The following is a 206,069-nucleotide window of genomic DNA, read 5'->3' as shown; positions in this document are numbered from 1 at the left end:
CCCTTAAAGTTAAGATTAGGTCCTTGTAGAGATAAAAGTTATTCACAGAGCATCTTAGACCTTAAAAGAATGCCTAGGGTGAGAAACTGTTAGGAGCAGGGAGAAGGACTTTTACAGTAAGAGGATTAGGAGTTTCTTCAGCAGAGAAGAAAATGGTGGAAACGCTGGATGACAGTGAGTAAATGAAATGCTTCAGATCATACTGTGCAGTGACAATGTTTGTGGTTGATCTCATTAGGGAAAGGCACACAATTCCCACCCACTGCAATAATGCCATAACGGCAGAAATAAAATGATCACAACACTAAGATATTTGGAAAAATGCAACAGTGCAGCAGTCATGACTTGGGTCTGTCTCAACCCTCCAACAGCAGAGTGACACTAACAATCACAACACTTTTACAGTCTCATATTGTGATAAAGTCCATTTCATTTCCACTGGGCGTCCACACCTTGCAGGCTCACAAAAGGGCGTGTCTGAGACAACCAATCACATCTGTTAAAAGAATGCATCATACCTAGCAACAGGGTCAACCACACCTCCTCACTAAGGTTAAAATTTATGTTCCTTCCTTGCTCAGAGTTGCTCTGAAACCTTTCCATAATCACTCCTAGGCTACAACATCCAAAGGTTTTTACGCTAAGATAAGAGCTACCTGGGAGTGTTCCCAGAATGTCTGTGAATACAGCCTTAGGTGTATCAGCGTCCCAAATGATCTTTTTAGATAAACTGAAATTAACATTCTGCTGTATTTAACCTCCTTTCAAATATCGTTTTATGGATTGTATATGGTTGCCAGCCACTGTAACAGCTGAATACCACCACTCACTTACATTTTAACTAACCGGATGTAGGTTTTCTTCAACGTTGACACGTTCTACTACTGAAGTGTGTATTCATGAGGGTATACATTTTGCTCTTCTTTAATCAATATTCTGCCCAAAACAACTCCAAAACAGCCTCCTAATTAACATTCAAGCAACAAGAAAATATGGAAATGCTGTAAGAGAATTAAAAATGTTTTTCTTTGAATACCTAGGTTTAAAGAAAACTGCAATATTCCCCTCAGAAATGAAGTGGGGCACAAATACAGACAAATGAACTCAGGTAAACTGTCAGTACACTGGATGAATTGGTGGATGGAAATTATATATTATCAAGAAAGAAAATGTACTTCAGGTCTATTCTGGGCTATTAAAAACAGGTGCTTCTGGGACAAGGTTGAATCAAGCACTTTATTATCAGGTGCAGCAAGATATATACACAGTTAAGATGATAAAATGCAATTTAGGTAAAAACAAATGTGCCAGCAATCCACGAAATGACTACACATTTTAGATTCCCTCGAATTTCCGTTGATTTCTCTTTGATTTGCTGGTTGGTGCCTGGACCAAAGCTTGGGCTGGTGGCAAATAAAAGAAAGCAAATTACAAATTACTGATTTTCAAATACAAGTTAACCGGTACGTAGACGCCACCCAAGCTCCCCTTACCAGCTACATTACGAGCCTTTGCCTTGGCCAGATGCTCTTTCACCTTCTGAATTTCAGCAGTGAGGCTTGTTGCTTTCTCTGTGAGGCACTTGCTCCTTTCCTGCAAGTCGTTTCCTTGACTTTTAGATACACAGTGAAATCAATCTGGTTAGGGCAACAAGTTTGGTTTATGCAGGGTTGGGGTGACTCTGTCTATGCTTATAGCACAGCACATTACCTGTCTGCAGAATCTTGACCGTTCAACTGTTCGGAGAGGTGCCTCTCCTCTTGTAGCAGACAACCCAGTTGCTGCAATCCATCAGCACATTCACTTGTGTCTTTCATCAAATCCCATCGTCGCTCACTTTCTCTTTTACTGCAAATGAGAACAGGACTCATAGGACAAAAATGAACTGACAAAATCAATACTGTATGATATGATATGCAATGTGTTGTTTGGCCAGCCTTAAGTTAAGCTAAAAACTGTTGCGTAACAGGCCTGGCTCCTCCTTAACTTTGTTTGAACAGTGTTTCAATGTACACTTGTACATTATAGGATAATTTTCAAGTTGTCATGCAAAGCACTTCCTCTCACAGATGTTAACGGTTGTTAGGACTGATTATATTAAGATTTTATGGGTGAGTTGAGTGAGTTAAGGGACTCCATGACAGGAATTATGGTAGTTTTCTAGAAACCTGCCTTGCCGTTCTGTTTATAAAGGCACAATCATGGAATGGGGGGACAAAGTTGTCTCGCCTTGAAGCCAGCATCGGAGGTAGTACAGGTGCTAAATGATGTCTTTTTAAAAGTGACAGCCAGCAGGACAGGATCATGGGCAGCACAGGTGTGGTGTTTTGACAACATGTTATACATGCGACCCACTGCAGGAGATTTAAAAAGTAGATGATAGCAGTTAGCAGCTAACTAAAAGAAGAGCAGTGGCTGGAAATGTCTGCAAATAGGTAAAACAATGAGCTCCGGGAGCTCCTTACCCTCCAAGCAGAGGACGAGATCAACCACCATATAACAGGGATGACAAATAATTGTCATTGCCATATTAATGCCATTGTTGTTGTCCATAAAGCCCTGCTGACACACATGTTATATGTCATGATAGAGACCCATGCTGTTGTATTAGCAGTATGCAGCATAAAGAAGGGACTTTATGGCGGCCCTGTCGTGCGACCTCTGTGTAAAAAGAGCTATAGAGACACACACCATATAAAATGACTACAAAACACCTATAAAGACACGCAAAACAACAACAAACACAACATCACAAGACAGACGTTGTTTCTGTGCTGTTACTACCTCTGTTCCTGGTTCAGCATCAAGACAACTCGGTGCCCCCATTCTGTGATCATACCCTATATACAGAATGGTGAGGCAAAATAATGGCGCGATATTCCCGCCTTCAACCGGAAGAGGTGGTGGGGCCTCTCATGTGTGTGCCCAGCGGCCCACTGTATCATAATCTGCCCATGAGTTAAACACATTATGAAATAATTTTACGCCTGACAAATGGATGAAAACAAAATTTGTAATGCTAAACTTGAATTCACACGTGCAGAACCAAGGTCCAAACGAGGTGTGCGTTCATATATCCAGTCTGAGGCTCACTACAATGACAGCACTGTTGTTCGTAGTAACAGAACGCTCTATTTCTACATGAATTAACAAACAGTCAAACTGATCACACGTTCGCTAACTTCAGCGCTCTGCTGCTCTGAGAGTGTGGTGCTCTGAATATCCAAATGGTAGAAAATTTGGGAACTGTCAAGTTTGTGCCAGGGCTGTTTTGAACGCATCCAAGAAGAAGAAGCCGCCGAGTGACGTCAGCAATAACGCCGCATGGGGGAAGACACAAGTAGAGACAAAAAACGTTTTTTAAATTTTACCTTTTACATTCTGGAGGCATCGAAATTAACTCAAGTTAACCAAACCAACGTTAAAAACATGGACTACAATAACTTTACCACTCAAGGATCTCGTCCTCGGCGCGCTGTGTCTTCAGCCTGACCTCCGCCAGTTGGCGTCTGGTTTCTTGGATGGCAAGCCGCAGCCTTTCGATCTGCTCCTGCAAATTAACGAGGGGGGAGTGACAACGTTAACATGCCTACCCTAGTTTTCCAACAAACAGGTGACGTTTACTTACTAACCCTTTGTAATGTTGGCAAGCTGCCATAGCAGTTTCTGTACGTTAATGCCATGTGCTTGATAGTTTGTAACGCTGTAAGTTAGCCACTGATATCAAACTTTGCACATTTAGCTAACATTAGCAAAGTTAGGCTAAGTAGCTAGCTAACAGTTAACTTATGTCAGCGTCAACCTACCGCAGAATATTGCTTATGTGACAGGCACCTTTTCCCAGATGCGGTCATGTTGTCACGTTGTAGGTAACAGTGTTTCCTCTTTTAGCGGTTGTTGACCCACTCTACTAGGATTCGTACTCTCGTAAACTGTGCTGTTTCCGTCGCTTTATATAACGCATTTCCGGCGTGCAGTGTCAGAGCCCGGATAGCTCAGTCGGTAGAGCATCAGACTTTTAATCTGAGGGTCCAGGGTTCAAGTCCCTGTTCGGGCGGTAGTGTTTTGCACTTTTCACAACCTAACGAGGATGAGAATATGTTGTTAACACATGGGTTTTGCGAGAGTTACGTATTATCTGAAATTAGCAACGTAGCATTTTGTGTCAACAGTTGGTAAGCTTACCTTCAGCAGAAAGAAAACAGCACTCCTGGTAAATGTATAAGACACCCAAAGCCTAAAATTGCCCAAGAACCTGTGCCAAACATTAAACCATTTAATTTAAAGCTAGTCATTGAAGTGGAGCTGTTATTACCCACAGTGAGACCTCACATTATCCTACTGTTGGAGTTGTTGTTTATGAAAGAATCAAACTAATTTGGGGATTAAACTCGCTCACAAACAAATAACAGTAACCTAGTAATTTACCTGAGATGATCATGGGTATTATCTCTGGACAGTGATTGGGAACACCTATAAAGCTTGGTGTTTGTGCAGGTAAAATAGCAACACTGAAGACGTATCAGACTGGCAAAGATGGAGCGGATTATCCTCTTGTGCCTGGTTTTCACCTGTCTCTCGGCCGTGCACGCTCAGGTATGTATGCATTGGATTGGAGTGGAGCTGCCACTTAAACAAGAACAACAACAGAATTGCAACTTTGTCTGTCTTTTTTGCAGAAATTTTTGTTCAGCCCAAAATGGGGACCCATTGGCTACAAAGGTAAATGCAATTTTTATTTGATTTAAATGTGTAACAGCAGTAAAAACACATGCTGACTAAAAACTCTTCTTTTTAAGAACGTGAGGAGCATGACCGGACAGCTATGGATGAAATCATCAAAGCGAATGAGTTCCATGGTAAGTTGCACACAGTTTACTTTAATTCTTCAGCAGTTCACACAATCTACTATAACAAATGAGCTCCTGTTGACGTGTCTAGAATGATTTCATTTTCACTGATTTCTGTCTCAGCTTCTCGAATCATAGACGGCACCACCAGCCTCAGAGAGGGAGACATTGCTGTGTCTGCTGGAAGACGCTCCAAAGTCTGCTTCGCTCGCAGCTGCCTCTGGGCTAAGTCAGTGGATGGACATGTCTACATTGCATACAAGCTCTCATCTGAATACAGTATGTTATTTTATTTTTCTGAGTTTAAATAAATGCAATACATTACAGTTTGATACATTTTGAGATTTTGATGATTTATGAATTGTCTGTTCCCCGTCTACTCCGTCTAAACAAATGAACAGCTGAATCGGAGACAAAGCTGATAAAGAAAGGGATGGAGAATATAGAGAAAGGTACCTGTGTGCGCTTTGTTCCTCGGACTCACCAGCGTGACTACATCGACATCCAGCCAAAATCTGGGTGAGAGCCTTCGCTTGGACAGTTTGATCCCTGTAGTCTTTGTTTTAAAAATGTTACTCCTTTGGCAAAACATTTCTCTGTGTGTAAAAGATGTTAAATGCAAAGTATTAGTAGAATTTAAATAGATTATCCTTCCAGTATAATTTAGTTTTCTGCTCTACTTTACAGCACTTAACTCTCAACTTGTAGTTTTAATGACATGTGCTGTGTCTCTGTGCGTGTGTATTCATGTAGGTGTTGGTCCTACCTTGGTGCGCGTGGTGGAAGACAGACCGTGTCTCTTCAGAGCCCTGGCTGCATCCAGACTGGAGTGATCGCCCATGAGTTCATGCATTCCCTGGGCTTTGTGCACGAGCAGTCTCGCTTTGACCGGGACAACTATGTCACCATCATGTGGCCAAACATTTGGAGGGGTAATTTCAAAGGGGCGGGAGGGGGGGTGGCACTGGGGAGTGAGATCTCTACAAACAGTAAATTAAAGAATATTTAGAATTGAATGTATTTTTATACCAACTTTAAAAACAGATATATAAAAGGCTTTATATTGCTTACAAAAGAACAAAAATAATCACTCACAAATTTTAAGTGTAAAATATTTTCCAATTTCCAACAGATCGGTTGAGGAACTTTGAGAAATTCAAGACCGACAATCTGGAGCTACCATATGACTACGGCTCAATCATGCACTTTGGGATGTACGTAATGTAGTATAAATTTAATGTGGATCACTCAATATATGTAGCATGGTTTATGTATTATAATGTAATACATATTTGTTTAGGTATGCCTACTCTCAGGATGGGGAGCCAACCATCATTCCCAGGAACACCCAGAACAGCAAGGACATAAAGCTGGGCCAGGCGTCGACTCTCAGCCACATCGACAAGATGAAAATCAACAAGCTTTATAAATGCGGTTCGTGCCAATCACCCTGAACCACCCTCCAGTTATTATTTCACAGCTAATAACCATATTGCAGAACGGTCAGGTAACACCATCTTATGATACATGTCACTTTTTCCGTCTCTCTGCAGGTGGCAAGGATGATTACTAACCAAACTGAACTGGAGTTGCTGAGTGGCAAAATAACATACGGATGTTAAATCATAGAAAGAACTTCAATAAAGATTGATTCAAGCTTTTTATCAGCATTACCTCTGTGTGCATGCAGTCGTGTGTTTGAGCAAGATGTCGCTGATGTTAAGGTTAAGTTACTGAGCAGAGGTGTCGTAGAGATGTAGTCCTTAACCACTCAATATATACAGAATACATGAATCAGAATAGATGACTTGAATGTAAAGGAAATGTAATTCTTCTAACATGTACGCTTGCATGCACAATGCTGCCGTAAAATAAACGTTTTTGAAGAATTAAAGCATGGGTCATGTGATCACATTGAACGAGAAATAAAGGAGGAATAGGTGTATGTTTTAATCACAGGAAGAAAACACATACATGACATGAATGTATCTATATTTGAAGCGATGCACCCTTAACTCAATAACGCAGGCAAGATTTCATAAACTGCTAACAGATGGGATTCTTTCCCCAGTCATTGCCCTTCAAATTGGCCCCTTGATAAAAAAAAATAAAAATAATATTTGGAGAAGGATAAGGGTGTGTTTTTATATATTTACTTATGTGACAAAATGATTGTTGTCAAGACAGCTATCAACTGATAGTTTATCACAAAATCACCACTTGCCAGTACAGTCAGACACAAATTGTCGGTCTGTCGGACTGGGTAGACAGTTATTCACGTGATGCTGAGTTGTAGCACATCCAACAGCAAAACACCCTTAAGTCTCTTCATTTCTGAAAGTGCTGAATCTTACATGCGCTAAACACTGGGCACAAGTGAAGGTCAGCATCGGGACCACCTGTTACGGATCAGCAGCGGACTTGAGCAAATTACACACGCCGGATGATGAGGGGTCTTTAATCATGCTTCATCATAAAATGTACCCAATCAGTACGGAGCACAGGAGGAGAAGTGGGTATATAGATTCAGTGGAGGTGAGGAGTTCATTTAGCTCTCGCATTGGAGGACTGTGGGCTGAAACTGGTGCACCAGTCTGACATACAACAATGCATTCTACCATCATTCTTCTGGGTGTCTTGATTGGCTTGCTGGCCCAGGCATACACTCTTCCTCTTAAGGTCAGTACCAAGAGACAATACTTCAGAGCAACAGTCCCTTTTAGTTTTGCTTTGCAGCCAAACTATATTAAAATGCACCTTTGTGTTGCAGAATTCTACTGGAGTGCATGAGGGGAAAGTGAGGTTGAAAAGGAAATACTCAGGTGTGAAAAAAAGTTAGTGTTTCATGCACTTTGTCATGAATGTATATAACAAATGTGAAAAATGGAGGAAGACTTTAAGATCTGTCTTTGCTTTTGTGTTCAGAAGAAATTTTCGAGCGTGATGAAATGAATGCAATGGATCAAATCCTGGCAGTCAATAGCAGTAAGTACTGTAAATTATCATCAGCCTGGGCTGATTTAAGTTGTTTTATGTATACCCTTGACTAATTAATGTTGTTTTTCTCATCAGGGTTGCGAGCCCCTCGAGGACTGTTATTCAGAGAGGGAGATATTGCCAGCTCATACATACGGAGTGCCATAACCTGCCCTGGCAACGCATGTCTGTGGCCTAAATCAGTTGATGGATTCGTTTATGTTCCCTACATGCTCTCTCCACTATATGGTATGAATCTGCAGATTTAAAGAGGTGTCGCAATGGAGGTGGGAGTACTTTATGTTTAACTCAAATTTTGTTTTTTCCTGAGGTAGACGACATGGACAGAATCACCATAGAAACTGGGATGCAAGACATTGCCTCTGGAACATGTATTAAATTTGTTCCACGCACCCATGAAATCAGCTTCCTTGATATTCAGCCTAGATATGGGTGAGTGTGACTGCTACATGTGGCTTTTACACGTCCTGAAATTTACTGTGTATATGATGCTTTCGTGGTGATGATGACACATGCTGTATCCTGTTCGGTACCACCAAGCTGCTGGTCATTCTTGGGGCAGACTGGAGGAAGCCAGACCCTGTCACTGCAGACTCCAGGGTGCATGTGGTCAGGAGTGGCTGCTCACGAGTTCATGCACGCCCTCGGCTTTGTGCATGAGCAGTCTCGCTCGGACCGAGACCACTATGTATCGATCGTATGGAAGAACATCATGCCAGGTTGAAACAAATCATCTAACATTATGTAACTGCATTCACAAAGTTTGCATTCAAAGTTTCTCACCATATGAGTTTGTGTTTTGACAGATCATCTCCATAACTTCAGGAAGCAGGTGACAAACAACCTCAATAGTCCATATGACTACAGCTCTGTCATGCATTATGGAAGGTGAGCTGCTCTTTGAAGCAACATAATTAATGGTTTTGCGTGTTTACTGGGCGTCACAATAACATATACTTTATGTATCTTTTAATCCAGATATGCCTTCTCTGAAGACGGTGGACCGACAATAATCCCCAAACCAGATCCTTACATTCCCATTGGCCAGCGAGATGGACCCAGTAATCTAGATCTTCATAAAATAAATGTCCTATACAACTGTGGTATGTGATGTTACACATATACTATCTGAAAAAATATTTGTTTCATTCAAAATGACTGATAACAACTTCTCTGTACGTCCCAATGCAGGTGCCAATGAGTAACTGGATCCAGGGTGTTATATTCTGTTATTCTGTCATAGCCTGTTGTCAGATGTGGAAATGGTTCATTGTAACTCTGGTGTTAAGTAGATAAAATGGGCAGCATTATTGTATGGCAATTTTATTTTCTATGTTAGTATTTTAAATCAATTATCACAAATTCTAGCCTGTACTAAGATTGTCTGCAGTTGGCTCAGTCTACTAATCTAGGATAAAAATAAGGCGAAATAAGTAGTAAGAATTAAAAGCTGCTTTTCTCTAATGTAGCTAAAATCAGTGCTGTGACAGTTTTGATGTGCCTGCTGCTGCCAATTCAAATATCTGAATCAGCTTCTTCCATTTCCTGCCTCTTTCTCAGCTTCTGCTCACTTTAAATAAAGAAAAAGCAACAGTAATGGAGTAATAGTCTATTTTATACAACTTTTGTCCTACACCTGTCCTACAAAAGTTTTGCATTGTGGTCCATGGGCTCTCTATTATTGGTTTCAGGTGGAAGATATACAGTATTAATGAATTTCAGTCTGACAGGTTTGTCCTTTTTCTGTTCAGATCTCTGTGATAATGACAGATCCCATGTGGAATGAATCAGGGTTTTACTAAAGAAAAAAAAATTCTTTACCCTTCCACTGCACTAAACCTGCTAAGTGTCAGGGATTTGAAATTAGACAAATTAAATCAAACAAACACAAAGTTTATTTCCACCACTGGTTTATTAAGGTGCTTCCCTGCCTCCTTACAGTCACTTACAGTAGAGCTGAGGGCTCTTACACTGGAATGAACAACCTCATATTACCCTCACCTTATCCACAGGATACCAGGTGTCATTTTCTGCTCTTCACTGCCTAAATAGAGCTGCAGCAGAGGAGGAAAAAGAAGAAAAGCAAAGAAATACAGTAAATAGGTGAGGAATAGGTAGCAGGAACAGCCCTGTGGTATGGTGTTAATAGCATGAATTCCTAGTGCCGACAGTGTGTGTGAAAATCTAGTTTAGCCTCTAAAACATGGTCTCATTTGCTCCCATGTGAAAGCATAAAATTGCAAGCATCTCATATGAAGTAATTATTTGTTATTATTGATAATTATTTCTATGAATTTTATGAAAAATCCATAAAAAAATCACTATCTATTTGCACTGATTTCTGTATACTCCTTGATAAATGGCTTTGACAAATTTGATGTCTCAATGGTTACAAAATAACATGCCCCTAGGTTCTCTGTATCCAAAAAGACTTAGCAGTACTCAATATGGTTGTTTACACATGGCCTAATATTAGTCAGGCACTTTGTATTGTAATTTAAAAGACTATGTTGTCAGATGCTTTCTATAAATCCCTCAAGATAAAAGATTTAGATAAGGGACTGTTCTTTACTTGTTAGTGGAGGAGGTGGCTGGGATGTGGCTTGTACTTGATTTTGTTTTGTATTTTTAATTACAGGCAAATAATAATATACAAAAGCGTAGATCACAACATGACATGATAATATGATTTCAAAAAGAGAAACAAAAACAAACAAAACAAAAGTTAGGCTTACACAGACCAAGGTTGATAAAAGAAAAGAAATATAAAAGTTAGTAGGATCAAATCAGTAATTCAAATGATTAAGTTATTTGTACTAGTAAAAAAAAAAAAAAAAGGTAAGTTCAACTTTTCACTAGAGCAAATTTTCTCCCATTTTTATATTAATATTGTGCTACTTTGCAGTGGTTTGTAGCAATATCTTTTCCATAAGTTAAGTTTCCATTTTAAGAAAAACTTGAATTAAAAATTTTATCTTGATTGAGCTTTAAATAAAAATATTTTACACAACATGATAATTGCATTTATTATCTGGGGACAGTTTTAATTCAGGTTTTTTCTTTTTTTGACCCTCCCCAAAGCTACAAATATTTTTTTTCTCGAGCCTCCCTGAGTGACTGACTGGTGGAAAAATGCATGACCCTCCCTCCACCACAAATTATTTAGATTTTTAAAACTTACCCTTTGTTGTTTGCAAGTCAAAAGTTGACAACGAAATCCTGGCGTTAAAAGCCTCAAATGGTGCAAACAGTTTATTTTTGGCCACATTTTAAATAAGATGTAGGAGAAAGTGATTTTAATGAACTATCACAATTTCAGGCTCAGTTTTGTTAGGGTTTTTTCTGACAGAAGTGTTTGTTGTACATAATGTGCACATGAATTATCGGTCTCAATGGTAACTTCTATTTGTACAGTTTGTGGATAAATGGTGTAATTTTGGCAATTTTGGGGGTTTGTAAGGCATGTTTTCGTTAAAAATCAGCTATAGATAAATACAAAATATAACCATTTAAATTTGTATGCCCTTCCATATGACCAAAAAGCGTCGCCCCAGTGCTTAAAAAAATATTTGATGTCTACCCTTTTTTGCACCACCCCCTCCCCCTTCATCAGTAACGAACAGTCCCTAACTTGATCAGTTGATCACTTGCCAAAACATGGTATTTCGCAGTAGTGGGCTGTGAACTGTTACTGGGCTATAGATTGAGACGGTGCATACATACCTAAGTAACTCTTGAAAGTACCAATTCGTTAAAGAAGTTATAAGAGTTTATTTTTAAAGAAAGAGTTGGCCTCATGGCATCTGTCTATCCCAGGCATGCTGCGCAGGGGGGAGGGGGTTTATAGTCGCTGCAGCAGCACTCACGTTCACCACCTCTCATACATACACGTACTATCGAATGCAGCTAGCTAGCTAGCTAGCACCGCGGCATAACATTTGTCATTGTAATATATTCAGTGGCACTAAAAATGAGCGATAGCGGCAAAGGTTACGGCGACCGGGTACGTATAAGCTTTGTGAAAGCTTTGTAATATTGTAATTGAGCTAACTTTTATGTGTAAGTGTCTTGGTTGTGTGGAGCGGAAATGGTAACGTCTTCACATTGTGTCGGCTAACGATAGCTAGCTAGCTTAACTCTCTAGTGAGACATCCATAACTGCATTTTTAAATGATTTCAGAAGATATATCTATGTCCAATTTGATATTAATTTGCTTATACCAACAGTTATGTGATCAAAATGTGCTCCCGGCAATGTAATGTTACAGCACATCATGGCGTCTGTTATAACCGTTTGCTAAGCTAGCTAGCTCGCTAACGCTAGCTGATCAATGTTAGCTAGGCCACATACTGCAATATTGATGCAAAATTTAGCCAACCATCAAGGTTATTGAATACCAAACCCCTGAATGATCAAACTGAGGTTTCGCGTGTTTATCGTTTAATCTTAATCATTCGGAGGCACACACTTAGCTAACGTTACGGTTGCAAATGGCGCTGTAAGCAGCCATATGAGTTGAATGCTTTGACTGTAACGTGAGCTAATCCAACAGACGGCCTGTGTGCAGAAATTGTAAGGAGTGTGGTTTGATGTTCACGTTAGTTTAACTTTGCTCTAGTTCTACATGAGATGATCATTTGTGATCCTACAATTGCAAACATTAATCCGAAACTGTAATTGTGGTTTGTCTCATTTTGGGCGCGATAACTTTGTGTCAATCAAGCGACATAATGGTGTAAAATAGTTTACCCAACGAACCGCCTCAAGATGTCTTCTTATTCATTTGCATTAACTCGCACATTGAACCCTCGTATTTCCCGTTCCCGTTGCAGTTGCATGTTACCTGTCGTACTCCCCTGATTTTTTTTCCCATTGTAAATAAATAGTTAATACAAGGCCACAATGAGTGTGTGTGCGCCCCTTTGTTTAAGCAGTTTCCCTTAAGAGACATTTGTCTTTGCTCTTATTATTTATATATATATATATATATATATATATATACACACACACACACACACACAATAATGCAAGTCAATACAAATGAGTAGCAGAAGCATCTTGAGGTCATTGGCTTATTTTAAATGAAGGTACTGTTGGTGGGGTGTAATCATAGCTATTATTCACATTCAGTGCTTTCATACACACCTGGATGCCTTAACAGCCACTTGACAAATTATGTGAGCAGGATCTATTCAACATGAAACACCATACATTTATTGTTAAAAATGGAAATGTAAAAATGAGAATAAATCATTTCATATTCTGTACCATCTTGTGATTGTGTATATGTATAGGACCTTATTGTTTGTTCTGCTTTCCTGTCTGTGTCTGATTCAACCAAGATGCTTCGTACACCCTACTGAAAGTGGCTGATAGGGCATAACAGTGTACATAGAAGCACTGAAAGTGAAATATTTGTAGAAATTAACATTTAAGATTTGTATTATGTGGTCTTAAACATTCCCATGCATGTTATAAGATTACAATAACACATTAAAATTTGAATGAGGGTGCAGTTTTAATTGCAGTTATATATTCTTCATCCTTTTCTTTTTCATAAAGGTTAAGGTTGGACGAAGAAAATGCGGAAGAAGTCCACTTTATTTTCAATAATATGAAGCTCAGATGTGTGAAGCTGAATTGTTGAATGCATGCTAAAACAGGAGGGAAGAAGTATGGGCAGTGTGTGAGATGGGGGAAGTAAGAAGAAGTAAAACAATTGAAGAAAGAAGAATAATGTGAAGTAATGAAGTTACAGAAATGAAGTTAAGGAAGTAATCTGGATAAGGCCACCGCGCTAAGTAATTTTCTGGTCTGTTTGTCAAATGCGTGCATGTTCTTGTTATTGAATACAACAGTTTAAATCATTACAATTTTTACACAACTGACAAATTTCTGTTATTCATCATGCTGACAGTTTAATATTGATTAATGTAATCTTATTGATATTAATTATCCATGGCTACAGAAATAGCATTAACTTGCATTTCTAACCCACAATCCTAAATTCTGTTCTTTCCTGTATTTTCACAGGATAGTCTTAATTACCACATATAATTGTTTAGGCATATGTCTCAGTTTGTCCTCACACTGGTGCTGACAAGAGTTGTGTTGGTGTGTGTGGTTCGTTCAGGAGTCTCGCTCTAGATCCAGGAGTGTCAGTCCTCGGGGCTCTGGGAAGTCGGCAAGCCGCTCCCCAGCTCGGTCGCCTGCTCGTTCTAAAGAGGGCTCCCGCCACTCCCGCTCTAAATCTCGGTCCCGATCCAGGTCAAAATCTGGGTGAGTGACAATTACTAATACTTTCCCCTTGCTAGTTGAGAAATTGGATATAGATGTGTGTTCCTTTTGACGCAGTTTTAGAGGAATTGAGAAATGTGAATAACCATGGGGCCATTATGAATGTTTGAGTGTTTTTGTCTTTACAGGTCCCACTCCCATCGTGGCTCCCGTAGACACTATAGCCGATCTCGCTCCCGCTCTAGGTCCTATCGTCGCCGATCTCACAGCAGGTCCTACAGTGGAGAGCGCCGCCGCAGGAGCCATAGCCGCTCACCGATGTCTAACCGCCGCAGGCATATCGGCAACCGTGTAAGTACTCTATGGCCCTTGTGGGTACAAGAGGTTTGACATATTTTAAAAGTTGAATTTGTGTTCTTCCTGCGTAATATCTGAAAATATTCATCCTAGATCCTAAACATTTCTATAAATTAATTCATAATTTAATATTCGAGAAACTCTGCTATAAAAAACACCTTCTTGAATGAGTATGGACTCTTCAAAACCTGAATATTTTTTAATTTTACAGGCTAATCCAGACCCGAACGGTTGTGTGGGAGTGTTTGGCCTGAGCTTGTACACCACAGAGAGGGATCTGAGGGAAGTCTTCTCTAAATACGGCCCCCTGGCAGATGTCTCTATTGTGTACGACCAGCAGTCGAGGCGTTCCAGGGGCTTTGCTTTTGTTTACTTCGAGAACACCGATGACGCTAAAGAGGTGAAAGAAGATGAGACAGCAAAGGCACCTGTCAAACATATTTGTGGAATTTTGTGGGTCTAAAGATCATTTTTGTTTGTTCATCTTAGGCAAAGGAACGAGCCAATGGCATGGAGCTGGATGGTCGTAGGATCAGGGTGGACTTCTCCATCACAAAAAGACCTCACACCCCAACACCTGGAATCTACATGGGCCGGCCAACATAGTAAGGCATCCGAAACATACTGATTGTTTGTTTGGATTTGTTAGATTTAGTTCTAAAAAGATGAAAGTGACAACGCAGAATAATGGGAAGGTGGATATTGCTGGGCCACGTTCATCAGTAGTGAATCGATTATGCTCTGTTTACTTTTATCTGCTTTAACTGAAGTAGATAGAGCGATGTATTGTTTGTTTGTTGATACTGTACCAGATTTAGAGCTCAGTCAGATAATAATAACAGATTAGATCAGACATGCAATTTCAGCTGGAAATGAGTCTACTCATAGAAAATTAACACCAGGTTGAATATAAGGCATGTTGTTTCCTCTTAAAAATAATGACCAATCCTGTGACTTCAGCAAGGGAAGGTTCTGTTTTTATAAAAATGAAATGTAATTCCTGATGTTTTACATTACAATTAATTTTTTTAAATTTTTTTACCTGTTAAGTTGGGCTCGCAGAGTGTCCCGTGGCCTGACCATATGCTTGCTAAAGCCACATGTGTGGATGAGTACAACCCAGAGAGAGTATTAACAGCAGACTTAAAAGATGACTTTATAAGTGGAGCCTTCTTACTGTAACAGTAAAATAAACTGAATATAATGTGACATATTGGATACCTGTCTTTCAAACTTGAAACAGAATCGTAAAAATGAAACCGCTGTAAGTTGAGCTAAATATGAAACAAAAGCCTCATCTATGTTTTGTCCTTTGTGTAGTGGTGGAGGTGGAGGTCCCAGTGGTCCTCGACGCAGCTCACGTGACTATGACCGTGGGTATGATCGCGGATATGACCGTGGATACGACAGAGGCGGCTACGATCGCTATGACGACAGGGACCATTACAGATCATACAGGTGACTATCATCATCTTTTAGCAGAAGTCCCACAGACTCAAAATGGGACTTTTATCACCAACTTGTATTTTTACATGTGAAACCCTCTGAAAAAGGACAGTATGACAGTGTGTTTTTAATTTGCCTGTTTTCAGAAGACGATCCCCGTCCCCATACTACAGAGGGGCCTACAGGTCTCGATCCAGATCACGGTCTTATTCTCCCCGTGAGTGCTTCTCATAAATTATCCAGTCTGTCATTGAAGTATTTAACAGGTTTTAATGTGTCTAATGATACCGTTGTGTTTTTTTTTTTGTTTTTTTTTTTCTTCCCCCCCTGCAGGTCGCTACTGAGTGTTGCCGTCAAGCCCCTCCACCTCCCACACACGGACAGGAAATGTTTCTGAGTGGAATGATTGATTTCAGTATAGGTCTTCTTTCTTAAGGTGATCATCACACTTCTTGTTTGCTAACGTACATGACCAGTAAATGTATACTGAGATCAGTTTTGAAGCAGTGTCATTTGACGTGACTCAAGCTGTCCCCTCATGTTTTTAATTTTAAATGTATTGGCAACATCTGCCGCAAAAAATATATTAATGTTTTTATTAATGTATTTTTTTTTTTTTTTTGTATACAAATCGAGTGAAAGTCCATCTTTGAACAGATTAAAAGGAAATTGATTTTTTTTTTTTTCCACTGTGACTCATGTCCTTCCTTACAGCAATTCTACATTACTTTGTTTTGCTGTTGCAAGGTTGTTATAATACTTCGGAAGGATGCATTAAAGCCTTCATACTATCACATTGCTATGTGCTGGTTTCTACAGAAATTAAGTTTCTCGGTTTTGACAATAAAAGCTGCAAGTGTGTGTCTTTTCCGCAGTTTCTCTGGAGAGCAACAATTACACTATCACATCAGCGAATGCATGCTGACGACATGAGCTTATATCAAGTCTAAAATGCTTTCCTTTTAAAAACTATAAAAACAGTCAAATTATATCAAAGCTACCAGTTAATATCATAAATTCATACTTATGAAATTACCCAGAAACAATCCCATTACGTCCTGTAAACTATAATAACATTGACTGGTCTGATTTAAGTACATCCCTTGAATGAATATGGCTAAATGCATTAGTAAAGTTCCAGCTATCTAATAACTCCTAGGAAAAGAGAGCCACACACTCCCTTCGCCTGCTTCCAGTCCTTTGAATCTTTGCCTACATCTTAGTTGTTTTTTTTTCAGTAATTCAAATAATGATGTCAAACAAAATGGGAATTCTGTCTGATTATCAGGCTAATATTCCCTACATCTGTCTTTTGAATGCTGCTGTGTATCAGTAAGGCAACCAGGCTCAAGTCTGAAGAAATAGATATGTGTGTTAAGGTCTCTGCAGGTCCTAAACTCATTTTTTATTAATATTAGGCCTTAAAACTCATGCAATAGTCTTAAAATATGAATTGAAAAGGTCTTAATTGCAACAAACATTTGACTTATTTCACTTATTCTTCATGATTTCTTTGCATCTAAATGAGTTAAGCTCTTCTGGATGTTTCATATATTCTAGTTACCTTTATATTTATCTGCAAAGCTTGCACAAAAAAAGTATAATTTGTCCACAAATCTGTCTTAATTTTTGTTTAAAATGATTTTGAAAAGGTCTTAAAAAGCTTTAAAGTGTATATATGTGTTAAATGTTGATTCTTTTTGGCACTCCGTATAATAATTAAACTTATCAGGATGAGTGATCCATGAGTAAATGCAGCTACACAAGTTACTATCACCAAGTACAGTGTTTTAACTGCTACTCAACGTGTGGTAAAGCAACACTTGCCAAGTCCAACATCTACCCCTACTGGTCACACAGGAGTCCTAACGTGTTTCCTCATCCATGACATATAGTACAGTACATTACATGGTAAATAAATGACTTGTTGGAGTAGTCTGACGATGTAGTTAAAAGGGTTTGTTCACCCATATTATTAAGAGAAAACATCTAGTCGGATTGATCAATCCAGACAAGTTTTATCTGTCTGTGTTTTGAAATATACAATAATTCCTTCAACCTGATACAAAGGAGGTGGATAGATTTCAGTCATGAACTATCCTATTAAATTAAAGTATCATAGTATCAGCAATGGAAACACAATAGATATCCTGTGGTTAAAAAATATTGATTAACACATATAAGATGGAGTTGATGTAAATTGACTCAACTGTTCTCTTTGTATTGTATTTTAAAATACTTAGCTTGTGAATTTCCTCCTGAAATACTGGCAAAAAAAGAAATCTAGCAAAACAGGAAAATCATGTAAACTGCCAGTTCCTCAAAACTGCTCGTGTGTGCAATACGTAGCTATTTTACGCTTTTTTATTTCACAACATCTGAGAAGAATGGACCTTTGACACAGCCTAGATATTAAGTACAATATATAAACTGTTATCATGGATGTAAGCTGCCATTTTAATTCCATTTCAACCCTGGTTTGTTTTTATGCTGCTGAATACTTCTTTCATCCAATCCCACCCCCTCTCTTTTAACAGTTTTATCTGCTCACGTGTATGTATTTTCTGTCTTGTGATAGCATTTTCACAAAGGTGGAGTTTTTCTGCTAAAAGGTGGTGACCATCATTAACAGAAAATGTGATGCAGCGGTATGATATAAAGAGGAAAGTGAAAGGACACCAGTCACACAGCTTAACCACACCTTGGAAACTGCATCAGCCTGTTTCTCTCCCTCGTCTACCACAAGTCTGCGTTTGCTGTGTGTGTGTGTTGTTCTGTTGAGGTCAGCAGGTCGCTCTGTGTTCCCTAAATGTCACATCCCGTCTGGTTAACTTTCCTTTTTTGAGTGGAATTTATTTTTGGGTGGTTGCATGATGTGACTTAATTGGGCATAACATGTTAACAAGAGAGGATGCAAACAAATCCTGCTTTGAATTTATCCACTTAGAACAGTTATAAAGATGTAACTGCTATTTAAATGGTAATGAAAGGCGATAATTGGATATTGTTTAATTTATAAGTTACAAATTAAATGTCAAGGATTGTAAAAATGACTGTCAACTAATGTGACTGAAACAAATGGGTCATTTATTTGAACTCTTTGAGTCCCAGCCGGAGGAAGCAGGAAGGCCCCCGCAACAACTGTGTTAGCATGTCATTAGCAAAGCAACTAAAGAGCTGTTTTGTAAATAGGCCATAGCTTGGACATTCCTCTGTTCACACAGTGACGTAAACAAGGCGAGGAATGGTCACTCCTGCTGCTGGCACTCTCTCCACTACAGTAGGGTGGCAGTAATGTTCCAAGGCGCAGGCCAGTCACATGTAGAAACACTCAAGTGCTGTAGGCGAGAGGCTCCTCCCCTTGGTAACCGGTGAAGGTACACATCCATGCACGAGCACTGCAGCCCACCCCCCCCACCCCCCCGCCATCGCCACGCAGCCCTCTCCCTTTACATTACCAGCTTTTGACTTGGCTTAGCTCCCCTCCCAAACACACCCACATGCACACACCTACATTACAATAAAAGATGATATGTATACATGAGTGAGTGACTCTGCACAGAGGCCGCCTCCCCCCATTGCACGGATAAAACCGAGGGCCAGGAATCCCCTCACTTCTCCTTATCACTGTCTAAAAATAAATATTTGCTCACTTTTACAGTTTGGATCCATTAGCACTATCCACAGGTTGAAATGCAAAGCGAAAGTGTCATCACCTTTAATGGCATTGTGTAAGATCGCAAGCCCTTTAACCAGCGGGGCCCTGACCAGGAAATGGTGTTTATTTCAGTGGTATTTCTACATAAGGACAGAATGTACAAAAATGGCTGCTTTAAGGTTTCACTTTCTGTATTGTTGAAATAATGTTTATTATTTTTAGTTTCAGAAATCCTACCTAAATATAGTCACAGATGTTTTTATGATATCCAAAACAGGCATCCATGGCGAGGCTTGGACCCCCTGCACACTCCGCTCCATAAATCCATATTTCTGTGTGTCTCATAAATAAATAAAAGGCAAACTGTGGGGATCAGTGACACTGTTTGGGTCGACAAGTACAGTGACAGCGACTTGATTTTCCACACAGTAGCCCTTTTTTTTTTCTCACTCCCCCAGCCTGGAGGGACCCAAGGCACGGCCCTTATTATGATTTGATGAAATAACCCCTCTGCCTCCTTTAAGCCCATCCCTTTGCTCAGTGTACCCACTCATCATCATGCCACTTTCATACCCTAATGTACTTTCTACGCTGGAGAATCCACATGCACCTCCAAACATTTTTTTTTCTTGTGATTTTTAAGGGAGATTTTATTTAGAGGCGGTGCTTGTTGGCTCCAGAGTAGCGTCGTAACGACACTTTTTCCCCCAGTCCCTGTTAAAAGAGTTAGACCGGGGCCAGAGTTGGTGCTGGGGGGTCGCCTATAGTTTAGTAATTTCCTGGGGGGTGATAATTGCAGCGTTTTTTTATTTTAATGCCATCAGATTTTTTTCTACTTTATTTTATTTTTTATTTTTCTACTTCTCTGCAAAAAATCGCCACTCTCTCTCACTCTTAAGATCTGATACCCCTTCGAGATTTTTCCTCTCAGATCATGTACAGACTATATATTGGGAATTTAAGTCCTTCGGTCACTGAGGAGGACTTGAAGCAGCTCTTTAGGGAGAGGAAGCTGCCAGTGCCCGAGCAGGTCCTACTGAAATCCGGCTATGCTTTTGTGGACTTCCCCGACCAGAACTCGGCCATAAAGGCTATAGAGACTCTTTCTGGTAAGTGTGGATTTGATAAGTGATGCTGTGCTGGTGACAGGGAAAATATCACAGCGAGTCAAACTGCAAGATGAGGTTTAAAAAAACACAAAAGCTCAGGGTGTCCCAAATGTGGCATATTACGCATTGCTTGTGTTATTATTGTTATATTTTTGTTGTTGTTGTTGCTCGGGACAGTGTTTTGCGATCACATCCGTGTGCCATCAGAGTTTTAGATGAACGCTCAGCCATGCACGCTCCAACAAAAATTGGATAAATGATCGATCACAGGACACACTCAGGGCTTTAGTGCCCGTTTGCCTAAAGAAAACACGAGCCGTCGTAACGCTATTTACGCGCACAATAACCTATATTTTGGAGATTCCGATAGTGTGGGGCGCTACTTTGCAATCACCCGCTGGAATGTATGGGATGGTCTGATGGTTCGGGTAGGCATAATTATTTTTCACTTATTTTTTATCTTGATTTTATTGAAGAGAGCAGAGCGACGCGAGCGCGGAAAACTTGTCAGATCCATGTTCCTCTGATGTCTGGGTATGTTTTTACGAGGTGTCTTGGAGGTGGGTCATGGGGGTCCGGAGGAAAGAGCTAATAAACAGGTAGCTGAGGGGGGACGAGGTGAGACGCTAATTCCGTGCTGCGCCAGGCCACTCAATAGTAACGAAAACCCGTGTTCAAGCTTCGCCGAGGAGCGCTTCAAATTCAACCCCCTCGGGCTGGGTCAACACGGAGAATTAAGAAACACCTACCTAGAACAGAAAGAGTACAAGTCATTCTCCTTTCAAACCATCTCTTCTTTGATGTTGCATTCTTTACTCGGAGCTGAAAAAAATACCCCTCATTGCACTGTGTGAGGGTTGTGGGAGTGGAAAGCATGGCTGCCCATTTCCCCCCCACACTATAAGCTTATCATGCTTCATTTTGGCGCCGATTCCCCCCAGTTGTGACCCCCAAAATGTCACTGTGTGCTTGTTTTAATCCAAACATACCCAGTTTCGCCGCCGCCGTGCGCACAACGCGCCCGGGTACAGTACTTTTTTGAGGGGTTGGCTGTTTGAATGGGGACGCACCTACTTGGTGAAGTGATTCAAAGTGTTGCTGTGTAGGCCTACCAGCTTTGCATTGTTGCTTTCATGACACACAGCCAATGTTACACTATCAATTCTCGCCCCTACAGGTAAAGTTGAATTACACGGCAAGGTGATAGAGGTAGACTACTCTGTTCCCAAAAAACTAAGGTAGGCCTACAATCTGACACACACTCACACACACACACTCACTTACACGCACACACACACATTGTGTCATACGCCTATACTGTGCCCCATGGCAGACTGTGACCTGTAGGCTTCCGCTGAGAAATATAGCACGCAGCTTTTTCCTCTTCTCTCGGCTCCTGTGCGTGATTTTGAGCCACGCTGCTGTTGTTTTACTCCCCGGCGATGGAAGTGTAACTGCATGGCGTTGAAACAAAAGAAAGAAAGCGACAAAGAAGCAGTTTAGCCCTAACATCCGCAGAACACACGGTTGCTGCTGCCATGTCGCGTGATCTGCAGTAAGGCCTACCCCACTGTAAAACATGGACACACACACACACACTAAGTGCATACATGTAAAAAAAATCATCTCAACTGAATCTTATATAGGTTGTACTCTCACTTTCACATAGGCAGCTGCGTAATACGTAATGGTTTCCCTATAAGGCCGTTTTCCCTGTATGTGAGCAATAAAGTTAGGTTTCATTATTGACTGTAACACCGCAATGCACGATGAGTTGCATACCAATCAGCCAAGCCTCTCCTCTGGTTACTATATGCATGTGTGTGTATGCATGTGGGAAGCACAGATTGTATGTATGTGTGTGTGTGCGCGTGAGGAAAAGTGCGAGCTGGTGTTTTTTTTTGTGACTAAATCTATACGTTAACCCTAAAGTCCACACACCTCTGTCACATGTTGTGCTTTTGTACCAGCTTGTCTTCTCACAATTAGAAAAGGAGCTTTTAATTGCATGGAAATAATTATTAAAGATTTTTCTCTTGTGCGTAATGCGTAATAAAGTCATCCGTTTGTGGCAGATTACGCAACCTATAGGCTCCCTCCACGTATAGACCCACCCTGTTTCACAACAATGCCTTTGGCTTTAGGGTACGACTACATTGCGTGACAAAAAGGTAAATATTCAAGCCCCTTGTGGAGGAACACGTGACACATACTTTATGCGCTTCCAGTACAGTCCTCCCCCCTTCAGTGCAGGCTACACTTCCCTGCATTACAGCCCTCGCCTTTTTTCTGTTTTTTAGCTGTGCCACACCGTCGAGAAAAAAATCTGTATGTTCAAAATGTCTTCAGATCGAGCTGCTGTGTTGTTTCCTCGCTTTGAGGCTCGTTTTTCTGTGCTGAAAGGCGCAACATGGTGTAAAAAAAAGCCTGCGCCACTCCCCACAGAAGTGTGCACGTAGGCCATGGCAATGTTGGAGAGCCTCATAATGGCTGCCATGATGGCCCCGCACACTGCACGGCTATAGGGCGGAATCAGATAGAGCAAATGTCCATACATGTGCCCGCATGTGTCCAATCGGCAGTGTGTGAAGCTGCTGAACGCGTGTGCGTGTTCTCAACAGGCCTGTAAAGCGAAATCTTCGCCATATGAGTGGGGCCGACACGAGTGCAGCTCGTGACACGTACAGGTGTTCATTTTGAGTCAGTGGAAACTGGGCGAAATCACACGTGGAGGTGTAACTCCATATTATGATGGTGGAGAATTTAATTTAATAGTAAATCCTCCCCACTGTTTTTCCTTTCGTCTGTGAAAGCTTTTGTCTTATAGTGCAGAAATATTTACTCTGATTTAAAATTTAAAGCTTAAAACGCGTATTTTCAAACCTGCAGTCGTAATTTACAAACGTCTGCCTTATGCAAAATTTAAATCACATTTAAATATAATTTTAATCCACTCAAGCTGTCTCAGGCATATTTGGAAATAACTTTTTCATTTAACAATACGTGTTTAAAATTCTAAAACTGCATTTCCTTTGTGTTATTTCTAAATCCTGTGTTTAGATAATTACGTGATAATTACGTGTATCGTTATGGATCTGATTTTAAAATATATTTCTGGTTACTATAGTGACAGGGCTTAAAGAGTAAATCAATGATTAGTTTTTGTTTTGTCATTTAGGAGGCAGTGTGTGAGCTCATCCTCAGGCCTGCTGGTTTATCTTGGTTTTGTGGGGCTGCTGTAGTTTCAGCTGCTGTTTACTGTTTGTTTATATATTTCTGTTGTGTTTTGCTGTGTAGAGGCTTAGGTGTGCTAATAGGCACGGTGGGATTGGCTATTAAATTATGTCTATTTTTAAAGGCAGAGCTGGTTGTTCATTATATCATCTACTACAATACAATTTTTGTTGTTGAGTTTATTCAGTAAAAAACTGGGCTTTTAAAATGCAACTTTGAATAACCTAGAAAAGATAAAGCTGTGTTTGTTGTATTGTTGTTGTAGTTTTGATGCCCTGCTTATTATTTAAATGTTATTTCACTTAAATGCATTTTATATATTGTTATTTCAAATTGCTACAGAAGTGTAAGCTTTTATGTTATTTTGATAAAAGTAATTTTAGCAGAGGTAAACAATCTTTTTGATTTTATTTGTACAAAGCTTTTGAAGCTACTTGTCACAGAAAATACAGATTAATTAATTGCTTTTTATCAGTCATATTTGTAATATAGTTTCAGAAAGTATCATGGCTGTTTTTAATCAAATTATTGATGTGACTGGTGTTATAATAATGTAGGTCACTTAATGTTAATTGATCCTGTATTTCAGTGCTCAGACAGCTGTTGTTAAAAATGAATAAACTATTTTTAACTGTAAGTAAGTAAAACATTTTTTAAAATATGCTATTAAATTAATATAATCACCTGAGCCTATTATGTAATTGTAGGTTTGAAAAATAAACTATTACATAATTGGATGATGAAATAATCAATGCAGCAAAACTCACAAAACATTAGAAAATAGGTAGATCAATGTATAATTATTATTTATAATAGTTTATATTGTCTAAATTTTAAAGGAGGACTGACTCTTAGTTTGATAAGTGAATTAAGTTTGTTTGCTTGCTCAAAACTAAATATGTTTGCTGCATTTTGCTTGTGTATTTTTTTACATTGTGGCTTACTCTGGTGTCAGAACACAATATTTTTCTCACCCTTAATGAGTTTTCTTGATAAGCAAGGCATGAGGCAGAATCTCTGTCACACACCAGGAAACAGTGTGACTTGGCGTTAATTGTTTGTGGTGCTACAGAAACGACATGCAGTGTTGCTTGACTGTCACACAGGCTAAGTGGTGAAGGTGTGGACAGGGCGGCTGACGTGACCCTTATCTGTGAGCCTGATCAATGAGTATTATTAAGCATGTGAAGACAGCCTTGTTGTTGTGGTGTAAACACATTTAAACCCTGAGTGGTATATAAGTTGTTTGCTTGCTTGTTGAGCTGTTAGTAGCAAAACCAGATTTTTCTCCTCCTAATTATCTCTCTGGACCTTTGACTTAACCTGGAGTGAAAATGTGCTCAGATAAACAGGTGCTGATTGAATGCTTACACTCCATTAGGCTGTATCACAATAAACACCACATGAACTGTTGTGCACTCTTCATATAAATCTAAGTTTGCAGCTCAGCGCCGTTTGATACAGCTAAATTGATTGCGAGAGCTTTTTTTCTCACAAAATGGTCCAAACCAAGACATGGGTGTAAACATCTGCATTGCACCACAGTGGTGCACATGCACATGTGTGTGTTGGGTCGTCCGTGCACACTGAGTCAAAACAGCGAAATACGATAGCCATCAGTTGATCCACTCGGAATCCATTAATACTCCCTAGTTGATCCTGGGTGTAGGGGAAGCTCTCCAATTTAGGCTCCAGTTTTGTCCGGAGTGATAGCAGGAGGCACTGCACTGCTCCCCTCTAAAGCCACATCCGCTGCACCCTCCTCATGACTCCTCATGTCTCCCCTCACCTGTCTGCGAGGAGGGATCGCACTAAGTGATCTGCAGATGCCCAAGGTGGCTCTCTGCTATGTTCATTTTCTGCCTTAAAGAGCATTTGCAATGTCTTTTTAAGTCATAGCTGGTCTCAGGTTTTTCACTCATTAAGAGCGAAGACTTCACGTTGTAGAGCAATTTATCTCTGACTGAGCCCCTATGGTGTAAAATAATCCTCATGAGGTGTGAAAAAATAATGCCAAATGAGAAAGTTCTTCATTAGCACTTCCAGGAATAATGACTATCTGCTTGTCAGGTATCGGCGTAAGCCTTTTATTTCCAATGCGTTCAAGTTACTGCATTTAAATTTCAGCCCTTCTCCAGCACTGCTAGATTTGTATAGCAATTATTAACTTTTTCATGAAAGTGGAGTAGTGTATTTTTCCTCCTGAAGTGATAACAGACTCGCTACAACGCTGCAACAGAGTATATAGCTTAAGGGAGCAGCGAGATAAGATGTGAGAGCATTGTAAATTCATTGTGTGTCTATCAGACCTGTGGGATCGCTGTGTTTAAGCTCCCTGAGAGTTTGAATCTCCTCCTTTTTTTTTTAAACAGACACTTGCATGTGCATCACAGCAGCAACTGTAGAGATTCATTCCTCAGTTAGCTGTCGTTCACATTCCACTCCAACCTGTTGCATGAGTAATATGTTGCTGCAGAGTTACACTCATTACAATCAGGAGTTAAGTAATCAGCTAGATGACTCTCAGGAGCAGCAGCGAGGAGTTGTGGAAGGTGGTGTGATGAGGAGGATTGCACCGGTTGACCGTCCCCAGTCTCGCATTTTTCTGGTAATACTAAATCACTAAAATATACTGAAGATGGGAGGGTGGAACAGTAATACACTGAGGTTGTGTCTTTGTCAGATGGTAGTTAGATTGAGAAACACCTTTCATCCAAGAGGAGATGCTTTTTTGCCTGTTTTATTTTTATTTATTCATCTTAATTTACCCAGGATGTCCCATTAAGATACAAGGTGTCTTTTCCTGGGAGTCCTGGTCAAGATGGCAGCTTCACGAACATATGAGAACGCATACAACACATGACAGCAACACAAGGGAAATAGTAAAAACAAATTGCATTTCTGTTTGTATTTGTGACCTGTCCATTACACATTTCCTCTCACTAGTTGTTATTATTGAATGATGTGAGTAATGGAGAGACAGCCCATGGCAGAAGTAAAACAAACCCTCATTGATTAGAGATGAGAGGCAGGAAGCCTCCTTGAACTGAGCCACTGAAGCAGTTTTTCTTCTAACAGTCTGGAAGTGAATGTGTCACTGATGATGCATTCTCAGTGGCTCGTCGAAGTTAAAATCACTTAGTAGAAAATAAAAGAAACTGTTTAATTTTTACACACTAATAGCATGGTGGGCGTAGGATTTGTTTCAACATGACAACACCAGAAAAAAAATGAGTCTCAAACATGTAATTTTCTGCATTATGGTGGAATTTTATGCAACAATTTGTGCCTTTATTGTATTAATTTATAGCCCAGCTCCCTTTTTTGTTTTAACAGTGGGTGCTACCTGAATATACCCCACCTCCCAAAAAAAAATCTACACCCATGGATAGCATTGAATTTTGACCGTATTTCCAAATTCAGTTTCAGTGCTGACAGTGAGCTCTTCCTACACACCTGTCTGCCAGGCGTGCATTCAACAACTCTTCGTTTGCTGTTTGTACAAAACACAAGTGTGACTACCGTCCCAATCCTCCACAGGATAGGCCGACATTGTTCAGAGCAGATGTTTGAGGATGCTGTTTAGCTAAGCAGGGTTTGATGAATTGCTGGAATCTTAAATGTGCTGCATGTGAATATTTAATGAATTATAAATAATGATTCTGAGTCGAGCAGTTTGTACCTAAGTTCTTTTTTTGGGGGGAAGTAATTTGAAGATGTAACAGCTGCTCTGTCTCTCCTTCCTTTTCTATATCCCTCTGTTGCTCAGTCTGTCTGTGTGTGTGTGCAGCATGTGTGTTATGTACATGTAGATATGTTCGCACGCAGCTTCAGCACAACACTGGAGAAACAGAAAAAAGCTGTAAAATCCCAGCTGAAAGCTGCATACCGGATGTAAACTTCAGTGTTTCTCACCCCTCCGTGTGCTAGTGCTCCCCTCCCAGCCGTCACCCAAGGGTGTGGTTTCTTTGGAAGGATGGGCAGCTGAGACGCACAGCAGGTGGCAATTCTCACACAGCCAGACCCTGTCCTTGTCCCATATCAACACCATATAACCCTGCCGGAACTTTATAGCTCTGATGGGTCTTGAACAGGTGAAATGAATATGGAGAAAACTCCCAACAGCCAATGGGAGCGAGCCACAGGCTGTAATGCTTACACGCAGCCAATCCTATGCAAGCGGGTCGAGTGGTAGTGATCGAGGCTCATGTAGAGACTTTGTAAGGCTGGCTTAGAGCCTCAAGTTGGGAATGCTGTTGACGTGAAGCTTTACCCAGGTCAAGTTTGTCTCTTCTTTTAAACCTTCGCACCCAGCACATTTCTCGAGCTTTCACCTTGCTTTTGGTGATACAGGCACAGGTGGGGCCAGGGATTGCATAGCCCTTCCTTAAATATTTTGGGCCCCCTTATCAGAGTATATAGGTAGTTGGCTATGAGTAGTTGGCCCTGAGTTGGCTCAGGGATCCTGGAGCAGAACCTCTGTATGAAGTGACTGTTAACATATGTTGTTGGCAATTAAACGACTGCAAAGAGAGACAAAACCTCCAGAAAAAGATGCAAAATGACCATAAAAGATGTAAACCAACAACAAGAGACACAAACAGCCACAAAGAGACAAAACATTTCTCTCAAAGAGACAAAAAATCATTACAAAGAAATACAGATTCGCCCCAAAGAAGCACAAAATGACCTCAAAGAGACAAAAAATGTCCACAAACTGACATAAAACAACCGCAAAGAGGTACATATATCTTACAGACACAAAATGACTGAAAAGAGATGCAAAACAACCACAAAGAGGCACAAACTGACTACTAACAGATGCAAAATGCCCACAGACTCACAAAAAGCGACCATACAGAAAACTGTGTTTGCGCTCTGCACGTGCACAGACTTTGAAGTTAGGTAGGACCATGCTTGACCTCATGTTTGTAATTTAACAAAGTAACTTGATTGTTGCTGTTTAACTGAACTTCACCTTGTTCAAAGTCAGCTTAAAGGGTAACTACACCCTCAGATCCTGCTAGAACCCTCTCTTCAAAGATATTTAAAAAATAAAACAAAGGAGTGAAGCACAAGGACTGTAGGAGGCGTGGCCTCGGTGTGTAGCTTGTGGCACATTTAAGCAGACACATACAAGCTAATTTTGAGCAGGAAAAGCTGTAATAATCACTTGTATTAACATCATATGTCACCAAGAATTAATGTGATTATGTGTGCAGTGAAAGAAGTATTTAAGAAGGTCTTTTCATAAAACTAGGCATCTGTGCTGTAGAAAAATGACAATACTTTTTAAATTGGTGCTATATGACCAGAGGAAACAGAAATGTGGCATTTGCATTTTTTACTTGGGGCAGAAAACCTACAGCTACCACAATGCACTGCGTGGTACCCGACCACTACATGCTCCCGCTGGTGGGTGACATAATGTGAGCTTGCCTGTTTTTCCACAGGAAACAATATGGTGGCCAGCTGGTAACAAGTGATCTTAAACAGCAAGCTAAAAAATATGTTTTTGATGAGGAATTCTCCTAGTCAACCAGTAGTCGTCATTTTGGGTCAGTAGTCGACTAGTCGCCTGCATGTTTATGATATTAATTTGATTATTAAATTATATATTTTGGGCGGGGCAACACAATGTTTTGAGTTCAAGGTGTGAGAAAGAATAGTATCAGTAACATTGTTAACACTGTGCTACATTACAGAGAAATACAAAACCGTACTAATGAACCTTCATTAATATAGGCCTATATTTTATCTACACTGAGCGAGCCGCCTGTTAATGACGCTGTCGGCAAAGCAGTAGTGATTGTGTTAAGTGGCTAATGGGCATGTAGTTACTTCCATGTTTCAGATGATAACGTCATGTTTGTAGTCAACCAATAAAGATGAGTTTACATATCACCTTGGGTTCGACCTTCACCTTCTCAAAATGATCCCACACTTTGGATTTCCTGCCCGACATGTTATTAACTAGCCTGTGGAATAACCGCAGGTACCAGCCCTGGAAATTAACGTGACTCCTGTCTGACTGCTGAGCGTGGCCACTTCCTGTGTCTGTCCTTTTAAATTAAATTCCCACATGGTCAAGTCATATAGGTTTTGACTTCCATATTTTTTTTGTGACTAAGTGACCATTGAAATCTTGCCGACTAATGAACTTTCTGGTCGATGACTAACTTTTGGTGGACCATTAGTGGGCAGCCCAAGTCTCTGAAAACATTATCTGTGAGAAATAGCCACCCTGGTAGCAGAATCTCGGTTCAGATTTTATCAGCACTGCTTAGTTTTAGAGTTTGATCTCAGTTTTTTCAGCCTCAGTTTTTACAATACAGGAAACAGTATGGCGTCCACTTCCTGTTCACAAGCTCTTGTATTACAGCCAAACAGTGCACTGAAATCTGTTTCTGGAGACGTATTAGGAATAGGCAATGCAGTAGCAGAATCCTGGTTTGTATTTGAGCAACACGGCCTAGGTTTACACTTTGATCGGAGTTTGGACTGAGTTTTTGAGAGTCTTTCAATCCTCTTCTGTACTTTCTGTGTCTGTGGTGGTGGGCATTCGAAAATGTGCAAGTACAATCTGTTGTTTGAGCAGCAGCCAGTGAAAATCTGATGGATGATGGCAGATTTGAGTTGGGAGATGAGCAGGGAGATCTGGGCATGGGTAAGACGGAGGGAAGTTTACCACAGTTCATGTACACAGACTAGCCACATTGTTATGACACAAAGCTGGTTGAGAGTATCTCTTTAACTACTTTAGCCTGGTTTGGCCCAATGGCAACACAGTGAGAGCAATGCATTACAAAGCAAAATGCAGCCCTGTGCTCAGAGCTGTCACTTTTTTCATTCCACTGGAGTTTACAGGCCTTGACAAATTTACAAATTTTACAAATGTGGCGCTTGTCTTTAAAACAGTGCCCCAGTCAGGCCCCCTCATACAGTTTTTTTTAAACCCGCCCCTGGTTCCAGGAGCATCCAGATATGGTGTAATAATTTGAAATAATATACATGGATTGTTTTCTATACGCCACCTGTATCTCCTGTGTAGAAGTGTGAATTTCTTCTGCCATGTTTTTCTGATGTCAGCTCTCTGTGAAGCAGCAAATGTCGAAAGATACAGTCTTCTGACATTTACAGCACCTTGATGTGGGAGCAAAACTGTGCTATTGTACTCGTGAATATGTGTGTCCGTGTGTGTTTACAGGTAGTGCTGTATTCAGTTCCAACTGTTCCAGGTTAGGTTCTCCACGTTGCCATGGGAACCAGTTTTGAGTGTTTTGCTTAGTTATAGGAGGAGAGCTGGAACGATGAAGGCTTTCAGAAAATGAACCCAAAGTCCTCCAGTGTACAGAACACCGTGCAAGCTGCATAAAAAAAAAAAAAAAAAAAAAAAAGTTGAGTTTACTGCATGCAACACCCTGAGATTCACCCTACAAGTGATCATTATAATATCTTTTGATATCACTGTCAGAATCCTATGATTACAGCTTAAATTTGTTATGAACTGCTGTCAGTTTGGGGACCCTGTAATTTCCACCCATTTCCCAGGAGAGCTGAGACTGCCTACCGGTTATAGCTGCAAGCCCCGGCCTGCAGTCCAGCCATGTGTTGGTGGCTCACACTATGGGCGGTGCAGTGGTCAGAGTGCTGATTTTATATGACAGTGAATACATAGCCTGGAAAGGTGCCTCAATAAAAACGCCTGTGTAAAGCTATCGCTTCATTGAAACCTTCAAGTGCTCATTTTCTTCCCACAAGTGCGGCAGGGAAAACTGCTGAGTGGGCTGTCCATCTATGTCACAGCCGCAGCCCTTTTGTGACCTCTCTTATTCATAAACCCACTTGGAGCCACCATTTCCATCCTTTTCCATATGTATGCAACGGAAGCTGGGAATCCCCCCCCCCCCCCCCCCCCCGCTACCCCCCCACCCCCCAACAGAACAAGTCAACTACAGTGAGGTCTGCACGCAGCTGAGCCTCCGACACAAACCTGGAGCACAGTCTGACCATTGTGTTTCCTCTGTTTCTGACGGAAGAGGAAGATGAGGAGAAGACTTCCGAGTCAACGACGTGTGCATGACCCACACGCATGCTTATGCTTTCCTCTCAGTGTGTGTGCCTGCTCCTGCATGGGGGAGAAATGAGCACTGCTGGTAGAGGGCAGCATTTCTTTCCCCTGTCAGGGAGGCTTGCTGGCTGGCTGTGTGAGGTTGCTGCTGGTGGCTTGAAGTGGCTCTGCTGCTCACAACGGTTTCTGGCTGCGCTTTTGAGACTCACAATATTGTAAATCATGTTTATTCTCACGTCAGTTCTCACTTTTTACCCTCTCTTGACCCATCAACTAATTTTATTTCCTCAAGGAGTTTGTACCCTGACTTATATGCAGCCTCCTGACTGATAGTCAACTCCAGTTTTAGAAAGACATTTTGATTTTTGGTGTCAGGTGAACTCAGAGGTCTGCTAGTCAGAGGTAAAGTGTTTGAGTGTATTATGTTTTATGCAGCGGTGGAGGAAGTATTCTTATCTTTAACTTGAGTAAAAATAGCAATACTATGGTGTGAAAATGTAACAGGTAAAAGTCACACATTCAGAATCTCACTTAAAGGAATACAATAAAAAACTACATCAGTTCAACTCAGTAGCAACATACTACATGAATTAAATTCAAAACCTACATCAATGTCATCTGTTACTATATTGAACATCTATTAAAGAGGACTACATCATGTTGACAAAATTACTTTTAACACAAGGTCTACCTGTAAATACAACACAATACCATAAACACTGCTGCAATAGTACTATAGTAAAATACAAATTCAATATGATACCTAAGTCAGATACTCCTTAATAATAAAATAAGGTGAAAGGGATATCATAAGTTTTTTGTTTGGCACGGGAGAAATCTTAAAAGTCAAAATAAATTCACTCATGTAATTCACTCTGGGAGATACTGTAGTGCAGTATGAAGAGTCACAGCTGCAGGAATGATACTCCTCATCCTGGATGTGCACTCAGCATCATAGGTAGCTGTTCCAGTCAGCTCCTCATTCTAGACAACGTCGTGTTCCTCCATTTCTCCCAGTTCAGCTCTGTACACTTGGTCAGCAAGTGCCACGCCGATGCAGTCTCCCAAAACATTGACACTAGTGTTGCAGCATTTTAGCAGCCACCAATATGGCAGCTTCCTTCACAGGCAAATGGACTGCTGTCAAAATAAAGACAGTGGTCACTGCTCCTGTCACTGGGATTCCTACTGCTCTGGTGCGTAGGATTGGTGATGTCACTACAATGGTTACTGTCTGCCTCAAGTCCAGATTGATGTGACTGAGTTGGACAATGAAAACTGCTGTGACAATCTTGTAAAGGGCGGTTCCATTCACATTGACACTGGTTCCAGTGGGCATCTGTGTTTCTGCGGTCGATGTTGTTGTTCTCCTCACAGCATCAAAAAGTGAGCGGTGTGGCAGAGCTGCAGTCAGTAAGGCCGGTGAAACCTCCCTAATGACTGCCCAGGGGTTACGTCTCACCCACAGGAGATAGACCAGTGGTAGAACTATTGTTCCATGGATAAGGAGCTCAGTAACAACCATAGACATGAACTTTCCCAGTTGTGAACCTCAGCAACATGACTTACAATTGCGATCAGCGGTCCTAATGGCAAGAAACACGAAATCAAGTTGATACAAATTTTGTGGCCGCTACAAACACACATCTCTGACCTCTGTCTCTGCCTCTCTCGGCTTGTCTCCCACTTTCATGCTTTGCCACATCAAAACAGTGAACAGCAAGTTGACTGGCTGGTGAGGAGACATGGCAGTGCAGGATCAGATCCCCACTACATTTTTTATACCGATTAGTAATGCAATGTTACCTTAAATTTTTGAGGAAACTTTTCTTGTATTCCTCCACAGAAAACAGGGGACATTTTGATTTATACTCTTACACAACTCGTGCAGTACAATCCAAGTTTCATTTATCCATTTGTATGCTCACTACTTCCCAAACTCATGCATATTCACCAAACCTTACTGTTTAAAACTGAACTGAAAGTGAAACTTATCTATGCTCTCATCAAAGCCAGACTCCGATTCTTGGGTTGTTTTTTCTTTAGAAAGAATGAATGTGTCTGGGAAGTACTGAACATACGACTAGATATATGAGACTTAGATTATACTGCACAAGTGTATATAGTTTGTCTTTTAAATGTGGTCCCCAGTCAATCAATAAATCAATATATTTTCCATTATCTTTGAAGGCATGTGAGAAAAGCTAAATTTTCTTCACAAATTCAGGGTGTGACAAATTAATTTTCTCATGGTCATTTTGTGAGTTAAGTATTCCAGTAAGTAAAAATAAAAATGTATTAGCATTAAAATATCCCAAAAGTAAAAAAAATACTAATTATACAGAATGGCTCTTTCAGAATCATATTTTATAATATTTTTGGATTATAATTATCTATGTTATTTATTTATTTATATTTTGTATCAGATCTAAATTAGCAATATAACTTGAGCTTTTTTATTAAATATAGTAAAGCAGAAATACTATATTTGCTTCTGAAATGCAGTGGACTAAAAGTAGGCCTATAAAATGGAAAAATTCAAGGTAAAAGTACCTCAAAGTTGTGTTTAGATATCTACTTTGTTCCACTCCACATCTAGTTTTTAGTTTTTTTATTTGCAGCCTTGATAGAAAATATAATTATTTCACAAAAAAAGTCCAGAGGAAAATCCACATGGGAAAAATAAAAATGCATTTGCAGACTATGAATCATTAAACGTGGTATGTCTTGTTTAATTGTCTGTTGGATATGATGCTGCCCCGGGGCCATTTTTTTTGTCCTTTAAATCCACAGCTACAACCAGCAGCCAGTTAGCTTAGCTTAGCATACAGACAGGCTAGCTCCCTTGTTTCCAGTCTGTATGCTAAGCTGAGCTCAAGGGTGTGGGCTTTGCTTTAGTATTGTTGGTGACACATATGAAACAGGGGGTGCAGGGGTTTTTACATAGAAAACTTTAAGCATCAAACACTTTATTTTCTGGATTCTGGTAAATTTTATGCATCTCTTTGTGCCTTTCTGCATCAATATATGATGGCAACATCTTTGATTTCTTCAAAACTTAAGTCCTCTGCTACTTTAATGTTTTTATTTTGGGGGGAGGGATGAAAAATATGAAATAAATAAATATTCCACACGGCTGCTGGTTAAAGCTTTATAGTCAGCATGGTATTGATCTTCTCATCTAACTCTCAGCAGGAAAGGGAATAAGTGTAGCATAGCTGTTGAACTATTCCTTCAAACTATTGATGTGAACTATTCCTTTCCATTTTTAAGTGTAAAAGTGTTGGTTCCGCTCTTAAAACTGTGCTTTTTTTCTTCGATTAAATGTCCGTCTGTTACTCCTCATTTTATTACATTTACCGTCTGCACCCCTTATGTTTTACTGAACTGAGCTGCGGCGGCACTTCCAGGCTGTCCTTTAGCTTCAGCAGAAGTAGCGTTGGCAATTGCGATATGCCATAAAGCCTGTTGTTTTACACAGCTGTGCTTGATCCTGACTGTGATTCGCTGAGCCCAGAGATGAGTCGGGTAATGTGGGCCAGGCAGGTGCTAGAGAGTAGGACGGCTCCATCTGCCTCGCTGCCAAGTGACCCAGCACATGCCAATACCCAGTCAGTCGCAGTGAGAGAGAAAGACAGAGCATGTATGTGAAAGAGAGTGATAGCGAGAGAGCGATGGAACGACAGAAAGAAAGAGCAGAATAGAGTTGCAGGGGAAAGGGAGGACCCTATGGGATTCCTTTTGATTGTATCACACCAAACGTCGGATTGCAGCGGAGTATTTTCATACAGCCGAGAGCAGCAGAGAGCTGCACACACAGGGGCAGTGAACAGAATGTGGAAGAAACTGTTTGTAAATAGTTGTTGTCTTGCCGACCCCTTGGCTAATATTTCCCTGGAGGCGCAGAATGTTTTATCGTGAAGTGTTCAATCTGTGTGTGTCTCGCTGAACAGTCTATACTCAGGGTTTCCCATGGGTGCAGTAGCTGCTGCGGTATCTCTACTGTACGCTGGGAGTATTATCTCAGTCCTGAGGTTTTAAAGCTATTATGTTCCCATCTTAAATGTTTCAATGAGTAAAACGTCAGGATTAAAATGTACGTGCGAGTTGCTAGGATACCAGCGGATTGATTGATTGGGCGTGTGTGTTTAGCATAGACTTCTTGATATGTCTTGTTGCCATCTGTCTTCACTGGTTGCCCAGCCAGCAATGCAGCACCTCTGTCTCATGCATGCAAACAACATTATGACACTGATTGATGAATTGCCCGTCTCTGTCAGGTTAAACGAAGCACACACTGACACAAATCCAATTAAAATTGACGAGTGCCCCTATAGCAGAGCACGATCTTGTTAAAAAACCCAAAGGCAAAAACACGGACATCTTCAGCTCACCAGGATGGTAAATATTTGATGCCGGAGCAGCCATGCATGAGTTCTTGTTGGAGGGTTGCAAAAGTTAATGGCGTCTTGTAAGACTGCTCTTATTTTTATTCACCCACGTACACTAAACATCGACACATTCTGTGCAGGTGATCTACATTTTCATTAATTGTGAATTCCACAGGATGCAGCTGTAGTTCACCTCCTCGCTCCGGGGGAGAGTCACACTCTCTTTCCACTGCAGCATTCTGTGCTTGTCTTCCCTCCATCCTCCTCCATCCTCCTCCTTCTCCTCCTTCTCCTCCTCCCTGCATGTGCATGTTTTCTGTCAGTGCACCATGTCATGCGTACCACCTAGATTGCGTGCATTGTCTCTCACCACCTCCCTCCAGCTCGCAATGTCACCGCTCCCCTGGCACAGCGTGGCAGCGCAGAATGAAGCCGGCTGTGTGTTAGCATGAGCGGGTGTAAATAGCGTACAACTCTATGTTATGTACTGTAAGCTGAATGTGAGCCACCCTATCAGATCAGTGTTACAGAGACAGGCAGTTTATTCTTAGTAGAGTGGTGGTTACCGTTAGTGGAATTCTTCGACAACAGTAGACATCTGTGTGTGTTTGTGTGTCCATGTCAATGCATATATGTGTGTTTGTACACTGCCTCTGTGTTCCTGCCATTCCCTCAAGCGGGAGGCAACAGTTCATTTCAGCGATGGTTGCTGAGATGGTTTTGTTTTAAGTGGTGTGAGGAGTGACTCCAGGCAGGCCAGTTTCCGGTCGCTTGACGTTGCGGGAGAATAAATTACAGAGATATAGAATGACAAGCTTCAAAGGCGAGTTTGATGTCAAAGAGACAGCGGTGGAGATGTGGAGCCGCCGAAAGACGGCACATCAAATACGCTGCACTTGAGGAAAAGTCTAATTTAACAGGACTTGTGTTTGTTCTTCCTGTTGTCAACTGTAGTTGTTGCACCCTTTGATGGATGCACGGCCACCTCGGGCATTTGTGGAGCATTTACAGTATGGCTGCTTCCTCCCTGTCACCGCACATCATCAAAGCTGGCGTATCCCTACGCTTAAGGCACATGATTCACAACTCAGGTCCACACACACACACACACACACACACACACACACACACACACACACACACACACACACACACAGATGGGCTCTGATTTGATCAAACGTCAGTGCACATAACAGAAATGCCACCAGACAAAATGCAGCCCTGATTTGCTTTCTCACAACACTGGCCATTTTCTTTGCAGGCTCTTAGTGTTTTTATAAAACGCAGTCCACCACTGCAGATGTTTCTACAGAGAGATCCGATTATGACAAACAATCTTATTATTTGCACTCAGATCTGCCAGGCCTTCACACTGACTCAGTGCTTCTCAGAGCAGTTGTGTTGTGGCTGTCTTAAGGAATGAGCAGCCAGGTTTTCAGGTCAGCCCTCACTCCTAATAGCCCCTTCAACTTAGACATGGTGTTTGTTAAAGAGGGGAACCAGCCTCGTATGTTTTCTGCCAGGAATGATGAAAGCAGCCCGCCTGTAAATGCTTGCAGATTTGTTTTGGTGTTTCTGTGCGGAGGAGAGTCGTACGCCGGAGTATAGGGCTGGAAATAGTTGTTAAATTAGTGGACTGCACCCTTGAATATCCTGTCTAGCAAAACAGAGAGCGTCTTCTCTAATTGTTATTAATCCTTCGATCATGAGCCTCAAGTGGTACAGTGACATGTGTTTTGTTTGTTTTTTAAGCTATGTGTTTGTGTGCTGTTGCGTTCACAGACTGTAGGATTTTGTCAGAAAATCAAACCTGGAAGACAAACAATAAACAAACATAAAGAGTTGTGGAGGCTGCAGCTTTTTTGCGAGTTGGAGAACCGCGCCGGCTCCGCAGACGTTCAGGGCTCTTCTGAGCACCTTATAGTCACATATATAAGAAGCACCAACAACAAACCTTTCCCTCAGGCTTTCTCACAATCACCAATAATTCTCCCTCGCCTTCTCTGTCTCACTTTAAATGCTGCCCACACAACAGGCATTTCCACCCGCTCCCCTCTGCAGTGGAGCTCAGGCTTCCACACTTGAGATATCGATGTCAACTCAGGATATTTACTCAAGTATTTATCGCATATTGATCAGGGCTGGCAACCCTGTGAGCGTCTCCAATAATTGAATTAGTCTACATATTACATTCCCACACAGCGTACAGGCGTCCTCCAAACTCGTCACAGAAACACACACACACACCCTCCCACACACACACACACACACACACAGACACACACACACGCACACAGTTCTGAGCCTGGACCATCGTCAGCCTCAACTTCCTTCTCAAGCCCCCTGCCTCATTTCAGAGAGTAGGTCAGGATTTGGTTTTAGCTGCAGGATTAAAGTCTGACAGGGATAATGCCACTTCAGCCACTTGTGAGTCACGTGACGCGATGATTCAAGGTTTTGGGAGGAGGACTACGTATGTAATTAATGTATTGGAAGCCCTTATCCGTTTGACTCCACCCATAGTTGAGTTCAGCCGGTGGCTCATAAATGATTATAAAACTGCTCTTTTCCAGACGACGGTTACCAAAAAAAACAAACAAAAAAAAAAAAACAGTGATGTGTTGTTTTTCCACGCTCACTTATGCACCCCTCCACTCTCACCCTCTGCAGTCAGTAAATATAATCCGGCCTGTCTAATACTCAGAACTGCCTATTGATGTAATTTTAACCTTAAACCCGTTTGTGCTCTCCCCCCCATCCCGCACAAGAGCGTCCTATATAGATAATCCCACCGCTTTGTTAATCTCTTGATGGCTTATCACGGCTACCGCACTTTATTTACTTTACTACACTTCACTTCACTCACTCATGTGAAACTGCTGCTGGTCTGCAGTTCATTTAATCTCTTTATTTGTTCTTATCTATCAGTGGGTCTGTTGTCCTTTGCTGACATGTTTATTTTTAAGAGGCGTCATTTTTTTTAGATGTTTAAATTTGCTTTTAAAATCAAAGGTGAATTAAACTGCTAAACTAATAAATAAATAGATAATATTGTTCATTTGCAGTTTATTTCTGTTGTCTTTTACATTTTTTATTCTTAAACACCAGATCTACATTAATTTAGAGTGCTGAGACATTTAAATAAATATTTCAGGGCTTTAATTCACAGTCATTTTCATTACCAATTGATCTGCTTGTTATTTTCTTGAATTATTTATTAATTATTTTGTGTATAAAATGCAGATTTCAAGCTTCCAGTGCTCAAAGTGACGTCTTCAGATTCTTTTGTTTGACCAACAGGGAAAAAACAACAACAAAATATTTAATTCACAATGACATCAGACAAAAAGGCAACCAGCAGTTTATTTGCTGGAAAAAATATTCGCTGATTATCAGAATTGCTGGCAATTAATTTTCTGTCAATCACCTATCAATTAATTGACTTGTTTTAGCTCTAGAATTACTTAACACTTGTTGCATGTAGATGAATATTTAAAGTAATACTGTTTGATTAAAATTCAGATATTGCTTCCTTGATTTTTATTTGTTTTTGCCTTTATCTAAGCAGGTAAAAGTCTGTTTTAGATTTAAATAAATATGTAGATACATTTAAAAAAAAAAAACACAGGCCAAAACAACTGTCACGCAACTCAAAGGGTGTTGACAGTATGATTTTCCCAAACTATGTAAAATAAAATAAAAACAACAGAAGCACACACAAAAACTAAGAGTGCTGTTTTTTAAGATCTTGTAAAATGTACTTAAATGTACCAAGAGTCATTCTGTAAGCAGCACTGTAATCAAAAGCAAACACTGCGCTTTAATCAGACTCCTGCTCCACCACATGCATGTGCACCAGCTCTCGACCCTGTGTTTGAGCAACACAGTGTGCGTTTCGCTGTTTCCAAAAGCTTTGTTCTGCCGCTGTTTGGAGAGCGAGGACTCCTCGGTGACAGCAGCTGTGACTGGCAGGGGTGTTTTTGAAATATGCTGCTTATTGACCAGGCTCGTCGGTGTTCCTGTTTCTCAGAGGATGAATCTTCACTCACCTCCTGCTAGTTGCTTTACATGTTTTCACTCTCTGTGAGGAACTTCCCCGCAGACAGGGGGAGGGGAAACCAGAGAAGAGGTAGTGCGTTCATGTGTGTGTGAACAAGTAAAGCTGGCTCTCCAGAGGGAGCTGGAGGGAGCGGTGAGACGGGTAGAGAGAGGGACGATGAGAGACAGACTGTAGGCGAGCAGGAGACAGGCAGGCAGGCAGGAAAGCAGGCAGGGAAACAGTTTGAGGGCTTTCGTAATGTTGAGTGGTGCGCGTGCGGTATTGATCCAGGTTAACCCTGCCGGGACCTACACCTATGGCAGGCGGGCTCAGCCTTCCAGCTACAGTATAATACCTCATGGTCGGCAGATTAAAGGATGAGACCTAAGGAGCAAGCTGCACAACTCAACATAAAGCAACAGAAGCAGCCATGAGGAGCAGCTAACAGCGGACGCACACTGCACCGCCGCAGTATGAGCTGGTACCCACCTGTCAGTAGCTCTTAGCACTGAGGTGTGTGAGGGAGACACGGAAAATACATCAGTGTGTGCATGTAGAGAAAAGTAGGCACACTAGTCGGCTATACATTAGTGTGTGTGTGTGATTGTGTTAGATGTGTGTGTGTGTGTGTGTGTGTGTGTGTGTGTGTGTGTGTGATCGCGTGTCAGCTGTGTGTCCCTGCGGGCTCGCTGTGTGCCTGTCAGTGACAGTGCTGACTACGTGCTTTGTGACGGGGGACTCAGAGGAGCCCTCAGTTAGCGAAGTAGCAGTGTGGAGGAGCAGGCGAGCGTTTGATGTGCGCAGGACAGGACAGAGTGGTGTGGCACATGACTCTGCAAGTCCTCTTGAATCATCTCTCTGCTTATTTATCTATTTATTTATTTATTTCTTAGTCTCACGCTTGCGGCTTAGTGGCAAGGGAAGTGGTTTTAGCACCAGTACACTGAACTGTAAATGTTGTAATTGCAGCTGATTAAATGTTCGCTGCATTCTGCATGGTAAGCAGGAATGATTTCTGCACAGGAATCCACATAATGTTTCTTGTCCATCACATTAATTAGCTCATTTATTCAATTTTAGGTGTTTCTTTTTGAGGGCTGTTGAAAAGTCTTATTGATTAACTGTACGTGTGTGTGTGTGTGTGTGTGTGTGTGTGTGGTAACCATTTTAAAGCCTCCTCCACTCACATATGTATTTTGCTTATTGTTACTTCACTTTGATATTTGACCTTCACTGTGCAGAATGATGTATGTGCAGAGTTGGCTGTTTTTCACACCTTAAATGTGAGTTTAACACGTGTGCGTAGGAGCATGATTTTTTCTTTATATCACACATAGTTTGGAGACCGATCAAGATCCAGTATGAACCTAGCACAAGTTTGATGTGGAAACTTGAACCCTCTTGTGCATACACACTGGACTTTTGTGGAGTCTTGTGTCCTGTGTGCGTTTATATGAATATGAATAATGTTCACACATTCATAGATCCTAGATATGTTAACTCAGCGAGAAGGAGTAAATGCATGGATGGATTATGAGACAATGGGCCCCTGGGCACAGTAATGGCCCCACCAACTCTCCTACATAGGAGCAAGACACACAAAGTTTGTGGTTTTGCATCTCTTGGTAGTTGTTATGCTTTTCCGTGTCTGTTTTATTTTGAGTCTATTCCTAGTCAGTACATGTCACAGTAATTTGAGTGATATTTTGTAGATGAAGGTCAGGGGGCCCTGACACTGTGGGCCCCAGGACCTGTACCCAGAAGGCCTGTTCAGTAATCGATCCTTGAATCCATGAGTAAATGTTTAATAGGCTAATATTTTAACTAATCAGTTGAAGTGGAAAAAACATATCTGACACAGTGTATTTTAAGGTTGAATAAATAAATAAAATGCATCAAATATTTATTTATATATATATATATATATAATTTAACTATAAACATGCAACACATGAAGTTTAGGTGGTACACATTGAGATTAAAACCTCTTTTGCAAGTGAGACCTGGCCAAGACAGGGTCAAATAGCAACATCAAATCACAACAGCAAGGTTAGGTATGACAAAATACACTACATAATAATAAAGTGCATTAACAGTAACAACTACAGCTAGCTGCAGTGACACCTCCTTTATTTTGAGTTTAAAATTATTTAAAGAGAAGAGACCCAAAGACACTGAAGGTGAATTTTAAATATTGTAACTGGGCAAAGATCGCCATGTTGTGTGTTTAAATAAACATATGGGATGGAGTTGGTGTGCAGATGTTCCTCTATCCATTGATATGTCTTTGGAGGCTCCCCATTCATTGAGATTTTGATGACATTTAATCTTTAAATATTTTATCCCTCAGGTGAACAGTAGCATGTTTCACAGTCAGGCAGGTATCAGTATCAGACTATCACACATTATCCAGTACAGTTCTGACTTGTCATTACCCTTTATGAGCTCCCTGCTGCAGAGTAAATGACTGCTTCCTGCCTCTGTAGTCGTGTAGTTGTTAGAAGGTTCAGCAGAACATGTATTGAGATAAACTTGGGACAAGATGCATTTTGCACCAAATGTAAATGCCCAGAGTTGATTTAGAATATGTGGATGTATGTTCTGAGATATACTGAGGGGCTTCAGTCGCTGCGTTGGAGCAAACAGTTTTCAATTAAATAGAAATACATTGTGACACAGCGACAGGCAAATGGAACATTTTAAAATACTCATTTCATTGGCTTAGTAGGCGTGACGGGAGAAAATTTGTTTTGTGTCAGCTGGGCTCCCCGTGGCATTTTAGCACTGACTGGAAATTAATTTGTAGTGATTACACCTGAGAACTGGAAATCATTTTATATCTGCTGCAGTATGCAAATAGCTTTGGACACTCCATGAGAATGTGTGTGTGTCTTATCTGATGTAAATAGTTATTTTCTTCATTTTTTAAATTGTGTTGTGTGAATGTCTTTGAGCTGACGTGTAGTGACAATCAGAACACCTACAAATGCCTCTGTTGATACAGTTGATAATAAGCGATAATTCAGTTTGAATCAGAGTAAACAGGCTCTCACGCTGCGCGGATCTCAAACATGAACGTTTTGCTTCACCTGAGTCATTGAAAATCTAATTTGAGTCACTTGTAATTATCCCCATCATGTGACACTGAATCATTACCTTATACAAGATATTAATTTACTTCAAATTTCCCTGCGTACCAATAGACCTCGTTGGTGAACTTTGTACCACATGTGATGGATGAAGGAGCAACGTGCAGTCTCTCCTTATTTACATCTTTCTATTAAGCAGCTGAGTGAGTATCAACAGTGAGGAGCAGACAGATGTCAACAGGAAGGCTGTGGCTTCCATCAGAGCGGCATGTGCCTACCTGCCTGCCTCTCGGCCTGTGCCTCCCCGCCTCGGTGCCACAGAGAAAACTAATGCGTGAAGAGAAACAGGCAGGCAGGTAAGCCTGCTGAATTCTGATGAGTTCTCACCCGCCGAGGGCTGGGAGGGAAAACAGAAGCAGGCACCTGAACGCTACACACTGAGATGAGATGGTTAGCAGCACCGTGGAGTGGCAGCTTTGTTCACTCTGCAGTATCAGTGTGAAAAATATGTGGTTAGGGAACAATGAAGAAGAGCACATACAATGGGTGTTTTCTTACTTAGGATGATGGGGGGAAAGATCCTTGATGAATGCAAATGAATGCCCGGAGGAATAAAAGGATTTAATGAGACTGTACGTGAAGGAAACTGTCACCAGTAACACTTATTATTACTTTGGACATTTTAGTACAGCATATATATTCTTTTAGATGAACCAAGGACTGCCTGATTTTTTTTTCTCTCAGGGGTTTCTCTATAATTTAAGGAGAAATAAGCAATTTTCCTACAAACGCTCTCTAAAGGTTTTCTCAAAAACAACCGGTATGACACTGTTTTATTATACTGATTCAGGAAATTATTATAACAGTCAGTCAAAGCTGCTATAATTAATATTTTTTACATTCAACAGTGGGTCAAGTGATGACATGTAACAGGTGTCATTTGCAGAGATGAAGACAAGAGTTTTTAGCATCTTTCATCTCATTTTTTGGTTTTACAAAACGTAACTTCACTGTTTTAGTCGACTCTCACAGCTCTCAGCAGCGTCGTTTTCATCTGAAGGGGCTGTTTTCAGCACAAGAAAGCTTTAATAAATTCAGAGGCGAGACAAAGTTAGCAGCTAGCTAGAAAACATAGCCAGATAGCCAGATGTATAGCTCAGGAGCTGGTGGAGACCAAAAGCAGAGCTAAAAGTGAGCAATTATTGGACTTATATTTACCAAGTTGCCTGAGATACAGCTCTAATTAAATGCTAGTGTTGCTCACTATGTGCTGGATGTATAAATCAGCAATTGTCAGCTAAAGTTGTTAGCCATATCAACTTTAAGTGTAATGATAGGTCAACAATCCTGTATTTTTTTTTTCTTTTGTCCAAGGTTTCTGCATCACTAGGGATGTTCTTAACGGCTAATTTCCCCGACGTTAAGCACCGAAATTAAGAAAACACTCGGAAAACAGTCCAAACTGAGCACAGTTTCATCGGTAACATTTAACATTGTCCAAAAAAATAGTGCGTATTTTATAAGAGCCATTTGAAATCGTTAATAACCAAAAGATTATAAATGCCACTGAAATGTGTGGCACTTTGAACAACAATTCACTCAACAAAAGTTAACAAATATTTGTATTAGTTTTTAACGTCCCGACTCATCTCCATTGAAAATCAGATACATAGGCATGTGGTATCTCGCTCATGCATGAGCGAAATTTAACACACATACGTGTTCAGGTTTCTGAGAAGACATCCAGGCGTTGTGAGTATGTGTGAAGGCTCAGACTTACTTTCCGTGTTGACGGACAGCTGTGGACTTGTACCCTTTGCGCAGACACGCATGCGAGTCTGAGAGCACACATGAGTTTGTTTGTATGTGAAAGAGAGAGAAGTCGATTAATCGCTAGGTATCCCTAACCATCGCTGGTCTCAGAATAGTCTCTTTTTTAATGTCTTATCTTTGTTTTTAGGCCTTAAAATTGTTTCAAAATTTTCCATTGGGTTTGCTAGTAAAGTAGGGGAGACTGGGGCCAATTGTAACATTTCAAAAAGCACCAGTCAGAAACAAGACAGAACCACACGTGCTCTGCTGTGAATTTTTTCAAGGTTGTAGAGGTTATTGTGGTCCTTGGTATTTTTATGAAGGTATTACTTAACTATATTGTTACGATTGCCCCCGTTTTTATACAATGGCCCCTTCATGTGGGGACAGATGGATTTGTCTTCTGGTGTTTCAATAAATATTGTGACTCTAACATTGTTTGTAAAAACATTTGAAGTAGAACACAGATGCAAGTGACTTACATAAAAACTATCTAAAACATGAAAGAAGTTTTTGAGTAAGTACATCAAAAACAAGAATTGTGAGAATTGCCCCCAGTCTCCCCTGTGGCAAAAATACTTGACTCACTGTCAATCATATAGTGCAGGGAACAAAGAAAAGAGGTGTGGTTTATTGTTCATTCATTCATTCATCTTCTAACCGCTTCATCCTCTTGAGGGTTGCGGGGGGGCTGGAGCCTATCCCAGCTGACATCGGGCAAAAGGCAGGGTACACCCTGGACAGGTCGCCAGACTATCGCAGGGCTGACACGTAGAGACAAACAACCATTCACGCTCACATTCACACCTACGGACTCAGCAATAAACTAGCCCTGTCGTATACCCGATGGCTGTGCATCACCACCACAGCCACAATCTATTACTTTGTTGGTGTACCGTTAGGTGACAAAAATACTCGCTCAGTGGTCATCAGCCCTCTCAGCCTGCTGGCCTTGGTTCTTTATTTTCCAGTTTATTTTTGGGATCCTCAAGAAGGTCTCCAGTGATTTTCTCACCGGCCAGTTAGCCCAACAACAGGGGGCTGCTGATATGTTCATGCACCTCTTTCAAACTCAACAGAAACAAAATAAAACTGTCTAAAACCATTGTGATTAGTTAGTCCACTGTTCCAAAAATCACCAACTCTGATTTGGTCAAAATAAACCTTTAATTCATTGAGTTAGATTTAAAATGCTGGATCACACTGTCTCTCACCTGACAGCAGAGCAGCAACTCTGTCACTCTTCGAAGGCAGAAGCAAATTAAAATGACAAAAAGCCAATTGTCGATACATTTGTCCCATAGTCCAGCAACAGTCTCCAGCACACCTCTGTCCAAGTGAAGAGCAAAACTTTTATGCACAGTAACGCACACATGGACTCCTTCTGGTTTGTAGTTGACAACAGCTTCTAACAAAGCCACCCACACTGAAATCCAGTGCAGCAGAATGATTCCCTTTCTGTTGGCATTTGAGTGCAATTTGAGCAACAGCACCACCAGTCGCTGTTCGCTCTCGGCTGCTCAGGCTCTGGAGGGCCCAGCCGGCAGTGCCCTCCTCTACTTCTCAGCTGCAACCTCAGCCGCTCTCCACTGTATTTCTTCCGGTGGGTGGAATAAAACCCTGCCTGAATATCCCAGTCGGCCAATACGCTGTAAAAAATGTCCTTGTCCATAACATCCTTTGCACTCATATGCCATTTTGGTGAGCATGCAGCTTGTTTGCAGTGCGAGATGAGAAGAAAGAATTGTTGAGATGGATACCCAGAGGTGTAGACTACCAATCCAAGCTGAAACAGTCTGTAGTTTTTTCCTAACACTTTATTTTAACCATCTTTAATGTCAGAATAATTTTCAAGAATTTTCCAGGAAAGAGTAATTTGGTATTAATTAAGAGCAGGGGTCAACAATGTTTTTTAAGGCCAGGGACCCCTTTGCTCAAAGAGAGACAGAGCAGGCACCCCTGACCACATTAATTTATTCTAAATCAGAATATTTTCGAGTCTTGTTTGCCTGTAGCTGTTACCAGCAGTTGTAGTATAGCCTGGTGCCTTAGCTTCACCCTCTGCACTTGTGTTGGCGGTTTCTGAGGTCTTGCTAGGTTACATGATTGCACAGGGATTAATTGGTAATAGCTAGCCTATCGTTAATGTTGTGTATAGTAAACTAAATACGTTTTATGAATAGGCCAGTTTATCTTCATTAATAATATGTTGGATTCGTGTTAATTTCAGACACATCTTACTTAAAAATTATTCAGAGGTAATTTGGTGGCCCCTCTGCAGTCACCCTGAGGACCTACTCGGGGTCACGGACCACCTGTTGAAGACCCTGGAATTAGAGAGAAAATATGCATGTCTTTAAAAGTAAAGCTCAGTTGAAGCTCAAGTAAAAATGGTATTTCATTATTAATTTGTTATTGGAAATGTTGCCCTTCATATATGCTGAAGTGTTTGCTTGCCTGAAGACAAATTTCCAATTTTACATGCAGACCTGCTGTGACTGCACTGACAAGTATACAAATTAAACACTGTCTTTATGTTGCTGCTTTTCATACCAAATGGCACATTTCTCTACAGGAAACGTTTCGGAAATGATTGAAAATAACAGACACGTAAAACAGAAGATTACCGTGATCTAGAATACAGTGCAAAATATGTTTTTTACACACTCTCTCTCACACACGTACACACACACATTCAGATGTTCTTTCAAAGATGAAAAAATGGCTCGCCTGCTACGTAATAAGATGTTTTGTGTTGTAGTTTATACTGTATACATAATGCACCTTTACATACAGCCTGCTGTGCAACATGTGAGCTGAAGAATTGCCTCGGCGTGTTTGTCCTTCTGGAGGACAGATAGCAACACATCTTTGTGGCTGAAGGACAACAACAATGCAAAGACACTTCTCTCATACAAATCCTGTTATCTCTGCTCCACAACAATTGGATGGGCCTTAGAGAAGTGCTTAGGAGCACTACACAGAAATGGCCTGAGCTCTGTCTTAATCCAGCAACAGGGAGTGGGACACAGTGGGAGTGCCGTCGGAGTTTGAAAAGAAGAGCCAAGGGACATCGTCTACGCAGTAGGGTCTCCTGAATATTGTTGACTTGTTGCTTCCTCTCTGAGATTTCAGGGCATTTAGGCGCTTAAGAGCTTAAGGGTCAAAGCTAGAAATTGGGTTAATTCAGATTAGACGAGTCTGTGGTTGGTGTATAAGGACCACCAGACTGTTTGACCAACCCACCCAAACTGACCCATATAGGATGGAGCTGCTTCACTGCTAGGCCGAGTATGAATTAGACCTTTTATCGATGCCAGCTGCAGTGAGATGTAAAAGAATAATAGCAGTGCTGACGCATTTGTCAGCTCAGAGCTTACAGTCTTTACCATGCCGATGCTGTGCAAGCTCACACACATGTACATGTAGCTGTGAATGTAGCCGATTGTCAGATGATCACATTATACTGCACTCAGCATAGAAATGTGGGACCATTACACATAAAAGGAGTGGATTAGTGTTGCTTAGACAGTGCATATGACTGGATTTGTAATATGATCATGTAATAGGTGCATAATCACACGCCTCCAGTGTGATTTACGACCGCAGAGGTTTTCATTTCCTATTTTATCTGGTATGGCTGTGATGAAGGCCAGATCATCTTTCATTTTGAAAGTCATCAATTATCTTGTGTGCAATATGAAGTCTTTCATCGGACTGTTTCTGGACCGATGGAGACTTCCTGTCTTTTTTGTGTCATCAAGTGGGGAGTAAACGCCTCGTCAGGAGGGAGGGGTGAAAAATACAGATTTCTGATTCTCTTGCGTAAGACTGATCTGACGATAGTGCTCACCATTTTATCACAAGGAATGAATAATCTCATTAGGCATTAAACGCGTGCCTATATTGGTGTGAAACAACGGCAAGGCAGCTTTTAATCGGACATCAGGATGATGATCAGTCGGTGAGAGCACTGACAGCTAAATGGACACAGGAGGAAAAAAATGACAGTTAAATGGAGAAACTTTATCAGTCAGGTGAACTTTCCATGTAGAAAAAATTAGGTGTGAGGTTTCTAGTAGAGGTGACTGTGTGCGCAAAAGTGTTTGTGAGGCAGCGTGCTCCGGACTGAAGGCTATTTAGGATGTCTTTTTATTCGTCCAGAGAGAGAGCCTCCCCGCTGGGCACAGGGCAGTGTGCCTTGTGAGCCAATCTCTGACAGCACGGGCATCCACGCGGAGGCGGGAGGGGAAAGGTAAACAAGGCTTTTAAAGGCTTCATTAGACAGAAACCTTGAGCGGAGAAGGAAATGTTTAATCATTCGCTCGTGAGTTTCTGTTTAAAAAAAAAAAAAAAAAGGGAAAAGGTTTTGCCATCATCCAAGGAACTCTAAAAGGTATCTGAAAAAAGACGCTCTGACTATTTTGTGTCACAGTTCATAATGACGTGAGTGATTTTACAGCACATGAGCTTATGACAAATTGAATAACCACTATGTCCTGTTGATGTATGTGCAAGAGATTTTTCAATATCACATATTTGGAACACAGAAAGAAAATTATCTTTCTTCTCTTTTATACTTGAGATTTTAAAGGTCATACCGGTTATTAATCTGCGTGCACCTTTTATTGCACTATTTTATTTAAAAGGCCTTGCCACACGAGTTCACACAAAGCCGATTAAGCCTATCGCCGCCAGGGAAAACTCTCTATATTTTGCAGTATACCAGAGTTCTGGGTCGGGTGTCTGTGGAGACATTCCCACGCTGGCACACTGGAAGTCATGTGCTTTACCATGCAGCGCTAAAGGGGTTAGGAAGAATGGGCTTAATTCATTCATTTAATGTCAAATTTGTTTCATTTTTGTTGTCTATTCTGTTTGGCAAACGCTTTTCATTTATATGTGTGTGATTCTGATGTTTTCTTTTGACAATATGGTGACACTTTGAAGTTAGGATATATTAAAAAAGGAAAGGAGGAGAGACCATAGCAGGAATACGGTGGAAACTGTGGTGAAAATTTTAAGAAACATCCAAGAAAAGTCTCTGGAGTAGATGTTCTAGATATAAAACGAACTTGGAGTTTAGAGGAAAGATTAAAGTGAAAGATATACTGTGCCTTAGGGATCAATCAATCAATCAATCAATTATTTATTTATTTATTTGTCACATGAAATTATACAAAGTAAAACTCCACTGAAATGTGATCCCACCGCTCATTTAACTTGTGCACTTTAATTTAGTCCCATGGCTGCTGCTTCATTTTTGTCAGTGCTTCTGGATGTGGAGTGATTTAACTGTCCACACAGCCCGACCCCAACAAGATGGCCACATGGTCACTCCTCTTGAACACGGCAGCTCCACACTGCAGCCACATCAGTCCTTATTCCCCGTGAAGCACATCTTCTCTCCTTCCCTCGCCAGAGTCCTCTGCTGTGTCAAATCGGTGTATAGAAAAAGAGCCTCCTGGTTGAATGGTGCTGTCCAACATTAAGCCAATTTTTGATGAATCTCAGAATACAATTCCTGATATCCCCATGGAAACGGATGCAGCAGGGAGGTCGTCCAGTTCATTTTGCAACACCTGTACAATGGCTATTTATCTGTATTTTTATCTGTCCAACCAACTAAATTATCTGTATCTATATCTGTACTCAGAATGGGCGTGTTTCTTGTTGTTATTTTAAGCCTGAAATTGATGAAGATTGATCAGATAATTATTTACAGAACAAGCTCAGGGTTGAGCTTCAGGTCATTTTTGATCACAAGAGTAAGAACTGAACACCGAAATGAGCTGTGCCTTCACCACAGTACGGATATTGACACATTTTACTGTGATGATACTTGTACTCACCAAATATTCGGCCCAACCCTGCTTAGGCAACATTTTCCTAGAAACAATGTAAAGACTCATACAGAAGTAATCCCTCTCAGTCATCACTTATGACACACTCTAAGTGTGTGGTGGTGTATTTGTCTGATTTTCTTCTATTTTCTGTATTTTCTGACATTTATGGGTGTGTACCCCCACAGCACCCAGGTGAGGTAAAGTGGTAGTGATCAGGCGCCATGAGCAGCAGGTAAAAAAAAAAAAAAAAAAAAAAAAGACAATTATAGTGAGGTGAAATAGCAAAAGAGAGTGTATCTGGGGTTGGCTCTTACTGTCACTTTCACTGGCGAGCATGTTTACAAAAAGTAACTGACATCATGCATAGTAAACCTTATAAAAAACGGAGACTTGAGGAGAGCGCTCCAGGGGGCAGGGGAGATATGTTAGGCTCCCCTTCAGGCATATGTTATAAGCATACATAGACAGTGTTTGTATAATTAGTCTGGCTGCCGGAGGGGGCGAGACAAAAGTTCTGCACTCCAGCTTTAATTAAAATAAAACAGAAACCTTTAAAAGCACTCCAGTGTCTCTAGTATCACTCCAAATTAATCCTTTACATTAAGGGAACCGTCTGTGTAACAGAATAGTTTCCCCTCAAATATTCATTCATAAGTCTTTCAGAGGTTTTAACCACATCTCATGGTCTTCTTCAGCGAATGAAGCTGACACAGGTGTCATCACATGGCTACATTTTGCTGCTAGTAAGATTTTAATGCAGGATTTTTAGTTGCAAAGTGTATTTTTATATTATTGCTCACTCAATGCATCTTCCACTGTGGGACACAAGTGTAGGTCACATGATAACAATCTGTCATATGTGGTTGTTTGTAGTCTAGATGTAATAGATCATAATCTCCCCAAACCTTTGACTCACAGTATTTTGTAAATGCCTCCTATATTTCAGATTGTGTTATGTTTTATGTCTATCATTTGTGGTGGACTGTCCTCAGCTGTTGACGTCTCGTCCCACCGCTTTTTTTTGCTTCCACCAAAGAGAGTTTAATTTCAAAGGCAGACACATGCTCTTTATTCAATCATCTCTGTCCACATGCAGCTCTGTTGTGACTCATGTACCCTGGACGCTAGTTAAAGCTGAAATGGATCAAAACACTTTTCTTTAGGACATAGAAAATGGAAAGGTGGTAGTTCAGATGGAGAGGGTGTTGTTCCTTACTACAGAGCTACAGCTAACAATTATTTTATCAGTTAATCTGCTTTTAATTTCAGTCTTCATTAAGTGTTGAACTATAAAACATTAGAAAAACAGTGAAATAAAGGCCTTCGCAATATCCTGCAGCCCAAAGCAACATCATCAAATGCTTTGTTTTATCCAACCAACAATTCACACCCAAAGACATCAATTTTACTTTAATGTAAGAGCAAGAAAAGTAACAATTCTCACCTTTGAGAACCTGAACTACCAGGTTTTGACCTCAACGATTAAATAATCATCCAGATTACCAGCGCTCTAAATGGGTCTACATATCACAGTGGAGGCAGTCTGCCAACAAATACATGGCACTTACCACTTATCGCCATGGATGCAGCCTAAGAGACCAAAACGGAAATCTTTGAGATTATAACGTAAATTTTTGTTTGATTTTGACAGTTGCTTGGGCCATTATTTTATGGGGGCATTTTTTTTTCTTTTTACTGTACTGAAAGGCATAGCAGGTAGGCTAATGTCTACTTAATCGACCGTATCACAGTCACTGTTACACAACTCTTTTTTGACTTGAATTTTTACTGATTTTCTCAACATACAGAACAAAAAGATAGCATACTTAAACCTTATATATGCAAAGGTACTTAAACCAGGTAAGAAAAGAAAGGCAAAGAAAAAAAAACACAGAACAAAGGGGTAGTGATTACAGAGGGTTTATGTGTGTCTTAGTGAGTTGTGGATCTTCAGGATAAACTAAACAAAATAGAAAGGATTATTGGACCATTGAGTCCGTCTCAAGACTCTTGGAAAAGTATGTATTTTATGAATAGTATCCAGTTTGACCTTCCACAGCTGCTGTTCCTTACTATAAACTTCCGAAAGGTTAGAAGCTGCTCCCTCCATGGAGATCATCTCCGGAAATGATTGAAGCCACAGTCCCTCTTTCCAGTTTGTTGCTATCAGTGTTTTAGCTGTCTGGCATCCAGTTGCAATAATTTGTGTATTGTGTTTTGACCAGTTTCCTTTAACCATGTAATTCAAAAGACAGCGACTATTACACAATTCAAGTACAAAATATTTATAAATGTATATATATTTATATTTGACAAATTTAAAAGCTCCAGTTGCTCCTGGAATCCACCCTGAATCTGCCCTTCTGCTGTGATCAGGATAATCCTGATTATTTTAGTAAAGGTATAAAAGTCCTGCTAAAAAAAAAAATTGAACAACATACATTAAAAGTTTGATCCAGAACAAAGAGTGGATCACGTGATCTAATTTGATTTAAACAGCCCATTTTCAAAATTTGATCCTACCTGATAGCCAAAATCTGATCAGATTACTTCTGGACACCTGGGCTGTGGTTCTAATTTAGTTGTGTATTTTGCAATATTTCAAATAATACTGGAAAAAAAATAGGTCTATTAAGTCAAATTAGGTGTCCAGTGATCAACACATTAATTTTAACTTTCAGTTTTTGCTTTCTGTACACACAAACGTGGGGAGGAAAACCTTGGAAAATGAGTGTCATTGTTTTATGTATTAGCCTGTCACAAACAATACAAATGAACAGATTTTCTTCTCTTTTTTTGTAATGAATGAATCATTGATCAACAATCATGATGCGTAACTGTAAATTTGGTGTATCATCTTGAGGCTGCTTGACAGCAAATTCCTGGGCTGCTTTTTCTTGCCAGCCCACCTCTGATAGTTGCTGATTAATTTTTTGACAATCAATAAATGGAGTAAACAGCTCATCATAGTAGCTCTATTCTTTACAGCTTTTTAAACCTAGTTACAACAACGTACGCAGGCCAGCTGAGCCTCTTTGACCTCGAGACACAAAAGTGATCAAAAGGTAAAAAAAAAAACAAAAACAAAAAAAAAAAACAGGTTAAAAAACAAGAAAAAAAATAGAAATAAAAAATAGTATTTATATGTATAATGATGATGATCAGACTATCATCTTTAGGAACACTGCAAACCTCTGGCGAGGGATGAATACCCTCTTTCTCACCTCTCTGTCCACACGCCCTCTCAGAGGTTAAAATTCCTTCGACTGCTCTGCACACATGTGTGTGTATTAGTATGCACGCGTGTTCGCAGACACGGTTCCTTACCTCGTGCAGGTGGGTGCAGTAAATATTAGCTTTTCAAATGAACATGGCCACCCTCAGATATTTAAAGGACGAAATTGAGAGGCTTTCTTTTTTTATTTTTTTCCTGCTGGCAGGCCGCTCCAAACCAACAGCAGACAGCTTGGTCACATTCAACAAACATTAAGTAACCATTGACTTCAGTCTGTATCTTCTACTGCAGCTCATTTTGGACTTAGGGAAAGGAGGAGCTGAGAAAGGCCGCTGGGTTCACCTTGACTGCAAACAAACAGATATTAGCAGAGGCCTGCTGCCTCGTATGATACCAGTGGATTATAAAGCAACACATATAACCTGGGGACATACAGTTGCTGTCTGTAGCTATAGACATAAACACTGCAGACACACAATAGTATATGTTGCAGGGTGGCACGTATCGTGGGCCTCTCCCTGCCCTGGAGACAGACAGACTGACAGAAAGCAGTGATCTTATGGTTAGCCAGCGGCCACAGGCATGCTTAAAATGAGACCTTGAAGAACTGTCGGGAGACACTGTCACTTTTTCCGAGAGATGTCCATTCAGGGAGCTACCCCTGCATATTTCAGCATGACAGACAAGCAAGTGGCCTTTAAAACATGTGCAAACTACAGAAAAGAAATTGAAGAAAGGGAAGTCTTGCTGATGTAAACACAGTGGGACAATAATGATAAAGAAAACCTAGTTTGTATCTGTCCTTCAGGAGTTCAGCTCACCTTACAGCGAATCCACTAGCATGCTTATTAACCTTAAAGAGCACAGAGGACGGCATCACAGTGCTGCTGTTCAGCGTCATGTAGTGTAACATTACATCAAGGTTACAGTTGGCAAATCAATTAGCAAAAACACAATAGAGAGCTGGGCCCTCAGAATCCACGGGGCTATTTAAGCAGACGACGCTGAATGAAAGGAGCTTTTAGTTTCCATATTGGGCAGCTTGGGGATGCCAGCGTTTGGGGCTGTTTTGAGGTTTGGAGTTGGCCTGAAACGCTTTTCAGCTATTGGCTGCTTTTGGACTGCAGGAGGTTGTTTACTACGTTGGAAAAAGGTGATGTGTTTTAGTGGCACAGGGTGATTTTTATCGGTTTACCCCGTGTTTGGGCACCGGTTGCCAAGAGAGATCTTTCATCGAGCCACTCGCTTTAAACCGCCTTCAGTGACAGAAAGCTTGCAGGCCACCGTGTGGTCGGACACGCTGGGGATTGTCAGGTTTTGTTTCTGTTTCTGGGCTTTTGTGTCCGCTGTCACTGTTTCTGTTGAAGGAGGCACATAACAGAGGAAAAAAACAGACTTCACAAATTTTTTTCTGCTGTTGTATTTATCAAAGTACAGCTCAGTATAAACAGGAAAGGATCTGTGACAACACCAGCGCTTTTCTGAAAAGTTCAGAGACTTTCCACTTCCGCAAAAAAAAAAAAGGCTATGTGGACACATGCCTTTAAAAGTTTTTCCATTAAAAAAAAAAATCTCTACCTGCCCTGAAACGGCTTGTATGTAACACCTTTGTCTCATTTAGTACGTTTGGTGCTATGCACATGCAAATTAATCCCTGTCTCTGTGTCCACCCACCCCTCATTCACTCATCTGCAGCTTGAGCACATCTGCTTACCTTCGTTTTGACTCAGCTCATTGTTCTCTATAAATATACCAGTAATAAATAACAGTAGCCTTTGGCCTGACTACAGTGTTATTAAACAGATGATAATGTGTTGCTAATGTTGGATAAACTTCATTCCCGATCACGAGCTCTGGCAAGTCGAGTGAACGTGAATTGTGTAAAATGCAAAATACTGATGCATAGGTACACGTGGTTTCTCCCTGCAAGTTGGCCGGATTGGTTCCTTAGATATGCAGTGGTGCCCCCAAGAGGGGTCAAAGGGGGGCATGGACCCCTGTTACAATTACCCACACAAATAATGAGAATTAGAAACATGTAATGTAAAATAAGAAACCAAAGTATATCAGTATTAAATTCCTTAACTCTCATGTTGACATAGTTTTCAACTAGCCTAGGCGAATTCCTGAAATTTAGTTATGGCTTTTGATTTCGGTGTGCCACCCCAAAATTTTCAGTGGCCCCATTTGGCGACCGCTACGAAAAATTTCTGGTGGCACCACTGTATATGTGATACATGAAACCCTGGCTGTCTGAATCTGTGCCTCTGAGACTGTAATCGCCACTCTGCAGTTCCAAAGTGGGAAAGCTCAACCATTATTTTTATTGGAGGGCAAACAGTTTCCACTGTTCGTGCCTTACTTACCTTTTAGTCAATAATAGCAGTCCATTCGTTTACTCCTCAGTTTTTTAACAATAGTGTTTAAAGTTCAGATGGGTGGATGAAGAGAGGAGAGGAGACGAGAGGGCTGTCCTAAATCCCTGTGACGCTGTGTTTCTCTCCTTCGTTTTTTTTTTTTTCCTTCCTGGAGCAGCACAATCAGAAAGAGTCATTCATTCATGTCCAGCTGCCGTCTCGGTCCTCTCGTCCTCTCCTCGCTGCTGACAGGAAATTCTGACCTGCGGTCTTTTCGGACGTGTTCGGAGAGAAAGATGCAAAACCTAGATGGAGAAATGTGTGTTAGTGTGTGAGCACAGGAATGAACTCTGTGTGTGTGGGTGTTATCTGCCTGCATCTGTGCGTTTATGTCTCCCATGAAGAATCCTCCTGAACTCTGATCCACCTCTTGTTATCACTTACCTTTCCTCCCCCACTTTGTCCCCGTGCCTCCACCCCCCCCACTCTCACTCCTGTAATGCCTCCTATTTGTCCCTAAATGAGTTTTTGGGGTATACGGTTGCTCAGCTGTGTGGCTTTTTCTCCACCAGCCTCTCTGCTTTTTAAATCAGCAGCTCTCATTGCGGAGCTGGACTCTCTCACGTTAATGTAGTTGTTAACAGCCTGTGGTCACCGGGCGGTTTGTGTGGCTGTGCTGTTTGAGCTGACATGCTCACTGGAGGGAGAGTGGAAGGCTGTGTGGAAGCTCTGGATCCCAAAATGACCGGGCAGAGAGGGACGCTGTGTGTCCCATTTGTACTTTTGTCTGTTCACACTCAGGGTTCTTTATTGTTAATCACAAATCAGATTCACAAAGTTGACAAGCAAAAAAAAAATAGAAATGGAGAATTTTCAAGAAATTCATTTGTTAGAACGGTTTTTTTTGTTTCTTTTGTTTTCTTTTCTAAAATTACAGTCCAGCCACCTGTGACTTCATCTTCCCACTGATCATGTCTCTGAATTTGTGTGTCCTCTACTTGATTTTGTCACCTCCTTCCTCCAGGACAAATCTCAAACAAAAACAGCTTTGTTAAATTACGAACAAGTAGGGGACAAATGATAGAAAACACTGTGCTAATCTCTAATCAGAGCATCTTGGATTTAAATTCAAATGATGTTATTGTTGTCAAACTACAGTCGTCTTTTGTGTCACATCCACGTCTAGTAGTGAGAGGAGAATAAGAATAGCACTCGTAGGAGGGTGTTACTGAGAGTCAGTAGCCACCGTCTAATAAACGTCTTCACCTACACACCTACGTATCCTTCAGCAGCTCTGTGATCATCCCTTGATTTGTGATACTGTCTAATGAGCTGTGGGTGTTTCAGAAACTTAAGAAGACTGTTAGATTACACACAGTATTCAGCTCTGACTCTGCATATCTGCCCTCGTCACTGCAAATGTCTCCGCTTCTCAGCTGTTGAATGTGTGTATTTGGGTGAAGTTTGGCTGTTCTGTAAACACGACAGAGGACTGTAACTCTCAAGTGTGCGAGTGTGTGGTTCAGGTCTGTTAAATCCACTCCGTCTGTGTCTCTCATCTCTGCAGGAGTCGGAAGATCCAGATCCGGAACATTCCCCCTCATCTACAGTGGGAGGTCAGTTGTTTGTCTGTGTGTGTATGTCTGTGTGTGTGTGTGTATCTGTGTGATGTCCAGTTGAAGCACCAGGTAGCACATAAACCAGTCTCCGGACCATGAGTCACCAGCTTTTATACTGTATTTCTCTGTAGACTTGAGTATTTGTGTGCATGTGTGCTTATATCTATGCCAGTGTTTGTTACTGTGTAGATGACAACGTGTCTGTGCATCAACATCTGTGACCTCGTCGGGGTCCAAGTTGTTTTTCTCTGTGTGAGTGTCTCTGTCGTCATGCCTGACGACTCTCCTGTGTCTCAGGGTTGCTATATATCTTCACACTTGTAGAAAACTTCCAAAACTTCTCAGACTACGAAGAAATTTAAAAGAATCAACATATCAATATCGACACAAGTGGACCATCACTCTCTGTGTTTGTTGCACTGGTATGAAACATTGCCACATCTCTTTTTTTACACTTAACTTTTCAGTGCAACCAAGGAAAGGTCAAAACCAAACTGACAATAGCTCATTAATATATGCATGAATATATACACATACATAATATGATACTAGTCCATACCCATTGGTAGCTTTGTCACCTTCTACCTATGCCAATCCTCAATGCCTATGTGCAGTTTCACATAGATTGACCACGTCAGTGAGTAGAAAAACGTGGGACAGACAGAATGACTGACTGACAGAATGACACTGACAGTTTCCGTGATTATGCACAGCATACCATACCATGACTTAGTCATACCAAAAATTAGAAAAAACAAACAAACATTCAGCCACAGGGGGAGCCACAGCGATCGGTCGCATTTTAGCCATTTTTCTGTTGTTATAGCACCACCCAGTTGCCAATTAGTTAAATTTCTCCAGTCACCTTGAGGCATCCTGTTCTACATATCTACCAAGTTTAGTAAAAATCGATATGGCGGTTAGGCCTAGATAAGAAATTAGCTCTCTAGCGCCCCCATTTTGTTTGATGGGGTCAATAATGGAGGGGTCCCCTCAGATTACGTGTGGTCATATGCCTACAAAGTTGCGTGGTGATCGGTGAAACCCTTGAGATGTTATACACCTTTATGTGATGAGCCACACCCTCCGCAATATTCATTGCCTTATAGAAGCTCAGTTTTAGTAAGTTTTCCAACTTTTGCCAAGAGGGAACTTTAGATATTGGTCCCTAGATTATGTTCACCGAGTTTCATGCAGATCGGTCAAACTTCCTAGGAAGAGATCGATTTTAAGTGTTTTTCAAAAAATTCAAAATGGCGGAAAATCTGTGTAACCGGAGGTTATGGGTTCTTGAGGCAAATTTGTTCCTCATGAGGAGAGACATCTCTGTGCAAAGTTTCATGTCTCTATGACATATGGGGCATGAGATATACCCATTCAAAGTAATATTGCTTCATTTGCATCCTCCCATGACCCTCTACCACTGTGCCAAATTTCACATGGATTGACCAAGTCAGTGAGGAGACAAACGTGGAACAGTGACACAGACAGAGTTTTCGTCATTATATAGTAAGATGTATATTATGTGTCTTTGTTGAATACTCGATACTGATTGGTCGATCATGGTATTCTACGGTCTGTAATTTCTTATTTCAGACCTCTGAATGACAATAACAGACCGCTGCTATGGTTTGCTGTACTCCTGATCATAGACGCTCAGCAATATAAGCAATAAAATAATTTTCAAATCACTATTTTGTGTCAAATTATTGATTTAATTAGTAAGTAACCCTGTAATATGCAGGATAATGGACAGCGGTCATTATTGCAAAAAAAAGACCCTTCATCTTTCTCTCATCCTGCATCACCTCATCAGGGTTATTTGGCAATAATGACCCACTTGCGATACATTATGCCTTACATACGCACTGTATGTGTGTGTATATGTGGTGGTAGAAAAGGAGGAGTAAACCCAGCTTAATTTAAGATCTCCATCCAGAACTTAATAGATAATTAGATAGACCTGTTTGTCAATCTAACATATAACACAGTCATTGTGGTCTGTATTTTAGACCAATATTTGCAATATAACAGAATAAAAGAGGCTGGCAGTCGATTTGATTTAAACTTCAATTGTCTGTCTGTTATTCGGTATTATGTATTGTATACCCAGTAAGTGAGCAGTTTGACTGTGAAACTCTGCCAGTTTTACAGCTTGGCAATATTACAATTCTAATGTGAAGAACTTTTTAACAGCACCAGAAAACACGAATAATTTAGTATAATTTTTGTGTATTGTGGGTGTATTCAAATATCTGTCACTCATTTTGGGAAGTATAGCAAATTCCAGTCTCGTGCTCTGAATGTACCTTCATTGAAAAAGTAGTCCATTAAAAAAGTAGTAACTACAAGCTTGTTTCAAACTGATTAACAAACTCTCAGGTCTCACCATTACAAACCTGTGGAATGTCTCAGCTAGTAAAGTCCATTTCAGACTAAATATTTGCGACGAGAGGAAACCGTTTTAGACTGTTGCAGAGAAAAGTTGCAGCGGTGTGAACTGGCCAGTCAGAGCTCGACTCAAGCCAGGTGATGGGGTCACCTGCAACCCAGCTGATCAAATCGCCGGCAGGAGGTTTTAGAATTTAATATATATAAGCACATCACGTCTTTCAATAGTCAATTATAGTCAAGTTCGCTGGTCAAGTCAAAATGACCGCAGACGGCACGTTTGCTTGCTGCGGCAGGTGCTCTGTCCCCACCAAGTCCTCTGTTTTCATCCACACTGTGTCTCGGTGCCAGACTGTGGGTCGTTGCTGCTGCTCGCTGTATGTGCGTATGCCCCCCACCCCACACACACTCTCATTGACTGAGTAATTGGTGCTGGTTATTCATATTATCGTGTGCGCATTTATTATGAATACAGTCCATCTGATGCTCGTTTTGTTTCTGTTTTCGCCATTTCATCACTACTACAAATGCAGCTGTAGCCAGTGTCCCACTATCACTATCCTTATTCATATTTTAAGAAGCTACAAAATTTATTCAGCTGCAAATAAGCCCTAAAAGCTAAAAAATCTGAACAGGAATACAGAGAGTTGTTGCATAGAGATGAAACACCATCTCATCTAGCTGCGTTGGTGTGATCCGGCAGGTTTCAACTCGTCTCTTTGTAAATCGTTGGTCTGAACTGGCCTTAAAACCTATGTTTGTGTAAACTGGTTGCTAGGAAACGTGTAGTGGCATCCAATCACAGGCAATCAACTAAACACATCATTAATATGTATTACAAATGTCAATGGGATTATGAATGAGGCTCTGAAGGTCCAACCGGTCTCACTCCCAACTCATCAGATACCATTGTTGGTCAAATACCATAGTTGGTCAGTGGCCCTCGGCATCAGATACCGATTCAGTGTGACATTGATAAAGTCTGCACGTGGCAGGTGGAAGGGGAGATAGATGGGTCAAACAAACTCTGGACTTTCACCAAGAAGACCGCTGCTTTTGTCCTGTGTGAAACCAAAGGTCAGCTGAGTTATTATAACAACTTAGTGTGCTAGTATGTGCACTAGTGATGTGATGTAACATTACGTTAGTAACACAGCCAAACCATGATGCTTTTTCTAAACATAACCACATGCTTTTGTTGCCTAAATGAAAGGAAGCAAACCTACAAGAGAAGTGTTTTACTTCTGCTATAAGTTTATTCTGAAAGGAGATTGTATGCATTTAATGAAAAGGAAAAACTGTACATTTCCTGTAAAAACAGAAGTTTTTTGAGAAGACACTATGCATGTAACTACTGTACTGACTGCTGTAACAGCATTCTTTATAGTACATCATCCAAAGCCCCTAAATAAACTTCAGTTCACCCAGAAATCTGCTGCCCATCTGCTCACCCATTCCTGCTCCCACGATCAGATCACCCCTGTCCCCCAGAACCTCCAATTCAAAGTCCTTCTCCCTCCATAACCAGGCTTCCTCCTACCTCACCAACCTGCTCCACCATCACACTCCTTCCTGCAGTCTCTGCTCCTCTGATGCCAACCTCCTGATTCCATCACTGGGGGTGACAGAGCCTTCTCCATAGCTGCCCCTTCCCTCTGGAACTCTCTCTCCCCAAACACATTCGAGGATGGACCTACCTGTCCCTGTTCAAGTGTTCAAGTGTCTTTGAGCACTATGGAAAGTGCTCTGTAAATAAAAATGTATTATTATTATTAAAGAGTGTAAATTGATACACTCTCCTTGAGTGTCCAAAACTGACGCTGGAGGCATACCAGAGTATCATAGTTTGATGACCACTAACCAAGCGCCGATATTTGACAAGTTGGGAATAAGATCACTGGCCCAAATACGCACCAAGAGCATCAAGTATGTGTGTGTGTGTGTGTGTGTGTGTGTTTGCGTCTGTATGCGTGTGTGTTCTTGGATTTGTGGCCTTAGGTGTGTCTCTAACCCACGCTCTCATTCCTCCCTCAGGTTTTGGATGGCCTTCTAGCTCAGTATGGTACTGTAGAAAACGTGGAACAAGGTACAGAACTCTTCTCCTGCCTGATTTTTTTCTTCTGCACAGCTCATCATCACAACTGTTCAATGCACATGTGTCTATTTAGCAACGTGCACACACACACGCAGACCTCCCAGTGAGTCAAGTCTCCCTGTGTGACTTGACTTCCTCGTTACCATCAACCCACACACCCATTATCTAAACATAACCCATCTCTGCATATAAATCAGCCTTTATCATCTTGTCTGTGTGCGCGCATGTGTGTCTTATAAGTTTGACCCAGGGAGAGCAGCGTTTGAATTACACGCAGCCTCTATAATAAGCACTGTGTATTGCCACGGGTCCCCTTGGCCTCAGTGTATGGATTGAAGTGGGCAGACATGGCAGACGTCCAGTAGTAATGTGTCCATATGTGTGTGTGTGTGTGTGTTTATGCCTGAACGTGTTTGCTTGTGCGTCTGTTTTGGGGAGGTGCATCGTGGTAATGAGGGAGGACACTGCAGGCGCCTGTGGTGAGGCTTTTGCACTGTCTGATGGAGTACGTGTGTGTCTCTGTGTGTGTGTCTGCAGGGTAGTCAGCCCTACGAACTTTTCGCTGTCCACACACACACACACACACATGCAGGAGTAGTAGACGTGCACACACAGGGACAAACACGCACAAATACTCACACACACATGCACGCACACGGTGTCTCTGCGTGTCAAAGCAGCCAAGACCAACTACCACCCACTGTAGTCATGACAGGTGCTAAAAGAGAGCCCAGCAGAGAAATTACTCCACTCAGAGTTTCCCAGACGCTGCCGTAAAACAGCCCACTTCATCTGTACCATAACAGACACCAGCGCAGCATTTCCTCGTCTTCCCTCTTCGGCTCGACGAACGCTAGATTTGCACAGTATGATCAAAGATTCCAGAGAGCCAGCTCGCTCGTGTATCTTTCCCCATCTTAGTTGCTCTCTCTGTCTCTGTCCAACTTCCTGTCTGCCTGTCACTTTTTCTCTCTGCCTGCGTCCGTGCGCTCTGGTTACGGGGTGAGGTTTTGGAGGAGTCCCATGTTCTTGTGTGGCATGGTGAAGGCTGCCCGTGGCGGGGCAGGGCAGGCGGGGCGGGGCAGAGCTGGCTGTGAGCACCGGGGCCGGGCACCATGCCAGGCTCTGCCCACTCACCCTCTCTAAGCCAGCTGGGCACTCTCACTGGTTTTAACCCTTCCAAACCTGCTGTCCACTGTGCACTGGCAGGTTTGGAAGTCTTCGTTGTCACTGACAGACAGACTTGATGTCATGCCTAAAACATTTGTTTCAGTATTTCTCTGATACTGGTAATGACCTTGCATGTCCATGTTCTCTAAGATATCTAAAGCATCTGTGGTGGATGTTTCCACAGCAGGCTTTGACATCAGCCCTCACAATCGAAAAGCAGTGGCTTCTTTGTTGATTCATCATTTCGACATGTAGTGGTTACACAAACAGAGATCCTTGACAGAGCAGAGATGTCATTGTCTCTTCTGACAGAGGTCTTGGTAGACTAGAAGGCATTTCGTCAATAAGACATGCTGTGTGTTTTTTTTTCTCACTATCACTCTCAGTCTCGCTCTCTTAAACTGCAGGTTCAGGAAGTTACACTACACACAAAATGAAACAAGTTATTGTTCTGTGAGATAAAGGAAAATTCGAGCTGAGGTAGAATGAGACAAAACAGGTTCAGGATATGTGGACTGTCAGCCTGTTTTCATTCCCACTGCGTCAGATACCGCTGCTTTGTTACAACCCTCGGAATGTGATACTGACACTGGAGGCATCCTTTAGCGTGTTTATGTGACACCCCGGGCTCTCAACTAACTCCAATGTAAACCCATCCACGGCAATACCTGACACTGAGAGCGACTGATGTAGTATAAAGAACAAGAAAGGCTGCTAAGGGTGGGAGAGAGAGGAGGAGTAAGGGTCAAACAAAACCGGACTTTCACCCAGGAGATCCAACACATTCTCATCCCAACTCATCAAATACTGCCACGTTGTTAGTGGACATACACTTCAAAATATGACACACTAGGCCTAGGTAGCCTCCTTTGTCTGTTTTGGATGTTCACTGACTTTGTATCAATTTACATTTGTGACATGCATTGTGTCTTTTCAAAATACACTTCCGTTTTCACAGGAAATGGACAGTTTCTGCTCATTACATGCATAAAAAGAAATGTATTTATTTTATGGTTGATTTCTTTAGGTTTAGGCATCAAAAGAAGTTGCTGGTGGCGTTAAAAACTGCCGCCAAGCGCAGCATATCATTACTGCCTCAAAGGGTGCCTGTCTGTGTCTTACATCCACTGACAAAGCAGCACTATTTGATGACTTGGTTTTTTGCCCGCTGCCTCTAAAACTGACGTTCCCGGTGCGTATCATACCGCCATGAAAGGGGCATCAGTGTGTTCATCTCTGACGCTGCCATCACTGACAAAGCGGTGGTATTTGACGAGTTGGGAGTGAGAACGGGCCGGGAGACCACAGTTTGTGTCCCGTGTGAAACCAAACATTACCGTCATTTTAAAGTAATTTTACATAATGTACATACACTAATGTTACGTAACAAACATACTTATTTTTAATCCAGAACACCATCATTTTTCTAAACCAACTATGTAGTTTTGCTGCCTAAACCTAACCACGGCCGTCTCACAACATTAACCACATGGTACAGTGTGTTTTAGCTGAGCGTCACATAGTGTGTCACTATCTGATGCTGACGGGCGTGACAAAGCGTCACTATTTTGCGGCCTGAGTGAGAATGGGTTGAGACTGTATACACTAGAACACTTAATGTACAAAATGACATTACGTACTCAACTTAAAGGGCACGTGGAGAGCACAGACCTCCACTGAGGCCAAATGCGCTATCTTACGATGTTATCGAAAGTGTAAAGTAGTTTAATGTATGCAACCCCTGACTCTGATCTGCTCCAAAATTTATTTCTTAATACAAAGCTACACCCTTCCATTGAATTTCATAAAAATTGTGCTTGTAGTTTCAAAAAACAGAAAACATAACCTCTTTGGTGAAGGTAATTCCCAAAAAGCATTTTTTTTCTAGTCAGTATTTAGTATATTTTTGTTTTTGGTGTTTGTCCTTTACTCTGGGGCTTCAGCTAACAATAACTGTCATTACCCATTGATCTGGCAATTATTTTTTCAATCAAAAATCTTAATTGAGAAGTTGAAACTTAAAAATGTTTGTTATTTTTGCTTAAAAAAGTATTAATTAATTAATTAATTAATAGTTGCAAATTAATTTTCTGTCAGTCAGCTAGCGAAGAATCGACTCACCTGAGGTTGTTTTGACACTGTATGTGCTGTGCAGTGGACACCTCAACCAAAGTTCACTCTGTTAAAGCATTTGCGGACTCAAACCCACGACTGTGCCAGAGTTAGCTCTGCTCTGAGCAGCAGTGCAGGACCACAGATCTTCCCAAGGTGTGTCCCTGTTGTCGCACGTTACCACAGATTACCTGCTTTGTTTGGGCTGTCATGTCAAACTTAAATCCGTTATTGTAAAAGTGGCAGAGGGGCTATTGTGTTTAGCAGCTCCTGTCTGTAGAGGCAGCAGCGGGGTCTGGAGGGAAGCCAGTGTGGTGATGGCTGTAATGGATTCACACAGACGAGTGGCTCTCTGGGTCACCACGGGAACCTGGATGCATGTGTGACTCACCTACAGCAGCAACAAAGACTTTCTATGTGCATGTAAATGGGGCCCAAATGTGTGTTTACTTTATCTCACATTTTTACTTATTTTTCTCTCTGTGTGTCTTGTTTTACAGTGAACACTGATACAGAAACAGCAGTGGTGAATGTTACGTACTCAACCAAGGAGGAAGCTAAAGAGTAAGCAGCACAAATAATGACTCTGATTAAGCCTAGCACTTAGAGTACAGGCTGTGATATACTTGTTTTTTACCTGCTTGTGTTCAAGCAAGCAGCGTAACACGAGCAGCATTGTTCATCTACTTTTCTGTGTGAGGATTAAGAAGAATATCCACAAGGGAGAGCAGGGACGAATCACGCTCGAAACTGGAATATTCTCCTTGAGAACTTCTGGTTCTATAAAATATGTGTCATTAAACATGGTGGTGCCCAAAGAAGTTACTACATAGTTAATGTTCAGATGACGGCAGAAAAAAAGCAGCTGCGACAACACTTTCTGTTGCAGCATACATCCACATATCATCTCTGTGCATGCCACAGACACCCATAAACTAAGCTTTTTGAAAATGATGCCAAGAGTGGATTAATCTTAAAACACCAGCTTAGCATTTTAGTGTGCAAAGGCAAAATTCATGTAAGCAAGAACAACTGAATTGTGAGTATGGCTGTATTAAAACACGGTAAAGGCAATCACAGAGAACAGGAGGAGACTCAGTTGAGGTTAAACCTGCTATGACTCCATTCTGCTCCTCAATACATGCTGTGCTGTGATTTGTAGTTTAGTTGTTTGACTAAAAACAAGGCAAAGAAGACATCAAGCTGTTTTTCTTGCTGGTTTAAAAATTTACACCATTATTGTTGTCATGTGTTGCTGCTGATGTTAACTTGAATGACATATTGTCACTAATGTTTATGTGCATCTTGCAGATGCTTAGCATTGATTTCTCATAATGTGCACAACCAGTACTTGTAAGGAGGTAGCATTGTGTACACGCATTAAAAGCAAGTATATCATAAAGGGACAGTTCACCTAAAAATCAAAATACATATTTTTCCTCTTAACTGTACTACTTTTTATTATTCTGGGTGTTTTGGTGTGAGTTGCCGAGTGTTGGATATATCAGCCTTCAGAGGTTGGAAAAGAAGTTGATGCAGCATAGTATTATGATATTTTGTGTGGCAATATTGTATCGATACATGGAGGACAAGTATCAGTATTTTATTATATAAACTATTAATGTTGCAAACACAGATTAAACTCATGGTAGCCAACTAGAATAAAAAATAAATTGCTGATTCAGTCCACTAGATGCATTTTGCTGCAATAAAAATGATTCTTGTGAAATAAACAGACTGGAAACTTTATTTAATTGGATACAAAACAGATGCTGACAATGTTTTTTTCTGAATTAGCAGTTGAAAAAAGGTAATAAATTGCAATATATATATTGCAATATATATTATTGCAATATTCACCATATTGAAAAACATTTTAAAATTGCAATAGTATTGTATCGCGGCCTAAGTCTCACTATAATATTGTATCAGAGTATCACCTCTACAGCCGTAGAGATTTCTGCCTTATCTCCAGTGTAATGGAACTAGATGACACTCAGCTTGTGGTGCTCAATGCACCAAAAAAATGAATAAAATAAAATAAATTGGAAAAACTCAACAGCAATGTCTCTTTCCAGAGATCATGAGTTACTCAAGATAATCCACAGACCTTGTCGTGAGCAGTTTCATGTAGGAACTGTTTTGTTTCAATCAAACATCACCCTCCAACTGTATCACTACGCAGAAGGAAGTGTGCATCTACTCATGGATGAGAGGCTCGTACTTGTGACAACTTGAGATGTAAAAATTAATAGTGTCCTCCTCAGCTGAGCTGTAACATTAGTTAGCTCAGTGGTGGTAGGTGAGTTCACAGTAGAGCAGTCCATCCACATGGTGATCTGGTTGGCAGACGTTGTTCGGTAGAAAGAAAATAGTTTCTACGTGAAACGGCTCGCAGCAGGGTCTCTGGATTATCTTGAGTAACTGGAACATGATTTCTGGAAAGAGACATTCCAATTGAGTTTTCAAATGTATTTTCTTTTTGGTGTTTTAAGCATCACAAGCCAAGTGCCATCTAGTTCCATTATATTTGAGAGAAGGCAGACATCTCTACGGTCGATATATTCAACTCTCGGCAACTCACACCAAAACAATCTTAACAAAAAGCACTACAGGTAAGAGAAATAATATGAATGTTTGATTTTATTTCAATGGATTTTGCAAACTCTCAGTCAAGAATTAAAACAGAATCTCTATACTGTGATATTATTTCTTTACATTGTAATTTGACACTTAGACCCATAATTTCATTGTTACCATCTTACACTTCCTGTTCCCACCCCCAGAGCCATTGAGAAGTTAACAGGACACCAGTTCGACGACTACTCCTTCAAGGTGTCATATATTGCCGACATGGATGCTGCTCCGCCCGACCAGGCTCCCCGCACGCGACGTGGGGGACGGTCGTCCCGGGACCAGGGCACCTGTCAGCCTGGGCCCTCGGGAGAATTCGGTGCTCCACGCTCCAGACATCATGACTACCCCCTGCGCATACTCGTGCCTACTCAGATGGTGGGAGCCATCATCGGCAAGGACGGTCAGACCATTAAGAATGTCACCAAACAGACACAGTCCAAGTAGGTTTGATGATCTCGCCTGGTTCCTACTGTTTTGTTTGTTTGTTTTGTTCTGTTTGTGGTTTTATTAACGTCTCAAACAGCTCTGCTCTAATACTGCTCAAGCTTGAATTGATTATGCATTTTGATACTCTATCCAGACTTGGATTTGAAGACCAGATGTCTGAGATATGATGCAAGATAGCACACAATAAAAGCTTTAACTTAGCCTGTATTGTTTATGGCTTGTTTACTGTCACCTTATGTTATTCTTTTGTGACAAACACCATACAGTTTTCAAATAGTTTCTTTTCTTCTTGATGCCTTCAATTGTTGTCTTTCTGTTCTTCTTTTCAGTACCTTAATTTTCTTTCTTTGTGTGCTTTTGGTCTGTAAGGCCCAAATGACAAATGTTTTTATTAACAATGTGAGTAGATTAGATGTTGTTCTCTCATCTCTGTCTCTTTCCTTCTCTACGCTGTGTTAATCTCTTTGTCTCTCTCTCTCTCTCTCTCTCTCAGGGTCGACATCCATCGAAAAGAAAACGCAGGTGCGGCAGAAAAGCCCATCACCATCCACTCAACTCCTGATGGCTGCTCCTCCGCCTGTCGCATGATCATGGACATCATGCAGAAGGAGGCCAACGAGACCAAGACGTGAGTCTGCACTTCGACATACGCCAACGTGCATAAGCGTGCATACAAACGCACTCAGGTGTAGCTCACGCAGAGCACATATACACTCCCAAAGGGAGATTAGCCATAATGTCTGCAGGGCTGTAATCTTATCCTTTAACCTGCCTGCACACCTTTTAATCTCACTGTGCATTCTCTCGCTTGGACCACTAACACAGTAAACACAGTGCACACGACACTCTCACATAGGCAAACACGTGATCACAGCTTAGTATTTAAGAAACGAGGCCCATTTGTTTAATTGGGCTTTACGCTTTACACCTTTTGCACCTTTTAAAACTCTTTGAGCTTCTCCTGGATCTGAGCCTTGTTTGTCAAAGGGTCTGCGCACCTTTGCACTACCCGATGATGTTTGCACACAGTCAGTGTTGTGTCAGTGAGATCCTATGTTGCTAGACTCATAAAAAAAGACATTTGCCTACATTTAAATATGAAAATGTCTTGCAAGACTTGCATGATACATCCTAGAAAACATAACACTTAAATTACCCAGCTTTTTTTTTTCTGTGATAACTTAAAAACCTTGCTTCCTGCCAATGTCCTGACATCCAGACTAAGTTGGGTCTTAAATGTATGTGACCATGTATGTGGTCTTCTTCTTTTTTTTTGTTTGCTAGGCAAGACATCCAAGCCAGGTTTTTGTATCATTAAAGAAACACAAAGCTTTGTATCATTTTGGGAAATATGACTGGAAAAGAGGGAGTGTGGGGAAAAAGCAAGCCTGACTAAATTTCATTTGTTTTATCTGTACAAATACTGAAAACAACAAAAAAGACAACAACAGCTAAAAGTTTTCTGTTTTAGTTAGTGAGGCTTTCGTGTGCTGTTAGGTACATTTTCTTACTTTTGGACAGAACCAGGCTGTTTTTCTCTGTTTCCTGTCTTTATGCTAAGCTATGCTAATCAGCTGCTACCTGTAGCTTCATGTGTTTTTGTAAGGAGTTTTTATGGATCTTCTCATCTAACTCTCTGCAAGAAAGCAAATGACCATATTTCCCAAAATATTTAACCGTTAATTCAAGTTTGTAAATGAAGAAAATAGATAATCTTTTGAATCTGTTTTCATTGAATTATTTTACTACATGAGAAAAAAATAGAGGAACAAACAAAGAATCCCCCACCACCCACAGCCTAGGCGCATTATGGTAGAAATTTTACCCTCATTCACGACTGGAGAATAGAAAAAAGCTCCGGAGGGAGGACAAATTTCCACACTAAATCACTAGCCTATGGGATGTAATGATATAGGCCAGAAAAGAGCCCCATTTTTTTCAGATGTTGCTGCTTTTCCTCCTCACACTGAACATGATCTTTTCATGGAGGGTTGTCAGTTTTTGTGTCAATATTGAGGGGTTCTTCCACCAGAAAGCTTTAAGTTAATATCTGAAGTTATTGCAAGGATGTATTTCCAAAGCTCGTCCAGATAAGAGCAAGTCCAGAGCATGTGAAGTAAAACTCCATCGTAGGTTTTACATCTCTGGAAAAGAGTGAAAGTTTAAAAAATTGAAATCTTGCATCCTCTCTGGCCCACCAACTTATTTTCCTGATGTGGAAGGACAGGGCTCCACCTTCACATGCCCATTGGGTCAGAGAGGTGAAGGTACACCTAAAGCTTGAAGAGCTGAGACATTGCAGTCAGGGCTCTATTAAAAATACTACAAGGCGTGGCGTATCTACTCATTTATTTAATTGTCTTAATTATTTTTTGATTTATTCTTACCATTGATTTGTTTTTAGTTATTTAGGTCTTGCTTAACCTCCTACTTGTTATTTTAATTGATGCTTGCCAGTGTGCTGTGTTCCACTTATACAGATTACCGAAAAATGCAATAAAAACAGTTGAATAAATAAATAAATAAATAAATAAAATTCAAATGACACTAGTGTGGGCTGTAACGCTAAATGCCACCAACATTTTCCTCTAAATTAAAAAACAAACAAAAACACTAAAAGCAGCTCAAAACCAGAGACCAAAAATAACACAAGTTGCTACTTTCTACCTGTGGTTTGTGGACTACTATTTTAAAGCCTTGAGTTCAGCAAATCGGCCGTCGCCATCTTGGTTCATTTGGAGGCAGAAGTGACCATATTTGGGTGAGAGGCTGGCAGCTTGTCACTCAAAGCGGCCCTGCCCTTTGTTATATGTAACTTTAAGCATTAAGTAAATGTAAACAGGTGAGTTATGGAAAAATTCACCCTTCATACAGCTGTCATGAACAGGGAAATTAACTGTATAGCACAAAACCCTTTCTTGTACCAGGCTGTAAACATGTTTATATCTGCTGTAAAGTTGACTAAACAGCATCACCCTTACCATTCCTACAGGTGTGGGTGCCACACCTGTAGGAATGAACATGTCACCTCTACCGCCCCACAACCTGTAATTTCAGTGAGCATAAGGAGGCCCAACACCCAATGAAACCCGAAACACTAAACTCGGCCCCTGAAGGCACAACACTGTCATCTCCCCTTACTGCCCCACAGCTCACCCCAAACTAATTCAACTTTAAAGATCTTACAGATTATTACACACACCACCAAGTCTGTGACACAGCCCAAAAGAAACCCGCAGAATCTGCTTGTCCTCCACCACAACCTTTTTTCTTTCTTCTTTTAAAAACATATTTAATTTATAGATTTTCAGTTTTTCTGTCAGCCAGGTCTTGAAAGAGGGCACATCCCCAGTTTTCCAGAGAGCTGAAATATTCCTTTTTCCATAACCATGCCGTACTGTATTGTCTTCTGTTGCAAGTGGGATGGTAGTGCATCAGTCTGGTGTAATATCACAGTCCTCCACCACAACCTAAATCCACACTTACACCTCGCAATTGTCCCACAGAGCAGAAAAACGGATCATTCAGAAGTTACGCTACTCCTGTCCCAATGTTTTACCATCTCCATCTTAACACACACATGCGCACAAAAATAGGGTTTGCTGGTTTGAATTTGGTTTTCAGAAAATAACTTTGCTTTTTTGATGGGTTTGTTATTTTCGAATAATTTCATAATAGTTTCCTGGAGAAAACTGTAATTTGGTGTTGAGCATGTGCAAAATAGAGACAGAGGTCTAAAACTTGAGGTAGAGTAATAAGTTGTGTTGAATTTAAAAGCAGTCGATGATTTCCAGAGAAATTTATTTGAAAGAAGGGCTCCATTTATCCTAATTAAATATTACTTTGTCATTATCATTCACAACCAAATCTTCAGGCTTTCATTGTCTACAAAACAATTCATGAATCACTGGCAAAAACATTTACTGTATAATAATTGAGAAATAACTATAAAATATTGAATATTAGAAATAGTTCATCTTCCCTCCTTACCCATGCTTTTTTAGTAGAAAGAGGGACTTAAGCATCAAAATTAAACAACCATTACAATTTTTGTCCATCTGTGCACCAGACTATTTAGGGGTTTCGAAGAGCCATTTCATGGAAAATTAACTCTCTTAAATCATCATAATTAGTACGGCACAAAAGAAAATGGAACTCACTTTCCACTTTATCCAAATTACACAGCTTACACAATTTGTTTTCCTCCTGAATACTTTTTAAACCTGCCAACCCCAATAGCAAAAGGAAGAACACCAGTTCTCAACAGTGACACTGAAGATAAACCTATGAGATAAACAAGATGTAACATTTGATTCAGGGCCAAACTTTTGTTTTAAATTCCATATATGTCCTTTAATTTGAAGCAACATTATTATTAGAGACTTTATTATTCGTTTGATTACGTACTTGCATTTAGACAAAATTTAAGCTTCTTACATGTTCAATTAACCCTATGGGCCCCAACGACGCATAGTGCGTCCAAATTCACACCTATTCTTCCCTGTGGATTTTCTCCGTGACCGTGCGTCATAGCAAGAAGCCACGCATATGACGTGAAACAACGAAATTGTAGCTTTCCGACAAGGCCAAGCACTTGTCGGTAGTCCAATGTTTTCATAGAGGCAAAAAATGATAAACTTACACTAAAATCATGAATAACAGAGCTTTCATACAGCTCTGCACACACATTATTCTTGGATGGATTACTCGCGAATGCAGGCTCGCACAGAAATGCCACGCATATCACATGAAAGCGCAGGAGCAGAGCTTTCCAGGGATAACACACACATCACTGTGCTGTCATCCTATCATGCTATAAATACAGATTTATTGTCTACAAAATAAAAACCTTTCAAATTTCTTTACAATCCATTATACAGATCTTGTTATCAGTCACTTCATATAGTGAGGAATATCGTATCTTACCACGTCTTAGGCTTGCAGGTGTTTCTCCCTGTCTATCCACATTTGTAGTCCGGCTTTCAAGATGCAAATATCTCCACATTGTCCAGTTGACACTCCATCAAACTTTGTATGACAAGACCAGCGCACTTCACCTTTGCACACCCAGACAACTGAGGCCTAATTATACATGCATGACAGGGCCGTAGTCACCATATACATCGAGGGGGACATGTGTGCCCCCCAATGCCCAAAATGCCCCCCCAATATATAACTGAAACTGAAAAACAACAACAAACTTTGTGGCAAATATCTTGGAGGACATCATTGCACATGGTTGACTATTTTTCTATGATCTTAGATGTAAATATTGCATGTTTCCTTCAGATAAAACACATTTTTGACTTGTGAATGAGTCAATGGAATTTCTTGCAATACTGAAAAAATACTGGCAATCATGTCCGCCTGGCACAAACCACATGTTTTGGACAGCTGTGAAGTGACAGAATGTCCCACCATCATGGTTCTTATATTGCCAGATTCCAGAGAGTCTCCCCTCTTCATATATGGCAGAATATGTCAACTTCCAACTTGCTATGGTGAGATACATGTAAAAATGTAAGAATTTAGTTACACAGATTTGTTTTTTTCATTGATATAAAAATTAATATAAAATACAGGCACATAGAAGGACATGAAATGATGGCAAATCTGGTTAGCTCAGATTGTCCTGAAAAAAAAAACTAAGATATAGCATGTGTATGTAGCCTTTATAATGACTGTGATATGAGCTTGAAAGTAAAGGCAGTAAAAATACCCCAAAAACGCCTAGGGCCCATAGGGTTAAACTGCCGTGCACTGACTATAACAAGGGATGCTGGTTTAGCAATTAAAGGAATAGTGTGTAAGATTTAGGCGGATTTAGTGCCATCTAGTGGCCAGGATTGGCAATTGCAACCAGCTTAAACTTCTCCTGTTTAGGGTTCCTTCACTGTTCATTGTTCAGGAGGTTTTTATCGGGAGCCGAATTATCTACAGAGGTTGCCTCCACTCCAAAACAAACAGACCAAGTGGTTGAAACTTGTAAAACATTAGATAAAGCAGTTTCACATTTCAAATCAGTGTTTCTCTGATGATGTTTGGCATGTGGGAGAGAGGACCCTAGCGCAGCATCTGCTAGTGTGTACTTAGATCCAGACATTCAGGGGGTTTAAGCAGGAGATAGATTATCCGCAGTGGTCTCTTCCTCTCCAAAACAAAAAAGAATAAACTATGATGACCGACACAAAACGCAAATGGCCCTATCGAGAGCCAGTGTTTGGTTTGTCCAGTCTGGGCTACTGTAGTAACATTGCGGTGCACCATGGCGAACTCCGTGAATGATGACCCGAATGACTTATTCTAAGGTAACGAAAAGGCATAAATTCCTAATTTCAGCCGATTATACACTATAGAATACCTACCCATTATATTATATACTTCTGCCTATGTATCCCTCTATATGTCCTACATACTGGACTTTTAATTAGAATGAATTATTTGCAGATTGAACACTGTCACTATTTAACCTATAATTACCACCAAATTACACGATTCTTTCCAGGAAACGTCCAAGGAAATTATGAGGAATTAAACTAAAGAATCTAGTTATGTATCAGTTTTTTTATTTTGCTGATTAAAAACCAAAAGAAACAATGCAAAAACCCAGAACAAAATCTGTTGTTTCACTGTTTTCACTTGGGACTCCGGCACATTATCAGCAGATTTGTTTTCACTCTGTTCTTCTCTTCTCCTGTTACCAGAAGTATTTTCTGAGCTGTGGTTGTTGCAGCAGTACCTTGTTTACTGTAAACTGCGGTAAACAGTATCTACTTGCAGCAGGAAACTTTTAGGTGCATGTGGACCAAAACTCTAGAGGGATTTCTTTTTCTTTCTTGTATAAATCTGGGTGCTTTTCTGTGAAAATCTGTAAAAAAAAAACAAAAACAAAAAAAAAAACACCATTGTGCACATATGGCCAAATAAAAGGCTCATGTCTTAACATTGTGCCCTGTGCTTACAGCAGCACTTCCAGCTGGGCAGCTGTCCACATTCCTGTTCATCCTCATCACACCATGGCATTCCTCACACCACATCAGTGACACTCAGTGAGACTTATCTTCTATCATCCAACCTATAACCTGACTCAGTGTGTGTGTGTTTGTGTAGGACGGTGGAGGACATTGCTCTGAAGATCCTCGCCCACAACAGCCTCGTGGGCCGACTGATTGGGAAGGAGGGCCGCAACCTGAAGAAGATCGAGGAGGAGACAGGGACCAAGATTATCATCTCCCCGTAAGTTGCCTCTCCCGCCTTCCTCTTTCACACACGCCCACGACACTCTGCGGCGATGCCACTAGCCATACTAGCACCCTCAGGAAAACTCACACACCCACACACACACACACACACACACACACACACACACACACTTGAGTGCTTGTGACATGATGGAGAAGCAGCAATTTTTACTATCATTAATTTAAAGAAATACTTCACTCCCAGATGACCACTTGTGTATCAGTGACTCAGTGTCACAATGAATTAGTGAAGTGTTTATCTTGCATGCCTCCATGGAGAACGAAGAATCCAAAAACTGAGAAAATTCTTGATGAATTAAAGTCACAAGGGGCCGCATTTAACAACAGCAAAACATCAGTTTACAACCTCTCACACAACTCGTGCAGTATAATCCAGTCTAAACAATCAGCCTAAACCACGTAGTTTCCCGACCCAAGCCCGCACCATGGCAACAGTTTTGGGCCCGAGTCTGAATAAAAACCTGAAATTCTCTTGTTACAAAATATATTGTACTGTACATATCATAATATATATTTTTTACAAGCTGAGGGCTGACATGTTTCCTTGCACCACTTTGCTTTCTTCTTTTCCTAATTTCAATAGTGTTGTCTCGTGCACAACAGGTCCGGCAGAGCGGGCTGCGGCCCTCGGTGTGTTGAGTGTGCATGGCAGTTTATGCTAGTGTAATGCGCAGATGATGACCACTGCTCTTCGCTGCATGTAACGCACATCTCACCCACTTCAGGGGCTGCAATCAAACACTGCCAACCAAGTCGTCTTGCAGCCCCATCCTCTTTCTTTCTCGTACTTTTTGTCCCTTTCTTGTGCATGCTCTATTCCCCCTTTTAGACATGAGCTGGCTTGGCTTGGTATGGTCCGTCAGCCAAGCACAGCAGGGATTTGCATTTCCATTACAACAGGGCTACTTCGTTGAAGGTGTGTCTTAAGTGACAATGTTTTATGTTGGGGATTAGCTGTGGTCGGCGAGATGTCACTGCCGCTTGAGGGCTGGCGGCTTTTGGACCATCCCCTGTGAGGCTCCATCTCCGGAGCGGCTTGATATGGCACGGTGTGTCTAAACTGATGATGGAAACAAAAATCAGTGCGTCATTACTTTACTTGGCATGGCCAAGAGTGCTAATGGAAAGGGTAGGCTATATCTCTCTCCCGCAGTTCTCCACTATATTGCTCTGTTGTTCTGTCACTTTCCCTCTCTCAGCCTCCCCCTCTTTGCCTCAAAAAAAAAAAAAAAAAAAAGTAAATTGGCCAGAACCTGAACCGATTCAAGCCTAGTGAAACAATAAGAAATTACTGCCTGGCCTAGCCCAAACATGGTGGGTCAAGTCGATCCCACTTGGCCTCGGACAGAGAATCAGAGCTCTTATATTTGGTACTTCCCAAACAGGCGGCTCTTTCTGGTGGGGAACTGAAGTAGAAGTAAAACTTATCTATACTTACTCTATTGACAAAAACAGTTATTTTACCGCCCTGAACACGAGAGCTGCTGGTCTACCGCTGCCCGTCACTGTGTGACTATGGTGTTTTTAAAGGGTTAGTTTGATTTCACCACAGATTGAGGCAGCGGTAAACCAGCAACTTCCGTGTTTAGTAGGCTAAAATGACTGTTTTTGTCAATGGAGCCTGGCTGTAAAGAGAGTATGGATAAGTTTCACTTTTAGTTCAGTTGCCTGTTGGAAAGGGCTGTCTGTTTGGGAAGTGCTGTGTGACTGTATAAATGAGACTTGGATTACTGGATAATTTGATGTAGTTTTGCTGTTGTCAAACCTCGACCCCTCCCCTTTACATCAATTCATCAAATATTTTCTTCTTTTTTGGATTCTCCGTTCACCCTGTGAGAAAAACAAATTCCACGTAACACAGGGTGAGTAATTGATAAATGGTAATTTGGGGCTGAAGTATTCCTTTAACAAAAGCACAAACAACAGGCAGAGATTTCATCTTCTCAGCGCCACACCTTTGTACAAGCATGCTCATTAGCCTCTCAGCATGTGGTTTATCTGAACTGAGTTGTTAGGGAACAAATGTGAAGAGTTGCTTACAGCTCCTTCCCTCTAGAACATGATATCGGAGAGGTGGTGATTACACCCTATTTAACGGACCGTGCTCACCAAGCTTCATTCATTTAGAGCTAATGAATTGCTCTGTCTCTGTGAGCTCTGAGGACGTAATGAGCCTTGAGAAAGAGACAGAGTTGAGGAGCGAGAGACAAAATGGGCAGGAGAGGATCCCTCTGAAAAAGGAATCTTTTCAGAGTGTTCTCCTCGTCCACAGACGCCGAGTAGAGGAGATTGGTTCTGCTTCAAAGTTATCATTTGTACAACTTCCAGGCTTTATGGGGCAATCGCAAATTTGATTCATGGATGGAGTTGTTAAAAAAGATTACGTTCTGCTGTAACTGCTGTGCTATTTTCTCAGTCGCACTGTGGTCAGCTCACCTGCTGTATAAGTCTCTAGTAAAGGTGAGAAAAAAAACTTGTTAAGATGTTACTGTATCCAAGTGAGCTTCATAGTTGCACAATCAGTGCTTTGCAAAAAATGTGAGAACTACTTTCAGGGCAAGAGTTTTGTTCACTCAAACTTTTTTGACCCTAAATGATGTTAACTAACTAACTAATTTCAGACAGACTGAGTCGTGATTTGGCACAGAATAAAAGGATCAAGCTAAATATCTTGCTGCTGTGTTTTTACAGTAATGCTTCTTGTACTGTTGTGCTCCTCAGACAATAATAAGAAAGGATGGAGGATGGATGAATCCATTTCATTGTCACTGTACTCAGGGATGGGCAGTATTTCTATTACTTGTATTTAAAATACGTATTTCAATTACATTTGAGTATTTTGTAATTTGTATTTGATAAGGCCTATAAAAAGCAAATGTAATTTGTAACAAAATACTTTTGAGTCATTTTGTATTTAAAATACTCAAAATACTTTCTCCATGAATCAAAAAACAAAAGTAATAGGCTACACATTCTTATAATGTTGGATGTAACAATATATATATATATATATTTTAAAATATTTTTATCTGTGTGTTTTTTTAAACTTGGGCCATTCAGTGTGTGTCCTTCAGTGACCTAGTGGTCTGTTTTAATTGACTGTGCATAACATAGGAAATTGTATGTTGTTGTGATTGATGCTTGGCATAAGTATGCTAGAAATGAATTGCCTCACATGGGATCAGTAAAGTTGTCTGAATCTAAATCTGAATCAATAAATAATATTTTAGGGTACCCTACATGTCCCTAGCTTTTTTTTTCTCTTTTTCATTTGAAAACGTTGAACACAGGACTCCAAAGGCTCCAAGTTAGACAGCAAACAAGTGAACTAACTACAGTAGCTGCTACAGTATCTTGCTGCTGTTTAGCTGGACCGTTGGTGGACAGTTCACAGCACAGCTAGACTAGAATTGCCAGGCATGCTGCCCATGTGGATGGACCCACATTACCAGTAGACTACCTTGCTGCTCACGTCTTCCAAGTTCAACAGATTTTCTGTCAAGGTAAATATTTTATCTGAGTGTGACAGATGTCAACTGGCTTGATGTATGATTTATGTCTGGGTCTGGCTACATAGCCTATTGTATAAATACATGGTGATGATAGTTATGATGTCAAGCTAGTGATACTTATGCTAACTGTCTAGGTTAGTGCATAGCCAGTGTTTAGCAAAGCTAGTGATCGATGCTAACAATAAACAACATAATCAAGTTGTCTTTACATGGCTTTGCTTAGTTACACTTAGTTAATTCTGTGACTCTTCTGCCTTTTTGTGGGGTTCACCAGAGCTTTGTGTATATCCTATAGCCCAAACCTGAACACTGCTTTTCCAAATTGTGAGAAACAAGCGCAAATTTGCAATAGCTGTGACCAAATTGGCTACTATCATGTCATTAATGGATGAGTCATGGTTGTTCTTTCTGGCATAGTTACTTGATCATTTTTGGTCAAGGACTTTTTGAGTTATTCACAAAAAGATTTGAATCGGTTAGTATAGCGCCACCTATGGACAAATTGTGAGCATTCTCTCTGGTATAGTTACTCATGGTCTCTAGTTGCAGTATGCAAATGTTGAGCTTTTTTGGTCAAGGGCTTTTTGAGTTATTCATGAAAAACTTTGTGGACCGCCCGACCAACCAACCGACCGACAGAGTGACCTATAGAGCTGTGGGTTGCTGCTTAAAAGAAAAAGAAAAAAAGTATTTTCTGTATTTCAAAATACAAAATACATGTATTTTATTTTGATACATTTTCTGCCACCAGTATTTTTGCCCATCTCTGACTGTACTGATACTGTATTCACATCCTGACCTTGAGAGGACAAATTAGATTCAAAGGGACACTCATTTTACACATAAGCTTGAGTTTACTACTGTGAAAAGAGTTGTATAATACTGTCTGTGTTGAGTCTGAACGGAAAATTACCTTAAAGATGTTGTCGGGTTCATATTGGAGACTTTGAGGTTATAACATAAAGTCTGCATTGCAAACTGGCAGCATAGAGCCTCTGAGAGTTTCCGACTCGTAAATAGCATTCACATTGTCACCCAAGTCCCTAAATATGCCTGAGAAAATCTTTTTTTTTTCTGAATGTTCAGATGATGATGTGATGTGAATGAGGCATATAGAAACCCTATTGAGTTGCATTATGGGAAGTGTAGGAACCAGTGGAGCTTGACCCCTCAGATTCAGTCATTGTTTTTTTGTGTATCCATACCGGTGACAGCCATAGCTGGAGGCATTATTTTTTCAGGTTTTCTGTCTGTCCATCTCATTCATTTGAATGGGATATCTTTGGAACACAACACATCACACTCCGTTTTCAATCCTCAGTCTGACATTGCGTCCACTCTAACCAATTTCTATGAGGTTGGGCGATTCAGTTTCCCCAACCAACTTGCTCACCTAAAGCTAACGTCATTTTCAACCCACACAGATACGTAGTCATGCCAACATACTTGTTTTGCCGGGGTTTTAAGAGTGGAGTGGAGCAAAATAAAACAAACTGCAATGTCAGGTGATCTTGAGAAGATGTCAATTTGTGTCTGGCTTGTCTGTAGCTCCAGCTTGTTGTTATTATCCTCATTGGTTCTGGTGCACTGCTTGACAATGGTGTTAGTCCCGCCCATGATGCTCATTGGTTGCTTTTTATGTTAATCGAGAATCCAGTGTTTCATGTCATGATGCCGGACGAATCGGTCAAACTCGGTGGAGTTGGCGGATTAGAATATGGCGGTTTATGTTTATGACAAACTTTCACACAAATGTCTCGTAGGATAAATTGATGAAGTGATAATGTTTCATATTAAAAAGTTCAAAGGTCAACTTTACTGTGACATCATAATGCTCTGCAAAAACATTTTTCTGGCCATTATTCAACACCATAACAAAAGGGGAGACATTTGGTAAGATATTGAAGTGGCGACTCAAATCTTGGGTGTCCACCTTGAAACTGTGCTGATTGTAGAGATCTTCTGTGCATTTGAAGCATTGTCAGCTGTCATGGCTACACACTGCTGTTCTGTCCTGTTCCTCTGGTAGTCCACTAGGAGATCGTTGGTTTTGCTGAAACTGAGCTTCAGGTGATTGTCTTTGCACCATGTGCCGAAGCTCTCTATCAGTCTTCTGTACGTTCTGTAAAAGCATGAGTAATGTGAAGACAGCGTGTTTCTCACTGGAAATTATTCATGTCAATATAATGATTTTACAAAAAATACTTGTATACCTTTTATTAAATTTCTTCAAGTCTTCACTGCTTATATTTTATGAGTCTGGGTGGACTGGATGTAAACTGAATCTTATTTTATTTATTTATTTTGGTCCAAAAAAACAACAGAAAGTGTAAAACAGTAGGATCTTTACGTATGACAGAATATTTAACGTCAGACAAAGAGATAGATTTACCTTTCGCCCAATACTCATTTTGAAATAAAAAAAAAAATCATTAAATAGTCACAATAATTAAATTAATAAAATAAAATAAATAATAACAATAAAATTATAATAATAGTAATAATATTAGAAAAAATGTTATTATTATTATTATTATCATTAAAATACACAGAATACCTTTTATTCAATTCCTTTTAAGTCCTTATATAACAAAAAAATCTAAAATAAAAGTCACAATAATTAAATTAATGAAACAAAATCAATAAATAATAATAATAATAATAATCATTATCATAATATTACTACTACTATTTAGATGTGTCAGCTGTTGTAGTATGGAGAGTCTGGCTAGGATACGGAGGTGGGGGCACTGATGTCACTGCTGCAGGCGGTGATTGTTACCAGGGAGAAGATATGTCTGTGTATGTATGTATATACATTACGGCGGTTTGTGTTCAACTGAAACTTGACAGACTGGTTGGCGGAGGCATACAACTGTGAGACAGTAATTCTAGTTTTAATCTGTGTCTTCTTCCTCTGTGTCCTCCAACTTTATGGAAATACTGCAGCAATTTGCTTGTTAGCTGAGCAAGAAATTGTTATGTCAGTTTCTGGTGGTGATGACGCATCCCTCAACAACACTTGAGTTGGATAAACACAGAGAGAAGAAGCTCAATTAAAAGCAGCTCAGTCATATCCACCTTCTGAGGAAACAGTCAGCAGAATGTGAGCGTTTCTGCTCTCCATATTTGTAGTTGCAAATGCATATACTTATTTCTGTGTGTGTGTGTGATCTCCCTTGCAGGTTACATGAATTAACTTATTACAACCCTGAGAGGACCATCACGGTGAAGGGCTGCTTGGAGGCGTTGATTAAAGCCCAGGTGCAGATCAGTGGGAAACTGAGGGATGCCTACGAGAATGACGTTGCTGCTACACACGTAAGCCGAGTTTGAAGGTTACCATCTGCAGGCCTCTTGAACGTTGAGTGTGTGTGTGTGTGTGTGTGTGTGTGTGTGTGTGTGTGTGTGTGTTTGTGTGTGTGTAGTTATGATCTCAGGTTGACTCACACAGACTGACAGGTGAACAACGAAGAGGGAGCGATGATATACAGCAGGATGATGCCGCCTCCCCCATTCAGTACATGTTACCACCAGCATTAGTAATCCCCGTTGTTGTCTGCTTGGTAAATGGATAACAGTAAACGATCGCTGAATAGCTCATCAGCGAGTGTTTGAGCACAGCGTGTCTGCGTACGTGTGTGTTTGTGTGTGCCTGTTCCATGAAGCCTCTGACTCACACTCACTTCCCCGCTGTGTGTGTCTGTGCTCCTGCTGTAACACACTGCGTTTCCCAGCATCCATCTGATATCTGTAGGCCGCTCTCATACCCAGCTCCTCTTTCACACTGCTGCCCCAATGACATCACCAGTGCTGCAGCCAGCCAGAGAGGTCAACCACAGAGGAAGAGAGATAGTGATGATGATATCACGTGGTGCACACTCCCTATAACACAGATGAATGCTGATAAAGTGTGTTTGCTGTCATGGTGATCAACTGCAGCTACTCAGAATTAGAGCCCTAGTGTCTTTGTTACTTTCACACGAGCTGCCAGTGTTCTCCCTCGTCTCAATCGCCCAAATATTGGCTGCGAAATAATCATCAAGAAGTACCACGCAGCATGCGGTTAAATTGTACTGGCTGGTGAGAGCAGTTCTGGCACCTGTCGGGCTGAGCGCCGGCTCTACAGCAAGCGGTGAGGGCCATCTAGCGTGACACTGTGGACATTACACAAAGCTTTCTGGGAACAAGGAAGTGAAAGGAGGCCGCGTGTCTCTTCACGGACATGAAACCAGAATAGCTGACTTGACTTTGAGGGAGAAATATTTCTGTCGTGCCATCACAACAGCAAACAGAGCTATTTTCAAGCGTTGTGACAAAGCATTTTCCACATCATCCAGTGGGTTGGTAAACGGTTTATTCAGCTGAAGAAGTAGGAGAACTTTCACCACCCACAAAGGAAACACTTGACCCTTTATTTTATCTGTAAAATTTAAAATCATCACATTTGGAGAAACATGGTTTTCATTGGACCGTAGAGCTGCAACCAACTGGTGACTAATCTGTCAGTTATTTCTTGAAAGTTATTTGGTTTGTAAAAAAAAAAAAAGTGTTGATCAGTGTTTCCCAAAGTGTCTTGTTTTGTCTACAACCCAAAGATAGTCAGTTTACTGTCATAGAGGAGTAAAGAAACCAGAAATATTCACATTGAAGAATCAGAGAATCAGAGAATCAGAGAATTTTGACTTTTTTTTTTTCTCAAAAAATCAAACTGATTAATCCATTTTGAAAGATACTTTAATAGATGCATTAGTATATATAGTATATGGAGTTAGTAGTAGTAAAGGAGCAGTCTACACAACAAACAACTTATTATTTTCATTATCAAACTGTTAATAATTTGACATATGAAATTGTGAAAAATGCCTGTTAGTATTTCCCGCAGCACAAGGTGACATTGTCAGACATTGCTTGTTTTGTCACAACAATGATCAAAACCTGAATATAATCAATTTAGCGTAACAGAAAACAAAGAAAAAGCAGCAAATGCTTCTATTTGAGAAGCTAGAACCAGATAATGTTTACTGTTTTTGATTAATTAATTATCTTTTTTTTATTGTGCAATAAGACATTTACAAAATGAGTGAAGACAAGTACATAAACAGACAAACAAGACAAACTCATCACGAGTTGAGACGACTGGGTATGCAGTAAACAATGTGTGTGTGGTCGAGGTAATGGGTGTGTGGGATTGGTGTGGGGGAGTAGGCTGAAGGACATAAGACATCCTGTATATATATATATATATATATATATATATATATATATATATATATATATATATATATCCTCCTTTTTTCTAGCTTACAGAAAGACAGTAAAGAAAGAGAATGAATTTAATAATCTGAAAGATACTTCTGTTATCAGGATTGTTGGTTTCTCCTTGGGACATATTTTAATGTCTTACACTAAAAGAATATTTCACCTGCATTTGTGTATTAATTACTCAGAGCATTACCTTGAATTCCTGTAGAAAACTTTGTTACTCTCCCATAACTCCACGGTGAACACATAGGGGAAGGAAAAAACAACACAACACATAACTTTTACTATTCTTTACTAATTCTGTTACTACTATTATTTTTGAGATATTACATAAAGCCACAACAACATAACTACACTCTCCACCCTCCTCAGCTCGTAATACTTTACCTGCTCTCTGGGGGAGATGGGTGAGTCATCTGACGTCACGTGAACCCCGAAACACACTGTATTGTTAACACGTCAAAATGACAAGAGCTCCCTGGTGCCTACTCAACTACCACTGCTCTACTGAGAGGAGTGTATGTGGAGAGAAAGAACATGACGTCAGCAGGAGGAGAGCTAGTTATTGTTACCTCTAAGCATCCAGTGGCTACACAAACAGCTCACAGAGGTTGCATTGATTTATACTGTGAAGCGTTCAAGCTCTTTGCAGTAAAAATGAGTATTGGGCAAAGGTAAATTAAAACGTTCTCATGATATGTTCAATTTAATCTTGTAAAAATGTCGCATTTGGTGAGAAACTTTAACAAATACAGCTGTTTGAAGGAGAAATTTGTTGATGTTCTCACAGCACTAAAAAATAGTAAAAAGGCTTATTGCTAATTTTTTAAAAAGATGTTTTTTGTGTGAAAGACGCTTATGTTAAACGTTGTTTTATAAATGTGTATTATTGAATTTGTGCTCATTCAAAGGTAGTGTAATGAAGGATTGAGTGACTTTAAAACTGTGCTTTTTTTATTGTGTAGATTTCTGTTTCCCTGGCATAGAAGAAGAATAAATAACAACAAAAAACAAAAGAAATACCAATATATAAACATCGATATTTGATATTGGCAAAACTCGTATCAGTATTGGCCCAAAATTTAAAAATCAGTGCATCCCCAGTTGAATTAGAAAGTTACCTTGTACATTTTATTATTATTTTACAATGTCATCTATCACTTAGGGCACCAAATGTGCAAGGGTCAACACGGGTGCCAAGGAATATGACGACTCTGATCTGTTCCTCCTCACATCAGTATGTTTTTCCTGTGTAAATTGTTAAAAAAAAAAAAAAACAACATAAATAGAACCTTAATGAAGTCTTAGTTAAATCCTATATATCATGTTCTTTCTTGAAGTTTTTAATTCATGGCTAAAATCTGCCTCTCTTCTTCGCACAGCAACAGGCCAACCTGATCCCAGGCTTGAACCTGAACGCTCTGGGCATCTTCTCCTCTGGTCTGCCGGTGCTGCCCCCTGCTGCTGGACCACGTGGTGCAGTGCCCCCTGTGGCGACAGCAGGATACAACCCATTCTTAGTGAGTTTAACTTCTTCACACAACCATGAAATGCGGTGGAAAAAAAGACATTTAGAATATGCTTCTTCCAGAGAGGCCTTACCGCTGCTGGTTTTACCCGCCCAACGCAGCGATGCACGGCCCCTGCAGGGATTAGTTTTGACTTGATAAAGCAATTTGTTTCCAACACATGGTAAACCAGGTTTCCCCTGAAGTGCTTTTAAAAAAACAACACGGTGTTGACTCAGGTCTTCCTGCATGATGTTGTACACAGTTTGAAACAACCAGAATTCCCCCATCTTCTCCAGAGATGAGTCAGTTTGTCTGTAAAACAAAGTCTCCACTCATTGCCTGACGAGGTCGAGCCAAAGTGGTGTGAGACAGTGTGTGAGAATGCATTTGCGTGCTTCGTAGTCAAGAAAGCTAGTGTGTGATTCACTGTGAGTTTATGCCCTGAAATTCCCCCTGACAAGAGCTTGAGTTGTGCATGTGTCTGTAAATGTGCGCGTTTGTGTGCCATCTGATCGGTCTGCTTGTCACTTTCAGAGTCACTCTTCTTCACATCTCAGTGGCCTGTACGGGGTTCCTCCAGCAAGTGCCATCACCCACCAGCACTCAGTATGTTCCCTAAAATCTGTACTACAGTCAGTGTTGCCTTGGTGATCAGAGACGTGACCACTAATTTCTTGATTTTTTTTTTGTGTGACGCTAGATAGATATTTTAATAGTTGAGGGTTTTTTTGCACACGAGAAGCTCAGAAAAAGCCTCAAGCTCAGGATGTAGCAGTCTACCAAGTGGTTGTGCTGAGGAAAGTCTCTCATTGCAAGTGACTTACATGGCAGGGACTGCCACAGTATCATGAAAAAGAGGAAGACATAATACTAATGGACAGGGAAACATAAATAAGAGACCACGACAACCTCCCAGTCAGCGAACAGTGAGTCTGGCATTCCTGTGTACCATCACCCAGTCACCAGAACACCACAAATATTTCTGGAAGGGGACTTTTCAGCCCAGAGTTGTGCTGTGGCTCATAAAAAAAATTCACTTCATAAACCTCGAGTACATGAGTGTTACCATGCTAAGAAAAACAAAAACATAGCGCAACCATCAGGGCTTAATAGCAAATATTCCATTCAGGCCCAGCCAGGCGGGATGTTTACCTAAAGAGAAAACCCTTGAAGAGAGCTCAATTTAGCCTTCCTTGCATGTGGTGTCATCGTTGTTGGCTGCTCTTCAACTATCTGACGAGTCAAATCAAAATTTCTGCAACTGTTTAAAGCGGTTTTGAAATGTTTTTCTCCGCCACAATCAGCAGCAGAGTTGAGAAAAAGTGGAGCAAAATATATTTCTCCTTGTGGTCTTTTTCTTTTCTCCAGCAACAGGCTCCAGAACAGGAGGTTGTCTACCTCTTTATTCCATCTCAGGCAGTCGGGGCCCTGATCGGCAAGAAGGGCCAGCACATCAAACAGCTCGCCCACTTCGCTGGAGCTTCCATCAAGGTGGGTTTGTCAGCGTCAGTAGAGCGCTGGCTTCAGTTAGGAAGGAGGGAAAACGGTGGTCAAAACCATCCTTGATCAATATGCGCCGCATTCTTTGGAGCTCCACATCGAGAGTTAAGGTGAGGTTAACAAGTTGGCAGCCAATGCTCGCTGAGTCAGCAGCGTGTCACGGACCACAGCTGAGGATGTTAGTTATTTATGGTCAAAAAAGGACATGACTAGTGAGCTGAGCATTTCAGAAATCCCCTCAAGCCCCGTCTGGAGAGGTGGGACAGCTGGTCAGTGAATTCTCATAACGTAATCTAGAGCTATTTATTTGTAGGAATTTGTAGACTTCTCAGATGATTCACAGGGTTCCCACAGGGTTAAAGTCCTGAAAGGCACTGAATTAATTACTCTAACAATGAGGTTTTAATTGGTATTAAAATGTCTTACATCAATCTTTCAAAACTCTTAAAAATACAAAGACATGGGAAGTAGGATTTTGTGGGACTTTTTTGTATTGTTAAATCTCAGTACAATTGGTAACATCTTTTTAAAAATAATTTATTGAATGCCTCTCACATTAACAAGCGCAGATCAGGAAAGTGGAACCAGCAACACTTGGATTTTGTTTCTGGCAGGATGCTCAGCGCAGAAGATCTACTGTCTGCTAGCTCGCCGTCACTGCACCCTGGATGCAAATTTGCATTTCCTTAGACTCTGCCTTACTCTGCCTCTGATTGGCTTACCCTGCATTCTTACCCTAACCAATCTCACTCCCCACCCAGACAGCAACACCCACAGTGCAAGAAAGAGGCCACCACAGGTCCTTTATTCCAGGAGCAGTCAGACTCCTACACAAGACAGCATGACATGATATAATACCACTGCTGTCTCTGTCTCCATCACCCACCACTTACAACACAGCAGATAATTTGCACTATTTACCCTCAGGTTATAAATATTTTGTGTTTATCAGGGTGTCAACAGGTCCTTAAAGAGTCTTAAAATGTCTCAAGTTAAGTTTTCTTAATATAAGGCCTTAAAAAAGTCTTAAATTGTGTAAAATTCAGATTTGATGGGTCTTAAATATTTTCAATTACATCACCATGAAAATCCCTGCAGCCTGACAGACCCAATGACTCTTTACAATCGCAATAATAAATAGCAGCAACAGCAATGAAATTATTTAACACGTTGAACTTAAACTCACCCATCATTTTTCCTTACTGTTTATTTTGAACTGACATCAGTGTGTTTACTTGGAAAGAGTACTTACACATGTGTTACACACACACACGTGTGTGGTGTGGTCTTAAAATTTCATACAAGGTAGTATTAAAAAATGTCTTAGATTTAACTTTGTTATATCTGTAGACACCCTGGTTTATTTATAATCATGCATATTCACATCATATGCACATATCCATATTTTTTATATTTGTATTGTGCAACATGGCTGTGCAGCTTCCTGCTGTGCAATGTTACCACCTACTGTGCAATAATATTTCTAAACTGTATTTCTATATCTTTAAATATCCTACACACCATGTGAGTACATCAGTCACCCTGTGCAACTTTCAATCATAAACATGCAGTATCTGTTATGAGTGAAAGGTGTATATACATAGTGTATATAGATTTTATATCATTTTATTTTTATTTTATCCAACTTGTATTTTTGTAATATTGTCATTCTTTTTTAGCACTCAGTTACTTTTTTATGTTTTCCATTTGCTTCTGACTGCTGCTGTAATGTGTGAATTTCCCTGGTGTAGGATTAATAAAGTCTTATCTTATCTCTCTTGCCTAAATCTAACCAGCCCAACCAATAAAAACCAATGAAGGCAATGAGTACTAACCAATCAGAAGGAGAGTAGGGGGAGGTCATACCCTCACTATCATAGAAAATGCAAATTTGCATCCTGATCAACATGGGGCCAACAAAGTGCAAATTCATTGAAATTTGTCTATTTAAGCAACATTTTGTGGCATGGCTGAAATTGTTACAGAGTAATGCATATGAGGCGCTATGTATTTCATGCAAAAAAGTTTTCCAAGCTCGGCACGGTGGGAATCAGTGGGATCCCATCTGCCGAGTGAGAAAACACCAGGTATTTCTCAGTTCTGTTTTAACCTCGTCTCCACCATTTTTGATACCAGCACCAGGGTCAGCAGCAACAGATCTCTGAGCAACACTCAGGTGTACGCCTACGCAGAAAGCAGAGATGCTGTGGAGCCTGAACACAGTGACAAAACACCAATCATACAAGTCAAAAGAAGGAGCAGGAAACCCACTGTGTGTTCCAGTGCCCATGCTACCATACTGTATAGTATGCCAGAAGAAGATTTAGTATGTCCCAGTACATAGCATGTCAAATGCAGTTTGCCAGAAATACCATGATGCTCTACTACAACTGGTTGCATTTTGCAGTATGCAAGCCAGTATGCTTTGCTGGCTACTCTGACCTCTGTCTCTGGTGAGCTCAGTAAATGGCATTTTGTTTTATCTCCATTCTGAGTGGCAATATAAGTCTTTAAAAGATGTAGGAGCTCTGATTCAGCACTGAATGACCACAGAGCAAGATCACCAGCTTTTGGACACATTTTCTCCCTATTGTCTTCATAACCCTCTGTGTGTGTGTGTGTGTGTGTGTGTGTGTGTGTGTGTGTGTGTGTGTGTGTGTGTGTGTGTGTGTCAGATTGCTCCAGCTGAAGGTCCAGATGTTCCTGTGAGGATGGCTATCATTACTGGACCCCCAGAGGCTCAGTTTAAGGTAAAAAAACAAAACAAAACATAAATGTATGTGTGTGAATATACATAAAAATTAAGTTATTTAACACTGAAACTGTATGCAACCATATGAAACTGCCACTTAAGATTATTATTAAATTTGTCCCGTATTATAGTAAACAGCCATGGATGACTGTGTGTCCCCGTTTTCCCCAGTCTCTCCTTGCCTCATTCCCTCCTCTGTATTCCAGGCCCAAGGTCGGATATATGGGAAGCTGAAAGAGGAGAACTTCGTCTCACTGAAGGAAGAGGTCAAACTGGAGACGCACATCAAGGTTCCCTCAACTGCAGCTGGCAGGGTCATCGGTAAAGGCGGCAAGACGGTGAGTTGATGTCTGAACTGAACTGAATTTTAATTAAGGATGGACCTTACTTTGACACAAGCATCTAGTAACACCCAGTTTGCTTGGGTTCATCACGGAGTGTTTCAGTTTACTTTAATTTGTCAGTGAGTAATATAAGTGTGTTTAATAAATGAGGCTGGAGGTGAAATTCAAAAAAAAATTTTTTTCAGGTAAACGAGCTGCAGAACCTTACAAGTGCTGAGGTCATCGTACCGCGGGACCAAACTCCAGATGAGAACGACGAGGTCTTTGTGAAAATCAGCGGGCATTTCTTTGCCAGCCAGGTATGTAGAACACGTTTGAAGGCTCTGTAAACCAGGTGTGTCAAACATACGGCCTACAGGCCAGAACCACATTGCTGAGACAGTGCCACAACTTTAGATTTGTAAATGGTTTGTAAGGCAGGGGGAAACTTAACCTGCTTCCTCAGTAGCTTCCACCTTAGTTTGATGTGGTGATGTCAGCATTGCGACACAGGAGAGGAAATGTATGGAAAAATGAACATGTAGAGACAGTGAGTGGCAGACTGACTGAATGTGGAAAATCTGAGACATATTGTTGAAGATATTTCAGGCTGTTCATCATCTCTTATGCAAGAGGATGAAGATTTCAGAGTGTACTTGCACTTCTTTACACTAAAATAAAAAGAAACATCAGGAGTAGTTGTTATTTGTAGGTTATAATGCAATAGTTTTACTGGTCTGACTCACTTGAGATCAAATTGGGCTGTATGTGGCTCATGAACTAAAATGAGTTTGACCCCCCTGCTGTTAATAAACACAGGTGTTGTCAGTCGTTTGGGCGGGTTGGTTTGCCGATGTCAAATACGTGTACCAAAAGAACGGCTGCACTTTGTATTAACGCAGTGGCAGCAGGGTGTCACATAGGTGGCGCGTGTAGAGACAGTTACAAATAGAACAAGAGGAATGTGACAAAGTCATGCATGTGCTGGTAAAACATATGATACAGTCAAATGTGGGTGACTTTATTCACAAGATTTCACAACAAAAATTCTAATCTGTGCAATTAAACCACAGAGCATGGAGGTGTAGCTTTCTCTTGAGAAACTTTTCCTCACATGTCTTTGTGTCACTGTGTGCTCGTCCTGGCTTCCAGGCTGAATCTGCAACTTTGGTGCACTCAGTTTTCATTTCAGTCGTCACTGTTACTCGGTGTGCACCAGCTGGACTTAAAAGTTGGCCAATTTATGAAGCCTTAGAGCTGTAACAGTCAGATAATATATGCAGTCTGTACACACCCACACAGTTTAGACCTGAGAGGAAGGCAAATCATCCAGAAACTCAGAACACCTGTGTGAGTGTACCATGACTGTGTACTATCTGTTAACTAAAACTATATCTAACTTTGTGTTACTATGTAGCAGTGTATGTGCAACAACATTCAACTGAAATAGAAAATTTAAAAGTAAATGTACATAAATAAAGTTAAATTATTATATCTTACATGAGTGTGGTTGACACATGTTATTTGGCTAATTAGACCTCTGCTCAGGTTAAAGGAAAATGAAAATTATATGGTGTCATCAGACGTCATGCACTAGCATTAATTATCAAGGTGTAAAACTGTCAGTCAAGCCCAGTGTGAACGCCCACACGCTCCTGATAAAGGCTCTAATTAATCAACACAAGTGAAAACACCTGTGTGTGTGTGTGTGTGTGTGTGTGTGTGTGTGTGTGTGTGTGTGTGTGTGTGTGTGGACTTTGCCTTTAAGTAAAAACACCTATTCATAGCATTCTGTGGTAAAACTGTGTTTATGTTTAATGACACCTTTGAAAGTGAGCCAGCTAGATACAGCTACTGTTGGCATGTGTACTTTCATGATGCAATATATGATATAGAAAATACTCATTTCTAATTACCTAGCAGGACCCAGGGAGCAGGAGTTTCACCCACTTTCCAAGCTAGCTTGTTATTCTCTAGCCTCAGCCTGGTAATGCATTTTCTTACAAAAGGTTTTTCTTTAATTATCTTAAAGTTTCCAATTCCAGTTGTGTATTTACTACAGTACTGGCTGGTATGAGCATATTGTCAATTTAATTTTAAATTATTTTTTGACAGAATGATCCCAACTCAAGGTCCACTTACTGTAATAGCATAGATCTGGAGCTTTCAACCACATCACTGTGGCTGAAATTCTAAAATAGCATGCCATTTAGTACGCTGAAAAAGTATGGGATTTTTTAATAGTAAACCAATAGTACATGTATTGCGTTCTATTTCTGATAAGGTATAACAGTTTGCAAACAGTAGACACCACGGAGGCATAAATATCCCACACAACGATGCTGTAGTGATGACGATGTTCATAACATAAAACAATTTACACAGCTCTATAATAATAATAATACTTCAGTTTAAGTGTAAGTGTAAGATTTCACTTTGCTAGGTATAATACATTTTTAAATTTATTTTTAAATTGATGTAGAGCTGAGGTTGGCATGGGTTACCATGGTTATGCATCTTCAACCAGCAAGAAGGCTCTCAAGGATAAAATTGATCAATTATATAAAATACTTAATAGTTTCCTTGGAGGCTCTCAGGAGGTGGTGTGGTAATAACAGCACAGAGCGTCTAAAAAGATACAAACTACTGTTACTATACACAAAAGTATGTTTGACACTAGTACACATATTGAGTATGTGGTGCGTAGTCTGTGATTTTGGAGGCAGCAGTGGTCTTTATCAGCGTACAGTTTCCTAAGTTGAAATGAAGATAGATCTGTTTACAGATCAGTAAAGGTGCTATAGATGAAATCATAAGAGCTTTGAGAGTTGAAGAGAGTTTGCATGTCAGCAGATTCATCTATGTGACTACTGAGCAACTCCATGTGATAGTGAAGACTGTGTGATGTGGTGTAAAGCTCCAGAAGGAGGTGGTGGAGTTAGTTGGGACTGTTTTGTCATAAAAAGGTGACAGTTATCTGAATTTCCACAGAAGAGTTCATCTGAATTGCTTTACATAAAGGATTTAACTGAATCAGTCTTTTTAATTTTCACATTTTTGTTGAATTGTCCATTATTCTAATTGTAATGTATCAATTAACACCTGCTCCTGCATGTGACGTCTCTCCCACAGACTGCACAGAGGAAGATCCGGGAGATCATTCAGCAGGTCAAACAGCAGGAACAGAAGCACCAGCAGGGCGCCGCTGTGTCACCGTACCACTCCAAGTGACCAGCGGGGTGGCTCAAGCGGGCGCCAGCCAATGAATGTAGCCCTCCCAAATGGACAGAGACCTACCCAGACAAAGGCCAAGGCCAAGGGGGACATGCAGGGCAGACCAGCAGCACCGGGATCAAAACCAAAGAACTTCACTAGGGGGGAAACAAGTGAGAGCCAAAGGCTGAGGGCATTGTGTGCACTGCCAGCCCTGTGAGAGCAGATAGAGTGGGAGAAATCGTACTGATATAATATAATAAAAAAAGACCAAAAAAAAAAAAGACAAAAAAATACAAGAAAGGTGGAAATGGCAGAGGATTTGGGAACTGTTGTCTTCACAGTTAAAAAGGTTAACAGGAAGTAGAATGTCGCCCTGCATAACGTTATCTCTTTAGTTGGACTAACATAGGCCTAACAAACTGATAAAGCAACTGTATTAACACGAGCGTATATGAGGCATTGTGATTGATATTTACGGTTAGAATGAGAGCGAGTGACAATGGACGCCCTCTCTCACAAGAGTTTGAGATATTCAGATTGCAAGATTAAATATCCTTAGCAGTATTAACACAGAGTAGAAACGTATATTGATACACACTGAGATTGTGCACTGTTATTTTTCTACCAAAATGACAGTACAGCTTGGTGTAGTTTTTTTTAATATTTTTGCTTGTTCCAGAGATTGATCGGGCTGTGACGGCCACATAGAGTGGTTTCCCTTGTTTGTTCACATTATAGGTCACTGAAATCAAAAAGAAAAAAAAAACCCTATAAGTAAATATGGTGAATGGTTCTGAGTCTTTGTAACAAGCCTGTGTGTGTGCCAACGCAAAAGATAACGTCCCTTTGAAATGTCTCTCACCATTCATATCTGATGCAACACTTCTTTTTTTAAATTTACTTTCTTTTTTTCTGCTAATTTCTGCTTCACTTTCTCATCACTCTCTCTCATCTGGCATTGTGTTGTTTTTTTTTAAATAGGATAAAAATATGTCGTCAAGAAACACTTTTTTTCTGTAGCCTTTTGATAACATTGAACTGACTGCCACTTTCACTCAACAGAGGTTAAATGCAACAGAGGGATTTATTTTAAAACCAGTAAACTGGTATCACTCCCATGCTTTACAGTAGATGTACTATATCTACAGTCATGCTTGTCCTGATGTAAAAAGAATAATCAAGTAATGCCTCTAAAGGCATTCCCCTCGACGATCAGAGCTAAAATTGACGTCTTAAAAAAACATTGGTGCACTTTGCAGTCATTTTGAATGTGCACCGCCACACGCTCGGCCTTATGAGGACGTCAGGGCCAACACAAGATGTGAGCCCAGAAAGGGGATTTAAGGGAGGGTGCAGACTCGTGGTGTGTGGAGTGGCAGTAAGGTAAAGTTTTAGGGTTAGAGGGTGGGAGTTGGTTGGGGTGGTGGGGTGGGGGGGTTTATGGGGAGGCACTGTATGACCTGTGGTACACACACAACCGCAAACGTGACCGCAGCCGCGTTTGGCTTTAACCCTCTCTTGTCAGGGAGCTTTCTAAAACGGCATGACAGCTGTGAATGTACAATATGCAGCCTTTTTAGAAAAAAATCACCCCTGCAGTGTCCAGCAGGCCGGGCCAGAGGCACAGACACACAGATTGTCATTCTCACTCTCGCTCTTTCTTTCTTTTCTTTTCTTTTCTTTTTTTTTGGTTTTAATTTGGCGAGCTGGCCGACCGCTCTGTGAGTGCGCTGGACACGCAGGTCCTGGTGTCCCTTTGTGCTTTACTTTGGAGACCATGGAAGCTTGTTGCCTTATTTTGTCACCTTTCAGACATCACCCATCAGCTTCATCTTCCAGACGCAAGGTTATTGCCAATACGCACAGCTTCCTCCGTGTGTGTGTGTGTGTGTGTACGTGTGTGTGTGTGTGTGTGTGTGTGCGCGCGCATGTGTGTGTGTATATATATATAAAAAGAGAGAGTAATATTTATGAATCTATTTTTTTCCTATTTTGTGATGAGAGCTATTGATAAGAAACAAAAAGAAAAACAAAGTCCTTTTCTTTTTTTCCTCAGTGGGACACTGCCATATTATTTTGAAGGGAAGTGTTTATTTTCTTGAAAACTAGACTATGAATAATAATATAAATGAAAAAAAAAAAACCTGAAAAAATAGGAGAACAGTAAAGTGAACCACCGCGTTAACTTTGGTCAGGATGTGAACAGTGCGCATGTCAGTATTGTGATCTACCTCAGGCTTCAGGGTACCTCAGTCCAATCTTTCATTTCCCCTTTTTCCACATTTTGTATGCCTTGTTAACTGATCATTTTGAGCGTTTTTAATTTTCTTTTTTAATGAAAAAACAAAAAAGAACAAGAGAAAAGATCTTCAGTAATCTCGAAAAACTCTTCAGGTCCAGCCGACTGGTGAAACTTTGTAAACCGTAGTCAACTCTGTTGGACTGTCTTTGCCTGGACGCCATACAACCTCTTAATGATACACGTCAAAAGGATTTCCAAGTACATTTTTGTTAGAAAGGAATGAAGAGCAGGATCTAAGGGGTACATACCTGCCCGAAGTGGTTCTGAATGTGGATGTTGTGTACTGATTTCACCATCAAAGAAAGAAAAATAAGATACGAATCAGTTGATCAAAACAGAAACTGTACCTCCTGTTTTTCCCAACTGTACCTCCAGGTTTTTTTTAGACTTAAAAAACAAAAACAAAAAAAACAATGAAGTTTATTCACTTGTGGAAAAAAAAAAAACTTAATTTTTCTAACAACCCAATTCAATCTTACCAGCTCTATTTGATAACAGCATACTCTGGGGTTGATTTGAAGAAAACACAAAGCTGCAAAAATACACTGACGGGACTCTTGAACATGGTGTAAAAACCCTAGTCTTCTGTGTAGAATGTAGAACAACTCTAGTCGTTGAAATGTCACTGTGTACGACAAGATAACTGTATATCTGTAAACATGTACAATAGAGTCACACATAAATGCATCGTTCTCTGTCTCTCTATAACACTTATCAGTCTGCACCTGCGTTGGGAGAGATGGTGGGAGACGTTTAGAGCGTCACAGCTTCCCTCAAAACTGACCTCTAAATGCTTTTCTCATCAGTCTACCGATTTTATTTTTTGTTGTGCTGTACATTTCAGAATTACCTCTCAGAATCCAAGGCTGACTTTAGTTACTAAAACCGATGTAGGGCAAAAAGAATTAAATAAATGAATGAAATAGTGAAAGTTAGTGTTTGTCTTTGGAGTTCTTTTAACTGTCGAAAGCGGATTTGTACTTTTTTCGAGGGCAGACTTCTTGTGTCATCAGATGAGGTGGATCGTTTTTGTCCCAGTGAACACAGACTAGCAGTGCTAAAATAAATACATAAAAAAAGGTCTATCAAACTCACACAATGCCTGAGGCTGTTTCAGCGAGCCTCCCCACAGCCGGTACAGTACCTCATACTGATGATAGCTCACCAGACCTGATTCAGATACCCTAACCTTACCCACACGAATGCAGTACGATGCTTCTACTCAGACGCGTGACTCCTGTGGCGGTCTGCTTCACTGTAGTAGGGCATGTCGTGGAGAAAAACGGCTTTTCACAGTAGCACTGGAAATTGTAGTTTGTCACTCATGGTTTGTTTGACTTGTCAGGAGTAGCTTTTTAGGGCAGTTTTTGAAGTTGAGGCTCTTTTTCTTGCATTGCGGAGGACTCTTCAGGCCTCTGTCGCTCGTGTTTTTGGCTCTTTACACAGTTAAGTGCAGGTTTCCCTCCAGCTGGTTTGGTTTCACTGTGGTGTCGTGAGCTGCCTGGTCGTCAAGACGTCTGTAAGCCGACCGCAATCTGAGGCGAAACTTGTCAAGATGATAGTAACCTTTTTCTTTTTTTTTTTTTTTTTAATCTTCCAAGGATTGGTGTTTCTAGGTTTTGTGGGGTGTTGCTAGACATTAATATTCAGTACCAGAAAACCACAATTACACACATCACTAAGGGTGTACTGTGTTATTGTTAGTCATATCACATGGTGGTTGGATAGCTTAGGCTTTTTTTCTGTTGATCTGGTTTTCTTGTCATTTACACTGACTTAATAATGTAGTCTGGAGCAGTAGCTGGGATTCTTTGCTTTAATATTCATTCCTGTTAGATCACTACCGATTATACTAGCTGTTAAATTGTGGTTGAAAAATATTCTAGCTAGGATTTTGAACAGATTTGGGAATCAGAATGGCAAAACAACTCAGCCCCTCCAGGAAGTTGCAATCACAGCAGTTAACCCAAATTCAACCAAACCCTGTGAATTCTTCACGACTCTTGAATTTTGTCCAATTGCAATGCAACTTTCCCGCAAATTTAATCAATCACTGTAGTCTTCCATGAGTCCCTAAATTCACTTTCTTGTTTCTGGGTGTGAGGTTGCAGATTCATGCAACGCATACGTCACATTTACTAACAAGAATTACAGTGAAAGATCGTAGAAGGCGATTCCCTGATGTTCTGCATGAAAGCAGGGGTAAAACAGTTTTGCACCAAGTGCATAAAACCCACCCAGAGCAAGACTGAAACACGTAGACAACAGACAAGACAACTCGTCATGACAGAGGCTGTTGCATCCAGATGAATAATGGTAAGATAGATTAAATATGCAAGGTTACGTTAGGTAACGTAACAAAAGTCTACGTCACAAACTCACACAAACAGTGCGGTTTTAGTCTCTCTGGAAAAGTTGCCTTTGATTTTTAATGAATTACACAAAGACATGCAACTATTTTTTGCAAAAAAAAAAAAAGGCCTTAAAACACTGCAGCATGCATCACGCAATCCTGGAGGGACTGATAATTAATCTGTGACATGCAAAGAAGGAGGGTTGACAGAGTATCCAGGTCTGATTAAATTTAGAAAAAGATAACTCTCGTTCTGCCTTTGCAACTGAACAGAAAAAGAGGGCATTCAACAACCATCCAAAAATTAACGAGAGTAGCTGAAGAAGGATTAAGTAAGTCTGTTTGGATGTATGCAGAACCACAGCAGTGTTTTTTGTCCTGTCTTGTTGTTAAATGGGAAAACACAAAGCATTGCATGAGACTGTTGTAGGCGATCCAGTATGTACTACACTTCATATAGCACTAGACTTTCAGTAGTGGTTTTAAATGGATCCATTTCTTAACTGCATTTCACCATTTGGGGTATTCCTTTTGTTTCCTCGGTAGGTCACAAACCCTCGAGTCCTACATTTCCCACGGGCCAAAAGGTCCCAAACACCTCAAGGTAATCGGTGACTGTGTGCTTGACAGACATAAGATCCATTTTTTTAAATCCATCTCGTGGATCCATGCCTTTCTGGTAACAGCCATGCTGTTGTTTTGAGTTGTGAGTGAACTGTATTGCTGAGCAACCTGGATCTGAGCAATAAAGACTATTTGAAAAAACAAATGCTGTTTTTTTTACGTTTACTGTTGTTTTATCAAGTTTTTTTGTTTCTGAAATACAAAAAAAGGTCAGACACACCACAAATGTACATTACGCTTAAAAGAATTTACATCTTTGAAGAAACAGAAAGCTGACATTACATTTTACATCTTAACCGACACAAAGAAAGAGCTGTAAAGTAACACTTTGCAGCGTTGGAGCAGTACAGTACAAAAGACACACAGAGCGTGAAAAGAGGCAGCAAAGAGAAGCAATATTAAGGCTTGATTTAACAGAGGCCTCACGCTGCCTGAATGAACTGCACATTCACTATCAGATAAGAATCCGGCTGATTAGATATCGACATTTAGTCACATAAATCATGATGTAATTCAGCTGGTTGCTCAAAAAGACTCCGAGGCCAAATTACACAATTTGAAAAACTTGGAGATCAGACAGAGTTTAAAAAGAGTACAAATTGCCCAACGCATTGTATCACAATTATACTGAAATTGCAAAACGTGTTTGTCATACAAGAAAAACACAACTTCACATTGTATAATAATGCTGCAAATATGATACCATAGAAATAGAGTGAGAGTAGAATGGACATTTGCATTCAAATCCACAAACATCTACATCAACGGTACAGATATAGATGTATGTGTACCGTTGCCAGTGCAATTGTTGTAGTTTGTAAACTTCAATATACTTCCGGCAAGTTGCGAACTCACTGAGGTGAGGTTTTGCATTAACGATCAAAAGCAGTGGAGTAATATGTTTTCGAAAAAGTAATCCATTACTTTTAAAATGTCACCATAACCTGTTTCTTTTTTGGTATCATTTACTTGTTTGTTGAAAGATGATGTACTGTAGCTGCCTCTGCAGAAGGAGTGAGAGCCGCTGCTCAGTGGACAGCTGAGAGGCGGAGACCGCGGGGATAAACAGTGTCCAGCTCAGCATGTTTTCACATCTAACTTAAGGAATTAAGGGTTTATTTCAATCAAACGGGAGCTGGTGATTGTCGGAACATAGGACCAACTACCTAGATGCCTTACAATGAGTTAACAAGAACATGAAGCTAACGATAGTTCGGTGAAAGAGAGAAACTTGGACTGGTGTACGACTGTATTTTTATGTTTAGGTCAAAATGACGTTCTCAGACAAGAGTGTGAAACATGTTACTGCCCCACTGACGTGTTGTCACCATTAATATCAAAAATTGCCATTTTTGTATTTGTCAAATGACCACAGCAATCAGATCAACGTCCTTTCTATTCACTCTATTTCTATACAGTATACGCATTTAAGGTACGAATAAAATAATGCACACAAACCCCCAAAACAATCTTCTGAATCATCCAGCCACAGCAAACATGAACAGGCCGTTACATTAACTGTTCCACAAGTCCATGTTGGAGGTAGAAGTTTGAAACACTGCATGACAGGCACTTGAAACACAACTCTTACTATAAGATAATAGTCAGCAAAGTCTCCTCAAAATCCTTCCCTCTCTTAACTACATTGCTGTACATTCAAATATCTATATACATATACTGTGCATGCTGTGCCCACAAAGGTTGCGGCACAGAAACACCAACATTTGGTTACACAGAATACATGGCTTTAAACACTGACTGCACCAGGCTTATTTCTCTCTCATCTCTTGTTGGCTCCAGAAAAGTGAAGCACTCCAGATATAAGACGTGTATGGGGGCAAAGTTTTTCTGAAGAGTCGCCTCTTTAAAATACATTCAGACTTGAGGGCAGAGGGCATCAAAGCGCCAGGGAACAAAATCATTCCCAGAACAAATCATTGGACCTTCTTATCTGTGATGAGTCCGTTCTGTGATTGCAAATCCAGTTTGAGACGCTTCTGACTGAAGCGGCGGATAAGGGCGCCGGGCAGCAGAGCCATGCAGGCGATGGCCAGCAGCTGCAGCAGCCTCTCCCAGGAGAACAAGTCGTCCAGCGATGACACCTCAGACAGCATGACGCCCGTCTGGACACAGATGAAGTTGTACGGTAGGAGACCTTCGAAAGCAGAGCAAACACAAAACTGCAGTGATTGTGTGGAGCTTTAATTACAGCGTCGAGAGATATGCTCAATTAATACTTTAAATCTGAGGGCACGTGATGAAAACATGTCTAAATATCTGCAATTTGAAGCTGTGTTAATCATCACTGTTTGCTTTGAAACTCATTAACAAAGGTCACACGTTAAAACTAACTATTTAATAGAGGGTAAAGACAGTTTGTCACTTTAATTAGCATGCAATCTAATGAGGACAAACAAAGTGGGTTTTTCATTATTGATGGAGGTGGATCTGAAGTATTTGGGGTGCTTTCACACCTAAGCAACTTGGTTTGGTAAAAAAAATGAACTCAGGTCATCTCTCTCTCTCTCTCTCTCTCTCTCTCTCTATTTCAAGCTAGACTTTCCTATCTAATAAAGGCAAAAAGGCCCCCAAAAAGTCTTACAAAAAAAATATAGAGCCTGTTATTAATTTTAACACACTGTCTATTTTAACATGTCTTATATGATTGTTTTTATTGGTGGCATTTATCTTTATAGCTGGGGTTCCTGTTTCTTTGTAATTCTTGAAATTACCTGATTTTATTTGCCTAAATGCTGCAGTGTTTAAAATCCAGCTTCAACCATGTAAAGCACTTTGTAACTTTGTTTTGAAAAGTGCTTTATAAATAACGTTTATTATCTGGGCTGGTGTGAAAGTTGCCAATCAAACCCTTGGTGGGTCTCGGCCCGCCACTCTGGTGCGGTTCGTTTGTGGGGTGAAAGCAAACGAATAAACCACAGAAGTTCATGAAAGCAGATTTGATTTTAGCGTGATTTGAAAAGCTTAACTACTGATAAATCCATCTGTCAATAATGAAACATGTTCAGGAATAAGGACATGTATATAACCTATTTATTCTAACCATTTGGTAACCATGGAAACACATATGCATGTAACATGGGTATTTTCCCTGTTAAAACTGCTGTGTTTTTATCTGACAACTTTTTCTGACAACTTTAAAACTCCATTTTAAAGTGTGTGACAGTAAGCCATCAGTAATAAGCCCCAAATCATTACTTGACAAGATGCCTCTTTTTCATCCTGTCTCTACCTGCTAACATACCACTAATTTGCAATCTACAAAAACATAATAGTAGTACTCACAATCTGTTATTTATTTGTAAGCTCTTTGTGACACCAAAGAACACAAGTATACACATCAGAAGCATTAATGTACTGCATAAACTTCTCAGTCAACAGAATTTGACTTCCCCATGCTTGTCCTGATGATGCAGGATAACAATCACCAAAACTGCCCAATCAAGATAGTTACCTGTTAGTGTGAACAGGAACAAGACCAGAGCCAAAAACAAACCATGTATCCCTTGGTCTGCGACCAAATGAGCTGAACTACAGGTGTGAAAGCACTTTTATGGTTTACAATATTTATCTGGGGAACCCAAAAATAAAAGTGTCTGTGCTGTTTTGACTTAGAGTGAGAGCTTCCTCAGTACTTGACTTACAGTGTGATGAATGCGTGTCAGTCATGTGATCCATGTGTGCTTACCAATGAAGACTGAGCCGAAGAAGAAGGTGATGGGGATGTTGACAATCGGGGCAGACATGTTCAGAAACCAGTTGGGAGTCATGGGAAAGAGTCGCAGGAAGAGCAGAAAGAAGAACAAACAGTCCTGGTTATCCTCGACCTGGGGGATGAAGATGAGATGTTAGAAACTGCGAAGGAACAGGAGCATGTTTCTTTTTTGTGATTTCTCTTTTGAGTGACGTGTTATGTCACACTGTATTTCAGATACTGCAATTTTATAATCCAGCAACAAATGACCACATTACATGTGTAAGTAGAGCTCCCAGGTCAGGAAAATATAAATAACTTAATATTCTAAATAGAGGCACTCATTTTCTGAGAGCAGCATCACCTCCTGTTCACATTGGTGCCATGTAAACACACAAATGTTTCTGACTAAATGATGAAATATTAGTACATGACACATCCTGGGGGAGGTGATAAAACTGGGAAATGTTTATTTATAACTACCAAGAAGAATGGCAACGCGCCATGATCCACCTTACACACAAACTAGCAGCACAGCACTGGATTACACATGTGCTGCGGTAACTTCATTCATCTCACACACTGATTTAGCGTAGCACGTGCAACATACAGACCAGTGTTGCACTGTAAACTAGAACGAGTGAGTGAGTGGGGCGGAGCTGGAGTGTGAGAGAGGACAGACACATTCTGGTATGTGTTATGTAATGCAACTTGACCCTTTATCGATATAGTTGGTGTTGTCTACATTTATATCTTGCTTGAAAATATATCAATATATCATACATAGTAATTATATTGCCCAGCCCTAACAGGGATGTTAAATGTTTGGGTGCTTTGTTTACTGTTACATCCCTCGTCTCTGTGTGCTGTTGAGATGAGACACACATTACAGTGCTGTCTTTAAGGGTTTATATGTGATTTAGACATATGGGCCAGTGAGGTGAACCTGAGATCAATATGGTCTACATCTGACTTTAGAAGGCATCTTTACCGGGAGATTGATATGATAATAATGATTGTTAACACACCTGGAAGAGCCCTTAATTGTGGAGACTTAAACTTGGTGCATCAGTGCTTTACATGTTCACAAACATAATAGATGTCACAGATTTACCTTCCTCTGTAGCATGGAGACTTTATCAGGGAAGAGATTAACGATGTAGTGCTTTCCAAAGGCCTGGGACAGGAGGTAGCACATCGTGGAGCCCACAGTGGTGAGCACACAGGCGAGCAGCAGTCCTTCATATGGTCCAAATATAGCTCCTGCTAAAATGTTCTGCACAGCGACAATTTGAGAAGGCCAGGTTACTAGACATCATCAATAATACGTGTCTGTAATGATCAGCTCTGATGCGCACAGCTACTCTTCCTGGGAGAGGAGAGAAAGACTCTGTGATCTAACTTTGGTTTTGAAGTGTAAGATGTTGGGTGTCACTTCAACCAGCAGGTGGTGTGTGGCTGAGGTCTCTTCTCTGTGCTGCACGCACAGTTGTGAAGATTAAACTCATGTAGGTGGGGAAGAAAAACTGTCACAAAAAAACTAAGACTGCTGACACACAAAAGGAAGTCTGAGTCTTTGTTTTTTTGAGCTAGGTGAATATTTTTATCTTCCAGAAGTAGAGACCCAAGCTGCACACCAACATGCAGGACAAGTGCTGTTTCCTTAAAGTACATCTTGCATGCAAGCCTAGTTTCCTCTACAGCCACCAGACTAGGTAGTTGTTGTTTTTTTAGCAAATTTAAATCTAAGTGTCATATTTTTATGCCAAACGTAAAAAAATACTGGGAATTCTCACCCATGGACTTTAAAGTAAATAGCTTTAATCATATTTTAACACATTCAACATAAGAAATGTCAATGTCCACTCTTTTTGTCTTGTACACAGTGCCTGCCTTCTTATCCAGCATAAGTACAGATGACATTTGAAACGGTTTTACTTTACCAGGAAGGAGGATCCAGGAATAGCAAAGGACTGCTTATAGAGATATGCACTACTGAAGAGCAGCAGAACATATCCAGTGTGCTCTGTCTTGTAAAACTGCAGGAGTTCAGCGAGTTCCCTCAGCTCCTCCAAGTCTGAGGGGAACTTCAACCTGTGAGAACATCCATACTTCAGTTAGTCACATCGTCCACTATGGACAGAAGTTAAAACTGTAAACAACAATATTTCAATATTGACACAGTCAAATAAGTGCAAAATCATATATAATACAGTCTGTTGATTTATCTGATAATCAATTAACTGTTTAAGTATTTTTCAAAGCAAATACAAGTCATTCCTATTGTTTTTGATATTTTATGGACTTAATAATTATTTAATCAATGATTAGTTTCGTTTTATATGAGCAAAATAACTCATTTGATGGTATCAAGCTCATGAAGGCTAATATTTGCTTGTTTTTCTTGATTCAAAGCTGAATGAATTGAGTTTTTGTCTCCTGATAAGTATGAGGACTGCAGTTAAAACTTTCACCTAAAACTTGTGTTGGGTTAGCAGCCTGTCATAGTTAAATAGTAGTTTTATTCTGTTACACAATTGTGCTGTAGTCAATTAACAAAAAGTTAACGCTATTTTGAAAATCGAGTATCGTTTTAGTAAATGTTTTAGCAAAACTTGCTGGTTTCATGCTTCTTAAATATGAGACTTTGATGCCCCTTTTTGTCATACATGATAATAAACTGAATAACTTTGCATTTTTGGACTATTAGTCAAATAAACACACCATCTGAAGACGTCACCTTGGAATTACACAGGATGAGACATGGGACATTTTTCACTATTTTCTAACATTTTAGTGAAAAAATAAACGATTAATAGGAAAAAATAATGGGCAGATTATTAAGGAATGAAAATAATTATTAGTTGTACCTTTACAATTGTGTACCTTAGCAAATATGCTTTGAGTTACTTGCTAACTTCCAAGCTGCTTTCTAAATCTCCCAGATTTACTATACATATAAAACACTGTCAAAATGTCACACCCATCCCGGCCTTGGTCCTGTCTTGCTGGCCATCCCCTTCATACAGACGTCGTTTTGACGCAGTTACTATCTCCACTGCTGGTTTAAAGATGAGACAACTCTGTCTCCCCATTCCGTAATTGTACCTTGATACAGAACGGTGAGGTAGCATAACAGCGGCAGTGTAATGCCCAGTTCAGACCAAAGAACTGCTGAAACAGGCAACTACCTGCAAAGCGCCATTCTGCAACATTTTTATAAACCTGCCAGTTCACACCAATGCAGCTACATGAGTCGATGCATCATCTCTACGCAACAACTCTCTGTACCTTCTGATCTTCAGCCTCTCAGGCTTATTTTGTGGCTGAATATAATTTGTATCTTCTCAAAATATGAATGAGGATAGTGATAGTGAGATACTGGCTACAGTTGCATTTGCTGTAATGATGAAATGGCAAAAAACATAGTTTACACTGCACACTCTGAACTGCACTTAAAAGGGTGTAGTGATTGCTTATACTGCCTGAGCACCCACGCACACTGTCCTTCCCAAAAAAAGGGGAAATGGGGGTTACAAAGAATAAGGAAGAATGGAAAGGGAAAGAAAGCAAGCTGACTGTGGAAATATATAAATAAACAAGTATCAAAAGGTGCTTGAGGGCAACATTTATCAAGACAGGATGGGCAGGGGGCCCACGGAGACTGCTCATGCATGGGGCTCAGAAAATGGTGCTACGCCACTGCTTTACCACACTGCAGTGTATAAAATTACTCATGACTGTATTCGTGGTTATGTGGGGGAAAGAAGAGTGAAAGCTAACGTTACATGAAGGAGAGACTGGGTAAGATGGGAGCATGCTACAACATTATTAGCGTGCGTTGGTGATGGTAACGTTTCTCTTATAATACTGTTGAGAGACTTAATATACTTTCTGTTCTCCGGCTGAGAGCTACTAACGGTGCCGTCAGTTACCTGCTGGGCTCCTCGGAGCTGTCAGCGGGCTGCTCGGACTCCGTTGTCTCCACATGTTTGGTCTCAGCAGCTGGATGAGGACGTCGCCGCGGTGCCGCAGGAAGGTACAGGGACAGTGAATACAGGTACAAGCTAGCTGCGGCAACAACAACGACTAGTCCGACAAGTGAGCGCATATTCCTTACTTTGTTAGGCACGGATACACCTCCTTGTTGTCAGTGGGCTCTACAGAGAGACAAGTAATGGCCAACCAACGGCTGTTGATGTTCCTTCTTCTTCTTTGAGGTTTCACGGCAGCTGGCATCCTCGGTGTTGCTTTACTGCCATCTTCTGGAGGCAGTTGACTCCTACAGTTTTCGGTTGTCTACTACTCGCCAAACTTACTCTAACATCTGAATTTAAATATAGAACATTATTATTCTGTAATCACACTCTACATTCAGATAGCAGAATTAACGGTATATTATTAAATTAAGGGAGCAAGACAGCGTTTTGTTTTCTGATCGGCTCCACACCAAACGGGGGCGCTAATGCTCTGGGTCGTTGACATTAACCGCCAGTAGAAACCAGAAAAAGAGGCGACGAAGAAGACCGTTTGTAAACATGCCTGTATGGCGTAAAGTGTGACAAAGGTAATGCAGTCCTGTCAGTTAAAGTCTTGCCAGGTGAGGTGTGTTGACTGAACTTTGTCACTTTATTAAGTTACAAAGTTCAGGCAGCACAGTTAAAAGAAGTGCGATAACTTGCACTGTGTGGTCGGCAGCTTCCATGGCTCAACTAACGTATGTTTCGAGGTCGGTCGGCTTGATTACTCTCCAAAATCCGCCTGTCAACGCACTTAGGTGAGCCGAAGCCAAACTAACACAAGGCTGCAGAGCTTCTTAATACATGATTCATGATGTTCACACACAAGTTGTTTTATTTGTTGTGGGAGTTTACTGCGAATTCATATGTTGGGGGACTTTTCTAATCGTTGGAGATTAGGTATCCCACACAAAGCTGCACACTGGATAACTTTGTCAGAGAGAGTACCTTGATTTAACAACAGAGGAATATATTGTTTATAAGTTATATATATTTTTTTGCCAGAGGGTGGCGTCAGAGGAAAGGCTTTTCTTGCCTAAATTCTTTGTAAAGGAATTTAAGTAGTATATTAAATCAAGTAATAAGGTTTTGCAGTCCTTGTATTTTTCTTGAGCATCTTCATTTTATACTATTTTATACTTATATGCCACTACATTTCAGAGAGATATATTGTACTTTTGCTGCACCATGTTTATCTCATTTTACAGCAGCTATATGCATTGTTTGTCCAGCCATTTGAGATAATAGAATGCTGAAAATCTTCATACTGTTGTAAAAAACATGGTAGTTGCCAAGCAAAAAAAAATCATCCCGTAGAACAGTGGTCCCCAACTGGTCCAGCCAAGGGGTCCAGATTTCTCCTTAGAGTGCTTTCAGACCTAGGGTTCACTTGCTTTGGTCTGAATCAGGGTCAAATTTTGTTACAAAGTTGTATAATTTCCGTGCAGGAAAAATCCAGAAAGTAAACAAAACGTTGAAGAAGAGTACACTTGCAAGATAAATCTGACACTTTCTAATGTCACAATGGAGGGACAACTCTGTATAGGTTGACTTTAGCGCTGGTCATCGTGTACTGTATTGACTGCATTGTTCATTTTAGTCAAACCATACAGTTTGAAAAGGAGCAGCACAGGAGGAGGCGCATATTAATAATCCTCCGGGACTGTAACATGCTCATGCTTGTTTAACCCAAACAATGTGTAATGTGACAGCAGTTGGTTCAGATGGGTGCAGATTGTTCTTACCACAAACAAACCGCACCAGAGTTTGTTTGTAAGCTGACCGAGACCACTTCTTTAAGAAGGTCTCAGTCCGGTTTTGGTGCACACCCAAGTGTGCGATTGCTGTGTTTACACCTACCCAAATGAACTGCACTTAGGGGGCAAACAAACTTGAGTTTGATTGAACCGAATCAAACAAGGCAGGTGTGAAAGCACCCTTAGTCGTTAGTTCCAGGTGCACACATTTTAATACATTCAGCATCATACTTGTGTTTGGCCATGCAGTCAAGCTAGTTTGCTGTCTCTATTGAGTAGCTGTACGTTAGTCACTCACTCTACAGCATGAAACGGCACTTTAAAATAAAAGCTCTGTGCCGGAAATTCAGTATACTTAAAAATAAAGTGTGTTTTTTACAAACTTGATACATTTGCAAGTCACCTGCGGTCCATTCAGAATGGACCCGTGACCCACTTTTGTACCACGACCTACCAGTTGGGAACAACTGCTATCCTATTTTATATCGAACTGCTCTCCAACTGTCTTCATCATTCTGAAACCATAACACAAAAAATGTTGAGGATGACTAATTTTCACTCCTGCCACCTAAAAAGAGGCAAAAATTGTCTGATGTTACTGTTTTAAAATAAAACAATGTCAAGCAAATGTGGTTTTCAATACTCTGCAATTTGATATCAGGCCAAAAGAACAACATTTACTCAATTATAACAGATTTCTTTATGGAATAGCATAGGAGGAAACACTCTGGGCTGGAGCCTCAGAAGCCATCCGCTCGCTCCGTCACTGCCTTTTGCATGGTTGTAGATTGACAGAAAAATGTAGGCCCTTGACCTGCTATAATTCAGTGTTGCTGCTTTTGTGAAAATGAATAATTGATATCAACAAAGTGTCATAATATTGTTATGCTGTATGACGAGTACTTTAACTTTCGATTATTCAAGTAGATTTTGCAGATAATACTTCTTTACTTTTACTTAAGTAAAATCTTGAATGCAGGACTTTTACGTGTAGTATTATCGTATTTCTCACACATCTATCACTCAAGACTTCCTCATCGTCAAGGGGAAATTCCTTTTCCCAGCACTTTATACTATCACTTTTATACAAAGAAAGCCTGATGTGCCGGTCAGTGAGCAGCTCTACAGGAGCAGTTTGGGGTTAAAAGCCTTGCTCAATGGCTGCCTAGTCATGGTGATGAGGGAGGGGCACTTTTATCATAAAAATGTATCCTTAAGGCCACCACTGCCTGATTTTACAGAAAATATTCCGTATTTAATGTGTATCATGTTCTGAATAATGCATATCATTTGTGTGACGAACGATTGAAATGTCTGTGTTATCTTTTAAGTCAAACTAATAACATTTTGCAGGTTGATTACAAGGTAAACTCCAGCACTAGCATGTGTCCAGTATCCTTTAAAAGCATTTGTCTTTTTTATATAGTGCAGCGGTGAGGCAGGGCATTGTCGACACGGTGGAGAGAGCACTCAATGATCCGAAGGTGAAGTCCGTGGTCATCTGTGGCCAGAATGGAATCTTCTGCGGGGGTACAGATGTGTTTTCTTTTTTATTTTCCTGTAACTTTTCAATGGTGGCACAATCTCACATGAGTCATTTTCTTTGTTCCCTCCAGATATAAACTGTCGTCAGTGTGCCCTTAGAGATTTGACTGAGACAAGATTTTTGAAAATCTTTTGAAAAGGCAAAACCCCACGACTCTGTTTACAAAGAATGGCTGTATTTGGTCCCTTATCACACACTGTGCTGTCTTCCCCTCAGTGACTTTCATAATCTACAATAAATGAGTCTCTTTGCAATAAGCAATAAAAGAAATTGGATTTAAAGTTGAATTGGATTTAACTGGAATATCTGTATTTAGCACATTTGAAGCAAATTATTATTTCTTGTGTTAAAAATATACAAAGTGGCGTTAAACTGTACCACTTTCATTTGTTATATAACAGACTTTTCTAAACTAAAGTAGACTACAAGACTACAACTAGTGCAAAGCAAAACAGATTTCATACATTAGAATGTTATAATTCAAGGTGTTTATTTTCACTCCGGTTATATAAGAACAATCGTGTGAAATACCTCCGCTGGGAGGCTCCATTAAAGAAAAACTGTAAAGAGACGGCTTTAAATAGAACAATTTGTGTCATATTATGACGATTTGTGGGATACATTAAAGCATGGAAGCAGCCATAGAGGGAAGAAATGGTTTCATTTTTTAGGTATTTTTGCCTTAATTTGACAGATGACAGTTTAGAGGCAGATTTAAAATGGGGGAAGGAGAGAGGAGTAGGACAGGCAACAAAGGCCCCAAGACTGGAATTGAAATCGTGACGTTGCGGTTATAAGGCATGCATTGTAACCACCCACCCACCAAGGTCCTCCTTCCCTTGTTTCATATAAATTGAAACTGGATTTCATGCGAGCACAGCATTCATAAAAATACCTTCATGGGATGCAGGAATCATATCATGACAAAATCAAAAGTACATCACATACCAGGAGGCCTGTATATGATATTCTTCAACAGTTTGTGTGTTATTTAATAAAATAATGTACATGAACTACTGGAGAATATTTAAATGAGCCTCTTGGTGTGTGTTGATTCCCTCAAAGACACATCCAATAGCAAATAGTTTTGTGGTCTCAGATACATTTCATATCACAGTATATCATTTCTTTCTTGCAGTTCCAACCCGCCTGATAACGTCAACAATTTAAGTTTTTTTTTTTTTTTTTAACAGGGGCGGACATCACCGAGTTCCACAAAAACATGACCGGGCCTCCACTGGTACCGATGATCCACGCCATTGAGGCTATGAACAAGCCGGTTGTGGCAGCCATAGAAGGAAGTGCTTTGGGCGGAGGCCTCGAGGTGGCGCTGGGCTGTCATTATCGAATCGCACACTCTAAAGTTAGTTCATGCTTCAGATCTGTCTCTGTCTCTCTAATGTCAGTGTCAAGCTGCGCCAGTGTCTGACTGACACATGTTACTGTTGTCACTGTTGAATTGTTTTCAGTTATTGCATGTAGGGAGTAGGTGATCTGAGGGAGGACGAGGGGGATGCCATCCTGCTTGTTAGCAAAATGACCAAAATTCATCCCTGCTGTTAATCTGCCATCCCTCTGTACCCTCCGGGTCCAGACCCAGACCTATAAGTGATTTTGACAGTGTTTCTGTTTTAACCAGCACAGCATTTGTAGCACTGGTTTAATGACCAGGAAACTCACAGACCAAATGTGTTGTAAATCACCTCATGTGATACTATTTTAGCCACTCAAATCTGTGAGTTCCAACAACCATTGCGACTTGAGAGTGTGTGAGATAAACACACTGTGCTGTTGGAAGAACTTTGCCTTCAGGCAAACTGGTTGCGTCGAGGAAAAAGATAATGGTTTGGGTTAAAATCACACGATCTGTATCCGAAAGCGCTTTTTGGCAGACAGACCTAAAGGCTAACTTCTGCCATGTGCACACACAGGAGAGACAAGGCATGTCCTCATGTCCCCCCTGTTTAAAAATTAACAAATCGCCTACTGAAAATGGGACCAGATCATTTATGTTAGGTCAATAAAGAAAAACATGTTTTTGACATGGTTGAATTTTGTGATATAAAAGAGGATTTTTACCCCTCTAGGCCATGTAATATCTTATGGAAAACCCACTCTGTTCAGTGCTGTCCATCCATCAAACATTGTGCCTTTGTGTCCTTTCAGGCCAGACTGGGGCTTCCAGAGGTGACTCTGGGTCTGCTGCCAGGTGCAGGGGGAACCCAGCGTCTGCCAAGGCTCATTGGGGTCCCAGCTGCCTTGAGCCTCATCACCACAGGTAGAACCTCAGGTCAACCTTGCCTGACTGTTACAGAATTGATAGTTTAATAACTCTTTAAAGTATCAAACTATGAAATATCAATCAGTACATAGAGGTGACCATATGCAATAGTCTGTTCTTTTTACAGGGCTCTGTTTGTGCACCCACATGTTTTGTTTTTTAGTTGTGCTTCAAAGTGAACACAGCATACACATTTAAATGCTTTGTGTGCAGCTGCCATAATGTAGAGATTGGTAGTTTACTCTGATGACCAGCAGAGGTCAGCATGTGTTTAGTTTTAGTTTTTTAGATTTAGAAGCCTTTTCTATGCGAGTCTCTGCTCTGTTCTAAAATTTTCTAACCAAATCAGTTTAGGCAAACAGTAATTCTTCACCTTTTTATTTCTAAAAGACTATCTTTGTGTCATTGTTTGATCAATTTTAGAATCTAACAGGGGGTTTGCAGTTACACTGAATGCCTGGACAGCTTGTTATTCCTCATTTAATCATTTGAAATGTCACATGTCACCCAGACAGACCTTTGATGCCCTTCATGTCTCCCACAGGCCGCCATGTGACTGCCGCCGAGGCACTTCAACTTGGCATCGTGGATCAGGTTACTGATCACAACGCTGTGGACGCAGCTGTGAAGTTCGCCCAGAGTGTTGCAGGTGAGGCACGGAAAACAGATAGCACAAGGTTCCTGCTGGTACAAAATCCACTCACTCTTCACTGGTTTAAAAATGGACTCAGTGGAAGGAAGATAAATTCCTTCCAGAGCAGTTATTTTGGGCAAGTCCAACATCAAGAAGTGTCGACATGTAGGTTTGTGGAAGTCAAAGGAAGCAGAAAACACGGCAGGCAGATCCTCCGCCACAGAAGCCATAAATGTTTCATGGCTCTGTCAGATGTGCTCTGATGTCTTCACTGCTTTTGCTCTATTATTCAGAAGGGCGAAAAGGGACAAACTTTCCTAGAATATTAATAATGGGCCCTCGCCAGTCATTTAACAGGATGAGGATCTTTCCATGCACGTGAATCAGACTCATTTACCCACTGAATGGATTGCTAAAGTGTGCCATGTCCCTACAGTTTACTAGGAATGATTTCTCAGTCAGTGTAAAGGGTAACCTACTCAGATGTGTTATGTGCTACACTGTAATACTGGCAGACAACACTACTAGGCTCAGCTAAAAATTATAAATGATCTGTTTAAGATTGATTTATTGTGCATTTTTTTGACACGCTTCAATTTTCCACTGCTGCTTTTGTGTCGAGGATGATTTTATTCTTCAGAACAAATTAATAGCAGCTCTAATTTATTTATATTTTATTTTCATTTGAAAGGAATACTTCGACATTTTGGGAGATGCGCTTAATGGGTTTGTTGCAGAGAGTTAGATGAGAAAATCAATTCCACTCTCACACTAAAAAAATTACCACCAGCAGTTGATTATCGCAGTTTATACCAGCGATTCTCAACTGGTGGTCCGTGGACCCCCAGGGGGTCCCCAGAAGAATGGGGAATGGTTTATTTTCACACCCAATGTAAGTGAGTGTCATAAGAGTGACTATTCTGATCAAAGGTTTCACTTCCTCCACAGTAGTTTCCTAAACTGGTCTTAATCTAACAACCAAAATCGTATCAAATGGAGGTCCATGACCTAATGTTTATCAATCTAGGGGTCGTTGTCACAACAAAGGTCAAGAACCCCTGGCTTATATCATGCTCTGGGTGAATATCCGTCTCTGACTGGCTTCAGGGTGTCCATCCATCTGTGATGTAAGACATGTACTGAGTAGTTCCAGTGAAGCTGTCTGTTCACTGTTCTCATTTAATTCACTGTCTACATAGTATCAGCCTGTACCTAAAATGAGTTACCATAGCAACAGGGACGCAGTCAAAGCCTCTGTTTACAATTTATTTACAACACTGAGTGTAGTCCTTCGGTGCCTCATCCTCTGAACACCACAGGATGTGGACTGTAACACACAAGCTGCAAGAAGTAAACTGGCCCTCTGAATATACTGAGACTTGGTATCACATAAACGATCATCTCACATCTCATTCACTATTCAACTCGCTACTTCAGGCTGCGGCTGACAGTGACATTACACATGGCCTGTTGTTTGCTTGTGAACATCTCGATATTGATCAGGGGACATGGCTGGATAAGCAGCTAGTCCTGTTGTTAAACGTACTATCAAATTCAATTGACAATGTTATTGACTTTGAATCTTGCTAGCATAATGTTAGCCTTCTGGTAGGGTGGAATGATTATGACAAAATATCTAATTGCAGTCATTTTGACTGATATTGATATTTTGACATGATTTGTGATATCAGATGAAATTATAATTTTAACATTGTTGTTCTCAATTTTACTGAAAAACTAAAGGGGTGTGACTTTTGTGGAGATCTGTACCAAAGAAAGATGTTTTCTAAAGTCTGTAGAGCAGTGGTGTCCAAGTCATTTTAGTTCATGGGCCACATACAGTCCGATTTGATCAGAGGTGGGCTGGACCAGTAAAACCATGGTATAATATCCTATAAATAATAAACACCTCCAATTTTTCCCCCTGCTTTTTGTTTAAAGGAGTATATTTAAAAAACGTGAATCCAATTACGTGCACTGTGTAGCAACCTTGACCTCAACCACACCAAACTAAAGTGAAAGTAAAGAGCTATATTCTGGTCGGTTTGGAAAAGCTTCTGAAGCAGCATTTTACGTGACGAAAGCTACTCACTGTTTAACGCAATCCTGAAACCTGGCAACTCTTAGCCTTCAGAAGTGCATCACTATTAGGTGTGCAAGGTTATTCACTGGGCTGGATTGGGCCCTTTGGCTAGCTGGTTCTGGTCCCCGGGCCGTATGTTGGACACCCCTACTGTAGAGTGTGATGTGGAGGCCAGGACGTTGCTGCAGCATGACAATATTTAATTCAAAATGGTATTTTGACACACATTTTGCCTTTGACAAACTTTGCAGGAGGCCATATTGTGATTTTTTATAAGATTTTGGATTAATTGTTCAGCCCCACTTTCTGGGAAATAGCTGGGCCAAAGGGTTCTATGGGCTGAGTTCACTACAAATATCTCCCATCGCCAAGTCGTATGTACGGTTTGTCCTATTTACTGAAGCAGTGAACAACTATTCCATCACATAAGAACTTTATAGGATGGCAGTGATTGTTCAGGTATTAGTCAAACCCTCACCGGGGAAACTGAGTTATGGCTTGTCCCTTACTTAGTTTAGCTTAGTATAAAGATTAAAAGCAGTGGGAAACAACTAGTGTGGTTGGTTCTTCCCACAGTTGCCTACCACCACCTCTGATGCTCTCTAATTAACACATTATGTCTTTTTTTATCCATACAGAAGCCAAAATGTAAAAATAGCAAGTTGGTGGTTTGCAGGGACGTTACGTGCTGGACTATTTTGAACTAATACACATACCACCCACTCCTGTGTGTGGTTTTGTGTGTTGGCATTGTCAGATTACATGAGGGGAAGGTGTATTTTGTTCAGTCTTGTCTCAGCAGAGCTCTGGCTGTTCCACAGCTTTTGATTCTTCTGCATGAAATGAACATGGAAGATGTTTTCATGACTGCACTGTATGTCATTTTTAACTGTTTGTTGCTAGCTTACGTGGCAATGACAGCTCACTCCTAAGACATTTAAGGAAGTACGAAACCTGTTAGTTTGTGCCGAATGTTCCGCCTTTAGCAAACAATCTGACTACGTCTGTGCAAAATGTCAACAGCAAAACAACATTTCACAATCAAACGATGATTGCAGTCTTGTGCTTTTTACAAACGCTTTTTTTTTCCCCACACAACACTGCCAAGATGACTTTGAGTGGGTGAGAAAGTGAGTGTTGTTAGTAAAGCTGAGGCTTAGAGTGAGTCAGACAGAGAAGCCAACAGCATACAAGATGGGAGATTTGAGGAGATAGGAAGGAAATCTGTGGAGACTTTGACCGATACTCCAGTCTCGGGTTGATTAGCAGGGGTGTTAAGTGGAGACGGGAAATGTGTTTCTAAATTTACAAACAAAACGTGTGAATGTTTGTGACATTGAGATGCACGGCTGGTGAGTCAACCTGCGCAGAATAGACATAAAACAGTACACAGCAGTAAAGCTGGCACATGGGTATATATTTGGGCAAAAAGCAGTTTGTGCACTTAAATTGATGCATGTGTGGGCTCATACACACACACACTAACACATATACACACCCCACACATGCACAGATTCAAGTCTCTGCTGGTGACGAGATTAACTTTTTTACCCCAGTAGTTGCAACATCTGCCCGCTACATCTGTCAGGACGACCGGGCTTTCCACTCGCTGCACAACAAATCCATCGACACAGCCCAACCATTTACAGATTAACCACTGCAATAATGCCCTTCTAAAGTACATTGGAATCACATTGCACAGCCACACACAGCATCTCATTGACATTTCAGAATGGACTTTTAACTGACCTGAAACAACCCTCACCATCTATTCTTCCTCCGTGATGTATTGATACTGACTTTATTAGACAAAATTGTTAGTTATTGGACTAAGTGGAGATAACAGATCAGATGCGGCTGCTGTCCCTTTAAGCTTTGCCATGGTGACCCAGTTTCTGGCCCAGACCCACGGCTGAGTGTAATTCAGTAGAGCTGTGAAGGATTCTGACTACTGTCTCGTGTAATCATGTCAGAGGAGACAGGAATGGGAATTAAGATGCTTTTAACAAGGTTTTAGCGGAGTGGCCCTCCTCTTCACTCTCATTGTTCACAGGATTTAATCACTTCAGACAGGAAGTCTTATGTTGCAAAGTTTTTAGGCTCTAATAATAAATCTTCTCATGTAGTTTCACTCGGGAAATTGCTCCAGTAGTGTTACATTGCTAATGAGCCTGAGAATCACAAAAATTAAATTTCCCCCCTTTTGCTCTCAGATTTGGAAATTTACCAACCATTTTGCCCAGATTCAAATTGTTGCTTTTCATTTTCAGATTGGTGTTATTCAAGGTGAACTGTGACACTGGAGTCCCTCCAATTATGTTGGAAATGGTCTGTCAAATCACTCTGCTCTTAGAAGCTTCTGGGGTGTCTAGTGATTGAGTGGCCAATTATATGTAGACTGAGTGCTGGCTGACAAATTGGAGAAAGTGGGAAAAAATGGTACTAATGGAAACTAGGAAGCGCATTTCAGTTTAGAAAATAAAATTATGCAGGTGTACTTGTACAGAAATGTCATTCCAAAGTAAATTTTTGATTTGGCAAAAGTCAGAGAACTGTAAGTAGAAAGGTCATGAATTACCCTTACGAATCAGTCCGGGCTAAAGTGCTTCCATAAAGGTCAATTCAAGTTCAGTTAGACTAATTTAAAAAAGGTTCAAGTAGTCAAGATAATTGCGCGCACGCTGTTCCTAAGCAGCCCAAGAGGTTGTACATGGATCAAATCAATACACATGGCAACCAGCAGAGAGCTGGATGTTCACTATGTTTTCACTTTTAGACATCAACAACTTGAGAGGGGAGACAAGAATGTTCCTGCAGGTGAAAACTCAATTTAAAAATATTGCTCGGAATGGTAAGTATGCCTTTAGGCGATTTAAGGACTTAAAGGTCCAGTGTATAAGATTTAGGGAGATTTAGAGGCATCTAGCAGTGGGGATTGCAGAATGCAACCAGATGAAACATCTCCTGGTTCGATTTCCTTAAGTGTTCATTATTCAGGAAGTTTTCGCAGTTAGCTGATTTATCTGCAGAGGTCTCTTCTTTTCCAAAACAACAGACCAGGTGATTAAAACAGGTAGAAAACACTTTATCAAACAGTTTCATGTTACAAATCAGTGTTTCTCTGACGCCATTTGGCATGTCGCAGACAGGTCGGTAGCCCAGCACCTGCTAATCAGTGTTGCCAAGTCCACTTATTATAAGCGACTTTGGGCTTGTTTTTCTGTAAAGTCGCTTACAAATATAGGTAGTCGCGGGTTGCGTTTTTTTTTTTTGGGCTTGTCTCTAAAGCGTAGTTGCTTATTTGGGCTTGTTCCCAGCTCCATAATAAGTTGTCAAGCAGATATTTTCGATATGTTATTTAAACGTAGGATAGTTTGTCTTGCCTGTCCCCTCTGTCCCTCCCCTTTCTCCATACACACAGGAGACAGCAGAGTTTTTTTCCCACCCGCATCCTGCTTCTAATTGGCTCTGACTCTGATGGCAACGAGTACTAGCCAATCAGAGGCAGAGCAGGGTAATGTGTTTTTTTTCTGGTTAGGAAAACATCAGTCCTGTAACTAAAAGAAAAAAGTTAGATGAGTGCATAAAAAGCAATAATAAATAAAGAATTTGTGAATTCAGGATGATATTTATTTGTGTGTGCAAATTTTAATTATCAGAGGTTTACTGTGTATATAATGTACTTGGTACATCAGTATATATTTGATATCCCATCTGTTTTCTAATGTTGATTAATGTTAAAAGGTGGTTTAACTCCCTCTTGTAGTCATTGTCCTGAAGCTCAGGGGGGGAGAAAAATAAATAAACTTTGTACCGTGGGTACAGTTTTGCAAAACTGCACACAGTTTACTAATCTGTCCACATGGATGTAAATTGACTGTACCCACAGTTTTTCTCCTCCTCTCCAAATCAAACAGACCAGGTTATTAAAACTGATAAAAACACTGAATAAAGCACTTTCATGTTGTGTTTTTCCAACACTCTCGTCACGGAGGGGCTGCAAACTATGGTGGCCAATGCAAAGACACAAAGACGCAAATGGTCCCATGTAGAGCCAGTGTTAGGTTTGTCTGTTCTGGGCTACTGTACAAACATGGCAGTGCAACATGACATTTTTCGTACACGAGTACCTGCTTCCTATGTAGATATAAACCGCTCATTCTCAGGTAACAAAAACACAATTCTATTTTCAGGTGATTAGACACCAAAGAAAACATACTTTTTATAGCATATCCCATTTTTGCCAATATATCCCCCTAAATCCTTCACACTGACTGAACTTTTAACCAAAATCAACTTGATGCTAGAGCTGTCCAATCTCATGATGTTTCCATATAAACACATCTAAGTTTACTTTTTTGACACTGCTTTAAACATAACAAATGAAATTTTGAAATCTACCTTTACAACACAACAGTGTTGCTTACACGCAAGAGACGAGACGTCATCAGACATTGCCTCATACTGTTGAGTTAGTTAAGCAGCGATCTTGCTACAAATGGATACCTGTTGCTGAGCTCCTGTTTTGTTAGGGTTAGGGTTAACTCAACTCAACTCAACTCAACGCATGTGTGGCATTTGGTTACATGTAGTCTCCATTTTGTTCATGTATGAAAAGATAGTAGTCGTACAACCAGGCTTGGTAAGGTTGATGTCTCTGTAAGTAACATGAGCATTATGGAAATTCCAATAGCAGTGTTGCTGTGAGTTTTTGGCTGTCATCTTCTTCCACACTATCCAAGATACCACAACCAAGAAACATGGACCCAAACTGTTAAAAAGTATTAATCAGTACATAAAAGTATACATTTTTAAACATGCTTCCTGCTGGGAAAATATAGGAAACTTATTATGTAGCGTAAGCCTAAATGTTATATATCACATACTATAATAATGATAATTAAACATGTATGTAGGTTTATATGTTGTCATTTATCATTATGTAATTCATTCAATTTATTATTTATGTAAGGTGATTTTCAATAAACTTTAATTTTGTGACTGATAGTGGTCAATAAATTAAAATAATATGGCAGCACGCTAGGAAGTCACTGGTAAAATCATTGTTTCTTGTCAGGTCAGCAATACAGGAACTGTGGTTAAACTCAGGCTTAGCCTGACCTGGACCAGGTTAGTTTCCCAGCATAACTTGCCATAGAAACGTAACTTGAACTCTATTTTATGGAATGGGCCCCTGGAGTCATGTTTCTTCCATCTTTCTGTTTTAGGTCAGCCACTGGATTACCGTCGTATAAGTAACTATCCATGTCCATGCCCGTCTGATTTGGATGCTCTATTTGAGGACATGATGCAGAAGGTGCGTCAGAGTGCACGTGGAGCCATAGCACCAGTTGCATGTGTCCAGGCGGTGCGGGCGGCTGCCACCCTGCCATACACTCAGGGTATGGAGCGGGAGCAAGAGCTGATGGCCACTCTCTTCACCTCAGGCCAGGCCCGCGCCCTGCAGTACATCTTCTTTGCTCAGAGAGCTGCTGGCAAGTGGATGATGCCCAGTGGAGCCCGATGGGACACAAGCAAGCCCAGGCCCGTACATAAAGCAGCTGTCATTGGTAAGAGCTTTGGGCTTCCAATTTCTATTAGTCTGAGCTTTCAATAAACACATTGACTCATCAAGCTATCTGTGTGGCATCTCCAAATTCACGTTGCCTATGGAAACTAAGCCCTCAGTTATAGTTCGGCTGAGTGTAAATGGATGAACTCTCTCTTCCCTGCAGGGAGGATTGGATGTATGACAATCTGGATATGTGAAGCTCAGCAGCTTGTGCATTAAAATTGCAAGCTTTGGAAAAACTTTATGCTCCCAGGCCCAAACTAAACAGTCTAAGATTGTGTAGTATGCACAAAGAAGAATTCACTGTAATTTTTCTCTGTCAGAAATGTCTGTGATGTGTGTGACTGGTCATTCTGAGGTAATATTTCTGTAGTCACCATGTGATTTTGTCTGCAAAGGTCTCGGCACCATGGGGAGAGGCATAACAGTGGCCCTGGCCCAGACAGGGTTGTCTGTGGTTGCTGTGGAGACCCAAGAAAAGCAGTTAATGGAGGCAAAGCAGGAAGTATCTGGCATGTTGCAGCGAGGAGCTAAGAGACGTGGGGTGGCTCCTGCACTTGATAGGATCAGCTACAGCCAGAACATCCAGGCTGTAGCAGACGTTGACCTGGTCATCGAGGCTGTGTTTGAGAACATGGCCCTAAAGAAGAAAGTCTTCCAGCAGCTGTCTGCTGTTTGTAAACCAGGCACTTTCCTGTTCACCAACACCTCTACACTAGACGTGGATCAGCTGGCCTCTGAAACCTCCAACCCAGAGCTGGTGGTTGGGATGCATTTCTTTGCCCCAGCCCATGTCATGAAGCTGCTGGAGGTGGTGTATGGGCCACGGTCCTCTCCTCAAGCTGTGGCCACTGCCATGCAACTGGGAAAGAAAATGGGCAAAGCCAGTGTGGCAGTCGGCAACTGCCCTGGCTTTGTGGGGAACCGCATGCTGAAACCTTACATGAACCAAGCTTCCTTCCTGTTGGAGGAGGGAGCCACACCTGAGTTGGTAGATGGAGCGCTGGTGGAGTTTGGCTTTCCAATGGGTGCGTTCAGAATGTCTGACCTTTCTGGACTCGACGTAGCCTGGAAAATCAGGAAGGAAGAGGGGCTGGTGCAGCTTGGCATGGCATCAGGGCCGTCTGCTAGAATACGACATGGCTGCAGGTACAGCCCCCTGGGAGACCTGCTCTGTGAACGGGGACGGTTTGGCCAAAAATCAGGCCAAGGATGGTACCAGTATGACAAACCAGGAGGTCGAATTGCCAGATCTGATCCCTGGCTGCATAGGTTTCTGGAGGAGTACCGAGCCCAGCACAGCCTGGTGGCGCGCAACATAGACCAGCAGGAGGTGCTGGAGCGCTGCCTCTATTCTCTAATCAACGAGGGCTTCCGCATCCTGGAGGATGGAATAGCTGCAGGACCTGAAGACATCGATGTCATCTATGTCTTTGGCTATGGCTGGCCCAGGCACCGTGGAGGTCCCATGTTCTACGCCGGCATGGTGGGGCTTGCAAAGGTCCTGGAGAGGCTGGAGCACTACCACCAGGCTCACCCTGATGTACCCAGCCTGCAGCCCTGCGGCCTCCTCAGGAGGCTGGTGGCCAGTGGCAGCCCACCTGTCAACAAGTGGAGGGAAGTCATCAAGAAACTCCGCAGCCAGCTTTAAATCTGGAGATCATCAGCTTTAATCTCTTCATTCACTTTGATGATGAAGGTCTTACACTGTGATTAACTATTAATGAACTGCATTTACACAGGCTGATCTTTTTTCTTTTTCTATACTGTGATTATGGATGATATTCAAGGAGGCTGTTGTGCTTTCAGGGATTAATAATCATATCTCTGACTGTGGGCCGACACCAAGTTACCAGTTTATTCGTCAGGAATGTACAGTGTAATAAACTTCATCACATCAACTATAAACCAACACTTGTAGAGTTTCTGATGTTGACACTATCAGAGATGTTGATTCAGCTTACAAAACACTGATTGTACTGTATCATTTCTAATATTTCTAATATATCTTTTATTTTCTAATATTTACCTGTGTATGTAAATGGGTGTGGTCAAACTGCTAGAAACACTTGAAATAGGTGATTTCATTGAATGTCCTATATTAGGCTTGAATCATGTTTAATAAATGTTGGTACATTTAACTGTATGTACAATTTGTAATAATAAAAATATCTATTATCTGATGCCTTAATAAAAATCTGTTATATACTCATGTATAGACTTTCTGGTGATTTGTATTGTTTTTATTAACTTCAGATATTGTTTGGTTTGGTCAGGTTGTTGATGTGGCATCTCATTTGATGTGTTTCACCAGTCAAACCTTCTCTGGAGGAGAAAAAAGTGAAGACTGCTCTTCATGTGGTGTGTGTCTCTGGTTTCTGTTTTCCTGCTGACTCAGCTGCAGCGGTGACAGAGGAGAGCTGAGGGAGACACGCAGCGCTAAACTGCTTTTATATAAATCAATGGCTCACTCCCAAAGAAATCTCACGCCCCAGCAATGGGTCGATGTTGGGGTTGCCATCTAGCGGCGGCTGAAGGCTCCAGACAGCAGCTGGATTGTACAGTATGATGCTCCATTTTGTCTGTAACTGCACTATTTCTGAACCTTTCATTGTTTAAAGGCGGGGAACTGCATGATCAAAACAATAATCACGATTTAGTGAACTATTGGAATATTACCAAGATTATTATTATTAGGAGATATTCTAAAAATGTGGCTTATTTGTTAATATTATTTAGGTGAAAGTGAGTATTTCTGTCAGATCCAGATCCAGGTGTTGGGAAGTTTTTAAAGGAATGAAAGCCTGGATGCGTGTTTGAAGTGCGCAGAGCAGCTGGCTTTGTGTTTGTGGACTCCTCCCGTTGTGTGATGAAGTTCAGATGCGCGCCGTTGTTCCGTACGCGCGTCACCAGCGCACAGAGGAGCTTCCCGACGCGAGGGGAGGATGGAGAGATGTGTTGATCACGACCATGGGAGGCTTTAAATGTCACATTACACGTTGCTAATTGACGCTCTTGTACTTTCACGGGATATGTTTCCACCCTTTGTGTGAGCAGCTGCTCTGGATACACAGATCCAGCGCCGCCTTTCGCGTCTGTCTCCCAGTTGAGAAGCTTCCTGGGCTGCGTAGACCGTGAAACCTCGGCTCGGTCCCTCGCGGTTATGTTGTAGTTTACTCGGACGAAGCTTTTCTTTTTGTTTGGATCCAGGAAATGTTGGCATGGCCGCCTCGGGAGCACAGAAGTGTCCGAAGAGTGAGAAGTTGGACGAGGCGCAGGCTTTGGCCAAGAGCTGCGCGGGGAGACCAGACTTCCTGCCTTGTGATGGGCTCTCCATCTGCGCTACCCACAGCCACGGGAAGTGCTTCAAGCTGCACTGGTGCTGCCACTTGGGCTGGTGTCACTGTAAGTTTGTTTTACACGGTTTAATAGCTCACTGTAATACCAGAAATCTATCTCACTCAGTGTCACTGTGGTGGCAGAATATGATGATAGACAGTCATGGCCGTGTTGAGAGCGGAGAAGCATCGGCTCACTTGTGTCTCGACTATAAAGGACAAAATGAAGCAGATATTAACTCCATACTGACGCGCTCAGAGTGAACATTTGCTGCCTAAGTGCTCTTAATCTGATTCTTTTTAAAAACTTGTCTGAGTTGTATTCTCTGCCATAATATCGAGGTCAAACTCAGAGTCACATTTATCCTTGATCAGAGACCTTCTAACAGACGCTTTTGTATGAATAGTTTATGTAGACTAAACAATGGAGGCTGCAAAATTCAGAAGCAGATGTTTAATGGTTTCAGTGTTACTGCCATTATTCTGTTCTGTACTTGTGCCTCATTGTTAAATGTTGATACCCACTCCAGATTTTCAGTAATTCATTCATTCAAATATAGTGACTTAAACAGATTGCATCAAGGCAGTTTTCCTGTATCCATGTTACTTTAGCTGTCAGCTGTAATCAAGGCCGTAGCCATGGAGTCAACACTGAGGAGGACCAGATCTGTTGGGGTGGGGGTGGTCTTAGTAAATATGAAAACTAATATCCTACTCGGGGTGGGAATCACCAGAGGATCCACGGTACAGTATTATCACAATACTTAGTCACAATGCAATATCATATCATATTGTATCGTATCGTATTATTGCAATTGTAAATGTATTGCGATTGCACTCTTAAGATGACTGGACTCATCTTCTGTTTGACAACTTTATTCTCCCCGGTACTGCGTATATAGATTTTTAAAAGGTTTGCTCAGAGCAGCCGGGCTTCACATGACAATGCAAACACAACATGTCCTCCCACAACAGGAAAGGGAAGAAAAAAGGCACCCCCTGATGACATTTGTCACTCACAGATTATCACACTGTCTGTATACAGAGTGAACTAGGGCAATATAATAAAAAAAAATTTAACTAAGGGACAGAGAATGAAATTAAAGTATGTTCTGCTGGAGATACCTTATGCATGACATTTTCATGACATTTATTATGCTGAAAACCTTTTTTTAAAACTAACTTATGTCCCTAAAGAATTTAATTTCTCAACATCTATTTTATCAAATGAGATAAAGATTTTCAGTCTGTTCATCTCAGTCTGTATCGATTTTCCCCCCACCCCTGTTTCTTACTACTACTACTACTCTTTCTTACTATGTTATATTATTTATCATAAGCAAGTACAGCTACACAGTACCGTAGGCCTACAAATATGCAATAAATTAAAGGCACTACTGTCTACATAAATTAAACATGCAGGAAACATAAATGATTGACACTTTGCTCACACATCACGCAGGCTTTTCGACAAATATAATGTAATAAAGACATTAATGTTAACTGGATACGCCTGTGGTCCGTGTTCTGTTGTGGTATGGCAACACCACTTGGACAAACCACGTGCAGAACTGCAGTACATATTAATACCAGGGTTGGTAGCAATGATAATGGCATTTTTAAAGTTTATTTATGATTTATGATTTGTGAATGTGTGGAGTTGCTTGCCATAGCATAGTAATAGTCAATATACTGTGGGGGGGACATTAATAGCATATTTTAATAGGGGGGTATATTATTTTTCTACTGTAAGTCCATGTATTTACTGTAAATGATGACTAATTGAGGTATGTAGGGGTGAAAAACACTAGAATAACCTTAACTTTTGACACTAGTTCACTTTGTATTGAACTCTAAGGCCTTCAGCTTAAACTTTAGCATATTCCTTCGTGGTTATCTGTCCGTCTTACATCCTAAATATGAGAGTACATGTGTATATTATGTAAAAGAATCAAAAATGCTCAGAAAGATAAAAAAAAATCAACCTTCCTTTACTTCACTGTTAATGCAGTTACTTAGAAAAATGCTGCGTGACGTGACACTTGAGTCACAGCTTTCATTTCTGCTTTAAAATGCAAGTCTTGTGACAATTTTCTTACCATCAGCAAATCACATGATCAGATGGGAACCAACAATGGATTATTTCTTCTAAGAGCTGCCTGAGTAGCCAAAGCCTGAAATAGCGTATTCCTCTGAGCCGTAGACCATTTTCAACATACCATTTCTTCACCATGATGAACATGGGCACTGTAGTTTATTTTGAGTCGATCCCACACACACACAATCCGTGTGCAGTAAATACTCTCTTTATTAATCTGCAGCTGAGAAAGTCCCCAACAAATGCAGTATTTATTCCTGTTTGAGTAATGTTGCTAAAAAATTACACTGCCCAGCTGTTTTGGGGAATTATTTAGCCCGTTTACAGAATGAAACTGTGCAGGTGTGACCCAGATCTAAAGATTTACATTTTGCATTTGAAGGAACGGGCTTGTGGCTACACACAGTGTCGTGACATCGGGAAATACTGAGACTCTCTGAGAAATTAACTAGCATACTTGTCTTGTGTTTTCATGGGATTTGTTGACAATAAGAGACATTTTGAATATCATCAGTATTAAAGCAACAACTATAACAGAGATAATGTGAGCATCCACACTAATGAACAGTAACATTCGGTGAACAGTGGGCGCCAAGCACACGCTGGGTGCTCCAGCTGTGTTGCCCTGTAAATTCAGATGGATTTTGATTGGCTAATAGTGTTTCTATCATTAATCAATTGCTGTGAATATCTGCTGTTGTTCACCACTGTTGTTGTCTTTATACTTGTGGTATGAGCTCCACCATCTGCTTGAGTTAGAACGATGTTTTAATATATTTATAGTTACTGTTGTAGAGAGAGCCCTTTATCCTTTAAAGTATAACCTCTGGCCACAAAATCATCAAGAGAGACAAAGTCAAACAGGTTCAGCAGCATATTCTTCACTTACAGGCTAAATATTTGATAATATCAACTGAACTCAATAGTACAACAATATTATAGTTAAAATCCTTTATATTGACTTTATTGGCAATAGAGCTCAGCTCCACTCAAACGTAGCCAGTTTCCTTTTCACTTTTTTCAGGTGTCAGTGGCATTTGCACCACTTACGCACCTCAGACACTTTCTCTCCATGTGAACTGACTTGACACTTCCACACCACCGCAGAACCACAGTAGCCGTGCCTGAACCTGACAGGATGTCCGTCTCTTTGTGCCGCCCTAATTTATCCCATCTCTGGCTGCCCTGGAAATCCTCAGATCAGTGTAAAACACAATCACCCTCCACTCTGCACCACGCAGTCGGGGCTTATAGTGTGCAACTGCACAAGTGACATTGTAATCTTTGCCATGTAATCATTGGATTTAGATGCCTGCCTGCGTCCAGAATGAGCCAAGCGATTTGAAATATCTGATGTGGCAGAAAACTGATGAATTCTTTCCGCTTTATTATGAGCCACATCTGGGATTTGTGTTTCTCAGCAAAGCCTGTTCAGTGTTGCATCATTTGTAAACATTTGGACTTGCTCCTCCTTTCATCTCTGAAATATTCATCACTCTGGCTGGAAATGTGCTGCACAATGGACATGGAGCACTCTGTCCCCATTATTTGATTCAGGCATGTTATGGTTTAGAGGAAAGAGCCAGCCACATCCTGATGGAACTTCTCTCACCTTCACATCTCTTTCCATTGTAATTCACAGGTTCCCCTCGCAGGACACTCATGCACCACAGTGAGAATAAACCAGCTTAGACTGCTGAATCAGGCAGAAATAGGGTACCCAGTGAGAAAAGTATAGCAGCGTGATTCTGCATGCAATAGCCGCCTGCTCTTTCTGGCTCACACCCTTCTTTCTAGCAACACACAATAACACTGGATGCAAAAGAGTGAAATGTTGTAACGCCCCTTATCTCACCACGTTCTCATTTTGAACGTGCCTATGACTGTCGCCTGGAGTATAAACTTGTTCTGAGGCTGATAATTGCGCATTCACCACAGGGAGCCTTGCTAGACTGCCTTTTTAATTACATTTTTAATAGGTTTCCAGGCAAACAAATACAAAAGGTCAATGTTTAGTAAGACTTTGGCTCAACATTTGAATTTTCAAACACAAATTATTTCCATTATCGCACCTGTGGAGCAGTGATTACCTGTGACTTAATTCCTGGCTTCTCCTACTTCCTACGTGCCGTCGCATAAGAATCAAGTTATTGTTGTCTTCCTCGCCCCTTCAGCACTCAGACGACACTTATCGTCTGTGCAGACTACAGCAAGAAAATGAAGCTTTGACGGCCTTCCAGTAGTTTCCACTTAGTTGTAGCTTTGTTAAACCTTTGGCTGAGAAACTGGGGAAAACTGGATTTGGATGTATGTGGAGGCAGTGTTCCCAGCTGGTGACAACATCAGTCCAAGTCTCTCATTAGTGGTAATTAGCTGCGTTTAGTGTCACCGCCAATATGTCATGTCTGATGAGAGCTTCTGCTCAAAGCAGCACTGGAACCACCTGGTCTGAATATTTTTTTCTCTCTCTTTATCCTTTACTAACTGATTACAATTACCAGGCAGAGCAATGAATTACTCATTAAGAAAGTCTAACAGAGTCTAATGAGTCCTGAACAGTCTTGTCAGTCTGCTCGTTCTCTGCCAGCTTCAATTTTGCACGTTACAAGTTGTACTTCTCTTGTAGATACACGAAATGGGGATCCTTCTGTCAGATTTCCTCATCTCATCTGTCACACCACGCAGCTGTAGCTTGCAACTATTTCTAAAGGGAAATATGAAGGCTTATTGGATAAAGCTCTGCACTTTATTGATTGATTTGCTGACCAATTCAAAATTTGCCGCAGTGCTGAATCATAAAATGCTTCAGCTATTATTGAAGGGTCGATACATTGTTAGCACAGGCCAGAGGGGATGTTTTTTGATTGATTGTTCATGTTTGGGAACCACTCTAACTGCTGGTCTCTCAATGTTGGAAACAGGGCAGCACCAAAGGAAAGTTCTGAAAGGATTATTGCAGAATCTTTTCGTCCTCTCTCAGGGGCACAACCTTGAGGCCTATCTTTCAAACACCATTCAGGCAGTCTATTTGAGTCCTGACGTACTGTGTAAAGCATTTCCTGGGCTTTCTAGTGATGTAACACACAGCAAACACATTTTATTTTGTGGCAGTAAAGGAGATAAGTGATCAAATGTATATAGATATTGTTCCTGTTCTTCATTAGGATGTTATTTTTTATTTATGAGAGTCTTAACTATATTAGGGTTTTAGAAGTATGTGTTAAAAACATACATTTAAACTCATGGCCTTTGTGGGGGAGGGACAGTTGGACTTGCTTCTTCACATTTTCAAACTTTTGGAGGCAGAAGAAGGAAGGAAAGAAGAGAGAGACATAGATTATTTATCTTGTACACACACACCCACGCACACACACATACACTATGTATAACCACTTAAAAGCATGCACAATACCACAGCACTCTAGGGGAAAACACGAGACTGCAACTTTGTAAGACACCAACTTGACTTGACTAACTTAGACTGCTGGAGCCTCATATTAGCTTTGAGCTGAACCTTAGGAAGCATACAGGGTCACTTGTCAGAAGAGCTGCAACTAACGATTATTTTCACTGTTGACTGATCTGTCGATTATTTCTTCAATTAGGCGACTAATCATTTTATCAAAAAAAGTGTTAAAATGTTGAAAAATGTCAGTCTGTCTCTCCCAAACCCCAAAATTATGTCATCTAATGTCTTGTTTTGTACTCACGCCAAAGGGTTTTAGTTCATTGTCATGGGAGAGTGTGTAAAGCTGCCAGTATTTGAACGTAAGAAGCTGTAATAAGAGTATTTTGGGGTACTTTTATAGTACTTTTCTATGAAAAATGACTCAAACCGACTACTAAAATAGTCACTAATTACTTTAATAGTCGATTAGTCATCGATTAGTCGACTAATCATTGTAGCCCTACTTGTCAGTTGAGTCAAATGCAACTCAAGTAGCCTGTTGTTTCGTTAGTCACTGGTGTCTCCGCTACCTCGCTGTTTTGACAAGCTCACAGGTGACTTAAGTCTTGGTAGATGAATGCCTTTGAACAGGAAGCAGCCTCACCTTTATCCACAAATTTTCCATGTAAGGTGTTGAATCCAAAGATGGCTTTCACATCACATCATATATTCATCATGTATTAATGAAGACGATTTTCTGTTGAGAAACTTGTGATGTGTCATGGTAGGAAAAGCACAGGTGTAAATAATAAAATGAATGGATGCTTCAGTTTTAGGGTCCTGGGACTGTGCAAGCTGGATCACTGTCAAACTGCCGTGGCTTACTGGGACACTTGAATGAAACAGAGTCAGTCAAAATGTCCTGTTAGCTAGTTAACTGATTGTTAAGCGTACATTTGGACATGTCAGTATTGTAGTAAGATAGCCTTGAAGAAATCTGAACCATCCTTTAAGGCCTTTGCAAGAAACTTTGCCAATTTTCAACCAGCTTTGTGTCATAGCAATGTAGGCAGTATGTGTAAATGAACTATGGTAAACTTCCCTCCATCTTACCAGCCCCCAGATGTTCCTGCTCATATCTCTGCTTAAAAGGCATCATCCGTTTTTCGGGCTGTTGTTCGGGCCACCACCATGGACACAGGGTATAGAAGCAAATCAGCAAACCAAGATTATGTTACTGTATTGCCTAAAATGTTTTCGGAAACATATTTTTGTGCACTGTTTGGCTGTATTACGAGACTTTGTGAACAGGATGTGGGCACCGTACTGTAAATACTGAGATCAAACTGTAAAACTGTAATTCCTGATCATTTGTCACCATCTGGCCACCATGTTGTTTCCTGTGTCAACATGCACAAGCTCACATTACATCATCCAACAGTGGGAGTGTTAATTGGCCTGCTGCGGCACAGTGCATTCTGGTAGTTTTAGGTTTTCTACTTCTTGAGCAAGAGCAAATACCAGAGCCATTTTCCTCATTTTCCTCTGGTCATGTAGCACCAATTTCAAAAAGATTTTCATCTTTCTACTGAATAGACAGCCCAGTTTTAAGAGATGATCTTTCCAGCAGTGAAATACTTCTTGAATGCACTGTGAAGAGGAAAAACAGTCCAGAGAGTTGCATTTTTTTCTCTATGGTGACAGACTAAACAGTGGATTTCAAGCTGGCTGCAAGTCAGGAACAGCCTTTCCCCTCTGGAGGCATGAAACAGGAAACAGGAAAGGAGTTTCACATGATGCTGGGTCAGACCGTCCCCTCCGTTGAAACCTGAGACTTGTGTTGTTACCCCCGGCTGCAGCCTCTTTGTTGGACAGATTTAAACACAAAGAGCAGCGGATGTGTGAGTGGACATATCCACCGGCCAAATGGGTGCAGCAGCTGTCGATAAATGAAAACAGTCTGCTAAAATAATTGTTTTCGCTCACCTGATTTTGCCAACATGCTGGTTTGAACTGGCGTGTTGCATTTACAGTACAAGATCTGCTCAGACTGCACATGAAGACTTCTGGCTTCAGCTCAAATGACAAAAAATCAAACTGAGGGGGCTGCTAATGACTCAGTCTCCACTGAGGCTTTGATATAGGCTGATATTAAAATGACATAATCTGTGTGAGACAGTCGTGCCCATTCATCTTCACTATATGTAGAGTTTGTCGACAATAAAACCTCAGTCTCTCAAGTGTTTTCCCCTCCAGCTGCAGCAACAGTAGAGCTGAAATTTGGACGGAGTGATGTTGAAGCCCTGTGTGAGAGAGAGTGAGAGACTGAGGAGGTACATGCTGCATTATTCAGAGACACTATCTCCTGTATTAAACCAGACTGTGCAGCCGTCGGCCAGCCACAGGCCCAGGAGAGAGCGAGGAAGGCATGCAAGATGGAGGCAGGTGGGAGCAGAGGAGTTTGAGCTCCTTGCACTGTAGCTCACCCACTCCACTCCCTCCTCTAGAGAGCACTCTGTAACTTCCTGGGAAAGAGCTGCCTGTTCTCCTGTTGTCTCATTAACCTCTTGAACTCTAGATTTTTATCATAAATGTATTTTTAAAAACAGCTCCTGGCTATATATAACACTCTCTATCTTCTGGTTCCAACACGTAAATGAAACTAATAGATTCTTACACTGACTCAAATAATGAATCCCAAGTTCCCTAATATATATTGCAGACATTTTGTGATACATTGGACACAGTTCACGCCCTCACTGTAAAAGTAGGCAAGAGAGTCCCCTCCACTGCTTTTAAACTGTAGATCCCCTCAATTCATTATTACATTCTTGTAATGAAGAGGTGTTACTTCCTCGTTTGATGTACCCAACTGCCTCATTAAGAGCTCCTCCAGTTCGTGATCTCCTACATCCCCCAGAATGCCTTTCATCGGTCCCTAGTGAACTTGTTGCTCTCGGTGGCTTTTAATGATAACGTGATGAAAGGCTTTCCAGTTGAGAAAAAAAGTACGGAGTCATTTGCCTTACTCAAAGTGCAAAATGTCCTGTGGCTACGTACTGTATTATTCTGGTCTATTGAGGCTGCTGTCAGTGGAAAACATTGTGCCTGCGTTTCCTCTGCAGTTGATTTTTCACAGAGTGATTGTAGGTGTAAAGTGGTGGGTCTGCAGAGAAGCTCCTGCTTTCGGTTCTGAAGCATTGACTCAAAAACTCGTACATTTACTGCTGATGCTTTTTTTTAGTCTGTCAGTCTTCATTGGAGCAGGGATAGAAATGTCTCGTGACAGCATGTTGTCTCTGTGAGGCCAGTTATCTTTAGGAAGGAGAAAATACACTACAAAACAACAAGAAAGAGGGGAAATGTAGGATGGATTGCAAGCAATGTTTACCATTTTGCACTCATTATGTGACATTCAGAGCATTAATATGGCAGAAAACAACTCTTTGCTGTATAAAGATGTAGGGTAATTGATTATAGAAATCAGTAATGGCGTCCTTACCAGAGAATGAAGTCACACTCGTTCTGTGGGTTGTAATCTAAGCTTCTATTGTTGTGGTAGATGGCCTTGCAGATCGTGCATGTTAGTGCATGCGAGGAGACATGTATATCTGCAGACACATTCTGTTTGGAGTGTACGCAACACACCCCTACAAACCGCACCCACCACTAGTACAAGACAAACCTACCAACACGACAACGCCATGTTGCAGCGAACAAATATGAGGCCAACGGTAGCAATGATCCATTTTATGATTCATCATAGGCCTACATGAGGACGTGATTCGTCTTAAAAGTAACAAGATGTGACCCTTACCCTAACCGCCTCTCTTTTAACCACTTTTTAATACTTCATAGCTAACTAAGCGCTAACTTAGCAACATGGGCTGATCACGTAGCTGCTCCAGCCGCAGCTACAGAGTGCCACAGGAGTGAGTCTCAAAACCCGGAAATTGGGTAGCATTTTGCAACTCCCGCTTCCCTCGTCTTGAAGTGAATGGGTTATAGGTTAGATGCGTGAAATAAAGTTGATGGCTAACACACGCTTAAGAGACTTTCATGCTTTGTTCTACAACATGAAATACGTCAGTAACTCCCCACTTGTGAATTTTAAAGCTTTTAAGTGTCTTTAAAAAAGTGGTAGCTAACAAATGGCTACATAAGACAACAGAACCTAATGACAACAAACACGGTCTCACTGTGGTTAAGTCATGCGACTGCGGCGTAGTTTGATTATAACCTAATGTTAGCTTTTTACCTCTACTATTGCATTTGGGCTTCAAGAGTCATAGAAGTGGTGTTCATCTATGAGGATTTTCTTGCTGAACAAAATGTGTAAGCCTCATAAACATGTGTTTGCCACAGAGGTTATTTTCTGCAATAATCCGTAGGCCATCCCATAGGCTTTTTGACGAGGGAACGAGGGCGACACTAACTTATGCATCTGCCTACAGAAAAACATCATCCCAGGAGCATTCTGTACCTACTCGCATGTAAGTCCCTGTGTGTATCTCACTGGCCAGCTAATTGCTCTGCGCTCTGTTCATACGGTTACTGATAATAACACCCTCTAGGTCCACGTTGTCTTTGCAGAAGCGTAGCACCCACCCTCTGGTGACTTCACAGGTTAACACTGTTAGCTCTCTCTGCGTTCTTAGCGCTCTTTGCACTCTTAACACCCTTAGTTGCTAGTTGCCCGCTGAACACACGAGAGAAATCTCATTTGGTTGCAATCTGCCACCTCACCGGTGGAAGCCACTAGATCCTACACACTAGACCTTTAAAAGACCAAATCCAACAATGAATCAGTCTCACTAACAAGTATTTTCTGTGAAGCCAGAGCCTGATATAGCTCTCTCCTCTGTGCTGTAGACCTCCACTGCAGTACAGAAACTATTAAATACACTCTTGCACAGTGAGACATGTTTGTTCATTACCATGAACATGGACACTGTAGTTTATTTTGATTCAATCCCACAAAGACCGTCCTGCTGCCATAAATACTCAGCCCACTAAATGTGTAGGCTATTAATCTAGGGAAAATAGTCCCCCACAAATGCACCATTTCTTATTGTTTAAGTAACATTTGCTTAAAGCCACAGTGCCTAGCTGGTTGGGAGACTGATTTAGCTTATATTTTTAAAAATTGAGCTATATATTTGTGACCCATTTTTAATGATTTACGTCTTCAGTAGAAATCAATGGGTGTCTGGCCGAGCGCCACAGGCCGGGTAGGCAACTCAGAAAGTATTTAAAGATCTTATATATTGTCAGTTTTGGTCTTTTTATGGAATTTGTGGACAGTAAGAAAAATATAGAATGATGCTAGTCTCATCTTTCATTTCATAACCCTGAACGAAAAAGTGGGGGGTGGCAAAATGCCCTCAGAATTGTGAAACAGACATTTTTTCCTTCTATGTGAGGACATCTGGTCTCTGTTAGCATGGAAATACAAACACACGTACACACAGCGCAGAGGGAGAGGGTGCAGAGGCCGCTTAACAGCTGACATTGTCATGCGAGGGCTCCAGCACTGGGAAACACAGAAGGGTAGAGTACAGCTGAATATCAATAAAGCTGCATAGACAGTGTTCACTGGCTGTCAGTCAGTGTTTGTATATCTCCAGTAAAGGGGCACTCTGCATTGGCTCATCTGTTCTGCATTGTTGAGGTTTTGTTTCGTCCATGGTTGAGTCTGTTGAAATTAAAGGTCAGTTTTCTTGTAAACAAACCATCGTTGTTGTTGTTCAAAGTTTATTAAGCACCACCAGATCACACTTGTATCATTATGGCTTGATGAACACACTAAATGCATTTTCTCCTTCATACAACGTCGTTTAAAAATATTTCAAATCATGTATCTCTTACATTAATGTTTGCTGGCTTGTACACCTCTTCTCTGCTGTAATGGCCAGGTTGCTACTGTTAGCATGCGTGTGAGCATGATACAAACAAGACAGGAACCCAATTGTACAAACATTGCTCTGTAGCATTACTAGTGGTCAGAAACTCCATAAGACACCTTTAAATGCCATAGTCAAAGTATATGACAGGAATTAATCCCATTAGAGCTGCAGCTAACAACTGTTTTCATTATTGATTATTATGCCAAGAACTCTCTTGATTATTCTGTTAATATTTTTTTTTTCTTCAGAAAACAGTAAAAATGCATGTTATAATATTTTAGCCAGTGGTCTAATATTGAAAAATTTCAGTTTATGTTTATGTGTTACACAGAAACACATCAAATACTCATCTGAGAGGGTAAAACTGTAAAACAATGAATGTAGCTATCGTGACGTCACCCATTGGTTTGTGAACTACTATTATGGAGCCTTGAGTTCAGCATTTTGGCCTTCACCATTTTAGTTCTTTGGAGCCAGAAGTGATTTGGACAAGAGGGTAGAGCTGTGGAGGAGTGAGTGGAGGGTCTGACTCACAGAGTGTAGCAACGCCTCAGAGACAGCCTGTTACTCAAAGCGACCCACCCTTAATAGACCCACTCTTAATTTGTAACTTTGAGCCTTAATAAAATTTAAATGGAAGTTCACCCCTATAGTTGTCATGGAGGTGGAAATTAGCTATAGAGACCAAAAACTTATTTTGTACCAGGCTGTTAACATGTTTATTTCTGCTGTTTTAACATGGTGGTGTATTGGGATTGACTGGCTTCTGGATCTGGCTTCATTTGAAGAACTGCAGGTTTTGGCACTTCTGTGTCGGCTTCATTTTTCACCCCTGGAGCAAGCTGCTCGGTTAAAACCTGTAAATGTTTGCCATTTTTACTTGAAAATGACTAAAACAATTATTTTTAAAGATATTTGTTGGAGCATTTTGCCTTTATTTGATAGGACATCTATAGTGTGAAGGGGGGACGGAGAGGGGGAATGACATGCAGCAAAGGGTTGGAAATTGGAATTGAGCCCGTGGCCACTGCAGCAAGGACACAACCTTTTGTGGATGGGGCGTCTGCTCTACCAGGTGAGCTAGTGGGTGCCCCAACTAAAATATTTTTTTAATGATCAAAATATAGTTGGCGATTGATTTCGTGTCAATCGACTTATCAGTTGATCAACTAATTGTTGCAGTTCCACATGCCATTAAAAGAGTCTTAAAACAAAGTATCTCAAAGTAACTACCACCACCTACATTATTTGTAATAATAATAGTATTTGTAATAATCTAATTAAATGTATCTTCAAGCATGCAATCCAAAAACAGAAAGTTGTGTTTTGCTGAAAAGGAAGCCTTGGTATTTCTGGAACCTGGACCCTATTTCCACATGTTTTTGTGTCTAAATGACTAATGGGAGCGACAATTCTTAAAATTAGTCCAGTAGTCAGAGAGAACAATTCAGCCACAACGGTGAAACAGGCTGCAATGAAATTCTACAGGCAACTGAGCACCATCAAATACTGTTTGTTTTTGCCACTGACAGCTCAGATCAACTGCTCAGATTGCTAGCATAATTTCTGACAACATTATGTAAAGGATCCTCCTTGAGAAATAAAATGTTTTTCTTTACCTTTTCACTGATCCGCTGTTGGTTAACCAAGTCCTGCTCAGGGAGAAGTCTCGTTCTGAAAACTCGCTGACTTTTCCACATTGTTGAAATCACTTAAATATTCAGCCATGACACCCAACATCTTACATAACACTAAGCTAGGCTTTCGCTACTCCAGCACTCCCATCACCCCTCTCTCCAGCTCTCACTAACATTTCCACCGATGTTTTTCCTTCAACAAGTCACCTCTCTCGAGATTTCAGAACGAGACTTCTACTTGAGCGGCATTCAGTCACAATAACAAACAGACCCGTGAATGGTAAGAAATAACATTTCATCTCTCTGTAGAGTCCTTTCCATAATGCTGTCAGACGTGTGAGCGTGTCAGTGGCAAAAACAAGCACTTTCAATAGATGTAAATTGACAGTGCACAATTGTCTGAGGGGATTACATTGCAGCCTGTTTTTGCTGCAGATTGTTGTTTCCATTTGTCACTTAGACACAGAAAAAATGGAAAATAGGGTCCGGGTTCTTTAACATGTAAGGATTCTCCCCTTCTCCTGTTTGCCAGACTAGGTGAGATTAATGTCCCACATAACGCAGAGCTCTGGGCCTGATGGAAACAGTGATATTTCTAACTTAGTGCAAACTAATTCTGCATTCTGTGCACACCTTGTAAATCTACAGACAGCCTGTGTTCCTTCTGCAAGGCTGCTGACGACAGCCAGTGTTAGTGTTGTGTTAGCTCCATATGTCTGTCTGTTTTGTTGTCTGCCCATGCATCTGTCTGTCCCCCAGTATTGCTCTTGGTATTTGAAACTCCAGATGGATGAATGCAATTAGGTGTAATATGCTAAAAACTAAATGTCAACACGTTGCCTTCTACAGCTTTAGCTCTCATTTGTTGCCTCTATCGTGTCTGCCTGAATGGGCTCGTCTCAGTCTGAACATGGACCATTGAGTTTCTCTCATTAAACAGAGGACGGCTACTGTTTCCCCGCTTTCGTCTGTATCGACATTAGCTCCTGTGTTCTCTGTTAACAGTGTTTACAAAGTATACGGACATCAAGCCTCTTTTAAGTACTTGGCACGGGTGGATGATGCAGTTTTGTGTCCTTAATGAAGAGCTGGTCACGTGAATGAAGTTAACTCTTCTTGTGAGCTGAAAATAAAGATTTAATTAAACCAAGTATCTTTTGTGTGGTGCAGAAATGTCTCATCAGCAAACTCTGAAAACAGAGCCACTTCCCTACTTTGAAGTAGTTTGATGTTTTCAGTGTAACCTGGGAAAAGATTTTTGATTGAATGGGTCCCCCAGCCAGCGAAACAAAAGACAAGGACACAGAGTGAGAGGAAGTGATGCGTAGGCCTGTCATCTTCTGTAGTTTCTCCCTCTCTGGGGAGCCAGTTAAACACACATCTGAGCCGCACTATTCAGGCTGCACGGCTCAGAGTTGGAGGCAGTGGGCTGCAAACAATGAGTAACATTTGGGAGCAGTCATTTTGCACAATCACCACCAGTATATGAGTTGCCAGGATGGGAGGCATAACTCACACAGAAGGCGTTAGAAAATGTGTATATGAACATAGACACTTTCCCAGAACAAATGTATGGCCTTTATCTCAGAGAGGATGTGACACTATATTCACCATCACGATCCATTATGTAAGTGATCCAGATGTAAATCAGCACCATGGTGTTGTTTGGCCTTAATCCTATATGTCCGTTTTGAACTAAGTCTTGTATCAGCTTCTTAGGGTCCAACATGATTGCTGCTCGGCTCAGGATAGCCTTACATTTAAACTATGTTACACTCTGGCTGCAGCTCCACCTCAGATGGTGGTGGCGAGGCAGGTATTTTTGCCTTCGGCGGCATGAAATGCTTTGTGATGCGAAAATTGGAACCACCTTTAAGAAAGGACAGAGTTATCACAGACACACTCCTCACTTGTGCCTCCCAACTCACTTTTTGGCATCTTCAGAAACTGTCCTCACTTGAGACTAACTGAAAATAGGCTACACGTTTATTCACTAGTATTATTATATTTCTCTACTTGCGACAGCAACCCATGACTTAAGGGGTTGAGCGCAGTTTTACATGATGGAAGGGTTCATACTTAATTGGATAGATGTATGTATGAAAAATATCAAGTATACAGTTGACAGGAAGAGAAAACAGAGGGATCTTGATATGTACACTCTTAGAAATACGGGTTCTTCCTGAAGGGCTGAAGTTCTACCTAGGACCATTTGCTTTTGACTTTTTGAAGAGAGGGTTCTTCAGGGGTTCTTAGTAAGACTAAAGTCCAGCTCAGACTAAAGATTTGGGACGAGAGGAAACCGTTTTAGAACATTGCAGAGAATAGTTGCTGCTTTGTCAACTGGCCAGTATGAGCTCGACTAAAGCTGGCTGATGGTGTCACCTGCAACTCAGCTGGTCAGATCGCTGGCAGCTGGTTTCAGAACTTAAAGCACATCATCTATTTCTACAGCCAGTCAGCTTGTAGTGAAGTCCGTTAGTCAAGTGATCACAGATGGCGTGTTTGCTTGCTGCATCCCCACTGAGCCTGTTTCTGTCCTTAAGGTGTGTCATTGCTGGGTCTGAATCTTTGGTCTGAACTGGGTATAAGGGTTATAATATAGACCCTTTTAATCCAAAGAACCCTTTTTGGAAGAAACAGTTCTTTGGATTGTTGAAAGCATGGGTGTTAGAGGATCCTCATTCTAAAATAAAATGTTTACCCGTGTTTCAGATGGTATTTTTAAATGTAGATGTGTCAGGAATCCTCTAATCCATTCATTGTTTTGTGTTATGCAATAGCTGAAATCTTTAACATCATTTCATGCCATACAACACCATATGGTCTTTTTTTAATGGATACTTGGCATCTCGTATTCAGTTCTAATTTGGAACAGAGTTTTGGTTCCCAACGCAACTGCAACATTGAAATAGTGAAGGCTGTAGTAGTAGGTTTTAATGAAATCTCTACTCCCTAATAACATGATTGTGAACCATGAGTGTTGTGGGTTTTGCTGGATTGTATCAGCCTTGACCTTTTAGGAGCTTCATGAAACCCAGGGCTGCTATGTGGTTCCCTTGGCCCGCTAAACTAAAACTATGAAGAATGAGAGCAAGATCTGTGGGTAAAGAAGGCAGTTACTATTTTTAGAACCCCCTGGGTGGATTCTAGATGAAACCCTTGCAATATATAGGGGATCTTGGAAGAGCACCCTGGATGGGTCCTTGTTTCCACCCTTAAAAGTCAGAAGGTTATGGATAGAGGGTTCTAAGTAAAGCCATAACACCATAGTAGTGTTCTCTGTAGGACCTCTCATATGGGGTTCTGGGTGGGGATAGGATGGGAGTCCCAATCTGATAATTCTATTTTCTGGTGCAGCTGATGCCTGAGTTACCTGAATGAACTGTATTTCATTTAGTGTTTATTTTTCATTGTCTAAACATCTTTTGCATGGATTAGGCTACATTAACATAAAACTCTTTTGTATTTTTTGCAGTGGTGTGGTGAGTGTAGTTGCTGCTGTTGCTGTCTCTCCTCCGCCTTCAGATAAACACGTGCGCCATAAACGCACAAGATTTTCACACTGAGCTGAAATGAAACGAGGGCTCGTAATTTGGTGAAAACCATAAATAAACAATCTCGTACTGTGTTTTTGCTGTTGGTTATGGCCGTGGCGGGGCTCAGCCTCTGCTCTTACACATGCACGGGGAGCTCAGCAGAGTGGAGGAGAGAAAGAGAACAGAGATTGGGAGACAGCTGCACTTAGCGTGTCTCTGCATGAAAGCTTTGCAAGTAAAAAAACCTGTGTGACAGCTGATGTTAAATAAAAGATCGCATCCTCATATAGCTCGATATACCCAATCCCGATTTGTTAAAAAAATGCCTTGATCGGCCCTGATTGCGATCTTTGACATCGGATTGGGACATCCCTAGTTCTAGGTACAACCCTTTATGTTGGGTTCCAGGTAGAATCCTCTTAAAGGATTCTAGGTGTAACCTCTCCTATTGGGACCAACTGAAGAACCTTATATGGTTCTAGTTAGCACCCTTATTTCTAACAGTGTAAATGCTCAGAAATGGGACACATATTTGGTACATACAGTACCAAGAGATAACAGAATAATTAATGCACAGACACAGGATAACAAGTTGTAAAATGAATTTCTATTCCACTGTGTCTTTACAAAGCAAAGCTTATTTACATGATTTAGAATTTTCAGAGTGCATTTTCATGCTGCTGTCGGGATTCCTGCCAAATGTCTCTACATGGTGCCATAGTTTGGATTTATTCACTATTTTATTGATTTAAACCTGCATTTGATTACGGAAAGAAGCTGTAAACACAACAATGACATATTATCACTTTTTAATGGGGAAACACCACCTAAATTAAGAATTAAGTATGGTATTTCCATGGCCAAGGAAAGTTCAATCAATATTTGTGAACTTGAGATACTCTTTCTCAAAGCCTCAAGGTCTCAAACATGTGATGTCATTAGATATAAAGTCTAGAAGTCTCCATAGACAATGACTGGGTGCCTAAATTTGTGGACCTATACCTTTTCTTTTTTATAGCCAAATGAGCTTTAATCTGTTGTAGCGTTCTCAGCTCTGAAACAGAAAATGTACTCACATACGCAGAACATTCCCCTGGGTGCTCTCAGTGTCATTTAAAATATCTTTCTCAATTCATTGTTTATGGAGCAGCTCCAGACTTTATATACTGACATCACAAATTTGAGTTTTAGCACGATAGCTTTTGGATTTTTTAGAGAGTTGTTCATGTTTACCAGTATTTTTGAACTGTCTCAGACCAAAGGAATGCCATGAAAGAATTTTAAAGTGGGCTTAGTTCCCCTTTAAGTTGATATGATAAACATGGTAGTAAACAGATGCCTTATAAAACATTCAGCTGACACAGAGCTACATTGTCATTCATTCAGAGTGGTGTTTCTGGCTCCCTGATGAATAAGTCCAATTTTGTTATTCATTCTCCTTTTTGACTCGGCTTTGTCTCAACCTCAAACGTCTGTCTCTGTTTTGTAATGCTCCATTGTGTTCACCAGCTAGTCACTAACTGTCTGCTGTTTGGTGCTGAGCAGGTAGCACACTGTGAGCTAATCAGAGATTTTTCTGTTTTTTTTTCTCCCTTCAGGCAAGTATGTGTACCAGCCCATGACCAATGTGTGCCAGCTGCCCAGCACGACCGTGCCAGCTGTTGGAACAGAGTACAGTAACACCATGGACCTGTCCGTGTCTCTGGCTGAGCGCTTCCTGAAGCTCGCCCCCTGCTTCCAGTCCCCACCTCACCTGGAGTCGCCCAAGTACTGCGTCATCGCGGATCTATTTGTGGATGACTACATTGTCAAACGCATAAACGGAAAGATGTGCTACGTGCAGCGCCCCCCGCCTCCCTTACCAGAACCACCTCATCCCCCAACACCTCCCCCACCTGCTCCAGCTACTCCTCAGAAGCCCCAGAATCCTGCTCAGCCTCGGCAACAAGTGAAGCCTGCGCCGCCAACCCAACATACACCTGCACTTGCACCTGCACCTGTGCAGCCGGTCCAGGTGTACAGTGAACACAAACATCCTTCCCCTGTGGATAAGATAAAAGGCCCTAAAATGGACCACTGCTCCTCCCCATCCAGCTCCGAGGACTCCGGCATCAACGCGCTGGGTCTGCACTACCTGGAGTCCTGCGAGGAGGAGAGCGAGGAGGAGGACGACGAGTTGAGCACAGACGGGAACTCCAGCCCCGGCAGCCTCTGGGATCAGGACGACTGTTCTCTGCTCTCCCCCTCCAAGTCAATGATAGAGATCATCGAAAAGATTGAAACAACTGTGTAACTGACACAACATCGACATGGACGCCAGCTGCGAGGGAGCGCGAGCTACAGAGCAGAATCGTATTATTGAGAATAACACATGAGGATTTATGCTACATAGACCAATAGGACACAAACCCCTCTCTAACGCTTCAGCAGGGCTTCGCTGGGTTGTTTAGCTCAATTTGTTTTCCTGCAGGTGGCCGAGGACTGTACATCTGCGCTCACACACAGCCTCTCCTCTGTCCACATCCCCTGCATGGACTGAATTTCTAGAACTTATTATAATACAGGAGAAAGGCACAAGCACAAGAATATTAAGCACATGCACAGTGGACCAAATAGACCTCCTGTACGTAGTACTTACACAGTCTAAAATCTAAAATACAAAAGGAATCAATAGTAAGTGCACTCAGAGGAAAGTAACTGAAAAAGTGAGACTTTATTTCAGAGATTTTTCTTTATGTATACATGACTGGAGCTGAATTTTGTATGAAAGGAGGCGGTATTAGGAGGTTTTGTGATGATAATGAGCAGTTAGATAATTGTAAGTGTTCTCCAGTTATTAATCTGGCAGTCAGACTTTCTTCTAATTCAACATTTAAGTGGCACAGAAGCGTGCTATTTCTTTTTCTCCGGTCAATGGCTCCACCCACACGTATCTGTAATTCTGACACTTCAGCATAATAACTACAAGGCCATCTACCTCTCATGGGGCCTAATGCACATCAGCCTTTTAACCCATTAATTACTCAGCTCCGAGCTGCTGGGACGCACCTGCTTTTCACGTCATGTTAATAAAAAGATCCCCGAGCCCACGGTTTGTGCGCACTTTACTGACACCAACACGAGCAGTAGGTAGGTAGGTAGGTCAGTGTTCGACAATCAAGGATTACACAGAAGCACATTCCTATACTGTACCTGCCAGTGAGGGCCAAGGATACCCTTATAAAACCATTTATCAGACATTAACACATTGTTCCGACCACCTTTTCTGGTCAAGCTGCAATGAACTGCAGTGCTGTTCAAGGTTAAATGGGGCGTTAAGCAAAACATGGCTTGTATTGACCTCTATTAGCAGCCAAGAAATTAAATAGCATGGACGTGTTCCTGGCAGAGTGACAAAGTAGGAGTCACGCTGTCACAGCAGAAAGACATCTAGTGAAGAGGGAATATATCTAATACATATATAAATATATACATATAAACGTATATAACAATAAAACTGCATTGTTACTTGCTTTTTTGGGCTTGACGGTGAAATGTGTTGTGATGCCAGCTGAAAGGGGAGTCTTGGAAAGGTGTGCAGGCTAGACTAGTTTGTCACAGATTATTTTGTGCAATGGGGCAGGAAATGTCACTTAACGCACCTCTTAAAGGAGGTTACAGTTCGGAATAGGATGCCATGTAGGTGTTGTGATGTTGTGATGGACATGATGTTTTGAGAAATGCACTCAAGTATAAAATTTGTGAGACAGCCCCTTATTAGTCAGTTAGTGAAATGAAGATGGGCTGGGTCTTTTTGGATTTTTATTTTAATGTTTAAAGAGTTATTTCCTGGAAAGTTATCTGCAAAAATCACTGAAATATTCACAAGTATATATTGCTGCAATGATACGCTAGATGTTAAAAGTCATTTTGCATGACTGCATTAATTTGCAAAGTCCCTCATGTCAAAAACCAATTTAACAAATTTGTGATTCAGAGTGTTCAAGCAGTGAACAAATCTGTATGTCATTCTATTAAATTGTTTTTTTCTTTTTTTTTCAATCCAGGGACAGCCCTTGACATTACACTGAACACAGTCCCTATTAATGCAGTTTAAACATCTGTTATGTTCTTATTATTGTTATATTATTTTCATATGAATAAATCTTAAAGAAACTCACACTCTTTCTCCCCCCGGTTTGTCTTTTGTAGCCAGTGTGGGGCATTTTTTTGCCAGAGAGAAATCTTTAAAAAGCACTCAAACTTCCTACACCTGACACACAGATGACTAATGCTCTCCAGAGACTGAGCGGAATAGCAAAGCCAAGTGAGAAATATACTAAAATTGAGTCATTACTTTAGCTTTGGTTGTTTGTCTCCTCGGAAATGTCTTGACGAATGTGCTTTGTTTCTCACATTCCCCCCTTTGTAACCCTTACTTTCTTGCACAGCGCCACCACGAAAAAATTACAATAAAGCAGGTGGAAAACAAAACTGAAGAGAGAGGAAGAGGATGACCTGCATATCAATTTTAGCATTGCATAGAATCATTATAGTGAGAGAAATACAATACGGGGTAGCACGTCCACCTCTGACCTCCATGCTTCCTCTTATTGATCCGCAGCGATAGAGACAGTCCGGCCATGTCCTCTGGGTCTCTTTCCCAGACTGTCTTTGTCTAGCAGCTGATTTTATGAGAGATCATGCAAGCACCTTTCTCACTTTGACTTCCAGCCCAGATTGATTTCTCCATACTTCTCTTTTCCCACTGCAATGTGTCTATCGATTATTTGTGCTCCGCTAGTGCTAAGACAAGGCCGGGATGAAATGTTAATCACTGTTTTTTTTTTTGTCCTTATAAATATACACTCATTATTCTGCTAGGTGATGAAGAGGAGGAGTTTGCAACTGGTTTCTGGAGAGCCTGGATAGCAACACAGAGTGGGAGAGGAGAAGAAAGTGGGAGCGCATGGAGGGAGTGCAGGCAGAGGAAGTTCAATTAAAAGGATGATGATGCAAGCACGTGTAAAGCCTTTGGACAGACTTGTATGTGTGGATGCCGGCACACAGAATTGGGGGTAGTTCAACATTTTGATATAATTTTTTTCAAGAGCTACAGAAAGATTTCATGAAGAGATAGATCGCTGTTACTGTTAATCCCTCGCAGCAAAGTCATTCAGTTGGCAGGCACCTTGAGCAGTGGAGAACTCTCTCTCACACACACTCTCACACTCACACACACTCACACAGAGGAAGATACACACCGAATCAAAAAACGCCCTTGTTCAAGGACTGCTTCACAAGCACGGTTGGCACAGCACGAGTCACACAAGCTGTAGAGAGATGTTGTCAGTGCCACTTTCTCTTTTGTTTGATGTGTGTACAAACACATTACCTTCCTCAGGTAATGTGTTTGATGTGTGTACAAACACATTACCTTCCTCAGGAGGTTTCCTTTTAATTTCATACAATTGCACTTTCCCTCCAGAGGCCAGTTATTAGATGAGCATAAACCCAAATACTCTGAGGAGATTTTAAGTGACAAAATGAAAACATGGAGTGCCAGCCGTACCTCACCTGAGTGAAAGGAGAGGCATTAGGGTGAATCAACAAAAAACATTTGCTTTAATGGCATCGCTGTTATTAATTTTCAAGTAGATGGAATAGATGCAGACAGTTAAGTATTCACATAATACCTTATTGTGTCCTCACAGACTCATTTTACAGTATGTCTTAAACCCCTAAATGCATGCCTCAGTCTTTAGAGGCACCTTTATTCATTAATTTGATTCAGTTAAAGTTGCTTCTATACCTCAAACTATTGTTCTAAACAATATACTGCAGCAAAAATGTAAAAAAAAAATTGTATTTTTCTTTGCTTTTCTCTAAAAAGTTGTTTGAGTTCAAGAGAGGCACAGTATGTAAGCGTATGGTACAATATGCAGGTAGCAGGTAATGTTGTGTTTTCCTGTTTCACCTCATTTTGGCCTCACTGTGCACACAATCATTTCACAAATGCCACAAGACAGTGACGGTGATTTGGGATTTATGTGCTGACTGATTATGTTTGTAAATGCCCGTCATTGAGCAGTAATAGTATGGCCAACAGTTATTGATCCGTTTTTAAAACAGTGGCATGTAATTATCATCTAAAAGTGTCAAAAATAAATCAGAAATGGCAAAAGCATTTATTACCTCAGGTATGTAGTAATATTGGTCAAAACATCCATCCATCCCACTGTCATTATATTATTGTTGTTGAAAGGAGCTGTATGCAACATTCACAGCGTATCTTTGAGTCAGAGGTTGTCTGCACATGGCTCTCAACATGGAGGCCGCTGAGCTGGCAGCTAGCAGCTAACAATGCTAACTGAATAAACATTGCTAACAACAGCAACAGTGCTGACAGAGTTAACATTGTTACCTGGGGGGAAACCAGAGGGTGGGTGCTACACCTCTGTGACACCGCCAACCTGATATCAGCGGTAACCTACATGAGTGCAATGTAGAGTGGTGCCAAATATCTAGCCAGTGGCATCATAGATGGATGATGCACCCCTAGATATGCCAAAAAGCTCCTAGCTTCCCGACAGATCACAGATTTTTAAATCGCTTTTCTCAGCTTTAGGAAAGTTTTACAAATATAAAACAACATGGTTCAAAAATTCATAATACAAAGAGTCATGATTGAACTTATCTACAATTCAAGTTGTCCTATCACCAGATGTGTCTTTTACAATGATGGCCCCAGGGAAAAATCAGGTTAAAAAGACAAAGATAGTTAAAAGCTAAAGCTGAACTATAGGCTACAGATCACAGTGTAAAAGTGAACCAGCACATCACTGCTGATCGCCACAGAAGACAATGAATATAAAGGGAAACTTCACCTATATTGAACCAGCTGTGTGGCATCACAGTGTGTGCAGATGAACGGTGTTTGGCTTTGCCCCCTTGCTGCTGCCAACACCCAGAACTCTGCCACCAGATGGGCAGGGATCTCAGTCAAACAATGTTCAACTGCGCACAATGCGATGACACACAGCTGGTTCAATATCAGCTAGTGTAATAATCATTAAAAAGCAAAAGTAGCATGTGTATACATTCAGTAGGCTATATCTTCAGTAGCTAGCTAGCTAGCTAACCCTACACTTTTCAGGGTGATTTTGGTTTTGGAACAGGAAAGAAACGTATATCTTTTTCCAACCTCTCCAGGTAACGAGTATCATTAATACACGACGTGTCCCAGGCACAACATTTAGCTCCAAATCCACAAAACCAGCCTGAGAATGAAGGAAATCTGTAACAATTGCATTAGAGTCAATGGAGCACAGCTGTGTGTCGTTGGACCCTGGTCTGAGACAGCACAATGCTACGTTACGATTGGCCAGTCTGTGTCCAGGGGCGGGACTTAGCGAAGGGCCAATTGAATGCAAGGCTGAGCACAAGTGGCAACCTCTGAGGCTGAAAAATGAAGCCATTGTGTGTGCCAAAAACTGCAGCTCCTCAAAGCAAGTCTATCACCATCGACTCCCATCTTCAAATGCCCAACTTTACAGCAGAAATAAACATGTTTACAGCCAGGCACAAGAAATGGTTTTGGCCTCTTCAGCTAATTTCAACACTCATCTGTACAGGGGCTGAATTTTTGTCTGCTGATAGTGTCTTCACTTCTCAGTCAGATCTACTCCTTGGTCCTCCACAGCACCAGTCTCTTGCCCAAATATGGTCATTTCTGGCTCTAAAAAACCAACATGGCAATGGCTGAAATGCCAGACTCGAGGCTTCAAAACAGCAGTTCACAGTGGGTGACCTCATGGTAGCTGCGTCCATTATTTATACTGCCTATGGCTGAGTAGAGTTCCTGGCAGATATGGCCAGCGCAGCTACCACAGCATCAGACAAAGACGCTGGGATTACAACATACAGAGGTAGCATGACTTCATTATCTGCTCAGGACACTATTATATCTTTACATGGCAAATAGTGGTTTGCTGCTATGTTAATGTTCTGAATGTTGTACAAAGCTCCTTTAAATCCACATAACTTTATTTCGAGTTCTAGTAAGCATCCCAGATTTTTGGGAAATGTTTATAAAACAATGCACCACATTTCATTAAACATCATATATGGATATATATATGTATATATGACATTTAGCTTAAAAGAAGAGTAGGAACAAGCTGATACAGAACAGTATGTGATGCTGTCAGAGTAGCATAAGATTTTTCCAACTTCAAAGGTCCTTAAAGGAGAGTTAAAGGGGGAAACCAGAAGTTAAGGGGTTAACATCATTTATAATTTGACAGCGCACCTCATGAAAATCCATATCTGCTCCCTACAGGGATCCGGCACTATATTGCAGGCATACAGCTTCCTGATATAGCCGGCCTCTAATCTGAGACATTCAGAGCCAAACTTCAACAGCAGCACTCCATCAAAGGGTCATTTATATGTCCAATTTACAGCATAATGTCCCCATGATTGGCCTGATGCAGGCGGTGTGCAGGTAACAGGGGGACCACCAATGGGCTGCTGATAAACAATCAGACACATGGCTTTGCCTCGGCCGTGCTCAATGGCTGATGGGTTTCTGATAAGCTCTATAAACGCAAGAGTGTCACCTGGAGTGCAGCTCCGCACTCCCAGCCTGTAAAATATTCATTACTTTTTTCCGTCACTGTCTGCCCTCGTCTTTGAAATGGATTTAGAGCACTTTCTCCTTTTACACACAGAGCATGACTTTCTCTGTGGAAACTCCAGACAACAGCTTCAAGTTTTTACTGCGGATAGACAGGGCTGTGTTTGAAAGTATTCCCTTTTTGTTGCTTAAAGCTACTTGGTGATTCATCCTTTCACTACTCCTGCTGAAGAGCCTGCAAGTGCTTTTGTGTGATGGCAGAATGACTCACAGTGGTGCACCGTAATGTGATTAGTTGGCTTTGTTGCTGTGGATTAGTCTGTATTAGATGATGATTCTGTAGGTGCAGAAAGTGCTGGATGAATGATCACATTTTGCACATAAAATTTGCAACACCTGCTGCACGTTTAAAATACTGGGCTTTCCATATCTCACTCAACGATCCTGAACTAGTTCACATTTACACAATATTTCCCAGTTAAAACACAGCTAATTGTCTTCTTGCTTCTCTGCAGTGCTCGGGGTTTTGGTAGTGGCCATTAGCAGAGAAATTGTGTGGTTTTTGTGCACTGAGGGAAAGTCTGAATCCATCTTAATCACATCAAAGAGTCAGAGGATGTTGGGGATGCCTACGCTGGCTTTCAACTTGAAAGCCAGTGAAGTCAATATGGCCGCCTTCTCTTGTGTCTTCTTTCCAGTTTGTTAAATCTTTTCTCCTATAACTTTTATTCTTTTTGTGCTTTTGATTTTTAGAAACAGGATAAAGGGAACACTAACTACCATCATTAGGAGTGGGCAGATGTATCTACTCTCTACAGTTTGTAGGAAAACAGGATTAATGTTTTACTTCTCTCTTATCTGAACCTTTTATTTTCTCAGAGCTACACATGAGAGGACGTGATTTATTTTGAAAGCAGTGTGCTGTAGAAATTGTATTTCACATCAAAGCTGCACGTTGTTGTGTAGTCCCGTTAGATACTGAACATTTTATTTGCATTACGCATGATGAAAAGAGAGTAATTTTCATTCTTTTCATCCTCACTCGGCACTGAAATAAAACACAAAGCACCTGTAGAGAGCCCGTGTCCCCAATTCAAAGGTCCGTAACGCTAAAACCACTTGAGGAATTCATCAAAAGCAGGTGGACCGAGTGTCAGGTAATCACTTGAACTCTGAGGACACACAAGTGTAGTATCATATCATGTCAATGCAACCCTCATGCACGCACAAAAACTCTACATCCAGGAAATCATGGAATTACAGAGCAATTACAGATGTGACATTAAGAGGCGGTGACATCATAAAACTCTATTTCCTCTCTGTCTGCACCAGTCGAGGGTTGATTAGTATCGCAGTCTACATTCACATGATTGATGCCGCTCCAGTCCTCTCCCACAACACTTTGGACAGATGTGGCCCTCATCTACGAGAGTATTTCATAATGCTGCCGCTCAAAAATTGCATTGTTCTCCTCTGTTTAATACTTTCTAAAGGCTTTCCCAAAATAGAGGGACAGAACTAGGCCAGCGCTGGACCCAGATTGCTTCTAGCAGATATGGCTGAAAATATATGGGACGTAGGCTTTCTAAATCTAAATGCCTGCTGCCTGTCAACCATAAAAAACATTGGTTTCGGGGGAATTATTGCATTAGATCTTAGCCATTATGGCGCCCCAGGATGAGCTCTGTGGATCCATTAATGTGTGTGGAGATCTTGAAGGAAAATGATGTCCTCAAACATCATCCTTGAACTCAAGTATGAAAGCAAGAATAAAAGTTTTAGAAACTTGTACAGGCTCTTCATGTTTTCCACATTCTGATTTCTTAAATGTCAGAGTGTGTAACTTTACATCTAACCAGAGGCAATAATTTGTTGTTTCACAGGTGATTGGCATTGTTATGAGCGTACTTCAGTTATCGAGGAGGCTATTCTTGAGCTTTTTCTTTGGACAGTTATAGTTACAGTACACCCACACACCTCATTTTCTCACACTGGCTGTAGCTTTTGATTATATGATTTCTCTTTCAGTGAACTAATCATCAACGACTGTACTTAAGACAAGCAGTAATGTAAATATCCAAACCATAGACTGCATAAATAACGGATGTAGCTACCATGACATCACCCAGTGGTTTGTGGACTGCCATTTTAAAGCCTCTAGTTCAGCATTTTGGTTATCACCATCTTGTTGTTTTTAGAGCCAGAAGTTACCATATCTGGACGAGAGGTTGGAGTTGTGGAGGAGTGAGGGGTGGATGCTGATGACGCTATCAGCAGACAGCCCGTCACTCAAAGCAGCCAGCCCTTAAATGAATGTAACTTTGGGTGTTGATAAAATGTAAGCGCGTGTGTTATAAAAACTTTTACCCCTGCACAGTCGTCATTAATGTTGAAATCAGCTATAGAGATGAGGCTGTAAACATGTTTCTTTCAGCTCTAAAGTTGGGTATTTTAACATGGGGGTCTATGGGGACTGACTCCCTTTTGGAGCTAGCCTCATGTGGCCATTTGATGAACTGCAGTTTTTGGCACTTCTGCATTGGCTTCATTTTTCAGCATTGGAGTTTGTCGCTTGGCCCAAACAGGTTAAAACTGTCTATACTCAGATGCAGTCCAGGGAAGTCCAACAAGTGTGCTTTAAAAAGGATAACTTAAAATCAAGTCACTTTTATTCATATAGCCCAATACAGGCTGCTGTCATGCACTGTTTGTATATCTATGTAATGCACCAGAATTCGTACAGAACCCACGTAATCATGAGCCAGTAACTTGTATATGACCCATGTAATCAGGAAGGCTGTGATCACATGACCAATGCACTGACAGGAGTGAAGACGGAGGTAGTATAAAGAGCGAAAGTCCCCATGAGGAGGCAAGTTAGGGTGGTGGATGGGTCAATCAAACACAGGACTTTCCACCAGGAGACCAGTGTTTGAGTTCCATGGGAAACCAAGTTAAGTGAATTTCAAGGTATGTCATCAACATGTCTCTTTTCCTCAACCTAACCTACGAAACTTTACTCTCCTACATCTAACCTACATAACTTTATGTTAAATACATAACATGACAAAGCCAAACCATGTTTCTTTTCCTAAACCTAACCTGCCTAACCTTAAGTTTTTAACTTTACATTAAGTACGTAACATGACGACGCTATTCGTGGGGCGTCACGAACCATCATATGTGCATTTTCATAAGATATATAATCTGTTGTATGAGAATGTTGTATGAGAATGGGGAAAAAAGTGGAAGAAACCTCAGGAAGAGCAATTAAAGAGGGATCCCTCTCTCAGGATGGACAAACATGCAGTAGATGTCATGTGTACAGACTAGACGAACATAATGAAATTGACAAATGATACAAAGAATGTGAACATACATGAAAAAGTTGCATCCAGGAGAATGTCAAACAGATTCCAGGTATCACCGAACAGCCAAAGCCTGAGCCACATGACCTCCTCTCCACCGTGTAACCTGGAAAGAGGACAGGCAACGAAAGCACACAAGCACCATTCACACAGACAGGAGAATTAAACAATCACAGAGAGGGGGAGAGAGGAGGAGAAGCTGAATTTCCATGCGGACCAGTTCCAACATGTGAATCTCTAAATCTCACTAATTAACACGTTTATATCTTGCTGTAAAAATGTCAATTAGCCATTATACAGGAGGGTTATGTGCTGGACCATTTCTAGAGCAAAGCTAACTGGCTGCTGCCTGTAGCTTCAGATTTAGTGTCCACACGTGAGAGCTGTTTGGTGTGGTTGCCAGTATACTTCAATCACAGCTCAAGGAGGCTATTCTTGGGCTTTTCCTTATTCTTTTTTTCTCTGGATGCTTAAGTCGCAGTACACCCACACTAACCTTTGAATTGCATCTAAATAGAGGACGTAACACCTCCACCGACCACACAGTGAGAGTGTGGGTGAGAAATAAAGGTTGCTGATGTCTATATATCCTCGAATCCTTCTCTCAGTAACACAACATGTTATGAAGACATAGTACGTTGTAATGTGTCTACACAATACACAGAATATCCAAATATTTAAACTTAAAATACACATAAATGTCCACAAGCGTTCGCATGCAGCTCAGCCTTATAGAGCTGAGAATGAAACAGATTTCTCCACACTGCGAGACAGTTTAATGGTGACCAAAGCCAGGTGCACAACGGCACCAGCTCAGCAGCAGGAAATAAGACAGACTCATTTATGTTTGAAAAGAGACCTGGCAGCGTCTGTGTGCCAGCGAAGAAGGAGGAGCTTCCAACAGACACATCTGATTAAGCAGTGTGTAAATGGACCTGCTGGCTGGACCAGATGAGGACCAGCAGATGGTTTTCCACTCTGTGCGGTTGTATCTGCTGTGCTGCGCTGTGCCGAACCACGGCCCCTCAAAAAAAAAAAGCCTCAACTTGCAACACAGCGTGGCCCCCTGCCCCGGCCCCATTCTCATCGCCTCCACTAACACCATTAGCATGTAAATGACAGCTGAGCCCCTTCGCCTGTGGGTGCTGATAGGCTGCACCAGACTTCCAGCTTCTCGGTGCATTAATATCATTTTCTTCATTGTTGTGGGATTATGTGGGGGGCTGGGTGCGGAGTGGTCAGGTTGGCTTGATTCTTGGTATGAATATGAAAGGTTGTGGTGTTGTAGAGATTCACACCACTTCTAAAGGATGAAGAGGCAGCAGCGAGGGATGCGTTGCTCCCTCAAGGACTATGCTTCTGCAACAGAACACCACACAGGAGAGAAACTGTGACATATATGATCAGGGAAAAACAAGATGCCACTGGGAGGCAAACAGTTAACAGAGTCATTTTCAGTTTCTATACAGCTTCATGTTGCTCTATTCTTTCATTATTCTCTCACTTATTCAGGGTCATGTGGGAGGTTATTGTTTGTATTGAATCTACCGGAAATTTCATCCATGTATCTGCGTATTTAGAAGGTCAAAGGATATGAATATGAACACAGGAGAAGCATGTGAACTAATCAACAACTGCTGTCTCCACTAATTTAGATTCTATTTTGAACTTTTTTGAACAAGCATATGCAAAAACACAACAAAGAAAAAGCAACATGTCTGTAAATGTCCAAACAGGCAGAAACTGTCCACACACAGACACAATTTAATGTCTCATGGGTGTGCTCAAGGAAAGGTAACTTAAAGAAACAGGCATTTGGAGAAATATATTTATTGGCATTATTGATTAAAGTTAGACAGGAAGTAGATTGATGCCACTCTCATATCCGTGCACCAAATATAAGGCTACAGCCAGCAGTTGGTTAGCTTAGCTTAGCATGAAGAAGCTATGTTGTTCTGCATGCAGCTACTGTTGATTCGTCTTTAATGCTACTACTTTGTCTTTATTTCCTGCTCCATTTCCTGGCTTTGTTTCTCAATGTTTGCTCCTCATTTTTGTGCAGCACATCGAGCCTTGTGAGCACAATTACAATAAATTCGATTAATAGCAGACTGTTAGGCTGGCATTTTCAGCCCAAGGCTGCAATGGTCTCTTAACCAAAATAACAGGCATGATGGGGCTTCTGAAGCGTATGCAAATACAGCTAACAGCCATACAGAAAAACTTAATGAACACCACATCCTGCATCAGCCCATCCCCATCCAAAACAAACATTCACAAACACATAAAGTACTTCATTTCGGTTTGTTTATTCACAAAACAGTTACAATACAAGTGCTCATAAGACATAATGGAAATATGTGAAATGTGACACTGATAAGCTATTGAAAGCTTGAGAATAAGGGCCTAAACACGACACACATAGTTATGTTGTCTAGATTTGAAAGAAGGCATGTGTTATACAGTGTGTGTTAACCCGAACTACAGTACTAAATGGTCCCGAGACATTTATTCCATCAGTCTAAACACTGGTTAAAGGAGCTGTAAACAACATTCAGAGCATTAATGTGGCAGCAACTCTTGAAAAGATATGTTGGAGTAATGGCGTCCTGAGCAGAGAATGAGGTCACACTCCCTCTGTGTGTGTTGTTATCTGAGTTTCTCTGTTCATTGCTGTAGTATGCTAGTGCATGTTAGTCCCTGTGTATGTATCCCATTGGCTAGTTAATCGCTGCTATGAAGTAGTAGGTCAAAGAGCAACTTGCACGTTAACGCTCTTGCTAAATTTATACTTAATCTTTCCTGAAAATGTCCTTTTGAAAAATTTAATTCAGGACTTTATATGTTTTACAAAACATAAGGGCAGAATTTCAAAATGGAAAAGTAGCCATTCTGAGCAATGCTTCTGAAAAGGCTCTATTTTAAACATCACGTCAAACGTGTCATATTACGCAATGGGGGGAGTCGTTGTACTTGACTCTCCCTAAGTGTACTGCACAGTATTAGGCGTTATCGGCTGTGAGTTAGTACTTTTCAGTAGATTGGCATTGTATTTCATCATTTCATCAAGTCCATGGTTTCCCTGACAGGAAAAAGAAGGGAGTTAGCTTTCGTGCCTGCGTGCAGTTTGAGGTGAAGAGATGGGACTTCACTGCGGCATCAGTAACGAAAAACACGGTCTTTTGTGGTGCTCATTTTAGACAGGAGGATTATGTTGTGGGTGACATGATGGAGCTCAGGACGGGATTTCGAAGCCAGGACCATGTGAGGCTTTTAAGGACCACAGTTCCTTCAGTTCGGGTCCTCCAGCAGCAGCCTCTGGAGTGAAGGTCAAGGATCTGTCAGAGATTCAGCTTGACGAAAACCTGAACTGTGCATGGCAACTCAGTTAATGTTAGGGTAAGGGTAACATCTCATTAAGTGGATTATTGTTACGTTGTCCTCATGTTTATTCACTGCAACGTGGCGTTGTAGCAGGGTTCAAATAACCATCCCCTTAATGGGTTGGTCTTGTACTTGCGGTGGGAGCGGTTTGTAGGGGCATGTCTCCAGATCATCACCATTAGCTCTGTCAGCACAGTTATTAAGATGTTTATGCTGTTAGCACCATTAGCTGCTAGCCGCCATCTCAGCCATCTCCACGTTGAGAAGCTGAATCAGACTTTGAATAACAGATATGCTCGAAAAGTCATATAGAGGTTCTTTAAACAGGTAAGATAACAGAGGCATAGAGCAGGTGGAAATAACAGTACAGTTTAAAAAGATTTCATATTTTTGGAGCTGGAGAGTAGCTAAGTTGCAGTAACTTCGCTATTTTTCACATAAAAGCAAAGAATTTGTATTCAAATACCATTTTCTCAGTCTCTCACATCTTGATTCAGCTTCCTTTGATCAACCTCCTTTTTTTAATGTCTCATCCCAACTGCTGCAGGAGTCCAGTCGATGCACTCCTCAACTGTATCCACCCTGCTGCCTAGCTTCACTCTGTATGTGTTCTTCTCAGAGTCTGAACACGTCAAATCATAAATAAACCTTTAATTTGCCCACTTTACTTAGAGCAAAATGTTCCCTGTACCTTCTGTGCATTATTTGGTTTATGTTTACATCAAGTCAACTCACCTCCTGTATTTTATTTGTCGGCATCCTGATCTGAGCGTTTTTTGCAGCCTGCACTCTGAGCTCCATGAAACTGTAGGTATTCATACAAACTTACCTCAGTGAACTAACACATAATGTATCTAACCTGACACAACCTTCGCTGTGTTTTCATTTGTTGTGAAGTCGGCATCTTTCAAGGTAGTTCCTTTAGCACTTGGCAAACACAAAAACAGACACAGATGTATGAAACACCTCTTCCTTGCAATAACAACAAACCTGTGGGGGGAAACAGAAGGTCAGTGGTTAGCTGCTAGATACAGTGCCATAAGTTTTTCTCAGTGAGTGCCTGTGTCCTTCACTGCTCTGAGCTTTCTGTGGCTGCACTAAATTATTTAAGGGACAGCAGTCAACTCTGAGGAAACCAAACAAACTCTCTCCTCTGTGTCCCATGAGCCCAAGACGAGGCAGACGGGTAGCTGGGGCAGCGATGCCGGAAATAACATACATGGCAGAGAAATTTGGCTGTGGTGGCTCTAGCACACGGCCTGTATCTGGTTCAGAGACTCCTGCTGCAAATGGAGTATAGTCAAGGTTTCCAAGCAGATGTGCTGATGCCAGGCAGGAACAAAGGCCTCTTCTCTCGGATGGTGCAGGATCACAGTGAAGAGGATGGCTGTGTGTCTAAAGAGCATTTGAGAGTGGCAGGCGCAGCCAGGTCCAAACAAAAGAGACTCAGTACCCGACTCAACCTCTGCTGCCTTTTTGGCTCGCTGCCGGTGCCCCCACTCCCCCGCACTGAGACGCCTTTCCTCTGTGGTAAGTGACAGTCCATCTTTCCTCATCCTCAGGCATGACCAATCAACCCTGAGAAGGGTGATGGATGATCACTGAGTCCTCTCACTCCTGCTTCCAGCACTCCGCCACTTCAATCTTTTGTTTTGCACCTATCACCCTGCAAATCCATGTGTGCAGAACCGTACAGTCTGTTTTTCCCCCTGCACTTACCTGGGGAAATACCACAGTGTATATATTTGCACTTTAAATGGTTTAAAGACTCACCCACACACAAACAGTTGTGGCAAAGTTTTCCTTCTGCAGAATGATTAATAGATTCAGAGGATTCCTGCACTTGGTAAAACAAATTATATTTCAGCCTGGTTTCCATTCATGCTGTAACAAGCAACAGTAGCTTCTAGCTTCAAAAATGTCAAGAGAGGATTGTACTTTCTTTAGCCCACAGCCAAAACCCTCCAAGGTACAAAACCTGCATGCTGCTCTGTATTTATCAGCACGTCTGCCTCTGTTTCACGGTTTGTCAAAGTTGTCTGCGCTTGCATGCTCAGCTGTGTCTGTGGCAAAGGCAGACAAGCACGCAAATCTTTTGAATGAATATGGTGTAATTAGATTAAAATTAAAAATGACAGGAGGCAAAGTTTTACTCGCTGTCACACCTCCATGTGCGCACACACACACAAAGTGTCGGCAGTGCATCCTTTCAAACAGACAAAACGCCGAGTCAGGAGATGTCTGGTGTCCGTCTGGGGCCTGCTGTCATCCTTCTCGCTCCAGATAATCATCACCCATCATCTCCCTCATGGTTTGGATCCATCCTGTCAAACCACCCGTCTGTATTTCCGTCACGCTCACCGTCTCAAGCTGCATGAATGCATGTTGCAAAGGTCACTGTGGAGAAATGATGTTAAGCAGCAGATATTGACTCAGAATTGCCTCTGGCTGAAAAAACACACACTAAATGAAGACTAAACTGTTTCAGTCGGTGTGTCTCAAATGTCTCGAGAGTGTTTTCTCATCTCTCCGCACTTCCCCAGACACAGCTGCACTGAGAAGGAAACCTGTCATACAGGAGGAAAAAAACCTTCCTCCTGTTTCTTTAATTTGTCTCCTTTAATTAAAACCACAGTTACTCTCTACTCGCAGGTGTGTTATGTAATTTCTTTAATAAGTCCCGGAGATTTGCTCTGAGAGAGATGTTTTTACGCTCACAAATCTCATCCTATTTCCCAGGGACAGCAGTGAGGCTATTTTTTTCTACCAAGATGTCAGGCTCATTTTGTTTTGTGGATGACATCATGCACAGCCTCCGCTCATTGTGGAGAATACACACAACGCACGCGGGACCATTGTTAGCGGCTGTCTCATTTTGTCTCTGAAATCATTAAAGGCAGGCTGGAGCTGAAAATATGCAAGTAAATAAAAACAACCAGGACTGGGAGGCCGTGCAGAAGTGTTGAATGTGTAAAGACTGGAACTATTCGCACTTTAGGAGAAAGAGGCATTGATTACATCATACTTCAAGTGTAGATGCAGAAAATAAGATGCAACTTTAGCTGACAAGTGAGGCTGCTATTTCAGAGGCTGGTAAGGGAATGAGAGGATAAATGCATCAGAAATGTCTAAGAACTTTATTCTAAAACCAGACAAAGTAGTTAACAATATATCCTGTAACATGATGCCCTGACTTTTTAATCATAAGACCAGGCAGGAGACTCAGAGAGGAGCATTTCAGCCTCACAGCTGGACCTCTCTTGTTATTATCAGTAGTTCTGCCTCCATGGTGAAATCTGATGCAAGCTTTTCCCCAGTTTATTCCCATACTCCATTACCCAATTTAATTTCCTATTGTCTTTATCTGGGTGTCTCTTTGATTTATGCTCCGTTCTTTTCCATCATGGATCATTACAGATGTTGTAATAAACCTCCCAGCATGTCTCCGCTTTGCATTTACTTTCTCGTTCTTGTAGAAACTGGCGGGTTTTTGTGTTGTGCTGTTGACATTATGGTCAACACCAGACACATTACTTTTTTAAAAACTGATTAGACTCCAGCTGTTTCTTTTCGTACTTTCCTGTGCCAGCCACAGCTGTTTTAGAGGCACGCTAATGAGAGAAAAAAGTGTTAAATAGTCAGTAAATTAAAAGATATTCTCAGAGATGAGTCTCTGGGTTACTCTACCAAACAATTAAGCCTCTATAATCTTGTCATCAGTACATGTGTGGGTGAGTCCTCATGTACTGTATTCAGTATCTTATCTTACTATATAATGACAAAAACTCTGTCTGTGGGTGTGTCTGTGTGTCTGTTCCACGTTTGTTTCCTCACTGACTTGGTCAATCCATGTGAAATTTGGCACAGTGGTAGAGGGTCATGGGAGGATGCAAATGAAGCAACATTACATCAATTGGCCAAAGGTGGGCGCTATAGCAACCGACTGAAATTGCAAACTTTGAATGGACATATCTTATGCCCCGTATGTTGTAGAGACGTAAAACTTTGCACAGAGATGCCTCTCCTCATGAGGAACAAATTTGCCCCAAGAACCCATAACCTCCGGTTATACAGATTTTGAATGTTTTGAAAAACACTTAAAATCGATCTCTTCCTAGGAAGTTTGACCGATCTGCATGAAACTCGGTGAACGTAATCTAGGGACCAATATCTAAAGTTCCCTCTTGACAAAAGTTGGAAAACTTACGAAAACTGAGCTTCTATAAGGCAATGGATATTGCGGAGGGCGTGGCTCATCACATAAAGGTGTATAACATCTCAAGGGTTTCACCGATCACCACGCAACTTTGTAGGCATATGACCACACATAATCTGAGGGGACCCCTCCATTATTGACCTAGAGAGGTAATTTCTTATCTAGGCCTAACCACCATATGGATTTTTACTAAACTTGGTAGATATGTAGAACAGGACACCTCAAGGTGACTGGAGAAATTTAACTCTAATTGGCAACTGGGTGGCGCTATAACAACAGAAAAATGCTTAAAAATGGCTAAAATGCGACCGATCGCTGTGGCTCCCCCTGTGGCCCAGTGTTTGTTTTTTTCCCCTAATTTTTGGTATGACTAAGTCATGGTATGGTATGCTGTACATAATCACGGAAACTGTCAGTGTGTCATTCTGTCTGTCCCACGTTTTTCTACTCACTGACATGGTTAATCTATGTGAAACTGCACATAGGCATTGAGGACTGGCATAGGTAGAAGGTAACAAAGCTACCAATGGGTATGGACTAGTATATATTAACACAGATCACAGCCTGTACTGTACAGTTTGTGAGCCTGTTATTCTTCATATTGTGGCAAATTTAAAGACCAATTTTAGATTATTGTAATTTTCATATTTTCAGTCATTGTTTCTATCAGTTATAATATTGTATTTACCAAGTTAATTGCTGATATCTGTTGCCACATTTATGAAGTTAAATGAGACAAGAAACAGGGGCAATGAAATGATCAGACAGTTTGTAAACAAGCCAACACTTTAGCTGGATTATCAGATTATCCAAACCTCTGTATTTGGAGGTAAAACTCGAAGTGAGCAGACCCATAATGTTGGTAATAATCCCTCACTGCACAGGAAAAACTATGTCAGTGCACAACTACCGTAATTACAGTAGGTCAAGGTTGAACCATGAGGCCGATCTGTGAACACTAATGGATGTTTACAGGCAGTTTGGGTAATAATTTCACAGTCCACCTTCATTTCTTTTCCCCAACAACTCTGTGCTCTTATTATTATGTTTATTTGCTACTAAATTGCAATATACAATTTGTTTTCTAAGAAACGTATTGCCTCACAGATTAAATGTCAAATGTTGATATTGATTACATCTGCACAATGTTCACTGACAAAAATTATCTTATTCCTTCTGCCTACAATATCTGCTAGAGCAATATAAAATCTATCTGTAGCAACTTAATAATGTTTAAGGGAAAGATCGTGATCTTGGTTTGATGTTTTAAAAGTCATCAGGACATGTTTATCAATAATAAAACATTCACAACTTAAATATAGCAGCAAACAGCTATTTGCTATGTAAAGATATAGTGGAGTAAAGGTGTCCCAAGCAGAGAATGGTATGACACTCCCTCTCTGTGTGTTGTAATCCAAGCTTGTCTTTGATTTGTTGGGCAAGCCGCTCTAGCCACGGGTACATGTGAGTTCCTGTGTGTGTCCCACTGGTTAGCTAATTGCCACTGCTCTGCGCTGATACGGCAGTTACTACTGATAATGCCTTCCTGACCCATGGTGGCAGGATGATGACGTCTAAGAAGGGTAACAAGCACCCCCCGGTTCGCCCTCAAGGTTAACACTGTTAGCTCTGCCAGCACTGTTGCTGTTGTTAGCACTGTTTGCATGTTAGCACCGTCAGCTCAGTCACCTCCATGTTGAGTGCCCTGGGCAGGCAGTCCAAACTCTGAATCACTGGACCAAAGTAACTCATTCATACAACCCGACTTATTATTATGTCCACACTGCAAGAGCTAGGACTGATCAAAGTTCATAAATGCTATTTTGAGGGACTTTTTTTTTACTCCTATTTCAGAGTAGGTACTCTCCCAGACATCAGTGTGCGGTGATTGGTTGAACACATGAGGAAATGCAGCTGGGGGAAGCAGTATTTTTGAAAACCCGTTAGTGGTGTAAACAACAGACAATACAAAATTCAAACAACAGCTCATGACAAAAAAGAAAAAAAAAATGGACAAATGGTCCGACAGTAAAGTCCAGACTTTACTGAGCATGGTCTGGGTAAATCCTCGATTCTGACTGGCTGCCAGGGGTCCATGAATTCCTGAAAATGGACACCGTGTCAGGCATTATCCCTTACATATGCAACAGGGGAAATACAACATGATTTTGACTCTCCAAAGCGAAAGTGACTTTGCTTAGTTGAAGCAAGGTTAACTTACTTTGCTTCAACTTTCCTTTTGCAGGTGTGAACGCAAATAGAAGAAAAGCCCTTGAAATACAGTATATTGTTCTCTGGGGAGCTCCCAGTGGGCAGTTCCTCTCAGGGAATCCCCAGAAGTGTTTGGTCCGAAAACATCTATTGGTATGCTCTGACTGTCTTATAGAGCTGCTTAAACTGAAACCACAACCTTCCCCTATGTAAGCCTAACCATAGCAGGTCATCACTGACACAACTTTTGAACTACCAACATGTAATTCCAAATCCTTTCTCCATTCATTAATATTTAAAATCTCAAATCCCCAAAAAAGCAACACTTGTAACAGTTTGATGTTCCCATATTCTTGGTTTAATGATGCTGAGAGCTGTCACAGCTACAGCTCGCATGCTGTAACCTTCCTAATTCCTCTCTTGGGGAGTTGTAAATTGGCATGTCATTATTGCTTAGGTGTCAGGACAGGAGTTCCTCTCTCTTGCTATAGGGGACCCAGGTGTAAAAGGCTATGTACAAAGGCGAACTGAGCTGTCCTTGGGCAGAGAAATGACACATTTTTATTGCTGAAGCTCTACACCCTGCCTTTTTGAAAGTTGCAGGTGACTAATCTTCACTTGTCAAACAGACAGGTTAACTTTTTTTCAAAACTAACACTTTGAAGGTCTCAGCGCACTCCCCTGACTTTTTCACTGCAGAGTTCGGATGTTGCTGATTCATCCTGTCCCCTGTAGAGAAAATAACTACAGTGTGATACTTGTACTTCACAGGCAGGGCTCTGCCTTAAGGAACAGATTCTCTGAGTCACGGCTTAGTCAAAGTCTTTGAAGGATATCATTAGCTGCTGTTGCAAATGCCAGGTTGAGATTGACATTGCGAGAAAAGAGAGGGGAAGCAGTTGTACCAGTGTTATCCACTGTGATGCAACTGTGTAAATGCTGATTAAAGTATATGTTGCTGCATATTGCTGCAAAACAATCATAATTTGTTATGAGTGTCTCATGTACAATTGGTGGTTCACGTTTCCCTGTTGCACATGATGTTACTCGACACACGTTTTTTGAGATGCACAAAAGTCATGCACTTGAGTTTACTCCACTAACCTCTTCACCTCACACCTCTCCTTCATTATATCACCAAACAGAACAAACACAAGGCTGACACTGTGAGGCGAAAGAGGAAGGAGTGCAGAGAAGAACAGAAGAATGCAGATGAATTGGCATCAGAACTAAAGGCACAGAGGAACAGCAGGTCCCACACGCCCCAGCCCCCTCAGCTGGCTTTGTTCCTGCATCTTCTTTGCAACAATTCAAAAGCAGCTTGCACAAATTAGACCCATGGGAAGAGAGAACAGACCAACGTGCAGCAAACTAGTGTCACTCAGGCAGCCTTATGCTGAGGAGAGCAAGGAAGGGGACACTGGATACGCAACATGCTCGAGCAGACGAATTGGTCACGAGGGACCAGATGTTCCTCTACAGTGTAGCCTCCTCTCACTAATATATGCTCTTGGAATTGCACTGCAGCATATACCTACATCCCCTCGTCTTTATTTGCAAAGTTTATTGATTTAGAGACATGGTGGTCCTATCTCTGCCCAGGGGAAAATTATGACATTGAACTTTTCTGCAAACCATAAAAATGTTAAATTTGCACAGTTCAAACTATTTTATCAGTGTTTCTGTAGTGATGTAGTTCATGAACTGACGTTGTCACTGGGAGGTGGAGGGGATGGTGGATGATGTGACACCTAGGTGAGGCAGTTACCAAGCTGCAGATAACTGCTCAAGACTATCAACAGCAAGTCATTTCTGTGTTTCCAGCGGATTTTTAGGGTCCAGATATGGGTGTTTTGTAGCAACCAGTCAGTATGCTTCCAGTGGCATTTTAGGCTCCAAATATGAGTGTTTTGTAGCAACCCATCAGTGTATTTCCATCTGTTTTTTAGGCTCCGAACGGGTGTTTCGTAGTGACAAACTGGTGTGTTTTCAACACCTTTTTAGGTTCCAAACCTTGTAGCGACCTGTTGGTGAGTTTCCATCAACCTTGTAGGCTCCAATTGTGGATGTTTTGTAGCGACCTGTCAATGTGTTTCCAACAACTTTTTAGGCTCCAAATTTGGGTGTTTTGAAGCAACATTTTTGTGTTTTTCCAGTGGCCTTTTAGGCTCAAAATATGGGTGTTTGGTAGCCTCCCATTGCTGTTTTTCAGCAGCTTTTTAGGCTCCAAATATGGGTGTTTTGTAGCAACCAGTCCGTGTGTCTCCAGTGGCTTTTTAGGCTCCAAACATGAATTTTCTGTAGTGACCTATCAGTCTACTTCCATCTGTTTTTTAGGCTCCAAACAGGAGTGTTTTGTAGTGACCCACTGGTATGTTTTCAGCATCTGTTTTGTAGTCACCCATCGGGGTGTTTCTTTCAGCTTTCTAGGCTCCAAATGTGACTGTTTTGTAGCAACCTGTCAATGTTTTTCCAGCGGCTTTTTAGGCTCAAAACTACGGTGTTTTATAGCAACCCATCAGTGGGGATGCCACGGGGTGCCAGGAAAAGCAGTTGTTTTACACAGAGACATTGCTGCTTTTCCTGACAGTATTGTGCTCACAAATGATTGTGCCCCTACAGTGTATCCACTACATAATAATGTGCAAATGTAATGTATCCATGGTTTGCAGAAACAATGCCAACACTTTTTTTCTAATGATTGGGTTGCTTATCTAATGTGGAACACAGAACGCATTTATGGTGTAGAATATACGCATTGTTTTCCACTCCTTGCAGCAGCTAAAGACAAGCGATACTTTGGGTGTCACACATTGCACACACACACCTGGTACAGATGGTGACAAGAGGCGACAAAAAGAGACAGGAAGAAAGAGGGAAAGACATGCAGAGAGAGAAACACGCCTCACCATGGGAGGAACTTGGCAGCTTCCTCAGCTTTGTAGATCGCAGGTGTTGTGTTCACAATCGTGATCGAGTTAGGAATGCCACACATCAGTGCAGGCTGGCAGGAAGAGCTGGCAGGTGTTGTCTATGGAGAGACGCGCTGGCAAGCACGAGGTGTCATTCGCGGAGTAGATTGGAGGAACAGAACAAACCCTTATTCCGTCAAAGCCAGGCTTGTGATATTCATCATGCTTAGATCTACTGAACTCATGCACCCCAACATCTACAGAAAAAGCTGCACAGAGCGCCAGAGGACTGTGTGTTTAAGTGTGTGTGTGTACTTATGTGTGCAGCTGTGCGGTGTAGTGCTTGAGCATGTTACTGCTTAAATTGGATTCTCCACACTTATTAGTTACACATTGTATTTTATCCAATAGAGGGAATTAAACATACTTAATACTTGAGCAATGATGCTCAACATTATGGACCTGAAAGTACATGAATCATCAACATAAAAGAAAAAAACAGGCTTTTTAAAGGGACAAAAAAAGGTTTTGAGCAATTCAGTACATAAAATATTTACTGAACAATTAATTGCAAACGAAAAATGTTTCACAGCACAGCAGGTCTAGATAAAAGTAATTAAAAACTAGCTAGATTTTGTATTTGAACAGCACAGTAGAAAAATTAAACACCACATTAGAAACACACATTCAAACAATGAGCTTGTTCTTTTGCTCTTTGGCAGATACAGCATTTCAAAAGATGGTAGGGAGAACATGTTTCTTTTCTTTCTTCGCACTGCCATTGTCAAGGATGGTGTACAGTTTGTAATGGCAGCCAATTACAGAGGCTTTTCATCCAGGAGGCAGCATCAAACGGTTCGACTGTCAGCTTTTGTTGCTGGAGGCAGACAGGCAACCAGCCTGGGGAGAGACTGATGCACACAGCAGCACTTTCTTCTTCTCTGAACGCCCATCTCTGCGTGATAAACGGCCTTCAGAGTGATCGGTCAAACTCCGCAGCAATTACGACCTCTTACAGGTGAAAGGGGTGAAGGCACTTGCACTAAATAACACACTGAAGCTCTTTTTCAGTGTGGGAACCCAGCTCCCATCATCACCAGGGCAAAAAGTAAGCACATGATGCTTTAAAACTGTACAGGCTCAAGTGTTTGCTGATTTGAGAGGTCCTTACTTAACCTTACCTGTTTGTCAGTCTGCTGTGTCACCCCGTTGCCACCTGAGGGACTTTCCTGAGCACTGGGACCTGATAGATATAACAGATGAGGCATCGGGGCAATGAAAAAGCTCTTAGCTCAGACACACACACATACACACACACACACACACACAATGTATGCATACACGCAGACTGAGCACAGACGTAAAGGCAGCGAGGGACAAACGGTTCCTGCCTGGGAGGGGATATATTTAGAGTCTTGCGTAATGTGCTTTTAACACAACACAGAGTGGATGAATTTTTAATGCCAGGCAAGAGAGAGGGTGGGAGAGAGGGAAAAAAATGAATAAAGTTAAGTATTTAATCTGTGCTATTGCTTAGGGGTGAGACAGAGATCTGAGAGCAGCCTATAAGCATCGAGCACAGCACACAGGATAGCCACCGATGTACCGGCTACGGATGAATGGATCTGCAAGAGAAGGGATGGAGAGCAGGAGAGAGAGCAAAGAGAGGGGAGGCAGAGAGAGAGGAATATTTGGAGATATGTAAGGCAAGAGGAGGAGAGAGCTTGCATGAATGAGCGAGCAGGAATAACTACGAGCCATGTCAATGCTGTGTCTTGGTAACCCGGGGGAAACAGAGGAGTGCACAGTACCATGGTTTCTCTGGCAAAGCCCTTACACTCTGATGTGAATGTTTACGATGCAAAGACATGTGCAGACATGTCGAACACACTGTTTGGCTGGCAGGAATATAAGCCTCAGCATGATTAAACATTTGAAAAGTCACTGGCTAAATAAGATAACATTTCTACATTCATAAAGAGTTTCCATTGTAGGAAAGGCTGTGGAGAATAAGGAGAAATCGTCATCAGATAATTGACAAACATTTATTAGAAAAACCTGCAGATAGTGGTGGTCACCTTTTCCAATATCACAAAAAGGCAGCAACATGAGATACCGGAGGCAACATTTTCATGACTGTTAGTCATACGCTAAAGGGCAGCGATAAGGTGGTGTGCAACGCTGTTCGCTCCCCCACCGGGAGAAGGTTTCAGCTTGCAAAATGATTAAAATCTGATTTATTGCTTTGTGGATTTTAAGTTCATATTTAGTTGCTTTCACTCCCAAGAGAGTTTCTGAACCACAGTCTTGTTCAAAGCACACACAATATTTAGAAAACATAAGCCGAGGGCATACAGCTATCTTATTAACCACTAAACTATTGAGCAAGTTCATGTCAGGGGTGGAGTCAGGCAATGTAAACATTTGGGGCTAAGTCAAAACCTTGGGGGTCTGGAACCATACTCCCATGGGGAGATTCTCATTTACAGCAGCTATATGGTTATTTTAAAGCCATTTGAGATCAGAGAATGTAAGAATCGGTGCATCATTAGGGAAAACATGATAGTTGTCAAGAAAGAAAATGGTTCTGTAAAGCCTACATCGTATTTTTAATCTAATTGTTCTCCAAATGTCATCATTCTGAAACCATAACACAACAAATGTTGAGGATGACTAATTCTCACTCCTGCCACATAAAAAGAGGCAAGAAAGTGGACCTAGCTACTGTGATGTCACCCATTGGTTTGAGGACTCCCATTATGAAGCCTTGAGTGCAGCCGTCGCCATCTTGTTTTTTGAAGCCAGAAGTGACCATATTTAGGCAAGAGGCTGACACTGTGGAGGAAAGAGGAGTCAATCTGACTGAGAACAAAGATGCTATTGGCAGACAGCCTGTCACTCAAAGCAGTCCACCCTTAAATCTCTATGATTTTAAGTTTTAAATGTTAACGGGTGAGTTATATAAAAATTCACCCCTGAACAGTTGTCATTAACAGGGAAATTAGCTATAGGGACTAAAACTGTTTTTTGTACCAGGCTGTAAACATGTTTATCTCTACCAAAGATACTGGATTACTACAAGATGGCCCACCTAAAATATACTGCCATTGTATGAAATAGTATAATTTCCGGTCTCCTAAGTAGGCGTTGTCCCCCGTACCCCAATCAAAGACGATGGAGAACCGTCAATCAAAGACGAGTATCCCCAGCCTCACTTCTATAAGCGTGTGTGTACCCTTACTGGCCGTAAGCTAAATAAATAAACGGTCCGTGATTTTTTTTTATTTTTCAGCGGATGTCTTAGTTACAACATGAATGAGCTAACTGGAGTAGTTTCATGTCGTATCCGACAATGGGAGGCTTTTAACATTTGGCGTCCTGATGTTAGCCTTGCTGCTGCTGTTAGCTGTCCCTGTCAGCTGCAGCCACTGATGCTTTCTAGACAGCTTGAATTCCCAAAACTGAGATATCTGCTGGAAAAAATATTTTTTTAATCTAGTATCTTTGGTGAAACTGCACTGATTTCAGCACCAGAGAGGAGATATCTGTTGCCAGATCTTGTGAGAGTGTGTTGTTGAGACAGAAACAGGTCTTGAACAAAGTAAATTTTCTCCTGATTTGTCTGTCTGAAATTTGCCATTTTGGTGTCGGAATGTTCTGAAGATATGTGGCTTGTGATAAATGGGTCCAGTATTTGCTTCTGTGACTATGGGTGAAAGAATTGGCCATAATCTGTAATCACGTTCATTTCTCCCACTGAAGTCAATGGACTCAGGACCTGCTGTTAGTCTCCCAAAGGGGCGTGGTGGTCGTGAACCCCACGTGACACTGATACAGGTTGGTTGGTTTATCCACCGTCTTTGTCTCTACTGTATACTGGGCATTTTATAACATGGGGGTCTATATAGTCTATGGGATTGTGAAGACAGCCTCAAGTGGCCATTTAATGAACTGCAGTTCCAGTACTTCATGTTGGCATCATTTGTCAGCCCCAGAGGTTGCCACTTGTTTTTAAGTTATAAAATAGGTAGGGTAGGAATTTGGCATCAACAACATTACTTGTCTTGAAACCTATTTTAATTATACTATGCAGGAGTACACAGAATGAATGTTTAGCTGACAAATCTGCTGCATTTGAATCCAGGCCATAATAATCTGGGCTACTCTCAGATCCCCAACAATGCCAAGCAAATGTGGTCTTCAGTGCTCTGAACTGACTATTATGCAAACAGGACAGCGTTTACTGTATTTAGGGAATAGCATAGATTTAGGGCTTTTGAGAAAACATTTGTAGCTGCCTGCGCCCTCCCGGTTCATGTGTTCAGTAAGGAACATGGTTTTGATGTCCAATACATTTTCCCAAAGATAGTTTCTTTGCTTTTTAAAGTAAAGGCTGGTGTTATTTTATATTTCTGCCATTGACAACAAATCCTATTAAAAGATTAAAATCCGCAATGTATTATTCTGTCTTTCTGAGACTACTTTCTGACATGTGTTTGTCACTCAGTCCCCAGCCCATTTGTTCCTACAGAGGATGTAAGGATTTAAAAATGTCTCTCAAATACACAGTTTAAGATTTTTCTTATGAACTGAGTAGTCCTAAAACAGGTGGACACTGTCATTTTTGGCAAATTTTACTCAAACTGAAGTAAATAGTGTATTTGGGGACTATTTTCAGCTGTGGATTAATACACATCTGGCGCTCTATTTGTGGTAGCAGGACATAGTACTGTATGTGGGATTAAATCAAAAACTACATTGCCCATAAACAGGCAACATGTGGCCTCATGAAACAGTGTAAATCATTGATGTGTCTGAGGCTCAGTGGAATAAACTACATCAGGCTTTACATCAGGATGACATGAACTCCCTGACTTACGAAATCTAAAATAACTCAACAATGATTTTTGGTTTTGGACACAAACCTTTGTCTCCTGGGTGAAAGTCCAGTGTTTGTTTTCCCATCCAGCACCTCAACCATCCTCTCTATGCAGATGCTGTCACTCCTTTAAACTACGTAGCCTGACTTTGTGCTTTTCTCCAATCATATGAGAGAGGTACTCCAGCAGAGTGGAGGTCACAGATCATGGCTTCCTGGTCCTGATTAGGTGGGATATGAACAGAGTTGGGTATAACACGTTACAAAGTAACACGTTAGAGTACTTTGATTACTTTTTGCAGTAACGAGTAACCTAACGCGTTAGTTTGCTGTTTGAATAATCAAATACTTAAGTACATTTTCAAACAAGACATCAGTTACTTCCGTTACATTTAGAACGCTGGTCCTTCAGCTCCGAAACAGCAATGGCTGTCGTTTGGTTCTAATAACGGAGATAACGTTAAACCTATCAGTCTGAAAGAAGCCATGGAGCTTGTGGCTCGCTACGTGGTCGGAGAAATGCTGCCGTTGTCTATGGTGGAGTCTAAATAGGTGGAGTAGGACTCGCTGACAGACATATTTCAGACTCAGGACTTGCATTATGCCTGGTACACGCTACATGCTGGTACGCACCAATTATCCCTGGTCGTCTTTCACAGCGTGTGTGATGTCATCGGGTTATACTTGTCCTATTTTTAATAACTTTTACTATTATTTGAGTCATTGTGTCTGTTCATGTGCCAGTTGACATGTTGTTGTAGTCACCTAAAAGCGTCAGCAGATGGCAGGAGCTACATTTGAAGCGCCATAAGTAAACTATCAAGCCACTGTATCTTCCACAGGAAGTTCTGACAAATGTTTCAGAATAAAAGCCTATTTAGAAAATGGAGGGATTCTCTAGCCCAGGTTATAAGGGGCTTTTAATCTGAAACAAGTGTTGAGTTTGAAATGACGGTGCGATATGTTAACTTTACAAAGACAACGGAGCGGATAAAAAGTAAATATATAAACACACAGAGGGATTAATAAATAATGGACCGTCTATAATGTAGTTTGTTTCAAATGAAGCTGGGAGCCTCTGCAGTTGTGGTGAATAAAAGCCCCGCCGCTATTTGTTAATGTTATTACTTTATGTCCGACCGTGAGGATGTACCATTGTTTGCTAGCTTGATGCTAATGACAGTAACGTTAACTCAGCGGGTTGACAAAGTGCCTCTGCTGTTTCACACCATCATTTCCCCCTTTTACTCTGTGTGGTAACATCCCTAGAGGAAATATTAAAAATACTGGGGTGGTGTTGTCATACAGTTGTCTACGGCAGCAGATCGTTCTGTGTTTCTACTGGTCAAAGTGACAGCTGTGATGGGAGAATTGGATTTCAGTGAAGGGCAAGTGGTCCATAACTTTAATTTTGGAGACAAAAAAATGTCGGCTTAGCGCCCTGTGGTCCATTGCCCAATAGGAAATGTAGAATACTCAAAAGTACTTTAAAAGTGCTTGAGTTACTTTTCTGAGGGAGTAACGTTGGAAGTACTTTTAAAGTAATTGAGTTACTTTACTCAGGGAGTAACACAGTAAAGTAACTGGTTACTTTTTTAAAAAGTAACGCAGTAACATACTTTGATTACTTTTAAAGTAACCCTTACCCAACACTGTATATGAACTACAGTACATTAATTTTTGTAAGTATCAATATGAACAGTAAATGAGAACAGCCTCATTAATTGTTGGTTTGGTGCTTCTGAGGGATTTATTGATAATTAGAAAAATATAGAATCACCAGACTTATCCCATATAAGCTGAGGTTAAATAACATTCTCTAAATATGCACAATTAGTAGTTGCTGATGCTAACATTGTTTTTTTTTATTAAAATGACACATTTTATGTCTAGTACAGCAGTTGATGCACAATAAACTGGTGAATATCAACACCAAACAAATGTCAAAATACATCAAGGACACAACTGAGAAGTGTTTTCTTTCTGTCTGACTTTTAACATCAACCAAAAGCAGCCCACTGCTACACCACTGAATTTAATTATCATACCACCGCCCTGTCTCATTTCCTTTAGCTGCTCTTTACCTGCAATGACAGGCTTTCAGAAACTTGCCAAATTATTTGTGCCACAAGCTCAAGGGGTGAAGCGTGCAATTATATGCTGGTGTGCCGCCAAAAGCTTGAGGAAGACTTCATCAGGGTTGGGCTACATGATCAACATACTGACTCCCTGACATAAGTATTTAAATACTCTGAAACTAGTGCCAAGATAAAAATAGACCCAAAAGTCATGAGTAAATTAGCAACATGTTTCCCTGCTGTTGGCTTGAAAACAAGAAAGGAAATAAAGCATACTAGAAACGTCTTGAAATGTCTTGGAAACACCTGCCTTTAAAACCAGCTGGCTAGGCAAGTCCCACAGGGAGCTTCATCGCCTACTGCATGACTCACTACATGGTTTTCCTCTCAGCCTTTCTGCTTTCTTCGCCAGAATAATACTTGAGAGAGAACAAGATGACAGGAAACATACCACAAAGGCTGTTTTAGGCCCCTTGCCCAAAAACATTATGACAGTCAGTGTCACTGAAATGTATGTGAAATAGCCTTTATAGTCACTGTGAGCCCAGTGTTTTGAGAGACGATGGCAGCCGGAAATGACAGATGGGGAATGAGGAGCTGGCTATCCGTCTTCTCACATGGCTTTAACGTACGTGGGAATCTTTAAGGGCAGAGGATTGAAAAATGATCAGGAACATGGATCAGCAGATGTATAGGCTCACTGCTGCTAATCCTGCCCATATGTTCAAGTCCCCCACATGAGGAAGAAGACATGACAGTGAGCGATAGTCAGATTGCATCAGCTGTGGGTGACGAGGAAATAACCTGAGCGCAGGAAGTGGCAATGAATAGGGAAGAGGTCAAAAAAGGTGCCACACATTCAATCATTCTTTCAGATGGCTCTGAAAGCACTGTGCGGTAGTTACCCTCTGTTCACCTTTTATTTCACTACCTGTCAGTGAGGCCGAGGGACGACAGCCTGCAATACATTTTCTCTCGCAGAAACAGTAACCTGCAACTCCACTGCTAAAAAACATCCTTTTAAACTGTTATCACCCAGTGGGAGATAATGGTCCTAGGTTGGAAAATCACACAGAGGGTCTTTTGGTCCTTAAATGATACTTAGCTTGTTGTCCTAATTAGCATTTTATGCAACGGTCAATTGAATGAAACAATAAACTGATATTAAATTGAAATCTCTTTCTCTTAAAGGGCTCAGAAAATTGAGCCATATGCTGACGATGATCATGTGATGAAAAGCTCCAGAACAGCTATTAAACTGACCCTGTGGTGAGCTTTTTTCGAGGCTCTTTCTCTCTAAGTGAATTAATAACATGTGGAGCACCATTTCAGTGTTACACACAGGCACATTTTGTTTCGTTCCTGTAAAAATGTTTTGATGGGAGAGCGTTATGAGCCGGGGAATCACACTTTCTCTGTTCTCTACCCTTTGAGCTGTTTGTCATGGGTGTCCTTACCACCAGTACAAGACTCCAGCTGACATAGCTCTCGGGGTCATGAAGATGTGCAAACCGCCCCCACCCCCATTAAGTGGTGATTCCTTTGCAACAATGAAAGCCAGTGGGTGTTAATGACAAAGTACAGAATCCAGGAGAAGATTGTGAGAATGGTGAAAATATTCTATGTCTACTTCCAGTGTGCATCAGAAAACCAAGGATAAATATGTGAGCATTTTGACATAAAAAACTGGCATCACACATGCAATATGTTTGATGTGTTGCAATATGACCATGATTGTTACTGATTGGGTCGTGAGAAGAGCAGCTGGCCATGGGGAGAATGGTCACATCAAAAACTAGACGAGCTGGACTTTGCAGATGACAAAGTGCAACTCTCCTCTACCAAACAACTGATTTGAGGTAAAATGTCAAGACTGGAAAAAAGAAGTTGATAAGTGGGACTCCAGATCAACACAGAAAGGACCAAAGTGATGAGTATTACTGCAAGAAACCAGGACAGGATTCAAACTGATATTGAAGCCAAAGATGAGTTCATAGTTTTTAAAGAGGCAGGTGGAATAAAGGACCTGAAGAACAGACTCCTAAAAGGCAGGGGTGCAATCTAAAGAAGACCTAGAGAAGGTTGCATCAACTTGTCCTGGTCCTTACTGCTAAGTCGGTCATTGTTAAGTCCAATTTTTGGGATGGACTTGTGTCAGCTGCACGAACCAAACTTAAGCCTAGTCTTAAAGGGAACTAATCTTTTTTTCAAGCTGGGCCCTATTTTCCGATCTACACTCAGACAGCGTCAAACAACATCAAAATACGTCCACTAAAAGTGCATTTTTTCACACAGATAGGCTCGGATCGTTAGTATAATTATCCGACAACATAATGGAAAGGAGAAATGAACATCTGTGTTTACCTTTAGCTGGATTCAGACATGTTCCTCTGCATGTTGCTGCTCCCTCTCTCTCCTCGTCCCTCTTCAGTTTCAATGAGTTCTGTGTCTGTGTACGTAAGCCCTAGCTTCGTACTGGGGAAATGTCAAATATTGAACATCCTATCACTCATTTAGACAAAAGTAGATCGGAAAATAGGGCCCAGGTTGAAAAAAAACATTAGTTCCCCTTTAACTAGGACCAGTCTTAGCGATGTTCAGCTCATTGCATTGCCAGGATGTACTGTTGACAATCTCCCGCTGTCTTGCTAACATGTAGCTAATCATTTAGCATTTGCGGCAACTTTATCATGAAGGATCAGAGAAAAAGGAAAGGAAATTCTACAGGTCCAGATACAAAAATTATTAGAGCTGTTTGGGAGAATCATATCTGTGTTTGATTGACAGTGGCTGGCCAGCAGAGCTCCATAAGAAGGAAGAGAAAAGTAAACAAACTACTGGGTTTTTGCTACAACTCATGGATGTACAGTGTGTTTTTAGCAGTCAGTATAGAGAGCAAGGAGCACACCAGCATCTGAACGGACCAAAGTGACATTTGCAGTTTATATACTGCTGCTTAATGTGCTGCAGCTGACCAGTTAATTAGCATGCGATCTAACTGACATTTGCAGTGCCAGTGAATGTTGTTGTTGTGTTGTGTGGCCGCTGGTTCAACAAGCTAAGGGGAAGGACAAGACGTGTTCATGTTTGTAAGTTAGCTAAATAAAAACTAGACTTTAGCAGGTAAGATAACGTGGCTTGTTGTCTACAGTTTGTGGCTGTTGTGTACCAGGCTGCTGATATGGAGCTCTAACAACATCTCATGAAGAACAAAGCTGAGGCTGAATAAAACACTGGTGCTTGTGCCTGTCTTGTTATATGGATGTGAGACATGAAAAATGAACAGGGAGACAACAAACTATTTCATGTGTTTCATAACAAGTGTCTGACAAAGAACCCTCAGAATTCAATGGCGAGGCCATGTTAGTACTGAAGAGTCACTGGAAAGAGTCGTAATGAAACTGCCGAGAGAGGAAATGAAGTAGCTTAAATGGAAGATGGATGAATAAATACTGGGGCAGAAGCAAAACTAGAAATACCTCCTCACGGCTCTATGCTTCTGCGAACCAGTCAAATTGCAATTACAGTTTACATCCATGTCGGTCCAGAGTCATATATAGCTAACAGCTGTTGACAGTGCTTCAAATGTTGCTGCAAAGACGCTGCCTATTTCAAAACATAGATGCCTCATACACATTTCTATACAGTCAACAGAGTTTCAAGGCGGGTACCCAAGATCAGTGTCACTAATTCAATGTCTCCCCTTCTGTTCCTTTGATATGATGCTGAGTAATGGCTGCAGAACATTCTGATGTCACGGTGAAGCTGTCCTTTGATCTTTTGGATATAAAATGACATCACTTACCCAGTTTTGCCGTAGTTCTTTCTTGCTCCTGTCATGCGCTCCCTCCACCTCCCCATCACCACCTAGTCTTCACAGATTCATCAGTCTCATTTGTCTCAGGAGTCAGCAGCCTCAGAGTCATCAACCACCACCACCAGTGTCTGGACTCCATGGGGGGATTTATCCTGCTGCCACTCAGATGTTCCTCAATCACAAAATATCTCCCTCTAGTGCTGAAGCGCCAAAGACTTCTGTTAAATCTTAATCAGCCCAAATCATCTGTTAATCTGTACACTCGCATTCTGTATTAAATATTATCTGTACTTTATACTTGTGTCTCTCCTCATTGAAATGGCTTCTTGAGTTATGCCCTGGGAGGTCACAGTGATCTTGATATTTGACTACCAAATTCTAATCAGTTCATCTTTGCATCCAAGTGGACGTTGAGGAAATACTCTTATGGCCTTCTTGAGATATCATGTTCATGCAAATGAGACTGATATGCAGACATATGGATGTACAGATGTGCAGATGTACAAAAACATGATGTCTTGGTTCATAGCTAGCCATAGTGAGGGCATAAAATCAACTGCAACACAGTACTGGCCTCGGCGCCAGGAGGAAAAAGAAGAGGAGGGAGACCAAAGATTTGCTAGGGGTGCACTGTAGAGAAGAAAGTGCTAGAAATTCTGGAATGAGGTGCTGACCGTATCAGCTGACTGGGAAAGGGGGAAACACCCTGTGAAGGCACCAAGAAGATATGTAACAGGTAACATTTGGTTTGCAGATATTTAACTCCTGATGGTTTTACATTATAAAGGCACATTTGAAATGTAGGATATCACATATAAAAACAATTCACCACTTAATGAGGTCACATGAAGGCACATCTGGTTTCTGACATCCCATGATTAAACATTAATTTCATATGCTTTTTGTATGACCCTATGTATTTTTGCTGTGCCCGCTTTCTCATGAAATACTGTGACAAATACAAGCAGAATACTGATGAAATAATGACAGTTAATCTGTGCTAAATTCCCTTACTCCTAATCTGCTTTAGTAGACCTGCACTAATTTTTATTTTCTTCATCAATCAGTTTGCTGATACAAATATTTGCTTAATTATTCAGTCTAAGAAATTACAGAAAATAGTGAAAAAGAAAGAAATGTTAAATATACAGTGATGTAACTGATTGAAAATACCAGGCTGCATCCAGAGAATATATATATTCTTTAGTGAATGTCAAAAAGAGTTGAATAAAATATTTATTCAGTTCTATATAGTTTTGTTTATACCTAAAAAAGTTGTGCCATGCCTCTCTTGCTCTTTCTATTCAGCTGAAGAGTGGCAGCGTTATCCTGGAGCATCAAACATGTTTGTATACACACTCAGGGGGCATCTCTTCATGCTGACTTTGCTGATAGCAGAAATAAATTCAGAGGCCCATCAGTCAGAGAGGTAGGAGTGATCTCTCTTCCTCCACAGTTTCACACTGAGGCTATAAACTGATCTCTGTCACAGGAGGAACAAAGCAGCATTGCCAGACAGTACGCAAGCAGCTGTAGCATATACAAGAGCAGGATTATTGCCACAGTGGAGCTTTCTATTTGGATATTATACTGTCTGCACTCGAAGCTGAAGCACCAGATGTGCTGGTGTGATTTCCTGTTGGATTTCGAATACATGTGATGCTTCATAAGATGGAGATAGAGTGAGGAGAGGGGATTGCAGAAATCATGTAAAAAGGAGAAGGATTTGGTATGTGGGAAAAACAACACAGCATCAACACATATAGTTGTTACCATACAGGATATCAGATGCTATATTATTCTGTCCGATGTAAAAACTGACCTTCCACATTGATTAAAAGAAATATTAAAGTCATCCTTAAACACCAGCAGCATCTTAACTTTGTCCCATCCTCTCTCTTAAAGATAAGTTGTGACTGATGGAGCCCAGAGGTGCGTGAGCTGCCATCCAGGACTCATCTGGCCCATGACGGCCCTGAGGCGGTGGCTGTCACCAGCAGAGCAGACCTCCTGCTCCTGGCCACAGTTTCCGTTGGGGCGGAGGCCGGCTAATGAGGACGTTATCAGATCAGTGTCTTCACCCTGACACAAGCGTAGCCGCCAGCACAACGGCTTCGACCTTCTTCCACCTGCTCTCAAGATGAACGACCAGGAGCTTCATGCAATATAGTCATAGGAGGAGGGCAGTCATAGATATTGTGTATTATTTCCAGGAAGCGAATAACTGCAGAGATGAATAAGAGAAGGGAATGCGATTTATGTGGCAGGATTCAATTTCAAAAGTATAGTGTTCATTTTAGTTGAGTCACTTCTGAATTTTGTATAGTCCAGATCTACAGACAGATTATGGAAAAAAATAACTTTGCTTTTGTCATTATATTTTTATTTTCCCATTACATGTATTTTCACAGTAAGTTTTTAGTCCATGATTGCTTAAAAAAATCATTTTCACAACAAATGGGTAAACTCCATGTGTGGTTAATAAATGGGCCTTGAATTTTGATTTCTTTTTGTCAGCTGCTGTTTCCGAGGTCAAAAATGAACTTTAAAAATTAAATTTAAATAAGTTGAGTCTACAGTGCTGCTTTGAGCGAATGCTAACATTATAAAAATGCTACCGATGGTAAAGGAATAGTTCAAACATTTTGAGGAATACATGAGTTACTCTCACCATATGTTCCTATTATAGACTAGACCTGCTGCCTCCCTGCCTACCCTTTTTGAAGAAGAGATGAATGTTACCAAAATGAGACACCACTACGAGCCGACCAGGATCCAATCTTGCGGTGGAAAACTACGCACTGGAGTATCCAAACATACCTGGCACTATAGTGAGGTCAGAACGGGTGTTTTCATCTGAGTGTCACGTATATATTGCGTCAGCAATAAGCATCTTATTTTTTGTGGGGTTTTTTTGTAAAAAATAAAAAAATAAAAATAATAATAATAATAAATTTGAATATTATTCGAACTCTACTAAATTAATTCGAAAATATTCAAACGCAATTTCATGGTGCTTTTGACAGCCCTACTTCCGCGGTATTGAGTTCCTGCGCATTCACCTGTCTGACTATTCGTAAGCAGCACCATTGATCATGAACACACCCACTGGCACACATAGGTGTCTATCATGACTCCCCCAAAACCAAGCCTACCAGAAAAACTGAACACTGAACATACATCAGTGTGATAAGAACTACCTTTGACGTGTACTTTGGTCTTTTAGTTTGGCCCCTGTCCCATCAGGGGGCGATCACGATGTTTTGGCTTCACTTTTGGGGAGCTGTCATGTCCACGAAATAATTATGGAGATACTTTTTTTAAAAAACAAAAACAACAACCTGAAGGTGGGGCTGGATGAAAAGTCAGGGGATTACCAAAGTCATGAATGTTTGTGTAAAATGTCATGGCATTCCATTAAATAGTCATTTTAGTCTGGACCAAAATGGTCGACTGAACAACTGACAGACCAACATTGTCTCTAAAAACCACCCACCACTGTTGTGGATGACAAAAGTTTCTTTCAGAAGTTGTTGTAAGAAGTCATTTATGAGGCTGAAGCTTGTAGTACTGTCAGATCTGCACATTTATGAACTCCTTTAATTAACACGTGTTAACATGACACAGAGTGTGAAGTGATTAAACAAGTGCTGCTGTTATTTTTAAAAATGCTCTGAATCAGTGACAGAGCCACTTAGGCACTGCCCTCAATACGCCTCCTTGGTGATGGGTAATTGTTGTGTTTGTATACGCGTGGCTCCATCACTCCGCTGAATGGTGTCATTAGCAAAACCATGCACCAGCTGCAGAGAAAACAGCGTCTCGCTCTCACACTGTCATATGCTGAAAACTGTGCCGTTACTGCCTAGAGAACTCTGCGAACTTCAACGAGGCACAAACCAAGTGTAAAAACTAGCTGTGATTGCTGTGCATGCACTGCTGAACATATTCTTGACAGGACAAAGTTACAGCAGATGAGGACCGAGCAAGAGAACCATCTGTTTTACCTTTAGTCCTGAGACGACGGTAAACATCTCAGTGCCACTCACTGAGATTTAGATTATGAGGGATGAAACAGCTGTATTTGTTTCAGCTGTTTCAGAGCAAAAAAACAACCTTGCAGTCAAACATCAACCGCTGACTCCGCAGCCAGAAAAGCATCGTATCCTCACACAGGAGACCTGAGCAAATTAGCTTTGTTTACGGTTTTGCACTAATACATCACCATAATCATCATCACTGTGATGGAAGAGAGGTGTCTGTAAGCTGAAACCAATTTTAACTTTAAATTGTCATCTCCAAAACAGAGCCATTCTATCATTTTGAAGGCCTTACGTGGCCATTAGTATGCACAATGAGGTGCACTTCATTTTTGCACACAGGGAGCAAATTAACTTCAAGCACTGGCACTGTAGTGGTTGTATAACGGTGGACTATGAGGGTAGGTGTTGTTTTTCTGCAGTTGGTTGCACAGTCAGGGAGAGACAGTAAGGCTGTAAACATCACATGACATCTTATTCATGTATTTATCCATCCATCCACTCAGCTGTGTGGGCAGAGAGACAACATACTGTCCTTTACACAGTGCGTCTATTTCCAAAATGGCATTTTGGCCAGCGACACTCACAGAGCATCTATATGCTGGAAACATGTTGGAGAAGAACCTCAGAAGATGACAGATTAATGTCCTTGGTGACAGCTAATTTGGCTGTGTGGGAGTGAGAGGGAGCTGCCGGAGTGTTTATTTCCCTCAGAAAAATCAACATATCTGATCTCGGGTGGGAGGGAGAGTCATTTTCCAGAGTGAATTTTCTTCCTCGCCGAGAGTAGCGGCTGTCAGAGGATGCACAAGATCACTGCCTCCTATTTTCACAGGATGCCTTTCTAAATTGAGATTAGTCACAGAGGTCGTGCTGTTACTAAATGCATGCGTTCAACATCTTCTTGCAGGCAACTTAATGAACCTAGCAGCCTCCGATGAATATGTATGCACCAAACAAAGACACAGTGAGAAATGCGCAGAAATACACGGAGCAGGTCCAGCAGCATTAAAGCTGGTAGCATCGACAATGTGGTGTATCCCTCTAATTTTGGTAGCAGTAATTACTACCCTAATTCACATGCCAAGCACAGCAGAGTGTATGTTTTTCTACTGTCCATTTGCAGAGAAGTTGTTTAAGAAAATGGTGAATTTAAGGCCAAAATATGCAGGCAGAGTTTAAAAGTGCTCACACTATGTCCCATATGGAAATGAAATATATGACTTATATGCCCCTAAATCAAGATTAATGTTGTCATATGTTACCTATAAGGCAAATATTATCATTGCATACATCTTCTGGATATATGAAGATATATACGTTTATAACACATGAAATACCCAAAGTAAAATATGTGGATCTAGTAATATTATCTAGGCTATATGATTCATACACTATATATACTTATATAGGGTATTATAGCAGCAGTAGCTCAGTCTACAGGGACTTTGGTTAGGAGCTACACGGGGCACCAGTCCATGGGCAGCCCCCTCACTCTGACATCCCTCCACTTATAAGTGGAGGGATGCATATATAGGTCCTGTTTGTGCATGTGTGTATTTCGGACCTGTGTGTAATTGATAATGAAGTGAAAAAATTTAATTTCCCCTTCGTCCCAATAATTAAGTCTCCAGCAAGAGTAAGAATACTCAAGTATATGTACTACTAGTACTATGTTTTGTTTATATAAATTACATTTGTATATGTATGTGAAATATTTATTGCTCATTTATACAAATATAAATAATTACATAATGACATATATGGCAATAAGTGTATTACACATACACCGATCACCCAAAACATTAAAACCACTTGCTGGTGAAGAGACTTACATTAACCTGACATGTTCCACCCACCTAAACATTTTTACAGACCAAGTAACCCCCTCACAACAACAGCACTCCCCAAAAGCAGCGGCTCCCAAGCTGGACAATCTGCCACACCACACTGCAAAAACTGCTCAGGAACGGCCAGAGGAATGTAACAAAGAGCTCAAGGCATTGACCTGGCCTCCAGCTTCTCCAAATCCCAATCTGGTCGAGCATCCATTGGACATGCTGGTACCCCAGCAAGCAACCCACAGGACTCAAAGTCTGCGCTAACGCCCCGGTGCCAGACACCACAGGACACACCCCAGAGGTCCTGTGTCTGTGTGCTGACAGGTCAGAGCCGAGATTGATCTAGGGAGGCCCCACTGTGGATTGGAGGTATAGGCATGTCCCACAAATGCTCCATCAGATTGGGATCTGGGGAATGAGGAGGCCAGGTTGATGCCTTGAGCTCTTTGGCCTCCTCCTCAGGCCATTCCTGAGCAATTTGTATGATGTGGCATGGTTCATTGTCCTGCTGGGAGACACTGACATCGAGGAGTGTAGTTGCTTTGAGGGGGGTGACTTGGTCTGCAACAGTCTTTGGGTGGGTGGAGCGCAGTAGGTGGCATCCACATGAATTCCAGGACCAAAGGTTTCCCAGCAGAACATTGCACTGTAACGAAATGGTCAATGGTATTCACTTCACCAGCCAGTGGTTTTAATGTTTTGGCTGATAAGTGAACATAAGCAGACATATTTATGCGGGTGAGACATATATGCCAATATATGAAATTGTTCCAAATTCTAATAGGTTTCATATGTAGTTAGTATATGCATATACAAATGTTTTTACTTAACATATATGCACATATATTCAATATATGTGCATATATTACATTTCTGTATGGAGTTTAATTACTTTAATTTGCCTAAGCAGCCGAATGAGCTGAAACCAAAACTGTACATCAGCACATAATTACCAAGGAATTTTACAGGACAAGTTTCTCTTTTATTCAGTCCAATTACTCAGTCTGTGGTGAGATTTATTTGCTTTGTTAGAGAAAATGTGAGAGCTTGCTAATCCAATGAAATTAATGCTTGCACCAGTGAATCTTTTTATGCTGCTAATTGTAAGAAATGAAATGAGTCTAGCGTCATTTGATGATCCAAAAGTTTTGTATATTTCATATCACTTTCTCTTGTGCTAGAACAAGAAAAAAAATGTACACACACACACTGAGGGATTTTGAATCCGTCTTTAACTAATCAACGCATTGTGAGATTTAGTAAGTAAAGCTGTTTAAAGAGTGAAGAGAGTAAATTAGAGGAATGGAAAGCTCATTATGTGTGCAAACATGTGAGGGTGTTTAAATATTAGAACATACGGCTGAACGCTGCCTGCAGCAGCCAATTCCCACAAAATTAAGACACATACATACACCCACTTTCTTCTCTTAATTGTGAATTTCATGAACATCTCTTGTGTGTGTGACAGCCTGAAATGCTCAACAGGTTTCAATTATAGTCCAATATCATCAGTGCAATATCACTGCAGCAGCCTTCAGCATGAGCCTGTCCCTGCGCCCAGAGGTAATAAAAAGGTGAACAGTCGCATTATTGTAGTTGTTTGAATCACGCTGTGCCCCCTGACAGTTTGAGCGTTTGTCACATTTATTAACACTTCAGACAAAGCCCGGTGTTGTTGCTGCCTCAGGTGGGAGTAGCTGGCCACATGAAACAAAGTGAAAGCCCCAGAGACAATCTTAAAGAAAGAATGACAGGGAGACGGCCAACAGAGGAGAGAACACATTTCTTTGAGTGTGGAAACGAGATTGGCGTCTCATTTAACTTTACAGAGTGTTCTGTATCAGTACAGTGACCGTTTTTTCCTATATAACTAAATCCAAAGATGTGATGGATGTAGGAAAGCATTTGATATTGAATACCTGGTGCATTTAATGCTGCACTAGTTAAAACATTATGTAAACTATGGGTCAAATGACTACATGTAATGTGAAATGGATAACTTGGAGTAACGAACCAGCAGACCATCAACTCTGCTGTCCCCATTAGCTCTACAGCTCTACATCTTGCAATTCATTGTTTTAGTTTTACAGTCCACAGTGACACTAATAAAGGCATTAACTAATCACGTTGCACCTAAACTTACGAGGACTGCAACAACTCAGTCTTCATAGTCTGCACCAAGATGGCAAACTTACTTACTCCTTTTAGCCTTGACAAATGCAGCGCACACCAGGTCCATTCCCTCCTTTGTTACCTTTCCCAGTAAAAGCTCTAGACATTTACACTGCGTAACTGTTTACTAGAGGGAGCTCAAATCCACTCAGGGCTTTTTACTAAAAGGAAACCCAACAAAAATAGCTTACAGTAGCTTTGGCTATACGACAGCTAACCACAGACGGACTGCTGCTCCGGGGATTCCGATAGTTATCACAAATTCGCATTGCTGCAGGTATTAATAGTTTTGATGCAAAACATTAGCAGGTGAATATTTCCCATTTTCTTGTCAGTTATTTGACGCGCCCCCACTGTGTAAAGGCCTTAAACATCAGATATTTCCTCCTAAAAACACAGCTAAAAGGAGAGTGAATATTGAACTTACATTCACCAGGTGGCTCTGTGTCCAACACATTCTCACTCCGACCTCGTCAGGTATTGACATGCTTGGTCATTGGGCCAAGGACTGGACTTTCCACATCCACATATAACATGCAGGTACCCTAGGTGCGTTGGTTGTTGACATTCTCGGACACCGTGTCAAGTTCTGCCTGTTCAATATACACTTCCGTTTTCACAGGAAATTTATTTCTTTCCTTCAACAACAAACACATGGTTGGGTTTAGGCAACAAAAAAACGTGGTTAAATTCAGGCAACAAAAGCAATTTGAATCATAGAATCATACAATCATATGGGACGCGAACACCGCTCCTTTGGGTGAAAGTCGATGTTTCTTGGAGACCTCTGACACCTCTCCCGCCCCACTTGGATATTCGCTGCCTTAACTTTTGTCCTTGGCCCACTGCGTTTCCCTCTCATGCTGACGTTAAAGGACAGCTTTATTTGTCGGTGTCTGCTGCCGCAAGTCACTGCCAAAGCGCCAGATTTTGATGACTTTGTAGTGAGACCAGGCTCTTGAGTCTGCTGTATGTGTAAATAGACTACTGTCTGCTAACATGTTTGCCACATAGACTTTAAAATGTGATTATATGACAATGTTGTGTTTACATCTTGTTGTGCTGCCCCTAAGTGGCCAAAAAAATGAACTGATACAGGTTAGAAGAAAATTCAGACAGCATGTTTTCAGAATTTATTGCACTTGAAAATAAATCCTTCATTCCTCCTGTCTCTCCCAGCTCCTCCAATTTCATAATCATTGCCCAAAACTGATGAAAGTCAGAGATAATCACCTGTGCTGCTGCTGTTTTTCAGGCCACTGGTTCAAACCTCTTCACCTCCACACTGGAAGAGGCTAAGGACATTGTGAAGGTGATGAGAGGAGAGCGTCTGATTCATGCAGCCTTTCCCTCTGTCTCCGTGAGCAGATGGCGAGTTGGATCAGTGCCTTTAGATTGGCTGCTATCTTCTCATCTGTGGCCTGTCTGTGGCAATCAACAGCTGCCTCTCGGGCAGTAAACGTATTGATTACAGGTGGCACTGATCTCTAAACAGCCGAGCTGAGGCATCTGGGGATCAGTGAAAGCAAGAACACACGGACAGGCACATTGCTTTCCTACCAAACAGCAGAACAATAATATCCAGATTTATCTCACACACTGAGTGCTTCTTTAACAGCCCCGAGGAAGTTAATGACAGAAAACCTTCAGCTTTTGCCTTCCTTGTAGAAAGGGTGTGAAGGTGATGTTGATGCTGCAAGGGTTGCTAAATACAGAATACCACTTGCCTAGAAACCAGGTAACAAGTCTAATTAATGTCAGTGTACATGACAGACACGCACATGCACATGCCATCCCACACACACACAAATGCACACCAAGTAGTCAGAGTGTACTTCCTGGTGGATAAATGATTCATGGCTGTTCTCTCTACAGGAGTGACCCAGTCTACAGGTGTTCTGTTTCCAAGTGTCCTAAGCTGTGTAGGAGACGTTCTTTGTCAACCCTCATTAAAACCCTGATTACACTGGGTGGCCTCATTACTTGGCCTCTCACAGTGTCTATTGTACCAGGATTTACATTATCTCTCATATTCCGATGAATAATTAACAGGCGTGTGGTCTGCAGCACTCTTTTTTTTCCTCTGGATCATAATTGTGTCCATTAAATGCATGTCAATGCCAAAATGTGGACGTCTAATCACTCAGCGTTTGTCTTGGTTATGACCACATTTTTCTGACCAATTGACTAACCTTTACAGAACATACACATAACATATCTGAAGAGCTGTATGACTTACAAAACATAATTGCAACAAAGATATTGATTTTGTACGTTACAAAGACACAACAATGTAGAAAATGTGACTTTATTTCAGAGTCAATTAATTTATTCATAACAAGACAATCTGAAACAGGGCATCTGTTAAAACAGAGCACCCATCTGATACCTATCATATACTTGTAAATTGCAGCACTAAATGTTGAATTTTTCGTCCACCATGACAGATGGAACTAATAAAATGATTTTTAAACTGACACTGATGAAGAAACTCCATGTGTTCATAACTGTATTTAATGTGAATTGCTCACATCTGGCCAAATCCTGACCCAGTTGATAAGGTCTACATCAGTGCTGTTTCTGATCCAGTGGGTCTCTACAGAATACAGTATAGTGCTCTTTCTGTAAATGCAGATATGTTGGTAAGTTGGTGTTAAAGGAATAGGTTGACATTTGGGAAATTAGCTTATTTGCTGTCTTGCGTAGAGTTACATGAGAGTTTCCACCACGGGTTAGTCTAGCTTAGAATGGAGACTGAACAGAAGGGGAAACAGCTAGTCTAGCTCTGTCCAAAGGTAATAAAAGCAGCTGGCCTTGACTTCTAAATCTCACTGTGTGAGGACCCTGTTGAAATTGTTCTGTTTATTATATTTCATGAAAAGAATTGTCTTTTTGAGGGGCTAAACATGCTTGAGAACTCACAAAACTTTGCACATCCATCAGAGCTGGTGAAAACTTTGTGTTTTGTGATTAGGTTTCCAAAAATGGCTTAATCAATGATGCAGCCCTCGCAGTACATTTCACCTAGAGGTATGAAAATTGGGATTTACATTAAACATCCCAAGGCCTCCTCTTGGAGCCATACCCTAAACCCAACAGGAGGTCAGCCATTTTGAATGAACTTCTAATTTTTAGGGCATTTTTTGCCATTTCTAGGTGTTGTACTTTAATAAACTTCTGCTTGAGATTTTGCCAGATCGATTTTAAATATGTGCAGAACAATCTGAAGACCTTGTCAATACTAAATTGTGAAGCTTTTGAGTTTTTGTTGAATGGCACAGCCATGGCGAGGCGTCATATTCCCAAGTTTTGCCACAAAACAGGTAATATTTCGTAACAATCTACATGCCAGTGCTGAATTACAGTCAGAACACCACCAACTGGCAACAGAAAGTGATGTGTGTCATATGTCCTGCTACTGACAAATTGACCAGATCCACCTCATACTTGGACAGACAAGCTTTAAGACTTTGATGACACTTTAATGTGAAAACTGTGAGATTTCGTCAAACGGCGTTGCTGTGACAGTGCATTGAATTTTGATGTTTTGACATGACACAGAAAGCTGTTGTAACTTGATTTTACCAAGTTCAAGCTGCCCAACTCACTGTGCACACAGTGTCGAACTGTCACAAAAAACAGCTGAGTCAATTAGTGACAGTACCCTTGTTGTTGGAAAAAGTTGTTTATTGCTGCTTGCAGCTTTAGCAACACTTTGTATCTGGTTAACTTAATCCTTTAAAAAACTGAAGTGTACAAGCGACCAGTTGTGTTTTCTTAAAGGATTAAGAGCCCAACAATTTCTTAGCAGGTCTCAGCAACTTACTGAAGTCTCTTCTCGTTGCCTAGCAACCTTAAAGTGACCAAAGAACTCCAAGATGCCCCCTGGCCAAGAAATAGTCAGGCACATAACCACCTTTGAAACAACAAATAGATTTTTATATCTTGTTATGTTGTATGGCTTAAGGGCTGTCCGTACCAAGAATGATAACTACAAGAGTAAATGAAAAAATAATTCTATCTTAAGTGGATGTTGGAGTCTGCACCTCAACTAAAACGACAACAACAATAGTGGCAAAAGATATTGTTTGGATCACTCTCAGAGGGATTTGAGGGATGGTAGAAACATAGACAGCCAAGCAAAATTCATCGAAATTTTCAGGGCATTACATTCAACATGGCAGATGGCACTGCATAAAGACTCATCACTGAGGATAATTTTTTTTTTCATCTGGGGTTCAACTGGGCTCACCCTCAGAATCAGCAGTTAGTGTTTTGTTATTATTATTGATTTTTCTGTGCAACTCTCAGCAGTAACATGACATCAAAATCCATTTTTATAAGCTGTCAACACAGCTTGAGTGATGTAACAGTTTACAGCACTTTGTCATTCATCAGTGTGGAGGCTCACATCTTTATCGTTATTGTTACAGATATAGTCCCATATGGTCCAGGAGTTAGGATTCCTGGTTTTCACCCAGGCGGCCAGGGTTCGACTCCCGGTATGGTAACTGGTTTTGGAGCAGCAGTAGTTCAGGGTTGGGAACTGGAGGGTCGCCTGTTCAAGTCCCCGTCCGGACCAAATATAGAGTGTGGACTGGTGGCTGGAGAGGTGCTGGTTCACCTCCTGGGCACTGCTGAGGTGCCCCTGAGCAAGGCACTGAACCCCCCAACCACTCGAGGTGCCTGACCAAGGCATCTCTCCACATCTCTCCACTTGGTGCATGTATCCTGTTTGTACATGTGTCTTTCGGACCCGTGTGTTAATGACGAAAGAGTGAAAAAATCAAATTTCCCCTCAGGGGGATTAATAAAGTATATAAAATAGTTATGGTTCTTGGTGTAGACGGCCCTTTAAACACACAAGATAGCATGTGTAGTGAGCCTCAGACGTGTTGCTCCTGCCTTTTTCCAGTTTTATGCTAAGCTAACAACTGGCTGCTGTTAGCTCCTCTAACAGAAAAGCCAATGAGCTTATTTTCCAAACTGTTTAACCATTCCTGTAAGAAATTGACAATTAAAGACCACCGGAGTGTAAAGAGACTTGTGGCACCTACTGTAGGCTTTGGTTAATATTCTTGAATCACACTGCCTGGACTCCCCACCTTGAGAAATGTGCTCTGACTGTGTTGGTATATTAATGATGATGAGACTCAGGAGTACAGACCATGGACACAAGCAGCCTTGTCCCCTGGAGAACACAGCCAACATGTTTTGTACAGTAACTATGTCAGCATCATGTGAGGTTCATTGGGTGCAAGTCAGCATGAAAACATGCTGCACCCTGGAGCTAAAGAGAACAAAGCTGCAATACAGATTGTGAAGCAAAGCCACTCCTAATAAGAATGACTTTTAGCTTTTTAAAATGTCACAACGTACACTGACGCAGAATTCGTTCAGACCCCTTAGTTTAAAATGAGCTGTTTTGCCTAGGCCCATTGAGGAGTGTTTAAGAACATCTGAAGGTATTTCTCCAAGGCTGTGGTAATAAGGTTAGGGCCTTGTGGAGCACTTTTTAATTACGTAGTCGTGGCCAGAGTCCTGCGAGGAACGTTTTACCTCGCTCCCAAACTTCCCTGCAGAGGCAGCAAGGTCAAACACTTAAAGAAATTAACAGAGTTAAAACACCAAAATCAAAGAGTCCCTACAGGTACTTCTCTTAATTAGCAAAGTTTTACCTAATGTGTTCCACTTTTAAACAGTTAGGGATGCAGAGCAGGGCTAAATATGAATATCTAAATAAGAATGACACCGTAATCCTCCACAGCACCTTAAACTCATTGAAACGGTGTGTTACAGCATCCCCATGAGCCTGATACTGTTGCTAAATGTCATGGTAACAACCTTGCCAAGCAGGGTGCAGTCTCCCTCCGACACAGCCTCCTTCCTGACTTTCATCATTAAACTGCACACATGGGCAAGAGGCTTTGAAAAGCCTGCCACTATTGAGCACCCTTGAAAGGAAGGCTCTTTTCATTTAGTGGTCTACTGAAGATGATTTGCATTCAGGCGTTTTAATTGTGCCGTGTGATGTTCAACAGGCTAAGCTGATCCAGAGAGCTTGCTCTTCTCATCTGCATTAGTGATTGATGGAGGGCTGATTTTCCCTTGAACTTTCAGGGCTGTAGTGCTCAGAGTGCCGGGGGCGGGTGTGATGGTAAGGGCGGAGGAGGAGAGGAGGGGGAGCAGGCAGGAAGCAGGGTGGGCTCAAGGAGGACAAGCACTTTAGTCAGCCCATGTTCATAGATAATCAGACAATCAGCCAGAGATGCCTTTTGAAAAGGCTTGATTGTAGTTCTCTATGACAGTAAATAGTCATCCAGTAATCTTGAAAATACGGCTTTTAGCTATCACTCCATGAGCACTAAACAGATACATTAACATTAAACTCACAGCAAAGCAGCACTTTGAGAGCACCTTGCATAATTTTACGTATGTTCTGTTGAAATGAGATGTGAAGTAACACATGTTGAGATTGCTCTTATACCTGGGGAAATTATGCAGGGGAGAAGGGCAATCATACAAAGCGTGGCAACTCTGTCTCCTAGAAATTATGTTTATGTACTAATTTGCAACAGCAAATATGTTTTATAAGACGATGTGTTAGAGCCTTTTTGCATTGATTGCAAATTATATTCCCACATTCTGCTCATTTACTGAGGTTTTTTTTTTGACATATGAATTGATGTGTTGACACAGTGGTGCAGTGGTTAGCACCGTCGTCTTACAGCATGAGGGTTCCTGGTTTGAACCCAGGGTGGGGGAGCCCCTCTGTGCATGTTCCCATGTCAGCATGGGTTTTCTCCGCATACTCAGGCTTCCTCCCACAATCCAAAGACATGCACGTCGGGTTAATTTGTGACTCTAAATTGCCCGCAGGTGTGAATGTGAGCATGAATGGTTGTCTTTCACTATGTGTTAGCCTTGCCATAGTCTGGTGACTCTCACCCAATATCAGCTGGGATACCATAGGTTCCAGCCCCCTGTGCATCCCCTAACAGGATAAGAGGTTATGGAAAATGAATAAATAAATTATTATTAGATATATTGTGATTACTGTGATAATGATCAGCTGAGATAGAAGAAAGGGGTGGGACTGAGTCATGATTTTCTTTAGCAAACAGGGTATTGGTACAGTGTTTGTCCTCACATTAGACTTGACAATGTTCTGTTAATTCTGTTGAGAATAAATCAGCTTAGTGAGAGCAACAGAATCAGCAGCCGCAGCATTGTGATTTGTTTTACATGAGTCAAGCAGAGCCCTGTTAAGGTGGCACACTAAAAGAAGTTCAAAGAACAGGGCGTGATAAGATGCCCCCCAGATTATGTTTCCCTGTGTTAAGCAGTGTGTAGCATTTAGTTAGCATTAATTAGCATACAAATAATTTATTGGAGACAGGAGATGAGATGAAATTAGATTTCATTAGATAACAAAACCTTTTTAAACTCTTAGTCCACTTAGTAACTTGCTCTGGAACTTTTGACTGTGTAACATGTTCTTCATCAGCATGTTCTTATGAACCAGCCCAGTTGCCAAAATAAAATTTCTCATATTGTATGTTTCTGCAAAACACAAATAAGTTACATTTGTATGTTTCATATGTATCATATCAACATTTTTAGGGTAATGTAGTATATAAGCTGACTTTCTCATCAGGAGCTCGAGGGGATGGTGGATTGTGTGTCACCTAGGCGAACCAAGCTGCAGACTGCATCAGACCACTATACAAAAACAACAAACAACAGGCAATCCTTTCTACCAGTGTTTGTGGCACATAACCTGAGAGTTTTTTTACTGACACATGACAGCATTTCCCAGTGGGGTGTGACTCACTAAACGTGGGTATTTTAAGCCAGAACATGATCTTTTCCTAACCACAACCATGGATGGAATATTGAATGGGCCTCTCAGGCACACGGGACACAAAAAGACGACAAAGAGATGCAAATGAACTGCAAAGAGACATAAAATAACTACATAAAAAGAGAAAACCTGCACAGAGTATATGTGTCTTGCTTCTGGGTCGGAGGGGTGGTGGGGCCTTTTGTATATCTTTGCCCAGAGGCCCATTGTATCATAATCTGCCCATGACCATAACCAAAATGTTTTTGTGCCTAAACCTAACCAAACCTTCAGACTGGGGCCTGTTGAATCTTTCGGTGTTTCAGATTATTTTAGATTAAATTATATTCACTGTCACATTTTTATAATATGTGTCTTTAATCACAAGCGTACATATACATTTTCTGTAAAAGTGAATGAATATCTGAACACAATGAGTATTCTGCATTGATATTTTATACAGTTACACTGCGTTTGATTTAACTGCCTCAGTATTTGGTGCGCAGCCAACTATCCACCTCACTAAACCAGCCTTATATCTCTGTTTTAACACTATGCTCCACATCCTGGCTGACAGCACGTTGCCCTTGGCCTACTGTGAGCCCATTGTGTTGTTAAACAGCTTAATAGATTGAATGAGCTCTTCAGCCTGTTCAGTCTAACCTGAGACACCCTAAACTGTCTATCATACAGTATACAGGCTGATAAAAGCCCAAATAAAACACCCAGAGGTATCATTCTTTGTTTTTATTGTACAGATCGACGTTGTTTTGTGTAGCATTTCACAGTGATGATGTGTTGGGTAACACCATGTAGGCTGCACTCTAACATTATGCAGCTTGTGGACAAAATTACAGAGGCACCTGTGTCTTATTATACACTCTGCAATTTATTTTTCCAGCCACAGCAGGCAGCTGTATCAGTGAAAAGCCTCAGATAAACCTGATGTACACAAACTGCTCAACAGCACACAGGCAAAGTTAACAATTAGCAGGTGAACACAGTGGAGCATTGAATAGATAAAGAGACAGGTGCTTCTGTAAAGAGACCAAAACAAAGCTAAAAGGAGAGTGAATGTTGGATTTATATTCATGGGGCATACAAATGAACAGAAATGCTGATCTATGTCTTTGGTTCATAATGTTTACATTCCCTTGAAGTGGCTTTGACAAAATTTCAGTTTCGTGTACCAGTGTCAACTCTACGCAATCCACCATGTGAGGTTAAAGGGATAGTGCACCCAAAAATGAAAATTCAGCCATTATCTACTCACCCATATGCCGATGGAGGCGCTCGTGAAGTTTTAGAGTCCTCACATGCCTTGTGGAGATCGGCGGGGGGAGCGGCTAGCACACCTAATGGTTGACAGCGCCCCAGACTAACGTCCAAGAACACAAAATTGAAATATCTCCAACATGCTCATCCGTAGTGATCCAAGTGTGCTGCAGCCCCGACATAAAAAGTTGTTTCGAAAAATGTCATATGAACTCTGTTTTTAGCTTCACTGTAGCCTGTAGCTCTGACTGCTTCTCTGTGCTCCGCGCTCACATGTGCGCACGCTCAGGGTGATCAGTGATCTCTGAAGAGCAGCAGTCTCGTCAGTACTGATGTCCAGATTCTCATGTGCAGGCATCACCAATTCCCAGTCTGAGCAGCAAAGACTTTCCTCATCCATTGGCATTGCTTTGCATTTGAAACAACTACACCACCAGGTTTCCAGTGCTCGACTCCGGTATTCTGCGGCTGGCTGAGGCTCATGAGCTGCAGCCACTGTTTCGTCCAGTAGCCTGAGTTCTGCATCCGTATACTTGGGCTCAAACAAATACAGCTCAACAAAGAAATGCTGTTCCTCCTCAGTTTCAAAGTCTTCAGACATGTTGGGCTGTCCTTTGCTAAAAGACCGTAGTGCAAATTATCTTTTAGCTCTGTGGTTACTGTTGTCTCCCCCTGTGGTGCACGTGTCACGTGATGTAAACACAGGTAAGCAAAGCTCATGCTTTTGCTGGTCTCGCGCAGGCGCGCACACGTGAACGCGGAGCACAGAGAAGCAGTCAGAGCTACAGGCTACAGTGAGGCTAAAAACAGTGTTCATATGACGTTTTTCGAAACAACTTTATATGTCGGGGCTGCAGCACACTTGGATCACTATGGATGAACATGTTGGAGATACTTTGTGGTTTCAATTTTGTGTCCTTGGACGTTAGTCTGGGGCGCGGTCAGCCATTAGGTGTGCTAGCCGCTCCCCCCGCCAATCTCTGCAAGGGATGTGAGGACTCTAAAACTTCACCTGAGCCTCCGTCGGCATATGGGTGAGTAGATAATGGCTGAATTTTCATTTTTGGGTGCACTATCCCTTTAAGGACCAAGAGTGCCTAATAAGCATGATAATAATTTGTATTTGTAAAAACATATGATCCTAGAAATGTTCAATCCTGTTAAAATGATCAAATGTAACTACAACTATGACTTTTCAACTATATATCCCAGTTTAAACACTGCCTGTTCAAGGCGGGAATATCACTCTGTTACAGTATGCTGCCTTGCCATGCTGTACCAGGTACAATTGTGGAATGGGGAGACAGAGTGGTCTTGCCTTAAAGCCGCCATAGGAGGTAGTAACAGTGTCAAAAACTGTCTATATAGGACTATATATAGACATATATAGACTGTCTATATAGGACAGGACAGCTGGCAGGACGGGACCCTGGGTATGACAGGTGTAATGTTTTGATGATGTGTTATGCGTACTATTCACTACGGGAGATGTGAAAGTAGCTGTTAGCAGTTAGCAGCAAAGTCAAAGAAGAAGAACAATGGTCATAAATGTCTGCAAATTTGGAAAACAATGAGTTCTGGGAGCTCTTGCTGCTGTGTTTTGCCATTGTTATCGTTTATAAAGCACAGCCGATAGGTATGTTTAATGTCACACTAGAGGCTGTTGTCACACCTGTCACGCCTTTTCTGATTCCACAATACTGGCATTCAGTCTATAATCACACACTGGAAATAAGTGATTATTCCTTTGTAAAAATGCAAAGGTGGCATAAAGAGGGGACTTTGTAGCGGCCCTTGAGCAACCTCTCTGTAAAAAGGGCCATTGTAGTCTAGACATCTTTTAACCTGCAAATTTCCATTTAGTGCTAATTGTTTACGGTTATTCATTGTGCCCCCTTGTCTGGCTGTGGTGGTTCATCTCTCTACCAACAGGTACACCATGAAACAACACACAGAGGCAGGCTGGCAGGCATTCAATGCATTTGGTTCTTTCGATTAGGAGCACCTGTCAGGCAGCTTGTTTACCTAAAGCGTAAATGCCTTCAGAAAAGTACCCAGCTTTATGAATCGATTCAGGTAGAACGTGCAGTTAGAGACAGCCTCTATTAGCCTCTGTTTGTTGCCAGTTTTTTTTTGAAAGCAAATCAGAGATCCTAAATGCATTCAGTCATATTCTATACACCAAGCCAATTCCTCCATTTTGGGATGTCACCAGTTGAACCATCTTGCATTGTGAGTGTAATACTGTGGAGTGGTGGCTACCTTTCAGCATTGAAGCAAAGAAGATTATAGCCCAGCCTACAGACGCTCAGTGTGCTGCTAACAGCATCTGGTGATAAAAGCATACCCAGCTGAATGAAAGTGAATGTGACAATCAACTGCAATTCACTTTAAAGACAAGCCTAATTCAATAAACCTTCATTGTCCGTATATACACCCTAAATGGGTACAGACATTTACAGCTGAGAGTGTGAATAGATCTAGAGATAGAATAGAATAGAAATAAAAGCATCACAAAGACTGGTTTGATGCATATTTTATACATTTTCAGGGAATACATAGTTAATGGGGCTAGCGGGTTAGATCAATTTTACTAATGCCTTAAAGGGACAGTTCACCACCAAATCAAAAATACATATTTTCCCTCTTACCTGTAGTGCTACTTATCTATACTGTTTTGGTGCGAGCTGCTATGTGTTGGAAATATTGGCTGTAGAGATGTCTCCCTTCATTCCAATATAATGGAACTAGATGACACTTGGCTTGTGGTGCATAAAGACCAAAAATCAAGTTAATCTCAAGATAATCCACAGACCTTGTTGTGAGCAGTTTCAGGTAGGAACTGTTTTCTTTCGACTGCACTCCACACTCCACCAACTGAATCAGGAAGGAAGAGTGCATCAACTCATGGACAAGAGGCTAGTGCTCATGACAGCACGAAATATATAAATTTATCGTGTTCTTGGCTGAGCTATAATACGCTATGATACTACGTGAGCTAGCAGCATGGATGTATTAATAGATATGCCTACCCTGCACAGGCACAGGGAAGTGTTAGGGCCCCACCTGGGTTTCACCAGTGAAATTTCACTCTAACTAACACGCACCAACCAGGAAGAGATTTCAAATGACGAGAAAAAAAAACATAAAACCACAACATAGAGACACAAAAAGACCATAAGAGACACAGAATGGCTGCAAAGAGATGCAAAAACAGCTGCAAATAGACACAGAAGACCCTTTTACACTGCCAGATTTTCGGCGAATGTTTTGTTTTGCTGGCTAGCTGCGAGCGTTTATACACACAGAGCTGGATTGGCGAGTTGATCCGAGGTGCTCAGTTTTCCGCCTCATAGGGTACTTATATTGGCGGAACCTTTTTGATTTAAAAAGAATGAGGTGGCCTTCCGCCACAGGAGGGGCTGTTGATGATGCCACATGTGCGACCCACTGGCGGTGGCAGGAATTAGCAAGCAGCAAGAGGGAAACGCAAACCTGACAGACACTGTAAAGATGAGCAACTGGGGAAACAAGGAATTGCGCGCCCTCCTAGCTCTTGCAAAGAAGAGGCCATTAACTGTCAGATGACAGGGACGGTGAAGGACAGCCGACTTATGAGAGAATCGCCAAAGGACTGACCAGCAGCGGCTTCCCTCCCACGTCACTGGTTACGTCACATGCTGAGCTACACGTTTTGTTACTTGCTCACGCCCCCCATTGCCCCGAAAAAGGCGCATTCTGTATAAACAAAAGTAGGCAGTAGGCACTCCCCAATTTTGCTTTTATACTGCCAATGCTGAAAAAAGACTGATTGGGTTTTCCTGCAAATTTGCACAAGTCCTGTTTAAAAGGGGACTCGCAGTGACTACAAAAAAGGGCAAAACAACTACAAAAATAGGCAAAACCACTACAAAGTCTGTGTGTCTATAGCTCCTATGTAGGAGAGGTGGTAGGGCCACCTGTATGTCTGTGTTCAGGGACGCATTGTCTCATAATCTGTCCATGGCTAGCAGTATCAAGCTACTGCACACTTCTTTCTGCACGGTGATCAAGTTGGCAGGTGTAGTTCAGTAAAAAGAAAATAGCTCCATGAAACTGCCTCCAAAAAGTTCAGTAAGTTAATTGGTGTAACCAGGTCATGATTTCTGGAAAGAGACATTGCTGTTGAGTTTTGCAAATGTATTTTTTGTTGGTGCTTTGAGCACCACAAGCTGAGTGCCCTCTAGTTGCAAAAAATTTAAGAGAAGGCAAACAAACATCTCTACGGCCGGTATCTGCAACACTCAGCAACTCACACTAAAACAATTTAGTTTGATCAATAGCACTACACATAAGAGGAAAAATATGTATTTTGTATTTTGGGGTGAATGGTCCCTTTAAACGAAAGCTTTCCCACTGCTGAGTTCGGAAAGTGTCTAAGCAGTGTTAAGGGAAACAGCTAACTACAGTATAAGAGTTTGTGGTGGCAGTCCATCCTCCAGTGTGAGTCAGGCACATCATCTTTACTGCATTCAATCTTTGAATAATGCATGCTAGCGAGCCGCATGCATCAGCAGCAGATGCACACGCCTCTTTGGTATTTCTTCTCCTCACAGCCAGACTGTAGGCACCCCATCTGCATCCATCAGCATGAAAAAAGGGGGCAGCAGTAGTGCTACTGTGTCCCCAAAAAGTTGGGGCTTGAATGTTGCACTTCCACAAAGGGAACACCGCCTTCCTGACAGTTCAGTTTTAGGATGATTTTGTCAGCAGTGGATGTCATGGCAGGATAGAGATTTCTCCTGCTGTTGTAACTACTCGTCACTGTTTCAGAGACGTGAGAGATGAAAGACGGAGCTGGTAGTTGAGCACCTCAGCTCTCCCTCTGCATTTCGATGCCAAAGATCGCAGCTCATTTTGTGCCATCTGCAGCACTCTGAGGACACACAGCTCATTTGAGAAGCTTTACCATGAGGTTACATGACCTCGGAGAAATCCCCCGGGCTCTCTTTGCGTGTCTCCAACTGTGTACCGTTAGTCATCATCAGAAGGATCAGGGAGCTGCTGCGCTTTCTGTGGTTTGACAATGTGAGATCCAGAACCTTTTGCAGCCTCCACAGATGTTTTGTTTGTTTCACATCTCTCAGTTGTTGCAGCTTTGTCTGAGATTTAAGGATTATGTGCTTTGAGGTTTAGACAGAGGCATTTTTCATCTTTTATTCTTTCGCGCTGGTCACGGCCGAAGAGGTCTGGCAGTCGTAAATCAACTGCTGCCATGTAAAACCTGTATGCCAAAAATCAAAGAACTTGGCAGTCACATTATAGCGTCTGGAGTCTGTGCTCTCTGTGTGAATGCTCACTGTTATTTTCCAAACACTTCAGCTGCATCAAGATACCTTTCATACAACAGACAGAACAACTGAGGGTAATAAAAGTAGCATTTCTGAGACAGTGCTTGTCTCTAGCTCTCAGAAAAAGCCCCACAAAATAGATTGAAGGACTGCAGTGTTTGCTTGTTTTTCCTCGTGACTCACAGTGGCTTCGGACAGATTGCTTTTGTCAAGTACATAAGAATGCCGCTATAAGAGCCCTGCAAAGCTGTAAAAAAAAAACTGCTGAAAAGTATGACACTACAAATAAAATCTTAGCTTCAGAATGATACATATTATTACCATGACATTGAGTTCTGTTCTCATAAGACTTGCAGGCAGAGTGAGGATGAAATCAGCAGAAAACCGGCAGGGGAATAACATCTGAGAGAGCTGCAAGCTTCAGTAGGAGCAGTCTATTATCTATAATCATTTGGGAGGCTATCTGAAACAAGACCTTTAAACCACAGCCCAACCCTCTAAAGACTGTCTCCCCACTAATAAACTGGCTTTTCAATTAGCACCTATCTGACGTACAACGATAACACAAAACCAATTACACGCTGTGCTGCAGATAACTCGTAATCCACTTAATAGGTCTGATTTGACTTCTTCTTTTTCTTCTCCCCTTCCACCACTGCAGCCCCGGGGCTTTTTGCTCTCCAACCAGGACAAGGTATCACTTTGAATTATCAGCATTGAAGGCACATCTGAGATAGCGGGCTGGCCAATCTCCTGGAGGTCCTGATAGTGTTTTTATGTCTGTGTAGGGGGTGTTGATGACAGCCTTGGAGGTGAGACGGGCAGAGCTAAGTTGTCTCTTAGGTGCTAACACATGGATTCACAGTACAGCATCACGCCTCCAATACACTTCAGTGTTCCTTTCTTAGATAATGTTGTTAATTAGCTTTGACCTTAACCAAAAGTTTACAAGCAAAATATTCATCTTTTTTTCTGTATTTTCTTTGCATATTTTACACAGAATGTATTTTATCTATCAAGTCCCCCTCCACTCAAAAATGTGGTGTTATGTTTATGTCCACTGAAATGTTTGACCTTGACTATACTGACTTCTATCTGTGCAAAGATTGCCACTAGAGAGGTGGTTTTAGATTCCTCTACTGAAAAGAGACATTTACCTGGAAACACATTCATCTGTATCCTGCTACAATGTGACACTGTTGTAATTAAACAAGAGGCCAAATGAAGAAATAATCCAGTTTATAATTTATTATGCACAAAAATGTGATTCACTTTATAAGTAACGAAATGTAACCATTCCTAATACCCTTATCCTGACCTTAACCGTCACTCTTTTATTGTAATACAACACGGCTCACATAGCTGCTCCAGCTGCAGCTATATCTACTCGGTTTAAAACATTCCACATACATACTAGATTAAGTATGTCACATATACAAAAGATAATCGCTGTCTAATACCAGAAGCACTGTTCAATGGGGAAAACAACTTCAACACAACACCAGCAAAGAAACGTGAAACTTCCTGTGTGTGCAGTTTTTGGATGTAGACTGGATCCTGGAGCTTCCCTCTACTATCCAAAAAACAACACCATAGCAGATATTATTAAATGTTTCACAACCATTAATGCTGTGTCACTGCCAGTTACAAGCTAACAAGCTAAACTGGGCATACACTTTAATTCCAACTAACACTGTACGAGTAGATGGTCTGCGATGTCAAGCCAAGCCAAAGATCATGATTTATGTGCTCACACTATGTGGTCCAATTGTCAAGCCACGACATGAATGCTCACACTATACATGTTAAAGAAAAAAAACAGCTTGCCATTCCTTGAGCGCTGTTCTGGCTATTAGCAATTGGCAATAAAGATTTGTTTGGAAGCTCCAGGGCAGGTTGAGGTTTGTTTTCTGGAGGAGGTATGATTCACAGTGTTGTAGAGACAGAGGTCCCAGAAAGAGCTTTAAAGTCCATTTCTGCAAAACAAAGGAAAAACAGGTCAGTCCAAGTTCTGATTCCCCCTCTCTGTCTGTCTGTCTGTCTGTTTGTCTCTAGCAAGCAGCACCAACATACTTGTCTGATATACATAGGATCAATTAAGAAAAAAGGAACTGACCATCAGAAAGCTGAATCTCTCCAATGTTTCCTCTAACTGTAACATTAGCCATCTTGATCTGCACAAGCATGAAGGGGGGAGAGAGAGAGGGAGTGACATGCAGCAAGGGGCCACAGGCTGGAGTCGAGCCCGGGCCGCTGCGGCAACAGCCTTGTACATGGGGCACCTGCTCTACCACTAAGCCACCGACGCCCCCTCTTTCATTGGTCAACCTAGCACTAGTCTTGTAAAGTCAGACCTGTCTCCACACTTTGTTTTAGTGCTGTGCCAGTGCTGGAGAAACTGAACAGAGGCCAGATCCAGAAAGAGACAAAGAGAAGGTACTACTGCCAGTTTCCTTTTTTTTTTTTTTTAAATTTTTATTTTATCTTAAGTGAGAAAATTTCCCATGAAGACAGCCTCTCACTGCAGCCTGTTTTATTTTATTCTGAAAATGCTGGTGTGCAACCCGATACTGTGGACGATAAACAAGGTGCAGACTTCCCTCTGTGTCACCGGTAACGAGGAAATATAGTAAGTGCTGGACGGAGCTAGCCTGAGTGTCAGACTGAAGCTCCCAGAACTGTCAGACTGAAGCTCCCAGAACCTTCAGTCTGACATTGCCTCCACTGAAGGCGATTTACAAGGGGGAGGGAATTTGATTTTTCCCTAACCAATCAGTAGAGATCAACAACTCACCCAGAATCTAGCTAGGATGGAGCGGTGAGTGACAACAACCCCGCCCACATTTTGGAGTGCTGTTTGCAGTGGAAAAGCTAGGGTCTAGGTACCATGTCTGAAGGGTTACTTTTGGTACCACAGGTACCGGAAGCGTTTGGTGGAAATGGGGCTATAAAGACAGGCAAGCATTCATGCTCACATTCACACCTACGGGCAATTTAAAGTCTATTTTTTGGGCTTTTAAATCATAGGACAGTGCGGCGTGAGAGGGGGAGAGAGAGAGAGAATGACACGCAGCAAAGGGCCACAGGCTGGACGCAGATGTTTTGTTTTGTCAGACCAGCAGTCAAAAAACTGCAAAATATACACTATAAAATAATCTAAACAAGAAAAAACAAGGTCAGAACCACAAAATATTTGCTGTGAAGCTATTAACTAATTTTAAGTAAAGCTGCCAATTTATTTTCCGATTGCCTAATCAGTTAATCAACTAATTGTTTGCTCTACCTCTGTTATCTTTGTCTCACTGTAAAGCACTTTGTCACACTCATTATCATTAATTTCGCAGACAGAAAATAGATGTTAGGGATTTCTGCAACACCGTATGCAGAAGAAAGAGTGAGCAAGTCAGCTGCAGATTTGGGAAATGAGCTCCTGTGGAAGCAGCAGAGCTGAATAAGTAGACTGAGTGACTGCAGCTATTAACCTGGAGCTGTTTCAGCTGTGACAGATAACAGAGACCTGCCTCTAATGATGCCACAGAGTTGCAGCAACAATCGAGCTGCACTTTAATTGAGAGGAGAAGCAGCAAAAATTAGCTGCCTTAGAGACCAACATTTAAACTACAATGTGGAGCTACTGGCTGTAGCTTTGTTGCCTGTGCAAACTAACAAACAAAAGATGAAAAAATAATGAAATAAATGGCAATAATAATGGTGGCACCCATGCAAAAGTAATCATGAATTTTTTACATTTTAATCAACAAAGGTCTACTGTATTTAGCTCAAGGTGATTTTCTTTCATTGCGCACCTGATATGAGGCAAAGCATCCTACAATGAACAGATCAGTCATAATTTGCATCAAAATGATATTTCAGTGGAATCTTTTCTTACGTTTCACTGCGTGTTCTCCCTTTTTAGGAAAGCAAACAAAAGCCATTTTTCGCTTCAGGCTGATTTGTACGAATGGGTGCAAAAAAAAAAAAGATGGTAGATGCATTTATCAAACATGGCAATTTGCTTAATGGACTCTGACAAAGCCATTGGCGGTCTTTATTTAGATGCAGATGACTTCCTCCATACTGGCTTCCTCTGTCACTGGTAGAGCCGCCTGTCAGGGGAAAGAGAGGAAAGCTCCCTCCTGTTTCTACAGACTGACAGTCAATCACCGCTGCTGTCTGTCTGTATATGAGACCGACTGAGTGGCTGTCTACACTCCCCCTCAACCCCCTTTGGCTCACACTATTTCCCCTTCGCTCTGTATAAATTCTCCATTAGAGCAGCAAAAAGAGAACACCACTCAGCTGGACTCCTCCATGTATATGAAGGCACTGAGCCTCGCACGGTCATGGTTGTCATGATGTAAAAGAAAAATTGGGAAGTTGGCTGAGAGAAATACTAACAGGTCTAAAACTGTGTCTATGCTTCATTACATCCAGCGCCATATCACTCAAAAGCATAGCTGTCACTCTTAAACACAGCCTGGTGAAATACTGAGATGAAATAGTGTTTCTAATTCTTTCAGTTTGACAGTACTCGACATTATACACCATGACTTTTAACAAAATATGCCAGCAAAAAATTAAGCTATTCTGTATTCAATTGCTGTATTGCTTACGGGATAAGTTTTAGGCCTGGAAGAGCTGATAAGCATGCAACCAGCATATTGAAAGCACGGGGCTTTCCTGCTATTAAAAAACTCACTGAGCAGTGTGTGTGTGTGTCTGTGTGTGTGTGTGGGTGTGTGTGTTGGGAGGAGGGGTGGTTTAATGCTGAGGCAACAGTGCCCTCTTGGAGAAAAAAAAAAAGGCATCAGTCTGCTGTCGGATGTCTTTTCATCACATGATTCTGTTGTTTGATGCAGCATGATCTTTGTGCATAAAAAATGCATCAGCATTTGCAAATGTGTCAGTTTAACATTTCTGACATTTTCTCTCGTTTAATTTCACTGCTGTCACGCTTGAAATAAAATACACTCGTGAAAACTTTTTTTGGCAGTCTGACACTTTTCTCCTTCTTCTGCTGAGGCTGTATTAAACAGCCCAGTCACCAGAAGGAAATGTTGGCATTGTACATTTAAGCAAAGTACAAATATGTTACATTTGCATGTGTCATATGTAATATAAGGCTGTGGCTCAGAGGGTAGAGCAGGTCATTCAATTCCCGGTTCCTCCAGTTGGCATGTTGAAGTATCCTTTGGCGAGATACTGAACCCCAAATTACTCCTGACGGCTGTTCCATCGGTGTGTGAGAGCATGTGAATGGTCACTGAGTAGCAGGTGGCACCATGTATGGTAGCCTTGTCCACCAGTGTGTGAATGTGTGATTGAATGTGACTAAAGTGAGTATGTGAGCTGACTTTGCTATTGGTAGGTATAGGTGATGGTGGATGGCATGTCACCTTGGCGAGATGGGCTGCCAAGCTTCAGACCACTATTTGAGACCAACAAATTAAAAAAACGGTTGGGATTTCGCGAGTCATTGCTGTGTTTCAAATGTATTTTTAGGCACCAAATGTGGCTGTTTTGTAGTGACCCATTGCTGTTTTTCCAGCAGTGATAGTGGCACTGAGACATCCAGTGCTTCTCGAAGTCAAGGATGCTTCCTTGGTAGGACAGATCTCTCCAAATCGGGTGCTAGGCTAGGCAAGACCCCTTCTTAGCACTTGGTGAGCACACATTGGAACAGGCTAAGGTGTTTCCAGGTGTGCATCACTGAAGAGGCCCCATCTTTAGTTTAAACAAATCATGCACAAAGTATTGTGGGCACTTCATGCCTGCCGAGGATGCACACATACATCCTTGTAAATTCTCTGAAGGACGAACTCAGTAGAAGTCGGAGGATCCTTGACACTGGCCGTTTAAGGATCTTCCCTTCACTTTAAAATGCACCAATTGCTGCCCAAAAATGGGTATTTAGTCAATCATGATCTTTTCCTATCCAGAACCAAGTGGTTTTGTGCCTAAACCTAACCACACATTAAATACAGCGCTGCTGAAGAACAAAGTTTCGATGTATCCGCTAACGTACAAATGTAATGTATCCATGGTTTGCAGAATGGTGAGGTTGTATTAAAACGTCTTGTGCGAACTGGGAATTTGTGTTCTCTATCCTCACTTCCAAGAGCTATTAGCTATACATGTCTGCTTTATGAATTTGTATGTGTGCATTTTGCTTTACACTGCAGAGCTGAAACAATCAATTCATTATTCACCAAGTCAATCAACAGAAAAATAATCAGCACTTATTGTGTCAGTCATTTTCCAAACAAAAATAACTAAAAATGGAGAAATAATTTGACTTTTGGTTGAACATAAGAAGACTTTGTCATGATATGTGTTTTTCTACTACTTTTAGACATTTCATAGATTAATCAAGTAACCAAACAATCAACAGATTCATTAATACATTGAAACAATTGTTAATTGCTGCCCTACAGCTGCCTCTTTAGTCTAATGTTTTTTTTTAAATACTGTATCTCACAATAGAGACAAAAAAGACAATGACAAGAAAACAAATTAAGATATTTTGTTTGTTTTGAACAATTTCTTAAAGGCATGAAGCTCCAGACCAACTGGGATTTCTACATTCGTTTCTGAACAATTAGACAAAAGCCCTTTGGGCCTGTGCTTTGAGGATGGTGGGATGGAGCCTCTTCCAAAAATAAACACAACAAATGGAGTTCTTCTTTAATGAGGCTTAATGTGACTTCTGTTCTTACGACGTGCTAATGGAGATTAATCTTCAGAACTGTCGTAGCT

The 206,069-nt window shown here is 41.2% G+C and overlaps 7 protein-coding genes and 1 non-coding gene across 9 annotated transcripts; 7 read left to right on the top strand and 1 right to left on the bottom strand.

Annotated features, from left to right (window-relative positions):
* The first annotated feature begins 3,481 nt into the window (after positions 1-3,481).
* Positions 3,482-6,744, top strand: LOC125900177 (hatching enzyme 1.2). Its single transcript, XM_049595063.1, has 10 exons — positions 3,482-3,613; positions 4,498-4,596; positions 4,680-4,722; positions 4,800-4,859; positions 4,974-5,129; positions 5,252-5,369; positions 5,604-5,782; positions 5,983-6,064; positions 6,151-6,284; positions 6,404-6,744. The coding sequence occupies exons 2-10, from the start codon at positions 4,537-4,539 to the stop codon at positions 6,421-6,423; spliced, it is 852 nt and encodes a 283-aa protein (XP_049451020.1). The 5' UTR covers positions 3,482-3,613; positions 4,498-4,536; the 3' UTR covers positions 6,424-6,744.
* Positions 3,985-4,057, top strand: trnak-uuu (transfer RNA lysine (anticodon UUU)). Its single transcript has one exon. It is a non-coding gene; the product is annotated as a tRNA-Lys (tRNA).
* A 611-nt stretch (positions 6,745-7,355) lies between the features above and the next one.
* hce2l1 (high choriolytic enzyme 2-like 1) lies at positions 7,356-9,374 on the top strand. The gene is made up of 9 exons (XM_049595062.1): positions 7,356-7,529; positions 7,621-7,672; positions 7,776-7,835; positions 7,923-8,075; positions 8,162-8,279; positions 8,388-8,566; positions 8,654-8,735; positions 8,826-8,950; positions 9,039-9,374. Exons 1-9 carry the CDS (start codon positions 7,458-7,460, stop codon positions 9,050-9,052), a joined length of 855 nt encoding a protein of 284 aa, XP_049451019.1. The 5' UTR covers positions 7,356-7,457; the 3' UTR covers positions 9,053-9,374.
* Positions 9,375-11,690: 2,316 nt separating this feature from the next.
* tra2b (transformer 2 beta homolog) lies at positions 11,691-16,752 on the top strand. Its single transcript, XM_049595061.1, has 8 exons — positions 11,691-11,850; positions 13,982-14,127; positions 14,274-14,436; positions 14,654-14,842; positions 14,932-15,047; positions 15,763-15,900; positions 16,035-16,105; positions 16,222-16,752. Exons 1-8 carry the CDS (start codon positions 11,818-11,820, stop codon positions 16,230-16,232), a joined length of 867 nt encoding a protein of 288 aa, XP_049451018.1. The 5' UTR covers positions 11,691-11,817; the 3' UTR covers positions 16,233-16,752.
* A 3,336-nt stretch (positions 16,753-20,088) lies between these two features.
* Positions 20,089-99,390, top strand: igf2bp2a (insulin-like growth factor 2 mRNA binding protein 2a). 2 transcript variants are annotated; one of them, XM_049595059.1, is made up of 16 exons: positions 20,091-20,655; positions 21,833-21,893; positions 58,297-58,345; positions 62,774-62,825; positions 66,617-66,680; positions 68,903-69,193; positions 69,694-69,828; positions 76,311-76,436; positions 83,160-83,295; positions 86,622-86,759; positions 87,285-87,356; positions 88,119-88,241; positions 90,926-91,000; positions 91,209-91,340; positions 91,532-91,645; positions 94,458-99,390. In XM_049595059.1, exons 1-16 carry the CDS (start codon positions 20,481-20,483, stop codon positions 94,554-94,556), a joined length of 1,842 nt encoding a protein of 613 aa, XP_049451016.1. In that variant the 5' UTR covers positions 20,091-20,480; the 3' UTR covers positions 94,557-99,390. The 2 variants fall into 2 exon arrangements, with proteins under 2 accessions (XP_049451017.1, XP_049451016.1); XM_049595060.1 differs by lacking the exon at positions 87,285-87,356 and having other exon boundaries at positions 20,089-20,655.
* Positions 99,391-100,052: 662 nt separating this feature from the next.
* tmem41aa (transmembrane protein 41aa) lies at positions 100,053-107,756 on the bottom strand. Its single transcript, XM_049595064.1, has 5 exons — positions 107,468-107,756; positions 105,476-105,626; positions 104,647-104,808; positions 103,527-103,665; positions 100,053-101,975 (listed from the first exon to the last, which is right to left on the bottom strand). Exons 1-5 carry the CDS (start codon positions 107,641-107,643, stop codon positions 101,755-101,757), a joined length of 849 nt encoding a protein of 282 aa, XP_049451021.1. The 5' UTR covers positions 107,644-107,756; the 3' UTR covers positions 100,053-101,754.
* A 294-nt stretch (positions 107,757-108,050) lies between these two features.
* Positions 108,051-123,636, top strand: ehhadh (enoyl-CoA, hydratase/3-hydroxyacyl CoA dehydrogenase). Its single transcript, XM_049594717.1, has 7 exons — positions 108,051-108,309; positions 110,735-110,838; positions 112,048-112,217; positions 113,021-113,132; positions 113,680-113,784; positions 121,081-121,422; positions 121,823-123,636. The coding sequence occupies exons 1-7, from the start codon at positions 108,236-108,238 to the stop codon at positions 123,073-123,075; spliced, it is 2,160 nt and encodes a 719-aa protein (XP_049450674.1). The 5' UTR covers positions 108,051-108,235; the 3' UTR covers positions 123,076-123,636.
* Positions 123,637-124,299: 663 nt separating this feature from the next.
* zgc:162707 (UPF0524 protein C3orf70 homolog B) lies at positions 124,300-145,485 on the top strand. The gene is made up of 2 exons (XM_049594724.1): positions 124,300-124,829; positions 142,929-145,485. The coding sequence occupies exons 1-2, from the start codon at positions 124,646-124,648 to the stop codon at positions 143,621-143,623; spliced, it is 879 nt and encodes a 292-aa protein (XP_049450681.1). The 5' UTR covers positions 124,300-124,645; the 3' UTR covers positions 143,624-145,485.
* The last annotated feature ends 60,584 nt before the right edge of the window (positions 145,486-206,069 follow it).

Source organism: Epinephelus fuscoguttatus, linkage group LG13 (assembly GCF_011397635.1).
Source record: "Epinephelus fuscoguttatus linkage group LG13, E.fuscoguttatus.final_Chr_v1".
Classification (NCBI taxonomy): Eukaryota; Metazoa; Chordata; class Actinopteri; order Perciformes; family Serranidae; genus Epinephelus; species Epinephelus fuscoguttatus.
This window is presented reverse-complemented; position numbering and strand designations above follow the sequence as displayed.

Excerpts from the sequence above, each read along its gene's own strand:
- LOC125900177 (XM_049595063.1), top strand. The coding sequence starts at position 4,537 with ATGGAGCGGATTATCCTCTTGTGCCTGGTTTTCACCTGTCTCTCGGCC. Across the intron at positions 4,723-4,799 it reads GGGACCCATTGGCTACAAAG|AACGTGAGGAGCATGACCGG; the intron begins GTAAATGCAATT and ends CTTCTTTTTAAG. Across the intron at positions 5,130-5,251 it reads CAAGCTCTCATCTGAATACA|CTGAATCGGAGACAAAGCTG; the intron begins GTATGTTATTTT and ends ACAAATGAACAG.
- hce2l1 (XM_049595062.1), top strand. The coding sequence starts at position 7,458 with ATGCATTCTACCATCATTCTTCTGGGTGTCTTGATTGGCTTGCTGGCC. Across the intron at positions 8,280-8,387 it reads GATATTCAGCCTAGATATGG|CTGCTGGTCATTCTTGGGGC; the intron begins GTGAGTGTGACT and ends GGTACCACCAAG. Across the intron at positions 8,736-8,825 it reads TCTGTCATGCATTATGGAAG|ATATGCCTTCTCTGAAGACG; the intron begins GTGAGCTGCTCT and ends CTTTTAATCCAG.
- tra2b (XM_049595061.1), top strand. The coding sequence starts at position 11,818 with ATGAGCGATAGCGGCAAAGGTTACGGCGACCGG. Across the intron at positions 11,851-13,981 it reads GCAAAGGTTACGGCGACCGG|GAGTCTCGCTCTAGATCCAG; the intron begins GTACGTATAAGC and ends TGGTTCGTTCAG. Across the intron at positions 14,437-14,653 it reads GCAGGCATATCGGCAACCGT|GCTAATCCAGACCCGAACGG; the intron begins GTAAGTACTCTA and ends TTAATTTTACAG.
- igf2bp2a (XM_049595059.1), top strand. The coding sequence starts at position 20,481 with ATGTACAGACTATATATTGGGAATTTAAGTCCTTCGGTCACTGAGGAG. Across the intron at positions 69,194-69,693 it reads ACCAAACAGACACAGTCCAA|GGTCGACATCCATCGAAAAG; the intron begins GTAGGTTTGATG and ends TCTCTCTCTCAG. Across the intron at positions 86,760-87,284 it reads CAGGATACAACCCATTCTTA|AGTCACTCTTCTTCACATCT; the intron begins GTGAGTTTAACT and ends TGTCACTTTCAG.
- tmem41aa (XM_049595064.1), bottom strand. The coding sequence starts at position 107,643 with ATGCGCTCACTTGTCGGACTAGTCGTTGTTGTTGCCGCAGCTAGCTTG. Across the intron at positions 104,809-105,475 it reads TTCCTGGATCCTCCTTCCTG|AACATTTTAGCAGGAGCTAT; the intron begins GTAAAGTAAAAC and ends GTCGCTGTGCAG. Across the intron at positions 101,976-103,526 it reads CTTCGGCTCAGTCTTCATTG|GTCTCCTACCGTACAACTTC; the intron begins GTAAGCACACAT and ends CTGCTTTCGAAG.
- ehhadh (XM_049594717.1), top strand. The coding sequence starts at position 108,236 with ATGGCTCAACTAACGTATGTTTCGAGGTCGGTCGGCTTGATTACTCTC. Across the intron at positions 108,310-110,734 it reads CCGCCTGTCAACGCACTTAG|TGCAGCGGTGAGGCAGGGCA; the intron begins GTGAGCCGAAGC and ends TTTTTTATATAG. Across the intron at positions 112,218-113,020 it reads ATCGAATCGCACACTCTAAA|GCCAGACTGGGGCTTCCAGA; the intron begins GTTAGTTCATGC and ends GTGTCCTTTCAG.
- zgc:162707 (XM_049594724.1), top strand. The coding sequence starts at position 124,646 with ATGGCCGCCTCGGGAGCACAGAAGTGTCCGAAGAGTGAGAAGTTGGAC. Across the intron at positions 124,830-142,928 it reads CCACTTGGGCTGGTGTCACT|GCAAGTATGTGTACCAGCCC; the intron begins GTAAGTTTGTTT and ends TTCTCCCTTCAG.